The sequence below is a fragment of the Dreissena polymorpha genome, chromosome 2 (assembly GCF_020536995.1).
Source record: "Dreissena polymorpha isolate Duluth1 chromosome 2, UMN_Dpol_1.0, whole genome shotgun sequence".
NCBI lineage: Eukaryota > Metazoa > Mollusca > Bivalvia > Myida > Dreissenidae > Dreissena > Dreissena polymorpha.
Genome location: NC_068356.1, coordinates 34,732,446 through 34,976,238, shown reverse-complemented (window position 1 = coordinate 34,976,238; position 243,793 = coordinate 34,732,446). Strand labels below are relative to the sequence as shown.

Below are 243,793 nucleotides of genomic sequence, written 5' to 3'. Positions count from 1 at the left end.
GGTTCTCGCTTGAAGATTGCACATGGCTTCAAGAATCGAAGTTTTCATACAAGAACCTAGGTTCTCAGAATGAGAACCTAGGTTCTCATAAAAAACCTAGTTTCTTGGGATTATGCGTCGAACTGCTTGCCATATCCGTGGTTTTCATTTGGGAACCATAATTCTCATGATAATCTAGGTTCTCATGAAAACCTAGGTTTACAGAATTACGCGTCTTTAATACTAAATCCGTGGTTTTCATTTGGGAACCATAGGTTCTCATGAGAACCTAGGTTTTCAGAATTACGCGTCGGACGGCGTAAACTTGCTCGTTTGGAATACGGGACACATATTATTCAGGACGCAGGATCAATGTGGTTCACATATAATTTTACACGCGCTGGACATAATGAAAACACGCCGTTAAGAACTTTATTTTTTTGCAAATATCTCAAGTTATTGAAATATGTTTGCAAAGTCTTTAGTGCATACGTTTTTCTTGCAGTTTGGGCCGATATCTTACGATTGAATAAGACATTATTGCACATTATCAATAGAGATTAAACTTCTATTTAAATACCATAATGATTGCTTACTATATCACAGACATACTTTAAATAGAAAACTGTACCGTACAGTCGTTTGAGGCCCGAACAAGGGAACTGAATATTTGAAACTCATTTAATGCTGTAATTATGAATTATGTAACGATTGATCTGAATTTGTTTCAATTTTTAGTCTCAAAATAATATTTACAATTAAAGATGTATTTCATAAACAGTTTTTTTATTAACGTGTTCAGACCAATGTCGACCGATTACTTTACTTATTTCATTCCTCAAGAAGTTTCCTCCAAGTTTCGTTGAATATTACTTAGCATTGTCTGAACATTAATCAAACATGTTCTTGGGGAGTAACATTCACTGTTTCACGTCTATTACTTATCATTCTACACATATGCCACCAGCGTGTACCAAGCAATTGGAGACAACTGGAGGTATGGCAAGCTGTTCGACGCATAATCCCAAGAAACCAGGTTTCTCATGAGAACCTAGGTTCTCATGAGAAACTAGGTTTATGAAATCCCAAGAAACCAGGTTTCTCATGAAAACCTAGGTTCTCATGAGAAACTAGGTTTATGAAATCCCAAGAAACCAGGTTTCTCATGAGAACCTAGGTTCTCATGAGAACCTAGGTTCTCATTTGAAAACCTTGGTTTACGCTAGAGAACCTAGGTTCTCATGAGAAACTAGGTTTTTCATGAGAACCTAGGTTCTCTTAGACTTATAGAACTTAGGTTCTCATGAGAAACAAGGTTTTCATGAGAACCTAGGTTTTCATTCTGAGAACTTAAGTTCTCGTTTGATATTCAAGGTTTTCACAAGAACCTAGGTTCTCGACAGCTTTTCGCGTCGTTCTCTCTGATAACCTAGGTTTTCATGAGAACCCAAGATTTCATTTGGGAACCATAGTTCTCATGAGAACCTAGGTTCTCAGAATGAGGGTTCTCAGAATGAGAACCTAGGTTCTCATTCTGCGAACCTAGATTCAAATGAGAAACCTAGTTTCTTGGGATTATGCGTCGAATCGCTTGCCATACACATGCATTTAGCACTTTTTCCCAGAGTACGACACAATAAAAAGATATACGGCGTTGATGTTCATTGGTTTGTGTTGGCTGTAAACGATCGTAACTAAAAGAAAGAAAATCAATGAGTTATGACTTATGCCGAAAATGTTTGTTTTCTGTATAATTCTAAGCCGCCTTATATCTAAATATGTTTAAATGAGGTTAAAAGTAGATAACAATCCTATCGTGCAGCCTATCCGAGAATGTAAACGCACAAAGTCAGCTAGTATTTGCGGAAACAAGACTGGAAATGTAGATGTCAATACAAAGGCGGATAGCGACACGTATACTCGTATTAGTGGCGCAACCAAAACTGTGTATATGAGTCGTATTAACATGTCACATACATGAAGTGCCGTATATATTTAACTAAGAATAGTATGAATTTGTGTTCGTTTTGCACCAAGTTCAATATCGTGTCGACCTTAATAGATATACAAACAGACACCTATATGTTAGAGTCAAACTAGACGAGAAGAACGCACCATGTAATGGCCCATTGCTCGTTTCATAGCAAATTAGTCATGTCTTGGGTAAGCATGCGGCCTATTCATTGTTGTTTAATCTCATGTAAATGGCGGGCTAACGTCCATATACGTTCGTTGCAGGCGTCATATTACGTCGTTGCATTTTGGCACGTGATTTTTCACTCCTTCACGTCGGAAATTTCAAAAGTCACCAGTGTGTGTTCCAATCTATATTAATATATTTATTTCCAGTAGAGAGATCAGTACCAAGCACATAGCCGGATATAGAAAGCACACAATTTGTTGTTGTCGCGGGACGGCAACGTCCGTAATGCCGCCGCAATATATTATGTTGTTCAGAACTTTGTGTTAGAATTAAATCAACAGAAATAAATCGCTATGAAAACTGAAATGGAGTTGTGAACGTGTATTGTGTTTCAAAGACTATGTGACACAGAAGGTCTTCAAAGAATAGTGGGAATTTCCCAACGGCGCAAATCCTTTACGCTATACCTCACAACAAAGATAGTCAACCCGTTATCCATAACACTGCGTGAAGCCGAGGCAGTACTAAAACGTAGTTTAGTTATTTCTAACAATTGTGTAAATGCCAGTGATTCATTCGGGCCTACAGGCAGACAATTTCTACAACATTATATTGATTGTTGCTAAAAGTCAATTAAGATGAAAACTGAGGAAAGACAGCTACGCCTAAAACAAACACTGTTAAAGAGGCCTTTTCACGTATTGGTTAATTGACAATATTAAAACAAATGTAGTTATGATATTAGTAAGGAAACAGTAATATTGAACATTTATCATGCTCTAAAATATTCATTATATGCATCTTTAAACGATTTAAAAACCCGAACATTATCAAGCGTTGCAACGCGAAACAATTAAATAATTTGGCGAGTTCTGTTGGTGTCGTTATATTTTGAGATACTGTGAGAATTGCTCATATAAAGTATTAAATTCATCAGTCATTGTATGAGCAGGGATTGCCGAATGGTCTAAGCGATAGACTTTTACTCCAAGGGTCAGTGGTTCCAGTCCAGTTGAGGGTAACTTTTTTCTTTATTTATTTTATTCTTGGGTTAGACAGCAACGCCGGAAACAAAGTTACAAAAATGACAATAACACAAAAACTTGCATGGCCTCGTCAATTAAACAGCAGCTCGTCATCGAAAACATGCAATTAATATACAGAAGCGAAACGCTATGCGTTCAAAATGCCATGCCATTGTACATAACGTTACAATTTGTACTCGTATGTACATTTGTATTTTTTAATTCTTATCTTTAGTTTCCAGTATAAATTATTTGTGTCGATTGTTTCATGTATCTCTGTTCAACATTACAATTAACATGATAAGCTAAGAACATATCAATTATGACAAAGAAGACGACAGAATAGTCGCATCGCTTCCTCGGAGCAGTCGACAGAATGATCGCATCGCTTCCTCGGAGCAGGTGTCAAAATAAACGCATCGCTTGCTTGAGGCAGACGACAGAATAATCGCATCGCTTTCCACTTCCACAGTCTCATTGGAATGTTATAAATACTGATTCAGACATTAAGATACATCGCTCAATTTGATGTTCATTTATTTGTTGAAAAGAATGATTCGATGCGCGTTTTCTTATATATATATATATATTTTTTTTTTTTCCGTTTAAATGACATATGAATTGCATACTAACTTGTGTTAAGGAATTTATATGATAAATTCCATTGTTGTGTGTTATGTTAACATATTGGCGATTTATTGAAAGCATAATTCTTCTATGGGGCCTACTGGTAGATTCCAAGGCCGCTGTGCGTATCTAGCGTTTCAAGAAATAATTGGACAACTAAGGATGTGTTGTCAGATTTTATCTCAATCCTTTTTATATTGGAATAGCACGTGACCTGGGATTCCTTCACAACGTTTTCGTTAGCTTTTTTTTTTAATTTCCCCATGTTATAAGGTATCAGGTTATTAAAGGAAAGTGAGCAAAATGCCGAGGCTAAATGATGTTTGCCACTATGGATGACAATGTATCATTTAGTCAGTGGTTATGTTCAAGATCAATACGTAAGATTCATTTTAACAACGTATTCAACGAAGTTTTAAATCCTGGTTCATAAGATTCGGGTATGGCGGACAATTGTGCGACGTCAAACAAGTGGTTTCTTGGAATCGCATTCGGGGGTGTCAGTTTATTAATAACGTCACTTGTTCATTCTTTGTGGTTTTGCCACTAAGTAGTGCAAAGTGACTTATTAGAAAATACCTCGTGATTTCATGTTAATATGTTTTAATGTTAAAATGCAAGGTTTCAATGCATATATATATATATATATATATATATATATATATATATATATATATATATATATATATATATATATATATATATATATATACATACATAAATACATACATATATATACGGTTCAAGTGTATATGCGGTTTGGTTCATGCATTACGCTTTGTCATGAGCGTTATCAGGGATCATGCTATTGCATATTTCGTAATAAATCAGGTTATCACTTTTAATAAGAAATAGAAGCGCCTCTATGTAAACACTAACCTCATATCTCTGTTAAACTATTATGCAAGACGTTAATGGGCATATAGTATGCGAACACGTCGCTAAAGAGCTTTCTATGGATGAACAAATAAAGAGACACGGCGGCGATGTGGTTTATGAATGTATCCCTGCTTGATTTTTTGCTCATGAATCAACATATATACTGACATGAACGAGTGTAAAGTTTTTCCTCGCTTAAGATTGTATAGATTATTTTGTAAATTAGTGAGACGTATGACTATTCTTCAAGATGTGAGTACACTTATTATTATATAGGATATTGTAAAACGGGGCTTAATGCATATGTGTGAAGTTTCGTCCCAGATAAGCCCTGTGGAGATCGCAAGGCTGATCAGGGAGGTCGATTTCCGCCTGAGCTTGAGTGAAGACTTCCTCCAAACGAAAAACTACCGTGAAAGCAGAAATTATCGTCCGTGATAAGCCTTTGCGGACTAAACAGTCTTATAAGTGACGATTTTTAACGCACATGCATTACGCACGTTTGTCCAAGAGCGAAACTCAAAAAAGTTCCTTAAGGTTATCAATATATATGTATTATTTTCACGGAAATGTATTTGGTGCTTGAGACGCAATGGAAATTAAGAAAGCTCCTAAAGTTGATTTTATAAAACAACAACTTCGAATTACGGCTTTCATGCATGTTTGGAACACATTTAACACACACTGATTATATTAAAAATTATCTAGTTATACGTGTAGACAATGTAGTGATACTTATAATGCATTATGCTTTTGTAACGTTTCTGACTATATGAAGTTGCTTATCTTCGATATTTATCTTTGTGATTTCAAAATGCAACATATTTTCCCATTTATCCATTCGACATTATATGACTTCACGACGTTTAAAGCAAACTCGTAGTTAAATGACCAAACCATAAGGTTCAGAGGTAATGTATTTGATTTGAAATATTGTATAGTATTCATTTACCCAGTTTTTACATTATACCACTGATGTAAACCGTGGGCACGTTCGTGTGACACAATGTTATAACAAAATTTAACAAGGTGTACATTAGAGTACATGAAAGTCACGGGTCGGTCGGTTGGTTGGTTAGTTTGTCATTTAGTTGGTTGGTCTGTCCGCAAACAATATTATAAGTTTGTGGAGCGAGCACGTTTAACATTTCTCAAGCGATTGAATTTACACTTATAATATGTGATTCTAATGAACTGTAATTTGCTAGACTCTGTTTTCGCATGAAGTTATCCTCAGGTTCGAGTTGAATTTAGCCCTTTTGTTAGAAGCATTATACGTTTGCATGATACCTTGCACATTTGTCAACTCTCAAGCAATGACATTTTTACTTTAGAGGTGTATTCATCATAAAGTATATATGTGTCTTGTTCTGAGAAAACTGGGCTTAATTCATCTGCGTAAAGTGTCGTCCCAGATTAGCCTGTGTAGTACGCACAGGCTCATCAGGGACCACACTTTCCGCTTTAATGGTATTTTTAGTTTCAAGGAAGTCCCTCCTTACCGAAAATCAAGTTAAGGCGGAAAGTGTCGTCCCTGATAAGCCTGTGCGAACTGCACAGGCTAACCTGGGACGACACTTTACGCACATGTATTATGCCCAGTTTTATCAAAACAAGACACATATGTCCACGATACAGTATTCACACTCAGTTGTCTATTAAACTGAGGTGTGTACCCCTGAAATAATCCTCGCTAGTCGTGTCACAAAGCGATGCGGTATATTTCAAAGTCAAGTTTGAAATAAAATTAAGTTGAAATTGAATCAGAAGTGGTTAGCTCAAACAATATTTATTCAATGAAATAATACATATACGTACATTGATTAATAATTAATCCGTATAAAAACATACTATGGTTACATTCACAAATTTTAATTATGTTATAATACATGTATATGAAAAAGTTTGAATTTACTACCATTATTATACATTGCAAGGTAACGGGCCTCAGAATTTAGTTGAAAGTCTTTAAAATGTAAATTACTTGATGACGTATGAAAGACAATACAAAATGAAAAATAAAAACGCTATCCGCCAAGACGTGTTTGTCTTGTATAGGGCGTAAGAGCTTTTATTGTTATTATTAACCCGACCACCCATTTTTTCGTGCTGATCCATAACTATTGTTTACATATTGTGTTGAGTTTTAGATCATTTATGCTGTATATATGGTTTATATTAAGGAAAACAAGTTGCACAGAAATTTAAGTTTAGAATAGTTCGTGTATGGTAACAAACAACTGACAAACACGTTTGTTCGACGTACCTACCTAGTGTTTGAGATGCAAGAGGAAGCAAACATATTATTTTAATTTGTTGCCTTCCGGTTTATTTACTGATTGAAATGACATACGTTTGTTGTAGAAATAACGAAGTAATATGTTATACATGTAGATCTTTAACAATCAATCAAAATATAGACTTAGACAATAACACACGGAAGAGCTGGGCCGGACGTCTTGAATCGGCCCGCTGTCGACGTAACGGCCCGAGGGCCACTATGTGGGCATGGTCGATTATAGACGTACGTCCCAGCTCTGCCGTGTGTAATCGTTTATATAACATATAATCATATTGTGTTCCTTCACTAAAATTTATTACAAAACCAGCTTTCAGTACTATCATCCTCATTAAAATAATTGGGCAATTTATGACGTAACTCATGTGACGTAATTTCTGTGACGAAACACACCAGTTTAAGCTAGATTCTCTTGATTTTAAGGATAAGAAGTTGGACTTAATGGTTTAAAGTAAATTATTTTGAATAAAAAAAACACAACAACATCGAACGAATCCAACACATATTTCGGATTGTGTGTTAATAATGCATAATTGGAAACTTCGGTATGAATAAAATAAATCGCTCCGAGCGGCGGTCATTCGATTTCGTAAATCGTGATTTTGGTAAGAATGGTTAGGCTAGCATTTGATACAGTAACCAAAACGTAGTTTGGTTTAAAACAAATTTAGATCAAAGGACGGACGTATTATGATCAACAACACGATTTACGAACTCGAATGACTTCTGGGAGCGAATTATTATATTCCTCTCGACGTTTCCAATTAGGCATGAACAAACACAATCCGAAATACGTTTTGGATTCGTTCGATTTTCTACAAAATACTTTACTTGGAGGATAATTCATGGCTGAGCCGGGCCGGGCAGTGATAATCGGCCGGCAGGGAGCATACCTGGGTTTGCGACCTGGGGGCCGATTATCACTGCCCGGCCCTGCTCAGCCGTGTATTAACGTCTATAATATATATCTTACTTTGTTTTGATTATCTTTGTTTTGTTCTTTCTCTAAAATTTATTACAGAACCGTATATCCGTACTTTTTTTTATTTTCGTTCAATTGATTACGCAATTTATGATTGATGTGTCATTGATAAACAATAAACAAAGTAACATGTTTCGTGACTTTTGGTGCATGCCTAGTAAGTTTAGTCCAGAAGAACGTGCAAGCGTTAACGACTATCGTCATTTTCACATCCTTTAGTTGGCATGTATTATATGTGTAGCTGCTGCATGACAAGTGTGACAATGGATTAGTCTGAAGTCTTCCTGCAAAATAGGATTGTATAATGTACGTAAAGTACCTAATAGTCTTTCTTCGGCTAGATCGTGGATAAAATCTAATCTTACGGTACAAACAAAGCCAAAACTTTAAAAATCTTTTAAAAATTATATACCGTATCAACCGTTATTATTTGAATGAATTTAATTGTACCTAGATACATATAAAATGTTGTTGTTTTTCCAAAGTATTGTTTATTTACTGTTGCATATTATAATATACAACTTTTCGGTGTCACATTGTATAATTGTATAAAGCATACACACAATACATTGTAATTTGCTTGTATACAATGTTCCTCTCAATGCCTCTCTCTCCTCTCAACGACATTAACAGCCATCAAGCTCACTTATTAACATCAATAGTTAAAGCCCATGTATATATTCATGACTTCTTAAATGCACGAAACGTATCCAGCACATAACGGCATCTAATGCTTAGATGTCTATATAACAGTCGTTTATAACCATCGGAGCCAAAATTTTAATTTCACTGATATTATTTCGAGTATCTTACGAATATGTACCAATACCTCGCCGGCTTATCATAGTGTTACTTGTTGACTGCAGAACATTTTACGGTGTAAACAGAACGATAATTTATCTGCAATATTATTCACTATTGTTTTCATAACTATGCTTGTGTCAGTATCATAATTATACAATTATTTTAGATTATTTGCAATACATGCCATTTGCTTGAAAAAGAAGGCAATACCTACACCAATATTACGGTACTTGTCTTCTGCGTCCGCACCTTTTGTGGAAATCCCTGTGTTCAGCAACTGAACGACTAAAATGTCAACACTATTGTTGTATGGAGGATACGGACTTCTGTTGGTTGCTATCGCCAATCAATAATCCCCGATAGCACCTTCAACAGTTCAGAGCTAGGCCATAGTGGGAATCAGGCGGAGTGACAACACCACAAAGGTTGTATGTAGGAGGAAGGGTATAGGAGAATATTTTTGCAAAACGGAATGCTATATATGTGGATCAATTAACGTGAGAATTAACAGTTTTGTGTAACTATTTATGACCAGTTTAGATAGTAAGACATTTATGCAATCGAATACCAAATACATCATTACCATGACATGTGTTTTCTTTTTATAAAGGTATAAACTAAAATTATTATGCACAGCTATGATTGCCTGACTTGTGATATTTAATCAAATCTACGGTCTCTATAATTGCTGGATATGCATCTAATAAAGAGCTTTGAAATGTGAGTATTGTATTTATTCTTTATCTCTTTTTGTTTATGTAAAGTATATTCACAATAAATTAATAGCCGTTTAGAGAAAAATACAGTTATCCTTAGCATACATATACTGTTGGAGTATAATAAATGCCTGTATTTTTGTTAGTTGCCTGAAATGCAGTCGTTGAGGTTAAATGATTAAGACAAAAAATTATAAAACACGAACAGTAAATTTCCTACAGCGGATTACTATTGTTGATTATAGTACAAACTATATTACTATGCATATTATGTACACAAAATATGAGCCGCGGCATGCTTTATAAAGTTGCGTTAGGTAATGCGGTCTCATTAGTGTACATGGTAGCACCTGGTCAGATTGTGGAGATACATATGACATAAGACCCACTTTCGTGTGACACGGCTAATATGTATGATTCTTACGCGTATTGTAACAGTTTGCAATTACCGATTACATAAATAACATGAAATGTTGTGCAGCATACTGAGAGCTCATTATTGTACCATTTCTTAATTAAGTCTGAAATAAAGTGTACAGTTAAAGCTGTACAAAAATTACACAGTGTCTATATCATCATTCTATAAATTATGTAATGGACCAACTCTATATGGGCCGTGCTCAGTGAAAAAGGGGTTTAATGCATGTGCGTAAAGTAACGTTCCAGATTAGCATGTGCAGTCCGCACAGGCTAATCAGTGACGACACTTTCCGCTTTTATGATATTTTTAGTTTAAAGAAAGTCTCTTCTTAGTAAAAAAAAATCCAGTATAGGCGGATTGCACATGCTAATCTGGGAAGACACTTTTCGCACATGCATTAAACCCCCTTTTCGCAGAGCACGGCTCATTTATTTATAATTAATCAAGGAACTTAACAAAGTTGGTGTATAATCCCTTGAATGGCTTTATTTCATTGTTTGAAAATCGATTTAAGAAACATTTTTTCTTCTTTATTTGCGATTAACAGTTTAAGCTAAATTAAAATTGTTAACTACAAATTATTTGTTGCGACCTCGCCGAACATGATCATGTGAAGTTAAATGTTTTGTTTTATTCGCAAATACCATTCAAATTGGAATTGACTACTTTACATGTTTGAACTCGTATAACTGGTCAGAACGTTAGTTTTGAAAAATGCTTCAAGTAACATTACTACTCAAAATCAACGAACATTTCGTACAATTGTTCGTAACATAAACTTAACCAATTAAAAATCAGTGTTCCTTATGGCAATTGCCAAAATTTCAACGCCTGATGTGGTCTGGTAAAATAGATGTTTGTAGATACAAAATACTCGTTTTTATTATTGTTTTGCATATCTATTCATACGACACATGAACACTGTTCGTGTGTCGTATGAATAGATATATTCGCGGGAATTAATTGTGGCCACAAATAAATAAAAACAAGCATTTTGTATCTACAAAAATCTATGTAATCATACCACATCTAGCGTTGAAATTTTGGCTATTGCTATAAGGAACACTGATTGTTAAGGTGTTAACTTTAATTAACGAAATACTTAACGAAATTGTTGTTGATTTTGAGCGTTATAGAGACTTTAAGGACGTTTGACAATTTAAAAGCATCTATTATCTTAGATAAATGGCGTCGGCATTTATAAACTAATATAAAATAAATATCTCATAAATATTTTAGGGATGTATCATTGCACTTTCGTATATAATACATTCAATTAATTGTCTGGTATATCGCAATCAATTATCTCGCCATCATCACTCAGAATAATAACCTTTCATCAGGGGAGTGCCATTGAATTTCACACTGGATACTTGGATGTGACCAGCCAATTGTCTTCCCTATTAGATATGTGTAGCCGTTTACGACCAACTTGGTCTTTGTTAACTGATATTAACTTCAATGCTCATTGGGTCATTGTCGACCGGAAATGGCTTGAAGTCACCCGGGGATGACTTGAAGCCGATTCATGTCACCCTGGGCTGGCGTCAAGCCGATTCATGTCTCCCTGGGGTGACTTCAAGCCGACCGGGTGACTAGACTCGGCTTGAAATCACCCCAGGGTGACATGAGTCGGCTTCTAGTCACCCAAGGGTGACTTCAGGTCATTTTAGGTCGACAATGACCCATTGAGCGATATTAACGGATAGTAAAATATTGTTTTAAATAGCTTAAAATGACACTTGAATATTAATATCCATATTGGGACGTGGCTCGATGACTTAAAAGACAACATATTAAACTATTTCGGAAAGGTGAGGGACTTACGATATTACTTATTGAAAGTATGCTTTTACTAACGTCATTCGAGCCTTGTTCTGAGAAAACTGGGCTAAATGCATGTGCGCAAATTGTCATCCAAGATAAGCCTGTGCAGTCCGCACAGGCTAATCAGGGACGACACTTTCCGCGTAAACTTGATTTACGGTAAGGAGGGACTTTCTTGAATCTAAAAATACCATAAAAGCGGAAAGTGTAGTCCCTGATTAGCCTGTTCGGACTGCACATGCTATTCTGGGACGACACTTTACGCACATGCATTAAGCCCAGTTTTCTCAGAACGCGGCTCATTTTATGTTGAAAAAAAAATGAACGGTTTAATTGAAAGCAATCAAACTCGTTTAAGTGCATCTATGTTTGATTTGCTTTCCCCATCAATATTTAGCACTGACTAATTAGTTTAAAAACTTATGTTGACGGTTTTTACGGAAAAAATTCATTTCTTAAATTTAAAAGTAGCCATATTAATATTGATTCATTGATCGAGTAAGAATCGTCCATATTCATATATTGATAACTTATGTAGTATTTTACACACTTATGTGGCGTCGAAATAAAATAATTTTCAGTACTGAAACAATTTTAAGCGAGCTACGGTTATTTTTTTATACAATATTGTGTTTTAAAATATCATTCTCGACCACATATAACAGTGTTTTCTAATACTCTTATTGAGTTGAAATTTTTTAATTCAAAACGTTCCGTTCATTTATGACTGTTTAGCTCAACAAATAATCATACTTGTTTTTCAAAATGTCTTACAATATTGTTTGGGACAAACAGAAGCACATTCATGTAATTGTTTCATTTGCTATGAAAGTGTATGAACATTTATGCGTATAAAACCGGTTCGTTTCTCTATGACTGTTTCGCTTCACGAAAAAGCGGAAATCTTTACGACATCAAACAGCATACAATGTTTTTAAATGCCATACAATATATATCGGCATCTACAGAAGCAAAATTCTATGCAATGGCACTTATTATTTTTATTTTTCACTTATATTTCAAGTCAAACTGACTTGATTACGAACTTTCTGGACCTTAAATGTAAACCACATATTATTTTATGAGTCATAACTCAATAAATGTCTGTCATATTTGAATTAATTGTACACATTCTTGAAAACTATCCAGCAGGGATATAGCAGCATCAGAGACAAGTTTCATGGCCAATATCTAACAAATGCCAGTAATTATTCCCATGGTAACAAGGTCAGTCAAAGACAGACAATAGCAGCGTGATTCCTAACATTATCAGAATATATTTAACATCAGAAATTTATGCGTCGGCAATCATGTAGGATTTTAAAAAAAACATCGAGGGCTTTGAAAATTAAATTCCAATCAGTTCATACGAATACCTTTTAATGAATTATTCTCTGTGATAGCGTTGTTATAACAAACGATCGGCTTATACAAAAATATACTTCCTTTTATATTGCACCTGTCTTTAAGACATTGTTAGTTTGGTTGATTCTAAAAATCAAGTTTTTCCAGCATTATGAAAGTCGAAAGTGTTTTACACTGGCTATTAGAATTATCTTGCACGACCAATAGTTTAGAATGTGTTATTATTTATTGACAGGATTATCCATTTTTCATTTTCATTTCATCATGTTAGTTTTTTAATGATAAGGTATAGCAATTTTAATATGGGTATTTAGCTTTTTTCTCTATATCATTGGCAGTTTGCAATGTTCTTCCTTTGTTCTGAAAGTCGACTCGCATGTTGAAGGATATTACATTACACAGACATTCAAATGCTTTCGTAAGGAACAGCTAGAGCAGCCGCTGGTAATGGGTTGGATACATGTGTAAAATGGGTTTGATGCATATGCATAAAGTGTCGTCACATATTAGCCTGTGCAGTCCCCACAGCTAATCAGGGACGACACTTTCCGCCTAAACTGGATTTTTGCTAAGAAGAGACTTTCTGTAAACGAAAAATACCATATGAGCGGAACGTGTCGTCCCTGATTAGCCTGTGCGGACTGTACAGGCTAATCTGGTTCGACGCTTTACGCATTAAACCATTATTTCACAGAGTACGGCTCATATGATTATCTGTGCGCTATGTAAGGGTTACGAATGAGCTTCGCGTTTAAGCTGGGTACCAATACGTTACTAATAAAGAACACAAGAATATCAGTGAAACTGATGGATGTTCCCCGATGATGCGCTTTGTAAATCTATGTGTTAATAACCACCTAAAAAAATCTATTATTAGCCTCGGTGACCTTAACCTTGACCCCAGTGACCTCAAATCTCATCAAAAGGTAGAGGTCCATGCAAGGTACCTACATGACAAATATGAAGGAGATCGATAAAGAATTGAAGGTGCTTTGAGAAACTGTAACAAAAGTGTGACGGAAAAATCTAGTATGGGCCTCCGTGACCTTGACCCCAATGACCTCAAACCTCATCAAAAGGTAGAGGTCCATGCAAGGTACCTACATGCCAAATATGAAAAAGATCGGTAAAGTATTGAAGGTGCTATGAGAAACGGTTACAAAAAAGTGACGGAAAAAGTATATTATTAGCCTCTGTGACCTTGACCATGACCCCAGTGACCTCAAACCTCATCAAAAGGTAGAGGTCCATGCAAGGTACCTACATGCCAAATATGAAAGAGATCGGTAAAGTATTGAAGGTGCTATGAGAAACGGTAACAAAAGTGTGACGGAAAAAGTATATTATTAGCCTCGGTGACCTTGACCTTGATCCCAGTGACCTCAAACCTCATCAGAAGGTAGAATTCCATGCAAGGTACCTACATGCCAAATATGAATGAGATCGGTAAAGTATTGAAGGTGCAATGAGAACGGTAACAAAAGTGTGACGGAAGGAAGTAAGGATGTAAGGAAGTAAGGAACTACAAACTGGACACTATATGCTCCCTAAAATATTTCGGGGAGGATTAAAATGCAAATACGTAAACAAGCATCACGACTTACTTGATTCTGAATTCCTTAACCATTTCCCACTCAGGAGCGAAGTGAAAATGGCTATATGTAAACAGTATAAAACCAGAACAGTCTGCGAGTTACTCGCAGTTTGTTCAGGTTTTATGCTGGTTGCCGCTCATCAGTATCTTAGGGTTGGAAATGAGGCATTTACAAATTGAATCTAGTCAGAATGGTCTATAATTACAAATGCGTCAAAATACGTATCTAAGTTAAAAAGGAATTATATGTTATGAAAACGTTGAACATTTTTATGACCAGCGTTTTATATACTTTCTGTGACATTCATGGGGTCATCTCCAGACATATAAGCTTGTGAATCATGAAGCGTTCACCCAAATTAATAAATACATACAATTATCGTGTGATATTTTAAATATTTTTTATCAGCACAATGCGCGGTTTGAATACCAGTGTAACGTAATTACACATTGTTCGTGGAGAACACACAGTAACAAAGACAGTTCATTTCTCTTTTCATCGCGATTTATTTCTGTGGAATATTTTCTAATACAACGCTTGCTAATGTTCGTGAAATACAATTTTACAGCACGGTAGGCCAAAATGGCCGCCACGACATGAAAACGTGACTGCACCACTCGATTGTCAAACTTAGACTAGAAAGTTAGAGGTTTAGAGGCCATCAGATTGCACTTACAATTATCACATTTTGCCAGTTCGACGGACTTAAATGATTGACGGACTTGATTATAATTCACCTACTGCATATTCTGGCCACTATCACATATTTGATCTGTTTTGACACTCTCTGACCTTTCAAGTTATTGATCTAAATATTTTAACAATGGATTGAAAGGTACGTCTTACTTTGCAAAATATTTTAAGGACATTTCTATAATTTTGTTATAAATTCATGTTCTTTATAATTGGACATATAATTAAGATATATTAAAGTGATATTATGGGCATTTTTCACGGTTGAATTTAGCTGAAAAGAATTAACAGATCAAAAGAGTAAGTAAAAATGTGGTTACTGACCAATTATCTGAAACTCATCTTGCTATCAGTTGTTTATAAAATATATTTTATATTCGATATTCGTACGTGACTTACCCAGTCCTCTAAGCCGAAATGATCCGTAAAACAAAATTGTGTCTTTGTGTCGTATGAACGAATCTGCACTAAAACTTAATTTAGGTTCTCATCGTACATGCATGATCAGTTGTCAAACGAAAGTACGGTTGATATTCAAATGCATTATTTTTCTCTTTCCGGGATATTGTTTAAGTATGTTGATGCTTCATTAACAAATATAAATGTATATTAAGTGAAAACACCAAAAATAAACAACGGTAGCGATAGACACTTATAAACTGTTAGATGTCCATAATATCACTTTAATAATTTCCAAAATTCAAGTATAATATTATTAATAATTTTCAATAAAAGATTTATTAATAATTTCCAATTTATATTTTATATTTATCATAACGTTACACCAGAATCAACTGAAATATATATCTACGCTGTATAGCTACATACATGTACTTAGACACGGCTTTCGATATAATTGTTTTTACTCGCCCCAACGGTTATAATCACGGATAGTCATGTTTCAATTATTACTTCGCCTCGTATGACGAATGCATTTGAAGATCTATTTCGATTAAATGAACTAACAGATTGATGACAGATTGAGTTAAAAATGAACTCTCTAGCGTCATGTTTTAGAAAAATCATTGGATGCTTTCGGGTTAACATTATCTTTAATGAAGCAATAGTGTGGATGTTAGTTCTAATCGAAACGCATCATTTGAAGGACATCCACCTTAAGCAATACATTTAGCTGATTAAAATAAACGGCATTAATTCACAGGCTAATCTGGGACGACACTTTACGCACATGCATTATGCCCAGTTTTCTCAGAACACGACTCATTTGGAATCCTTTGTCGGATTGACACATACTACTTCATGATGGATATAAAATCTTGATTAATGTCCCCAATATGTTTCACAGTTTGCATGTAAAAGTTTCATTATTGTCTGGTTTCAATATGAATGTTGATAAAGCTAGCAGAGAAGCGGTATTCTGTTTCTTTATGGAAATGTTTTTGGATCATTTAAGGAATATGAGTTTACATAGTCATCACGTGCACCTTACGCTTTGATCTCTTAATTGGTTTCTATCAAATAACGATTCCAGAGGAAAAGTTGTAGGCATATGTTATTATACGTGCATAATATAATGCTTTTCTTTGAAAGCGCAAACGCATGAAAGCCACTAATGGGTATAGTTAAAATTATACTCGTAAAACGACAGCCGCTGCAAGACTCTAATCAGGGAATAACAACACATTGGCATAAAAATAGAATATCTTAAAAATGTGTATGTACTGGTACTAACTTTATCGGAAGCTGCAAAACACCAGCATTTCATGCGGTACATACTTTTTGTGAATCATATTTTACATCGACACGCAAAACACTAGGTCAGATAATTGTTACACGAAACTACGCCTGCTTTTATAGTATCGAAACAGCACTAGATAGTTGTTTACCCTATATCTGTTACAGGTTGCCGACGATATGAGCTGGTGACCACTGTGACGGACACCGTACTTCATAACTAGCATCAACCGGTCCCGTTACCATGGGGACAGGAGCAAGCTCATACAGTCCCCCACCAACCCCTCTGCGGTCATCTCTCTGCGCGCTAAGGACTTCAGGTATGCGTACACCATGTGTTTTTATCACTGTCACAATTTTGTGAACATGTGTATGTGAGTGATACATACTGGTACATACTGGGCTATGTGAGTGATACATACTGGGCTATGTGAGTGATACATACTGGGCTATGTGGGTGATACATACTGGGCTATGTGAGTGATATATACTGGGCTATGTGAGTGATACATACTGGGCTATGTGAGTGATACATACTGGGCTATGTGAGTGATACATACTGGGCTATATGTGCGATAGGACGATTCATTCAACCGGTTTAAAATCTTTAAGATTTTTACTGACCGTTTCACGCTCGTGACCCCAGCATTAGTCATTTTTTATATAAAAGTCGTGTTTATTTATTTCCCTGTCGTGTATGGTCGTATTTGTCACTTACATCAAATAACAGACTAGCGGGTTTCAGAAAGAATTTCTCTTCCTATCATGTTTGTGCAGTTTTTCCATTCCTACACATTCATAATGTTGATATGAAATACTCTCTGGGTTTAATTGCTCTTTGGATCGTCATTTATCATCTTGTTGGTTTAAGAGTGAGCTTTTATTTCCATTGTTAGTTGGTCGCGTTAGCGGCCGACTAAATTAACAGATGTGCCTAGCATCATGTGTTGCAAATCAGTATGTGCTTAGCTACGCTAAGGACGGTAACTCACTAGGCTAGGAACGATTACCGCTGCATGTTTATACTTCACTGCAGCAGAAAGCCTATAATTATGTAAAAAAAAAACAAAAGGTTTAAAAGCTTGTGGGACATATTGGCCAATCTAGTGTTTATAACAGCTTGTGCGACGACATTGGTAAGTTTATCATTGAAATATGTACATATTGGCTGCTCTCAGGGAAAACGGGTCTTAAAGCTGCATTAAAAGTCTGTCATGTGGGCAAAATTGTTTCTAAATAATTGGAAGAAAATAGATAAAGTATTAGATACACATATCACAACATGATTATAGGCTTGTTATTCTTAAGCAAGGCAACCAAAATTCTAAAGATGGTTACCAGTGCAGCAAACCAATTGTGAAAAAAGGCATATTGTTGTTATTTTGTCTAAGTTATCTCTATAACATAAATAAGAGGATAAACAGTCACACGCATCTCAACCTGTGCTTTAAGACTCACTCTTAAAAATTTGAATGGGTTGTGTTCATTTCAAACTAAAACTTGAACATAAGTTTGAAGTTTGCTTTTAAGATTATGCAATAGCGAGCAACTTCAGTGCCTTTAGCGCTTTGATTAAAGCTATACGTTGTGAATCTAATATTCATAACATAGAGACATAGTAAACCCTCGGAGTTTCCACATAGAACGGTTTACCTTAATAATTTGACAAAGGTTTTCTTATTCAGATGCAAGTACATGTTTTAAGGGTATAACATATTTATATGTGCATGACTTGCCATTTATCCACTGATAAAGATATGTCACGAAGCGTCTTGATGAAAAATATTAATTTGTATTAACGTTTTAATATTGTGAACATGATTCTTAGTTCGTATAATTAGTATTAATGAGTTATTGAAGTATTTGCAATAACCTTAAAGACGATAATTTTAGGCATTTGAAATATTTGATAATGCCATCTTGGTCTGCAAATTCGTATGTTTATAAACATAAGGATTCAATAGTATATTTATAATGTGCTTCTGAAACTTAAGCTAATCTGCATTTGATATTTAATATGTTAAAAGCATTATTCATATGAGTCGCGTTCTGAGAAAACTGGGCATAGTGCATGTGCGTAAAGTGTCGTCCCAGATTAGCATGTGCAGTCCGCACAGGCTAATCAGGGACGACACTTATCTCCTAAATTCGATTTTTGCTAAGAAGAACATTTAAACGAAAAAAATGTCATAAAAGCGAAAAGTGTCGTCCCTGATTAGCCTGTGCGGACTGCACATGCTAATCTGGGACGACACTTTATGGATCATGACGCTTTATTTAGCTTCAAAAGAATTTCCATGTTCCATGCTTTTTAAAATTGTAATGCCCAACACTTGTATTAAAAGAAACTACAAAAGGTAAGGTTTGCCGACCATTGAGTTTCAACAAGAAACTACGGAATGCCATTTTTTCCAATATTTGTACTATAACAAGAAACTCCAGAATGTCATGTTTGCCAACACCTGTGTTACACCAAGAACTACGGATTGCATGTTGTTGAAACCTTATCACAAACAACATTCAAGATACCATGCTTGCCTATACCTGTATTGAAACCAGATATTACAGAATGGCATATGTCAATACCTCCGAATGATCATCTACTTTATTCAAATTCCAAATTTACGTAAAGAAATATACATGCAGTGCATAATGTTAATCAAACATTTTTGAAAATCAATTTTTCCATTTTTTATAATGTCATGGCATTATTACTTTGGACATATGCATTCTTAGACGATTTGTTAAATGCGCAAACTCACTACCATTGTGACTGACGAAAGTTATATGATATTTAACAAGGACACGACAATGACTTTGGAAATATATAAACATATTATATCGTTTAATAATCTCTTAAATTGTAATACCTAAAATTTTCATACTACAAACTTTAAGGTAAACATCGTGACTCCGCTAAATCGAAACATTGACACTATTCTAGCCCCCAAAGACGGCGACTTGTCGAGCATCGACAGGAGCAATCACTTGACCCGAACGGACAACCACGTGGGCCCTGTGATTATCAAGAACTGCATGGAAGAATACCAGCACGTGGTGGACAGTTCCGAGCCAATAGTGCTTGGCTGTCTTGCCGACCGTCTGCCAAAACACCCACTAATAAAGGTACGTGTACCAACACATGAGGGGTGCGCGTTGTTTGATATGCTAGGATTGTTGACCCAGATACTTTTAATCCCCCCCTTCGAAGAAGAGGGGGTATATTGCTTTGCTCATGTCGGTCTGTCTGTCTGTCGGTCGGTCTGTCGGTCGGTCGGTCGGTCCGTCCACCAGGTGGTTTCCGGATGATAACTCAAGAACGCTTGGGCCTAGGATCATGAAACTTCATAGGTACATTGATCATGACTCGCAGATGACTCCTATTGATTTTGAGGTCACTAGGTCAAAGGTCAAGGTAACGGTGACCCGAAATAGTAGAATGGTTTCCGGATGATAACTCAAGAACGCTTAGGCCTAGGATCATGAAATTTTATAGGTAGATTGATCATGACTCGCAGATAACCCCTATTGATTTTGAGGTCACTAGTTCAAAGGTCAAGGTCACAGTGACCCGAAATAGTAAAATGGTTTCCGGATGATAACTCAAGAACGCTTATGCCTAGGATCATGAAACTTCGTAGGTAGATTGATAATGGCTGGCAGATGACCCCTATTAATTTTCAGGTTACTAGGTCAAATGTCAAGGTCACGGTGACCCGAAATAGTAAAATGGTTTCCGGATGATAACTCAAGAACGCTTATGTCTAGGATCATGAAACTTTATAAGTAGATTGATCATGACTCAGAGATGACCCCTATTGATTTTGAGGTCACTAGGTCAAAGGTCAAGGTCACAGTGACCCGAAATAGTAAAATGGTTTCCGGATGATAACTCAAGAACGCTTATGCCTAGCATCATGAAACTTGATAGGTAGATTGATCATGACTTGCAGTTGACCCCTATTGATTTTCAGGTCACTATATCAAAGGTCAAGGTCACGGTGACCTGAAATAGTAAAATGGTTTCTGGATGATAACTCAAGAACGCTTATGGCTACGATCATGAAACTTCATAGGTACATTGATCATGACTTGCAGATGACCCCTATTGATTTTAAGGTCACTAGGTCAAAGTTCAAGGTCATGGTGACCCAAAATCATAAAATGGTTTCCGGATGATAACTCAAGAACGCTTATGCCTAAAATCATGAAACTTCATAGGTACATTGATCATGACTCGCAGATGACCCCTATCGATTTTGAGGTCACTAGGTCAAAGGTCAAGTTCACGGTGACCCGAAATAGTAAAATGGTTTCCGGATGATAACTGAAGAACGCTTATTCCTAGGATCATGAAACTTGATAGGTAGATAGATCATGACTCGCAGATGACCCCTATTGATTTTAAGGTCACTAGGTCAAAGGTCAAGGTCACTATGACCTGAAATAGTAAAATGGTTTCCTGATGATAACTTAAGAACGCTTATGTTTTTAAAAATTGTTTGACACGTTTTATCTGAGGCACAAACTACATGGTGGTCAGAGCGGCGTTGCTGTTTTTAGTTCTAGGTATATCTGAACATCATTTACATGGCACTTGTGAACTCCAAGGACATAAATATTGCGCTTTGTGTGTGACATGTTGTCGTTTGGTTTTGTTCTTGCTCGTTGTACGTGAGTTGAATGAGACCTTAACAGTTTACTTAGCAAGGTACGCTTCAATGGATTAAAATCGCTTCAAGCACAAAATGTTTTCTTCGACACGATTCTTTAATATATCTAGGCATAACGGTCAGTAGCAGGTAAAATTTACTTTGCATACATTGCTACGTATTGTAGATAATGTCGCTCGAAAGACGCTTGTCTCCGGATCAACCCGAAATTTTGATGTTTCATTTCCAGATGTTTTACCATTCATCTTTGTATACGTGATTTATTATTTGATTATAAATGCATGTATTTCACAAAATATAGTCATTTTGATTCCCCAATGTAAAAGCACAGCAGTTGAATTATGTATTCATGGTTTCGGTATCCTCCGCAAGCTTCAGTGAGTTGTTGGTGACCTACCACGTGTATAGGGCAGATAAAATGTAGCAGAGAATTTATCAATTAAAGTAGGCTTTCCATTTCAGTCGTATTTCCTACCCGCAAGGTATATTAAGGGGTGTTGCTGCAGTTTTGCTGATATTTTTCCATCAAATAGATTTTGTCCAAAATTTATATTTAAGATATATATACAAATACTATATGAAAAATGAAATAAAAGCATAGGGTCACCGGCCTTGTTTTGATTTTATTCACCATTATATAACATGTACTTTTTCAATAAAACTGAAAAAGCTCTAATTGCGTAAAATTGATTGATAACATATTAAAATGGCAACATGTAAATATTATATAAGCTAAGATACATCATATACCATTTAATTAACCAACACACTACCAATAAAATGGAGTACACAAGTAAAATTTTAAGAAATGTCTTTTTTATAATTTTTATGTCACCCCCAAAAACGTTCTTTTTATTACTATTGTAATCACATAAATATATTATTTTTTTTATGTCAAATAGAATTCTGCGAAACTGCTCAAATATGTTCATCTGCGTATTGTCATCATAAAACACAAATAAAAAAGGGGGTCACCGCTTTTTTAACAGAGATTTTTTTGTTTTTACTATCCCTACCGTCTGCGTCAAATTTCATAAAATACAGTAATTAGGCAAAACCCAAGTACCGGTACATAGATTGTTAGAAATATGCATAACCATTAGAAATTGTTTACAATCTTAGCTGATATCACAACAGCTTACCAAAATACATTAATAAAAAACAATATTTAATCACAAACATTATACCTTACAGTATCAAACTTGACCTTAATCATTAATAACTTACATGTACTTGTTCACAGATTGCAGCATGGCTTGAAGTTTGTGACTTAATGCTTTAAATTGATAAATGTAAACAACAAGACTAAAGGGCTCCAGTATTAAACAATAATGATATTAAAGAAAGAAAAAAAAAAGTAAAAAAAAAGGGTTAACCCCACCTGGGATCGAACCACTGACAATTGTATTATGAACCAACTCGGTCATTTCTGATGATACTGATAACAAAAATATTGAGTTGTGATAATAGCATCATCGGTGTTGCTATAAATATATCATCGGTTAAATAAACTGCCGCAACACCCCTTAAGGCGAACATTTAAGTGTTATTATTCTCGTCACACTAACACACAGTTCAATAGCTCGAGCCACAACATGCATTTTTTCACCGATTATTCGTCTTCTTTATTTTTTATAACATGCTTATCTGATAAAAAGTGTTATGTATTTTATTGCTTTTTGTTGGGTTTCTTTTAAGTTGTGAAAATTAAAATAATTGCTATACAAACTATTCATAATTAAAGGTGGTCAATTATTTTCACGTTTGTCTATCGATACGGATACCGTAACTATACAGCTGATTTGCCTTTATGTAAACACGATTTGACTACTCACGTCCTTAAAAAGTCAGATAGTTTTGATCGGTTTTGCACTACGTGCAAGACACGATATAAGCCAACAAACTCGAAGAGTGTTGTTGATTTTTACAATTCAGTAAAAACTTTCGTTACAAACTCTTCTGGGTTTGATGATGTTTTATTATTTAGAGACAACAGGTCCTACCAAACTCGAGACGTTTGGATGTGTTTGTGTCCTTATAAAAAGGAAGTGCTGACATGTGCACACAGAAATAATAAGCGTCTCAATAAGGGAAAGTTTTCTTTGCTTATGTGTGATGCAAACATGTTTTCAAAGTACAAACCTTTTTTGATGGATCACATAAGGTTTAATAAATCCGTTGACGTTTGACAGAGATATGTAAACGCTGATAAGCGTCTATTTGTTGTGTTGTTTACAAAAAGCCATGCAATATTTCAATACACATAAGTGTTTTATTCATGAAGCTCATTATGTTCGATGCAGAAACCAATATTCTTTCTATAACAACAATTTAACAAAAAACTTTGCAGAGTGACATGGTTGTTAACACGGAGTATTTGGTGCAAAAACCGGGTCCTTACACCACGGTTAAGATAAAAAAGGTCAAAGGTCAATATAATAAATACACCCATAACTTTTGCCAATGATAATTTTTTTAATGTGGATAAACATTCGTTTAATTATTACAAAATGAAAATAAGCGTTTTAATCTGAAAGATAGCTCAGCAAATAATATACTGTTACATTCATTATGGACGCTGAAACATTCATTTGGGACGATAATGTACTAGAGGTCACGTACAGGCCGCCAAAATAACGTGAAATTGTGAGCGATCTGTTCGAAATTAGTTTCACAAAAAGCGTGGTATGTGCGTCTCAAAAAGCAACTGCGTGCAGGCGAGTGGGTGGGTGGGGGGGGGGGGGGGGGGGAGGGTAAATCAGAAACCAATTTGTTGCTACCATGGCATTTTGCTATCAGTTGCTCAAGTCAAATAGGCTCAATGCATATTTTTTAATTGAACTTTTTAAATCTTATATTAAATTTCTTTTGAACACTTTAATTCAATTCAACAAAATTCTAATTCAATTCGACAAATGTCGATAATGTAAGTGAAATTTGCAATTTAATTACACTTTAAAATGGATGATCGAAATGATATTTGATGACGATATCTCGAAATGAATAAAACGCTAAAATTATATTCGTCCTCCATGCGATCGATTGCAAATCAACTACCAGAAGAAACTCTGATGGTTGCGGGAAATCAGAACTACACTAGATAATTATATTTTGATGGCAACTGCGAACAAATAAACTATATTATATTGTTCAATACAGATTTAAGCGAGACTATACGATTTTTATATGTGTTAAATTGTAATATATTGATAAAAATATGTTACAATAACACAAAATAGTTAAGAAAAATTATACATTGAAGACAAATTTCATAAAATGCAGCAAAGACAAATTCACGCCCGAGCCGAATGTGACGAAGATATTTCGTACATATTGTCCTACAATAACCGAAGCATTCGTCTTTTTAGTTAGTTTTCGTGTGTCGTGTGAATAGATATCGTTGCCGGAAATTCAAATGATCCGTAAAACTAAAGGTAGATTCATATCATACATGCATGATATACATGCTGGCGAATTCGACCGTACAGACATTTTCTATTTCAGAATTAAATATCTAGCTTATTTCGCATTTTTCGACACATGTTCTTCTTAACTTTTATTTTAATTCATATTGAAATATATGTATAATAAGTTTTTTTACACGTTTTATATAAACTCATAAATATTTGACAAAATCGTATAGATCTAGTCTCGATTTAAACTGATTCTTACCCACAATGCCCTGCACGGACGTTCCAAAGCAGCGACTTTCCTTTTATATAATGCGTTCATATATTTAGATTTGCTACTGATAAGCTTTCATTATTTCTTTATTTTTATAAAACTGAACTAAAGTTTATACCATTTTTATTGATCTCGAAACTGAAACAGTGAAGATGGGATGAAAAAATACTCTAATGGTCATGGCGAATATGATAAGGAACGCGTTCAACTTTTCACTACAGGGTGAGTATTTCCTGGTGCGCGACCACGAGCTGGCGGACGGCGATAGCCCGAAAAGTATCGGCCTGCTGCAGGCCAAGAGTTGGGCGCCCGTCTACTGGTGCGGTCAGCCCACCGCCCGGGAACTCTCCTCCATAGTTAAGGCCCTCGAGAACGAGTCATATTCGGTAGGTATTTGTTTAGGACATGTGATTTGCGGTTTTGGTTTACCTCCTGGCGGTTTTAATTATTTAAATATTTAATGAAATTGTTTTTGATTGATAAAATCCTTTGGGAGGACTTGAACGTGGCAACTTAATATTTGATTTCGTTCAGCCGTTTGCATAAGCATAGAAGAGGATTATTTTATGTATATTCGACATAAAAAACAGTCAATGCGATAAACATAAATAACTAACGCGACCCACATTGGCCAATAACACTTTGAATATCTTGTCTACTTGGTGCATTTCGAGCAAAATGAACGCTATTAAATCGGTTTAAGACACTTCGTTATGAACGGTAAATCATTTTTTCAAACGGCCACCAGGGGAACCGAATTGTTGAAATTAAAGAAAACTCACCTTTTGAAGGTACAATTGCGATAACAATGCTTTATTCTAATCAATAATTATTTATTTTGCTTGAACATGCGTGTTTTTTTTTAAGTATGAACATTACGTGCGAAATTGGCTTAACAGGGGCATTGTTAATTTTTTTTTGCATATTCGTTTTCTCATGGGATATTTTTTATTTTCAAAGTGGATTTTCCCCACTTTATGCATGGGAAAAGATCCATTTGGAATAACGATACAAAATAGAGTTTAATTATTGTTTAAATATGTGTACTGATCTTCGTTTAAAATGTTTGATCTCATTTTCATAAGGGAAAACATTCTACGGGAAATAATACTTCTTTCATTGCATTTTTCTGCATATAACAATAATACAGTCCGTAAATTAATTAACACAAATTCTATGGAAGAGCCTCTTTCAAACAAAATATCAAATAATGCAAGAAATGAAAATTAAAAAAAAAATGCCGGCGTCAGTCTACAGTTGTCGTGTGGATCCAGTAATCATGCAGTGTTGATTATAGAAAGGAGAAAATACTATAATTTTACATACTTCGTTTTTAGGAGATTCTGTTGTTCAACATGCGTGAAGAGCCCGTGCTTTTCCTGAATCTCGCAGACGACTTTGTTCCGTACACCATCAAGCCCCGCCACAACCTGCGCGACTGTGTTCTCACCGGCAGGGTCATGAAAGAGGCGGATCTTTTTGAAGCTACCATTCGACACAATGTAAGTCCGAAATAAAATGAGGCGTGTTCGGAGAAAACTGGGTTTAATGCATGTGCGTAAAGTGTCGTCCCAGATTAGCCTGTGTAGACCGTACAGGCTAATCAGGGACGACACTATCCGCCTAAATTGGATCTTTGCTAAGAAGAAACTTTATTAAAACGTAAAATGTCATAAAAGCGGAAAGTGTCGTCCCTGAATAGCCTGTGCGGACTGATTTGAAACCTAGGAGCATTTTACAAAATTTTAGATGTATTCGTTCTAAATCAGTAAACTTGTCGAAACCCGAAATTTCTCATCCATAATTTAAAGTCGCATCAACGAATGCGTCAACAAATTGGCATTCAATTCTTGGTCTTATATCTAGATTTTTTAGATATCTAGATTTTTTAGATTATGCATAAAACATTTAGGGCTTTATGACCTTTTCCAGCAAGAGACTCAGCGTTTAGAGCAAACGAACCCGTGTAATTAAATACTGTTCCTAACTAGTTGAAGTCATCTACTATTCAGGGGATTGAGCTTTAAGTGCCGCGTAAGAAACCATGCAATACAAGTTGTACTAACGAAACAAAATCTGATTATCAGGAACAAACAACATCAAAGAATGGTGCATTTTCAAATAATCCGTGTATTTTAATTGAATTTTTAATTTGAAATAAAAGTATTTTCTTTACATTATGTTTGAAGAAAAATAGTGGTTCTAATGCATTCTGATTTAATAATGGTCTTCCAAAAACACTTCTTACATACGTTCTGCATAGTTTCTCGGGAAAGACTCGCACGGGAATTATGGGACGCTTTATACTTGATGTCAACCACTACCAAAGTCCCTAAAACGCCTCGTTATCAATAACGTATGACATTTGAAAGTGTTAAAAGTGTTCAGCGTTGCTAGGAGCTCGTTTTGTTGGACAATCAGTGCGTTTCGATTTCCCAAGAACTATTCACTTACAGTCAAGACACCGATAGCGATTACAATAGTCGGTATAATGTGTGAAACCATGCACGGAGACAACTTATAATGATTGTATTAACCCATTTATGCCTAGTGGACTCTCCCATCCATCTAAATTGGATCAATGTCTTTCCAAAATTAGGGATGTCTTGTATATTTATTTCTATATTTAGAATATTTCTTACAGAAATTCCTTTAATCAAACAGCGCAGACCCAGATGAGACGCCGCATCATGCGGCGTCTCATTGGGTGTACGCTGTTTGCCAAGGCCTTTTTTTCTAGACGATAGGCATAAATGGGTTAAAACACAAGGCATATTTATTTGCGAACTATTATACAAATGTGTTGTTCTTTGTGGTAAATTCTAAAGATATTAAAGATAATCAAATTATATTATCTACATGTATACGAAGCAGTACGAGGGATTTCATAACAAGTTAAGGTATTTAAGTGCGACTTAATGTAATACGACACGTGTTGCAACACATGATTCACTAACATAAATGCAAATAAAACTGCCAAACAGTCAATACCAATCATACATATTTTAGAGTTATCACATCATGTTATACATGAAATACATCATCTGAAAACAAAAACGTTTAATGCACTTTGAAAATCACCACGATTTACATCTTATAATTGTTACAATAAAAACCCTACTGCATATGCATATTGCACAGCTTGAATGTTTTTGTTGTAACAACACTCATTTTTATTTTGATATGGCTACGTAACTCTACATGTAAAGCTATTCTCGGCAAAATACATCGATGTATACTTTATTGCAGTAATGTATCAAATTGCATTATACAAAAGTTCATATAACTTTGTAACATCCTTTGATTTGATACTTCTGCTTGATGTGTCACTTGTGAATAAGAAAAACTATCAATTATGGTAGTGAATTGAAGGTTAAAGTAATATTTCCAGGACAACATGAGATATAAACTGGTTGTAAAATGTAAATATAATATTGTGTACGACCTTTACTCTGATGTTCAAAGAGTTGGAAAAAGATGGCTCTAGCGCGAGATTATGATTATGGTATCATCTGATTAGAGAAATGCTGTATGTAGTTCGGCAACAAGGTAATCTTTTGGCAAGATTAACCGACCTAGTTAGTGACGTGTTGACATTCCTGTATTTACTTCCGGGTATGTGCTCACAAAGCAATTCAGTCAATTATTTTGATAGTGCTGCATTCGTAGGATCGTCGTAACTTAATATTGTTGAAAATAAAAAGCATAGGAACATGATTGCTAAATTGTGTTTGTCGTCTCACAAATTATTTATAGAAACTGGTAGACACCAGAGCCTGGTTAGAGATTAACGCATACGTGCTTTTAGCAACATAAATGATATCGAGGACGAATACCACTTTGTGTGTCTTATATATGTAATAAAAACATATTTTTTACAAAGACGATAAGCAAAAGCACATGAAAATGTAATAATTGTTGCAATTATTAAAGCGGGTATATACGATCTTGTAAAATATTTATTTATTAATATAAAATGTGTAAAAACTTATTATACATATATTTCAATATAAACTAAAATAAAAGTTAAGAAGAACATGTGTCGAAAAATGCTAAATAAGCCAGATATTAAATTCTGAAATCGAAAAAGGCTGTACAGCCGAATTCGCCAGCATGTATATCCTGCATGTACGATGTGAATCTAAATTTAGTTTAACGGTTCATTTGAAATTCCTGCAGCGATATCGATTCATACGACACACGAACACTTACTAAAAAGACGAATGCATCGGTTATTGTAGGGAAATAATTACGAATTATCTTCGTCACAATCGGCTCGGGGCGCTAATTTGTATTTGCTGTATTTTATAAAATTCGTCTTAAATGTATCATTTTTCTTGCATATTGTGTGTTATTATAACATATTTGTATCAATATTTTACAATTCAGCACATATAAAAATCGTATATACCCGCTTTAAACAACGTTTTGACATTATATGGTCACTATGCATTAACCTTAGCCAAATGACATTATAACGAAAACATGTTGGTTTTCATTCTTTTTATAGTTTATCTTTCTTCAAATTGATGTATGCTTTGTACACAATTGAAACGCATGCTGTTATCACATATGTATGTTTATGACGATGAGCTTAACTTGATTAAGTCGAAATAAAATAATCTCTTTTATAGAATGTAAAACGCAAATTACAACGAATTACACGTGTGAGCAACAAGTGTCTTTACATGACTCTTACTACTTATTGACAAATGTTGAAGAATTGCCGGTAACTTTCATTGCCAAAGATACTCTTGTGTTGGAATTTTGGCACCAATTTAGTGTCAAATAGGGTTAGGAAATCATGCGTCGTGAAACGAATCATCTTGAATTAACCAGTCGTTTTGTTTGTTTGTTGATATTTTCTGGATTTACTCTTCTAACCATATAGTGAATTACTTTAAAAGCACCTGGGCTTCAAAAAATCGTTTATTAGCATTGAAACAACTCTTCATCGGATATTGTTTTAATTACTGGAACAGTTTTTTTGTATGAGCATTAAAGTAACATTACTACTCAAAATCAACGAAAATTTCGTACAATATTTCGTAAAATAAAGCAAAGCAATTAAAAATCATTGTTCGTTATGGCGATTGCCGAAATTTCAACACCAAATGTGGTCTTGTAAAATAGATGTTTGTGGATACAAAATGCTCGTTTTTTATGGTTTTAACATGGTACCATTTTAGTGTTCGTGTGTCGTATGAATAGATATATTCGCAGAAAATTAGCATGGAATTTATTGTGGCCACAAATAAATAAAGACGAGCATTTTGTATCTACAAAGATCTATGTAATCATACCACATCTAGCGTTGAAATTGTGGCTATTGCAATAAGGAACACTGATTATTTAAGTGTAAACTTTTTTTACGAAATACTTTACGAAATTTTCGTTGATTTTGCGCGTTATAGAGACTTTTCTGGTAGAAAATGGCATCGTGTTTTTAATGTGATATTAGTCCCTATCTGCGCCTTTTTATTGCGATTTATTTCTCTTTTCAGGTGATAGCCCTGGCCACTAACAAAGATGACAACCAGTTCTATTTCTACAACGACACTACCAGCCTCATAGGCGAGCCGCACGTGTATCCCGTGCAGTTCGAGGACAATCTTCTTGTCTCGGAGGAAGTGTACTCTCGCCTTGCCTTCTCAAACCCTAAACTAAGGTAAGAGGGGAAATTAAATTAGGCGTTATACTTGAGAATTATTAAATATTGCATATTGTCCAGTCCGAAACTAAGATAATAGTGTTGAAGTCCCCGTTCGCGGAATAGATCGTTTTTTTTGCATATAAATCGTATAGCGAGAAATTGCTATACGAAATAAACTTTACATAAATTCATTGAAATATTTTTTTATCGAAGTTGACATCGAAAACTTGGTAAAAATCGATTTTGAATCGATAAAATAATATATAAATTATCATAAAGACTTGAAATAGGCGAAAATCATTGCAGCGTCGCTAGTTATGCAAATTATATCTATATTTAGCTTTCTCTAAACATTATAAGCATATGAAAGATAAATAGGACATAGATTTAGCAAAAACGTACTGTTGCAACTCATTTTCCGTATGTAACAGATGTATTTGCATTTGTTCTTTCCTTCTCTCCGCTAAATTCGCCCGTATCCGCAATTTTATTTGTTTTGGTTTGAATTAAAGTGTCGATTTATTAAGATTAATTAGTCGTTTTCGTACTTTACCGTACTCGACCCCATAATAAAAACCGCTATATTGTTTGTTTTCAACCAATTTCAACCGGATTATCAGTTATATCCTAAATAAAAACACGTTTCCTTACTATTCTGCCCATACATGTATATATCTCCGCGAACGGGGACTCTAATAAAGGGCCATGTTTATGCGTTATCAAACCCCTCCCTGTCGCTAACTGAGGTGTCAAACCTAGAACTAAGTAAAGAGGCTTGACATATCAAAGTTTTGGTTTTAGGCGTTAACTAAAGCCAAAAGAATTATATATGGCTGTAATTAGAAATATACATACATACATATATATATAAAATAGACTGCTAAACTATGCACGCTACAAATCAGTAAAGCTATGTATTACTGTTATTTACTCGCGAAGAAGTTATATTGTCTAGTAATATGTGACAAATATAGATACGACTTAAACACTAACATGCAATAGTAAAATAATACATCTATTCCACATTGGTTGTTAACATAAATTTGCAGTTTCCCTTCTTATTACACCTTTTCGCATAGTGAATCAAGATGACCATATTTGTGCTACTTATATAAACAGCAAATCAAATCACAAATGGGCTTGCATGTTCTTTGAGGGGTTTTACGGTGTATTTGTTTTAATAATAACTTTTTGATTGAACTGTACTATCATAAACAATGAGGCCAGTAGTTCAACATAGATTTCCCATGTTTGCGGCATGGAATATCTGAGGCAGGAAATTGATAATCGAGCGTCACTCGTAACATGTAATCTCATTCAGATAAAATGAAATTTGGCATCTTAACGAGCCTGAAGTGTGAGTTCGCGTGATGAAACAATTGATCTTTGAGATAACTGAAGGGATTTCATATCACCAAGCTGCTATTGTGTTCACTGTGTCCATGTTAAGCTTGGGAGAACATTATTCGTGGTTCCGTTTTCTTTAAGATTTGACTATATTTTATTTAACTCGTGTTTAATCTCAAAGTGATGTGAAGTCTACTGTTTATTCGGACAGACATGCAAGGCTTTTCGATTGGCATACAACAAAATAAGGGGGGCGATAAATACTTACACCAACTTACTATTTAATTTCTGCTTATAATGGGGCACTTGAATATTCACAACATTGTCGATGTACTCGAGTGCGGTTCCATTTTCAGGTATCGAAGACTTTGCTTTCCGTTGTATGCGGCGCCCCCTGATTTGGAGGTTGACCACTTCATCTCCATAGCACAGGTGAGGTTCAGATCCATAGTGCAGAAAATGACCAAAATCCGTGGCAATTATCAATACACAAATCTATTGCAAAGTTGGGTTTTTCAAATCCACGCCAAAGATGAGGGTTCAAATCCATAGCAAAGTTCAAATCAACAGCACAGATAATATTCATGTTCAAATTCAAGGAGTATGTGATGGTTCAAATCCATTTAAAAGATTAGGGATCAAATCAATAGCACATGGAATGGTTACAATTCGTAAAAAGATGAGGGTTCAAATAAATAGCAAAGTTGAAGATTCAAACCCATAGCGCATGTGAGGGTTCAAAATCGAAGCATAGGTAAAGGTTCCATTTCATATTAAAGGCAGGGCACAAATTAATTGCAAAGGTGGAGTTTCAAACCAAAATCGCACGCGATGGTTTCAATCGATAGGATTTGCGATTGTTTAAATCAATAGTTAAAGTAAACGTTCAAAACCCTAGCACAGACTACTCAAATCCATAGCGAGTGTTTAAGGTCTCTATTCAGAAGCATGGATCAGGGCTCTAATTCATATCGCAAGTTGGTTGGAATCTGTAATCTAATACAAGTTATGGTATAAACCCATAGCAAGTTTAAGAGGTGACAGAAATGGCACATGTAAAGGTTGAAATCCATAGCATAAGACCGGGTTCAAATACATAGCACATTCAAGGATTTATGTACATGTTGACGTCATTTTATAGTAATAACGTTTTGTCAAAATGACGACAAATAAAACGTAGATAATGAAAACGCTCTTAATATATTACTTAACTATTGATTATAAGCATATTGGTAATAAGTGTATTGTCGAGGAAACGAGATTAAGCATATGTGTCTTGTGCTATGAAAGCTGGGCATAATGCATGTGCGTAAAGTGTCAACCCAGATTAGCCTGTGCAGTCCGCAAAGGCTAATCAGGGACGATACTTTCCGCCTAAACTTGATTTTCGGTAAGGAGGGATTTCCTTGAAACTAAAAATATCATAAAAGCGGAAAGTGTCGTCCCTGATTAGCCTGTGCGAACTGCACAGGCTAATCTGGGACGACACTTTACGCATATGCATTATGACCAGCTTTCACAGAACAAGACACATATAATGCAAAATTGTTATTTCAAATGCAAAGAGAATGTCCAGGATAAGCTTGGTATAAAGTTGGCTATATTGGGAAAGACAGGATTTTCTCCTTGTCAATTTGAAGAATGGATTAGTCCATTTGTAAAACGATTTCGAGGGTCATGTCGAAGTAGCGGTGAATATAAGATTATTTTAGCATTTTCTCGAATTCCTGTTTAAATGCTTTAACGCCTATTTGTGTAATCGGTAGCGTTTGCTGACGTTCCAGCTTGTATTGGTAATTGGTAGGGTAATTCTCCTATCGCTCTGACAGTTGTGTAATTGCTTCTCTTCACTTTCAAGATTAAACCAATAAAATATGGTCTCCGTAGTTACAAAGTAGTGTTTATGTTTTCGTTTGAATTTGAGTGGAAGTTATTTTTATGTTCTTGTGCATTGAAACGATATCAATATCAGTCGACATCTTTAAAATTCTTACATATAATCCAATTGTATAATTATTTGTCAATGTACATGAGCGGTTTCATGACATAACCTGTAGTGACATTAGTTTCGACAGAAAGTCCATCGTAATCGCAGGGACCTATTTGTTTGTATAGGTCCCTGGTAATCGTAATATTTTCATGGATGGTACGAGTACTTTTGTTGTCAGAGCGAAATTAAAGCATTTTACTATAAAAGTATCCGTGAACTGTTGATATAGAAACAATAAACTTATAACACGCATACATTCTATAGTGATAGTTACCAGGTATGTCATTCGAGCTCCCCCACCCCTTCCAAAGACATGTGTTACTATAGATTAGAACTTGTGAAAGTTGTATTACCTATGCGCCCTTCGTGGTGTCATAACTTTGGTGTTAATCCAATCTGTGTTACAGGCAAAATATTAAGATCATAAACATTGATGTGGTAAAAAATTAATATTCCAAATTCGTATATTCCACATTCGAACCATGTTCACTATGTAATCACCAACAGCAAAATTATAATAATATTTCATTTACTTTTCTTTTTTGTATTGAGGGGGTGGGTTTTTTTATGTTTAAAACCTGTTGAATGTTGTGAACGCAATTTGCATAGATGCAGATGACGATCCAGCTCGCTCAGTTTGGTAGACCGCTACAAATCCGGGGATCGCGAATCCCTTTTTGTGGCAGTTCTCGCTCATACCTCAGGTTCAAATATGGCAGTTTTCAGTTACTAGAATAAGGATGTGTACAAACTACTGGTATACCAACAAACAGTGAACAAGTGAGCGGTGGTTTATTTAACGCCGTCATATTAATTACTCAAATGTTATTGAAAGAAGTGCAAACCCCAAACAAATTAACAGACATAGATCCAGTTTACAACAACTAAACAGTCTGTGATTCACGGACATATATAAACTCGATTACCTGGCATTAAAAGATGCGATTTTCATATGAAATAACTGTGCGTGTTTCGAGAAAAAGTGTCACATTACATCACGTTGTACAAACGGTAACCCGTATCCCATTCCAGTACACTTTGGTATTGAGACAAAAACAGGATGCACTTTTGAGACCGAAATTGAGCTGGCAAAATTGTTCTTGTTAACATTCCTATGCTTCAGGACTCGCCGCTCTTCACTCGCGATAACGGTCAGCCGGCAATGTTGTTCACCTGCGAGAACGAGGCCGGACGCGCTAATGTAGGCGCTGTCATGGGGTACCTGCTGCTCACTCACCGTGACATGGAGGCCAATCAGCGCAGGTAGGCTACGCACGTGCTTTATTGACGAAGTAACAGTTTTGAGAGCGTCCGTTTTGATATATTGGTGAACTTTGTGAATGAGTTTAATAATGGTACAAGCGCCAGCTTCCACTTTTGAAGACATATTTCAGATTGGCTTCGCAAGATGCAGCTTATCGATTTTATTTATACAACCTACTGTTAGTGAATGAATATTTTATATGTAATGGGTGTCTCAACTGTAATAATTATACAATTCAATTTGGTGAAGAGAGGTGGACGAAAACTCTGCCTTAACTGATGTCTTGGGACACCCTCTAAAATTCAGCATAGTGCCTTTAACCTCACTATTAAAATGTTAAGTAGTACAATTTTGCATTTACATCTTACGTTCCGTAAAATCATATGGCTTAATGTACCTAGCACGTGCATCCAAAATGCATACCTTTATTAAATACACATACAGGTCACCTTTTTTTATAGATTATACTTTGGTCTGCATATAATAATAAAACCCAATAAAAAATAAGAATTAATGTTTGAATTAATGTGTACGTACGACCCTATAAACATGTTTGGGAGAGAAATAGTGATATGCTCGTCCAAACAATGACATAAGATCGCCAATATTAACCTACCACTAACTTTTATGCATGGATATTTGTTAAAATAACGTTACGATTAATATAGTGGTTTCTGTAATTAAAGCTATTTTTAAATCGATGGAACCTCACAACATAAAACAGCCTAAGTGTTTTATATCGCCTTGTTCAACTTGTGCGTGAACGAACACAACCGATTGCAAATACTCGTATATGAAACAATCAAAGTGAGTCGCGTTTTGACAAGACTGGGCATAATGCATGTGCAGTCCGCACAGGCTAATCAGGGACGACACCTGCCGCCAAAATTGGATTTTTGCTAAGAAGAGACTTCATTTTAACGAAAAATGTCAAAAAAAGCGGAAAGTTTCGTCCCTGATTAGCCTGTGCGGACTGCACAGGCTAATCTGGGATGACACTTTAAGCACATGCATTAAGCGCAATTTTCTCAGAAAACGACTCATTTTATGCTCATTGCTTTCACGAGTTCAGTGTTAATGCTGTCAAGCTTTAAAAAACAGTACATGCACATACAGTAAAGTCTTTCTAAATTACGTGATTGATTAAAATTGGCATGTATTGATTTCCATCGGTTTAAAAAATAACCCGAACTTTCGTACCGTGTTACGTTCCTCTAGCAAGAATGACAGTGGCTATGAAACTCCGGATCACAAGGCAGCACAATTTCCATTATAAAACGGTTACGGTTTGGTAACAGGTTTAGAATTCACTGTCATAATAACATTTTTAACTGTATAAAAGGTCACAACTGTCAACCCATTTTCCAATGTATCGCCATATATTGTTCGAAAGATGAAGTCATGTGTGTATTTTGAAAATAAAATAGCATTTTGAAATTCTATAGGTAGTCTCGAGTATTTACCTTAAACTAAATACACCGGTACTGGCATACTAGATGGCTGTCATTTTGTGCATGGATCAAACATAATGTAGTTGAAAGTCACTTGTGAACAAATAATGCAAAAAAGCTTGCATTTTCCTATTGCTTACATTTATACCATCAAATGCATTACACATCATATCATAAAATAAGTTTCCACCATATTCACGTGAGGATATGTGGGTAGTATGTCATGACATCCGTTTAAGTACAATACGTTTTCGCGTTCGTGTTTCAGACCCAGCTCCGTGACCAGCCGGCTGAACCGCCTGAGTATCGACCAGATGCAGGAGCAGGGCTTTTTCTGGGCCGTACAAAAGCTTGTTGCGGCCATCAAGGACGGGCTTAACATCAAACACCAGGTGCGAACACAGGGCGTCGAGATTACTTACGCATGGTTTAGTTTTGTTATTTTTGGTTTGGTTTTGTTTATTGCGGTAAGGCCACTCCAAATTGATATGTTGGTCTACGGATTTATTTTTTAAAAAGTTCAAGAGGCGAGCGAAAAAAAGAAGTATTTTTTGTGAAAACAGGAAAATTCTCGAGCGAGCGAAGAGCGAAGAATAAAAAAAATCACATTTCGATAGAAAAAAAATTGCATTATCGGGAGATACAGGTTTAAACAGCTATATTTAACATTCAAATCAATTCTCTTTGACTTCGTTATGTTAAACAAAGAATATATATCGACCTCATATTTATAGCAGTAAGTTGCATATGACCTTTGACCACGAAATATACATGTAAACCATATCATTGAAGTGAGGGACACATGTTTACTTACTGCTTCTTATATTTGTTTGAAGTTTTAAACAGTGAAAGCTGTGAAAATGTTTACCATATTGCAAGCTGTGAAAAGGTATGTCGGACCGTATTTGGTACAAAAACGAATATGGTACATTTGTACCATATTCGGCCGAATATGGTACAAATGTACCATACTCGGACCGAAGATGGTACAATTTTCGACCGAATATGGTACAAACATTGTACCATATTCGGTTGGAATAAGTTTTTCTATGCTCGCCAAAACGTATTTGGTACATACCAAAAAAACTCATAAAAATGAAAATGGCCTACGTATATGGTACATAAATTATGTATTTCTTAATAAATGAAATAGTCTGCCGATGTGTAAACTTTTTTTCAAACTCAAATACATTGTATTAACCTAATATTGGAAGTGACAAAAGTATCATCATCATCATCATCATCATCATCATCATCATCATCATCATCATCATCATCATCATCATCATCATCGTCGTCGTCGTCGTCGTCGTCGTCGTCGTAACTAGCAGTAACAGAAACAGCTAACCTAACCACACTTTACATGGATTTTGCTGGTTGTGTAACTGTTTCGCCGGCTAGCTCAGTCGGTTGCGCGTCAGATTGGCACGCAGGCGGCCTGGGTTCGATTCCCGGGCGGGCCAGATACTTTCGTGGAGATCATTAATAGCAATTTTCAAATTTTTAAAACTTTTTTTTTCGAAAGTGTATTTTCACCAAAATCCGATTTAAGAGATTTTGAGCTCTTTTAAATGAATATATCTCTCCAAAAATAAGGATGTTTGACTGGCTGCTTTAGACAGGTGTGACTGTATTCCTAAACATTACTTTGTAAAGTTGATTTGTCGTTCCGACGTCATATTGCTGAGAAGCCGACAAAGCTTTGAAGTTTCCGATTTTTTCTTTGATAACGTGCCGCTTTAAAAAGGCGGGAATTTTGCACACGAGTCTTACTCAGAAGTCAGTAACCATATTTGACTTGGCGGTCGGCAAGAAAAGTTGTGATTTTCGACTAGAAAGAATTGAAATCCAAACTTTCTTCAAACTTCAAAAGAATTCTTGACAGTAAGTACTGTACATAATTTTAATTTTCAGTTGTCTTAATATGCATTGATGTTTTAACATGCATTGATTTTTATGTTTTATGCCCCCCCCCCCCCCCTCAGAGTGCATTTGCAGTTGTCCGTCCGTCTATCCAATTGTCCGTGGCATTTCTTCCGGGTGCGTAACTCCTAAACTGCTAAAATATTTAAGCTACAGTCATTTTTTCGAAAGTGTATTTTCCACCAAAATCAGATCGAGCTCCTGTAATCTGTAGATTTGAACATTTTAAATTTTATGGAGTTTATAGGTCTTTGACCTTCGAACCCTGCCTAGTCGTGACTTCTGGTGAGCGACCTAGGCCCCCAGGGCCCCTTCTTTATATCCCTTCCATCCACGTAGCATTGGTTTCTACAGACCGTTTGTCCGTTGACCGCCATAAGTTTGCCCGCTATTTTTCCCCTGAATTTGAATTCGGTTGGATTTCAATGAAACTTTACATGAAGTACTTGCTACTTTCATTGCGCATATTGCCCGGAAGTTCGGATTGTAAATTTTAGCGGAGCTATCAGACGAGTGATTTTAGCTCAGCTCATGTCGTGAGACATTCGTTTTCGACACGCGGTGTTCAATACAAGCTCTATTAACTAATGAAGTATAAATGTATAACAACTTATTATATTATTTCAGATGAAGGAAGCAATTAGGAGAAAAAGGAAGCAATTAGGGTGCTTGCCCAGGTCGAAGTACGACATTATTGTCAGATGTTTAAACGGATCGTTCGATGTCCCTGTGAAGAAACGGACACCTGAAGAGAATAATTGTTTGGCCATGATTAGAAAACGTAAGGACTTCGAGCTTGGTGACCGGGGTTCTTTATTGTGTGGCGGAAAGCAAGTCCTTGTGAAAGAAGATCTTCCTAGATTTGTTGAGAAGATGTTCATGGAAAACAAAGGATGTGGAGCAAGGGTTATTTACAACAAACTGAAAGTAAATTACACGGGGTTCTCGGAACAAGCTATCCTTGAAATACTGTACAATAGCAAGTATTACCATGAGAAGTATCTGAGATTTACAAACAAGCCAAAGCCAAAGACAATTACAGAAGAGGAACCAGGCAAAAGATGGCAGATTGACATAATTAACATGAAAAATCAAAGTGTTAGCTACAAGGGGTCCACATACAGTTATATTCTACAAGTCGTGGACGTTTATTCTAGGTACGTTATGCCAAAACCCCTGAAAACGAAGAGTTCGCGTGAAGTTGCAAAGGCATTAGAGGACGTGTTGATGGTTAACCTTGCCCCTGACATCATCCAATGTGACAACGGACTGGAATTTAAAGGCCCTAGTATGAAACTTTTGTTGAACAAGTACAACATCAAAATGATCAATAGTAGGCCGTATCATCCTCAATCACAGGGCAAGTGTGAAAGGTCAAACAGTGTTATAAAGGCCAAGATTCTATTTGCAACAAAAAGTAAACGTGGATTTAACTGGGTCGAAGGGCTTCAAGATTTAGCCTTTGCCATAAACACAAGTTTCAAACGAGTTCTTGGGGGTCTCACGCCCTTTGAAGCCTACTACGGAAGAAGTCATGTTTTTACCAAAGAACGTCATAGTTCTCGTGAAATAAAGAAAACCATACGGCGAGCAAATAAAAAGGCTTACAGGTCGCTGTTGAAAAACGCAACTTCCCCAAGCAAGTACAAAGTAGGAGAGACAGTATTAATTCGCTATCCCTTTCGAAAATCCAGGGTGCCAACCAAAAGATATGTTATCGAAGGCAAGGTAGAAAAAGTAAAACGAAATGGTGTTTATATCGTGTCATTTCAAGTACCGAACAAACCCGAACTTGGATTCGTAAGCAAATCGGTTGGGGTCGAAAACATGACTAGCCTAACTGTTGCGTTAGAGAAACAACGAAAAATTAAAAAACATTCATTAAAACAGAACCGCTCAGAGAAACAAAATCACAGAACTAAGTACTATCATGTTTTAACACACCATGAAAATCTGCAGTTGTTGGATGGGGTGAATATTGCCATGGACCCAAATCCGGATGGAAATTGTCAATTTGCTGCTATATCGCATCAACTTGGTAAAATTGGTATATACAAAGACGTAGATGCTTTACGTAAGGAAGCAGTCCATCACATTGTAGAAAACAGATATTTCTATGAAACTTTTGTCTATGATGAAACATTTGATGAATACGTTAAGAATATGTCTAAGAATGGGACATACGGCGACAACCTCACGCTCATTGCACTTATGAGAGAATATAATTTGCAGTGCCTGGTAGTTTCTACCCGAGGACTAGAACACTCATCAATTGTGTCAGCAGATGGAAAGTTCGATGGTGATGTTGGAACAATTGCATTGGGGTATTTCCCAGAAGGATTTGGCATGCATTACGTTAGTATCCGTATCAATCAACGCGTGTACAAGGACATAATATCACGCTTAGAACAGTCGTATGACAACGGTGACTCTGGCGACAGCGCTGCGTCTGGCGACAACGCTGCGTCAGGCGACAACGCTGCGTCTGGCGACAACGGTGACTCTGGCGACAACGGTGACTCCGGCGACACCGCTGCGTCTGGCGACAACACTGCATCTGGCGACAACGCTGCGTCTGGCGACAACGGTGACTCTTGCGACAACGGTGACTCCGGCGACAACGGTGACTCCAGCGACAACGGTGACTCCGGCGACAACGGTGACTCCGGCGACAACGCTGCGTCTGGCGACAACGGTGACTCCGGCGACAACGCTGCGTCTGGCGACAACACTGCATCTGGCGACAACGCTGCGTCTGGCGACAACGGTGACTCTTGCGACAACGGTGACTCCGGCGACAACGGTGACTCCAGCGACAACGGTGACTCCGGCGACAACGGTGACTCCGGCGACAACGCTGCGTCTGGCGACAACGGTGACTCCGGCGACAACGGTGACTCTGGCGACAACGGTGACGTCTCTGTGGGTTCAGCCCTGAAAGAGCTTCAAGATATGATAAACAATAGGAGGGCACAGAAGCGAACGACTTTTCCATTTCTGATGTTACCACTTCACATTCAAGTTGAAATTTTTAAGTTCTGCATACAATCAAACCCGTCAATCCAGTTTGTGTTGGCGAAGGTCGGCAAACCCTTTAGAGATTTAATAAGGTCAATGAGTTTGCAAACACCTAGAATTTACATTCGGCCGGATATTGGACTAGATACTAGTAACAGAAATCCTGTTAGCGTTCGTTTCCTATTAACAAGAGCGGGCAGAAACAGCGGTCTTATTTCGGCAATAAAAGAAATCATCAAGGGGCCAAAATGGGCAAACGCATGGCTGCGTTTGCGTGTTAGTGGAATCGGTTGGTATGATATCATAGATGTCATGTACAGACATTACAGGTGAAATATACATGTATATCGGTGTTTGGAAACCTGTTATGTTATTTTTGTGATTGATGATTATGTTCTTCTACCGGAAATTTGTTGTCATTTGCTCATTTACTGGTAACTTTTTACGAAGCACATTTGGGATATTTTGGCTGCTACTAAAATGAATGTATATATGTATATTATGTCTTGTCAAAATGCTACAGTTGGATTAAAATTTAAATGCTGTTCTATGTTCTTCAATATTACTTTGAAAAATCCTGTCAGTATACCAATAAATGAAAAAAGTACAAGTTTGTTGAATCTCTTGAATGAAACAAATTATAAAATACAAAATGTAAAATGAATATGTGATGATGATGATGACAAAACATTTGTGATGATGATGATGGTAAAAAAATTGTGATGATGATGGTGGTGGTGATGATGATGACAGTGGTTATGATGATTGGGGTTTGATGATTGTGGTGATGATGATGATGATGATGATAATGATGATGATGATGATGATAACAAACGTTTTGGGATGATGATGACAGCGATGTTTATCGGACGATGATGATGGTTATAATGATGATGATAAGTTTTTAGATGATGATGACGGCGATGTTTATCGGCCGACGATGATGATAATGATGATGATGATAACAAAATATTTGTGATGATGATGATGGCGATGTTTATTGGCCGATGATGATGATGATATTCTCATCGTCGTCATCATCATCACAACATCCTCATTATCGACCGAAAACATCGCTGTCATTATCATCACAAAAAAAACTTTTGTGATCACCATTACGATCATGATAATGGATATGATGATGTTGGTTTTGATGGTGATGATGATGGTGGTGTTGGTAAAGATAACAACGATGATGATCATTGGGGTGTTGATAATTGATGTGATGATGATGATGATGATGATGATGATGATGATGATGATGATGATGATGATGAGATAACGATGATGATGATGATGATGATGATGATGAGATAACGATGATGATGATGATGATGATTACGATGATGAGTGTGTATCATATTCGGAACGAATGTGGTACATTTTTCATCCGAATATGGTACAAGTTTGTACCATATTCGGTCAGGCATTTTACCCCAAAACTGCAGATACGTATATGGTACAATTAGACAGTTGTACCATATTCGGCCGAATATGGTACAAACTTGTACCATATTCGTTTTTGTACCAAATACGGTCCGACAAAGGTATGCCATGTTGCAATAGCACTTGAAGAGGGACAATCATTAAAATGATGATGACAGACAGTCGGAAAAAGGTAATGCATATAATCCATTGTCGCTACCTTATTTTAAAAGGGGACTATCGATGGCTAGTACGGTATTGTATTTTTCTGAAATAAATGTATACATTACAAGGAACTTATTTGATGTTTCTGAAATACACGGACCTAGCTGTTAAACATGTTCCGTCAACCATGTATTTTAAAAATTATAAAACGTTGTCCCTGTGAAATTTTTAGAACCAGCATTTAATGATTTTATTTTAATTTTTGATCACTTAAAATTGTGTTATAGGAAAAATGTGCCTACATATAGGGACATACCGTCCATATGCCAATTTAATGAAGAAAAAGTATAACAAAATCTTACGTCATGTTTCCCGATGTTGTTTGAAATTGAACATGCTTCAACGGTATCTGCTGATGGATTCATGTTCGAACGTAAACAAACGCATTCAAATAAGTCACAGAACGTAGAAGATGTGTTTATATTGTTAAGGGTTGGCTGCAGCAACTTTTCACCGCAATTTGTAAAAACGGTCACGACAGCGAAACATGACCTGCTCGCGCAGGAAGCCATTTTTCTGGTCGTCCCGATCGAACTTTTTAGCGTCTGCAGTTATCGATTAAAAAGGTTACGAAACACAATATTTGTCATTTGTATTCAGCGTCAAAATCGTTTCTGATAGATAGCGTTTTTTTTTCTTTCACAAATAAAAAATGCATTCGCTATGGTTAAAGAAGGACGCAAAAATGAGTGCAATCTGTAAAAAAATTTGTTTTTTTTTTTTCCATTTTGAAAAAATAGGTGCGGCAAATCCGACGACCAACAGATCAATTTGGAGTGGCCTAAGAATGTTTTAGTTTTGGTATGGTTTTGTTAAAGCGTAGGATTTGGTATAGTATAGTATTTTGTAAACTGTTCATAAAGCATGGTTAAGTTAACGCTGCCATCCTAATCTTTATGAGCATTTTTGTTCAAGACTGTTTTGAAATATTTCGATCTGCTTTCATGATAATATGCTATTTTGAGAATATCACTGTGTGACTATCTTGATAACATTTGACTTAGTGATGTTATCTTTTTACGCTTTTTATTGTATGATTAAATTATCGAACGCGTATATTATTGTGTATTCAGATTGTGAAACCACGTTTCCTTTTGACCTTTACATTAGATATTTGAAGACACCCATAATGTCTCCCGTATTTTATTGGCATGGCATATATCTACGTTCATATTAAGCCGTATTATAGAAGTAAAGCTTTTGCAATAGTAATGTGGAATTGTTCCACATTCATACAAACGGGCCGAAAAGCGAATATCATTGTCTTATTTAAGTGCCCCTACGCCAAGGAGGGCATACTATAAACTCGAAAGAAACCGTGTGTTGTTCTGTCTGCCCATTAGATTTGCATTATAACATTAAATGATTAAATACATTATTTATCTAAAAATCAATTGTGATATAGAATCAATTAGCCTCCCTACATGCCCACAGTTTATTATGTATTTGACCTTACTCAAATGATAACGCCGAATTGTAAAACATGCTCTTGGACTTTATTATATATTATTTGTTGTACAAACCATTCACAAATATCTTGCTTCAAAAGACATATTCTTAGTAGAGGCCGACAATTGTTTAAGTGAAAGACCACCACTAAAACCATTCCATCACCGATATTATGTCAGTTATTGGCATAATATAGGTGTGTGTACTAAGTACTGATTATGTAATTGGAAACAGCTAGCCCGGGTAAAGTAATAGACCATGTCAACTGCCTGAGATAATGAAACTGAAATACTATTAAACCGGCGGAATATTCTCAATAAATATACATACAAAAACATCAGCTATGCGAGTAATGTGAGGTTTAGAGGCATGCATATTGTTGTTTTCTTAATATTCGCATAGGATTGCTTTCTCAGCGAGATACATGTCAACATTCCATATCAACTCCGAGGCCGCGAAGCGTTTCCATTCTTTCATTAGCATTGATTCCTGTGTCTCTCCACACGCACAGTATTTTTATCCCCACGTTTTTCGGCGAAAAAGTGGGGATATAGTATTGATGTGCGTCTGTCCGTCCGTCCTGGCCACCTGCTCCTCCTACATTATTAGCACTAGAACCTTGAAACTTACATACATAGTAGCTATGAGCATATGTGCGAAGGTGACAGAGACGGCATTTTTATCTGACTCCACGGTCAAAAGTTATGGGGGTTGGGGCGGGGCCGGGTCAGAGATTTCACTCATTTTTTATGTTATTTTACATTAACTTCTTCATTTCTGCATCTATTTACTTCAAATTGGTACTGAGCCTCTCTTATGACAATAAGGTCAATCTCAACTATGCATGGCCCCATTACCAACCCTGGGGCGCCCCGGCCACATAGGCCACGCCCACCCAAAATTGCCTTTTACTATAATTTCTTCATTTCTACACCGATTCACTTCAAATTGATACTGAACCTCTTTTATGACAATACAGTCAATCTCAACTATGCATGGCGCCATTACCAACCCTGGGGCGCCCCGCCCACATAGGCCACGCCCACCCAAAATTGCCTTTTACTATAATTTCTTCATTGCTACACCGATTTACTTCAAATTGATACTGAACATCTTGTATGACAATTCGGTCAATCTCAACTATGTATGGCCCCTTTACCAACCCTGGGGCGCCCCGTCCATAATAGGACACACTCACCCAAAATTGTCTTTAACTATAATTTCTTCATTTCTACATCGATTCACTTCTTATTGATACTGAACTTTTCTTATGACAATACGGTCAATCTAAACTATGCATGGACCCATTACCAACCATGGGGCGCCCCTGGGTCAAACATGCGGCGTGGGGTTACGCGTCGGCCTCTGCCGCGCCATTTCTAGTTTGTGGTTGTCATCGGGGGTGTAAATGTAAAAAAACGACACAAATTTACATAATATCCGCGAAATATATTCGCTTAATGTCATTGTGATGCACGACAGGGTTGCTTTATTCCTTTTAGAGGGTGTGATTATTTCCCGTACTTACCAGCGTGAAATCATTAATTATCTTTCATATTTGTTTTTTCGTAAATATTTTAGCGTGTGACGGTAACCAATAGAAACACCCCCAGACATGTCAAGGATGTGATAGTTATATAGCTGACACTAGTAGCTTCTCTAGAAATCGTTTTGGTATCAGTAAATGAGAAAAACGTGCGTGAAATATTGCTGTTGTGTTTGTTCAATTTGGTAAACATTAACTCCATTGCATGATAACTAATATATAAAAATGCATGTAAATAAGGGTTGTTTACTTCGTGCGTGTTGTCATGTTACAGTCGTTTAATATTATATTATATTATATGATATGGTTTGAATCTTTACATGCTTTACCCTGACGGGCTGACATTCAAAAAGATATGAAGCTGTACATGTGTATTAGTTTGAACCAAACCTTCTTCCCTTACAGGTGGACATGGCGATTGACAACTGCTGCACAAGCCTCAACATCCGGACAGTGATATACGAGACGAAAAAGGCCATGGAGGCACTTCCGGAACAGCAGCCTTTGGTGAGGAGCTTTTCTGTAGACCTGGCCAGCGACGTACGTGGTCATGTTACCAAAACGCGCCTTATGAGTAAAAACAAAGGCTAGATTGAACTTTACCGGTACGCAGTTGTTTACCACTATCGACAAAGCGGGGGTTTGGGGGCGTTAGCCCCCGATACTAAGGAAATATATAGGATAAAAAAGATTATAAGGTGTTGCGTTAGTTGTTATGTGTTAGGTGTTAAGGGTTAGGGTTAGGGTACGCTGTTCGATGTTAAGTGTTGCGTACCGGTAAAGTTCAATCGTCCCAAAACAAAATGACTGCATTATAATAAAAGGAAAAGAGATAAACGGAAGAAAATTATGAGATCCATTGTCATATCACGCGATCAGAATAAGTTCATTTTTAGTGAATTTCGTGAATTACAATATAAAGCAAAGAATGAGTATTAGTATGTTGCAGTAAAACAGTTTTAACCGTATCAATCATGTATAGAATGATATATAATCTAAAACATCATTTAATACACAAAAACTAAAATTCGTTATGTTATATAATTTGTTTATATTCCTGAATAGCAAATATTTAGTTGGGATTTAACTAAGTAGAAAAGCTTGCGCGCATTTTTTATGCCTTCTTTTTCTTCCTTTTTATTTGTGTATTTATTTTGATAAATACAAAACCAATTCCGCAAATGACGGCCCAAAGCCCGCGCTGAAATAGGAGGAAGGTTGGGCGTATGGCTACCTACCATACCCTGTTGAAACCTAATTGCTACAGAAACGCCAAACAGAATAACAACATACATCATTGACCAGAAAGAAGGTGGAGGATGATGCCGGACGGTGAAAGCCAGTGTCAACTTGAAGCTGGCATGCCGAAGACCGTCATCTCCACCAGGACCACAACCACCACAGATACATGGAATGTCCGAACCATGTAAGAGACTGGAAAGACAGCACAAGTGGCCGCAAAGATGAGAAAGTTCAACATCACCTTCCTAGGGATCAGTGGGTCAAGATTGAGCGACTGACTTCCGTTGAGTTACTGTTGTTCTCGGGGCATGAGCAGGAGTATGCAGCACACATCTAGGGAGTAGCCATGATGCTTTCCAAGTCGGCACACAGAGAGCTCATCGGTGGCACGCGCACGGACCACGGATCATGACGGCCTCTTTCCTTACAAAGAAGAAGAGGGTAAACGTGGACATAATCAATTGCTACGCCCCGACGAACGACAGTGAAGATGACGAAAAGGACAACTTTTACAATAGACTGTCAACTACCATACAAGACATACTAAAGAGAAATGCTTATGGCTGACGTTGAGACCAGTGTGGAGCTACTATATCCGGTCTTCAGCAAGATATGGGAAGAAGAAGAAATTCCAACAGAATGGATAGAGGGCTACCTTATCAAGCTCCCCAAGAAAGGCGACCTCAGTTCCTGCTCCAACTACCGGGGAATTACGCTATTGTTCTTCCCAGGCAAGGCGTTCAATCGCATCCTGCTGAACCGAATGAAAGACGCATTAGACCCGCATCTACGTGACCAACAAGCCGGCTTTCGAAAGGAGTGATCGTGCACGGACCAGATCGCAACCTTGCGCATCATTCTAGAACAATCTTTGGAGTGGAATTCGCTTCTGTATGTCAACCTCATCCACTATGAAAGGCGTTCGACTGCATTGACCGGGAGTCCATCTGGAGACTTCTGAAACACTGCGGAGTGCCAGGAAAGATTACCAACATCATGAAGTCGTATAAAGGGGTGATCTGCAGAATCGCTCATCGCAGAAAGCTCACGGACGCCTTCGAAGTGAGAACCTGAGTTAGGCAAGGCTGCTTACTCTCAAATCCCCTTTCCTGCTGGCCATAGACTGGGTAATGAAGACCTCGACGGATCAGAAGCGGAGTGGAATACAATGGACACTCTTGAAACAGTTGGAAGACCTCGACTTTGCGATAATCTGGCTTTTCTTTCCCTCACCCAAAAACAGATGCAGGAAAAGACAAACATAGACTGGGCCTTACCATCAACAGAGAGAAGAGCAAGGTGATCAAGACAAACTCATCCAACAACACACCCATCACAGTCCAATGCGAGGCAACCTGGAAAACCACTGACACCACCATAAAGACAATACAGGTCTTCATTAACACCTGCATCAGGAAGATCCACTAGATCCGCTGGCCAGACAAGATCTCACACGCAGAATTAGAAAGATCAAAGCAGCATCCAGTTGAAGTTGAAGAAGACATCCTTCAGAGACGTTGGCAGTGTATAGGCAACCCCTTTGTAAGCCTATATCCGATGCGACAAGGCAATCTCTCACATGAAACCCCCAGACGAAAAGGAACAGAGGGCGGCCTGGAAACACCTGGCGCCGTTACCTGGGAGCAGATGCTAAGCAGATGGTCAAACATTGGGGCAGCTGGAGAGACTCGCCCAGAAACGGGACGCCTGGGGGAAGTTGGTTTGCGGCCTAGATTTCAGACGGGACCACGGCGAAGATGAGAGATGATGAAATACTCAAAAAACCGAATGTGTGTTACGGGCTATTGAGAAGTGTATAATGTATCATACAGTATTATTAGATATGAATATTAAATTATATTAAAAAAGAACATACCAACTTAATGTATGATTAGAAACTAAGTGGAAACATCATAATAAAATCGCCTGTAAGGCACACAGCTTTCCAGCCTAAGAATAGACAACTCAAGAAATCGATAACTCCCGGATTACAGCCCTTGAAAATTAGCATGCGCCGCCATTACTGTACTGAATAACAATACAGGGGCCTATATGTTTGTATTGGTACATGAACAATAAAAAGAAGTGAAGCGATTATATTCAATATATTTGAAGATATAAATTGTTTCTGTTATCGATTTGATCATCACATAATAGTTCGTATTTTTAAATAAATAGTTGTATTAGTTATTTTGTGATTGATACAAACAAGGTTCATCTGCATTTTTAGGGGCAAAATCTCACTATGAATTAGACCTTGGTCGTCATTTTACATGTTATTTGAAGGTGACGCATGGTATCTTATCTTAATAACGACATCAACACATGTGCAGACTGTGGTGTCACAGACATACCAATTAACACTTTTAATCGATCCTTGGGACATCGTCTCCCACTGAAATATGAGATAGGCCTTCCTTTTTTCAGACCCACTGCAATTTTAAGTAAGACTAAATCCCTCAATTACTATCATCTTACAAATGCATATAATTATATCTATTAATCAAATACAAAATTTGGATCAAGTTGAAATTCTACCGTTATACACGTATAAAAATTGACAAAACTGTCGATAAGAAAAAAAGAACACAATTCAAATGCGAGGAAATGCGATTATTGCAACTGCTTTGTGCAGGCCATTTTGTTTGTATATTACTGATGGCATTTTCTTAATTTATTTTTTATAGAATCCAAGTGCCATTGAGGAGAAGTACACGTTGTGCTGTGACTACCTGAGTCGCTATATGTTCCTCATCTGCTTCAACGCCTATCTTGCTGATCAGGTACGTAGCTTACCGCCGCAAATCTTGACCACCTTTTCACGTGTGACTATCGTTTACTCAGAACTATTCATGTAAATATTGTTTTTATTGTTGTTGATCGAAACTCGTAAAGAGCACGACTTCAATCTTCTTATGCATGTCCGCATTATAAATTTTGAAATTGTCGACAGATACTAGATAACATAAACATTCAAAATATATATTCCGAAATACAAGTTGTTCAATTTGAAGATACATTTAAGTTAGTGCTGATTTGTTTTCTGTCTGGTAACGATCTCAGACTTCATAGGCCATCCTGATAATGTGTCAGTGCCATTATGGAATTATATTAAGCTGCTGAAATACTGGTCTACAGAGAATTCCGACAGAATAAATATACTGTTCATTGTTTTTTCATGCTCAAAAGGTGCTATGCGAAAATGTTTATTCCCCTGACGAGCGTCTGGTACGTTTCTTACATTCCCTTAAATGATATCCTCTCATGTTAAGCTTTTGACTCACAAATAAGTAACTAGTAAGTTACGATGAAAGCAATACAATCTATTTAATGCATTTTGCTTTGAACCTGACTAAATTCAGCGAAATCATGTAAACGCATTTTGCTGTATACAACAAAGACGTCCAACGTCGGATCAGTAAGAAAAATGGAGCGCAAACGTAAATTACTTTGACATTAAATCGCGTTTGATTGTCGAATTATAAGGAATGATGTTATACCAGTTGATCATACGAGTGTCGTCATCATTATCATTTAAGAAGCCGCTATAAAACAATAACATTGTGTATAATTTATTTAATCACTTGTTTTATAAACAGTCTATCCTGAGAACAGCGGTCAATCATTGGAACTGGCCAAATTGGCCGCTATAGTCTGGTGGTCGCTTTTATCAGGTTTTCATTATTGACATGATTGGTCAGTTGGTAGTACCACTAGGTAGGTCATTACCTCATCCAGTCGTTTGCACACAGTGTAATGTAACCGAATGCTCATTACAAATGAAGACATATTATAACATACATTATTCCTTTTGAATAATACAAATGAATATCTTATAAATTTATTTAAATGCATGCACAATGTTAAACTTATGAATTATCAACGATTATATTGTTTTTAATCCGGGGGTCGAGTTATATTGCCATGCAGCAAGAAATGATGGTTATTAGGTAAACTAATATCTTCTTATACTATCAGTATCTGCACAGCAATATAACTCGACCACCAACGAGAGATATGCTGACTACGAATACATACGGAATATTATGCTAGTCAATTGTTCCAAGAGTTTGTATTCAGTCGAGTGGGTGACGTATCACACAAGAGGCGGAGCCTTGAGTTTGATGCGAAATAGCACAAGCCACGAGACTGAATACAAACTCATGGAACAATTGGCTAGCGTAATATTGCTTTTATTATATACAACAACTTACGAAAACAGTTAAGATTATTTTTTCGCTTGAACAAAACTGACAAAACAATGACTAAAACGGTACGCCATTGTTTATTTAAGACGCGTATGAATACAATTGATCTAAATTACCGTGTAAACATTTGAACCGGGAAAAACACAAGACTCCGACACGCTTTCCTTAATTTCATTGTTAATCCAATGTTTATAACAATTTAGTTGACAACTTTGAATATGATGTTTATAACAAAAGCGTTGAAACGATATGCACTTTCACTTCTATTCTTTCACTTTTTTATCGAAACTTAGTTTAAACCACACTATTGTATTGTATTATTATCGAAATTAACATTTATTCATGATAAACACACACTCCGTTTTGCATTCGTTTGATGTTTTAAACAAATAGTTAACTGTTAAAAAACACCACGTCCGGCATGTCCTTAAATTCCAGAGAGTTAAAATAAAACTATTGTGTTTCGTCACAGAAATGACGTCACATGATATACAACGTAATATATTTCGTCTATAGGGGTTTCCTATTTTCGGTGTGCATAATGTGACGTCATTAAATGGGTCGGTAGTCCGGCTAGTATGGAAATACGGAATTTGGAAACAGCGAGTAGCGTAATACGGGATTTTTTATTTCAACGATTGATACAACCTGTATTTTGTTAAAAGCATTAAACAGGTATATAATACAATTTATGTATCCCCATACCACGTATGGATCCGTCGTATATTTTGGTGATTAGTTACCGTTCCGAAACGATTTGCATCAGAGGAGATGATTCTGATGTGTCTAACAATGTTAAATATTGAAATATGAAAAATGGATACAATATCCGACTGTTGCGAGTATGAATTTCGACGAAACTGCGAAATGCTAACCACATTGACTATCTAGGTCAGCAATAGGAAAATTATTCCGGGACGGATTCCAAAACAATAATCTATATTAAGTTCAAATTGTCCATAAATAATATGTGTCGGTCGTAAAGCATTAAGCTTTTTGTGAGAACATGTCTCCAAGAAGAACATAGATGTGAATAATCAAAACGACTTTCCACTTTAGGCTCCTTTTTGACAGTTTTCCTGTCAATTTATGTGTCACCGGACAAAAAGTTAATGATTTTAAGCGTTCAGGATTCATAACTTGGTTTTACCGGGCGCGTTATTTGTTAACTGACAGGGTTCGGATTTAGCATATCATAATCAGTCACCTCAATAAGATTCTATAGCCGCAGATTTGAGTGTTAACTTTTCGCTACTCTAAATGACTACCTCCTTACCGCTTTAAACAGGTTAAAATGGCTTTCGAAGTGAAAAAAAAACCGGCCGTTGGCCGCATACCCAGGTAACCGTTATACACAGGTGTAATCAAAAATTATTTTGATCGGGAATAATCTAGAGAGCTTGCAGTAAGCAGTACTTTTAATAATGTTTTTCCTCGCGAGTGGATCTATGTATATATGATATTGAGAAATAAATTGTTGTGCAAACATTTAGTTGATTCTTACGAGAAGCTTTTTCATCTCGGTGTGTTCTCAATTGAAAACATACTTCATGAGTCACAAGTGCTCAATAGTAAAACACAGTCACACACACACACACACACACACACACACACACACACACACACACACACACACACACACACACACACACACACACACACACACACACACACACACACACACACACACACACACACACACACACACACACACACACACACACACACACACACACACACACACACACACACACACACACACACACACACACACACACACACACACACACACACACACACACACACACACACACACACACACACACACACACACACACACACACACACACACACACACACACACACACACACACACACACACACACACACACACACACACACACACACACACACACACACACACACACACACACACACACACACACACACACAAACACACACACACACAATAAACCAGTGTGCCGAATAACCTAATGCCTGCATTATATAATGAAAGGGACATTTGCTAATTCATACCTACTCACTGTCATAATCTATTTCAGTACGAGGTACACTTCCGGCTGGGATTTAGCAAGTGGATGAGCCGGCATCCTGAGTTGAATCACATTCGGTGTATTATGGCACTGCCTGTGTACAACACCAGCCTTTCTTTGCTCAGCTCTGGCCGCCATTGTCTGGTAAGACCCTGGTGTTTCAGAATATGTTGCACCATTTTAATAAAAGGTAAATACCTAACCATTTGAGTCGAAGGTATATGCCGTACCATTTAGGTCAAAGGTATATGCCGTTCCATTTGAGATTAAGAACATGCCGTACCATTTGCGTAAAATGAAGATGCCGTGTCATTTTAATTAAAGCATATGCCGTACCGTTTGAGTCAAAAGTATATTCCGTACTAGTTGAGTCATAAGTATATGCCGTTCCTTTTGAGTCATAGTTATATTCCGTTTCATTTAGGTCAAAGGTATATGCCGTTCCATATGATTAAAAAAGTAAATGACGTTCCATTTAGGTCAAAAGTATATGCCGTTCCATTTGAGTGAAAGGTATATGCAGTTCCACTTAAGTCAAAGATATATGCCGTTCCATTTAGGTCAAAGGTATATGTCGTTCCATTTGATTTAAAGAGTATGCCGTACCATTTGCGTTAAAGAAGATTCGGTACCGTTTTATTCAATACATATTCCTTTCCTTTTGATTCAAAAGTATTTGCCGTTTCATTTGAGTCAAGAGTATATGCTGTACCATTGGTGTTTAAAGAATATGCCGATCCGTTTGATTCAAGGCATATGGCGTACCATTTGTGTCAAAAGTATATGCCCAACCGTTAGAGTTAAAAAAAGATGCCGCGCTGTTTGATTCAAAAGTATATGCCGTTCAATTTAAGTCAATATTTATAGACTTGTCATTTGAGACAAAATTATATGCCGTACAATTAGAGTCAAAAGTATTTGTTGTATCATTTAATTCATAATGATATGATGTATGATGTGAGTAAAAAGCATATGCGTTAAAAGAAAGTTACACGCCGTTTGAGTCAAAAGTATCGTACCACGAGTGTAAAATGTTTGTGCTATACCATTTAAGTCATAAATATATGCCGTGCGATTTGTTTTAAAGTTCTATGCCGTACCATTTTAGTCAACAGTTAGTGCCGCACCATGTGAGTCAAAAGTATATGCCGTTCCATTTGAGTCAAAAGTATATGCCCTACCATTAGAGTTAAAATTAGATGATGTACCGTTTGAGTAAAAAGTGTATGCCGTTTCATTTAAGTCAAAAGTATATGCAATACCGTTTGAGTTAAAAGTATATACAGTTTCATTTGAATCAAAAGCACGTTACATGCCATTTGAGTCAAATGTATAGTCCATTACATGAGAGTCAAAAGTATGAACTATACCTTTTAAGTCATGCATATATGCCGAGTGATTTGAGTAAAAGGTCAATGCCGTACCATTTTATCCAACAGTAAATGCAGAACCATGCTAGTCAAAATTATATGCCGTTCCATTTGAGTCAAAAGTAAATGCCGTACCATTAGATGTGACAGTAGATGCTGTACTGTTTGGGTCAAACGTATATGCCGCTCCATTTGGGTCAAAAGTATATACAATACCGTTTGAGTTAAAAGTATATGCCCTTCCGTTTGAGTCAAAAGTTTAATGCCCTTCCGTTTGAGTCAAAAGCATATGCGCATCCATTTGAGTCAAATGTATATGATGTATCAAATGAGTCAAAAGTAAATGATGAACGTTTCGAGGTGTGTATGATGTATCAAATTAGTCAAAATAATATTACGTACCTTATAAGTCAAAATAATATGCCGTACCATTTTAGTCAAATGAGTATATGGTGTACCTTTAGAATCAGAAGTAGCTATAAACACAACGGTATAAAACAATTATCTTATTTGCCTTAAGCTGTTTTGTGTAGATCTACTTTTAAAAGAAACGGTAGTGCATACATATATATTATTAGTTGGTGTGTGTTAACCCATTTGTAAGTCGAACGGTACGGCATTATGCGGTGTCTGCCCTCAGGTGTCGGACAACTATGTCGGCCTTGACCTTCTTGGTTCCCAGATGGACGTGCGAGTCGCCAACTTCCGAAAGATCAACATCAAGCCCATACCCGTGTACGGTATGGCACAGCCCACAAGCGATGTGAGTACGTCATTGTAACATTTGCTAGATTTACCATGGATTCCAAAAGGATTTTGCCAAAAAGCTATCACCAGCCTATGTAGTCTTTACGGTCACGGTTTAATTTTTTTTTTGCAATTTGTCTTTTGTGTGATTTTTATTATCGGATACTAGAGTAGTATATGAAATCTACACGCGTATATTTTGCATGAATTATTAACGTGAGTTTTCTGTGAGATAATAGCAACGATAAAATACTAAACGTCAGTGAAAATATATTCCGAATTGAATATAATCCTACTATATAAATCGTATGGTGCTAAAAATCAATATTTTATGTTCTAGCCTCTCAACGAAAATGTGCAAAAAATATCTTCTTTAACAGGGTCTCTCAAAAGTGGTGAATCACTTGCTAAACATGAAAGTGCGTCACACGCACGTGGTGGTGGTCAACTTACGCAATGACGTTATTATTGAACTGGACAGGGCCACCTACAGTGTGCGAGACGCCGATAAGAAGGATGAGCCAATCATATTTCCGGGCTTCAGCCGAACCGAATTAGAAGTAAGGGAATGTATTCATGTTTGTGTAATTTAGACGTCGAGAGCTCAAAGATTTTCCGGCATTTCTGTTTCACCCAACAGTTAAACACATATAACAGTAATTTATAAAATACCTCGTCACAAGTACATACTATTATTCGTTTAAACATTTGACGCTACACATATTGCACACCATAATCCGAGCGTAAATACAATAATTTTTCGGCGTAAGCTGCATAAGCCAGCTTTTCACCTTAGCCTGACCTTAGTAAGTGTCCAATAAAATTCCAATAAAATTTCCCGCGGCTAGGTACGAATGAATACACTTCATTTATTCCATTGGCTGATTTGAGTATACCACCAGAACATTGGAAACATATCCGCGTCTTTGTAACACTGTTTTACTGTATGAAACAATTTTATCTCGAATGAAAAGGCTTAATAGATAGAACAGTTTTACACTCAATTCTCGACATCAATACAGTTTGTGCGTACACCTTTTATTTTCAGAGTATTACCAGCGCAAGAGCGTTTATACTTAAAAGGCTATGTTCTCATATTTAGTACTTACTTCCTTATTCCTGTCAACATGTTAACATGTAAAAGTATAAAGAGCAATGGAAGCGAGGCCTCACTTTAAAGCATTGCATTTCAACCCGCGAGGTATATCGGGTCAATTCGCGGACAATCAGAGTTTATATACAGGTCATCACCGGAGTTGGCGGCCAGTAAAATAATCGTTATATAATAAAGACGCTATCCGTGAACTAGGTGACCTGGAATTTTCTTTAGACCATAAATATGTTAAATGAAGATATTCAGCAATATAATTATGGTATGTAAATAATAGATTCTTAATGTGTTTTCAACAATACAATGATAAATATTATTGTTGATAAATTTAACAATAATTATTCGTCCATATTGCCTAATGTACTAAAGTGATATTATGAGCATGTAACAGTTTATAGGTGTCTATCGCAACCGTTGATTATTTTTGATGTTTCTACTTCATATACACTTATATTAATTAATGCAGCATCATCATACTAAAACAATATACCAGAAAGAGAAAAATAATGCATTTGAATATCAACCGTACTTTCGTTTGACAACTGATCATGCGTTTACGAGTTGAACCTAAATTTAGTTTTAGTGCAGATTTGTTCATACGACACAAAGACACGAAATTGTTTTACGGATCATTTCAGCTTACAGGACTGGGTGGGTCACGTAAGAATATCGAATATAAAATATATTTTTATAAACAACTGGTAGCAAGGTGAGTTGCAGATAATTAATCAGTAACCACATTTTAACTAACTATTTTGACCTGTTAATTCTTTTCAGCTCAATTCAACAGAGCAAAATGCCCATAATATCACTTTAAGCATTAGCACGATGATAATTGATACTGTTAATAATCGAATCAAATAGCAATGCCCGACAAACCACTAAAACAGGTTTGTTCGAAGAACGCGCCTATAAATACGGATACTTCTCGTGTGGCCGGTTGACTCATATGTTTAAATTTCACTTCCATTCTTCTTTTGGTTTTCTGTTTTGTATCTATAGGTTTATGACCAGCAATATGTTATAATGTAAAATAAGCCGCGAAAACTCCCCGTAACATCCCGTACTGCGTGTGATGCAGCTAAGAACTGCACAGAAAAAGACATTCGCTATCCTTGATCTCATTCATTAAACTATTTACGCCGTTTATCTTTTTTAAAGATATTTCTTGTTTAGTTTCTCTTAATTGTCGGAAACCTGTATTAGTGTCTCTTAATTTCCGGACATCTGTATTTTTTGAGTATTTTGAGTATCTAATTTTTCGGACAGGAAACAAAATATTTTGAAGTGTCCGAAAACTTCGAGTAATTACGGTAATCCTCGTAAAAAATTTATCTTCTTTGGCTAAATGTCAATAATTTATCTTATATACCCGTTTTATGTTGATTCATTTATCATATATGTTCGTTTTATGTTGATTCATTTATAATATATGCTCGTTTTATGTTGATTCATTTATAATATATGCTCGTTTTATGTTGATTCATTTATAATATATGCTCGTTTTATGTGGATTTTGACATCAGCAATCTACATACATGTTTTTTTTAATTAACCACTTGACTGACATAATCTCAGGAAGATACTTGTTAAAGAAAATAGAGATGGTGTGTTTACATTCATCTGGAACTGCCGGCTCACAGTATGAATTGCATAAATGTTACATACTTACGAATGTATTACATGTCATTTGTTATTCAATGTTCTCATTATGTAGACTCGGACGACCTGGATAGACAATGAGTTGCATTTTATTTGTGTTGATATGAACTTTCCTCATTCTGGTGTGTCTGTTAGTCACTTTATGTATGTCTTCAAAGTCGCCAAATTTGTTTGCTACATAACTTGTCGAAATAAATGTGAGTAAACATAAAAGAGAATACAGTAGCACAGTCAGTTCGAATAAGGTGAGCAATAAAGAACCACATTGGCCTGTTGTTTAAAAAGATAATCGTGTTTCTATTCGCTATTAAAAGGTGTTTTACTGTACCATTTTACTAGTAAATATTTATCATTAATCATCGTGTTATTCTGCGCTGAGATGCCATATGATTGCACTCGTGTCATCAAGACAATAAAGGGCATCCTGTGCCTTAACATGGCTTTCCTTGCAAATATATCTTTGACATTTAGCCTACACTACAGTAGCCACATAGCATAACTAGTGGATCGCCTAAACACCTAAAGTTGATTGCAAGGTAATTTCAAACTGTGTCGTTCTCATTTTTTGTATAGTAATATAAATATAATGAATATGCCAAACATCCGGTCCGAGGAGTTTGACTCTGCTATTATTCAATGATTTACTGAACTCATCGGAATCTGTAAAATATCGAACGTAGACCTTTTTTTCAAACGTCAACATAAATGTGTTACCCGATGATTTATCACTCTTTCAGGACAGTGAGGAAGGACTCAAGAAAAATATGCGGCGTCAGAAAACATTCCAGGTATAGTAATAACCACTTATTATAGCAATCCACAAAGATACGGCTTTGATAGAAATATATAATTATATATGTCCGCCATAATTTCGATATTTATATTCCGCTTTAAGCCATTTTAAACATATTGTGTACAATTAATTTAAATTATACCTTAAATCCTTAATTGTGTGGAATGGATGGGAATATATGACACGTTTTGAATCGACGTATTGCGTTGAACAATAGATAGAAAATAGCCTTACTTCAAAATGCCCTTACATAATTATTTACTCATAATTGTATAAATAAGATATAGTTAGTCAGTTTTATTTATTGATGCTGTTCATGCTTAGCTTAATCAAGAAATGTCTCTGAAAAAGATAATGGTCACTAAACTAAATACAATTTACGAGCATCTAGTTACCGTTGCTTTTCCGATCATATTATATACAATGCATTAGTCTTGCAAATCAAAATTAACGGTACGCAAATGAAACATTGCGTCAATTACATATTTTCGACGCATATGAAACATCTTTTACTTAATTCGCTTATTCTTAACTCAAATAAAATTAATTAACATTAACAGAAGAAGTTGAAAGAAAGACGAAAGTATAACTAATTCTTAAACGAAATTCAGACACAAGTCCAATATAGATCAATATCATCAGTAAAATTTGAAATATCAATTCTTTGATGCGTTCATTTGTATAAGCACGATATTATTTTCAAGCTTTTTTGTGAATGATTAATTAATTCATGGGGGCCATAGTCGGTTTAGACAATAAAAAATTGCAGCTAGTAAAATCTCCATACATTAAGATATTAATATTTAGCCGTTTTATTAACAAAAACTTAAATTAACCAATTTTGTCAACATGTACTTTTCAAATTTATGATCGATGGTATAATGTGATTTTAAAATATTCTTACTTTTTTATATACCCTTTGTGTTGTTCAATGAACTCAGTTGCGTGTTGTTGCTATGATACGAGTGATAGCTTGTTTAGGAAAATACCAGTTGTGTGCCGATAAACTAAGCATAGCGTGATGTTCGTAAGTTAATGATGGAAACGGAATGTTATTATAGTTAGATGAAACTATTTATGATATCAGACATGGTTAAATTAGCAACTATCTGAAGAATAAAAAATCAAACAAAATCAAAAAAAGAGAAATAAATGACATAAAACAAACTTTTTGAATAATAAAGGCATATAAGTTGCACAAAGTTGTTCAATGTCAATAGAAAATAATACAAACTCACAATGAGAAGTATTGTCAAACTTGCGATGTAAGTCTTGTACATTTTACTTTATATGCACATAACGCGTTATTCCCGATCCGACGTGCTGATCGTGTGTGTTTTACAAGTACGCTCCTATTTGTTCCCCGCCGCACGTAATGCACGTGTTTGTTTTCCGTTGCAGCTGTACAACGAGTTGTGTGACCCGTGCGTTGAGCGCGAGATACTGAGCGCTTACACTGTGTTAGACCTTGCCGAGAACCAACGTCTTCAGACGCTTGATATGACCTACATCCGAGTGCCGCTCATGTGCGAGGAGTCACCCACGGAGAAGGTAACCTTAAGAATTATAAACAGGTTTCGCGAACACGATTTCAGCCATAAATATCGTCTCAACCTAAAGTATTGTACCATAAGAATGTTTGGTAGACTGGAGCTTCCATTCAATGGCTCTAGAATTAAGGATTAAGTCGAAGAGTAACCTTAACGAAACGTAACGTGAAATCATAAACATAAAACTGTATATAGGACAGAAACCAGTTATCACTATACAATGAGGATTTTCTGAGGTATATAACATATTAGTGATAAATAAATAAATATATATATATATATATATATATATATATATATATATATATATATATATATATATATATATATATATGGTATTTTTCTAAATACATGCCTTGTAATACAAAATATTTTGAATTGTAATGTTCAGTAAAGACAGCACGTTATTTTGGTCACTTGCAAATATAGTCAGTTTGCCTGGTTTCGTCCCCAGGTGGTAAGCGTGTGACTATGATATTAATTAGTGAAATTATCATTTTGAATGATAAATAATCATATTATAACGAAAAATCAACTTTTCTGAAAAAAATATTTCACTATCAAATATATATATATATTAGTATAGTATTTTAACATTAATTTTAATACAATCAATGCCTTCTCTAACAAATAAACGGAGCAAATAGTACAACACAATTGCTAGTAAAATACAATCGACAATGAAATACTTTAATTTTACTTTAACTTCACAAAACTACAAACGCACCTATGAAAATGTGCATCATTCGTCCCTTCACTGATAAATAAAAGTGTGTGTCGCCTCCTCACTCAGTGTCATTTACATACACATTGATCGCATTTTCAAATTGACTTTTTATGGTTTAGAGTGCATTATTGTCAGATCCAAAACACATTATTACGACGCATATTGTGATGTTCTATTCATTACTCTAGCCAAGATCGTTGTGTAACTTGCAGGACATAGATGCATTAAAAGATGTAGTATGTAATCACTGTAAGGAGGAGAAGTTGAAAAACAACACAGACGTGGCCTTTGTGTTCTTCTGCCGAACGGGAAAGAGTCGCTCAACGTTCGCCATGGCGATTGCGGGCCTTATTATGTGCCACCAGAAGGTAGAGTCAACATTGTGGCGCGTGTTTGTGACATGCGAATTGTATACGTATACGTCTACGTGACACGTGCTTGTGTTTTTCATGTGTACATATGTATATGATACATGTGAATGCGTGCGGGACGTGCTTGGGTGTATATCTACTGCATGTTTCGTGTGTGATACAAATACTTGCAGGCGATATGTTCATTGAATGGTGACATGTGTATGTTAATTTGACACGTATAAGAACGCCATTAAGTGTCATGCGTTTGTATATGTGACACATGCATATATCAATGACTGTCTGCATATCTGTATATCTGTTAATATATGCGACATGTGCATTTATAAAAGGCGTTTTAATATATATGACACGTGCATTTATAAAGACTTAAGTCTGAAAATTGCATGTATTTGCCCATATAAGAAATAAACGGGCAGTGGTCAAGTTAACGTTACACATTTTACATAAACACTCTTAATACCGAGGCTGAAGTTCATATGAAAAGGACACCTAACCCATATCATTTCCATCATCGCGTAATTTAGATGAGTTATATCACTATGACGATGACATTAATCAAACGACTGTCTTTCTGAAAAATTTAATGTCCTGTCACGATATTAAAATGGGATTTTTGCTATCGGACAGAGTGATGTGTTCGAAGGTTTGCGTGTTCTGTATAAAATCAAAAAGAGTAGACCAGGTCATACTAAGTCATGTACATAAGGTTAAAAATGGCCTTGCACCAGAGTATATGGGTGAGCATTTTAAGCCATTGTCTAGTGTGCATAATCGTTGTACTAGGTCCAATATGGTAGCTCAGCCAGAATCTGATCATTTTGCTGATAATTTTACATTTGTAGACTCTGGTCGTTTTTCCAAATCAAGAGTAGGTAGTTTTGGTTCTTAAACATTTACAAATAATGGTATCAATTTAAGGAACAATCTTCCACAAAACATCATAGATGTATCTAAACCTAATCATTTCAAGGAAGCCATCAAAAACACTTTTTACAGTCTTTATAGATTTGTATAGTATAATTTTTAGTATGAATTTTATGTTCTTTTAAAAACTGTAATGCATTTTTTAAGTCTTATGATCATTATGATGCAATGATCTCATATTTATTTATTTTTTTTATTTTCAAACTCTTAGTGTGCTACAAAGTGTGTTTATTAACTACATATGCAGTGTGATACTTTCTTAAGCAACTTCTGTGATATAATGTACATGTGATACTATTTGTCATAACTTAATCAGTAATATACTTGATATATTAAACAGTACATATTTGATACATATAAATTATTAAATATTTAATACATGACTGTTTCATGGTTACTGCAACTTATATCAAGGACCACAATGAAAATAAGTGAAAATCGTTTTTCTCTTTTTTTGTGTTATCCTTGGTATTGTGTGTGCATTCCATGGTTTACGATGTATATTGCTGTGATAATATTTTCAATGTTGTCTGCATTATGTAGTAACTATGTTATGTTCATATTTTTACCAAATAAAATCAATCAATCAATCAATCAATCAATCAATCAATCAATCAATCAAATCGCATGATATCAGACCACATTAAGTATGCAGTAATCTGAATATTATGTATTCCTTATCTAAAACCAGCGTCTAAGCCATGGTTTCATCCTTAATGGGAATAATAATAGTTTCAGTCAGTGATTATAGTGCATAGCATTTCCATTTATAAAGGGTATGATTTCAGTTCTTCGACTTCAGATATAATTGCTTTTATTTTATCATCTTTATTTTCAGGGATTCACGAAGGGTTCACAAAAAGGTGAACAAGAACGCATTAGCCTGCCTAACGCTCAGTACACCAAGGGGGAGTTTATTGTAAGTGCATGTATTTTGTTACGGGTCATTGTATCTTTCTCGGAAGATAATGTAAGTTGTATATGCCGGTAATAACCGATACTCTTCAAACCTCTCGAATGAAGGCCGTCTATCACTGAAATAGTTTCAAATTCCCAAATAGTTACATAAAATATGGGCTATTTTGATGTCCCAAGAGAGCTGGTACAGGCAGGGGGGAAGAGATGATCAGTGTTTGACTGAACATCTGCAACAACTGAGAAAAACTGGAAACCGTCAACAGCTTCAAATACCTGGTAGCAATTGCCACGGATGCAGGATCCAAACCTGAAATACTCGCCAGAATTGCTCAGATCACAGAAGCACTCACAAAACTCAAGACCATCTGGAAGGACAGGAACATAGCCCTAAGCTCAGAGATCAGACTGATGTGCGCCCTGGTCCTGTCCATATTTTGTATGCCTGTGAGTCATGGACTTTTACAGCTGACTTGGAGAGAAGGATACAGGCCATGGAAATGAGATGCTTTCGACGACTCCTCGGCATCTCCTACAAGGACCGCATCACAAACGAGGAAGTCCGAAATAGGATCCGGCAAGCCATCGTGCCCCATGCAGAACTACTGACAACTGTGAAAAGACGCAAACTAAAGTGGTATGGGCACGTCTCACGATCGCCTGGGCTTGCCAAGACTGTGTTACAAGGCACAGTAAAAGGAGGGAGGAGGAGAGGCAGACAAAAGAAAAAGAAAAGATGGGAGGACAACGTCTCAGAGTGGACAGGGATGAGGCTCAGTGAAGCCTTGAGACAGTCCGAGAGGCGAGAGGAATAAAGAGAACTGGTTGCTAGATCATCTGTGAAGACCTAACGGTAGTCCAGACTATGGGACAAGTGAAGTGAAGTGAAGACACTATTGTTTGATAGAGAACACAACTGAAAACTCTGAAATAAAAAGTAAATACGGGACGAATGATAGGATAAAATTGTTTTGAAGCGGAACTTTATGGAAATTCAATATCACATAAAAACTCACATGTAAATGATTCGCAAATGGTTCATACGCATAGTGTTTTCGCTGTCTGACGAGCGCAGTAGGTTTATCAACGCTTTGTTGTGTGTGTTTCGTTTAATTTGTAGAAGTAGTGATAGCAGCAGCACCAGAAAAACAACAGTTGTATCAGAAGAAGTAAATGTAATATTCGTTGGTATACTAGTAGAAGTACTGTAACGGTGACAGGAGTGGATGTATGATGACGACGACGGTGATTATGATATTGTTGGAGTTGGTGTCAATGATGACGTCGATGGTTATAATAATGATGATACATGTGCTGTTGCTGATGATAATCGGGATCACGATTTTTATAATCATCATGATAATGTCGTCATTAATGATATTGATAATGACGTTGATGATGATGATACCGATGATAACAATCATCATAACCCATGTCTGGTTTCCATGGTAACAGATTGTTCAGAAGCTGGTGCGAATGTTGCCGGACGGTCACCAGATGAAGCGCGAGGTGGACTTCATACTGGACGAGATCTTCAACACCATGACGCCCATGATGTTCCATATGCGCGAAATCATCTTCGTCACCTACAATCGGGTACGAAGAGACTATCTGTCAGCTGTTAATGAGAAGCAACGCGAAAACCTTGCTCTTGCATAAATATCCCATAATTGTATTGTATTTTCAATTTAAATTAGTTTTTTCTGTATGACTATATTTTTGAAGAATGGTTCAGGAAATCTGCTTTTTAAAATAGATGTCAATTTCACGTCAAAACAAGTTATTTATGTGCCCTCAATTACAAGTAACTTGGACTTAAAAATTGCGTGGCTATTAAAACATTAAAAAAAAATTCATTTGTATGGTAATCACAAAATGTTGGTGGATACGTTAACAACGACAAATACTAAAGAGTTCCTTAACCATAAAAAATAAACGTGTTTTTACACGTAAACAAATGTCGTGCCAATGTGTACGCTATATACCAACGATTAGTATTACGAGGCCTTGTTTCAGTGGCGAAAGTCGACACGTGCTGATCGGGACCGGATCCTGTGTCAGTCTATCCTTTACCTGGAGCGTTACGTGTACTTGATCCTCTTCAACACGTACTTGCACGCCGAGAAGGCCCAGGGCTGGACCCGACCCTTTAGCGACTGGATGAGAGTGGTAATGTAGAATTGTGGGAATACTCGGTACCAACCTTCGAACTTAATTCTGCGCTCCCCCTACCTCTTATTTGGGCCCACGACACCATTTATGTTGTTTAATACCAACAATCCATCTCACATTGTGACCATTTTAAGCGCATGGTTGTCAGGTTGATAACTTTTGACATACAGACATGACAGTACATGCACTGGTATATTCATGTGTGTATGTTTATTAAAATTCACATTTCTAGGAGTTGTTATAAATTGTTTAAACCACACAAATAATGTTTCACTGTTAACATGTATCGCACTAAATATCGATAAATATTAGAAGCCCGCTTTAGTTCACGGTACATTCAAGAGATATCTGTATAGTAGTCCACGGTACATTCAAGAGATATCTATCGAATATACAACTATACATTAAAGAGATACTTTACAGGCCAATACATAGACACTAGGTATCTATCTGGCTTGTTGCCATATTTTCCAGGTGGGAGCTCGTGCCGGCGTCTACGAGGTACTGGACAATCTGGGCTTCTATGATTTCGAGGACACTCTCACCGACTACCGGAAGATGTCCGTGCGCTGGCGATACCCTGTACCCAATATCCTTTGGCAGGGCGAGTTCCGATAGAGGTCAAAACTATACAAGTTGCGAGTGTATTCAAGAGTAATTTATCAGTGAAGTAACGATGTCAATGGCAAGATTTACCCTTTCGGGTCAAATTCGTTGATATTTCGTTTTGAGATTTGAACAAAAACTCCTAGTATATGCTTTGATCGTATCATCTCTAGCGAAATAAAAAAAAGTACAAATGAACTAGATATATCGTTACAAACGTGGCTAGAAACGGCTATGAGCAGCGAGTATATATGCGAGTTAAATGTTTACGGCGTGTATTGTTGTTCATTTATAATTGCATATTGATTTTTCTTGTGAAAAAATTCTACGCGTACACTTTCTATATGTATACTATATTACTCTGATCTGTATGCACGTACATTTTTGTTTCCTGCTACGTATCATGGGTTAAGGTTAAAAACGCAATGTTATGTATGATAAGTGTTATATTTTAAATCATATTTGTTTATCTTTTTTATTTATTGCCAATAAAGATTTTTCTTACTCAAAACATATACCAAATCTTATTATTTTATCCAAAGTCGAATGCGTGTACTTGCAATACGTTGTGTTCATAATTGTTTTATATGGTATAAATTGTGTTATCGTCGAATAATCGATGAAATTTGCATCATACATGTACTATATTATGGCGTCGCTTCAGACAAGTCTGCGTATCTGTGCAGTCTTGCCTGGAGCTGAGCTGGTCGCATATGTCATTAAACCTCTTTTCGCACGACACTACTCATGTGTATTATTCTTTTACGTATTGTAGAAGGTGAAAATTAACTATAACGTGACAATACAGTAAATGCTCAACAGCAATTATCCCGAGAGCTCATTTTCTATATTGCCAAACGAAAGTGTTAAAAAATCAAATTATCAAAATCATTCTTTGGAATATTTTCTTGACTAGCTCTATTTATGTATAATTAATCAAGGAACTTTACAAGGTATGTGTAAACATCCTTTGGATGCCTACATTTAGTTTTCTGAATTTAGCTACGTCGTTATTACGAAATTTCGATTAACAGGTTTGGCTTTATTAAATCGTTAACTATTCATTTTGCTGTTCGATCTCATAGACTGTGACCATGTGCAACTTACTTTATTTTGTGGAAAATGTCAAACAAACTGTGCCACCTAAATTTTAGCTTACTGCTTTACATGTTGGAATTTAACAAATGTCTGAACTATAGTTTCAAGCAACGCTATAGAACATATGTGTCGGGCGATCGACAAATGAGTACAGTCTAGTATGCTATATGAAGATGAATGGCACCTCCATCTATTCTCTTATCTAAATTAAACACCGCATAAATCTTTTATTGATGCATAATTACATTAAAGTTTATGGTATTTGTAATTAGCTGTCTGGTATTTCGTGACCATTATCAATAATCTCGCCATAATAACTCAGGACAATTAACTTACATCACGTTAATTCCATTGATTTTCACCTCATAAGATCAAGGATGTAACTATCCAATTGTCTTGCAATGCACATATCACAAATTAACGCAACGTTTGTGATTAAATTATGTGTCTTGCTTATTTAAAAAAAAATCATTTAATGTGAGAAAATCTGCATGCCTGAAGATCTTACTTGTTAAACAAAAGTCAATGTTATATGAACAATTTAGCGCAAAGTTATTTTACTAAAGGCACAAAAATAGACACTTGAATAGAAAGCAATCATACTGGTTTATGGTAGTAGTTTCATATTGTTATTTAAGTGGCACATAGTACATTCATATTATATTTATTTTATACGATTTCAACTAAAACAGTTCTACCCAGCCATGGAAATTGCTTACTAGTCACTAATCAGACATGGGTGAGTGTAGCCGTCTTATGCCTGTAAGAAAGTATATAGTAAAATAATCACTGATTTGATATAGGATATAGCATTTATAAGTGACTTGTACAATTTTATATAATAGCAAATTTCCTTGAAAGAAATCATACTAGTCTAGGGTGATGTATGTTATATTTGCTTTCTCTAGCAATATTTATCACAGAAGTTTAAGTTTATAAACATAAGTTAACAGTAATTATTAACATTTGTATTTATACAATTAAAGTGTAGTCAATTTAAAATTGGTATAAGTATACTTATATCAGTTTTATAAATACACATCAATTTTAATATATTATTGTATAATCCAATTAAATGAGAAAATGACGCTGCATTCGTAAAGATAATGCACCGAAACAGTTTTAAGCTTTGAAAAACAATTTAAGCAAGTTTCGACTATTGCCATATAATATTGTGTTTTCAAAATATCAGCTTCACTAAATATAACAATTTTATAATACTCCAACTGCCTTAAAATGTATGGATATCAAATCGTTCCGTTCAGCTATGACTTTTTATCTACACAATTATGCAGTAACTACTACGACAACACAAAGAATAAAACGTGTTTCTTTGTATTTTCAGCTTCACAAGGATGCGGTAATTATTAGGACAAAAACAGCATACAATATTTGGTAACATACGTATCATGCCATATCTATCGTCAATGTGCCATGCATGTTCACCTTAATTTCACGTTGCACGAGAGGGGCTAATATTTCATGTCAGAGAAACTGGATTAGTGCTCTAGATAGACCCCACATGACAACCATATGTGATCGTATGAGACATAACTCATCTAGATAGACCCCACATGACAACCATATATGATCGTATGAGACATAACTCATCTAGATAGACCCCACATGACAACCATATATGATCGTATGAGACATAACTCATCTAGATAGACCCCACATGACAACCATATATGATCGTATGAGACATAACTCAATCAATGCCTGTATAATTAGAAATTAATGTACTCGTACTTTAAATTATCCAGCAGGAATATAATAGCAACAGAACGAAGATTTATGACATTTTTCTAACAAATTCCAGCATTACCATGGTAACAATCTAAATGACGGACGGCAACTTTTTTCAAATAACTCTTTAAAACAATTTTTATTGAGAATATCAACCATTGCATAAAATATAGTTGTTTTGCTTCTTAAAGCGATGAAAATGCATCAGAATTACTTTATTTAATAAGCTTGTGTTCTTAGACAAAAATACGATTTTGACAGCATTCCTCGACACGGTTATGCTGCACGCAACGTGAAATTTTGGCACCAATTTCAGACATATGAAAAGATTTATTCTTATATATAAAGATATTGGCATAAACGAAATATTGTTGCAAATTTATTTCAATAACTTGAGATATAATTTCTAAAACAAAGTTCTTAACGGTGTGTTTACATTCTGTCCAGCCTGTGTGTAAACCCCTGAAAACCCCGTTGATCTTGCATCCTGAGTCAGACTACTAGGGATTACTTGCGATCGGTTTATACCCGACTTTTTGGATATATGAGATTTCTTCTTTATTTGGCGTAGCTGTTTAACCCAGTTTTCCCTTTTTCTTGACCTTTACAACAGCCAATACAATGTTGATGACATTTTTCCGCCAGTAGATACTCTAATATTTGATTGGCTAATTTAAACATTATTACGATACTGTATTTCGTTTTGAAACCATGCTAACCGACTGTTTGGAATGAAACTATTGTAACTCAATACAGAAATAAAAAGCATGTACAGTCGTTTTACACTCAACTCTTCAAGAAATAAAAGTATGTGTCTGTCCTTTTTATCAGCCTATTGGTTTCTACTTAAAAGCACAGGTGGTTAGCGTGTGGCTATGATATTAGTTAGTGAAAACATCATTTCGAATGATAAATAATCATATTATAACGAAATATCAACTTTTCTATAAAAAAAATCACTATCAAATATATAATAACAAGGTATTCAACTCGAAATCACCCTAAAACAGGCTGCCTCGCTCTGAACAGCCATTACTTCATCAATTTTGTAGCAATTTGCATGAACCCGATATTATTCAACGAAGAAATGAATTTCCTTTCTGGAAATGTATATAACTTGTTATATTTCTACACATGCTGGGTCAAATTTTAAGAAATAAAACGATACACAATTTGCGTGCCCTACTTGACAGCGATCAGACAGGATTCACTTCAGGTGTAAAGACAAACCTTCGCATTGGACCAATGAAATCACTAGTGTGTTTAAAATATCAGTTAGTTGTAAATGTATATAAACAAAGGTTTCAAACGGCGCTGGACAATAAGTTTTGATTCATATTTAAACGGCAAGCACGGTAAGAATGTTTTTTTCATACGTTTTATTAAATTATGGTATCGAGGACCGTTAACTTTGCAGGGAAAATGCCCTTTACTCCGTGAAGATTTCAGTCTTAGATCCGGTCTGATCGATGTCAAGTGGATCACGCGAGTTGTGTATCGTGTTATTTCTTAAAAGTTGACCCAGTATTTGTAAAAATATTGCAAGACATGTACATTTCCAGAAAGGAAATTCATTTATGCGTTTAATAAGACCGAGATCGTGAAAATCGCTGCTAAATTGATGACGTAGTGGCTGGTCAAAGCGAGGCACCCTGTTTTCGGGTGATTTCGAGTTGAATACCTTGTTTTATATATATATATATATATATATATATATATATATATATATATATATATATATATATATATATATATATATATATATATAATAGTGAATTTGTTTTCAGAAAAGTTTATTTTTCGTTATTTTATGATTATTTATCATTCCAAATTTAAAAATAGGACATTTGATATGAACTATGCAATGCTATACCAACTGTATAGACAAGAATTAAAATGTGTATGTATCAAGATGCAATCCACACCATAACAAATATTGCATGCAGTGGATGGTTAAAAACAACTGAAAAAAGACAAAAACAAAACTCTGCGTTTATTTTACTTATCTAAAAACTGCAAATGTTTAATCTTTATTTTCAAAATCAGAATTTACGCTGAATATCGTTTTAAAGATTGTTATTGTTTTCTATATGAATTAATTATCATCTCGCTCTTACGTTAAAATATAATTACATTTAAATATGAAAAAATCACATATATTTAACATTTTGTACGATAAAAACGTATGTATATTTTGTATGTCACATACAACCCTACAACGTGCTTTTATAAGGCTTTTTTCCTTAGGTAATAGTATCGTACGTGCTTTTTATACAATTCTATGTTCATTGAGGGTTTTCATCATTTCCATTTAATATAATAGGTATCGGGATCTTCATTTACGTGTGATAAGTTATTTAGTTCTTAGTAATTAATAGTTCTATTCATTCTTCGAATTTATGGTCTTAATGAATATTGTTTCTGCCGCATTTCCAATTTCCATTAGCATTACATGCTACCATTCTTTGATTTATGGAAATTAGCGTTACGCGCTAAGATTATTTGATTCATACGAGATATGAATAATTAAGGAAGTCAGTAGTATAAACAGCCCATTTTATTCTCTGAAAGAATATCCAGAAAATACAGTGCTAATTTATTAAAACAAGATAAATATTTGCATGCACAAATATCATTTATGACAATACATATGTATTCGGATATTGTGCAGCCAAACAATATTCTCAATTAATCTACATTGAATGTAAATAATTGAAACAAATTAAAGTAGCAAACAATAATTTAAGTATGAATATATTTATTTGCAGCAAACAATAATTTAGGTTTGAAAATAAATAAGTTATAACATCTCACCTGAAAGAATATCCAGAAAATACAGTGCTTGAATCGCGCACAGCATTCTCTTAAATATTCTTTCAGTGGCAGCTTTTTGAAATTTGATCGGACTTTTCCAAATACGTTTCCCACGTGATCCCACGTGGTCTCACGTGGTACGTTGATTCACCTACTTTTTTATATTTGTTCAGGTCAAAACTGTTAACCTTTAGTCATGGAACATCTGGAAGCTTCTACTGCTTACGTTTGCGTTCTTTATTTGGTAAACAATTTAGATTGGAATGTGCTACTCTTTCACTTAGCTTACTTCTAATAGTACATCAAGGTAGTTTTCAATATGTAAGGATTTTTCGCTAACCTGGCTCAAGCAAGATATACCTATGTGTTTCGAAACCCGGGCTTAATATAATTATTTTAACATTGTGCTTATTTGAAATTAACTAAAATTGTGTTAATTAGAATAAATTGAAATAATTGAATAAGTCAAAATAAAAATTTACACATAAATATTATTTATGAAGTTATGATTATAATTGGATAACAATAGGTAGTTTAATTGGTTCTACATATACTCCTCTCCCTGCATTCTGAAAGTAGAATGTTTTGTACATTGGCAACAAAGATAAATCTAGAACAGCCAGTATATCAGTATATTTTATTAATTATATTGATTTATTTATTTAATTCCACACCTTTTAAAAAGTTATTTTTTATACAATAAATGGTCAATCAATTGCAATATTGGTAATTGACATTTTTCTCTAGGACATTGGCAGGTTGATTGGTTCTACGTGTTCACCTCTTCCTGTATTCTGGCGAATTTCTCTAGGCCCGTAGACCGTAGGACGATTTCCATTTGGTTCGATTTATTGATGACTAGCAAAATTTTCCTATAGTAATAAAATACACCCTTTAGTGTAAGATCACGGATAGCTGAGTATTTTAAGTGTCAGATTTTTCAGAAGAGGATAAATTGTATTCTTTCTTTAATTGTATTCTGTTGTTTTTTTACTGTAGCTTTTTAGTTCAAATGTTTAAAATTATAAATTTAAAGCATTTAATGACATACTTTAATGCATGCCAAAATCTGTGAAAAAGTCCCTTTAATAATAATTTTAACTTCAAGAACTTGGTAAATCAAGAACTTGGAAAAAAAACAATACTTGCTATTCCTTGTAGATATTAGATGTGTTGAGATCCTTGAATACCGGCCAATTGGAAGAATTGAAAATTTACATATGCCAGATTGTGAAATGCCAGATTATGAACAAAATACCCTTTGTCTTGTTTGCATCTAAGTCTTAGTGCAAGTCTTTATTATTCAAGTTTAAAGAATATTCTTTGTCCTTAAACACTTTTAATGAGAAAGCGCCCCCGATATCCAGACGCTTAGAAGAAAAAATGTAGATATGCGTTTGATGCAAATCATTAGATGTGTGCCATTTCAGGATAATGAATGAACATCGCCAAAGCTCCCCGACCCTTTGATGACCTCAGTCATGATACAGTCATTACTGAACTCAGTACAACTTATTAATACAGATCAGTTCTAGGTACAGTACCAATAGTTAAATTACATATAGGTTTACTTGTTTCTAAATTCATTAATTAAATTACAAACAGTTTATGAGAATATTTTTATATACTTTCGGCTGCATTCATAACGTCACCTCCAGGCCTATACAATGTTAATCATGTAACACTAGCAGCAAGGAATATATGCATATAATTATGTTCTGATATTTAGTTTTATTTTATGGACACAATTTAAGGTTTGAATACCAGTATGAATCATATATGTTCTACAACACGTCATTTGATGGTCGTTTTTTCTCCTCCAACGGCCAGAATCATGAATAGTTATGTTGCAATTATGAAGTCGCCGCGTGTGGTGATTACATTAGAGTAGGGTTCGATGAACTGATATATTGATAACAAATTGAGCTGCAAATGAACTTGTAAGCGGCATTTATCATACAAATATTCGTTTTGAGAAAAAAATTATTCCAAGGTGCAAAAGTGTCGTTTTGTTTTTAATTTCAAACCCAACAGTTAAAGTATTTCGCCTTTAACAATAAAATAAACCGCATACATGAAACCCCATGTGTACACCTTTAAAGAAAATACAGGACATTTTAATGTAATGCTAGGAGCAATAAATTAATGCTAAAATTCTAATTAAAATAAATACATGTTTAGTATATGGCTTAAACCTTATTTTTCTTTGGGATAAAATAAAAAATCAATAAAAATTTGCATGCGATGCCCACTTTTACGACGTGGTAAATTTAGTGTTCATATATAATATATGTGAATAGTACAAACATTTAACAAAAATAAAAATCCTTGCGTTAATGCAATTACGTCTAAGTGGCACATGTTCTGATATGTTGTTATCTTTTTTTAGAAATCGTACTGTTCTTTCAGTACTCAGAAAGAATACCCTTGGAAATTAAACCATGACACGATTAAGCGGAAACTCGCTGCAACGAAAATCTGTGGCGAAAACACTCTTTAAGGTCTCCGTCTTAATAATTGTAAACGTATATCATCGAATCAAAAGACAATTTTCACTAAATGGTAATCCAAATAAAAATACATTCGGTTTTCACTAGTACAGAACAATTTTTAAAAACGAATTCACGGATGACAACAAAATCATACCTTATAATAACAAAGGGCATGGGAGCTTGTTGATTCGATCATATTGGGAGAATCTTCGTATTCCATTATTTTTGTAGCGTGTACTTGAAATCTTGAAAAGATCTTGTTACAAAGCAAGTAGCATGACAGGCGCTCCGTCGCTTAATAGCCGATTTATTGGTATCATTTTTCGGATTGACACATATTACTTAATGATGTAATATTGCTGTCTCAAATGTGTTTGCATGTATAAGTGCATAGTTGTATCGTTGCAATATGACTGCTGGTCAAGCTTACAGATATGCGGTATTCGGTTTCTTTATGGAAATGATCCTAGGGTTTTTCAGGATTATGGGTTTACATAGTCATCACATGAAACACGCTTTGATCTTTAAAATGTTTCCTATCATATAAATGTACCAGAGGCAGAGTTGTGGGGCATAAATAATAACACGTGGATTATCTATGGCTTTTCTTCGAAATCTAAACGCATGGAAGCCCCTTAGTGGCTGTTCTTCAAAGAAGCTTTTTAACCGACAGCTGCAAACCCATACGCCTTAAGACAAACTAACAACACGGTGGTATGCACGTACGATCAAAGCGCTGCAGTTTTTCGCTCTGTGAATGTATTAATTATTACAGTCACAGGACATAAAGTTCGACTTGTTAACGTAGGCCAATCGAACGGCCACGACTAATGCAAACACCAATCGCGGTGTAGATGCATATCAGTGGCTTTTCCGTCAAAATGCTGCCTCTCTGTTCATTCTTGACTTCCTCTCTGTCATAAACAAAAAATTGATGATCGACATTCACAAAACAGATAAGAAAATCTAAAATTAAAACCCGTAAACACACGTGTGCATCATTTCCTAGGCCTAATTGATCCACAGTCGCCAATTTGTGTTCTATGTTAAATTGGGTTGAGTTTTTTAAGTTTTGAAAAGTTGCCCTGCTTTTTATCCCAACTGTTACCAACTTTTGATATTTAGATTTAGTTTCCTGGGCTTAAATCTGTTGGCTCCAGGCTAACAGGCAACCACTAAACCTGTAAGTTATTCATGATGTAAATTCTGACAGTGTATTGAACTCATTCAATTTGCAAGTCTGAAGACATTAAAGGGACCTTTTCACGTTTTGGTTAATTCACACAATTAAACGATTAAAATAATTTGGAGAGTTATGTTGTTGTCGTTATATTTTTACATACTATAACCCTCATGGTTATGGTTGTGTTGTATCTCAATTAACAGTACATCATACATAATACAGTTCACAGTTTACTTCTTTTAATAATGTTATTTAATAATGCAGACGATTATTCAAATAGCAGTTAATCCCAGAGTAAATCAGGATCTGAAATATATAAAACAATAAAATACTAAACAATAAAACAATCGATCAGTTCTAGTGGCCTTAACGACTCATATAAGATTCAGGTACAACAATGACAACAATAATCATAAATACAGAAACGCAGCATCAAAAACCTTCCAAATAATGAGTTTAAATATTTCATTCAATACATTGATACAATTTATACAATTCTAACCAATTTATGGAATTGACTCCCTTTCTCTGTAACTTCGGTCTCTCCTCTTTCAACTTACTGGTGCTGTAAATAAGAGCATGCAAACAGATATGATGGTATTTCAACTGAGCGTATAAGTTGCTATCTTAAAGTGAATTTACTAATTTGCTGCCATTCTGAACATTCGCGAAATCATGTGATTTGAACACTTGCAGACGTATTATTTTCCGGGCGAATTAGCTTAAAACAGGTATTTATTGTTGTTACAAGATGTATATCCTGAATTGATGTATTTTTAATGCAACGTATATCCCCATGGAAACAAGCCCACATCTGTACTTAAAATCAGTGTTTCAAAAGTTTTGACATTGTTTACATTTGCATTTATGAATGAAGATCACGTGACTTCATCGGAATTTTTGAAGTAAGGTCAAGCTTATTTTAATAAATGATTTTCAGTGCCTTCGTTGGTTATCTTCTAAACAAATTTTTATGAAATTTCTTCTGCTTTTGTACAGAAAAACCCACAGCCTATTCACAGCAAAAACAGGTTATTTCCTCTCAGCAATGACTCCTGCTTACAGACGTGTAAAGGAAGATGCCAGTATTGAAGGCCTCCAGGGTGTATCGGGTTCCTGAGACCACGCTAAGAGACAGGGTTCTATTGAAAATTGACCCAGATACATGTGTTATGGGAACAGTTCCTATGTTCCAGAAGGCTAAAATTGTTGAACATGTCAAGTATATGGAAGAGTTGGATGAGGGGTTTTATGAAGAGATGGCCAGAAATCCGATTTACAAAGCCGAGGGGTTTGGAGTTCGCTCGAAGGCACAGGAGAACACGGTGAATGTTTATTTTGATAATCTTGTTAAGTGCCTTCAAAAACATAATAATACTAGACAAACCACACTTGATTTACAATGCCGATGAAACCACCGATCACAAGCCTCCACATGGCATCTCTATCGTAGACTTCAAGCCGCAAACAGTAACGTCAGGCAAGGGTCAGACAGTGACTATTATAGGTTGTGGAAGTGCAAGTGGAGCATCTGTTCTTTGTTTTCTCTGGACAGAGGTTAAATCCTGACCTTTTAAAAGGTTAAACTCCCGGTACTAATGCAGCCATGTAAGACAGCGGTTGGTCGAATCTTGACGTTTTCACTCGCTATCTTACTGTGCACTTCATCAAATTTGTCCCCAGTAGAGAAACACATCCACTTATCCTTCTACTGGACGGGCACAGATCACACGTGCCTTTAACACTTGCAGAATGGGCGAAGAAGCTAAACATTTGTTTATTCTGCCATCTCATACGAGTCAATTATGTCATTCACTAGATGTTGCGTGTAATGGTCCCTTCCAGCGGATGTACAACGAACAATGTCACAAAGTCATCAGGGAAACCAGTGCAGCGATCACGCGTTACAATATTTGTGAAATCTCCTGTAAGGTCTATGCTAAGGCGTTTAATGTCACTAACCTGTAAAGCGGTTTTAAGCGAACTGGAATATATCATGTCAACAGAAATGCTGTGCCAAAAACTAGCCTCATTCCAGCACAAGTTTTTGAGACACTGGAAATTGAGTCCCCAGATGTTGGCATTTGCACTCAGAGTACTGAATCAACTGTAGAAGGTGGAGTCATTGTTGAGGACAAGCTTGATTTCTTTGACCACATCGAACATAACCTTAAATGTACCAAACAGACCAACAGCAGTGAAAAAAAAAATAGAAATACTTTACGTAGACAAGTTTCTGGAAAAGAACTTACACGTGACTATGTTATGAAAGCTATTCAAGAACATCAGGAGAGCAAAATTAAACCCAAATCAAAGAAACCAAAGGCACATTCTAAGAAAGCTGCTCCAATGTCTAAAAAGTATTGTATGACATCTGTGCTGAACAGAAATCTAGTGGCTGGGCCATCATGTGCAACCTTGGTCCACTCCAGCACCGAGTCTGAAGCCTCTGATGATGAAACTGACCCGTCTCAACTATGCTGTGTTTTAAAAAAAATTCCAGCTGAGTGAATAGGCACAGTGTGTTCCCCTCACATTAACAAAATGGACACAGTGTGATGGCAAGGACAACGGTCGTCCCTGCTTGCCCTAAATTGGAACTACTTTAAATTAACTTTAAATTCATCCGCTATTTAACGTTGTATTCAAAATGGCCGACATTGGAGAGGTCTTGTGTTGATATTAAATTATACCAAGTACATTAAATGGTGATTTCATGGATTTGTGATGGAATTCAAATGGAAATATATTAATCTTGAAATGTGAGTAGATATTTTAGTATTTATCTACTTTCTTGTAGTCCTAAACTTCGATTGTTTGCTTGACATCGCGAACCATGGTTCAGTGATGTTAAATCAAAGTACTGAAAGTACTGGTGTGACGATGCTTTTGAAGAGGATGGATATCTAGAGGATATTTGTTGGATTCGGTGGAAGTTCGATTTTCCCAGAAAAACAGCAAAAAATATAGATATTTTCACTGTTATTTTTCACTGTTTAAAACAGTAAAATACCAGTTTATTTCACTGATATTTCTGTATAAATCACCGGAAAGCATAAAATAAATAAGCATTCATTTAACTTAATCTACATCACCGCAATTGTGTAATATTTATTGCCATTGCTTCACTCTTCCATACTGATTTTCGCAAAAATTGTGCCAAAAAATGCCAAAAGCATCAAAAATACGAAACTTAATCATGTACATAACGGAATCCTCAAGACTATTATTAACCTGTGACGCATACACGCTTTGGGTCACGTGAGCGCCAATTTCACGTGATTTCCACTTCCGCGCTTTTCAAAACAAGGAAGAACTACTAAATCACAGGTGTTGGGCGCGTGGCCAAGTCACTTAAAACACTTTCAATATGTCATAAAACAACATTTTTCATCATTTTGACAAAAATAAAGTTCTGATATTATATATATATATATATATATATATATATATTTATTTATTTATTTATACAAGATAGGTATCTCTTGAGACAGGAAAATCACCTACATCAACATGTTTAAGCCATAAAGTGTCTACATGGCGGTCGATTTTCGTAAACTATGTACCATTTTGTTGGGAAAGTTTGCCTCGTTACGAAAAATGCCCACGAACGGCTACTTACCAACATAAACTACAGGAAAACACTTATCGAACTCGCAGAAATGCCAGGTCGGCTGTCGTCTGACCGAACGTTCAGTGCCGATTTTTACAAGACTAAAACTATCGAAATATCCCAGCTATGGAACACAATCCAGATAAGTACAATAAACAAATACGAGTTTATCAACTTACAACACAGATTTGTCCTTTTGTTTGCGTTATAACGTCGAAATCGTTGTAAATCGGGAAATGTTGATCGGCAATTTCGAGTCCAGCTCCATGTCGAGCAGCCGCTCAATTTAAATACGATTCTCGGTTTCAGATATCCGGTAACTCTGAGGCGCGGAACCAAAAGTTGGATACAGAGCGTAAGGTGAAGGAGAGATCATTGTACACGATTGAAATAAACATTCAAACATAACGATTATATTAGTGTTTGGTGTGGACAAAAGACAAATCTGTGTTGTTAGTTGATTTTGTTAATTGTAATTATGCGGATTATGTTCGGTATCTGGGGTATTTCGATACTTTTACTCTTGTAAAAAATCGACACTGAACGTTCTTCTATCTATCAGAATTTTTGTGGTCAAAATGATTAAAAATGTTGTTTTATGACATATTGATAGTGTTTATAATAAGTGACTTGGCCACGCGCCCAACACCTGTGCTCCGAGTCTGTGCATTTATTTTCATTCTTCAGGCGAGTCCATGCCTCGAGCGAATCACGTGGTTTTACATGTGACCCGCGCATGTTTAAATTTATATCTTTTCTGTCCATGGACAGAAATTGAAAAGCCCTATATTTGTACTTATTTTGGGCATTTCTTGGCCGATTGTGACCATTTTTTTGCACATCTGACATAAATACCATCAAATTTTGACTCATAATCACTTTTTTGCGACACATAACAAAAATAGGAAAATACACCAACATCAACTCGGCCGACTTTAATGGTTGTGGTGCATTAGTTTTCGTTCTTGGACACTGCACTCCCCTTCAATGAAATTTATTTACCTAATTGTCTCATATTTGAACTTACAATTCTTTTGGGAGTAATGATCCAGACAACCAATGGATAAAACAGCAAACATATCATGCTTACCCATAATTTTTCGAAGAACATAATTGAGAGTTCCTGTGCCAGCCCCAAATAACAGTATGTTGGGGTATAATAATAGTCAAATTTTGGTTTTCTTCTCAAAAGATTGTCGTAGATTATAAGTTGAGGAATATATCATCCAAGACTACAACAAGCCTTTTTTCATTTATTTTTATTGATAAACAAGGTTTTGTAACAATCTTTACTATACATAGATAGCTTTAACAGCACAATGTGGCTCACCTTGTTTCCTAGTGATGTTAACTAATTTTTCATGAAGATCTAGAAAAAAAATATGGCATTGTCAGTATGAACCAACTATTTGCGTCTATCCGATCTAGTTGAGCTCTGTTACCGAGTTCCTACTTTTATTTATCTGAACATTCTGATCAACTGCCATGAAGATCAGGTAAAAAATGTAAGTGTTAACATAGATTTTAATGATTCAGAATCAAATTATAAGTAAAACTGTGAAAGATGACAAATTCTCCAAATCTTTTTTTACAACAATTTCAAATGTAAACTGTTCAAAAAAGATACTGTGTTGAACAATCATGAACAATCATGATTAGAGAATCGCCTACAGATGATGAGTTGAAACGAAAAAGAGAAGCGTCCAGTGTAAGTGAGCTAGATAGCAGCGTGGGTGCAACTCCAAAAGTAGAGAAACAGAAGAAAAAGAAATCAAAGCAAAAGCAAAGTAATTACAATAGTGGTGATATGGCGAACTCTCTTGAAGATAATCGTGATTTTATCACGCAAGTGAAGAAAATCAATCTAAGGCTAGCTAAACTCGATGATAAGTTGAACACGTTTAACAAAAAACTTGAAAACGTCTCAGTAAAAGGCGACGGGTCTCTACAAGGAGCAATAAAGGAAAGCCTTTTAGAAATTAAAGAAGATCTTTTGAAGTGATTAAAAGTGTGGAAATCCTTGAGGGAAGGCTGTTCGAAAAGGAACAGGAAGTAGAAAAACTCAAAGTTCAGACATAAACTATGGACACTGAATTAACAAACCAGAAGGACAAAAATGACAAGGTGCTTCAAGAGCTGAAGAATGTCGAAGCAAAACGGCAAAAATACGAAAATGAATGTAAACAATTCTCACGCGCCAACAATATAAAAGTACGAGGAATCGCAGATAAAAACCCTAGAGAAACATCACGGGAATCTGCGGAGAAAGTCATAACAACGCTTCGTGAAAACAGCATTTGTAATATATCCATGGCAGATATCGACATTGCACACCAACTTCCCAACAAGTACAACCAAAATAGAGACATTATTGTACGACTGAGAAGCCGGCAAACCAAAAGTGACATTCTATCCTACAGAACGAAACTGAAAGTGAGTAACATATACATAAACGATGACCTGACAAAACTAAATCTTCATTTGCTCATGTGTGTAAAAAAGAAAATTACAGATGAAATTAACGATGCTTGGTATTTTAACGGGAAGATCCTATACAAGAACCACATGAACAAAACTAAAATGGTTAAATTTGAAGAATACGAACACTGGATAAATTTGCCATGGCCAAACAGCTCACCGCGTAGAGCATAACTCACCGTGTTGTCGTTGGAACACTTTCTTCTTGCCACAGTGTATTGCACTATTATTAATAGTCTCGCTTGAGTAACACTTTGTTTTTTGCCTCAGGCACTATGCACACGTATTGTTTTGTTCTCTCTCAGTATGGTCGAGTATAAAATACCCCATGCATGACCTTTTGTACCGTCGATAATATAAAAAACTGAACAATCTGTCAATATGCTTGAATGTAAAAAATAGACCTGTAAAAAATGATACGCTTAGGATATAACTAACCTCGCTGTATATTTTTGCTTTGTTTTTTTATAAGCATACACTATCTTGATATGATAATGGCATGTCTTATAACTCACACACATATATATATAAATTTAACAATCAAAAATATCTTCAATATTTTGTAACATTCCATATCCAGGCATCCTTTTAATCATCGGCAGATTACTTACATATGGAAACAGCCATAAACATAGTATTTTTTGCTGTTTTCGTTCTAAGTAAAATGCTTTCTCTTAGCAATGAGAAATGTATAATTTATATATATATATATAAATGTATAATTTATATATATATATATATATATATATATATATATATATATATATATATATATATATATATATATATATATATATATATATATATATAAACAATATAAATATGCGTTAATAAATTAAATACTGTAGCCTAATCTATTATATATATTTTTTTGCTGCTTTCTCTTCTTAGTAGAATACTTACTGTGTAACCCTAAGGTGAAGGTTGGAATACTTTTTCACCGGAAAAAAAAATGAAATCAAGTGATAAAATAAAGTGGATGTTGGAAATACTTTATGACTAAAAGGTATGCTGTGGCTTTATAATAGATGATGCTGAATGATGCTTAATATAAAACATAGAATTTATAGAGAAAACTGCGTTTAATAAATACATTCCTCGACGTGTATGTCAAAAACTATACTGTGCAAAAACAATAGGATAACAAACATGAATAGTGACAGGAATATTTCAAAGACGATAACAAAGGGTAAACAAGAACAAGACAGAGGAAAAGAAAGTAAAAGAACAAGAAGCGAAGCACTGTCAAGCACAAGTGAACTAGAAAACAGCATGTCAGAACAAGCGACGCCCAATAAAAGCAAAAGAAAACAACAGAAGAAGAAATCAAAGCACAACGATGATCGGATTAATGAAAACGACATGGAACCAAAAGTAGTTGATGATGAACTGACTGAAGTCATAAAACAGATGAAACAAATGAATAGCAAACTAGAACGAGTAGAATCCGCGATGAAGAAAATGGATAGCAGGCTAGAAGGTACAATTAAAAAAGGTGACGGTACAATTAGAGAAACAATCAAAGACCTCTTATTAGAAATGAAAGAAGAGCTATTAAAGTCAATGGTAAACAGAATAGAAGTCTTAGAAGGTAAACTTTTCGAAAGAGATATGGAAAATGACAAGCTTAGAACTCGAGTAGAAACATTGGAAAAGAGCATAACAGACATAAAACAGGAAAGCGACTTAATTGTTCGGAAAGCACTAAGAGAAGAAGAAATGAGAAAACAGGGTGAAAATGATGCTGAACAATATAGCAGACGCAACAATATAAAGATCAAAGGAATACCAGATCCAGACCCAAATGAACCAGCAACAGAAACAGCGACAAAAGTGATAAATTTTTTCAAAGAGAAAAAAATAGCAGAGATCTCAATGAATGACGTTGATATCGTGCATAGAATACCAAATAGAGAAAACAAAAATCGCGACATCATTGTTAAGTTTGTCTCCAGATTCACAAAAGACCAAATCATACGAAACAGAAAACTGCTGAAAAATTCGAACGTTTACGTGAACGAAGACCTGACGAAAATAAATCTGCAAGTCTTAATGTGCGTCAAAAGGAAAATGATGGACGAGGTGAAAGACGCCTGGACCAGTAATGGGATAATCAAATACCGGGATCAAATGGGACATGTACGTACTGTGAAACAGGACGACTACCAGGAATGGCTAGACTTACCATGGCCAAACCGCAGACAGTAAGAAAGATGATTATACTCCTTTTTTGAACAGTATACATACACAAATATAGTGTTTACTCGTGAAAAGCCATGTGCGTTATACATACACAAAATACACGTGCAACATTCTTTACCAATCACAAAAAAAACGATCTGTGTAAAATGTAAACCGATATTGTGCATGGACTAACCACACAATAAGCAAGAAATTGTAAAGCGGATTAAATTAATCCGTGCGCTACTTAAAAATCTATTGAAATATTATTGCATTAAAAACACTTCAAGGTTTATTGTATGAATGTCAAAAATAAGTTTTAAAACATATGTAAAAGTGTAAAATAATAATTTAAAGAAAAATGCTCTATTAAAACAACAGTGAAGTAGTATGACTCTATAATATGTTTTAAAATTATCAAAAGCCTAGTGAAAAGCTTGATACTTTTGCTTTCGACAATTTAAGCCTCTACACACAGGCTGTTGTGGAATTTATTAGATATTGCTTAACATGAAATCATCAAAAAACTTGTCGAAAATAAATTTAAAAGTAAAATAATAATTTATACAAAAGACTCAATTAAAACAACAATGGAGTAATATGACTCCATAATATGTTTTTAACGTACCGAAAGCCTAGTGAGAAGCTTGATACTTTTGCTTTCGACAATTTAAGCCTCTACACAAGGGCTGTCGTGGTATTTATTAGATATTGCTTACTTGCATAATACATTTACTAGTAAACCCTAGTTGCGAAAGATATTAAAGTTAAACTGTTTACTACTATAAAAGTGTATTAAATAAAAAATCATCTTTAACATTTTTCGTTGGCAAACTGGCATTTTTTACGTACAAACAAAATTAAACAAATGTATTATATATAAACGTCTTGTAATTGCTAATCACAGTTTATTGTTAAACTGCTGGGTGTTTTTTTACGGACATAGGTGTGTTTATCGTGTTGTATAGATGTCTTTCATGCATATTACTAAAACTACTGTGTGTCTTTACTGTACATGCATATGCTTGTGAATCTTTTTGTATTATCCTTTTTTGTTTGTATATTACCAAACTGCTGTTTGTTTTTTGTACATACATATGCTTGTTAATCTTTTGTAAAGCTGTCGTTCATGTATATTACAAAATGAGATTACCGACTGCCTGCCAAAGTTCATTATATCTAGATAACGAAATGAGATTCCAATACGTACGATTAAATTTATTAGTTGAACTACTTTCCTTCTTCAAATGTAAATAGCGAGCCCGTGGACTGTAACTGCAAACAAGATACGTGGTTGTACCCACTACCAGACTTACTATATGCGAACACATGTATTTTGTATAACTGCGCAAGGTTTTATGGAACAAATGCGCTTTAAAGGGGCCTTTTCACAGATTTTGGCATTTTTTTAACTTATTCATTAAATGCTTTATATTGATAAATGTAAACATTGGATCGTAAAAGCTTCAGTAAAAAATCAAGAAAAAAATTAAAAAAAGGAAAAGAACATTGCCCGGAGCAGGTTTCGAACCAGTGACCCCTGGAGTCCTGCCAGAGTCCTGAAGTAAAAACGCTTTAGCCTACTGACCTATTCCGCCGAGTACACATTTATGACGTATTTTATACCTTATATAAGCAATCTTCGTAGTTTCACAAAATTCAACGACAAAAACAGAACTCTCCAAATTATTCAATCGTTTCGCGTTGCAACGCTTTATAATTTTTAGGTTTTAAAATCGTCAAAAGATGCATATAATGGCTATATTAGAGCATGGTTAATGTTCAGTATTACTGTTTCCTCACAAATATCATAACTAAAACGAAAACTTACAAATCTGAAACAACTTTTTTCAATTTTGTCAATTTACCAAAGCGTGAAAAGATCCCTTTAATAATTTGTCTTGTTTTTGTTCATAATATGTTATTTTGTACCACAGCCTCGCTATTTGCGATAAAATACTTATTCGTCATTTGCCATGATAAGTACCATATTAAATACCTTTCAAGGCAACGGGAAATCTCTATAGTGGAAAACTCAATTAAGATGTATGTTGCAAAAGTATGTATGTTACAAAATTGTATTTACATGTTGGATAGTGCTACAAAGCGCACAGCTTAGTTACGATGTATTTTGTAAAATTGTTTATGCTGTAAAATTGAATCCATCTGTAAGACGTACAATATTATTTTGATGCGGTCTGCCCAACACACATGCACACACGCCGCACACACGCCGCATAAACACGCACACACACGCAGACGCATTCACACACCCGCTTACATGCACAAAATGCAAAAGATATTGAAAATTAAAAGGTAATAAACGTTAGACATGCATCATATAGCAGAACACAAGTATTTCCAACTCCAAATTAAAAAAATAAATAAAAAAATAAGAAAACTTCGTAATAAAACTTCACATGACACAAACATACAATACAATATAACGTTACATATTTTAAAGCAGTCAAAAAATACAAGAAGACATATTCTAAGCAGAACTCAGTGTAATGCGATAATTCAAATATATTATACTTATTATACAAATTGTTACATTTAATGTCAAGGGTTTAGGGACTTAGAATAAGCGTGATGAAGTATTAAGCTGGCTAAATCAAAAGGCATTTTCTGTTGTTTTATTACAAGAAATTCACTATAATGCTCAGAATGATAATACTAATTGGGGGGCTTCTTGGACAGGGCAATATTTTTAAGTGGCGGTAGCTCCAATAGCAATGGCGTAGGAATTCTTATTAATAAATCATGTAATTGTGACATTATTGAATATAAAGAAATCATAGTTGGAAGAATGCAACTTATAAAACTACATATATCAGATAGCAACGTAATCTTGATTAATCTATATGCACCAAATAATGATGACGTCAATTTCTATAACACATTAGAGAAAACTATTAAAGACTACGAAGACGAAACATTAATAATTGGAGGTGACTTTAAACCGTTTTAGACTATAGCTTCGACAAATTAAATGGAAGGGACAATTCTAACCATAAAACATAAAATAAAATAAATAATATCATAGTAAATTACGATCTCAGTGATATATTCAGAACAAAAAATCCAACTGCAAAGGTTTATACATGGCATTCCAACACTCACCCACCAATTGTTTGCAGACTAGATTATTTCTTAATCTCAAACAACATCTTAAATGCCGTGTCGGACTGCCAAATACACCCAGGTTATCGCTCCGATCATTCTATTGTTAAAATGATATTAAATACCAACAAGCAAGAAAGAGGTCCCGGGTATTTTAAATTAAACAATTCTTTATTACTAGACGCTGAATATCAGTCAAAAATTAAAAATGAAATAAATTTAGTTGTTGAGTTTAATCAAGAAGCTAACCCGAACACCTTATGGGAATTAATTAAAGGAAGAATAAGGGATGAAACCATCAAATATTCAAGCCATAAAAATAAAATTAAAAACAAACAAGGAAATGAGCTACTTCAACATATTATAAACATTGAAAATAAGTTATTATCAAATTCAAACGATAATTTACTTTTAGAACAATTAAATAATGCAAAACAATTATTACACGAATTTAATAATACAAAAATAAAAGGTTATATGTTAAGGAGTAAAGCTGAATGGATTTAGGGAGCCAAAAAAATACAAAATATTTCGCTAATTTGGAAAAATATCATTCTGAAAAGAAAACAATAAAACAAATAAAAATTGACGAAAACAAAATAGAAGAAAACCCTGAGAAAATAATACACCATATAAAAGATTTTTATCAAAAATTGTATAAAAAAAGATAATAACATCGAGGAGAGCAGCCATTCGAAATTTTTTAACAACAATGTAAATAGAATAAACAATCCGGATAATATAGAGCATCTTACAGAATACGAATGTGCAGAAGCCTTAAAAGATATGAAAAACAACAAAAGTCCGGGTTCCGATGGTATAACTGCGGATTTCTATAAAATATTTTGGAGAGATATAAAGAAATACCTAGTAAATTCACTAAATTATTCTTATGATAATGGCAACTTAACAGAAATTCAAAAACAAAGTATCATAACTTGACTTCCAAAAGGAGACAAAGATCTATTAACTTTAAATAATTGGAGACCAATATCACTACTTAACTGTGATTACAAAATAGCATCAAAAGCAATTGCAAATATAATTAAAAACACCTACCAACCATTATAGGCACAGAGCAAACTGGCTTTGTGAAAGGAAGGTATAAAGGAGAAAATGTAAGATTCCTGTCAGAAGCTATTGAAAAAGTGAATATTTACAATGAAAATGGGCTAATTTTTTTCTCAGATTTTAATAAGGCATTCGACAGTCTGGATCATGCTTTCATGAGGAATAGCTTAGCTAAATTTGGTTTTAAATCCGCAATTATTTATTGGATTAATTTGTTTTACAAAGACGCTAAGTCATGCATAACAAACAATGGTCACTTTTCTGAATACTTTAGCATACAAAAAGGTGTTAGACAAGGCTGGCCGCTGTCTCCCTACATATTTATAATTTGTATAGAATTATTGGCAAATGAAATAAATACAAATGAAAATATTTCCGGTATAAGAGTGAAAAATACAGAAATCAAACAAACGCTCTTCGCAGATGACGCATGCTTCCTTCTGGATGGATCCAGATTGTCATTTGAGACCCTTATTGCAACCCTTGACAGTTTTTCAAAAATATCAGGCCTGAGATTAAATAAAAATAAATGCACTGTTCTGCGCAAAGGACGTATACAATTTTCAAACATTATTTTCTGTAAAAAACACAATTTTTCTTGGACATCGGAAAGTGCAAAAACGTTAGGTATAACATTTTTGAATAACACGGACGAAATGACCGAGTATAACATCAAACCAAAGAGTAAAGAGTTTAAAAATTGTCTCGCAAAATGGCAAAAACGAAAACTAAGTTTAATGGGGAAAATTACAGTTTTAAAAACATTCGCCTTTCCGAAACTTATATATCCTTTAACAGTTTTAAATAATCCAGATAATGAAATTATAAAAAAAATAAAGAACTCAATGTTTTCATTTTTGTGGGATTATAAACCAGATAAATTCGCGAGAAACAAAATTGTTCAAAACTACAAAAATGGAGAACTCAAAATGATTGATCTAGAACATTTTGTAGATGCGCTAAAATCAAGCTGGGTGAAAAGGATGTTATATCAACCAACAACAAAATGGGCAAAAATAAACAGTGACATGCTTGAAAATAATGGCAATCTCTTTATCTTTAAATGCAACCTAAAATCATTAAATATAGACTCTTTGGAATTGAAATCTAAATTTCTAACTGAATGCTTAAAAGGATGGTGCCGCGCGAACTATATAGAAAAACAGACAATCATAGGGAAAGAAATACTCTGGAACAATTCAAATATATTCCTATTGAATAAAACATTGTTTTACAAAACATGGTTCGATCGAGGTATTACACAAATAGAACATATCTTTAACTACAGGAACAAACATTTTCATACCTTCACAGAACTTCAAGAATTAAATGATTTGCCCCGTTCTTATTTTTTAAAATACCACACGTTAGTTGGTTGTATACCAAAATGCTGCAATGAAAAGATTAACAATGAAGAAAGGTCATACGTGACACCTAGTTACCTAATTAATAGAATCACCCCGACAACAAAAATATTCAAATTTATAAACGAACTGTTAATAGAGAATACACATATAAAAAACAACAAACAAGAACACAAATGGGAAATGCTTTTTAATAAACAGTTACATTGGGAATCAATATTTACAAATAATATTCAAATCACAATAGATTCCTACTTAAGAACGTTCCAGTATAAATATATGATAAACATTGTTCCCAACAACGAAAATCTGTTTAAATATGGCTTTGTAGAATCTAGTCTCTGTGATTTATGTCCAATGTCTGTTGAAACGAATATGCATTTGTTTTGGAATTGTCCTAATGTTCATATTTTTTGGAACAACATTGAGACATATATAAAATTCCAACTTAGCATTTGTACTGATTTCAAATTGTCTTATGAATGTATTTCACTTTGTAATACTTTTATCAACAACAGGAACTGCTCAAACTGTGTCAATTTTATTGTATTACTAGGAAAATATTTTATATTTAAATGCAAATATCAACGATGTCCACCAATTTTTCAAAGATTTTTGGGATATTTTAAATACAAAATAAAAATCGAAGAGATTATCGCAAGCTTAAAGGGTAAAACTGAAAAACATACTCAGAAATGGAATAATTTTGTGATTTAATTCTGTTTTCTTAAATTTCTGGGGAAAAAGAAGATAAATATGTTAATATATCTACTTCATATGCTTTTCTACTTGTATACGTTTGTGTCCTTCATTATTCAAAACATAACACCTTTTTTCATTTTCATGTATTCCATGTATATATATATATGTACTTTTCCCTGTGTAACATGATGGTATGTTCATATATTATGTAGTGAATAAAGTACTAAAAACGGGAAAAAAAAGAATACTATTTCTTAGCAGCGAGAAATGTAAAATTTATAAAAATATATATATACACAGTATACATATGCGCTAATAAATTAAACACTGTAGCCTGGTTTATTAATAAACATTTATTAAAATTGGATAAGGTTATTAAATAAATTGACATTCAAATTACTTAAAACAATCTCCATTTTTTCATGTTTTGAAATAGACGTTTTTGTTAGAAGCCAGTGTATTATTTTATTATCTATAGGTCATCCTTATCGTGGCTTACGTATAGTGTAATACAGCATAATACACGCATTTTTGTATCCGATTAACAAAAGTGTCTGTGTCTTACAAATCTAAGAAAAATTTACTTTGCAATAAACCTTTTCAACAACCATAGCATTTTTTTCTATGCATAGCATATGTTTAGTTATACATTCACAAATAAGCATAATAAACATATTTGTCAATATATTATAAATTATGGCCGTTGAAACGATCTCTTATGTTTCGCTTTTCGAAAGAGATATTTTCTTAGAGGCTTTGATGCTGTCTTTGTTTTTGTTCTTTTTATGAAGACAGTTCCTCCGAAGATACCTTTTCATTTTGAAGGGATTTTCTATATAACGGAGCGTCTATATCCATATCAGTAACCAACATGAATGTTAGAATAAAACATTAACATACTTCAGCAAATTTGTTAACATATTTTTCCTTTTTCGTAACGAATGTAAATGCATATATTGATTTATATACAATGTATTATATAAATAATATATTTTGACATTATGGTTGTTAAATCAAGCTCTTATTTCTTTTTTTCAAAAAGAGATGTGTTGTTACAGGCAATTTATCTTATTGCTATATAATATATATATATATATATATATATATATATATATATATATATATATATATATATATATATATATATATATATATATATATATATATATATATATATATATATATATATGTGTGTATATGTTTATATGTATATGTGTATGTATGTGTGTACGAGTGTGTATATATGTATATGTATGTATATGAATGTATGTGTGTATGTATGTGTGTGGATTCTTGATTCATTACAGCATATGTAAACGTTCTACATAATTCACTCTCGTCTTTGATATTTAAACAGTAAACTGGATATATCATTACTGTATAACACCCCCATACAATTATCGTATGCCTTTATCCATTTTTTGCATCTCTTTGTTTCAATTGTTTGTTTTTTTTTTTTTTTTCTTTTTTCGCAAGTGTTTTTTTTTTCTTTACCTTTATTCCATTGTATATGTCAAGATGAAATGTTTACTATATTTGTACATACACATCACTTTTACATAAAAAACCAAAACATATAAAACTTTCATTGACCTATGTCTTATAATAAAAAACAACTGGACGGACACTCTCAAAATTATCATGTACTCAACCATCCTTTTATATGAGTATTAAAATTTGTACTTTGAATGTAAAAGGGCTAAACAATAACGACAAACGCATAAAAATCTTCAAATGGTTAGATGAAAAAAATATAGCATATGCCTTTTACAAGAATGGCACTTAACACATACTTTAACACAAACCATAAAAGATGAATGGGATGGAGACATCTATCTCAGTGGACAACACACTAATAAACAAGGCAGTGCCTTTCTGATTAAAAATAATTTAGGGATCTCAGTTGAAAACTTTAACGAAATAAATAAATCCAATTTTTACATTACAATCCTTTATAATAAATAACCAAGATAAAAACATTATAGACGGAGGCGATTTCAATATTGTTCTTAACCCATTATTAGATAAAAGGAATGGAAACCTTTATACTCACTCAAAAAATAGAAACATTCTGAATAACATAATTGAAAACTACAATTTGATAGACATCTGGCGTACAGTTAATCCGAATGAGAGCAAATTTACATGGCACTCAAACACAAAACCAACAATATTTTGCAGACTAGACTATTTTTTAATATCTGAGTCACTGTGCAATATTATTGACTCATGCAACATAAAACCAGGATTTATGACTGATCACTCGCTAGTTGAACTTAAACTGCATAAAATACAACCTGAAAGAGGAACAGGATACTTTAAACTTAAGAATAGCATCTTATTAGATCAACAACACCAAACGCAAATAAAACAGGAAATAACCAATACAGTTCAAGATAACAAAGATGCAAACCCTATCACCTTATGGGAAATAATTAAAGTTAATATACGTAACACAACAATAAGATACACGTCATTTAAACAAAAAGAAACACACAAACTTCAAACTGAAACCATAAAAATCATTGAAACACTTGAAAAACAATTGCATGAAACAAACAAAAATGATACCACCGCCATTGAAGATGAAATTGCTGCAAAAAAAAAAAATATATTAGAAGGAATCTATCATACACACCTCAATGGCATAATTCTTGGAGCGCGGGCACAGCATGTTGAACACAATGAAAAAAATACAAAATACTTTGCAAATATTGAACAACGTAGAAGCGAACAAAAAACGATACACAAACTAGTAGTCGACGGCAAAGAAATAACAAACAGAAATCAAATACTAGAAGAACAACGTCTATATTTTGAAACCTCTACAAACGAAAGAATGTCGAAAATAACACCATCTTTAAAAATACACAACATGCTTTAAATGAAGAGGAAAAACAATTATGCAACGGATTACTGACTGAATATGAATGTTGATTAGCTCTTAAAGAAATGCAAAAAAAAAAGCCCGGGATCTGATGGCTTCACTATCGATTTTTATAAAATATTCTGGAACGATATTAAAACACATTAACTAATTCATTAAATTATTCATTTAACAGCGGAAGTTTAACTGCGCTTCAAAAACAAAGTATAATATCACTAATTCCAAAACCCGGAAAAAACTTAGAATCCTTATCAAACTGGCGCCCAATTAGCTTATTGAATAACGATTATAAAATAGCAACTAAAAGTATAGCAAACAGAATTTAAAAAATATTGCCATCAATCATTTCAAGATCTCAATCTGGTTTCATAAAAGGAAGTTACATTGGTGAAAACGTTCGTCTGATACAAGAATGCATAAACTATTTTAACAATTCAAATAATTCTGGTCTAATATTCTTTGCAGACTTTGAAAAGGCATTCGATTCACTTGATCATTCATTTATGTTCTCTTGCCTAGAAAATATGAACTTTGGTGAAAGTCTCATTCAATGGGTCAAACTGTTCTACATCGATATTAACAGTATAATCATTAACAATGGCTTCTTCTCAAACAGTTTTAACATCGAACGAGGGGTAAGACAAGGATGTCCACTCTCATCATCGCTATTTATTATATGCATCGAGTATCTATCACATCACATCCAATCAAATAAACATATAAAAGGCATATCATTAAGACCTGGCGACGAAATTAAACAGTAATTTCCTGATGTTTTACACATTGATCAAAAGTATACCCATACATATTAAAGCTGCTACCAATACGAATAACACACCATGTACTCAAAAAACATTCGTAGAAAACATAACTTCAAAACAAAACAAAACGAACAAAATATTTTGCACACTTAAAATTAAAAACCCTGCCGAAATTTCCAAAGCTCAAACTAAATGGCAACACCTTCTTGGAGAAAAAGAATTTAATTGGAAACAAATATTTATCATGCCCTATAAAACAACTATAGATAGCACACTGAGAAATTTTCAATATAAATATATCCATAGAATCATAGCTACAAATAAATATCTTTTTAAATGCAACCTATCCAACACAAATCTATGTGATATGTGTTGTGAACATATTGAAACAATAGAACACCTTTTCTGGGAGTGTAAACATATTCAATCTCTAAGGAATCAATTGACAACTTTTCTAGAGAAACAACAATTAAGAATAAAACTGTCTCTCTTAAATATCAGTTTCGGTGCAAATACTTTTAAAATACCAGAAATTAATAACACTGTTAACCACATTATTATATTAATGAAATATTTCATATTCAGCATGAAATATAAAAAACAAAAACCTACTTTGAACTGCTTTATAAATTATTTAAAACTAAAGATCAAAATTGAAAAAGAAATAGCCCTCAACAACGATACACTTGACATTTTTGAACAAAAATGGAAACACATTAAATTTTCATAATCTAGTCCAGTTGGTTATTTATCCCAATTTATGCAACTCATATAAAGTTTAATTATTATATATTAAAAAACATTTATCACAAACATACAAAGCAAAAAACCCACAAACTAACAACCTTTAAATTTAAAGAAAAACACAAGGTAAAAAAAATATATTAATATTAGCATATATTGTATAATATGTTTAACATTATCATTGCTGCTTGTTTTAACTTTGTTCTTGCTTATTCACATGTTTACATAATGTTTTTATATTGAATAAAAAAAATGACATAGAGGTTACTACATTTTATAAGAATCTGGCAAAGAGGTGACACCCAAATTTAAACATTGTACAATGATATCTTATGTGTTCACAATAAACTTTGGATAAAATACAACAGACAAAGAGTGAAAAGCTCACCTTGTCACATCATAACAAGTGAGCGAAATAACCAAAACTATGACATCATATAATTTCTCAGTAACTTCCAATAACAATAAAATGTTAATTTTGAAACAAATACAATACCTTCCCTTTCTTACTACAGGCAGTTCTAAAACAAGATAGCCCTGTATCGCTCACCTAAAACTCCTTCTATAGGGTCAAAAACTTGTGTATGATTTGACTAAGTTGTAACCTAGCTTTAGCCTGCACATGACCAACTTGCAAATTCAGCTTTTAATTTTATTAAGATGGACATTGTAAGCAATTTTCATGAAAATCAGGACGATAATGTGACCTGTTAAAAGGTAAAGGAAGTTTTCTATAATTTGGCCTAATGACCTAGTTTTTTGACAAACTACCAACTTTCAAACTGAAACTTTATTTCATCAATATGACATTCTGTCCAATTTTCATTAAGATCTGGAAAAAATGTGACCTCTGTAGTGTTCACGTACCTTTTCTGTGATTTGGTCTGTTGACCTAGTTTGGACCGCATATGACCTCCTTTTAAACTTAACCTAGAATTAACCGAGATGAACATTTACCAACATAAGACAAACAAGGGCTGTTTGTAAAACATGCATGCCCCCCATATGGGCTGTCAGTTGTAGTGGTAGCCATTGTGTGAATATATTTTTTGGCACTATGACCTTGACCTTTGACCTATTGACCTGAAAATCAATAGGGATCATCTGCCAGTCGTGATCAATTTACCTATGAAGTTTCATGATCCTATGCCTAATTATTGTTGAGTTATCATCAGGAAATATTTTTACTGTTATGAGTCACTGTAAATCAATAAGGGTTATATACCAGTCATGATCAATGTACCTATGAAGTTGCATGATCCTAGGCGTAAGCATTTTTGAGTTATCATCCGGATACCATTTTACTGTTTTTAGTAACTTTGATCTTGACCTTTGACCAAGTGACCTAAAAATCAATATGGGTCATCTGCGAGTCATGATCAATGTACCTATGAAGTTTCAAGATCCTAGACGTAAGCATTCCTGAGTTATAATCCGGAAATCATTAAACTGTTTTAACTCAATGTGACCTTGACCTTTGATCTAATGACCTGAACATCAATAAGGGTCATATGCCAGTCATGATTAATGTACCTATGTAGTTTCATGATCCTATGCCTAAGCATTCTAGTCACTGTGACCTTACCCTTAAACCTAGTGACCTGAAAATCATTAGGGTTCATCTGCCAGTCATGATCAATGTACCTATAAGTTTCATGATCCTAGGCGTAAGCGTTCTTGAGTTATCATATAGAAACCATTTTACTATTTTGGGTCATCGTGACCTTGACCTTTGACCTGAAAATCAATAGGGGTCATCTGCGAGTCATGATCAATGAACCTTTGAAGTTTCATGATCCTAGACATAAGCGTTCTTGCGTTATCATCCGGAAGCCATTTTACTATTTCGGGTCACCGTGACCTTGACCTTTGACCTCGTAACCTGAAAATCAATAGGGGTCATCTGCGAGTCATGATCAATCTACCTATGAAGTTTCATGATCCTAGGCATAAGCGTTCTTGAGTTATCATCCGGAAACCATTTTACTATTTCGGGTCACTGTGACCTTGACCTTTGACCTAGTGACCTGAAAATCAATAGGGGTCATCTGCGAGTTAGATCAATGTACCTATGAAGTTTTATGATCCTAGGCATAAGTGTTCTTGAGTCATCATCCGGAAACAATTTTACTATTTTGGGTCACCGTGACCTTGACCTTTGACCTAGTGACCTCAAAATCAATACGGGTCATCTGCGAGTCATGATCAATGTACCTATAAAGTTTCATGATCTTAGGCCTAAGCATTCTTGAGTTATCATCCGGAAACCATCTGGTGGACGGACATACGGACCGACATGTGCAAAACAATATACCCCCTCTTCATCGAAGGGGAGCATAATAATACACTACAGTTTGATATACTGTAAATAATGTAACTACACATCCAAGTAGTGAGTCCATCAAACTTTTGCAACTGAAACACCTGGTGTGCCAAGGCACCAGCCGAAGTCAAATGCCTTCTGACTTAGTGCATTTTACTATTTATAACATCTACATTAGTTACAGATACATGTTTACATTTGTATGTGTTTGAAAAAATGTATAATCTTTAATGACATCTTCTGACCATGCAAGTCCTAGATTTCAAAATCCAGGCCCTGGTCTGACACATTGGTAACATTAACGTTAAGCTGTTACCAGGCTTCTGAATTAAATAAGCCAGGTCACATGAGAAGAGCAGTCTAATCAGTATCCAATTAAACTATTTGTCATTGTCAGAAAACCGCTCTTAAGCAAACAGCTTTCAAGCAACTGCAGGCTGATCTGGATCTAAACTGGCCACAATCGCTTTAATGTCTCTGTTACTGTGATACAGTTCATTTAACTTTAAAGGGATCTTTTCACGTTTTAGTAAATTGACAAAATTGAAAAAAGTTGTATCGGATTCGCAAATTTTCGTTTTAGTTATGTTATTTGTGAGGAAACAGTATTACTGAACATTTACCATGGTCTAATATAACCATTATATGCACCTTTTAACGATTTAACAATTATAAAGCGTTGCACTCGAAACGATTGAATAATTTGGAGAGTTCTGTTGTTGTCATTTAAATTTGTGAAACTACGAAGAGAATAGTCTAGCAGGCTAATGCCTTTTTACTCCAGGACTAAGGGGGTCACTGGTTCGAGCCCTGCTACGGGCTAATTTTTTTATAGAATTTTACTCTGGATTTTTAACTGGAGCTTTTTTAAGATCCAATGTTTACATTTATCAATATAAAGCATTTTATGACTAACTTCAACACATGCCAAAATCTGTGAAAAGGACCCTTTAACATGATATCTACTCCAATAAATATGAGGTGGATATACATGGACTAAACGGTATATTACATCTAATTATTTGGACTATAATGATATCAACTACTTAAATAGAAAGAAGAGAGAATTCATACAAACCAGTAATTTGAGTAAAGAGTTTGTAATCAATGTTGTATTTCAGGACAGCTTGGTGATATGCAAATCACATATGACATGTTGATATCGGGTATCATAGCCATTCAATAAGTCACAAAATGCTCGAACAAAATTTATAAAGCAAAATGTGACTTAAATTGATAACTAAAAATACCAGTATCATCAGTATGCCAGTTTTGCATTGTCAAGCTGTTGAGATCCAGAAAGTGCTTCATTCAGATCGAATATATCCTTCGAATTACATTTATTGTTGCATTACTAAATAGCGAAACAAGCCGATTTAAGCTGAAAGAAAGTTTTGACACGAGTGTTATCAAGTCTCTCATGGGCGAAGCCATTGTTGTAGAAAGTGATTCATTCACATCGAATATATCCTTCGAATTCCATCAATTGTTGTCATTAGCGGGGATTTAGTGAATAAATAATTCATATATCATAAATGACAGCTTCTTAATAGCGAAACAAGCCAATTTATGCTGTAAGAAAGTTTTGACACGAGACTCTCAAGGGGGCGGCCATTGTTGAATGTAAGACACGAACGACAACTCTGCTAGGCGAATGTTATCAATGAAAATCATCGAGGACGAGGTATTTCGATTAGAAAAACCGAATTATGTCAATCGGACTGGCTCGGTCTTTTACATAGGTCGCCATTGTGAAGAATTTTTTATGGTATCATACCTTAGACGATGAAACAGCATCGTAAAAAACAAATGTCTGCCAGCTTTTCCCTCCGATTTGATCATGTGTGACCACACTCAAAGAAATATAATGTTAAATAATAGGTAATGGTTATAAACCACTAAACAAATCGGGAGAAAGTCGACCCGGTCACAATACTACGACGATTGCTTATATAAAGTATAAAATACATCTCTCATTGTATGAGCACGGATGGCCGAGTGGTCTAAAAGACTTTTTTCAGGGGTCAGTGGTTCGAGCCCAGTTGAGGTTAACTTTGTTTGTTTCTTTAATTGTATTCGTGTTTTAATGGAGCTTTTAAGATCTAATATTTACATTTATCAATATTAAGCATTTAATGACAAACTTTAAAAGGTCCCTTTTATATGTTTACTAAAAATGCCACAATGTAAGCATTTAGAACTAATTGGTTGTTTATTTGATTTAAAGTGATTTGCCTTGTCAGCGAGGTTACTTTGAAGTTATTAACACGTTTATCCTTTTTTCACATCATTATTAGAAAAGATAATTTAAGCCTCATTTTGGAAAAAAAACAGGACTTAGAGCATATGCATTAATTGTCATCCCAGTACCATTGACTCTCTTTAAACGAACAACACCATAACATCAGAAAGTGTCCTCCTTGATTCGCTTGTGTGAATTGCACAGGCTTATCAGTGTGCATAGGCTAATCTGGGACACCACTTATTTGACATGCATTAAGCCCCGTTTTCCCTGAAAGCAGCCATGAACAGATTTCAATAACAAACTGGCCAATGTTGTCCCACAAGCTGTTAAACACATATTAAGTACATACACACACGGCTGTCTGCAGTGTACCAGTGGTAGGGTATAAACACGCAGAGTATCGTTCCTAGCGCATCTAATGTGGTTATCGTTCCTGGCATAGCTTAAAGCAGACTGACTTAAAATGCACACTCATAACCTTAGTCCTTCGCTTGCAATTGGTTCATGCTGAACGCGCATCTACTATCTATCACTTATCTACGCTTATCTCTTAAAGCCTCTTTTTAATGTATGTTTCTCGGCAATGCAAAATATACTTGCAATTTAAACATTCGTCAATCAAAGTTTAACTTTCTTATTTATTTTCGAGTAAGAACATTTTCAGCTTGGCAGTGTGTACTTTTCCCATAGTATGATACGTTGAGCGTAATTTTATACAGTTGTACATGCATAATGATGTTTTAATTGTATTGTAACACAATATATCTGGAATATGAATATTGCAAATCCCGTTAGATCATTGATACAAATTTAATTTGAGGAAATGTTCTTTCCTAACGAACAAAATTTATTTCACATAGAAATGTTTGTTATTTTATGGAAAATATCCGAGTACTGTTATAAATCGCGGCTGTCATAAAGGGAATATGATTATACAAAACAGTTTTAGCCAATGTCGCATTATAGCTAATGTCGCATTATATGTTATTCCGCAAATGACGCGAACTAAAACTAATTTGTAACAGAGCGATACTCAATTGCAACTGCCCATGCTTTGTAACACGATGGTATTAAACAGCCGTTGATTGACCGAATAAACATCAGGAAAATTCTATCATAATAAATAGAAAGTCGACGAACTGGGAAACGTATATGCTCCAGGAAAATTTATATCAACATGCGCCATATCACATTCAGAGGAAGAATTTCTATCAGCATATGTATTATTCACTGTATCCATTTGTCAAGATGTCAGTGCATATATAGAGGTGTTAGACATGTCATCGCTCTCGATCTTGAGAATATTAATACACGTGTAAATCAAAATGCATGTTTTCGTATTACATATACGTAACATGTATCAATCTTAAAAATACACTCACAATTTTGTGAATAAATGTAAGCAAAAATATTAAATATAATACTTCCAACGTCAACATTTTGGTAGAACATTCTTTTTTGCAGTAAAGAATGGCGTATTATTTTTTTAAGATTTTGCGACCAAGTTGCAAATTACGGAAACATACGGTAAGTACATCTTCTTTATTACCACTGACCCTTGGAGTAAAAGTCAAACACTGAAGTCACTCGGCCATCCGTACTCATACAGTTAAACAATATAACGATAACAACAGCACTTTACCAAAACGTGAACATGTCCCTTTAAATAAATCCCATTTAAATGATGTCCATATGTCAGTGAAACGTTTAACAGCGATTATAATAATCGCACATTAGTGAACTTTTTACATATTGTTTCAATCCTCGCACAATGTTATACCAAAGTAACACAATTAAATTATAAATTTAATGCTAAAATTCACAGCAAAATGATGCGTTTATGGTGAAGACGATGACAAAAATTGCTGAACGTGTTACAAAACAGGTTGTATTTTTAACGACTGGATGTAAGCAGCGTCTTCGTGCAGCCTGTAGACACTATGGTTTTTCCATGCACAATGTGACCTTTAAAAAAGGATTATGTTGCTCATGGAAATAACATGCATGCTTATTATTGTTTGAGAAATGCATGATCATCATTTCATCACTTTGATTCTACTCCGGGTAGATTTTGAGGCGCAACATATTGCTGACAAAACGCCTGTTAAGTTCAGGTTAAATGTTGTTGATATCGGACAGAGTGACGTGTTCGAATGTGTGCGTGTTCTGTATAAAATCGTTCGATGTCGTTGATATGGACGATCCCAGAAATCGATAACTACCGGATTACCGCCCCTGAATACTCGCATGCGCCACCTTAACGGTACTGAAGAACGATTCAGGGACCTTTATGTGTGTGTAGGTCTTTTAACAATTAAAGGAAGTGAAGCGTTTTTTTATTAATTTTTTAAATAATGATTTTTATCCGTTATTTGGTGATTAATAGAAACAATGTTCATCTGCATCTTTAAGAGTCATAAAACTCAGCATGAATTAGGCCTTGGTTGTCATTGTACATCTTATTGGAAGCAGACGCATGGCATTTTATCTAAATACCGGCATCAACACATGTGCAGACATGTGGTGTCACAGACATACCTATTAACCCTTTTATTCCACTCTTGGGACATCGTCTCCCACTGAGGAGGATCGTGCCTCGATTGCAGATGGGTTTTTTTCAAGACCATTATCTTCACATCACTTATTTTGTTCGTGTTATAAATGTTTATATTAAATCTAAACTTAATAGTGAAATATTAATAAATATATAAAAATACGTATATTGAATGTAGCGAGCATTATTGGAAATATTTAAGTTTACGTAAGACTCCATATGTGTCATGTTGAACATTTTTATCGAAAATTTCGATTCCATTAAAATAAAATAAAGCAAGAAATCAGTTATGTAAATATTGAGAACAACACAAACACAGTTGTTTCAGACTGTATACTTTGATTTTACCAGTAAAATGGTATCTAAATATTAAAATAAAAATACAGTAATAGGCAAAGGCAGATATGCACTTTTCAATTAAAAAAACTCTTCCATGTTCTGACATTTTGCGCATTTTCGCTAATGAATGTCTTCTGTACTTGTTTCTTTAAAATGACAAAATTCACAAATGGAATTTCCGGCTAAAGATTTTCGTTTTAGCTTGAAATCGATTTTTGAATAAAAAAATATCGATATTTTAAAAACACTTAAGTTTTAGACTAAACCAGATACTTAAAAAAACCTTTTGCTTCTACCCTAAATCTTGCTGAGTTTAATTATAAATATTTTCAGAGTAATTTTAGTTTAAATCACTTTTTTTTTCGGTTATATATTTTTACATTATCTTTAAAATTATTTTTAAACAGTACCTATTAAAAACGAAACAATTAATGTTTACAAAAACAGCGTCGTAATTACGCGGAGTCACGTTGAGCCAGCAGCAATGTCGAACTAAGTTTGCAGATCAAAAAAGAAAAACACATCTTTCATAAATCATTTTTCACAGTAAATTAAGTGATTTGGGTGCACATTTGCATATCTAACTAATATGATCTACCCACTATTATAATAATATGGTATTTAACACATTTTGCAGTAACAAGGATCTCAACAATGTGATAGAAAGTACCTTTTTTAAGTTACATGCCTTATAAATTTAGTTGTGCTATTACGGACATGACTTATTTGTAAATCTTCGTCGTGCTTATTCTGCAAATCGCTAATACCATAATTAGGAAGATAAGTTATAATAAATTATGTGTGAGAACTAAAATTACACTTAGAATATAACAACCATGTTTAGATAGTGTATTACTGCTATATCTGTGATATACTTGATGATTATTAAAGATGCTTTAATATTGTTTTTGTTTCATATAGCTATACCAGTATAGACAAACATGGCACTTGACTGTATACAACATATATTTTTATTCTGTATTATGTACATACCGTAATAAAAAGTATTAAAATATTATTCAAACTATGTATTCATTGATAAATTTTACCAATAACGTAACGTAAAACATGATATGAACATGTAGCCAACATAAACATATGTAGTCATGGGCGTCCGCATGAATTATCCTATGGGGGTCAATGGTGGGCCGCCCCCCCCCCCCCTTGCCACCGGGAGCGAAGAACATTTTGCGAATGAGGTCAGATAATATATACGGAATAATACGCAAGTCAATTGTTCCAAGAGTTTATATCACTCGAGTGGCTTGTGTGATGACGTATCACACGAGAGGCGGAGCCTCGAGTGCGATGTGAAATAGCACAAGCCACAAGAGTAAAACAAACTCTTGGAACAATTGACTAGCGTAATATTCCTTTTATTATATACAACAACTTACGAAAACAGTTAACAATTCTATTTTTTTTACATTAACAAAACTGACAAAACAATGACTTAAACGGTATGCCATAGTTTATTTAAGACGCGTATGAATACAGTTTATGTCAATTAACGTGTAAACATTCGAACCGGAAAAAACACAGATTTCCGACACGCTTACCTTAATGCCATCCATCGTTAATCCAATGTTTATAACAATTAAGTTGACAACTTTAAATTTTACTCCGATGTTTATAACAAAAACGTTAAACGATATGCACTTCCACTTCTATCTTCCATGTCTTTATCGAAACTTAGTTTAAACCACACTATTTTATTGTATTCCTATCGAAATATACATTTATGCATCATAAACACACACTCATAAATACATTTTGAAATTGTTCTATGCTTTTAACAATTAGTTTACTGTTAAAAAAACACCACGTCCGACATGTCCTTAAATTCCAGAGATTTAATAAAACCATTGTGTTTCGTCACAAAAATGACGTCACATGATGTACTACGTAATATATTTCGTAATATAAAATATTTCTATTTTCGGTGCGCGTAATGTGACGTCATTAAATGGATCGAAGTAGTCCGGCTAGTGTGGTAATGCGGAAATACTAAAAGCCATCGACCATTTTGGCAGAGACCCACGTCGCGTTCACTTCCTATTCAGGGACTGAATAAATGTAAATTGATTTAATTCTCCCTCGATTTCGCACAAATGAATCATTATTAAAACAATGCTTTAAAGTAAATAAATTTAAGAAATAATCGACGGGTATATAACCGTTGGTTATTGCGGTAATAACCAACGGTATGTAGTTCCGATGCGTAGGAATTAAACCACGAGGGCGTAGCCCGAGTGGTGTGATAACAAGCATCGGAACGACATACCCAACGGTTACCCGTCGATTATTTCGATTCTAACACATTTTCATTAATAAGTTATCCGAGATTTAAAGGTTATAAATCAGAATTATATTAACCGAAACGTCCTCCACTTTTCCGCGAAAACATGACGTCACCACAACAATGAAGATCAAATGACGTCGTCTTCATTCATAAACAGTGCTTGGACAATCAAAGTGACGTCATACTTACAACCGTTGGTATATCGGGGTAATAATCCACGGTAAGCTCCCTTCTCATTCTAATGTGCATGCGTGTGCGACTGTGGTAGAATTAAGAAATAATCGACGGGTAACCGTTGGTTATTGCGGTAATAACCAACGGTATGGAGTTCCGATGCGTAGGATTTAAACCACGAGGGCGTAGCCCGAGTGGTTTGATAACAAGCATCGGAAAGACATACCGTTGGTTATTACCGCAACAACCAATGGTTACCCGTCGATTATTTCTATTCTAACACGATTTCATTAATAAGTCATCCGCGATTTGAAGTTTATAAATAAGAATTATATTAACCGAACGTTCTCCACTTTTCCGCGAAAACGTGACGTCACCACAACAAATAAAATCAAATGACGCCGTCTTCATTCATAAACAGTGCGCGGACAATCAAAGTGACGTCACTTTAAACAACCGTTGGTAAATCGGGGTAATAACCAACAGTAGTTTTCCTTCTTTGTATATAGAAAACAAGTCACGTGCCGTGGTAGAATGTGCAATAACCGCTCCATGAGTTGATGTTAGTGTGAAACTAACCTGGTCATTCTGACCGACAATGTTCAATTCAGAAATTAAAAGTTATCACGTTTTTTTTCTTCATATTCTACTAGCTTATCCGCTCACCGATTTTCCAGCGGGTCAGATGACCCATTTACCCCCATGAACGGACGCCAATGTATGTAGCATAAATTATCTAGTAGAGAGGTACTTAGTCCCCTGCCAAGAAGTCGTCATATGGATGAAAGGAATCCCGGACAATCGCTCCCACGGACAGTCGCTCCTACGCTAATTTTGACAAGGCGGACGTTCGCTCCTACGTTGTTTTAACAACCCGGATAGTCGCTCCTACATTATTTTGACAACCCAAACAATTGCACCTACATCATTTTGACTACCCGGACAGTCGCTCCTACATTATTTTGACAATCCGGACTTTCACTCCTACATTATTTTGACAAATCAATATTATTATTTCATACTTGATTTTAATTCTACAAAAAATAGGCCACAATCGATAATAAATTGATAAATTATTTATTCACCTGTATGTGCAATTTATTTCAGTCATTTATTTGTTTCTGCTAATAATCCAATGTTGATACATTGTCTTTGATTTGATTGGGCAACATCCGCGCAGAGATTTGACTGGAACCAGCATAGCTGGATTAAATAAATGTGTTGTATTTGAGAGCAAGGAACGACAACTCTGTGTGGAGATTGTTGATTTGGGAGGCACTGTAAAGACCTACACTTGGTAGAATGTAACCTTATAAAGTAGAACTCTAGAAGCTTCCGGTTTAACGATTTCGTCATTTTATGTAAACAACTAGCATATAAATAGGAAACGCATTTTCTTTTTCAGAATTACTAAGTGAAAAATATTGTTCCCTTTGTTGGTAAGTACTTTTCTTCACTATATCTTTCGATTTTATATTATGATGGACAATAACGAGACAATCCTCGACTCAATGTCACCTACTCCTATAAATATGAGGTCGATTTACATCGACCTCATATCGTTTAACGTTATTTTGCAATAGCATCGTTCCGACATGAATTCATGTCGGAAGCTTTAACGGCATCAGATTCATATAACAGCACAAAATAATCATGCAATAAATTATTAAACATTAAATATAAACATTATTTTACTAATTGCATTAGAAAAATGTTTATACAAACTTACAAGTAATGATAGTCCAGACCTTAAAACACTACCACTGTTCAAATTCCATATTGTTGCCATATAGCACTGTGTAAATTGAAAGTTGCATAATGTTACCTCATTGGTCGGTTATAAATACATTGTTTCTCTATATATAGTATTCGATTTAGACGAAAATAATAATTTACGTGGAATGTCATATTAGTTTTCCATTAAAACTTTGATCTTGCCGTGTGTGTTTATGGACGTTATTAATTATGTTATACTTATTTTTGTATTTAATTAAGAATTAGAACGTGTAGCCCTTTTTGTTAACTGTTTTAGCAAACGATTCGCGGCTTAATAAGACACGGAAAATAGTTAAAGCGACACTTTCATTTAAAGGTTTAATGTGAACAATATTAAATGAAACCTTTTTTGGTATTAATATATTTTATTGACAGGTTAAATTCGATACTTGAAAAGGTGTTTAGTCTTTAAAGAGATGTCGCTGATATTGTTAATTTCAATAACTGTTAATATGCTTAATGTTGTATAAGAAATTGAATAGTTTCACTGAGTTGTATTCCCGCCTAAAATCCGATATCGTAAAACGCGCAACGGTTAAGAATAAGGTCTGAATAAGTTTAAGTATTCAGATCCGAATATCAGCAGCTGTGCCAGCTGGGAAGCCCCGTTTTGGCTTTAACAACCGCAAGCGAAACAACATACTTTTTAAGTCTTGCACTTAGACTCCATGATCACAAGTATAGGTCCCTGCTGTGGCGTATGACACCATAGTGTTATTTAGTATTGGTCGGCACAGTATCTGATCATAACGAGATAATTGGTTTGTGCTGAACACAGGGGCAATAAAACCACAGATCTATCAATAAACAAGATTATTGAGATATCTTTTATTGAACACCGCGATAAAAATGCTCAAACCACGGACTCTAGATTACCGGTACACGGATAAGAAACATGGCAACATTCTCAGAATCATCACTGCTATAAGTGTAATCACCTAACAATTCGTCTAAAAATACTTTATATATTTGAGTTGCAGAAGATGTACTGTTGTATAAGTCTGAATAAACTATCTGTCTGCCTGTCTAAATCTAAGCCGTCATCGTCCCAGTGAAAAAAATCTGATTTTGAATAGTTGGACATGATGCCCTGATGTCAAAATACGAAATGACCCGCGTAACACCGACCGTGATTTTCAAGAATCTTTAATAAATTGATAATTTAAGGTAAATAACATTTCATATAATTATACATAATTCCGTCGTTGATAATTAACAGCAAACGATGAATGTTTTTGACACCCATTTTATTTCAAGTATGCATGCAAAGCCGAATCAAATCGTGAGGGTCCGCTATATACGCTGTTTCATCATAAAAACACCCTTTCTGTGTTATAAACAAGAGCTGAAATCGTTAATTTATTAAGATTTATTTATAATAAGCTTTATTGATATGTTTCGTGAACAAAATATTACAATATATTCCATAAACATATAATAATCATGGCAAAGGAAATTCAATGGCCGGTTTCTAAACAAAAGCATAATCGCCAAGACCGTAGCATCAGTTCAGTGCGTTAGGAACGCGCGCTACTTTCTTCCGCATTCATTCCTTAATTACTTTCGTTTTTAAACAATGTTTTTCTATCGTATACAGAATTCTATTCTCCTAAGCAAGATGTACTTTTTAAAACTGAACTCCAAATATCAACGCTACAAATTGGTATTAAGTACGAAAATGTCAACCGTAAATCTAGATTCTAAAACTCCAAAACGGTATGATATTTGCAAAAGTTAAAGTTTATAACTCGCCGGGCTGTCGAAATCAGAAGAACGCTACAAATTGGTATTAAGTACGAACATGTCAACCGTAAATCTAGATTCTAAAATCCAAAACGGTATGATATTTGCAACTTATTATTTAAGTTAAATTAATAAATCGCCGGGCTGTCGAAATCAGAAGAAAAACTTAATATATATTCATATATCTGTTTACTACGTAACGTAAGCTTTCTAATGATATATAATTTGTCAAAATCGGCCGAGAAATGAAACTATAATTCAACAAAAGACGTGAGTGGGTACATCAAAATGTATAACCTCGGCGCTTCGCTGTACGCTAATTGTACAAGATCGATAGCCACAACACGATAAAACGCGCGTTGGTAAAACATAAAATGTGTATTTCTTGTTTTTATCTCGCTATAAATCCATTAATAACAACTGGAATATACTAAAACGTATATTTTTTGAAAGAGGAATTAATAAGCAACAAGATAACGTATAAACCAATAAAATCGGATGAATAGTTTTTGCATAAGATTGAATTTACTACAGTAAGGGTCAAATACTCGATTCATCTCCTATCAATATGCACTCCGTGATACAACTGGTAGTTTTAACACACACATATAGGTTTCATTTAATTAAAGAGTACAGAAAGCTAAAAAGTGATGTGGTTTGTTGTACAACAACAATTGGTTATGTGTAACCTATTCAAAAATAATTTCGTTCAAAATAATTCAATGTAATTCTATAAACGACAAACACACTTCGTGTGTTGTGTATGTTTATTTTTAAAAATGTACATAAGTGGTTTAAAAGCACAATTTTTACACATTTAAGAGGTAATCGCTTACATTTATGTCTAATTAATGATAATTTTATGCATTAGCAAAGATTTAACGAGAAAACCTGAAGTTTAAGTTACACTCAATTTGCTATAGGAAAACGACGGTAGCCGTTTAGACGTAAGCGGGGTAGCTTACGTCTTATTATTTGGACTAAATGTCACCAACTGTTCATTTTTATTTCGACATTGAAATCGAACATTGAATTGTTATGTAATGTGCATTTTATAGCAGTGAGTTAATAGACTTTACTCTGTCTTTTATTTGTCTATAGTATATGTAATTTTCTGATTATGACTTATTGCTTTTACTAATGTTTATATTATATTTTTGTTTCATTTAAGGAAACACCATGTGACAATTTAGGGATTTCACAGTGCTCCAGCTAGCAATAAATTGAGGGGTGCTGCGCCCCTCTAAAATTTGCCCCCTTAAAAAGCTCTCCTCTATTTTTCTGTCAAATGCCCTTTTGGTCTCTAAATTCCTGTTTTCAGGCAGTATAAATCTTACCAGTACATGACCAGTGCCTTCCCCAGAAATTTGTTGAGGCGGCCAGGGGGGTGGGTTCGGGAGGGGTGTCCCCCCCTTACGTTGATTTTTTTTTAATTTAACATGTCAATTCACGTTCTGTGGTGCGTTATAACTAAAAAAAAACAGCGTCAAAAGACGTCATTTGGTGCGCTATGACTCTTCAAAAAAATCCCCCAGTCATTTAAAAATATATTTTTTTAATATTGTTTAATTGTTTTAAAACTTTTCCGCACAGATAGTAAAATCCCGACTCGAACGATTCCCCAATACATCCGTTTCAACCCGACTCTATTACTGTATACTTACTATTTTTCATGTTTCTATTTATTACCCGATAATCCCGTTTATTCCGTTTTTATCAATCTCTTTCTGGTAAATATTTACGATAAAAGCTTTCAGTTATTTCTTTAACACAAACCTTGCCATTTTTTAAGTGACTATTTATAGATTTGATGAAATATTGCCTCTGAATATGTGTCAATCCCCTGACCTGTTGTGTGCTTGTTAAAACGCTCAATACACGACATTTGTATGCAATAGACGCGACGTTGTACATGCTGCATAATTTTCGCGCTCTTTTTAATTGAGAAAAAATTCGACACAAAATAAATTTGCACTGCTAATTTGAAGCAAAAATATTTAACGTTGCGGTAACATTTACATTCGGAAGTGTGTTTCGGATTAAAAACGCGTTAACATCGACTTACGATAATGGGTTTCGGATTACAAATTTAATTATTCCCATTTTAGATTTCAACAAATATTAACCGTTGCGTTATAAATTCAACGATAATTTGTTTACACATTTTACGAGTCGAATAAATGTTTTGACGGAATTATGCATGAAATTCACGTTGTCCACGAGGATCACGGCCGGTTGCCATCATCAGTCTTCTAACTATCGATTATCGGACGAAACAAAAATTTGTTAAAGCGCATTACGTGTCGAATAAATGTCAGAAAAACAAGGTGAATCAGTTCTATAAATGGACATGTTGAAATATACATGTACATGTTATCCATTACCCCATGTGGTGTTTATGGCGATTACTTGTGAAAGTAGGTACCGAGTGCTCTTTTAAAACAGGGAATATTGATACACTGATAGGGAAACCTTGATTTTTTTGGACAATCTCCTCTTTCTTTTACTGAAAAATACACTGATCGGAAAATTTCAAGCGCCCCGGGGACTCTGACTTCGAAATTCAAGCGCCCCAGCAAGGGGCGCTTAAATGGCCTGGGGAAGACCCTGATGACTGCCGGGGGCGTATTAAGTCAACACATCGTGAACAAACAAGCCCCAAGGGCATGGTTTGTTATCAGATCACTAATTAGCCTTTTGTTGCAGACGATAGTAACATGCTGTGAAAGATTATCTCTGCGGTCACGCTTGGTTAGGCACAATCACACTCGAATGAATTCAAACTCAGCACTATCGATTTTTTTAAACTTCTGAATTCTTTGGCTTTGTTTGCAAAAATAATGATTTTTAATTCAAAATACCTATTAAAATTTGAAAATTAATCTTTTTTTAAATGCAAATATGCGGTTAACTTTCAGTCCGAAATTACGGCATGGAAGAACATATTTGTGTTTGGACTATATTTCTGAACTTTAAAACACTGTCTGTCCTCAATCATGATGAATTTTAACATTAATAGGGGCAGACAGTTGTTATTTCAACAAATAAAGAGCTTGTTTGGAAGGCGGATTGATCACTCTGCAAGTCAAATGTAATTTTGATATTGTCATATATTTTCGCGACCTAACAAAATTGTCAACGTTGTTGACATTAGTTGAAATAACATGTTGTAAAATAAATATATCCTGTTATTAACAATAACAATGTTTCATTTTAATCTCCAGACTAAATGCTACTTCATGGTGACATTGATCATTGTTTAGACTTTAAATTTGTCAATAAAGACAATATAGATTTTTTTTTTAATTAATATTATTGTGCACAAACATTGGCTCAAAGTTATTTAAAGCAACGAACTTAAGTGGTGACAGTCAGAACGTTTTTTTGACCCAGTGAAACCCCTGAATTTATTTCATCTTTTCTTTGTTCTTCTACAAGGCCACTGATGCTGAAACTGGAACCTGAAAGATTAACATGCAGTTCAATGATGATAGGTGATAAAAAACATCAAAATCCCCCCCCCCCCCACACACACACACCGGAAAGAAATATGATATCTACATATCTCTAATGCGTGTAGTCGGATGCTAGCCCAAGTCGGTTATAAAATTGGCTACTAAGTTGTTTTCCTTAGCGCCAATGTAGATAGTAAGATATTTATTGTAATTTCATTACACAAAATGAGGAACAGCATACAATTGGTGAAATCTTCCAATGCACTTATGTTTACATTTCATAAGTATTTAGTATAACCAAAGTATATACTTAAGTATATTTATAACCAAATGCCCTATTTTCCAAAATTACGCGTGAAATGTGCCCTTTTTGGGGAAGCTCCCCTCTATTTTGAAAAGCTGGCTAGAGCACTGTTTCAATAGTTCATATCATTTTGTAGGGTATTTTTAACCAGGTTTTCCGAAGGAAAAAACTGGTTATTAGATTGGCGAATGCGGGCGGGCTGGCTGGCTGGGCGGGCGGGCGGAACAAGCTTGTCCGGGCCATAACTTTGTCGTTCATTGTGAGATTTTAAAATCATTTGGCACATTTGTTAACCATCATTAGACGGTGTGTCGCGCGAAAAAAATACGTCAATATCTCCAAGGTCAAGGTCACACTTTGAGTTCAAAGGTAAAAAATAGCCATAAATGAGCTTGTCTGGGCTATAACTATGTCATTCATTATGAGATTTTAAAATCATTTGGCACATTTGTTCACCATCATGGGACGGTGTGTCGCACGAAAGAATCACGTCAAAATCTCCAATGTCAAGGTCGCCACGACTAAAATGGATTTATTTTAAAACAAACTTACAAAGGGGGTTAATTTTGTTTGTTCATTTCAAAAGTTCAGTTTGAGTTGTCTCCCTTTATCAGATTTTTTTTCACAATGAAAACCTGGTTTTGTGACAATTTTGTCCCTTGTTCAACATTAGAGCTGTAACGATTCACCAACAGCTCGATTCGATTTCAGACACTCCGATACCGATTTTTTTTATTCGATTCATCTTCAAACCTAGTTTTATCATATATTCACTCTTATGCCTCAAAATTAACATTTCTGTTCAAATGTGATTTCAATAAAACACATAAAAAAGAATTGCAAATTAGGACTCAATTTTAATAATTAAAACTTCTGACTAGAAAATTGTGTTGATTACACAATAATATAAAAAAAAAAAAAATAATCATAAGAACGTATCTGGAATCAGTTGAATGGTAGTACTATCACTATTATACATTTACCCAAAACCGCTATAAATATGTCTACCATTGTGCCATGACAGCATCACCTGTTACCTGTAGGACAAATCACATTCTCTAATAAACTGAACAAAACTCCAACAGAAATAGAACTACTTTTCTGGCTGGCGACTTGAGTAGTTGAACTTGTGTGACCTCTTAGTTTTGCTAAATCAACGTTATGTTTGCGTTTGACATATTGCATTAGATTAGTGGTTGAGCCAGACTTAGCGTACGCCACATCCGTGAAGCACAGTTTACACTGTAGGGCTACCATCCCAAACCTCAAAATACTGCCAAACTTTTGATTTTAGCTTCTTAGGCGCATCTGATAATTTTAATTTGTCGGCAACAACTTATTCAGCCATTTTGACGCTTTTTCCGAAAGTAGACCGTAACGGGCTTATTGATTGGATGACTTAAGTAATAAGCAACCAATCGCGCGCGTCGTAATTACAGTTAAAGATAAAACCTACACCTTCCTTCATCAATAGTCAGAATACAGCGCGCTTTACATACCTTTGTATATATATATATATATATATATACATATATATATATATATATATGTATGTATATATGTTAAAGAATCGAATCGAATTTGGTAGGTTTGGTATCGTAATCGAATCGAAGCATTTCGAATCGATTTTCGATGAATCGGATCGAATCATTGCAGCTCTATTCAACATAGGGGTATTTTCTTCAATAACACATTTTTCGGTGTAAATATACGTGTTTCACATGCTAAGCATATGTCACATGTTATTTCATTTGCATACACACATTTCATTCAACAGATTACCTAATTTAAGTGATCGTTATTGGATTCCAAGAGTAAATAACTAAATTACGCCCAGAAATGGCATGGAAAGCGTGCGCGTTGAAACATTGTTTCTGATGCTGTACTTCCTGCCGCTGGGATCTGTGAAATATTCCGCCTTCATCATGTATGGCCAAATGGCGCATCTCTGCGCCCCACAGGGCCCGCGCATATTGGGTTTTCGGAAGAACATCCTATTGTGTTTTTTGTGCACTAGGATGTCTTGCAGGTTGCAATCCCGTCTACTAATGGGGGCTCAGAGAACACTTCCTTCATTCTATCAGACGTGTGCAGCGTGTGTAGGTGTCTACGGATGATACGGCCGATGTTGGGAAGTGCGGGTGAAAACTTTATCATATATATATGTATATATATATATATATATATTTGATGGTGAATTTTGTAAATTTTTATGTCACAGAAACCATTAAGTAAACAACAATGCTTGCTGTACGTATGACTACCAGACTTCCAGTGACGGCGCTCGTGGGCTGCGTTCGTCGCTCGCCCGTGTACCTAAAGGGTCCTAATGTTGTCCGTGTTCACCAATACTCCCAGAACACAGGGTCCAGGTTTGCCAAAAGAGCCACCGTGAAAGATGCAGTTGCTTCACCTACTATTACTGGACAGGGAGGTATGTTTATGATACCTCTGTTTTTGTTGACAGTTTAAATTGGAACTGCAGTGAATTGTGTGGAACGATACAGTGCCTTAAACAGTTAAAGACTTGAAAAGGCTTCTGAAGTTGTTTCAAGTATCAGATGATTATATAAAATGTAATTCAACATTATCATTTAAAAGAGGTTGACTTAAAAAAAGTTTACTGGGGAATCAGAGGTAAGACCTGTACATGATCAAGGCCAATTTTATAAATATGGAAAACTCTTATCTAGCAGATAACTTTTTCTTATCTTCCATTTTTTGGTTAGCAATTGTTTAAAAAAAAGATATCCAAACAGGTTTATGTTTTGGTTTAGTTTTATATAAGATTCAGCCAAGGTATTTGTATTCAGTTATCGTTCTCCAAATAAGGTAATCTTTAGTATTGGCTTAAGTTATCCATATTTATACAATTTCGGTATTTCATGATCATAGTTTGAGGTTTGCAATATTGTTTCAGCTATATCAGGAGGTCGTGGTTTTCTGGCTGCAGCATCAGGTGTGGGTCTTGGTGCACTGTGTTACTATGGCCTCGGCATGGCAAATGAACCTGGCGTCATTGAGAATTCCAGGTGAGAACTAAACAACAAGTTCAAGGAATCAAATGTGTTTGTTTTTTTAATGTACAAATATCCAAAAACCCTCTGGTTTTGTTATGCCGTGCACAAAATGCATCATTGTTGATATGTGAATATGACTCAAATTGAAGAGTTATTAAGACTTATACACACGACACTTTAATAACCTGTAGTAACATTTGATAATATTTCAGAACTCTACGATGTATATCAGTTTGTAAAATTCTATTCATGTAAATTTTCTGCATAAGAAAAACATATCATAAATTATATCTTGGAATTATTATTAATTTTTATTATTAGCTCATCTATTTTAAAAAAATAAAATAAGCTATTGTCATCACCTTGGCGTCGGCGTCCGGTTAAGTTTTGCGTTTAGGTCCACTTTTCTCATAAAGTATCAATGCTATTGCATTCAAACTTGGTACGATTACTAACTATCATGAGGGGACTGGGAAGGCAAAGTGAGATAACTCTGGCGTGCTTTTGACAGAATTATGTGCCCTTTTTATACTAAGAAAATTGAAAAGTTTGGTTAAGTTTTGTGTTTAGGTCCATTTTATTCCTTAAGTATCAAAGCTATAACTGTCATACTTGCAACACTTACTATCATGAGGGGACTTTGCAGGCAAAGTTATGTAACTCTGACTGGCATTTTGACAGAATTATGTGCCCTTTTTATACTAAGAAAATTGCAAGTTTTGTTTAAGTTTTGTGTTTAGGTACATTTTATTCCTTAAGTATCAAAGCTATTGCTTTCATACTTGCAACACTTACTAACTATCATAAGGGGACTGTGCAGGCAAAGTTATGTAACTCTGACTGGCATTTTGACAGAATTATGTGCCCTTTTTATACTTAGAAAATTGAAAATTTGGTTAAGTTTTTTGTTTAGGTCCACTTTATTCCTAAAGTATCAAAGCTATTGCTTTCATACTTGCAACACTTACTAACTATCATAAGGGGACTGTGCAGGCAAGTTATGTAACTCTGACTGGCATTTTGACGGAATTATGGGCCCTTTATACTAAAAAAATTGAAAATTTGGTTAAGTTTTGTGTTTGGTCCACTTTACCCCTAAAGTATCATAGATATTGCTTTCATACTTGGAACACTCGCAAACTATCATAAGGGGACAGTAAAGGACAAGTTGCATAACTCTGGTTGTCATATTGACGGAATTATGGCCCTTTTTTGACTTTGAAAATATGGTTAAATTTTGTGTTTAGATCCACTTTACGTCTTAAGTATCAAGGCTATTGCTTTCAAACTTCAAATACTTTCATGCTAAAATGAGGGTACTGTACCTGGTAAGTTGAATTTTACCTTGACCTTTGAATGACCTTGACTCTCAAGGTCAAATTATTAAATTTTGCTAAAATTGCCATAACTTCTTTATTTAGGATTAGATTTGATTGATGCTTTGACAAAACAACTCTTACCTGACATACCACAATAGACTCCACCCAAACCATCCCCCAAGCCCCCCCACCCCGAATCCCTGCCCCCCCACCCCCATTTTTTTTTCTTTTAAAGATCATCTAATAAATGACCACTACACCCTAACACTATACCCCCCACCCCCCCAATTTTTTTTTTTAAACTTGGTTAAAAAACACAATTTTTTTTTGTATTATTTTATTTTTGAAATATTGTCCAACCATCCCACCCAAGAATCCCCCTTCCCCCTGCCCAAAAAAAAATTGCTTTTTTTGCATTTTTGGAAGAAAATGTAAAAAATGACCACACACCCACAATATACACCCCCCTCCACTCCACCCTTCCTTCCTTTTTGATTGAAATTGAGATAGGTCCCTTCACCTTTAAAAAGAAAAATAGATGAGTGGTCTGTGCCCGCAAGGCGGTGCTCTTGTTATTAATTGTCCCGTACCGGTCTGTCTGTCAGTCCGTCTGCCTGTCACACTTTTCTGGATCCTGCGAAAACTTTAAAATTTCTTTATATTTTTTCATGAAACTTGAAACATGGATAGATGGCAGGGGTTCTGAAATATTTTAAGAGTCTAATTGTCCGCGGACAAGTTGGACCCACAAATTCACTTGTCCGTACCAAAGAAGTACTTGTCCGTACTTTTAAGATAGATAAAGGAAAAGGCCATTACTAATTAAGCAAATAATACAAGAATACACTTTTGTTAACTTCTATTTTAAATTATAAATATAGTTAACTAGAAAATTGAACAAAAAATAAAAGCAAGATGTGCATATAATAAGATCACGTTTAAGTCACACATGATACTAGTCTTATTTATAAGACGCGCAAAGAATTTAGAGATACTTTTTATGTGGGCTAAATTCTTTGGAACTCCAAATATTACCAATATAAAAAGTAGCTTAATATTTGAGAGCGTCAACAAGTTCGACTAACATGATACCATCTCGGATATTTAATAATCTCAACATGACTAGACAATTCACTTGAAATAAAATAATCTCCGTTAATTATAAGTATATAATTATCCGCTAATAAAGGAAACTCCTTACGAAGTTTACATTTACACAAATCGGCAACGTTTCAAGCCAAGGAAAATCAATTAGCCAAGACTCAAAAAATTCTTGTTTCCGCTTGGCGTCGTGTGTTTATCATATTCATACTTGGCTTTTCTCTTCTTTTCCGACGCCGAACCGATTTTATCATTGGTCTGATTAGCAACATGGCCAGACGTTGAAGTGGTTTTATTATATAAAAATCGAATGCAGGTCGTTAGAACATGTATGCGGCCATTTGCAATGTACGAAAAGTGTTATCTTAAAATTCTTATGCGTGATCGGCTGTTGCTATACACGTGTGCTGGTTTCTCTATTAAAACAGGGACATAGGTCCCTGATTAAAATTGTTTTCTTATGCGTGATTGGCTGTTGCTATATATACTTGTGGACTGGTTTACCACATTAAATAATTATTATCGGAAAATAACATACCTCCAGTTAAAAAAGTGTGCTAGTCCGCAGAATAATCATAAGCTATTTATATAAACTTCGTTTTTTATTTTTGAAAAATATTGAAGTTTCGTTCTCGAAACAAATTTTACCACGGAAATTTCACTTGTCCCCGGACAAGCCAGCTTTCAAAAACTGCTTGCCCAGAAGGGTAAATTGACGACTCGGACAACTCAGACAGCATATTTCAGAACCCCTGGATGGCAATATGGAGATTACTAGTATGCACGTCATTTCATTTTGTTCCTACGTCAAGAATTCTGGTTGCTATGGCAACAAATAAAATAAAATACAGACACTGGTAGAGTTTCACCGGTAGAGGACTATATTGCTTGGCAATCTCTTGTTATTATTAATTTTAAATATAATATTTATGTGATTTACAATTCTTTCATGACACACACAGTTGCCAATATGTTGTCTGCTTATTTCCTAGCAAGAATCACAAACATAGACCTATTATTTTCCAGATTGTGGCCAGAGTTTGTGAAGGAGCGTGTTCGCAGCACATACATGTATTTCGCCTCTGGAATCGGCATTACAGCAGCCACGGCTGTTGCTGCCAGCAAGAACCAGGCCCTCATGAGACTCATGACCAAGAACTCGCTGCTTGTATGTGTTGATTGTTTGCTCACTATTGAAATAGAAGCCTCAGGGTACACTGCCATGGATATTCTTTAGAATGCCAGTATATGTAGTTCTTGATTTGTGTCGTTTATATGATCCATCAAAATTATCCTTTTCTAATTGCTGTTAAAATACAAAATAATGTTTTTATCACAATCAATTTTCAGTCAGAATGTTGGGTGTTTTATTTGCACAGAATATTACAGTATGAAAATAGTATATTATGCGTTATTTAGCAATCAGGATGGGTAAGTGTATGTGCGTGTGTTTAGCCAAGCTTGTCCGTATATTAACGGACTTTGTCTTTCATTGTGCAATTTTAAAATAACCACAATATGCACTATGATCGGATGGCTTTTCACTTGTAGATCCGTCTCTGTACCTCAATAGTCAATGTCTTGCTTATAGGTCAATGGTCAGAATTTGCCGTAAAAGAGCTTGTTGGGACTGTAACTTGTTTAATTTTGAAATAACTTACCTCAAATGACCACTATGAGGAGACATATTATGGTTTGTAAAGTTAGGCCATTAAACAGCTTGTCTGGAGTGTAATGTTTGTTTTTCATAAACATACAATTTAAACAACTGACCACTAATGGCCACTATGAGGAGACACCTTGTGACGTGTAAAATCCCTCTTTAAAGGCTAATGTCCCCCTTGAATATTAAAGGTGATCCAGGACATAAAACAGTTTGTAATAACTTGATGTTCATCATTAATCCTGCTCTAAAATTGTTTACCACAAATGTTCACAATGTAGAGACTGCATATCATGTGTAACAACTATCTCCCTACATCAAAATTCAAGGTCACACGTTAAGGTTAAAGGTTAGAATTGGCAAGAGCGATTTCTAACTGTAACTCCATCGTTCATTATGCTTTGGTGAAAGGTCAAGGCCACACTAAGGGCCAATGGCAAAACATATGCTTGGTTCAGCTCATTAAATAATTGCAAGCATTATTGACCTTTAACTGACAGACATAGTGCATAATAAATCAGGCCTTATCTTTTAAACTACAGAAATCTGAATGCTGATTAAATTTAGTTATCTAATATTAACTATTTATATCGAGTTGTTCTTGTTTCATTATCCCCACGCTTTTTGAAAAAAAGGTGGGGATATTGTGGTGATCTCCGCCGTCCGTCCGTCCGTCTGTCCGTCTGTCCGTCCGTCCTGGCCACTATCTCCTCCTACACTAAAAGCACTAGAACCTTGAAATTTACACACATGGTAGCTATGAGCATATGTGCGACGGTGCACTATTTGGAATTTTGATCTGACCCCTGGGTCAAAAGTTATAGGGGTTGGGGTGGGGCCGCGTCAGAAATTATCACTCATTTTTTTAGGTTATTTTACATTTACTTCTTTATTTCTACACCGATTCACTTCAAATTGATACTGGACCTCACCTATGACAATACGGTCAATCTCAACCATGCATGGCCCCATTCCCAACCCTGGGGCGCCCCGCCCACATAGGCCACACCCACCAAAAATTTCCATTTACTATAATTTTTTCATTTCTACACGGATTCACTTCAAATTGATACTGAACTTTTGTTATGACATTAGGGTCAATCTCAACTATGCATGGCCCCAATCCCAACCCTGGGGCGCCCGCCCACATAGGCCACACCCACCAAAAAAATCCATTTACTATAAAAAAAATTTAGGTTATTTTACATTAACTTCTTCATTTCTACACTGATTCACTTCAAATTGATACTGAACCTCTCTTATGACAAAACGGTCAAACTCAACTATGCATGGCCCCGTTGCCAACCCTGGGGCGCCACGCCCACATAGACCACACCCGCCCAAAATTGCCTTTTACTATAATTTCTTCATTAATACACTGATTCACTTCAAATTGATACTGAACCTCTCTTATGACAATACGGTCAATCTCAACTATGCATGGCCCCATTACCAACCCTGGGGCACCCCGCCCACATAGGCCACACCCTCCCAAAATTGCCTTTTACTATAACTTCTTTATTTTTACACCCATTCACTTCTAATTGATACTGAACTTCTCTTATGACAATACAGTCAATCTCAACTATGCATGGCCCCATGATCAACCCTGGGGCGCCCTTGGGTCAAACATGCGGCGTGGGGATACGCGTCGGCCTCTGCCGCGCCATTTCTAGTTCAATTTTATGTTTAATTTTATTCATAAAATATACATTTTATTATATATATATTTTTTAATAATCTTCAATTTAGGTGTGGAAGCAAAATAACTTAAGATTTTTCAGATTTTTTTCTGGCCTTATTGTCTGACCCTTAACCTGTTAACAAATACATGTAACTTCTAAATACTTTGTACAGCTAATCTTTTTAAAACAACTTCACAACTCACTTAACACATTTTATATAAGATTTTAACAGGTTTTTTTTATAGACATAACTTAATTTATTTTTTTTAGGCCATTGGAGCAACATTTGCAGTGATGATTGGCACCAACATTTTTGCCCAGTCTATACCCTACAAGAAGGGTTTTGGTGCAAAGCAGTTGGCTTTTATGGCCCACGCAGCAGTTCTAGGGGCAGTGGTGGCTCCAATTACCTTTCTGGGAGGAGCAATACTCATGAGAGCAGCCTGGATGACAGCTGGAGTTGTTGGAGGTATAGCTGCCTGGTTTTGTTTGTTTGTGATCTATGCACACAAAAATATCATTCTTGATCATTTACAACATTCCAATATTTATGAATGAACACAGTTAAGACACCATATTTTATTCGTGAATTGCTGTATAATTGACACGGGTAATACACAAGAGCATCATATCATCACTATTCTTAATGAGTACCAAAGTTTCGCACTGTTGTGATTCATGGTTGAATACAAAAACATTTAGAAATGTAGGAATATCTTATTGAAGTCTTAAAAATATTTTCTTTATTGTAATACTGAAATTTTTCAGTTTCTTTTTTGTCATGACATATGTTAAATGTGATTATATAATTAACAAATTCATTTCATAAATGATCACAGTCTTTGTTATGGTAGTGGATGACGGATAAATAAACATCAAGACAGTTCACGTGTCATGTTTCAGGCCTGTCAACAGTTGCCATTGATACATTATTCAAACGTGTACCCTTGCTGTGTTCCAGGCCTTTCGACTGTGGCCATGTGTGCCCCCAGTGAGAAGTTCCTCAACATGGGAGGACCCCTTGCTTGTGGCTTTGGCCTAGTGTTGGCCTCCAGCATAGGTAGGCGGTCGTAGTGCAGCCCCTAATGATTTAAATTAAAAGTTTTAATAGTCCCCAGGCATTTCCCCAAAATTTTGGTCAAGCACAGCGGCAAGACATGGCGGAATGGGTGTTGATTCAAAAGGGTGCCCATTAAGCTTTCTTTTTTTTCTCTACATTTTTTTAATCACAAAACACAATACTTAGGAGCTATTTAACCACTTTTTTCTACATGTTCCTAGATAAAATACACACTAATTTGGAGGTATGAAAGCATTAAAATTTATTTTATTGTTTATTCACGTGCGATTTCATTTTGCGTTGATTTCACTACATACTTATAAAAAGTTTAGTTAAGTAAAGATCTTCTTACCTCCTTTAACTTCTGTTACCCATGGACAACATTGGACAATATTGCTGCCACTGACTCGCTGTTTGAGACTTTTGGTTCGTGGGTTGGAGGTCTCAGGATCACTAAAACGTCCTTGACACTTTTACTTATTTTACTCTCTGACAGCGACGATAATTAGTAGTACTGACAAAGAAATGTGCAATTCCAGATTTCCCAGACACAGGGACTCGTCGTATATTCGATCGTTTCATTATTTTGTGCATCAAAACTAAAAAAACTTTGTTGCAGATATTTAGCGTTTTCCGACAATATTGAATAAGCTATTTGATGTGAATGCGTGTAATGTTGGTGCTGTTAATTAAGTCGCGTTTGAGAAAATAGTGTGAACATTGTAAGTTTGCGGGAGAAATCAAATGAGACGTTTGACTTCAATTAATTGTAAATATAACTTAAATTACGCTGAAACGTATACCGAGTTTTACTAAAATAATATGATTAACGTGACATGAATCTTCTTAATCACGCTTTGTTTTGTTATACTGCAAGTAATAATAAAACACATGTTATGTTCTGTTATTCAAGAACGCACAACTGCAACAAACAACGTTGACTGTTTATTTTGTGAATAGTCGTGTGCAATTTAAATGGAACAGCAACAAAATCATGCATACCTTTAATTGTTCTTACGGCACGTGTACCGATAATAATCGATCATTATAGACCATTATTAGGGGATACACACCATAATTGACCCCTATAAACAACCCATAAATCGTGCTCGCGTCTTATCAAATCTATTATTATGAACATAAAACTTATAAGAATTGGTCGATGCCAGAATGCAGACAACATTCAGATCAGAGCTTGAAATGGCTTGTAAACTTTTCAATCATCGCGACGTCATTATCTGAAAATCAAGCGCCGCAGCGTAATGGATTTTGAAGTCCAGGCACCGCGGGCCCGCTGTGCTTAAACAGTCTGGGTAAATGCCTGGTCCCCTACAGGTGTAACCTGCGGTGACATTTTTACTCCCGGTCGATAGTTTTAAGCTCACCTGAGCACAATGTGCGCATGGTGAGCTTTTGTGATCGCCTTTTGTCCGTCGTGCGTCGTTCGCCTTCAACATTTGCCTTGTGAACACTCTAGAGGCCACATTTATTGACCGATCTTCATGAAACTTGGTCAGAACATTTGTCCCATTGAAACCTCGACTGAGTTCGAACATGAAACTTGGTCAGAACATTTGTCCCATTGAAACCTCGACTGAGTTCGAAACTGGGTCATGCTGGGTCAAAAACTAGGTCGCTAGGTAAAAAAAAAACAAAAAAACTTGTGAACACTTTAGAAGTCACATTTGATGCTAAATCTTCATGTAACATTATCAAAATGTTTGTCTAAATGATATGTTGGTTGAGTTAAAAAATGGTTCCGGTCCGTTGAAAAACATGGCCGCCAGGGAGCGGGGCAGAATTCCTAATATGGCTATAGAGAAACCTTGTGAACACTCTAGAAGTCACAATTTTTGCCCAATTATCATGAAACTTGGTCAAAACATTGGTTTCATTGATATCTCGGACGAGTTCGAAAATGGTCCAGATCGGAAAAAAACATGGCTGCCAGGGGGCGGGGAAGTTTTCCTTATATGGCTATAGTAAAACCTTGTTAACACTCTAGAGGCCACATTTATTGCCTAATCTTCATGAAATTTTGTCAGAAGATTGGTCTCAATGATATCTTGGATTAGTTCGAAAATGGTTACGTTTGCTTGAAAACATGGCTGCCAAGGGGCGGGGCATTTTTCCTTATATGGCTATATATGGCTACAGTAAAACCTTGTGAACACCCTGGAGACCACATTTATTGTCCAATCTTCATGAAATTTGGTCTGAAAATGTGTCTCAATGATATCTTGGATGGGTTCGAAAATGGTTACGTTTGCTTGAAAAACATGGCAGGGCATTTTTCCTTATATGGCTATAGTAAATTCTTGTTGACACTCTAGAGGCCACATTTATTGTCTGATCTAAATGAAACTTGGTCAGAAGATTTATCCCAATAATATCGTGGACGAGTTCAAAAATGGTGCTGGTTGGTTGAAAAACATGGCCGCCAGGGGGCGGGGCATTTTTCCTTATATGGCTATTGTAAAACCTTGTTAACTCTCTAGAGGCCACAATTATTTTCCGATCTTCATGAAACTTGGTCAGAAGATTTGTCCTAATGCTATCTTGGATGAGTTCGAAAATGATTTCGGTTGCTAAAAAAACATAGCCACCAGGGGGCAGGGCATTTTTCCTTATGTGGCTATATATCATGCTTTAGTTAAACCTTGTTAACACTCTAGAGGCCACATTTATTGTCAGATCATCATGAAACTTGGTCAGAAGATTAGTCCCAATGATATCTTGGATGAGTTCGAAAATGGTTCCGGTTGGTGGAAAAACATGGCCACCTTGTTAACACTCTAGTTATTCTTACAATAGTGATTCTTTAAAATACAATTTTTAATAACTTTAAAATTCATTAATGATAGTTAATAACTCATAAATTCATTAATGAAAGATCAGGTATATTTTCATTGTATGATAATTCTTAAGAAATAAAATAAATGCTTAAAACTCTCTGTCAGTGTCGATACAGATAGTTTACATCAGTGGTCAGTGCTTATCTTTACCTGGATACTAAGAATAGCAGTGCTCTCATTTGATTGGATGTTTACCTTGCCAGCTACACCTCAGAATCAGGGCACTAGCACATTGTTGGCCTTTTCCATTGAATTAGTGATTTACTGTGTTTCACTAACTGGGAATGTTAAGTTAGTGGAGTTAGTTTAGTTCTTTTAACTAAGTGCGATTATTAAATAAAAAGTAAGGCAAAGTGACTTAGTTTTTGTTTCTCGAAGTGAAAATATTAAGATAGTGATTTAATAAAGTACAGGACCTAGTGAATTTATTCAACAACAAGTGAGTGTTTTTAATAAGTGATAGTGAACAGAGTGAATTTATTAAATGACATATCTCAGCTAGTCTTTTAATTAAAGTGACTTAGTGTGTTGTGATTAACACAAGTTATAATTGATTAATCAAAGCCGAAGAAATGGATTTAAACTGTTTGTTTTCTTTAAGTGTCTTACATTAGACTTACGTGAATAATACAATGAAAGCGAGTTCTTAATTATTTGTTTAGTGAAAGTGAAGTTTGTGAGCGAATTCAATTAAGTGAAAACGGGTGTGTGTTTATCCTAGTGCTTTATTCAGGCATTTGCCTCATACTGAACACAAACTGTTGACCAAGTTTAGACATGAAAGTGTTTAATTGTTTTCAAAACCTTGTTTTAACTGTGATAAACTTTTGAAAGTTTATGAACTGTATTTCTATATGAGTTTTTTTTATTGTTTGCATTATTGCTTAAGTATAAATGATGAATGTTTGGAAAGAATAAAAATAGTTTAGTCACATTGTTGTTGATTTTTCTTGTGCCTCAAGCTAGGCTCAGATGAGCCCAAGTAGCTTTCCCCGTCACAGTATGTGATAAATAAATAATAATTAAAATTATTGACTTCATTTTAATTTGATAGCCGGTATGACGGGTGAAACGCTTCAGTATATAGTGAAAGCATGTGAAAGTCTAGAAGACACATTTTTTCCCAATCTTCATGAAATTTGGACATATCTTGGAAGAGTTCAAAAATGGTTCAGGTCTGTTAAAAAAAACATGGCCACCAGGGGGCCATTTGTTGTTTATTCTTCATGAAACTTGGTTAGAACATTTGTTCCATTGATATCTTGGGCTGCAAAGAACAGGTCATTTCTTTTTATCCGAGGTGAGCGACTTTGGGACTTTCAGGCCCTCTTGTTTTTCTGTTTGACCACCCGCATCTGAAATTATGAATTTCTGAATCCTGCTACTCGAAAAGTACTTTATCAAGGTTGAATAAACATAGTACATGTATATGGTTAGAGGGTTATATGGTGAACATGCATGTCAGAGCTCCAGATTTAGGATTGAGTCTAAAGGGTATTTTACCCCCTGATATTATTGTTAAAGGGTATTTTAATCCTTTGTTTCAGCAATAAAGGGTATTTAGGAATAGTGAGGGGTAGATTCTATTTCCATAGACAACTGACATAGTTCAAGGCGTGTTTAATTTAAAAATATTATTATTTGTTATTAACAAATGCAAACAGAATAAATGTTAAATGATGATATGAACAGACTTTCTTTAAAATGTTCAACTAACACATGTTGTATCTAAGTATTGATTGTGTCTTTATTGCATATAGTATTCATGTAGTGTATGAACATCATTTTACAATTAAACTAAGCTATGGCACTGCATTGTTTGTCACACAATTTGTCACCACCATGATATTTGGTTTTCTTTTCTGACTTCAATCGCTGTGACAATGAGATCGCTTGAAATTATTTTAACAATACTAGAAGCATCATAAGATTGATCTCTATTGACATATTGGAATATACAGTTACTTCCTGCAGGAGCCACTGTTCGTTTGAAATGTCCCTTTTTCTAACCTAGAATACGATGGGCCGCCATTTTGATTATAAGGTTCTTTTGATTTGACTTACTTTTGGTTCAAAGCTTAACTTACATAAAACACTCAACTGGATTATTGGTAAAACCGGTTACGCACTTTATTCCATTAAAAATACATACCAAGATTTCTATTGCGTAATGTTACGTACTGGGCTGATTTAAAAAGCATTTTTATGTCCCCCACTATAGTAGTGGGGGACATATTGTTTTTGCCCTGTCTGTTGGTCCGTTGGTCTGTTGGTCTGTTTGCGCCAATTTTAACATTTTGCAATAACTTTTGCTATATTGAAGATAGCAACTTCATATTTGGCATGCATGTGTATCTCATGAAGCTGCACATTTTGAGTGGTGAAAGGTCAAGGTCAAGGTCATCCTTCAAGGTCAAAGGTCAAATATATGTGGTCAAAATCGCTCATTTTATGAATACTTTTGCAATATTGAAGAAAGCAAATTGATATTTGGCATGCATGTGTATCTCATGGAGCTGCACATTTTGAGTGGTGAAAGGTCAAGGTCATCCTTCAAGGTCAGAGGTCAAATATATGTGGCCCAAATCGCTTATTTTATGAATACTTTTGCAATATTGAAGATAGCAACTTGATATTTGGCATGCATGTGTATCTCATGGAGCTGCACATTTTGAGTGGTGAAAGGTCAAGGTCATCCTTCACATGGTCAAGGTCATCCTTCAAGGTCAAACATCATATAGGGGGACATTGTGTTTCACAAACACATCTTGTTTTTTTTCAATGCATAAATAATCAGATATGCATCTTATCTGCAGCTCTGATGCATGTTATTTCCTCTTTTTTTGGTCAGACACAAATTGCGATTGCTATTGTTATGAAAATAATAACAAACCGAAAATCTGCATCTTGCAAGAGGTAAAATAGTACTTGCTAGGTAGATGAAACTTGGTATGTGGATGTGGATATAGGGATTTATGGTGTTCAGGATACATTTTTTAGATTTTTTTTTTCCTTAGACAAAAATTGTTGTCATCAGTGTTTCAGATGCTATGTTTACGCATATTTTAAACCTAAAATCTGGATCTACTGATAACTCAAATACCTTGCTAGGTTGTTGTAACTTGTATGAATGTCAATAGAGGACCATATGTGGAGTGTGTACTTTATTTTATTGGTAAGTCCACCTGTGTGTCTGGGAAACATGGATCATATGAAAACTCAACAAGTATGTAGGCTAAGGAGATGACACTCAGTATGTGGATAGAGGGATGAATGGGGAATAAGCACATTTATATCAGTCTTTTACATCAGGCAAAAAATGTGGTTACTTTCATTTAAGTAATAAGAAAAAACCAAAATCTGCATCCTTCGATGACTCAAAATGTACTTCTGCTAGGTTGATAAACATTGGTATGTGAAAACAGGGTCCTGTGCTGAATATGCAAGTTATTTCAGTTTTTTTCAGACCAATATGGTTGCTATGGTTGCAGATATAATTTAAAACTGAAATCTGCATTGATCTTTAACTAAAAAGGACTTGAGCTAGGTTTATAAAACAAAGACAATATTAACTGGAAAGGAATACTGTTATGTCTGTGACAAAGCTCTTGTTTACCTATGTTCTCTGTTCAACATGCCCTTGAAAAGTTTTGACATGACATTATTTTTTTTTATCTCTGCCTAGACTAATAGAACATTATTATTATAAATGCTTCACTCCAAGTTGTTGTGTGTTTTAGCTGGTGCCTTTGTGAATCCGGGCACAGCGCTGGGAGCCGGCTTGTACTCTGTGAGCATGTATGGAGGTCTGGTACTCTTCTCTCTGTTCCTGCTGTACGACACACAGAAAATCATGAAGAGGGCTGAGACCCACCCCCAGTATGGAGTCATGCCCTATGACCCTGTGAATGCGTATGTATTGTAGATACTGTAGATCCATTTGCATTCATTGGCATGAAATTTCGTGGATTAATAAAATCGGTCATTTTGCTTTTATCTTAAATTTGTGGATTTTTTTATAATGTCTGATACAAGACTCTGGTCTTAAAAGGTTTGTTTCGAGGACCCATCAAAATAAGTGTCCAACCAAAGACATGAGATAATTGCTTCAAAGTATAGCAGATCTCTCAGTGCTTGTACCAATATTGTGTTTGACAGAAATGTGAGACCAATAGAAATGATAACATTTATTTTATGAGTATCCAACTACACTTGCCTTTCTGAGTTTTAATGAAAAAAATTGGTTTATAAATAAATAATACCTAGTACAAACCTTCTGTAAAAAACCCTTTATACATTGTTTGGTCTGGGGGGTTTTAAACGAACTTTTTATTTTGTCATTTTATGTAATTACTTGCTCCAAAATTAGTATGCCAATTCGAGCCAAATAATCTAATCTATATACCACCCTGAACTACTATTGTCTGTGCTTCGTGTTACGAAGAGTTATTGTTTTCTCTGGGTTTCAGTTCTCTGGGTATCTATTCCGACACTCTGAACATCTTCATCCGTATTGCCATGATGCTGGCAGGGCAGAGGAAGAAGTAAGACTCCTGGAAAAGCAATCTCCCTGTCGCCCTTTCACGATAGTATGTGCTGATTCATCCAGACACTAACACTGGCCATGTATACAGGATCTTGAACTTGCAGACTTTCTGTGATACGAGTACTCCCAGTATGCGAGTGTGCTCATGTCAGCTGATTGTGTTGGTCAATTGTTGAGAAAATGATCATACATTAATGTTGTTCATTGGTAAACTGACGATTTCTTGGCAAAGTGCATACGGTATTTGGAGCCCCAGTAAATAAAACAATAAATAAACTTAATATTAACCAAATGTTCATATAATTATTAAGAATTTTCAATGGGTTTCTTACACACAATTTGTCATGATTGTTAAAGCTTGAATATTTCATTGCACACCAAACCTAGTAGATGTATATTCATTCACATTTTTTTTGGGTATTTACTTCAATTAATTCATGTAGTAAATTAGTTAAATTTGTATTTGTTTGTTCATAAATATGTCGATTTAATACAAGATAAATGTATTTGATGTTTTGCTGGCATATTAATAAAGAAGTTGTGTTTTTTTGTTGACCTGTCATCATATTTGTTAATATAAAACAAAAAATGGAAACAAACAGAAATTAAACATATTTAAAAAACTGGTTTCAGTATGCAAGCTTACGATGACAAGCAATTCAATTGACATTTAAGAATATTGCTTGAATAAAAAGATGTTTGTGCATGCATTATAGGCCCTTTTTCATAAGTAATGTAGCATTTTTAACATTCCTTTCCCAGTGTGCTGGTACAATACTCTTTTAAGCTTTTAAGTCACTTGTGTCAAAAAACTATGTAAGTCAAATTGTTTGAAAAACCTTGTTATCATCAATTTTTATCTGTTCATTCTAGATGCTAAATGTGTGACTTTATCCTGTTAAAACTGGTCCCAAGCCTATTGGCCATCTTTTAAGGGTCAAGTGGCGATACAAACCAGAACGCAGGGTCAACTATTGTAGAAACCTGTCATCACTCTAGGAGCAATCTGTATGTCTCATTAACCCATTTATGCCTAGTGTACTCTTCTGACCTTAACAATTAGATGAGTCAATTTTCTATTAAAGGGGTTTCTGGTATATTTTTTCTATTTTTAGAATATTTTTTACAGAAATTCCTTTATTAGCAAACAGCGTAGACCCAGATAAGACGTCGCATCAGGCCTTTTTTCTAGACGCTAGACATAAATGGGTTAAATCTTGGTCAAGTGGTGTCTAAAACTATGTCACCAGATCAAATCTTCGATAATTAATGTAACTTAAAATAAGGTGAGCGTTTAAATGCCACAGTGGCTCTCTTGATATACAAGTTCTTGAAAAGATTACTTTATTGCAAAGATTGTTGTCGTAGAAATGTAAAATATAGATGAACAGCTTTTACAGTCGAGTACCAAATGGGAGTTTGCCGTTTGATTGCATAGGGTTTCTTCCGGACTAAAACCGTATGAAAACCACGTCTATGTTCGAAAGCTAATAATTACTATATTCACTATGTTTGTACATTTGGATTAATAAAGCATGCACAACACTTGATATTAAATACAGTCGTTTCAACTAGACTCGATGGTCTGCCTTCGTATCTAGCCACTTCCGGTACAGTTACACGTGACGCTGTAGCTAGGCGACCCGGGCTTGAACTGGACCATCACAATTGCGTATGTGAGGATGCTTCCCACAAACTGAAACGTCATAAGACCGACAGTAATAAAATATACATGTCAACAGTTGTAACTCCATTTTCCGCCGCATTTGAAATAATGGTTTCGATACCGTAAATGCGGAATTCTTCCCGACACTCCGGTTTGCTACTAAGCATAATACCACGCCGAAATTTTGAATACATGTATTTAAGAAAATATAAATGTTTTATAATTAATTAACTTAAAATTGCAGCTTAAAATTCGCCAAATCGTTTTTTCCTAAAAGTTTAATACCGCACTATGAATAATGATACATCCTAATTCCACGCATAATTCAGTACCGTTCGGAAAGAAAGGACCGCATACACTTCTAAATACATAAGATTTGATAAAGTTGACGGACGATACTTCAAAGAATTTAATATAACTTTAGTTTCCAAAGGGAGCTCACTTTGATAGTACAATTATAAAAAGGTTACATTTACACTGAAACAGTGACCCTCTTATTTTTAATGTGGCCTCAAATAAAATGAAAAATATTATGAATAAATATGAGCAGAACTTTTACATAAGCATTTGTCGATGCTGAACAAATATTAGAGAATAAGAGTTAAATTACTTTTTTCTACATTTGTGGGAACTAAGTATTGAAACTCAATAAATTTTAGAAACACTTAAGTACAGTATCGAAAGCGCGAAAGGGTATCTTAGGGTGTGCTCACGCTCAATAAGCATTGGCGAGTTTCTACCCACCGTTGTGATGGTGGGCTTGTCCAGAACAAATAGTCCGAACGCCGTCACCCCGATAGGCTGGCTGGTCAGACGGTTGAGAAACACGGTCAGCTAGCAACACGTACACAGTGCAGGGTTAAACATGTCAGAGCGTAGGAAATGTAAGTGTCTTCGTGTGATAAATTGAAGGGTTTTTTAACAACAAACCACTCTATTAATTTGTTATGACATTGATGTGCACGTACCAATTGTATATAAATACAAAACGGCTATATATATACATATAAGGAATTAGCAACGATACATCTATTGACAACTATGATTTAACAATCTAGAATGGCGTCTTAATGCTTTAGAATTTTAGACGTCGAGTACAAAAATAAGAACACAGCTAAATCAATACTCGAAATATTGAATATATATATATATATATATATATATATATATATATATATATATATATATATATATATATATATATATATATATATATATATATATATATATATATACCTGTTGTACGGAGCCCTGTGTGACGCGATCCAAGTCCAGACGATACAACAGAGTGGCCGGTTTGTGGGCCTAAAAGGGAGTAAGTGTACTCGTTATCATCATTATCAACATCGTCACAATCTTCGTCACTTTCGGCACAATTTTCATCGTCATCATTGTTGTCATCATTATCACAATCTTCAACATCATAACAATAATCATCACCATGACAAAAGTAATTGGTTACCACAATCGTCTTCATATCTAATATCGCAGGCGTCATCATTATACATACATTTGGACCGTGCTGTGTGAAAAAGGGTTTTAATGCATATGCGTAAAGGGTCGTCCCAGATTGGTCTGTGTAGTCCGCACAGGCTAATGAGGGACAACACTTTCCGCTTTTATGATAAAGAAAGTCTCTTCTTAGCAAAAATCAAGATCACACGCATAGGGTCGTCCCTGATTAGCCTTGGCGGACTGCACGGTCTATTCTGGGATAACACTACGCAATTGCATTTAACCCCATTTTCACAGAGCGCGGCTAATTTTTCTAGCTTTATAAGTCATCATGGTCATTCTCTTCAACGTTTTTCAATGATGTTTGCTGATTTTTTTCCCCATAAAATATCTTTTAGTAGTTAAAATATGTTTATTAGTTTATAGTAGATTTTTTATAGGGTGTTTTTTAATAATGTTTTTGCTTAATTGTTTATGAATTATAAGTAGGAAAACCTTGCTTTAATTTACCGTGTAATTGACGGCGCCCCCGGCGATGAATACGCTGGCCAACTGCAGGACGCTAAGTGTTATGGACCACCACGTGGCGATGTAAGAGAACGCCATGACGTCAGAGGAGTCAAATAGCACGAAGTAAAGCGTCAGCACGATCAGCGGTATGGTAGAAAACACCGTCACCATGATGAATACCGACACGACGTCATCGGCTAGGAAGATCATTGAACAAACGCTTTCGTGCTGTTGACGGAGCCGCTCGAGTTTCTCGTTAAAATTCTCGTTCTTGTCAAGGGATCTTTCAATGGATGTGTGTATGGACAGAAGGAGTTTGCACAGCGACACGCACAGAGTCAGAAACTGAGCCGTGATCAGAAACCATGTTGAAACGAAGAAAAAATACGCGACGATTATGACCACGGTAATCGGTATCGTGAGAAACTGCGGGATGTACAGCATGAATCCCGAGGGTGGGGCGGGACTGGACAGGCTGATAGCTAGGAACCCCGTCGCCGTCGCCAGCCACACCAGGTAGCTGACCGTGGCCGCTATGGAGACACCGCGGACGAGGGTGCAAGTGTCGACCTTATGCTCGGCGGCATAGTCGTCCCAGGCCCTGTAGAAGCGGTCCCATCGCCAGCCTCGGGCCACGTTGTTCAGCGCAAACAGCGTCACCTGCAGGAACCATATCGACGATATCATGCTGTTAAGAAGCGCCGCGTCAAAACCGGACACTGACATGAACTGGCCGAGTGAAAACACGAAGTTCACGAGTAATATGCCGGGAACGAATATCCTGTACACCTGCATCAGTCGCTGGCGGCACTTTGTTCCTGCGTTTTCTGTCCATTGCAAGTGTTGCAGTCCTGTTATTTTCATACAAAGTAAAAAATGTTTAAAACCGGATTGAAATCCGGTATGTTGATCGTCCATGGCGGTCGCTTGTTCCTGTGGCCGTGAGACGATCGGCAGAATATTAACAATATTTGTCGGCATTCGTAAATTGTAATCGAATAATCCAGCGACGTTGCAACGACTGAAATGCATTCAGGGCAGACTGGTGGGGATATTAGTCTGCCACCTTTGCGCATGCTTATGGACAATTCAAATATTTAACTTCTGCAAAGAAGACCCATCTTGACTATGAGAAACGAAAACAAATCCTCTCTCCAGTTTCTGGAATCAATATTAGTAAGTGGCCTCGTGAGGAACCGACAGCCAACGCGTCCCTATGGTGACGGGGTAGTAGAATTCACTTCACATCCATGGCATGTGCTCATGACTATATACGCCATGATTCCGACGTCAATCGGAAACGATTGACGCTATCAACGTTGTTGAATGAATCGACATTTGTTGTTTACATGTACTGTATTTTACTATTTCATAAGCATAGAAAATTACAATGTGTTTACAAATATAATAATAAAATTCGCAAGCAAGCATAATAAAATGACGCTATTGCTTCTTATAACATTTCTTAAACAAGGTTTTCTACTGCATAATTGGCATTCATAAGTTGAGTAAAGCATTTATTGCTTAATTCTTTGCTGTCTTGAAATGCAGTTAAAATTACGGCGCATTCGTATATCATTTGCTCAGTCCATATTGCTAATATTCGTAAACCAATTAAAAAAATGTGATACTGATTTCCTGCAGTTTTTCGAGTTAAAGTTCTCTCAGTCAGGAATGTGCCGCTGCGGTGATGGGCACTTCCTGTTTTAGCGCATTGTATCAACACCAACCCGACCCAAGGGACAGGAACGTGTTATTCTGACAGGACAGCTCATACACAATCGTTGTGTCTGAAAATTTGTTTGATTGTTTTTACAGATAGTATTAACATATGACACCATTAGTGTTTAAATAAAAGATTACATTTATTTACCATGCAATCAAAATGAACTATCTGTCCAACTACTGAAAACACCGTTTGTTTGCATGTGGAATGGCGTGCGTTTTGTTTTAAACATATCTAAAAACTTACTTTATATGATTGAATAACTAATTTTCAACGATATAGCTAGTTTGCCATGCAGACCTCATTTACGCAGTCACGACGGAACTTAGCCGTTTACCAAGATGGAAAAAATGAGGAGATACCGTGCATTCCGATGTCATTGGAATTGCACCTTCGGTTATAGTTAGCTTAGTAGTTGGAACATATGTATTTAAGCTCGGTAACTCGAAAGCATTAGATTTATTAAGACGACCTCGAGTCCGTTTCCTGGGTGGAACCAGTACTCGGTCCCTTTCGATGATATCTTAAAACACTCCCCAGTTGGAATAGAACCTGTGGACTCTTAGTAGAAAGGCAGACACCATATTAACTACGCCACGGCTCAAGATAGATTTCACCTGTAATTTGGTTAAGTGACTCATATGACCTTCACAATGTCAGATGAATCTGGTGATTATATTCATAGTTGGATTTCATCTTCTTAGCCATATAAAGCGTATGCTGTTAGCGCTGTATCGATGCGGACTACAAACGGGTATCTACGTTGAAGGCATCAACGAAGTGTGAAATTAAACACACTTGATACTTGTACACTTCCTGAACGAAATAGTGTGCATTGAAGCAAACAATTATATGTACCAGCCACCACAGTGATGCGTGTACTTACTGATAAATGTTTCACATTAAATAAGTTCAGCTTTTTAAATAACTTATTTAATACTCAATATAGATTTCAACTTTTTTAATTACACAAGCATGTCTCCAAATTGTATAATACAACTGTTTACTTTGCTATGGTTGCGCTAAGACTAGATATTTAATACGAGTACAAAATACTTTATTAGACAAAGATATCTTTGATATATACGCATAAATTGACTAAGGTTGCGAACAGAATAGGATCTCCTACAATAAATTGTCAGCTGCATTGAATTATTGTGTACATGTACTTTCTCATTACCAAGGTTAGCCATATTTTATTATTGGCTTGATGGAAATATGTTCGTATTTCATACGACTACAATCATTGGAACATAAAATACGATCAAAAGATGTGTCAAGTAATTGAGCTATATAACCATCTCGTACAGTATGTTTTATATCAAACTTAAAACGCTTATAATAAAAAAGGCGTATACATTTCTTTAAAGCGTGTACATTTTATCTGTATCTACTATGTTTCTCAATAAATTGATATAGATATAGTAAGCGTTGTGTGCACATATGTATTGATCATAAAGTCCAAACTCACGCTGAGCGCGAAAGCGCACTCAATTTATCAATTAATATATAACCAATTTTTACAAAAAACAACCAATTATTACAAAAACACAACATATGGCTACGTATATCCGACAAGGTAAACTAATTAATAACTTAAAAGATAAAAATACACACACAAACACTGTCTATCATCACCACCGGAAATAGATAACCAGCGAAGCGAAATTAAACATCACGCAAGAGGTAGTGCTCGTGAAAAGAATAAAGTTTACCATTTTTATCGCGAACGTTTTTAAAAAACTGTGTGACAAATTAATAGTGGACATATCAAACTTATATCGTAAGTAGTTGGAAGTTCTTTATTAATACATTCGAGTGTTGAAATAGATCAATCATCAGCTACCTGGTACCGAACATTAAGTTCATTGGGACATCTTTTTTCCTTTTGTCCGAGGAAAATGTAATCATTTTGCCGAATTTTGCAATGGTGTGCAAATAGAATTATAGAAACTATCGGGTTTTGCCAGCTTCAGCCTAAAAATCAAGTTAGTATGCAAATGTTTGGCTAAAATATTAACTTCTTTGTGTACGGCAAATAGAACCTGACGTGTACGGCGTATAGCAAAATAAAATTATATTGTGTACGGCAAATGGTTTTGAGTTTGTAAGGGAAAATAAATGAAAATTTCGCAAATACGTGACCATCTTGGTATAAACAAATAAATACACCTATATTCTTTACGACGAAACCGTTTATGGCCAAAGAATACGTCTGATGCATTGTTGATATTAAAAAAATGTTTTGTTTTACGGGCAACTGCTACATAGAGAATAACAGGTTTATGTCCGATCTTTTTGTAATATATCAGGCAATGCTTAGAATAATATATCGGCGAGGCTTGCCGAGCCGTTATTTTATTCGTGCCGAGCCTGATATATTACAAAAAGATCAGACACTAACCTGTTTTTCTGTTTATCATACCTCTACGTCCCCGATTTTTAAGAACTTATGAAAAAATCGCTATAAACAGAATAACAGGCAGATATCAATGCGGTGGTATGATAAATCGATCGACCATTGTTCAGTTCGTATTCTAGTTATATACGATTCTAGTGTATTTCATCGTAGTTATGTTTCAAAATCAAGATGAATCGATTCGATAAAATATTTACTTACAAGTGGTTTCCAATCAGGATTTTATATTGAACTCGTGTAATTATTGGAACTTGGCTGACTTTCTGTTCACAGCGTGGTAGCGTTCAACCGCAAAGTCAGCACATATGCTGTGTTTGCGTATTTATTCGGGGGCAAAAACAAAGTTTAAAATTAAGATTTATACATCATTAAATCGGGCAAAAGTCCGCTTTTAAGAACATTTATGTACATTGAAAAAATATTTTCGTAAAGAAGCGTAACAATGGTATGTCGTTTAATATACAATGCAATTTCCACGGCCTAAATGATACCATATATATAGAAGACAATATAAGAATCTTTTAGATATATGTATACATGCGAAATAAGAGCCTAAACTAAGCTACCTGGGTAATTTAATGTCATGGGCTTTCTTTTGTATTACCGGGTCATTGATGTGCTATGGACATTACCACATGAAGTTCGCCTTTTATCTGTTTAGGGGTATTATTTTTTGTCTACAAATCGTGACCACATGTAGTTTAAGAGTGTACCTTTAATTCATATATAGAGCCATTACAATGTTAGGTGGTATTGGTAAAATACCCAAACACAGCGGCTTGATTATTGCCCTGCGCCGTCACGCTTTATGAGTCCAAATGGTGTGTGCGTGTAATACACTTGTCATTTAGGGCGTAACTCGCTTCTATAGAGGTATTTTCGATTTCGGACAGGACAAGTTAACGGGTGGATAATATAAACTAGGAGATACACACCTGTGTGCGTTAACGGACAAATCGCCGCTAGATTGGACGTTACTTCGTGTTCTGATACCGGGTAACGATGGCTAGAAGTAGTTGTGCGACAGGTAACTTGATTGTGGCCACCATTTTGGGCCCCATAGTGCTGGTACTTCTCGCGATTTCGTTCGCCACTGACCATTGGCTGGAGTATGACGTCAACAAGTCCCTCCTGACAACTACTCATCAAACTGATCGCGACACTAATATCCAGTTCGCCCGCTACACTCACGACCGGCATCGGGGACTTTGGAGGGAGTGCTACCCAGGAAACGACACTCAATGTAAGTCCGAGCAACGTCGAATTGAGGATGGGGGGGGGGGGGGGGGGGGGGGCGGTGATATAGCTGGGTTTTAACGTTTTTATTTTCCCAAAAATTGATAACCTCTTCTTAACAGTGCTGTAAAGAAAAACGAAAACCCAATTGTATTATATTTTAACAAATTCCGTTTCGATTATTATTATTTTGGCAATTGATTAACTGGTTTATCCCATTCTTAACGAATGACTGCGTCCCGATTGCTGGCATCATAACATTGGGCAAGACAAGAATCGGGTGTGTCGCCGGATCACATTTCGTAAGTGTCGCCACTTGGTAAAACAAACCCAGCTAGCCCAAGAAAAGTATGAGTTGGTTAAGTTCCCGTCGTGGTATGAAACAACTAACAAAACATAAATTATCATTTCGTTAATTGCGGTGATACACATCATTTTGTTTGAACGCGGGCTGAACACGAAGTAAAGTAATGCTTTAAGCTACGATATGTTTATTGAAGATCGCGTATGTATTTGCTTTATACTAGTTTCCGGTTTGCTAACAAACCTGTGTATCGATCAAGCTGAGATATTAATACATAATGAATAAGCCGGTATGTACACTGGTGTTAGGTGTCGGATTATCATGTATGTCGTTCTTCTCCTGAAGCAAGAAAAACGACCGGTACACGTACTTTGACGTATGTTTCAGAAGAACTCTGATTAAAAAAAAACATTATATGGAGATTCAATCCCCATTGGGGGTTCAATGATTTTATACAATCATGTTTGCAGAGATTGCATTGGCTGTTAAAAAACATGTTTGAAAAGATTTGAGCCGCGTTCTGAGAAAACTTGGCTTATTGCATGTGCTTTAAGTGTCATCCCAGACGACACTTTCCGCTTTTATGTTTTTTTTTAGTTTCAATGAAGTCCCTCCTTACCGAGAATCAAGTTTACGCGGAAAGTGGCTTCCCTGATTAGCACAGGCTAATCTGGGACGACACTTTACGCACATGCATTATGCCCAGTTTTCTCAGAACGCGTCTCAAATGCTCTTGACTCGTAGATCACATGAAACTCGTTTCGTCTAGGAAACTCGATCGTTTCCGCTTTAGTTTGCGGTAGATTAGCTGCCCGTGTTGTACTTATTGATATAGTCTACATAATTTTAAACCTTTACATTTAAAACTCCTATTTTCTAGAAAAATAGTGACTGATTTTGTCATTAATTCTTATTTGCGTAACGCAATCTATAAATCGTTTACGTAATTAATGTTATGCAGAAAACAAAACAATCCTGTAGTTTTTTTTTCAAATAGCTGACATTGATGATTTCATAAGCGAAAGGTCAATGCAATTATAACCATGGTAACTAGTGATGAATCAGTGTGTCAGAGTCAACAACATGACTATTGTCAATCTCCTTCAAACAACAATCTAGATGCGTGTTGTCTTTCGCCTCAAGGCGTTCAATGGTCAATGTAATTGTCAAAACGAAGAATGCGAATAATGAAACTCCAACCAAAGATCTATCAATAAATTAATTGAGCTTTGGTCAACAATTTATTGAGCTATTTCAACTATTTTAAAATAAGGAATTATTTGAACAAATCTTGTGAATTTACTGACTCAATACACCAATATAGTATTTAACACCCAAATCTTTGCTTATGCTCAAGATATGAATAATGCCTTGAGCACATAGTCGACCATTTGATCAGCAATTAAGGTAGAATAAATATTTAGGAGTTTTCAAATACAGAAATACCTGCAATACCGGGTATACGTGGCAGTTGGGTATCGCATGACATCCATGGCGGAATAGAAGGCGGTGTAGAAGGCTTTTCAGATCTGATATTACCGAAATTGTTCCCCCCGTGCAACAAAAGAAACCCCCACAAATAATGGTCGGTGTAGTTTTCAGTCAACAATTCTTAAATTTAATAATTGTAATCTAGATCCAATGAATGTACAACTTGAAGCCGTAAATTCTTCCACAAATGCAATGTAATTTTTAAAATTATAACCTTCAAGGGCGTTTACGGATAAATCACGAAATGTCAAATGATCATCATTGTTAAACGTGAATACTATAAAATGAAAACAGTACATTGATGATATAATTTAGTACATATACTTGAAGTATTTTATACCTTATATAAGCAATCTTCGTAGTTTCACAAAATTTAACGACAAAAACAGAACTCTCCAAATTATTCAATCGTTTCGCGTTGCAACGCTTTATAATTTTTAGGTTTTAAAATCGTCAAAAGTCGAAAAGATGCATATAATGGCTATATTAGACCGTTCAGTATTACTGTTTCCTCACAAATATCATAACTAAAACGAAAATTTGCGAATCTGAAACAACTTTTTTCAATTTTGTCAATTTACCAAAGCGTGAAAAGATCCCTTTAAATAGAAAGGGTCAGATGTGCTCTTGCCTTGAACATAATATCACACTGTATCATATACGCTAAAAACGTCTTCTACTAGTCTACTCTTGTTGTCTACTCTTGTTTCACGTTAATTTTGAGACATCGCCATAGTTTTTTCTCCTTATACGCTAAGCATAAATTGGTCACGGCTTATGCTTTCCATTGTTTTCACATCACTGAATGAGTGACAATGTTTAATTATCATTTTACAACTTAAACGTTTCGTTTTCGCCTTTGTTTTATCAAGCTGTTCATATTGGTATTCTTATTGTTTGGGTGGGGCATACGGAGTGTTTTACGTTCTCGAAGTTTTTTTCGGTATTTTAGAAATTCTGAAAACTTTTATGAAACACAGAGGAACACAAACTTGTTGGATTTATATTGAGTGAACTAAGCAAGTTAATAAGTCAAAATTTTCGTTTAAGCATTTTGTTTGAATCGCTAACTATTCGCGGCCTCTGAATGAAGAGCTGCCGGGGCTCGTGTTTGTTGGCCTGTGCCACCCTCTTCGGCCTGGCGGGGCTCATACTTCTCTCGGTTTCGTTCGCAACCGACCACTGGACAGAGACGACGGTCAACGCCACCTATGTCGCTAGCCGCTGGCCCACGGCGCTCATTCTTAAGCGGGACTCGAACCCTACTTTTGCCCGGTACTCGTGTACTCGACACAGTGGCATGTGGCGCGAGTGTTACCCTAGCAACGACACGAAATGTGAGTGGAACGGAAACCTGACTTCAGGTTTTATTTGAAAACATTCAATAACTCTTTTCGTGTTTTGTTTCATACAGCCGCAAACCGAATCCTTCATTTAAATTTATAATTGTATGGGGTATTTATGTGTAGAAATTCCAACAAAAAAGACGGTCTCGTGTAATTTTTTACAGTTCTGAATCTTTTTATATGTGTGCAGGAAACGGATAGTTATAAATAATGGGTGTTATTAGCCATGATTTCAAACACATGATTTGACTGCTTACCGTTTTAATGAGTTGTATAGCACTTTTTGTTCTTTAAAGTTTCTGTCAGCTACGTTACATTTTGTGTACACTTATATATATATTAATCAGGTGAGTTGACACAACTACAGTTTCTCCATTGGTTTATTATTGATTCACTGTCAGTGATTCGCGATTGAACCCCAGGATAAATGTCACCTGGAAACAATCGAAGTGAATGGGTGTATTTGATTGATATTCTGATTTAGATCTATTGATAAAATAGGCTGCCTATTTCACACTTCGTTTACCTTAAGAATGTAGTTCTTGTTATTGTATGCATTGTCATGTTTAAACATAATGATCTTGACAAATGACAGAGTGGTGTTTAAACTATTTGACAATTTACATCAGTTTAGGTATTCTACTTCATTCAAACTTTTTCTTTTGTTTACATCGTTGAAAGATGTACGCGGTGTCCATAAACGATACTTTTATAATGATGTTCTTTATTTTTCTTCATGCTATCTGGTAAATATATGTAGTTTAACTCTTTCGGTGTAACTTGTTTCGATATCTTATTTTACAATACACAATTGATTCCCCACTTGAATAGGGATATTCATTTTCAGAAAGCTCACGAATCTCAATCGGTGTAGCAGATCTTTCAGTTTTAAAGTTACATTGCCGAATAAGCTCGAACGCAGCCACTCTGATTTAAAACTCAATCTGGAATAACAAACAAACGTTTCTGGTCTGCAACAAAATTTAGATTATGTCAAGTGGAAACAATTTTTTTGAGGTCTGAATGGAAGAGTTCGTGAATTATGATTATTTATTTAATTTGTGAATATTTGCAAATGCTCTCATCAATCGTTGGTCAACACTTAGAAGGGTGCGGCTATTAATGTTTTTATAACTTGTCAATTAAAGTTTACGCCCCATGAATGTACATGTAATTAAACACAAAATTAAAACAAGATCATATTTTCAATGTGTATGTCATTGTCATAAGAAAATGTGAGAGACATCTCCGCAAAATGTCATTCCCATCCTTTCTACCGACTACATTGGTTTTGGACATGCTTCGTGGCCTCGCGGAATGTTGTGGCGAACTAGTGTCGTTTTACAACAAGACACGAGTCACGGGAACAGTCGCTTTACTTCACGTACATATATTGTATTACAAAAGACCGCGTTGATGTTAATTCAAATGACAGACGGTGGTTTTGAAATTTACTTTTGCAGTCAGTCAACCCGTATGAATTTGAAATTGAAGCTTGTGCATAGTGTTAACTTAATACGCATTTGCGAGTTTTATAGGGCATCGTAATATTAAAGTGACTGAATTAAGTTTCGCTTAACTGAACATCGTATATTTAACTGAACTTCATATGTTAAAAGTCTTACTTTTGTAAATGATTTTTTCTTCGATGATCATGATTTCAAATGTTTTTGCATTAGTGCTGTTTTATTCTGTATATCGTTTGTTTGCTCATCTATTTTTTGAAAAAAAATATATGAGCTATTGTCATCATCTTGGCGTCGGCGTCGGCGTTGGCGTCGGCGTCCGGTTAAGTTTTGCGTTTAGGTCCACTTTTCTCAGAAAGTATCAATGCTATTGCATTCAAACTTGGTACACTTACTTACTATAATGAGGGGACTGGGCAGGCAAAGTTAGATAACTCTGACGTGCATTTTGACAGAATTATGTGCCCTTGTTATACTTAGAAAATTTAAATTTTTTGTTAAGTTTTGTGTTTAAGTCCATTTTATTCCTTAAGTTTCAAAGCTATTGCTTTCATACTTGCAACACTTACTAACTATCATAAGGGGACTGTGCAGGCAAAGTTATGTAACTCTGACTGACATTTTGACAGAATTATGTGCCCTTTATACTTAGAAAATTGAAAATTTGGTTAAGTTTTGTGTTTAGGTCCTCTTTATTCCTACAGTATCAAAGCTATTGCTTTCATACTTGCAACACTTATTAACTATCATAAGGGGACTGTGCAGGCAAAGTTATGTAACTCTGACTGACATTTTGACAGAATTGTGTGCCCTTTTTTTACTTAGAAAATTGAAAATTTGGTTAAGTTTTGTGTTTAGGTCCTCTTTATTCCTACAGTATCAAAGCTATTGCTTTCATACTTGCAACACTTATTAACTACATATTTTGCCGGCAAAGTTATGTAACTCTGACTGGCATTTGGACCGAATTATGGGCCCTTTATACTTAGAAAATTAAAAATTGGGTTAAGTCTTGTGTTTTGGTCCACTTTAACCCTAAAGTATCATAGATATTGTTTTCATACTTGGAACACTCGCAAACTATCATAAGGGTACAGTAAAAGGACAAGTTGCATAACTCTGGTCGTCATTTTTACGGAATTATGGCCCTTTTTTGACTTAGTAACTTTGAATATATGGTTAAATTTTGTGTTTCGATCCACTTTACTTCTAAAGTATCAAGGCTATTGCTTTCAAACTTCAAATACTTTCATGCTATCATGAGGTTACTGTACCAGGCAAGTTGAATTTTACCTTGACCTTTGAATGACCTTGACTCTCAAGGTCAAATTATTAAATTTTGCTAAAATTTCCATAACTTCTTTATTTATGATTAGATTTGATTGATACTTTGACAAAACTACTCTTACCTGACATACCACAAAAGACTCCACCCAAACCCAAACCATCCCTCGTGCCCTCCCCCCTCCCCCCCCCCCGAATCCTCCCCCCTATTTTTTTTTAAGATCATCTCACAAATGACCACCACACCCTCACACTTTACCCCCCCCCCCCCCCACCCCACCCCCCAATTTTTTTTTGAAACGTTTAAAAACACAAATATTTATTTTTATTATTTTATGTTTGAAATACCGTCCAACCATCGCACCCAAGAATCCCCCCCCCCCACCCCCGATTTTTTAATTATTTTTTTTGCATTTTTTTCCGCATTTTTGGAAGATAATGTAATAAATGTCCACACCCCCACACTATACACCCCTCTTCTCTCCACCCCTCCCTCTTTTGTGATTGAAATTGAGAGTCCCTTCACCTTTAAAAAGAAAATAGTTGAGCGGTCTGCACCCGCAAGGCGGTGCTCTTGTTTTGTTTTTGCCACCATTCTGCCATGGGGGGAACCAACAACAACTAGAGCAGCAGCAACAGCAACAAGTTCAACAAAAACTTATTTTATATGACAAAACTGTTTGTTATAATTATTCTAAGAAACTGTGCAACATAAAACAACTATACGTTTATGAATGTGTTTTTAGTATTTTGCAAACATGGCGTCCCATATTGACTCTCACACAGATGTGCACATAGCGTATTTATAAAGAAACGACTGTTCATGATTCAATTAAGAGCGTTCGATGTACAGCCTGATACTAGGCACACCGGCATATTGTAGTAAATGTTTGAATGATGTTTTACATAGCCTACATGTATTATTGTATAAACTTACCGTATCTAGCAATCAGTTCACTTTTAAAGACCCGGTCATGCGACTCATACTTGAGGGCCCAATTTTTAATTTACATTAATACATAATACACTAAATTTCAACTTATTTTTTTATGTTATTTTACATTAACTTCATCATTTCTACACCGATTTACTTCAAATTGATACTGAACATCTCTTATGGCAATTCGATCAATCTCAACTATGCATGGCCCCATTACCAACCCTGGGGCGCCCCTGGGGCAAACATGCGGCGTGGGGATACGCGTCGACCTCTGCCGCGCCATTTCTAGTTAGTTCTGTATTCTGAATTTCTGATACATTTACCGTTCGCTATATATAATAAACCGTTTGAACGCAGGTTTCGCCGTTTCTCACAGGATCCAATCTCTGTACATTTCAGTCCTGGACAATGTGAACTCAAAATACGGTCAGGAGCTGATCGACAAGTACTGCTTCTTTGTGCGCCTCGAGATCCCCGAGAAAGGCAACAATGTGGACTGGACTAGCGAGTTCGTCACCAGAATTCGTAAGACTCTTTGCAGTACATTCTAAGAGATTTATAGAATATTCTATTGCAGCGTTTGGGCTTTGGGAAAAACAGTCAGAAAATATTATCTTTCTCAACTAACTCAGCATAATGAACAAGTTATTTTGCCCCGTACCTGTGCACTCCGTCTGTCAGTCATTCTGTCAGTCAGTCTGTCAGACTGTTAGTCAGTCTGTCTGTCACACTTTTCTCGATCCTGCGATAACTTTTAAAGTTCTTCATATTTGTTCATGAAACTTGAAACATGGATAGATGGCAATATGGAGATTATGCACGTCATTTCATTTTGTTCCTACGTCAACAATTGTGGTTGCTATGGCAACATAAAAACGAGCATATATATATATATATAAATCTGACAATGGTGGAGTTTCACCGGTAGGGGACACTATTGCTTGGAAATCTCTTGTTAAATATAAATTTCGTATTGAGGTAAGCTGGCCACGGACTTTGTTATCAATATAGAATACACATGTTTGACTTAATTTTGATGAACTGTTAACATTCACTTTTATAGGATACGTTGAAATTTAAGTCAATTCTTACATAAAACATTTTTACAACTCTAGGAGCTACAGGTCAGGTCTTACCAGTTGGCCTACCACTAGTCCAAATAATTAGACGTAAGCTACCTCGATGTAAATCGACCTCATATTTATAGGAGTAGCCTACCACTTGAACTCTGATGAGCGAGTTAGGCCCTTCATGGTCCCATTTTGAAAATTCATATTTCAGAGAAATATTGTCGCATGCTCGGAGTCTTACCTATCACTTGTTTTTGTAAAAAATTCATCTATTTCATTTTATACTGCTCATGGTGACACTTTTAACAGCGATGAGACCGATGATTACACTCATGTATCTTTTTTCGTAAACTAAAGTGAGTAATAAATGTGCACGGTTGGATTACTGAACATGTAAACTTGTATATGGGGGTCTGGTTGGATTACTGAACATGTAAACTTGTATATGAGGGTTTTAAATTGGAGCGTTTCATGCAAAATATTCGTCTATTTTATCTTCCTTGAAAGTGTTCAAGCGTGAATATTGTGTGGCGATCATGTTTTTTTCTTCCGCTATTTGAAAGATTTCAACAACAACAACAAACAAAGCAAAAAAACTCGCGTCGAAACTAAACCACGGTGCTAAGCATAATACACACTATTTTTATAAGGTGTCACATTGACATATTTGTAATAGTTTTCAATAAGTTGATGTTCACTTGTAAAGCAAGTTATTTCTAAAATTATTTATTTATTTCTAAATTTAAACTAATTATACACATGAACAAAACGGCATAAGTCTAAGAGTTTGATGTTCGTAACGATTTTTTTCTTTTCGCTCAACATTGTTACTTTATTCTGTATTTTATTTATTTATGTGAGAGAAATGTTTGCAAATTAGCTTTTAATTCGTCTAACTAACCCTTTTCAAATTGACCTGAAACAAAGATTTATAGCTTTTTAATTAGATAGACCTATCCCTATTTCGTCTCTGCTTCCAATTGCACTGTTATTGCCTGAAGTGGCACCCGTTGATTGAGATGCATTGTTTTTTGTCGATAATTTACTGCAATCGCAGATAACGTTGGAAAGGGTACAATCGATGCATTATTGTGTGTGAACTTTACTGATGTTGACGAAACTGGCGGTTACAACTGTTACAGCTGTGCTGTTATGTGGTTGACGATGATGATGACTGTAGTAACCATGTTAATATCATGATAACAAATTAAGTGTTATAGCTTTTATCACATGTAATAGTGTTGTTTTGTTTTTAAATTGTTACGACGAGATCAAAATAATTTGATGTGATGAGAATGGTGGTGTTGGTTATGATAGTTATGATGATAATGGTAATTACTATATTGCAATAATGATGAAGATACATAATAATAATAATAATAATAATAATAATAATAATAATAATAAAAGCTTTATTTACAGAAGGTTACACATAAAGACAATGGCATATAATAGAATTACACATTAATGACGATGACTCAGCAATAATGACGACGACGATGAAAACCCTGGCGAAGCAGATGAAGATGATTATGATGATGATGGTGTTGGTATTGGTCTTGATGATGTTGATGCTGCTGATGATGATGATAGTGGCGGTGTTAGATTTGGTGGTGTTGTTTTTATAACGGTGAATTACGCTGTCTCACGCACACTGTCGCTCTGTCCGCAGACCTGATGCGCGTGTGGGTGGCGTTCTTCATAGTGGCCCTCACGGTGTTCCTCGTGTCCTACATATTCGGCCTAGTCCTGTGCTGCTGGAGACAGTCCAAGTGGGCCTACATCGCCGGCCTCCTCGCCTACATCGCAGGTGAGTCGCACAGCGCATTCGATGCGTTTCAGTATTTGGACAGTTATCTCCCGTCTTTTGTGTTACAGTTTAGTCACGATAAATGAATCTGATACAATGTCTGAGCCCTAGAAGTACATTTTGCTTAACTGTAAAGATTGAGTTGAGACGACTGCAAAAAAGAATTAAGTGACGAATAGCGATAATTTCGTTTCGTTAATACATGTAGTTTGATGGGGACGTATTATCAACGTCACTAAGACGAATTACAAGTACGCAGCTGAACTATGCTGACGTTCTACTTTTTATAATACAGCATTCTTCACTGCCGCTTCGATTGCATTCTTTCACGGTGCTGAGTATTTGGAGCGAAACAAAATAAAGGATGTCGACCCACTTACTGGCAAATTCTGGTTCGCATGGGAAGAAGTGAGTACTAATTCAAACTTGTCACAGTAGCTTCTATCATTTATAAAAACACGAAACCTTAAAGGAAGATCACTCCTTGTCAGAAATGTGACATGATCCCACTTGTTACTTCCCCTACATATTTTTAAACGAATACTTTCGTAATATGACGAACGTATTAGTGTGTGAAGTATATGTTTTTTTCCTTTGAAAAACACCACCCCGTGTTCCTTCTTAAGGATAAAACAAACACATCAACCTAATGTTTTTGTCACAAGATAATGAAAACATTTCAAAAACAGAATTCGATTGACCCTTCCACATGAAATTGCTCTTTTTTATCTTAATTGGCTAATCGCAAACTAAATTTACTATTACTACTTCTACATATAAAAGTCATCTTACGTATGTTTGAGTTTGGAATTAAGATTGCCGATAGGCCCTATGTCATGGGTATAAATATGGACAACATATGAGTTTCGTTGCTTTTATAATTCATATGCATAAAGTGTCTTCCTATATTAGCCTTGCATCCTGCACGGGCTTATCATGGACGACACTTTTCGCTAAGATTTGATTCTCGTTTAAGAGAGACTTTCTTTTAACTGAACATTTTTCCTCATAACCGGATGTGCGTGTTTCAGGACGTGAAGAATGCCACGGATCGGGACTACGGCTACTCGTACATCATTGGTTGGATCGGCATGGCCCTGGCCGCTATCACCGCAACCCTGTACTCGGTCGCGGGCTGCTTCATTGGCGGAGAGAGATACAAGGATGTAAGCGAGGGTTCTGTTTTGCACCGGCTCTATGAAGTGTCTTAAAACTTAATTATATTTAATATGAATTCTAAATTCTGAAATTGAATGGTTTTCCACTCATAACAAAAGAATATGCGTAAGCCTCAAATAAGGCGTCAATGCTTTACCATTTTTAATACTAAACTGTTATTAATATTCAACCAATAGTTTAAACTAGTTAAATTGTTAGTAACATGGAAGAATGAGATTGATTGGATACACAGTCATGGGACCAGGTCCTCACCATTTTTAAAAGCTATTGAACTATTTGGACCAAGTTTAACTTTATAGTACATATTCATATTACAATGTCGTTATTATAACTTGTTAAAGTAACATTTCTACTCAAAATCAACGAAAATTCGTACAATATTTCTTAAAATAAAGCTAAACAATTAAAAATCATTGTTCCTTATGGCTATTGCCGAAATTTCAACACCAGATGTGGTCTGATAAAATAGATGTTTGTGGATACAAAATGCTCGTTTTTATTATGGTTTTAACATGGTACCATTTTAGTGTTCGTGTGTCGTATGAATAGATATATTCGCAAGAAATTAGCATTGAATTTATTGTGGTCACAAATAAATAAAAACGAGCATTTTTTATCTACAAAAATCTATGTATTCATACCACATCTAGCGTTGAAATTGTGGCTATTGCTATAAGGAAATTGATTGTTTAGGTGTAAACTTTATTTTCGAAATAATTTACGAAATTTTCGTTGATTTTGAGCGTTAAAGAGACTTTTATGATTGACATGCATATATACAGAGCAATATTTTGCCAAATATAAGCCGTCAGTGCACTCCTGATGATGTTGAAATCAGTAGCTCTCAGTAAAGACGCTAGCTCACATTGGAACATTTATAGACGTCTGTGTGTATGTATCCTGCAGGAGTACGGCGAGAAGGGCAGGTCACGTGACTACCTAGAACGCAGCTACCCCATGCCCCTGGAGGCACAGCCCTACTACCCCAAGGGCTACTACCAATACGGAGCCGGCCCCTACCTGTACGATATGGAGAACCGCCAGCCACTTCCGGCGATCACTTACGGGCCACCGCCAGGAGCGTACTTTCAGGGATATTAAATTGGCCGCCCGACAAGAGTATACTTTACCATGACATCACATTAGAGCTCAGATTCTTGTCGAGATGCACAAAATATATTACCCACGGTGTTATGTGATTTATTTAGGGATTCTAACTAGACAAGTTACAGTACATCAAACAATCTTCCTTGTTATATTACCGTTTTGAACCTTTGAGGCTTAGCAAATAGTTAGTTTTGCTTTTTGTTGCTTTTTCTTTAAATATTAACGTATCAACACGACCCGTTGTTGAATACTTCTCATTGAATGTCAGTAGATCTGTGCCAACTTGGAATCTTCCATTGACATACTGACATTTCCATGACATCTACGAATCTGTGCGCGTCCCTTAACTGCCAAATACTATTTGATGGTCGTCTTCTATCGTTTTATTAATTGATAAAATATCATCGGCGTTCAAGTTTTTTTAAAGATTTTACTTGGAGGTTAATAATGCAAGTAAAAACACCTTGTGTTTGTTCATGGAAAATGGCTTACCTATTGAATGTGTCAAATATAGACTGATACACAACATCTCTCTGGGGATGAGCATTTTATAAGAGTTATGAATATATTGTTTCTGTATAGACTTTATATGTTTTATATATTATCTCTATAGCAATTTTCTATTGTGAAGTAGTATGAATGACAGGGTATTCCATGTAGTATTGAATGTATGATGTTTAAGTGGATAACATATGGAACTAATTTGCCTACTAGTAAATTGATGCTGCTAAAACAGTGGCCTTTTTAAACGACATTGTCATCTTTTTCCAATCCATTACCCGACACATTCTATCTTATTGTTCATTATAAATTGACTTAACGATACGTCTTGGTGCATTTAGCATTCATTGAATGACATCCAACAAGTAAAACACACCCATTGGTCAAGGTTAAGTTATATCACGCCCTGTTGTAGCGACGTCATTTATATCCGATGTACTAATAAAATGTATAGTCATGTAAAATAATTATCATTGTATATACCATGTACAAAGTACAAATAAATGTCTTTTCTTAGCATTTTGTTAGATTTTATTAGCTCACTTGAGCTCACAGTACTCAAAAAAAACCAGTGTGGTCATCACCTGGTTATTGTGGCGTTCGTCTTCAACAATTTCTGCAAACAAATGGGCCGTGCTCTGTGAAAAGGGGGTTTAATACATGAGTGTTAAGTGTTGCCCCAGATAAGCCTGTGCAGTCCACACAGGCTAATCGGGGACGAGACTTTCTTTAAACGAAAAATATCATTTAAGCGGAAAGTGTCGTCCCTGATGAGCCTATGCGGACTGCACAGGCTGATCTTGGACGACACTTTACGCACATGCATTAAACCCCTTTATTCACAGAGAACGACCCAACTGGTTTAAAAGATGGTGATTAAACCCACCTTCCAGCATTTTGTTGTTGATATCCCTTGACTGATTTCATAAAATAATTAAAAACATTGATATCATCTGCAAACAATAAGTAATTAAAAAGTATCTTGTCGCAAGACAAGTTATGGATTTTTTAGCAGACCTGTTTCTTGGGGATCGCCCTCAAATAATTATTGACCGCAATCGACGCAAGAAGAAGCGACCGTTTTGACTTACAGAGCTCTTTTAGAAACGTGGAGAGTATATCAGAGACTATCGCTAGTAAATAAATACAACCTCTTTGCAAAACAGATTTTCCATTAGTGCATGTATCCACGAAGATAATGTTGTGACTATAACAAAATGATAACTAATCCTTAACTACCGGTAAACGCTCTTAACCTCCATTTTATGACTTTAAAATAACATATAATTTACCATAATATTTTCACGAACACAATAATCCCTTTCATAATATACGCTTGTGTTCAGTAAAACAAGTACATCATCCGTCAAGTAATAGTACTGTATTAATAGAAAATTAGAAGCAATTAAACTAGCATAATCATAGTTGAAAAACAACGCACGGATTCTACTATGATTTCAAAAATGCGTTTTCTATGTTTGCACAGTGTTTGTATCACATTTAAACTTTCACCCAGTACATATCTACCGGTCCCGATAAAGATCTGCACATGTAACCATGAAATGTTAATCTTGAACATATAAAAGTCACCATCACCAAACATACTTTTAACGCATCGAATCAGGATCAATGTGTTTTCAATGGGTACTAGTAGTGTGCGTATTATTGGTAACGTCACCGACATCAGCGGAGGTAGATGTCCACCCCCAGCTGCCGTTTCTGTGTTGCCTACCAGAACAATACGAAGCGTTCATTATAACGAGCAGCGCTCTGGTTGACGTTGAAGGCGGTGTCGGAGTCGGCGATGGTATGGGCTTCACTAACGGCACGAACCAGGTGGTGTACGATGGCGTTAATGAGCGGACGTATATACACTCGAGCACGGTGAATTACTTGTCCTTCTACCCAATTCCCGTGCGTCTGGACAGCATTTATATTATCGACTACAAACATGTACGTGCTGTTTTTATTACATACTGTAAAACTTGGAAATGTTAAACTTCTAGTACTGGTATACGGAGAAAATGAGAAAAAAAGCTACTATATCGCACTTGTTAGTTTGTTTTCGTGTGGTATTTAAAGTGATAAGGGGCCGTCCATAAACTATGTCACGCTCCAGAAAGTGTGACAGTTTGTGACATGGAGAATGGGGTGGGGGGTCAGGCAATGTGTGATGTCCCACATTTATTTAAAAACAAAATATCTCTTATTTATTTATTATTTCTTTAGTAGAATTTAAAAATAATTTTCAAAACATGTGTGAAACATTTGAATTAGTTTTATTTCAAAATAAGACGAATTGCGTATCTCCTGAATGTGTTGTTCGAATTTTTAAGCGAAAGTTCATTTAAGTGAAATTTTAATACGCTTTAATAGTGAATTGTGTTATAGATTAAATTTGAAATAGGTATTAATTAACAAAAATATGTTCGAAAGTGTGAATTTGTGACGTACTTTAGGGGGGGGGGGGGTCCAAGATTTTGTGACAGGGGTGAAGGGGAATGGTCAATATTGTCATAAAAAGCGTGACATACTATTATGAGCATTTTTCACTGTTGAATTGAGCTGAAAAGAATTTACAGGTCAAAAGAGTTAGTTCAAATGTGGTTACAGACCAATTATCTGCAAATAACTTGCTACCAGTTGTTTATAAAAAAATTATATTATATTCGATATTTTATGTGACTCACCCAGTCCTCTAAGCCGAAATGATCCGTACAACAAAATAGTGTCTTTGTGTCGTATGAACGAATCTGCACTAAAACTAGATTTAGATTCACATCGTAAATCGAATAATTTCTGTCGTCAGTTGTCAAAGCGAAATTACTGTTGATAATCAAATGCATTATTTTTCTCTTCCGGGATATTGTTTTAGTATTTTGATGCTGCATTAACAAATATAAGTGTATATGAAGTGAAAACACCAAAAATAAACAACGGTTGCGATAGCCACCTATAAACTGTAATATGCCCATAATATCACTTTAATAAGTTAATATGTATGTTGACCAATAATCATAACGTCTGATTTTGTAATACATTGAATGTGATGATGAATTTTTTTATATACTTTTACTGGTAATGCATGTTACTTCTCTGGCAATTCTATAATTTTCTTGAACATATGTTTAAAGAAACATAAATACTCAAAATCAACGAATATTTCGTAAAATATTTCGTGCAATAAAGTTAACCCATAAAAAATCAATGTTCCTTATAGCAATATCAAACATTTAACGCTAGATGTGGTGTGGTAACATAGATTTAACGAGACACAAAATGCTCGTTATTATTTTTTTTGTGGCACAATATATACCAGTTTTATTTCCCGCAACGATATTTATTCATACGACAAACGAACACTAATGTGGTTCATGAACATGTGTTTAACATATTGTCCCACACAAAACAAAAACGAGCATTTTGTATCTTGTTAAATCTATGTTACCAGACAATACCTAGCGTTGAAATGTTGGCTATTGCTAAAAGGGACATTGATTTTTTATGTGCTAACTTTAGTTTTCGAAATCGTGTACGAAATTTTCGTTGATTTTGAGTGTATATTGACTTTTAAATAAAACCGCTACGTCTTGCACCTATATTTATGTTTTAGTGTTGAATTAAACAGAACGTGCAATATCACGTGTACGGCGACGGTTCCTGTGACCTTCTTGACGTCGGGCTGCCGCTATACAAGGAATGTGTACCAGGTATGTGACCTTCGTGTTTATTTTAATCAGCATTCGCAAACATTGTTTCTTATAAACATCTAAGCGATTAAAATGCATAATAACGCACTCAAATCGTTCACATATATTGTATATGATATTGCGCTATCTACTGAGAACGTCAACACATGCAAGGATGTTGAATAGACAGCAATCGTATCTCGAATATATATATATATATATATATATATATATATATATATATATATATATATATATATATATATATATATATATATATATATATATCGGTAATTAATGTCGCACACGTGTGCTTCATTAACAGGAAATGCGAGTGTGATGTCCAGAGGCCGGCTGGGAAACTCGGGACCGGAAGTCCTTACTGTGATGTTCCGTGACCGCATATACCTGGACCCAAATGAGATCACCCTTACACTGGCAATGTCCGGTACGGCTAACCGTCATAAAAACTATATACACGTTTAAAGCAATAGCTATTTGATAATAGTACATTGTCTTTAGTTAAGTCGGCGTTCTTTCCATTAATTTATTCTCACATATAATACTTGTGGTGTTTTTGTTCAGTGTTTCTTCTCATATTTTTTAGCAAAACCGGGCGCCGTTTTACGCATATTGGTAGATCTTTATTTCACATCGCCGCGTTCGCGACTTATTCCGATCAAGAACAAATGTATTATTGAAACGAAGTTCATTAAGCAAGTTACATTTGTCTTAAATAAGCACTTAATCTCTTCCCTCTATAAATTTGATATTTACCTCCAATCCACGTTATTTGCCAAATATTTATCTTGACCCTTCGTATCCATTTTTTCCAGCTGACCGACCCGACGAGTGCCTGCCAATCCGCGGCACGACCTCCCAAGCTTACGGGTTCGACTCCGACAAGAACGTCGACATAGCAACCGTGGACGTGTTGGATATCACACGTGGGGTGCAAGATACACGTGTTTTTAATCCACCATCTAACTGCAAAAGACCTCCGAAGGTACTGATCGATAGCATTAACATAAACTAGCAACTCAATATTTTATTACATGCACTCCCGTAAAGTGCCCAACGTTTTGAAGCAGTGTCGATGTCCTGCAAAATTTGCCGTTTGTATTGTAGATTGATCTGTTGTGACACTGACCTTGTTCAAGTATATACTTGCATGTTCACAAGTACATGAATGATGAAAATGAATTATCATTACATATATCACGAACCCATTTACTACATAGCGCAACCGTTTGGGGTTTAAAGATTGTATTCTCTTTTTATACTCATCTATTTATAAACATTGATGATAACTATTATCATAATTAAACCTACACCCACACTGCTCTTATTATTGTTATTTACGTTACTTAATTCATTTAGAGCTATACATATTGATTATTGTATAATTTATCTATTTGGTATGCTATATAGTACGTTTAATTGCTCGCGTGTGAATAAATGGATACGAACACAATATGGTCGCTTTCATGGATAATCATTAATTGGGTACCAAGGTGCATGGAAACAACAACAGTGTGCTGTTTCCCAGTTCAATATGAGGCTTTTATGCTGGTTTCTGGCGGTGAGGCAATCCTGATGGGCGAGCAGGTAACCAGCCAGTTCGGTTATGGCTACACAAACGGCTCGGTGCAAACGGCGTACGATTCGATAAACAAGCGCACCTACATTCACCAGGATATCACCAGCATCAACTCTAGATACCCTGGCCAGCCGCAGCAGTGGAATTTCATAGACATCATTCACTATGAGAAGGTTGGTATGATTCTGTCTGTTTACAAACATGTTTGTCGGAATCGGAACCGACCTACTCAATTAGTCGACCTACTCAATTAGTATTGGTATAGCAGGTAGTATTCGTTGTTTCAAATGAATATTCAACTTTAAATTTTAGACAAAAGTTTAAGTCAAAAGATTGAGTCTGCAAAATATGTTATTCGTAATGGTGTTTTTTATATATATATGTGTCTAACAGAGAACCCGCTGGCGAATATACGGTGACAGCTCCTGTGAGATATACCACGATGTGATGTCGCCTCTTTGGGTAGAGTGTATTCCAGGTAAACTGACAACAATGTCTGTATATTGCATGTACCATATGCATATCTGACTGTCTATCAATACACCGTTATTTGATACAACATCAGATGGAACGAAACAACAATCTGCATATAGACAATCGAAATTTGGTGCTATACATTAATTAATGTGAGGCAATCTCCACAAAGTAAAACATAATCTGCGTCAATTCAGTCACCCTTCAATATCTCAATGCTCAGTATGGTCGTCGCGTTTTTTTGGCGAAGCTATTTTACTCAGGTTATGACATCCCACCAGAATGAATAGTCAAGTTTGCATTGGCTAAATTGAGGCTGCATTTTGTGATGATCCGGAGAAACTGTATGGTTATTTTATTTATAACAAGATGTGTTTGTGAAACACTATGTCCCCCCATATATTTGACATTGAATGATGACCTTGACCATGACTTTTAACCACTCAAAATTTGCAGCTCCATGAGATTAACATGCATGCCTCTTATCAAGTTGCTATCTTCAATATTGCAAAAATTATAGCAAATGTTAAAGTTTGACGCAAACAAACCAACAAACAGACAGGGCAAAAACAATATGTCTCCCCAGTATAGTATAGACTGGGGGACACAAAATAGACATACAAATATATACATTTTAGACCAAACATTCATATCGGAAGAATGATTATAGCTGACGTTGTTCAATATTATAGAGGGGTTTTCCCTTTTGCTAGTTGTAACATGTAATTATGTGACATTTACACATATATAATAATGATGTCATTCACAAAATATACAGTAGATAACGTAAAAACGCAAAAGTAACATATTATCTCAATTTAATTCGGGAAACGAGTATTTCAATAATAATGAGAAGGATGATGTTAATGATGATTGTTGCCTCTGCTGCTGATGATGATGGTGACGATGATGGCGTAATCTGATACAATATTCAAGTTACAAGTTCATCAAAATCTATTTTTGATTACTCTTCGGATTTAACTTAATAACCTTCTAAACAAATGTTGCCCAATTTTCAAGTTATCAGGTCATTAACATTTATCGCGTTTGAACCTTTGTACCTTTTTATCTAACTATTATATTGCCGTTATCAACTTATTAACTGTAAAAACTGTCATATAAACTTTAAAATAGGTTTGGTTTTTAATAACAGTGTCTGTTTATTTTTTCACAATGTGACGGCAAATGAACTTATTTGATCTATTTACGAATTGATTATAATCGATAACCATCCGAATTTTCACATTCAAAATAACAATTTATAGACGTTTTTGTGCAACAGCATTTGCTTTTATTGTACAACCATCCGAATTTTGTTGATTAAAATAAATAATGGAAAGCGTCTTTTTTTAAAGCAGAATACGTTTCTATGAACCATTCCTCGAGTCGTTTGCAAGACGATAAGTATAAGCAACGTTCGGAATCAATTTGTGTTATGAATAAATATAAAAACTTCGTTAAAATGAAGACGTTGTCTTCATTTGTAAATGAGTGCTTATCATAAAGGAACAGCTCACAAATCTGGAGATGTAATGGCCACAGTGCATTAAAAAAATAGCTATTCGTTGCAAATGGTAAATAGCACATTTACACAAAATTACACAATTTGAAACTTTATTTCCACAATCACAAAGGGGAGATTTTGCTTAATGGTTGTTGAATAAGTCTGAATTTAGATTATTTCAATTATTTCATTATGGGCCTGTACAATTTATTTATTTCTATCACACGTGTTGAAGACAAGTATTGGGGATTATTGTAGCATATATGAAATAATTATTTCGAGGAAGTTTTAAATTTTAAAATTCGGCTCAAAGTTTTGGATATCAAGATGTAAAGAATTCCATAGAGTGATAGCACATAGTTAAACGATGAGAAGAAAGTAATCTTCTTCTTGAATTTTTTTTTTGTCTTCCTCATTTTAAATATTTCGAGAGGCCTGTTCTTGAATTGTTGTTTAAAAAGGTTAGTACGGTAAATGGAACATTCACTATGTGCATTTCGTTAATATCAATGAGTTTAAGATAACGTCGTCGTTTGTCTTGACAAACTCCGTTTAACTTGAATATATATATTTCTAAGCGAATAAGATCTAGTTAGTCATGACACAATACGGTCAGCATCTTTTTGGATTTTCTAATAAATCCTTGTCAAACAATATACAACCGGCCCACAAAACGCACGCAATGACCACATATGAGTGACATTTCTTTATTTAAAACGTTTTCTTGAGAGTTAGGATTCTATATTTTTCATAACTCCTGAGATTTTCTACGAGGATTACAAAATATAACTAATGTCATTTTGGCATTTGCCAGAGCTGCTCAACGTAACACCAATATGTTTATGCGTATAAACATTTTTACGAGTGCATTACCCATAATTAATGTAGAAAATGTACATTATTTTGTATTGTATATAAAACTGCTTAAATATTCCGGTGATTTAATCAGGACGCCAGCGTGCATCCCAAATATTAATAAGGCAAATTTCATGTTAAAAATATGCTCGAACTTAGTTAGATGTGGTTCACATGATAAAAACGTATTATCAGCAAACAAACAGGTCATACGAATATGTTCGACAACACCTCACGTTAATCACGAAAACATCGGTCCTAATACATAGCCGCGAGGAACACCGGAATTTTCTTGTTATGACTTAGACTAAGCAGAGCCAACAAATCCTTTGTTATGGTATGGTTAGACAAAGAACTTTCTATATATCAACATTTCCACATATGTCTTTTGTTTTAATTTGAATAAAAGACCTTGATGATAAACTCGGTCAAAGGCCTTATAATATCCCAGATAATCACGCATTTCAGTTTACTTTCATTACTATAACAAGTTAACAACCTATTTGATGAAATAGTCCAGTTGAAAGCCTGTTAGGTGCGCTCTTAGAAATCTCATTTGCTTTCAATAAATTCACTTGCGCGCGATTAAATGGTTATACAAGTGTTGATATGCTACTCACTCCAAACGTTTTAATACACAGCTTCCCAGACAGATTGGGCGATAGTTTGAATGTTCGTTCGAGTGACCCTTATGAATAAAGGGTATCTTACATTACAGATTTTCTATAATAAAGGAAATGTACAGTATCGTTATGATTTATTAAAAAATAAGGGTTAGGTTTTGCTATGGACTCGCATGTACGCTTCAGAACTAGATGAATACGTTTTCACCAACAGTTTCGTTTTTCCCCGTTATTTCGGATTTAGTTACATTTTGTAAACGGACAGAGAGCAGGGACAGGAATAAGTCCCTAAGTTGTGTCTTAAGTTGATCTGCAAACAAAGTTATCGTAAAAGAAATGGCATTTTCTTCATCAGACGTATATGTAAAAACGTTTCCGATAATCTCGACCGATAAATAGTATCACATCAGAATGTGAATGCGACTGTATGAGATGTTCAAACAGTTTTCAGTATTGTTTGAAAAACAAATTGTACATCGGCTAGTGTAGTTTCAATATTGTGGTAAAATATTTCATTCGCATGTTTAAACACATTGTCTGTTTACTTTTGTGCGAGTGTAGTTAAATGTAGCCCAGTTGTGTGCAGATAAATGTTTTATAGCGATAGCTTTAATTCTGTCGCGTGTACTTGCAAATGTACGAATCATAGAGACGTACCAATATTTTGAATTAGCACGTTCTAAAACAAGTTTAAATGACATACACAATTTCAACAAGCCTTACGGTTTGTTCTTGAACAAAAAGTTACATCTTCTATATTCACAATTCCTTTACAATTCAAATGGCGATGGTAATCAAATAATTTTATCGTTGAAAGTCTTCTCGTTTATACAACAAACCATGTCTCTGCAGCGGTTAACTGATTACGGTTGGGACTTAAAATATTGCTTCTGTGACTGACAGAAGTATCCATGAAATTACCTCACTGTATACTAAAATCAATTAATCGGAGAAAACATTTGGGTCAAAAAAAGTATCAGAACTGCAGTGACTGTTGCTTCAGTTATAACGTAACTTAATATAACATGGTAATTCGTTGTTTTAGACGGGTACAGTTTTTACTTGATCTTCGTTTATTTCACCTAGCGTACCGGTAATCACAAAATGGTTCATTTCTAAGGCTATATCGATATAAAGACTGTTTCAACGTTATTCCAAAACGATTCATTACAGATTTGGGAATATAAAAACTGCATCTTAAATCAGTGATAAATTTCGATCCATATTGCAACCTTTATTTCAAAATGATATACGCCGACTTCTTAATTTAGATATATTTATTGTTCAATCTAGTCCACTTTTTGATAACGGCTTTCGTCTGCTCTCTGCAGAAAACGCGACGCTCGTGTCACGCGGTCGTATTGGCTCACGAGGCGAGGGCGTCACCTACCGCTTCCGGCACTCCATCTACCTGACCGCGTATGAGTTGACCGTCACTGTCACTTTAGACGGTAACTTGTGCACGGTCGATATTTCTGCGATTGAGTTTCATTGATTCTCTTCATAAAAAATGTGCTTATTGAATGTGCGTAGTGTCGTCTCGGATCAGTCTGTGCAGTCCGCAAAGGTTTATCTGAGACAAAACTTCCCGCATCAACTTGATTTTTGTTTAGTAGGTACCTCCTTTAAACGAAAAATTCAATAAAAGCGGAGAGCGTCGTCCATGATAAGCCTTAGCGGACTGCACAGTCTAATCTGGGATGACACTTACCGCACAGTTTTCCAGAACGAGAATCTTGTTAAAGTCAAATTAAATATCCTACACCACTTTGAAGTTACGACTGAATTTTTGAATTCTGAATGTTTCTGGTCAGTTTATTTCCTGAGGACCATGTTAAAGATATAAATTCAAACAAAATGTAATTATTGTCCCCTACCGGTTTCACCGGAGGGGACTAATGGTTTGCGCTCTGTATGTCTGTCTGTCAGTCACACTTCTCTGGATCCTGCGATAACTTAAAAAGTTCTTAATATTTTTTCATGAAACTTAAAACATGCATAGATGGCAATATGGTCATTATGCACGTCATTTCATTTGTTCCTACGTCAAAAATTATGGTTGCTCTGGGAACAAATAGACTAGAAATACTGCTGAAAATGGTGGTTTTCTGGATCCTACGATAACTTTAAAAGTTCTTAATATTTTTTCATGAAACTTGAAACATGGATAGATGGCGATATGGACATTATGCACGTTATTTCATTTTGTTCATACGTAAAAAATTGTGGTTGCAATGGCAAAAACAAAAAAATAATCTGACAATGGTGAAATTTCTGACAAAGGTGGAGCCGGTAGGGGACTACATTGCTTGACAATAGTCTTGTTTATGTAAGGTTATAAAATGCGTGAGTGTTTTTCATTTATGCGTCTTCAAAATTACACGGTTACATAATATGCTCTTCACTTTTAAATAAACGAGTTCCTTAATTCGATTGACGAGTCTTTAAAAATATAAATACATGTCTTTAAAAACATTGTTAGAAATACAATAATCTTTATTACGCTAAATTTACCAGTACGCTTAGCAACGGGATATAATTTATATGATTACCTCTACTCAGTATTTGCATTCATTTCCTTTCGGGTTTTACCTTTAACTTCATTTAAAACTGTTCACAGAGGACTCTTAACCAATCTTTGTCAAGACACGATCCTACATTTTAAATCTGTCACTTTTTTCCACATGATACCTTACATCTCGAAAACATTGAAACTGAACACATATAGATCTGCAAGTTTCCAAGTGTTAAGTATACAAAGTTACAAGTGACATGAATAATGAAACAAAATATAAATTGATTAAGATATATAAACTGGATTTTTTATATCACTAGTTAATATATGTTGTCTCAGTAATAAGTTTTATGTCACGAGCGAAATGAACTGTTATTTTTATTATTTCATGCTTAAAATTTCTAGATTCAAATCCCGGACAGTGCTGGCCAGTAAGTGTAACGTCATCGCAGTCATATCTGTCGCCTAGCAACAAGAACGTGGACATGACAACAGCAAAAGTACTTGATCTTACAGAGGGCATACCAGATGAACGGATATTTCAGCCGCCAAATTCATGTTTTGAAAATTAAAAAAATTAACACGTCATTTTTATGATTGTATTGATTTATTTACAGCATTTTTAGAAGGTCAATAGCCAATGTATATGTATTTATATGTATATTCGTACCTTTGTAAATATTATTTGTTTTAATGTTACGTTTTTTTCCCAAAAGTCTTCAAAAATAGAAACATGTTGGTTGGCCATAACATGTTGCATCCGGTAGCTTTGCACACTATACTTTATAGTCTACGTTTCCATGTTCTTGCCTATATCGACTATAAAATATATATTATGCATTTACTTAAATATTTCGGATAATCTAGTGTTCTGTCCCCAGGTAGCACTTATTGTAATATCGTGTTGTGCTTCTGTTGAGACTACGGTATTGGCAGTAATACTGTTTAAATTTGAATTGAATGTTCTATATAACGCGACCACTTCTATAAATGTTATATAGAACATATTCGCCGCAATCAGTTCTCTAGTCTACAACTCACACGTTTCTGGCATAGTTACGCTTCTGTGGAAATCACCGGATCATTCGGTCACCTACCTTTTCCAGTCCCCCTACTGTTACCAAACAAGCACGATGACATGGTTAACAAACCTCCCCAGCCATAATATGTGAAAGATATCAACAAAAAACACATCATGATGTGTTCACTTTTAGGGCATTACAGCAGAAAGGTTTGGCATAGAAGCACGCAAATACAGCTGAAGTTATTTGAAAACGAGAAAAGAGTTAAAACCATTTCAGATCGTTTGCATCTGAACGTAATGGTGTACATATCCACTGACTGCCCCATATATTTGCCACCACCGGACTTACTTCAACCGGATAATGGGTGTGAAATCTCGCAAATAATATTGTATTCATATCGGGCCAATTTCTGTGGACACACTGCATAACGTACGAGTTACTGATCGACACATCGATTGCTCTCACAGTTATCGACGACCTTTTTCCATTAAGTCGGTTTAAATTTGAATATTATGTTCAATGCAATTGATGTTGTTCGAAACATGTCAAGTGTAATCAGTGAGAACTACGCCTCATAGTGTCCAATGCTGTTTACAACCGAGCTTAAGGAGTTAAATTAGCATGCTTTAAGTAAAGCTCACATACTCATTGTCGTGCTTCCATATTAATATCGTGCGGAAGCTATTGCTGAATCAGCATCTAACAATTCGTTCACTGTTGTGGAAGGTGTGTATTTACGATCAATCTGTTTAGAAGATCGATACTTTATATAAAGGTTCAGAAGCGGGTACCCAGGCGAGTTTTTATGTATCTTTGCTTGAATGTTCGGAGTTCACTCAATAAAACGCTATGTGAGCAATTGTTTAATAAGTGCTGGAAAGAACTTAGTATTCCGTGATAACTTGTTTGACGTTAAGGAACAATTATTCTTTTGATAAAATTAGTTATTATTTTCATGCGTTAGTGAATTCAGCTTATCAATCAATTCCCTGTCGTGCACAATTGATTTATGTTTTAATACTGCTTTACCTGCACACTCGAGCTGACCACAGATAACGCAATTATCGTTTACGGTTTTATTCATTCTCATGTCAGCTGTAAGTTTTTGTTTGCTCGAATATTATCTTCTTCGCAATACTACGGAAGTACATTTATGTATCAGTCAAAAGTATATAGAAGTCGTAAGTATATAGCAGTCGAAAGAATAGCGCAGGTAAACGTATATCGCATTCCGAAGTATAAAGCAGTCTGTATACATGTATATCAGACTGAATATATCAGTGTGAAGTGTAAAGAAGTAAGAAGTATATAGAAGTACAGAGTATATATCAACCAGAATATATGAAAGTCTGAAGTATATAGAAGTAAGAATTATATAGAAGCAAGAAGTATATATCAGCCAGGGGTTTATGAAAGTCTGAAGTTTAAAAGTAAGAAGAATATAGAAGTAAGAAGTATATATCAGCCAGGAGTATATGAAAGTCTAAAGAACAAAGAAGTAAGAAGAATACAGAAGTAAGGAGTATATATCAGCCATGAGTATATGAAAGTCTGAAGTATATTGAAGTAAGAAGAAGAAATATAGAAGTGTATATCAGCAAGAAGTATATGTAAGTCTGAAGTATATAAAAGTAAGGAGTATATATCAGTAAGGAGTATATGAAAGTCTGAAGTATATAAAAGTAAGAAGAAATATAGAAGTAAGAAGTATATATCAGCCAGGAGTATATCAAAGTCTGAAGTATATAGAAATAAGGAGTATATATCAGCCATGAGTATATGAAAGTCTCAAGTATATAAAAGTAAGAAGTATATGGAAGTAAGAAATTTATATCATCCAGGGGTATATGAAAGTCTGAAGTATATAGAAGTAAGAAGTATATAGAAGTAAGAAGTATATAGAAGTAAGAAGTATATAGAAGTAAGAAGTATATATCAGCCAGGAGTATATGGAAGTCTGAAGTATATATCAAAATGGCGCATGCGTCGGATACAGTGTCACGTACATTTTTAGCTCGTTACATTTTTAACAATTTCTCATCTTTTTCTGCCAGATTTGTCATACTTTTGTTACAGGTGGTAAAAAAAACGCTTGACATACCCTATCTCTCTTCAACAACCTAAAAGTTGTGTCATCATCACGTATTTTTTGTTTTGAAAACTGGTGGTAGAAATTTCGATAGCCCGCCATTGATTTTCATGCGACTTCCGGTAAATATTTGTTTACATAGAAAAGTAAATGAACTTGCGAACAACAGGTACGTTCCTGTACTTTATCATACAGATGTCCAACCTCATTAGTAACAAGGTAATCGACCATCCACTTCATGTCAGACCAGTTTTGGTGCAAATTGGTATTCGTACCAAAACAATGTCGTACCCAAACCACCTCTAAATTTTCCTGTCCCACAAAAGATTGCGTACAGGTCCAGAAACAAAATTTAACTACCAGCATCCATGTAAACAAGGTTTTATATTTATCCACTGCCTCCAAGCAACCCAAATTTCAGATATTGAACTAAATCCAGTTCCTAAATATCCTTTTGGAAGCTGTAGCAAGGAGGTTACATGAGACTCTAAAGGTATTATCTGCGATTCATGTGAGTCCTGGTTTCACATTAACTGTCAAGGCATAAGCGATAGCACATATGAACATTTGTCAAACTCCCGTTTCACTTTGCATTGCTTATGTTGTGGTATCTTAAATAACTCGTTCACATTGTCTGACTCATTAAACTCCTTAAGTAATAATACCTACAGCCCCCTAGAAACCATGAATGAAAAGGAAGCACTCCTACATTCAAATACACCTACCAAATCGCCTAGTGAAGCTCCATCATTTAAAAAGCCACCAAATGCCACATCAAACCCCAAACCGTCGCATAAGTCAAAAGTTCAACGGCCGAAACAATTTCCCCAATGTGAACGCCCTACAGTCCTATATATCAACTTCAGATCCGTTAAGAATAAAATTCTCGAACTCCATCAGGTCATCCTTCAAACTAAACCTGATATCATTTGCCTAAAAGAGACCTGATTGAAACCCGAAATTCATACTTCAGAAATATTTCCCAGCAGTCTTAACTTCCAAATTTGTAGAGATGACAGGCCGTCCACCCAAGGAGAAGGCGTCCTAATAGCTGTAAACAACAGGTTACTGAGCAAAGACCAACCAAACCTTACCACTAAATGTTATATTACCTGGTGAAAGATATCTATTACAGGTCTAAAAGATAACAATGTGTCGTCATATTATAAGCCCCACGAAAATGACGCACAATCACTCCAAGAACTTTGGTTATCGATTGCTAAAATCCCCCAAAATAGTTTTATCTGGATTTTGGGAGACTTCAATATGCCAGACATGGACTTGCAAACAGAGTCAACCACCCCGTCCTGTAAATTCCAAGAATTGTATGAAAACTTCTCCGAAAATCTCACTAACTTCAATCTTGAACAAATGGTCAAAATTCCCACTAGAAATAAAAAATATCCTAGATTTCTTACTTACAAACACCCCTTCCGTCGTGCATAATATCCAAACCCTTCCAAGTCTAGGATCGTCTAATCATAACATTGTTTTCCATGAACTAAATTTTAAAAGAGGCCGCCCCATTCAAGCAAAGAGGAAGGCCAGATCCTATAAAACGGATGACTGGTCTGATTTAAAAAAAACTAAGATTGTTTTCAGATAAATTTGTCCAGTTAGACCACACTGATCCAAATATCTATTGGAACAGTCTCAAGACCGAAATAAATAGACTCACCGAAAAACACATCCAATCTAGGTTAAGCAAGCCACGTGTGGACCTTCCATGACATAGTTAAGCTCAAACGTAAAAGGGATAAACTCTATTCAAAACTACAAAGGTAAAAAACTCCAATCCCCCAGTAAGTCACGAAATCCAAAGCCCTAAAAGTCCAAATACAAAAGCAAATAAGAAACTCGTATTGATCCTACTTAGATACAGTTATCTTTAGTGACAGTTCCAACGCAGGTCAAAAGAAAAAGTTTTACTCCTTCATCAAATCAAACAAAACTGGAAACTCCGGAGTAGCCCCACTAAGCAGTAACGGTTTAATCCACTCTGATCCAACATCAAAGGCCAACATATTAAATCAATAGTTTGAGTCCGTCTTCTCCCGCCCCCAGCCTCTTAGCCTCAAACAACTTGCTAAGGGTGCTATCTCTCACCCACCGATGCCCCAAATAAACATTAATGTCCAAGGAATTTATAAACTCCTGACTGGCCTGAATCCCAATAAAGCATCAGGTTCAGATGAACTCTCCCCTAGGTTACTCAAAGAGCTGCACCGTGAACTTGCCTCAATGCTAACGAGTATTTTCTAGAAGTCACTTGATACAGGCATTGTCCAAGATGACTGGAGACATGCAGTTATTTTCCCTGTCTCTAAGTCCAAAGCTAGCAACTATCGGCCCATTTCTCTTACATGCGTTGCATCCAAACTTATGGAACACACCATGGTCTCACATATTATGAAATACTTAGCATCCCATAATATATTTAGCCCCCAGCAGCACGGTTTTAGGACAAGACGTACCTGCGAGACCCAACTCATAGGTTTCACCCAGGAGATTGCTGACAATCTAGAACTTGGTCAGCCAAGCCTTTGACAAAGTAGATCACCATTAATTAATACATAAACTTAAGCATCTTGATATTTAAAATAAGGTCTCCTCTTGGGTCCGCTCATTCCTCATGAACAGGTCACAATAAGTTCTTGTTAAAGGTAAAAGCTCTGATAGGCAGCAGTCTGCTCCGGAGTCCCCCAGAGCTCGGTCCTCGGCCATTGCCTCTTCCTCGCTTACATACATTATCTACCAGATAGCATCAAAAGACGGACCTGCTTCTTTGCTGATGAAACTGTCGCTTATAATACCATCAAATCCATATCTTCCACAGAAAGCTTACAGCAGGATCTGCACCTTTTATAGTTATGGGAGCGGGAATTGTCTATGGAATTTAATCCCGACAAGTGTGAGATCCTAAGAATTCATAAAAACGAAAGCCTGTCATATTCCCCTTTAGGTTACATAACATAGAACACAGGTCAACCGAACAGTCCGAATCTCTAGGAGTCATCTTAAATTCTAAAAAAATCTCATATGGGCCACTCATATAAACAAAATTACCTGTAAGGCAAAAATACTCTCCGTCTCATTAAAATGACTGTCAAAACTGACAATAAAAAGGTCAAAGAAGTTGCTTACAAAACATATGTCCGCCCCCAAGTTGAATACTGTTCCACAGTCTGGGACCCCTGGCAGAAATACCTTATATACAAAATTGAAATGATCCAGAGATCTGCAGCTCGTTACATACTAAATGACTACAGCTACACCAGTAGTGTCCCCGATATGATTTCAGCCGTAGAATATAGAAGACGCCAGTCAAATCTTGTCATGTTTTACAAATTCAGAAATGACTTAGTTGCATCACCATCTTATTCCCACTAGAAATCTAAATTTCCTTATCCCACATTCCAAAACAAATTACCACCCAAACTCCTTCTTTCCCAGGGCTATCAGGCTATGGGACGGTCTACCAATCTATATACAGTCCAGCCCCAATCTACTGACCTATGTCAGTCAGTTGGATTCTCATCCTCTTTAGACCCTTTACTTCTGTGTTTAACTTTAGAGTGAGAACTTTATGTCAGCCAGGAGTATATGAAAGTCTAAAGTATATAGAAGTAATAAGTATAAAGAAGTAAGAAGTATTTATCAGCAAGAGGTATATGAAAGTCGGAAGTATATAGAAGTAAGGAGTATATATCAGCCAGGAGTATATGGCAGTCTGAAGTCAGAGCTCCAGATAAAAATTTGGTCAAATTCTTATTTACTCCCTATTTTAAAAATTAATTCTTTTTTTAACCCCTATTTATAAAATTCATTCTTAACACTATATTATGCTATGTTCTCGTACATTCGTGCCCCTTAACTATGTATTTCGCGCATGCGCATACAATGACAATTATTTTTAGCATTGTATAACTTTTATATCCTCAATAAAATACTATTTCAGTATTAAACCATCTGAAAATCGTCTTTGTTTACGTATTTACTATTTAGTTCAACTCGTGAAGGTGAAGGCCAATGATCTGCATCATCTAGAAGATTATTCTCATTGGATTCGTGCTCCTCGCTTGACCGCGTTCTAAATGGGGCTCCCAGTGGGAAAGTTATTTTTTACGTAACGTCCTTTTTCTAAGACACAATTGAATGTATATTTAATGATGGAAGCGATTTATGTTCAAATATAAAATTACAAATAAGAGCAGGGATGTAAATATTTTTAACCATGGCTACTTTCAACAAAACAATGCAAACGTGTTAATTGAAATATAATTGTCTCGCGCGTCTTGCATATTGAGTTACAATACCCTGTCGGGTACCTCTCAGTGCTCCGAATTAAATAGACCGTGGCCTTCCTTAGAAATGCTTCTGCCACTTGCACAGAATTTCTAAACTTCTTTTGTTTTAAGTGCTGGCGATTTATAATATATGCAATAATACTCTGCAATGGTATTTTTTACCACAATTTAAGCAATATCTATGTCTGTGTGGAACATTTTTTGTTTAAAACTCATTTTCTTGGCAAAATAGTCAGCAGTTTTAAACGCTCAATCTACTTGAATAGAATCCTGACACGCAAAGTATTTGGCGAGAGCGAAAATGACGTATTAAATTGACCACGAATCCAATGAGAAGACACGTAAGTATGAGAACTGGGACCAGATAATTTTTATTCATTGTTTTTGACACATCAACAATCCAACATTTTGGTTTATAATCTTGGAAAAGCCTGGCTTTCCACCCCGTTTCTTGCTTTCCCATAATCGGACAGCTTTTTCTGGCTCAAATGACCCCACATCTACCTTGCTCATCTTGCTTTTTTTGCCTTCCACGCTTCGATACACCGCTTCGGTCGGACATTTTGATTTTTTTATTTAAAACGGTAACTGACACTTCGGCTTAGGTCATAATGGCATTTTGGTCGCCGTTAAAGTCATATCAAAAATATATATTTAACATTTAATTTTAATGACATTTTGAATAGGTATATTGTATAATACTTGTGTATAAAAATTACGATAAGTGTAATTAAAAAGGTACAATAAACAGTAATAACTCGCCTTCAATACCAGGAAAACAGAATCGAGACCGTTTGGCTTTAGACCGTTCTTTTTTTCATATAAATCAAGTTTAAATAAAATAAACCTTATCAAACGAGTATTTATGTCCGTAACGGTGTTATCTTCACAGCTTTTGACGTGCGTCAAATAAGCCTTCATAATCGCGATCTGGGTCTCATTAGGTCGTGCCCAGCTTAGGTTGACGTCCGTCTGACATGTACGTAACAGATAAAAGGTATGTCGACACTGCTTCACTAATTGTGTTGTTGAATAATTTTTTATTAAGAATGGAACCTAATCAAATATTCACCCATAATTACTAACAATGGCTTCTTCTCAAACAGCTTTAACATTCAACGAGGAGTTCGACAAGGATGTCCACTCTCATCATCACTATTTATAATATGCATCGAGTATCTATCACATCACATCCAATCAAATAAACATATAAATGGCATATCACTAGAAAATAACGAAGAAATCAAACAAACCCTATTTGCTGATGACGCAACTTATTTGTTAAATGACAATTACGACTCTTTCCATAACCTAATAGAGTCGTTAACCCTTTTCGGAATAACATCGGGTCTTAAACTAAACAAAAGTAAATGTACTGTGCTAAGAGTAGGTAAATTAAAACAAAGTCATGTCCATTATAAAAAAGAAATGAAATTTAATTGGACATCAGATGAAGCTACCACGTTAGGAATTACATTTACAAATAATGAAAATGATAAAATTCTAAAAAAACATACTGCCTAAATTACAGAATTTTAAAAACTGCTTTTTAAGGGCAACACCGAAAACTTACACTTATCGGAAAAAACACAGTATTAAAAACGTTTGCACTTCCTAAATTAATCTATGTACTAACAGTTCTCCCAAATCCACCAAATGATAGTATTAACGATATGAAATCAACAATATTTAATTTCATATGGGACGGTAAACAAGATAAAATAAAACGAACTCAGTTAATTCAATCCGTAGAAAATGGAGGTATCCAATAAACGAACATTGACGTATTCTTGAATGCAATGAAATGCAGCTGGGATAAAAGATACTTAGATAATACCAATACGAGTAAATGGAAACTATTTACCTGAAAATTCTTAACAAATATGGTGATTCCTTACTTTTTGAAAGTAACATTAGCAATAATATCTTACATGAAATTGAAAACGAAAACATTTTTCTATCTCATGTTCTATCAGCATGGAGTAATGTTAGTCATAATCTAGAAATCCTAACCAATAGTACAATCATTTTATGGAACAATAAAGACATAACTTCAAACAATAAGAATTTTTTCTATAAACATTGGTTTGCACAAAACATTAAATATGTCGATCAATTATACGATTACAGAATTAAGGACTTCTATTCTTTTGATAATATATGCTACATATACGGAATTCTTCAAGTAATTTCCTGATGTACTACACATTAATATAAAACATACCCATGCATATTAAATCTTTGACAAAGACGAATAACACACCATGCTCTCAAACAACATTCGTAAAAAACATAATTACAAGAAAAAACAACACAAACAAAATATTTTATATATTACAAATTAAAAACCCTGTAGAAAACTCCAAAACTCAAAATAAATGGCAAAGCCTTTTTCGAGAACATGACATTAATTGGAAAGACATATATTTATCATGCCATATAAAGCAACTATCGATAGCACACTGAGAAATGTTCAATATAAATACATTCATAGAATAATAGCAACAAATAAATATCTTTTTAAGTGCAACCTATCCAACACAAATTTATGTGATATATGCTGCGAACACATGGAAACAATATAACACTTTTTCTGGGAGTGTTACATATTCAAACTCTATGGGACCAGCTAACAACATTTCTCGAGAAACAACGAATAAAAGTTAAACTGTCACTCTTAAATATTAGTTTCGGTGTAAATACCTTCAAAAAAACAGAAATTAATAACACTGTGAACTACATTATTAAACTAATGAAATATATCATATTCAGCATGAAAAACGAAAAACAACCACCCACTTTAAACTGTTTTAAAAACTATTTAAAGCTAAAGATCCAAATTGAACAAGAAATAGCCCTCAACAACGATACACTTCATATTTTTTAAACAAAAATGGAAAGACATCAAAATTTCATAACCCAGTCCAGTTGTCTTCTACCCCACCTTACGCAACTCATCTATTATTTTTATTACTATATTAAAAAACATATATCCCTAACAATTACAAAAACACACTGTAAATACTAGCATATTAATTTTTATATGTATGGCATTACAACTGTTGTATAATATAACTTTGTTCTTGACCATGCATATATATCCATTGTATGTTTTACATTAAATAAAAAAATAATAAAAAAGTTAAAAAAATCAAACAAAATCCGAAACTTGTAAGAAATACTTAATATAAACTGAAGTCATATAGCTAGTGTAACTATATTAAAGACTTTAACCCAACAAATTAAAAGATATCTTATATTAATATATTAAAAATTGTGTATTTATTTAAAACTTATACTCTTGTGGTGAATGAGTGTTGTACACTTGCGTGATAGAGTTGTTTAAATATATGCCTTATTTCTGAGAAGTTATCGTTTAGTATGATGTATTTGAACCTTGAAGAAAGTTGCACTGTTAACGTTTACGTTGTGTTAGTCAAATTATACCTCCTATGAATTTCGACGTTAAAGAATAAAAGGTTAATGAAGTTTGAAACTGACGTGTTTTCATTTTAATAAATAAGAATAAAACCACAATTAATAATATTAAAATATTCCTGACAAGAATACGGAACAGACGGCGCGCTACAAAATATATCAGCCAGGAGTATATGAAAGTCTGAAGTACATAGAAGTAAGAAGAATATATCAGCCAGGAGTATATGAAAGTCTGAAGTACATAGAAGTAAGAAGTTTATATCAGCCAGGAGTATATGAAAGTCTGAAGTACATAGAAGTAAGAAGTTTATGTCAACCAGGAGTATATGAAAGTCAGAATAACATAGAAGTAAGAAGTTTATATCAGCCAGGAGTATATGAAAGTCTGAAGTACATAGAAGTAAGAAGAATATATCAGCGAGGAGTATATGAAAGTCTGAAATACTTAGAAGTAAGAAGTTTATATCAGCCAGTAGTATATGAAAGTCTGAAGTACATAGAAGTAAGAAGTATATATCTGTCAGGAGTATATGAAAGTCTGAAGTACATAGAAGTAAGAAGTTTATATCAGCCAGGAGTATATGAAAGTCTGAAGTATATAGAAGTAAGCAGTTTATGTCAGCCAGGAGTATATGAAAGTCTGAAGTATATAGAAGTAAGAAGTTTATGTCAGTCAGGAGTAAATGAAAGTCTGAAGAATATAGAAGTATAAAGTTTATATCAGCCAAGACTATATGAAAGTCTGAAGTATATAGAAGTAAGAAGAATATAGAAGTAAGAATTTTATGTCAGTCAGGAGTATATAAAAGTCTGAAGTATATAGAAGTAAGAAGTTTATGTCAGCCAGTAGTATATGAAAGTCTGAAGTATATAGAAGTAAGAAGAATATAGAAGTAAGAATTTTATGTCAGCCAGGAGTATATGAAAGTCTGAAGTACATAGAAGTAAGAAATATATAGAAGTAAGAATTTTATTTCAGTCAGGAGTATATGAAAGTCTGAAGTATATAGAAGTAAGAAGTTTATGTCAGCAAGGAGTATATGAAAGTCTGAAGTACATGGAAGTAAGAAGTATATAGAGGTAAGAATTTTATGTCAGCCAGGAGTATATGAAAGTCTGAAGTACATAGAAGTAAGAAGTATATAGAAGTAAGAAGTTTATGTCAGTCAGGAGTATATGAAAGTCTGAAGTATATAGAAGTAAGAAGTTTATGTCTGCCAGAAGTATAAGGTAGTCTGAAGTACATAGAAGTAAGAAGTATATAGAAGTAAGAAGTTTATGTCAGTCAGGAGTATATTAAAGGCTGAAGTATATAGAAGTAAGAAGTATATGGAAGTAAGACGTATATATCAGCCAGGAGTATATGAAAGTCTGAAGTACATAGAAAAAAAGAAGTAAATAGAAGTAAAAAGTATGTATCAGCCAAGAGTAGTTGAAAGCCTGAAGTATATAGTAGTATGAAGTATATAGAGATAAGAAGTTTATGTCAGTTATGAGTATATGAAAGTCTGAAGTAAGAAGTATATATCAGCCAGGAGTATATGAAAGTTTGAAGAATATATAAACGTAAGAAGTATATAGAAGTCAGACGTATATAGCAGTCAGAAGTATACAACAGTTTGAACATGTAAGTCGGACTAATTGATCGTGGAATTCATAGCATTCGGACTTATATAGCACGGGTACAAGATGGACATATGTTATAGAGACAATTAATGTTCGCACGGGGTACGTGCGGTGAACGATTCTAAGCAACACAGGTTTGTACAGATTGTACGCCTGATATATTTCTTAACGGAATTTATCAATTTATCAATTGCGTACGATTACTTTGTGTGAGTGTTTATGTTTACTTCGCCTATGAAGAACTTTTTGCCCTCACAATATTTCGATCGCGATATTGTTTCTTCTTGCCACTTGATTTGACGTCTTACAAGCTCCCTGCTGGATGGCACGTTCGCGACACAGTGTACACCAATCAGTTGCATAGCAACCACATGACTTCATGTGATCATGGCGCTACAAATATTCATAACTTATTGTGTTAAGATTGTCACGCATTTCTTCGAATCCTATGGATGAGAGATTTATCCCATTAAACCAATGCAACAACTTCCACAACGTTCATTAATTCACTATGAGAAATTCATTACTTGTGTTATGTCGCTCCCATGCATTATTGCGTGCGCCATTTAACTAAGTGAGAAAGGCATATTGTATATATTAATATCTCAAACATGGAGTATATACGACATATATTGTTTGGAATATACATGATGTTCCATATGACCAAATGTGCAGGTAAATCTACATTTATTTTCCTGCAACATCGTTAGGAATTATAAAATTCGCGTCGTGCGGAAATGAGTCTTAACAGAATGCGGTGGCGAGTTGATATGGTTAGCGAACGGGAGGTCACGAGTTTGATCCCCACAATAGGGGCGTTCTAAAGATGTCCCCTAAAGACACCTATTACTTGTTCTACCAAGCGAACGGCATCGAAAGCGTTTAAATGCGCCATAGGCTTTCGATGCACTCGAGCTTATATAAATAGGTTAAAATAAAATGGGTATTATGAAACATGATAGCCAGCCTACACAGTCTGGTCAGGAGTAACCCAGTATCCTTTAACTTCACGCAAGGTTTCGTAATGACAGCTCATTAGATTTTGCGGATGCAGTGATATATCTGTAGCAATTCTATTCAGATAATAACCGCACGACACAGCTGTTTTGGTCATACCGGTATTTTATAAATAAATGCATTTTATAACAAATTGTACCGGCATAGTTCAAACTGATCGAAGTGTCATAGTAAATAAAGGTATTCTTTTCCATGGACGCTCGCATTTTGCATTTAGTAAAAATCGTTCAAACCAACTATAATGTCAAGTAACCCAGGTTTAGGTTTTGTTTTTAGATACATGCACTTGCATGTATATTTGATGTATTTACTATGGTACACATTCGAAAAAGAGTAATGCAAATTTACTGTATGATTTTTAGTAAGTGGCGTATTTAGGATCCATTGAGATGCATTACGATTTTTTGATAAGTTTATTTGCGCGTGGTTTAAGATTTCGCACTTTAAAAAAATATTTTTGCAGATCTAACTGTTAAACTAACTGCCTCTTCTTTACCCAGTTGATTGTGGACCGCCCGCTTACAGCGTGTCCATCGATATGCCGTGTGCCGAGTTGGACCTGGACTCTGTGGTCTCGCCAGCCGACAACCTACAGGGCGCTATGATCGTGTACCCGTGCAAGAGCCTGCTGATCCGAACGAGCGCCAAGCGTGACTATTGCCCCGTGGAGCTCTGTGAGGCATCAGGCACGTGGCGACCAGCCGATGTCTCGTGCGGAAGTAAGTATATTTCGGATCCGAATTATGTTGTTTCTTTATAGGCCCGATTTCATTTATATAAAAATGTTGTGATTCGTGTTGATTCCTCTGTAATGTCGTATTTTATAAATCGAACGTACGTAAATTGTCACAAGTGAAAATATCTTAACACTTCCTCGGCTCCGCTTCATTAGGTGCTAAAGATCGGGAAGCACTAACGTAAGTAAAATAAACAATATTTTCGACATCTATTGTATATTTCACCATAAAACAAAAATGTTGTTTCATAATTTAAAACCGTTTTTAGACACCGGAATAAACCAGGGTCAATTCCCTCGTTGATTTGTGTACTTGTTGCCAGGTACAGAATGTTATCAGACGGACTCCACTACATACAAAGGCAGAAGAATATGCACTTCAACTGGCATAATGTGCCAGCGGTGGGATTCGCAGTCACCGCATGCGCACAACTACACTGTTGATGGGCTGTTCCCGGAAGGGAACATGACTGCCGCCGGAAGTTACTGTCGCGATCCGGGTGGCTCGCGCGGTCAACCTTGGTGTTATACAGTGGACCCGAATGTTCCGTGGCAGTTATGTGACGTGCCAAACTGTATCGGTAAGCAATGAGCAATAACGGATAGCTGGTACTCCGCGGAACCTTTCAGACAGTCAGGTAAATTTTGCAAAATACACTATTTGACAAACATTTGGGCGATCAAGCACAATTTGTTGCGAGGAATTTGACAATATCGCCGGTAACAAACATGTGTGTCTGATATATTGACTGAATGCCTGAGAAGATTTAAACCTTATCTGACAGGTGTTTAATGGGTCTGGTCAACACATGTGCAAAGATATCTCTTAGTTCTCGAGAAATGGCACAGCTCATACTTGATATCTCTGCGGAAGGTTCATCACATTAGTATTTCAAGACGAAGCACATATGGGTATACTGACCATTAGAATAAGTTGCTAACTTAATGACTGTGGCGTTAATTATTTCGACAAATTGTTCAGCTTTTTCAAATGCATAACTGTTCAAGACTGTACGAGAATAAATGGACCGTTTGTATAATACTTAGCTTTAAATCGTGATTAGTATATGTCATTATTTCTCATATAAAGAATGAGTTTTTATCAGTGTCTTTTAACTTAAATTTCAGATGTAACGATCAGTCAAGGCACCTGTCCAGGCGGTGAGCATTTTCATAGTAGCCTCTCTCTGTGAAAACAGGGCTTAATGTATGTGCGTAAAGTGTCGTTCCATATTAGCCTGTGTAGTCCACAATCAGGGATGCCACTTTCCGACTTATCTGGATTTCCACTTGAATGAGACCTAGACTTCTTTTAGAGAAAAATCAAATACACGGGAAGGTTTTGCCCCTGATGAGGTTGTCCTTACTTCACAGACACTTAACGCACACAAAGAATGCTCCGTTGTCTTTGACCTAGTTTTTGCTATTGAATAATTTATGTTTGATGATATATCACATGCAATTTGACATGTTATTGGGATATGCTCAAAATATTGATATCAAAGAAAAGATCACAAATAAAAAAAATCATCTCTAATATGTTTTGAAAAACGAACAGACAGAATGAATGTGTAAGCCATTTGAAGCCATCTGATGATATTTTTTTTGTTAAGACTACTGCGGCGATCTCATGGCCGCCGTGATCACAGACAACCAGTGCATCGAGGTAGATCCGGTCTCCTCGAGCTACCCGCGTAACGTGAACGCAAATGTAACGAACACATGCACGAGCCTGCTGAGCGGCTTCACTTCCGTCATCAGTTACTGTCCCGTGCGCACGTGCCTTGCGGATTCGCACTGGACAAACAACAGCCTCTCATGTGGAGGTAGTGACGTTTGTAGTATGTATATGTATGAGGGGGGTGAATACACTAGACACAGTATATAACGCGCCACAGATTAAACAATTCGGTTGTTTTACAAGATGAAATTATATTTTATTCAAATTTTGCATTGCGATATGTCTCACATATGTATGTGCTTGTCATTGGGGTGTTAGGGTATTACCCGTATTACATACAAATTAACGAAATGGCTAGAAAAAAGTTATTTATAACGTCAGTGTATTTGTTCCTCCATTCTTAGCATGTTAAGAATCAAAGCGCTGAAGGCACTGAAGTTGTTCGCTATTGCATAATTTAAGACGCAACTCATTTTTTTCAAAATTAATCGCAAGTTTGAAATGAACACACGCCATTTAAATTTATAAGGAGTGTGTCATAACGCACGGATCGAGATTTGTGTTCCCTTTTAATCATCCTATTTATTTTATAGAGATAACTTAGACAAAATAACAACAACATGCCCCTTTTTGGACGTTCGGAAAGCATAGAAAGTATGCTGAAAATGGTAATGAGAACTGAATATTAGACAATTTGCAATCACCATCATATTAAATTAATATTGTTGGAATATCGAATACCTATCTCACTGAGAATATAATTTCATGATGAAAATTCCCTGTACAAAACTTTTGATTTTTGACAACATATTCAAATTCAAAATATACAATAAGATAATTGATGAAAGTAAATAAAAAATAAATCTGCGAGCAATACTTTTTACTAACGAATTAGGTAGTAATAAAGACAGCCATGTTGACCCGTACTTTGTTGTTTATGCATTACTTGTTACCCTAGCAGTTCACACGGTGTCAAAAACTCTGACCTAAACGTAGTTATAGAGCACTAATGCGCTTTTTCGGGGTAGTTGTTTTACCCATCTTTTCACCTTAAATGACGTTTACATAACGCCAGCAGACACGCATGAATATTTTCGAATATTTCATAGGCTGATTCGAGATAAAACCTCTGAACTTTGGCTACTACACCGTGTCTGTGCTCAGCACAAAGGATGTAGCACTGTTCAGTGCAAGGAATTCTGGACTACTTTCTGTATGTTCAAACGACACAGATTGTGGCCCAGTTACAATTACGCGCTTAAACCCATCTCGCAGAAATTCAGGGACAGTACTCGTTCACTAAATCGTCCGGGGAATATATGTTTGACTATCGATAAACACAGTTTTGCTTTCAAGATAAGAAAACAAACATTACCGGAATAGTATAGTGTCACGATAAGAGGTATATCGTTTAATTATCCAACCACAATATTTGCCATACTCGGTCAGCACGTCTGGAAATCGTTCCTGAACGCCTTGATAGGCTGCCCTTATTTACAAGTTCGCTATTTTGAATTCAATTTTGTATCGAAAAGCATTGTTCTAAAATGTGCCATTTACAATTAGATTTTTAATGACCCTCGTCATGCGAAAATGGGTCTTATTCCATATGCGCCCATCATATATATAACCCATTCAGCTGCGCATCTCTCAGTCTGGTCAGGAGATACATAATGAGACCATAACACATTGAGTGAATTTATACCGGACAACATCGCCTCTGATCAGACTGCTCAAATCCACATGTTGGGTTGAAGATACGCTGTCCGAAACGCATAAGACCCATTTTCGCATGACGCCGCTATGAAATTGTGATTTAAATGTGTCGAAAGAAAACTGCGTTTAAATCAAATATAAAGATACGATATATTTCGAAAGTTAAGAAATATACTCATAATAAGGCATGTGAGGACACATATGATGTGCACTCCCGTAGTATTATTTGTATCTACTTACACTAATTTGTGGTTTGACAATGATAACACACATTTCATGCGGTGAATATGCGACTTACAAGTGAAATAAACACAATTGTTAAATTTTTGTTTTCAGTTCATTTATTTAGAAAAGTAAATTGCAAACTTTATTTCAAATTCTGCATTTACGCTGACTACCTTTTTAAAAGATATTTCTTGTTATATTTAGTTGTTTTTAAATATTCGGTTTTAAGCGATTTTAAAGCATTTTTGAAGTTGTCTTTAGTATACCTGTAGAAAGGTGAACTCATGTTCAACGTTTTATAAATTGAGAACTGTGAATATAAACAAGCTTAACCTTCTACTATTGCGTTGTTAGCACCCGTAAATACAAAAGATCGCCGCTATCTGTTCAGAACAAAAGATCGTTTCCCAGAAATATCAAATTTAACCCCGCTGTAGAAGCATGAACGAGATTACGAAACAAATAATTCTTGTTATATTTAATTGTTATTTTATTTTCGGTTCAAGCGATTATAAAGCATTTTTGTTGTTGTCTATCGTATCCCTGAAGTTATTGTTGAACTCATTTTCAACGTTTTATAAATTGAGAATATAAACAAGCGTTACCTTATACTATTGCGTTGTTTTCCCGATTCTATTAATAGCCTCAGATTATGAATGACCTGTACTACGTCATTAAGACGCAGAAGATAGTGGACTATTTTAATCATTCATAAATAATTTCTTCCGCGACACGTATAATACAAACATTGTTTATTGATTCTTTTCTAAATAAGCTCCGTTCAAAAATATTCCATTTAACACGATATTCACATAATGTTTCCATTTGTGATTGAATATAGTTGGAGAACTCAAACATCTTGCATAAATTATACAACTCTTTCTCGTGCGGATACGGCAGGTGTGGCGGGTAGTAGGCTTTCCGTAGATAAGCCGAACTGACTTGAAATTTTCAGAAACAACATTAGCTGTTCGCTACGCGAACAACTAAAAATGACTAGATAGATATTACATACTGACAAGTATGGGTTTAAAATATTACCGTTTAGTAACAGATTAAATTCAAATCCCTGGAGAAACTATTTTTAACAAGCATAATATATAATTTGTGTGCGCGCTTTTTATGTTTTCAGTGAACGAGTGTTACACGGCGGGCCAGTCCGCCCAGTACACGGGACGCCGCACGTGCACGGTTACTGGACGCACGTGCCAGTCCTGGATGACCCAGAGTCCACACGCCCACCCCTACAACACCCTGGCGTCCTTCCCCGACACTTCCGGTAAGCATCTTTGTAAAACATTATCCCGTATGTTTATCTTGCATATGGAATCTGTTCATCTATATGTTTGTAACGTAAAAGTGTCGCCTTCATGAAACTCTAACTTTTAAGTACTTCGAAATTTAAAACTCGAAACTGCTGCGAAAAGTACCAATACAATGTGTACATCAAGAATTGACACATAGGTCATCTAATCATATGTTGTAAACCTCTTTCCTACCAAATATTTATTATCTGTGAGTCGGCTTAAGTAGTATCTAAATCGTTAACGCAAACTTAAGTAAAAAAAAGCACATACTATATTTGTTTCGTTATTACGTGTGGCGATGTGACTTGATTTTCCATATGTAAACTACATCTCTGTGCTGCAAAAATTATTCCTAATGCGAGAGAGATATGACGGTATACTCTGAAATTGTATACTATAGAGCCGTCCTCTGTGAAAATTGGGTTTAATGCATGTGCGAAAAGTGTCGTCCCAAATCAGCCTGCGCAGTCCGCCAAGGCTAATTAGGGACAGCAATTTCCGCAAAACTAGTATTTTGCTAACTTTCTTTAAACAGAAAATACCATAATAGCGAAAAGTGTTGTCCCTGATTAGCCTGTGAGGACTGCACAGTCTAATCTGAGACGACACTTTACGCACATGCAATAAACGCCCTCTTCACAGAGCACGGCTCATATCATTTCACTCGGACGACGAGCAACTGAACAATTACTGGTGTGTATCGTGAAGTTGAACTCCCACACACACCTTTCAGTTGCCGCCCTGGGGTCTCACTGCCGGGACCCAGGGGCTAAGGGACAGCCCTGGTGTTATACAACCGACCCGGGGGTGGAGTGGGAATTATGCGGCCTTCCAGAATGCTCCAGTACGTAACATTGGCAAAGGAAGTGATTCCATTGTATTTTCCATCTCCGCACTACATGTAGATGTCTTATTTATAGTACAGTTGTCGATTCGAAAATGGTTGTCCTAAACGTGAGTTTTTTTTCAAGTTAACAAGTACCTGTCGATCTTGAGATAAAAAATTTGTTTTAAAGTTATAAAACTATTGTGGCGGCACAAATTATATATGCAATTAATACCCTGAATAAACCCACTACATTTAAACTTTTAAATGTAACCTATTTAGGGTATGCTGTCTGCGGTATGATGAAGGGCACTGACATTATTCACCAGTATATTCAAAATAGTTAAAAGCATTTCGTTCCTTTCCAGCCCTTCTTGTCACGAGCGGCACGTGCCTACCAACAAGTAAGCTACCTGCGTATGTCAGTATTCCTTGCACCCTTTAAATGTAAACATTATCTCAGCCGCGTGATGCGAAAATGGGTTGTATGTCAGTGTAGTACCATACAGGCCTGCACATTCACACAGTCTTGCCTGGAGCTACCCTGTCCACTATAAAGACACGCACAATTTCGGGTCTCATTAGCGGACAGGTTAAAGCATGCGCTTCTCACATATGGCATAAGAACAATTTTCGCATGGCGCGGGTCATCTGTTCTGCTTGTAAGTCTGGCGAATTCATTTACAATATTGCTTCTTTTGCTACCATGCAATCCGCTTTGCTTTTTGTCTTGTAAATCATGCGTCTGTTCCGCTGCGTATCTCTAGCCACCAGCTCTACCGGAAGTACCGTCCTGACGCCTGCACAGACGACAGTTGCGCCGACACCCTTTCCGGGTAATTTATCACATAAACCTGCTTCCGCGTTTTCGTTGAATCAATCATCCATGCATGGTTTTTACGAATAATATACCATTATATCAGTGCGCATGTTTACTAAATTGTAAATCCTTACCAGTATTTAAATCAATCATAGTACTACAGTCAGTCAACCAGTTTAGAATAACCCTGCAAAAAACGTTCATTCTTTTGACCACAATAATTTCTTTTGGGATTTATGTCAATGTGAGAAGATGTAAACATAAAGGGTAAAATTTATTTTGTATGATAACAGGTTAGGCCAGACGGCATATGCAGTTTTTTGTCAAAAATAGCCAATTAAAGTTCGCCCTTCGGAAAATTATTAAAAATCATTCAACATACATCATTAGTATTTCAAAATATTGTCATTACATTTGTTTTCAATCATCAAAAAGTTTATTTAAAAATAATAAAGCCTTCTATAGCCATATGCACATTTCAAAACATAACTCATTCAATCAGTTCCGGTTAACTTTTTGCTGCATGTATTCCCCCTGTAAGCATAATACAAAAGCTTTCTTGATACAACTTTGTTAATTTATTCCTTTACCTAATGTTTACCGTGGACACTTATCATTTTGTTTTTATTGGGGAATTATGGAAAATTTAATACAAATTAATCGGAACTGCTGATTATCCGGAACTGGTTGACAAACTGTACATATTCCACTTTTTTTCTCTCAATTTTATCCGAAGATCGTTATTATTTGTTTTGTTTAATGAAAATGTATCTTAAAAGTTACAGACGTCCGCTACCAGCGCGTTTTCGCCGACAGAGTGGGCGTTCAGTTGCAGACTACACTTCCCAACATCCGATCTGCTACTTCCTGCTGTCGGCGCTGCCATCAGATGACGTCATGTATAATGGTCGTGCATGATGTCCCTTCAGAAGCGTGTAGCCTGTACGCAGAGGACGCCGGAAGTGTCAGCCCCGTTGACTGCAGCGCGCTGAAGTGCTTCGTGTTACAGTCGCATGTGTAATGTGAGATCTGTCTCGTAGATATGGGTTCTTTAGTATGGAAACTTTAAATCTAACATGATACTCGCTTACCGTCATATACTAAAGTTAAATGAAAAACAACGTTAGCATGGTGAGCTTCCCATAAACAACGCAGACTGACGCACAGAACCACGCAGAGAGCATAAAAGAATGCAAAATATTGTTCTCTGTTTAATGGCACAGTTAAGCCGACGAAATAAATATTGAATTTATTGTATTCAGCGGGAAATCAACTACATTGCACCTATATTATTCGTGGCTTTACAGCAACTTCGTTTAATGCCCTCCTGAATTAATATTTACGCATTAGAACTCCGTAATATTGTTCAACGACAGATAGACAACGATCAATCATGTTAATTATTAAAGTTTCTGTAAATCACCGAAGCGCCTGAAGACATTGGCTCTTGTTTACATAGTAGGATCATGTTAGGAACACAAGTAGAGCAATACATTTTAAATAATAAGCCGTGTATTATTTCATGTTTTAAATTAGTATCTTAATAGTCTTTACTCTTATAAACTGTGTAATCTTATATAAAACTATGATAACACATGCATATAAATATATTGTAACTTTTTCAAGCTATAGATAATTGAGATGGTTGATGATGTCACCAGTGACAACATACATAAATGTGAGTTACGGCATGATGACACATGCTTATCGGTATTTGTTCTTCCTCTAGGGATTTAAAAATTTTGTATTAACATCCCTACAGGGAACTACTTAGCTGTCGTTCATATTTAACCGTATAATACATTTATAATTTCGCTCATAAACTTTCGCAACAGTTGTCTGTACACTTTAAATAAGTACACAACTAAGTGCAACATCATAAGATTATAACGATTTAGCAGTGTGTCATCTCATCTCAAATACATACATGAATACGTCTTATTTTTTATGATGTTTTGGATATGCATATTATGTATATTTTGTGTGCGTCAACATAGTGAAAGAACTTTTTAAGTTCCTGTAACGTTTACATTTTCCAATTTAGTAAATGAATATTAGAAAAATAATAGTGTGCCCTTTTATGTCACACTTCGTATTAAAGACACAATATGGAATCATGCATAAAACATATTTCTGTGTGCATGAGTATATTTCACAATTGAATAAAATTACATCTCTAAACGCTGTATTAAATATAAAATTACGCTATTTTTGAACACAACAAAAAATATAATAAACCCTTTGCCGAACAGAATGTGTTTTTTATATTGATAAAAATCTTTTTTTAGGTGTTGATATGCAAAAACTATACTCTTTTGATTTATAAATATTCACACAATTGTTATTACAATGCAATGCCAACAACAACGATCGCTCTGTGCATTCATTAATATTTAATGCTTAACGACATATAAACGCGTGTCTCACAATCGTTCTAGACAGAAACTCATAACAAATTTCGATCACAGTCTTTTGTAAGATTTTTTGAAATGTAGCTATATTAAGGAAGTAGATTGTTGTCCAAATATTACGAACAAATATTAAATACATATTTTTTTTAACTTTTGATTAATTACTAACCAATCAAAGCTGATTACATATTTATGTGTGTGAGTTAATCTGCGTGTGTAATTTCCTCTGCGCATTGCATTGTTACACAAGTTTTCCAACAAAAACCATCACTGAACACACCCCCAGCGTCCATACACGGGCTATCAGAGCGGCACTTCCGTCGCCAACGATGAGATTCACAGTTGTGGTTCCGGTCAGCGCAGGGGCCCCGCCGTCTACCGCGAGGATGACCAGGAGGTAGCTTCCGTCGGACACATTGAGGCCACCAGAGGTTATAACGCCCGAGTATTGACCGATAAGGAACTTCGGGGAAACGCCGGCATCTTCAGAGGACGGAAAAGCAAAACTCATGAATTGTTTTAATATATATTAACAGCTTATTATATTTGTTGGCTGATAATTTACGAAATGACGCAAATAATTTATTTCACAGTTAATATTGAAACGTGCCTAGAAAAAAACACGCTCTAATGACAGTGTTGAAAATTAATGGCTTGTTTATTACCTGCAATAACATAAGATATGTTTTGATTGGCACCGCTGTCCCGGTCCGTTGCCTTGACTTCTGTGATCACTGACCCTGAAAAATAAATCTAAAGATAGTGTGAGGTTTCAAATGTATCTATCAGCAGTTTGTGTATTAATTTCAAGCTAAGCGGATTCCCAAACCAGAATAATCTTGAATTCGAAACAATTTGATACACATAATTACAATTACAATCATCAGTAAGTAATGCTATGAATTTTGTTTTGAAAGATGTTTACATAAGGATCGATCGAAATTGCATGGCATTGTCTGAAAAACTACGACAATAAACAATGATGTAAATTGACCATTTCAACAAGTATTCCGGTTATTATAGTATCCAGAAATTCAAAAGAAAAACGTAATTATATAAGACAGGCTCTTGGAAAACGGAGCTTGATGCATCTTCGAAAATTGTCGTCGCAGATTAGCATGTGTAGTCCTCATAGAGTAAACAAGGACGACATTTTCCTTCTTAACTAGATTTCCTTCTTAGAAAATACTTTCTTTAAGCGAAAAATACAATAAAAGCGAAAAGATCGTCCCAGATAAGCATGTGCGAACTGCAAAGGCTAATCTGGGACGATGCTTACTTTACGCACATGTATCTAGTCCCGTTTGCCACGAGCGAGTCTCATAGCGAGTCTCATATCTCATATCTCTATTACTAAACGTACGCCTCCTACCGGCGGTCTTTGCGAGGCCAGGCGCCACATAAACGCGGGAGGAGTTTGCAGGAAATATCGGCGGGTTGTCGTTCTCGTCTGCCACGTTGATCTGCATCGTCAGCAGGACCGAGCTTCCTCCCTTGTAACTGTTTTCTGCCCTGAAACATACGTACATTCGCAACCACCCATCCTGCCTATCTAGATATAATGTAAATAGTCCCTGGGACAATGGGGGACTTTTCTGGTGGTCAACCAGGCCCTCCTTCAGATCACCTGATAACCAATCAGTAAGTACTAAAACCCAAGCGTCCACAAATGGCCCTGGGCAGCTCACCCAAGTTTGAAGAAGCAAATTACTCATGGTACTAGCGTTGTCAAAGGTGTTTGAAAAATAAAAAAAAGACAATCGACGGTCATTACGTTAACTAGAAGTTACAACCATGTCTAAAATGATATTAGCCTCTTTAGAATCAAATCTGTGACAGTATTTCAAAAACAAAACAAGTGATTTCAGACACATTATTATTTCTTTGAATAAGGCTTATGAGGACAAATGTCTACCCCTACTGTTGTGTAAACATTTTCTTTGTTGCTACAGTGAGAAGACGCCAGCTACGCTACCTGAATACGACAGTGTATGAGCGCGTGCTCTCGTAGTCAAGGGTGTTTGTAGAGGCCACTATCACGTGACCCGTGTTGTTGACAGTGAACATGCCGGTTACTGGCTGACTCACGATATCGTAAGTTAACGGAAAGATGATTGCCTCGATGGTTGTGAACCAGTCACCGGCTTTGAAAGACTCGGACAGTAATTTGTCGAAGGTAATGTTCGCATTGTCGCTGTCAACTTGAACCGGTAACGTCCACCCAACGAGTTTGAAACCACTCGTATCTGGAGACAAGAAATTTAATTGTGTAAATCTCAATACAGATTTTTGTTTAAATACAAGGTCCTCTCAACAAAGTATAATAGTCTTCCATCGTAACTTCTTCATATAAACGACCGACTCTATATATCAACATGTAAGAGTTAACGCACACGTATGGCAAGTGGTAGTTTAATTCTTTTCTCGTCATAACGTTCAGACAATTTTAAATTGTTATTGAAATTGTAATACCTTTCACCCGAAATAAACACAAAAGTATTGGTAAATAAGGACTTGACAAAAAAATAATAAATTATATTAAAGTTATTATTAATCACATTTAATTTATCAAATCGATTTGAGCCGCGCTCTCGAAAAAAGTGTCGTAATGCATGTGCGAAAAGTGTCCTCCAAGATAAGCCTGTGCAATCCGAACAGGATTATCAAGGACAACACTTTCCGCCCAAACTGGATTTTCGCTAAGAAGAAACTGTCTGTAAACGAAAAATAATATAACCATTGCGGAATGCACAGATTTATCAGGGAAGACGCTTTTACACCCATGCCCCGTTTTCATAGGGCTCATTTATTTAACGTCAACAAACAACCGTGGACAAACAGAGAATCTACGTCGAGAGATCTATTCCCATTTATATAAATTTAAACAATAGTATAACAGACGCGGTACGCTCTCTTCGTCAAAATAGAACGTGTGTCACACAAAACGCTATGAGATAGAAATAAATGCTTCATAACATTGTTTTATTAAACCAGAATTCTTTAAAACACTGAACAGCATTGCATTATTTAACAACCAGTCGTTTCACGGATTTTAAATAACAAAAGAAAACATGTAATCTACAGTGAGGTAAATAATGCGACTGTGAATACGGTTTTCGCTTTGATGTTAATAATTTATAAATGCCGCGGTGGGTTCAAAGAAAATACGGTGTATTTAAACAAATATGCGGGCCAAACAGCGAAAAAACAAGGTAAAAATAGAATTGCCAAGGCAAAGTAGAAACAAGCACCACACGGTCCTTTATTTACAGTTACCAAGTTCCCAAAACAACACAGTATAACTATAGTTACAGTACTTTAACGAACGTTAAATAAAGGAAAACGTTCTTTACAGCCCAAAAATAATAGTATTTACTTGCGACATTTTTTGTGTTACCATGCGTATATAGATATATACAACTTTAACTGTTCCTAGTGAAATCTGTACTTGTCAAATAATCAAGACAAAAGTGAAAATTCCGATTTAATGTGATGTTTTAACTGCTTTAGTTTGTTATTTTTTCGATAAAACGACGTGTATTAAATTATTAAAACATTTTTTAAAGAGTATACATATTTGAATTGAAAAATGTAACGTACATTTTATTTTACAAACATGTAACTTTAAACGTGGAAATTGTTGACATAAAATCAACAGAAATTCTGAATTTATTTAAAAATAGTAAGCTAAAAGCGTTTTCATGTCTTTGTGTTCTCTCCACACTGAATACCTACTTTAAATATACATACTTAACATTAAAAAGTATAGGCATGGCGCAATAACCATGGCTACCTCACGACATTCTGAGTAGAAAAATAATCAAGTAAAGCGCATGCTTTGATACATGTGCGCAATGCATAGTTATTAATTTTTTTTATAAAATTGTTGAAATGCGTTTCTCAATTACCTTTAAACATTAATGTCCAGTTAATAACCACTATTTTTAGTATCCATGTAACGATCCCCATGCTCAGTGTTGTTCAAGACGATTTCCGATGGAGTGTAATGTAATGAGTGTCGTCTAATCGACCAAAACATGTGGGATATATATACATATATAATTCAGAAAATATTGATTCCTGTTACTTCACAACAATAACGTATATATGAATATTTACGTAAGCAGACTGTCGCCAAAAGAATGGATTGAAAGAATTGATTGTGACGTAAACAAAGAGTATGAGGTATACGTCAAGCCTAATTGTGAAATAGTTTGCAAAAACTGGTACTTTAGGTATGTGTAAAAGCATACACAATTTAAACTCGAAATGCACGATAAATATGGCCATCTGTAAAGCATTCGTATAGCTATTGTCGCATTAATGCAAAATACGCATTAGTGGTGTGTTGATTGTGCTCTATTATACATAAAACATGCCATGATTTCTAATATCACAATCGATAAATATCCCTTAACCTCATAGTATCGATCCACCTAATAGTATCGTGCCTTTAACGAAAAACCTTTAAGAAGTGCTTAAAAGTTAATGATTTTTTTCAATTTTTAGAAGTTTTTATTTATTTGATGGTTATCAATGACTATAACGACGAACATTTTCATGATTTACGGTGTTCGTTGGAAAGTCATGTTTATTCTAGGGTGATGTTATGATTTTTAATTACGTAAAACACAATTATGTTAGTTTGTTTATGGATTAATAGCAGCTTTATGAAATGTTTTATATGCCGCTTATTTTTAAATACAATGTAAAAATATTTTAAGAATAATATGAGCGATAGTTTCGTTTTTCCATCAAGTTACTTTTTGTGAAAAAGCACATGCGCAAAATTACACATCTTGGCAACCAATCAGAAGGGCCTATACTATAAGACAATTGTACATGAAGCAGGGAGACTACAGGGAGCTAAGTCTAGCCTATATTTTACGGTGCAATAGAAATGACATTTACTTCTCTTTTTTTTTTAAATTGCTCTCCTCTTTTTTCTATCTCGTGGCCACGAGTTAGCTATGTCGTGGCCACGAGATAGAAAAAAGAGGAGAGCAATTTTAAAAAAAGAGAAGCACCGCTCTTTTTTTAATTGTACGCCGGTTTTATTAAGTTTTGCACACCTCTTTTTCTTTCTCGTGGCCAGAGTTAGTTATGTCATGGCCACGAGATAGAAAAAAGAGGAGTGCAAAACTAAATAAAAGGGGCGTACAATTAAAAAAAGAGCGGCGCAGTAAATAAAGACAGAGTGCATTAAACAAAAGAGAAAAGAATTTTCGCTATCTCGAGATCCCGAGTTAGTCAGCCAATCAAATTTTGCGTAACATGTGTACATATTCTGTACGCATATATATAGTTGGTCAAAGCAGGCAAGTCTCTGATATAACAAAACATACTACTATTAGTACTACTACTACTACTACTGCTGCTGTTGTTGCTGCTGTTACTACTACTACTACTACTACTACTACTACTACTACTACTACTACTACTACTACTACTACTACTACTACTACTACTACTACTACTACTACTACTACTACTACCGCTACTACAACTACTATTACTACTATCGCTACTTCTGTTACTGCTCCTCCTCCTCCACCTCTTTTTTCTATCATAGCTAACTCGTGGCCACGAGAAAGAAAATGAGGAGAGCAATTTAAAAAAAGAGAAGTGAATGTCACCTCTATGCCACCGTAATATTTTGTCAAAAAATTGTCGATGTAAATGCAGTTTTCGTTGTTATGTCCAAGAATACATATTTAACTATAGATTGACGTATAACACATGCGTGTTTTTTTTTTGTATTTGTTCAATTCAAAAATTCGTATGTATTCATTAAAAGGGCCGATACTACGGATAGAAATGCTACAACGAATGTTTGTATATTCATCGTAACCTAAGTATTGTCAGGGTAGTTGGACAGGACTACACGAAAAAAAGTGTTGACAAAGAATGTCTCTGGGTCGCTTTGAACATCTCTCAAACCATACTTCAATGTTGGTGTTTTTTTCTACGATGCATAAATGTGTTGCTTTATTTGAAAGATCGGATATATAGAACATGATCGTGCCAATGCTGTTCGTACAATTTTATAATTGAATAAATCGATGTTCAAGTATAGTAGCCACTTGACGAACCAAAACCTCAGATGACATGCTTAATAACACTCAAGATCATTTTTCAGTTTGTCATTTGAAAGTCAGGTCCAAAAATGTGCTTAAAAGAAAGTCAGTTCCAGAAAGAGTGGTGAATTCAATATATTTCGGGAATACATTAATTTTTAGAGGGAAACCCGCGTCGATAAAAGATGATAATCTTGTTTTATGTTATATTTTAATGTAAACATGCGCAAATACTGTTTATTAAAAGAGATAATGATTAATTTTCGTACATGCAAAATCTCGAAGGTCAAGTAATTACACAACAAAGTTGTAGACGGTTTTCCTTCAATAACTTTTTATTTCCGCCTTCTACGATCTTGAAACAAAAACGAGGGAAGCAGAAACACCGTTGAGCCGAAAGGGCGTCGAATCCCGAAAACGACGCCACGTTGGAAATTAGTTCAACAAACCTCATTTAAGCCCAGTAAACTTCGTTATACGCATGCCCCCCCCCCCCCCCCCGATCATGTTCGTGATATAAATGTATTACCAATACCACATGTAATTTTGCATACTAGTATGCATGTTATACTTTGTATGTAATTATCCGGTCTAAAACCATATGTATAAGAAATAAATAAAGTATTTTCAACTTGCTGTATGAGTGTTGATGTAACAAGCTCAGCATAAAATATTGTTTTGTTATTAAATTAGTTAAATTATTCAGTTTCTTTACTAATTGAAATTTGTTTTTGTAAACTGCATTAACTTATGCCATAGATCTATCATTATAAGTAATTTGTTATAACTATATTTCTTGCGGTTTCAATTAAATGAAAAATTAACTTTAAAGAAATCTGTTTAAGAAGACTTGGTGCAATGACTACTGTATGAGAATACGACGACACAATAATGGATGTTTTTAATAAAAACATCTTCAGATCGACACTTGCTACACAATCCTGGCTATTGTAATAGAATGAACCACCACAATATCTTTAAATAAACATTGCACATGCCGAAAAGCTGTTGCTGTAAGATTCTTGCAATGCCTGAATAAGAATTTTATAAATGCATGCTGCTTGCCATTGGTTACAAAAGCAATGTAACAATAATAAGAATTATCAGACGCCTCGTGTATTCGTTCTACAGACGTGTAGTATTGTGATTAAACGTTGACTTATTTGAGATAATACTACCGCATGGGCCATTACGAATTATCGCACAATTTCACTAAGGACATATAATATTGGCTGGTCACATGAGGAACATTAAAATTTATTTCAGGTTTAATAGGAATCCGGTTGGTGCAATATTGAAAGTCACTGTTGACCTATGAGACACAAGAGCGATCACGAGACGACGCACGGCATCGCAACAAGACACACGACATTGTCCATCAACAAATGCAATTTGAATCTCGCATCGTCCTTCTATGCTTTTGTATCGAGCAACTCTGTATATAATTGCACACAATCATGGAAAAGTCTTCTATTTACTTAAATCACAAATGAAAAACAAATGTCATTACCGGTTAACGCGATCAAATATTTGGTATAGTTGTGTAATGTGAAATTGTAACTTTGATTTGATTTCGCTTACTTGAAAAATGCATTGAACAGTACACACATATATATTTTGTAACATATTTATGTCAATCTTATAATGTGAACATAAAATACTTTTTAGGTTTCTTTCATGTTCATTTTATTTCATATGTGCTTTATTATAACCACGGATACAAATAACATTTTTTTAAACAACCAAATATATATTAATTCCATAGCGTTTTCATTAATTTCTCCATATACAACATCAGGAATGCAATTGTACATATATTGGTATCCATGTCTACAGCTTTAATTCATTCATGGTCATTTTTTTCTTGACCAAAGCATTAATAAAGTAGAGTTTCTCCAAGTCTAACTAGCTCTACTGGTTTCCCAGCATGGTTGTGTATTCTTCTGGAACTCAGTCGAGCAGGGCGCATAATAAACTGCCTGAGATGGCCCCGTATTGTCGATATCACCGCCGTGAAATATCCCTTATTCACATAGTGTTATCCAGTTTCTGCTAGAACCTGCATCATAGGCAATAAGTGGGGCATTACCGCTGCTGCCACCGCATGAATGAATGAAACATTGATGCAAGATGTTTCTGAAGAATCAAATGAGATTATGTCCAACGAGGATAGTCTGGTCGAATTCAAGAATTTCATGTATTTTGCATATTTTATGACATACATTTAAAGATCTGATACTTTTCAGAGAAATATCATCATATGTGACAGCAACAAAACTCACATAAATGTCCTGGTATTGGAATGGGCAATTAAAAACAACATTATTGTTTTTGCCCTTTCAGCACATGCATCACCCTTGCTTCAACGCCTAGATTTAGCCTTCTTTGGCCTACTGCAAAATATACAACAATGCTTACAATAATTTATAAGAGGACATCCATTATAAAAATCACAAGAATTGCAGTGGATAACCTGAGGGTGGCCTTTAAAAAGACCGTCATATTTTCATTAATAGAACTGTGGTGAGTGCTGAAATTGCAAACCACCCATTTAAAATAAAACACAAATGTTACTTATATTCAGCCATGCATTGGCAATGATTTTACAAACAGCTAAAACGTAGCTAAAATGGATGTATCTCACCATAAAAATTGTCAACAACTGTTTAAGGTATTGCATGAAAAATGATTTATATATATTTCAAAAAAATAAATAACACCTCAAGTTCTGTAGATACGCCAATCTCTATAATCAGCAAATCAAAGTACTGACAGTACTGGTGTGACGATGCTTTTGAGAGGATGGATATAAAATCATCAAGTTAAGTTTATCTACATCACCACAATCACCACAATTGTGTATGTTGGTACGGAAAAAAAACTGGTACAAAAATTTTGCGAAAAAATTTGGATACGAAAACAAATTTGGGTACGAAAATAAATTTGGGAACAAAAAAATTGGGACTGAAAAAAATTGGGTACGAAAAATCTTAGGTACGGAAAAAAAGGGGGAACGGGAAAGTAGTACCTGTGGGAAACTTGACCCACAATCGCACATTTTCGGCCCTTTCCGTCACACATCAGATAAGTTCCTCGAAGGCAATAGTATGAATACACGTTTCGGAAGCGTAATGCGGTCCTTCCTACGCGCGTCAAAATGTAAGCGAAATATGTTCACAAGTCTGTCAGGAATGTTTGAATTAACGAAGAAAATCGTGTATTGATGTAAGTTTTTTTTAAGAAATGTGCAAAAAATATATTAAACAAGAGCTGTGTTTGTGAAACACAATGCCCCTTGCTGCACAGCGTTGAAGCCATTTATTTTATCTTTGACCTTAGAGGATGACCTTGACCTTTCACCAATCAATTTGTGCAGCTCCATGAGATACGCATGCACGCCAAATATCGAGTTGCTATCTTTAATATTGCAAAATTTGATCTTTGACCTTGGCCTTGAACGATGTCCTTGACCTTTCACCATTCAAAATGTGCAACTCCATGTGATACGCATGCATGCCAAATATCGAGTTTATATCTTCAATATTGCAAAATTTGACCGTTGACCTTGAAGGATGACCTTGACCTTTTACCACTCAAAATGTGCAGCTCCATGAGATACGCATGCATGCCAAATATGGAGTTACTATCTTCAATATTGCAAAATTTGACCTTGACCTCGAAGGATCTTGACCTTTCACCAATCAAAATGTGCAGCTCCATGAGATATGCATAAATGCCAAATATCAAGTTGCTATCTTCAATATTGCAACATTTGACCTTTGACCTTGACCTTGAAGGATGACCTTGACCTTTCACCACTCAAAATGTGCAGCTTCATGAGATACACATGCATGCCAAATATCAAATTACTATCTTCAATATTGCAAAATTTAACCTTTGACTTTTGTCCTTGAAGGATGACCTTGACCTTAACATTTCACCACTCAAAATGTGCAGCTCCATGAGATACACATGCATGTCAAATATCAAGTTTCTATCTTCAATATTGCAAAAGTTATGGGCAATGTTAAAGTTTTCGGACGGACGGACGGACTGACACACTGACTGACTGACTTACTGACGGACAGTTCAACTGCTATAGGCCACCCTACCGGGGGCATAAAAAGCAATGGCGATATTTTTCTCAGCCACATAAGTGTTAATTATTTGATATCACAAAATGAAAGTGAAAGTAGAACTGTCAAAATGACAACCTGTCAACGTGTTGTTTTTGCTGACACGAGAGTGCAATTACACTCAATGTGTTCAATTTTTTTTTCATAGACTTTGTCAATGACCATTATAGAATGTGTAGATTTGATATTATTTATTGCTATCATGTAACTGCATGATTGTGTATATGTTTACAATACACAAAGCATAAATAATGATATAAATATACTGATTGAGCTTATAATAATCTGAGAACTATAGCCAGGTCAATTAAGGACTTACAATACAATTTTTGTCCTGATTTCATGAAGAAATGACCATGCATGTCCTAGATTTCAAAATCAAGGCCCTGGTCTGACACATTAGTAACATATCGTTAAACTGTTACCAGTCTTCTGAAATTAGTTTTTATTGAACTATGTAAGGAAATCTAAATCAGGCACTGATTTTTCTTGTTTTAAAACATTCATAGATCAGTTGTGGCCTCTGGGTAATGACCATTTTTTGCTTACTTGTCACACTCTTAAAACTTTCCACACTTCTATAATAGCAAATCTGGATTTAGGTGATCTTCAATGGTACATTTAATGTCAAAATCAAAGTGTCAAAGACAAATGAAAGATGCGGTCATTAATTATTGTCCAGTTGTTTACTTCTGCTGTGAGTTTTTATATAATATAAGTGATGAACATCATGTGAGAGAAAATTCACATTATCATTGTATGGCAGGTATAGCAGCCTTTTAGATGACAAAGTTGGCTAGTTTTAATTGTCGCTTCTGGGGATCAAACCCGTAGGACTTTTAGGAAGATTCTGAAATTTTTCGATCCCTCGAGAGCAACCAAACCAAAAATTAAGTCAAATATTGCCGACTCGGTTTTTTTGAGTCGGTTCATGAGAGATAATGGAGCTTGATTGGTCATTGTCGGCTCTGGTACTACTTACATGTACGACGGGTACTCTAAAGTATACTTACTTGTACCCCGGGTACTCTTAAGTATACTTACATGTACCCCAGGTACGGTAAATATACGTAATTGAACTCGGTCAATGTTAGACTGTACCCGAGTTGTATTTGCGCCCAAAATCCGATGTCGTAAAACGCGAAACCGATTATCTTAAACAAACTTCTCTTCAAAAAACACTGCATCAACATGCTTTTTGAGTATGTGTTCCGATAATATAGAGGCCATTCTATAGAAAATTGACATAAATGTGTATATATAATTAATACAAAAAATAGTCGACAACGACTGATTTAGGGTTAAATTTCCCGGGTACATTTTAGTATATTTACCGTACCCGGGATACATGTAAGTATATGTAAGACAATGAACAATCGAGCGATAATGGAAGGTGCAACATCTCTCACGCCCCCTAGCATCGCCTTTAGCAGTATTCAATTCTCAACAGGAGAGTGCTGGAGTCATTGATCACGAGGGACAAGAAAAAAATTTGATTAATGTTCGAAATAAATAATTTGATTAATGACAATTCTATTATTTGAGCCAGGTCACAGGAAAAGCGCAGTCCCATAAGTATCCAATTAAATTATTTGTTACAGTCAGAAATCTGCTTTTAAGCAAACAGCTTTCAAGCGACTGCATGCTGATCTAGATCCAAACTGGCCACAATCGCCCTAATGTCTCCTTTACTGTGACACAGTACATTTAACTTTACAATGATAAAAAGTACTAACAAAGAAGAAAGAGTACAAACCAGTAAAGATTTTGAAATTGATGTTGAATTTCAGGACAGCTTGGTGATCTGCAAATCCCCGATGAAATGTTGATATCGGGTATCATAGTCATTCAATAAGTCGCAAAATGCTCGAATACAATTTATAAAGCCAAATGTGACTTAAATTGATAACTAAAAACACCAGTATGCCAGTTTTGCCGTGTCAAGCTGTTACGATACAGAAAGTCTTTCATTCACATCAATTTAGGAAAAAATAGCGCAAATGATATAGAGAAAACTACTGACCTTGAAGTCGCATATGTAGGCAAATTAGAAAATTCTTTCCTTGAAACTAATAAAGTTATAGATTTATTAGCAAACATTTATCGACAAAATTCCACCTGGCTTGAAGTCAAATGTTTATTTTGTGATGAATAATGGCGATAACCACCACAAACGTATTAAAAACAAACGATCTTCATTCAATGATGACTGTGGAGTCTGGGACAGCAATACAGGCGCAAGTCCAAAATCTTTTTATGTAAGAGACAGTGATGGCGACTTAACTATGCTCTATAAAAGAAACGGTAAGTTCTGTAAAAGGAAAAAGGAATGTGGTCAATGCATGTATGAGCCGTTAGAAAATCAACCCGTAGGAAACGAAATTGTCTGTCTGCAAAGATACTATGTCACACTCAAGCTTGACCGACGGTACAAAAAACGAGTGTCTTAGTTATCAAACAATGGAACTGACAGTAGTTTGGCGGTTGTCGAATACTTAGGAACCTTTCCCGGACTCGCCCCTCATGGTAACGCAAAATGTACGTCGGAGTACACGAGAACTACGCAATTAGTCATGGACGGTATCGAAGCAATGATACCAAAAGACAAACAAAAGGTTATTTACAACAAGTTAAAAGACAAGTACGACGATCTCGAATGCCCCTCTGGAACGCAACAAATTCGTGACAAAAAGAAATATGTATTGTCCAAAGACCGACCTCATGCATCGCGAAATAAAATCGCCGATCAAATCATAACTCTATAAAATATGGTTACCGACAATCACGAGTTTGTGCGGTCCATTATCAAGACAAGCAATAGAACACCGACAATATTTTGTTACACTGACGAACAAATTATGGACCTGAAAAATATCTGCGCTTCTGGTCAAGAAATTCTATGCGTAGACAAAACATACAATCTATGCGATATGCACGTGACGGTTACATCTTACAAACAAATATCTGTATGCAAAGTCACTTCAAAGGATCCTCCTATTTTCATTGGACCCATGTTCATTCATGACAACAGTGATGTTGAGACGTACGGACAGTTCTTCACTTACGACTAAAACTCATTGACACACCATTAGATAAAATGGTTATAGGCACTGACGACGAGAAAGCCTGGGTGAAAGCAATCTCAACATGCTTTCCCGACGCAAGGCACATATTATGCACTCGACATTTATTGCAAAATGCAAAACAGAAATTTACGGACGACGCCATTAACATAAAAGACAGACAATGCATTCTTGACCGAATATTAGGCAATGACGGAATAGTTAACGCCGACGACTCGATATGCTTTGAGAAAATGTGCGATGAGCTTGAAACAAACGTTTCTACGATATCAGACAAATTAAGAAAATATTTTGTGGATAGACTAAAGCATTTGTTAAAACACAAGGTCAATAAGCCCGCTCGCATGTAATTGGTAAATTGCAACTGGACAAACAACAACTCAGAGTCAGTAAATCATGTACTGAAACAAACTATAGACTGGAAATCCAAACGATTGACAGATTTAGTGGACGCATTGGTCGGCCTTATTACAGGACAATTCAGAGACTTAAGGGCTGCTTTATTCGGCACCGGCATTCTAGGTTCTCCCTGACGAAAACGGACTGGGTCTCTATGACAAATGACCAGAAGACTAGACATTACTATCGTTTCCGAAATTACAAGGTCATACACTCATCAATAGTGACGTCAACAAATGGACTGGCAACCGTCGTTGCACCGAAAACACATGGCAAAACGCCAGGTCAAAGAAAACTGAAAGTTAACGAACGCACGACCCTGGTGACTAAACGTAAGACATGCGAATAGTGAGTTTTTGCTTTCTACATGAAATGTACACGCCGAGAACCTTTTTAGCATAGGTGCAACGCACCTATGCTCAAGGTATAAGTTTCATTTCAAAAACCCACATCGATCGGTTGACCATTATGAAGCCTTACCTGATCAAAAATCAGACGAAATATCTATGTAATTTAGTATATGGTAATTCTTACAAAATTTTTTGGAAACGTTTTTCTAACGTTTTATTCCAAGAATATTGCTGACACCGTTTTTAGTGAATTTTTCTAAGACCGTTTTACGTGAAAAAAACCTTCTAAGAAACTAAAACAAATTTCGTTCGTAAAACAATTCTGTTCTTGTTGATAATGACCTCACACCTAATTTCTATTTCCTTTGTTTACTGTTCTGTGAGAGGTCGAATGTTTACATTGAATTCATAAGGCCCTGGTTTAAGGATATGTAACATTTCATCGGTTAATTATAAATAGAAAGTAAAACATATTCTCGGCAGGAAGTGGGGCATAAAGCACTTTTATTCTTTGAAAATGTGTAACAAAAATGGCGGAGTACGATGAATGTTTTCTGATTTATGAGATGGATTCTGACCTGCCTTTCTATGGATTTGATGAAGTAGAGTTTGAAAGTAATAGAGATGTGTTAATTGAAGTTAAAATGATTTACTTTGAGCCAGAAATTAACGTTACGAGTAGAGCTAACGGTTTAAATGTGGCATCGGATTTAATGGATTCGCGCGAATTCTGGACGAGTGTTGTGTCTGTAAAATATTAAATGGAAAGCTGTAAATGTATCAAGTCGGAAAAGAAAACGGATGGTTGCATAATGGTATGCGTGAAATAATGTAATTCTACGTATTTATTTTCATAGTTATGTCATTTTGTAACCATTCAAATTCGTCACTATTTGGTATTTCCCGTTTCTAAAAATAGAACATTTTGGTAGCAACAACAAGGGGGGCGACTCGTGATGTCAGCAATCGTTAAGGTTACAATATACTAAATAATCGTCATGAAGGGCTGTACTCTCTAAACAAATCATCATATTTTCCTCGAAGGCATGTTATACACTTTAGACTGTTGTTCTGGTTTTATCGTTTGGAGATATTGATAGGGTAAGCATAGGTGTTCACTACTAAATCCCTGAAATAGGATAAAGTTGGAGATTAAAGTAAAAAATGGCACTGCAAAAGGTTACAATCCACTAGAAAACGGCCGAAAAAAGGCGCAAAAACAGTCGATTTTGATTTGAGTCGAATTCTTTTTTGGTTTGAACATGTCATATCTTTTTTATTGCTTAAATCGATTCAGCTAAGAATGCCCGTCAAGAAAAGGTATGGTTATGGGGGTCTCTATGTGCAAAATGTTGTATTTATTTTCGCTCAAAATTGTCGCGTTTACATCGAAACATATAAGGAAACTATTTAGTATATTTTGACCTAAACATTTACTTCAGCAGCAACTTCCCTGTTTCTTGCAACTATGCTTTAAGCGCCATCGGCGCTCTCGTTTTGTATTTGGGGTCCATTTACTGGATTGGTAGTACATTGCATTGCAACGAACTCTGTACTATTGCAGACCTATTACGGACAGTTTATGCTTGGAAGTGCTATAGAAACACTGCATGTATTGTGCACGCCGAGAACCTATATTTGTATTTGGGGTCTAAATTAACCTTGGATTGGTAGTACATTGCAGTGCAGTGTTTCATAACACTTTGTTGATGTCTGTACACTAGTTACATCACGTGAAAAACAATTCTCCGCATTTGCTCATTATACGATAATACAAGATCAAAGAATAGATCGCGTTTGTAAATATTTGTAAATAATTATATACGACACAAAAATTACAAAAAAATGCATTAAAACTAAATCGTTAAAATTATTGGACACGTATCGTTATTCACGCACGCATCGAGTTTCATCAGATCGTATATTGTACTTTTAAGAGGTCGGATTCGGGGATAAATAACATGAATATTGTGTGCCAGTCTCGTCTAGTATAAACATACAAACACAATGAATTTATATAATTGTATATTTGCTCAATATTTGAATATATTTTAATCTCGTAATTACAAAAAAGTACAAAAAGAAAACAATAAAACAATTATAAATTAAACATTTGCAGTTGTACATAGAAATAAGAAGTGTTACATTGATTCATTGATAACACATTCATATATTTGCATGTATGTGCGATTAATTTATTCATAATTATTATTCATAAAGTATTATTTTTTAATGTTTTGCATGTTTATCCACTTGACTGAACCAGGTATGATGCATGTAGCAAAAGCATTTATATCATATTGACGCATGTGCGCAGCGGGTAATCAGATTCCCCGCTGCGGTATTCAGATTATCACCTTCAATCGGAGGCAATTTAATTAACACCCCGCTAATAAGATAACAGGATTAACAGCTTCAATCAGTTGTGATTTAATTAAAACCCCGCTGATAGTTTACCTGTGTATTCCGTTGATATTTCTATCATGAATTAAATGAAACCCACGTTAAATGCCCCATCTTTTATATTTCTTTATAAATTTTAATGGTAATCATACCTGTTTTTTTTTATCATTGTTCACCTTAGTTATTACATGCATGATCTTGAATTATGTAACACCTTCTTTGCATATGTATATGTACAACTGTTGTATATACATTTTTTCTTTTTTTTCCATTCCATTGATCTTTTCGTATTCTAACTTTACAACCTTCTTTGCACATGTATATGTAACATAGTTGTATTTATTTTTCTTTCGTTTTAAATTCTGTCTTTCTATCTTTTATTCTAATTTTACTACCTTCATTGCATATGTATATGCAACATAGTTGAATATATATTTATTTCATTTTTTTATTCTATCTTTCTATCCTTTATTCTAACTATACTACCTTCTTTCCACATGTATATGTAACATAGTTGTATATATTTTTTTATTTTTTTATTCTATCTTTCTATCTTTTATTCTAACTATACTACCTTCTTTGCATATGTATAAGTAACATAGTTGTATATATATATTTTCAATATTTTTACTGTATGCTTTTGTGATATGTACCACTTATTATGTATTATATTTTTATATACACATTCCGGCCAAAATGCCGGTGTATGTCCTGGATTTTGTAAAAATATTATTACATTCTACTATATTCTTATTTGCAATTGAGGATTACACATTCATTGACAGACAAGCTTGTCTAAAGCTTTGCAGTTTTATTTCAAAACAACATCTGCAAATTTTAACGTCTTATTTATATAGTTCGGCCTATGTTTTTTTTTTATTTTCTCGTTTAAATATTTTGGACTATTTCGGCCTATTTTTTTATATTTTTTTACGAAATTCAAAATTTGGCTCTTTCAAGAGGTGGCCTCCACGTGGCAAGAGCTAGGCAACATATTCATTATGTTGGCAAACAACCTCATGTATATATAGAGAGAACTTCAGTGCTTTGCTGTGATTCAGTGCTGTGCAGGGGAGATAGGCTGTATGACTGATTTCTGCATAATAAAATAATTTTCTTGACACTTGACGGTTTGTACAGCGGTTTAAATTCTTGTGTTGATTTACCGAAATCCCCGCTAAGAGGCAACATATGCTTGCTTATTAATTAACATTAATATGATTATTAATATATACTATAAGAAAGCACTATAATGCTTTCTTTTTGCCACTTGAATGCTCGTACAGCGGGGATTTCGGTACCGGCTAGCGTCTTTGTTCTTGTGTACAATTACCGAAATCCCCGCTAAGAGGCAACGTATGCATAGTAATTAATACTAATATCATTAAACTTGTTGCTTACCGGTGAATTGATGCAGTCGATAACAAGCACCCCGCCGGGACTTAGTAGGGTGCTAATACACACGTGTACCGTGTGCAATACCCGATCCAAGCAACGACGTGTCAGAACGGGGATTTCGGTAATTCAACCTGTTTTAAATGCGCTCGCTCGTAAATCGAAATCACCGTTACTCTGATAAACGATCATAATTTATCAAGCTTATGTACAAAGTAATAACTGTTGAATGTTTCCAATTTTTGAACAATAGGTAAATTGCCGCATTGAATCCATTACAGTATGAGTCAGAAACGGGATCAAGGAAATCTAGGTAATTCTATTCTTCATTTTAGAATTACCGAAATCCCCGCTAAGAGGCAGCGTATGGTGTCAAGAGTGCTTAAAAATTAATATTAATATCATTATTTGTACATAAACAGTTATGCGATGCCAAGAAACAATCATACCGATGACATATTGACCCTGTAAGGCGTGAATATGGGGGATTTCGGTACTCGGCGGGCGAATGTAGAATTACCGAAATCCCTGGCCCACTAATCTAGAGTCCGTGCCTGGCCTAAGTGATAATTTTTCAACAGAAGTCACTAAAGGGGATATTGTTGATAGTTTTTTGTCTGTCTGACTGATTTCTACAATAAGTAAGCACTATAATGATTTGTTTGATTGACTCTTGAAGGTTTGTACAGCGGGGATTTCGGTACCGGCGCGCGGCTATGCTCTTGTGTAGAATTACTGAGATCCCCGCTAAGAGGCAGCGTATGGTCAATAGTGCTTAAAAATTAATATTATTATCATTTTTGCACATAAACAGTTATGCGATGCCAAGAAACAATCAAACCGATAACATATTGACCCTTTAATGCGTAAATATGGAGGATTTCGGTACTCGGTGGGCGAATGTAGAATTACCGAAATCCATGGCCTAAGTGATAATATTTCAACAGAAGTCACCAAAGGGGATATTGTTGATAGTTTTTTGTCTGTCTGACTGATTTCTACAATAAGTAAGCAATATAATGATTTTTTTTCACTCTTGCAGGTTTGTACAGTGGGGATTTTTGTACCGGCGCGCGTCTATGCTCTGGTGTAAAATTACCGATATCCCCGCTAAGAGGCAGCGTATGGTGTCAAGAGTGCTTGATGACAGTGTTTTAGTAAAACTTATTTTGTAACTATTTACGTGCAAATAAATGATGTGAAGTGTTTTGTATGTCCACACAATACCACATACCTTTTTTATATGTGTACTGTGTTATGTGTTATTTGAATGTTTAAATAAAAAACATGGATGATATAACATGATGCATTCTAATATTTGCATTCAAATTGTAACTATAGAGCTAAGTGTATGCAGTTTAGACTGTGATTTAATAATTGCTACAAAATGGCTAGTTTTTTAGTGGCGACAAAATTCAACAATAGTTTGCGAAAGAAAATTAGAAAACTGCATGATACCTGTATTTATTAAATATTTTAATTGCGAAACAAGTATGTTATTATACATTGATAATAAATAAGAAGACAATTAGCGGTGTTAACGTTTCCAAACAGTAGAAATCATTCTTCTGATGAAGTCAGTGGTATACAGACGAAAGCACCAGGTATGCTTTCATAATATATGCATGGCTCACAAAGATAGCACGTGTAGTGCAAATGACACAAAATGGAAAAACTGTAACAAAGCCTTGGGTCCCAAGCAAATCGTCAAAACTTTGCGGGTGCCATTTTGAGACCCCCCACCCACCAAATGTCGAAAGAAGTGGTTTGTGGTTCCAAATATCTTCTCACACAGGAAAACCTCTATAAAGCCCAAGAGATTACCACCAAGAGAAAGACATGTGGAAACAGTATCTACTCAGCCCTCAAATTTAATTTCCAAGGTAACATAAAAATACTATATAGAAAACATTAATAATTGTACAAAATAAAGACAAAAAACTTTGACATTTACTAGCAGTCTAGTCCAATAAAAAAAGTTAAGTCTTCAAAATGTTTGCTTCGTTTGTATACATGATTTTAATTACCAGTGATCATTTAATGAGTGTTGATAGTGTAATCATCATGATAAATTGCTTTCATAATATATGTCGAATTCATTTCAGCCATCTAGTATCCCAGTCTGCGGTGATGTAAGTGATCCCATAGAAACTGAGATGGTCATCTTGGAGAGGGATGTCTGTACGGAAAATGTTGAAGAAAGAGGCTCTAAGGTATTAATGCTTGCAAAAGACCTTTGACTCAATAATAATAATAATCAAATACCCAAAAATAGCAATTACAAACACTACCTGTTACAGTCAGCAAAAAACATCAGATATTCGAGCGGTTGCATTTTAATTGTGCAATCCCGACAGACATTATGCATTGCATTGCTTCATGGTTATTAAAAATTGGTTATACACTAGCACTTGTACTTGATATGGTCCTATTTTTAATTATTTAAAATATTTTACATTCAACAAACAGTATGCTGATTGCTAGATTAATTATGTACAGTATCTGATGAGATACTACTGATTATTATTATTTCAGTTGCCTTACAACGACCATGACTATCTGCAAACACATGTTGATGAAGGTGCACAGACACTCCTCAATCAACACCCTGATCTGAAATTGTATATGTCACGAAGTCAGAAACATAAACAAGAGTCGATTGAACTTCATGAATTGAAGACAAAGGGACAAATACTAAAGTTTGACTATGTAAGTCGTGATGAAAAGTTATTTTCATATTACACTGGCCTGAAAGTAAATTTCTTCATGGCATTGTTCAATTATCTCAAGCCAAAAGCATCATACATGAAATACCCTCAGGGCCGTACCCAGAAAATATTGACTGGGGGGCCCAAAGGGGGAGGGTGTGGGAGGAGTTGCCCCTCCCGAATCGATTTTTTTATTAGGCACTGTTCAAAGTGATTTTAAATGCGAATAAAAACCTTATTTTGTGCTATAAATGTATGGTATATAACAAGTAAATCAGCACCTTTCTTAAGTCTAAAGCTTTAACCATTGGTGTGAAATTCACGAGTGTAGGACATTAGCCCTCTCGGATATTAGCCCCTAGCCCCTAGGACAATAGCCCCTAGGACAAAAGCCACTTATGACATTAGCCCCCTAGAACATTTGCCCCTTAGGACAAAAGCCCCTACCTATTTTTAAATTCTTTTTTAGGCATTTTATTTTATCTTTTTTTAAATGAAATGCAATTAAAAGGTAGAAAATGATATACATATCAAGATGACATTATAAGATGTTTAGTAATAAACAGAGCTCTTAGTATAGGTATATAAAACCATGTTTTACTTTAAAATTTGCAATTTTCATTGTATCTTGTAGTTAAAAAAGAAACAAAAATATGAACACCTTTCAAAGTAAAAAATAATTCATAGTTAATTGGGCCCCATTCCTAATCTCAAAACGTACCGGTATATATCTTTCCTATATATAATGAGGGCTAATGTCCGAGAGGGCTTATGTCAGTACTCCGAAAATTCACACACATGTTTAAAGCTTTAGATTTCAGAAATGTATGATGTTCTATGAAGAAGGAAAAGCAACCTTTGAAATTAAAAAAACCTTTATTAAGAAATGTAACATGAAGTATGACTCTAGAGGAGGTTTGATTTCAAAGAGAAAATACTATTATGGTTATATGTCAGTAAGATATAACCTACTAGTATTTCCTCTTTGAAACCAAACCTCCTCTAAAGTTTCAAAGTCAATTAATAATAAAATGTTTATCATCTAAAACACAGTTTTCACAGAAATGTATCATAAAGTATGACTAGAGGAGATTTGAATTCAAAGAGAAAATACTAAAATCGTTCAGACCTACGACCTTTGGTATCAGTTCCGTCCATTTGCTGTTTCTGTTTCCTTTGCCAATTACGTGTTACACCAACCATCTATGGATGAAGCATTGAGCGCAACGGGTAATTGACAGATTGGGGATGTGTGTACAAGGTGATAAGAAAACATAGCCTAGGGGCTTATCTCCACTGGCGAGTAAATTAGCGCTAACCCCCTTGTGTATCAGGGGCAATAAAACACATCTGCGCATCTGTATTGGGGGGAAGTGTACTGTGGGCCCTTTCATGTGAGAAAAATTTGCATTAGGCCCATTATTAAAAAAATCATAACTCGACAGCCAGCTGGGGTGGGGGGGGGGGGGCCCAGGCCCCTGGGCCCAGTGCCTGGGTACGGGCCTGGACCCTTATGGCGCCAGAACTGTGCTTTTTAATCACCATGCAAGTGATGATAATAGGTACAAAAAGAAACCTGGAAAAGTTAGATCAACTACTCTAGAAGAGGAAATGTTTTTCACTCTGGTTAAATTACGATTGGGACTTCAAACTGCTGACTGTGCTATCAGATTTGGTGTAGCGACTTCTACATTTAGCTCAATATTTACAGCAAGGGTGACCCTTTCGTCTCAAGAGTTTGAATTAATATGTAAGATGCCAGACACCACAGAATTTTACAACAATGAACAGGCCAGTTGCTTTGAGGAGTTTCCAAATGTCAGAGTTATTATAGATTGCACTTAGCTGTTTGCAGAAACCCAAAGTGCGTTAAGTGCCCACAAAGAATTCCATTCAAATTATAAACATCATTCTACAGTGAAGTTCTTAGTGGGGATGGACTCTGGTGGAGCCATTACATATATCTCAGATATGTATGGAGGAAGAGCAAGTGATAAATTCATAACAAATGAATCACATGATCTCCTCAACAGTCTAAACCCAGGAGAGAAGGTCATGGCAGACCACGGCTTTACGATTGCAGAAGATCTTCCTGTTGAAGTAAAGCTGATCATTCCCTCTTTCAAGAACAAAGACAAGTCCCAGTTTTCAAAAACCGAGCTCAAGAACAATAAAAAGATATCTGAAGCTCGTGTACACATTGAAAGAGCAATTAGAAGAATCAAGCAATTTCAGATCTTGAAGCAAGAGATGAAGCTTACTCAAATAGATATTTACTGTAATATTTTTAAGGCATGTGCATATCTGGTGAACTTTCAAGACCCCTTCTTAAAAGTTGAATGATGTTTCAGATCAAAGGCATGACGGAGCATCAAATACAATCTGGTGCTTAACATGCACATAAATGCAGTGAATAACATGTGCTAAACATTTATGTGGCAACATAGGTAAATGTGCAGTTTTATAAAGATTTATGTTCCGTCACATGTACATGTATATAAATATAGATATATGTTGAAAACTAGCATACTGTACCTAATGTATTGATTTACATCGATATAGTGCTCATATATAAAGCAGGGCCTTTTTATGTAAATAGTTGCCATGTTGATATATGCTTGTTTTGATTTTGAATTATCAACTCTATTTAAATTATTTAACAATAGTGACAGTGTTAATATATTTAGTCTTTCTAGATGATAGGTGCTGTTCGTTTTGTGATATGGATTCGTGATGTGCTTTCTTGTGATTATATGCCCAAATCAAATAGAATTTCTATTGGAAATGTTGTTCATATATGTTTACTTAAATAGTAGCTCGAATTTCTGTTGGAAATGTTGTTAATATATGTTTGCTTAAATAAAATCTATGTTCGCTAGAAACAAGAGATTGCTTGGTGAAGTTTAATACTTTTATGTATACAGAAATTCTGTCTCATACAGAAATTCGATCTTTCACTTATTACTACATTACTATTTATCAATAAATTCTGCATATTTCATATATCATCATTGCAACATGGTTATGTCAGTACCCATTTGTCATTCAATATGTGAATTAGAATGCATTGCATTTTTTTGTATTTATTAATTTATGGAAACAATAAACTGTCTTGTAACCTTTCATGTATTATTATACTCTTGCCAACTTGGACAATGGTCTATATTTTAATATAATGGATATAGTGTCCACCTTGTGATCTGGAGGTTGCAGATTCAATCCCAACTGTGGGAGCATAAGCTGTTGTAATGATATTTTCCGGGTACACCAAGTACTGGTTCTTGCCAGGACATGGACTCGAGAATGTCTAATTAGCCATGGGCTTTCAATGCTATTGGGCTCACCGGTAATTAAAAAAAGTTTAAATTTATCGCATTCACAATTTTGTCTTGTTCTGAGAAAACTGGGCATAATGCATGTGTGTAAAGTGTCGTCCCAGATTAGGGACGACACTTTCCGCTTAAACTAGATTTTCTTTAAAAAGGGACTTCCTTTAAACAAAAAATACCATTAAAGCGTAAAGTGTCGTTCTTGATTAGCCTGTGCGGACTGCACAGGCTAATCTGGGACGACACTTTACGCACATGCATTATGCCCACTTTTCTCAGAACAAGACACAATTTATCGACTCAATATTAACTGAAAACATGCTACAATATCGTGTGCACTCAAAAATATATTGCTTTATTAACAAACCATGCAACATGTAAACAACTACATGAAAGTACAACTTTTATAAATAGTGTATTAGTGCAAAATCTCTTATTTTACAAATTCCTGAATTATAGTTCCTTTGTTTTTAGTTCTCAGTTTTAAGCATTAGGAGAGAAGTACAGTATTTGTCAAATTCACTACACAAACAGTTAACACACGTGCAAACACAGTCTTAAAGTGCATCACTATGCCAGTCATTTGTTTGCAGCTGCCCCGCACAGCTGACAACAGTCTTGGCAGAACCAAGCAGGTTCATCAGCATCATGACCAACTTTACTTGGTTTATAACCAACACACACCCAGTTAAACCATTTTGAGCAACCACACTTGCATTCACAGTTTATGCTGGATTCACTGTCACAAGTGACATCTTCTTTGCACAGTTTAGAGCACTTTCCACATTGGTATTTACAGGTCAAAGCACTAACTTTGTTTCTTATTTTGTTGCGATCACTGATCACATCTGCATTTGACTTAGTGAAGTAAGGCATAACAATCTTCTCGAAAAAGAAGCACATGTCTCTCACCAAACTTTCCCAGAATGTTTTGTCAAACTCCACGGTTACAGTGACAATTTTCTTCCCGTCCCAAATCACTAAGTCTGTATGATTGCGCATTTGTTATACCCATCTGGCCTTGAATTTGGGCATAGTACGTGTTCCCAGACCTCTTTAATTTTAATTCACCATGACAATTTGTTTCTAGGAAGCCCATGTCATCAATGCTCCTGCTTCTTAGAGTGATTGGGCATTTTACTTCGATAAGTCATTTACCATGGCAATCACACTCCAGCACACCATCAGGAGAAGCACCCAAAAAAGGTGTTTCATGCGACACATGTAGACCACAACTGGAAACATTAACATTGCTGTGTGATTTCTGCATGTAGGTTTTGCATGCTTTTATGGCTTTCGGTTCTTCTTTCTTTTCATAGCGTGTTGCTGCATTCCCCTTAAAAAAACACCAATCACTAAGACGTCAATCAATGACTGGGTAGCGTCACTTGTTCCTTTCTTCTTAATAACCGACACATGGCTAGAAACACGCAGAAAATTGGACGCCGTTATCATCCCATGTCTGTGTCGAAACCAGTGCACCGAGTCAGCTTGTGCTCTTGTTAAAGACCCTATGGTCATGAGTCCATCAATTTTGTACTTAAGTTTTTGCAAAATGTCTTTTTCACCATTTCCATCACAATTCAAACTGTGAATTTTTTCTAGTAATGTCATTGGTCTGGTATCAGTTCTTACTTACAAGCATTGTGATGGAACAAGTTCTGGGTGGAACTCATTCCCAATAGTAGAGTTGGTTTAGCTGGAGTTATGACAATCAGTTTTTGTGGCTTGTGCTGATTCACAATTGCTGGAGCTACAGCTTTCACCCAAGGCAGATTAGGCGACTCAAGACTTAGAGTGTGATGCAACAGACTTAAACTGTCATAGTTGACACTATTCAACTTTTCTGGCAGAGGGTTGTAGTCAGAGCCACGGAATTGCTTTTCTTTCTTCAACCGTCCAGGCACATTCTTTTCTACACTCACTTCTCTCAGTGCTTTTGGCTCAGTTGTGGCTTGTGCGTCAGGCAGTCCCTTGAAGCCACGTGACAAAAAGTATTCAATGCCAAATAGCAGCCCGGCAATGTGTGTGCAAGCCCCGCCAAGTCCAGCTACACATGTGCATGTGGCTCCTACTGGTTCGCCAGATTCTTTTAGAATAACTATCACATTATATTGAGTCCCACTAGTGTCCCAAGATGAATTGGCAAGACATTTAACAGCACAAAATCCATCCACATTCACCAAGTCATTATACTGAAGTCCGGAAATGTGGCCTGATTCCCATAGATCATATGATCTCAGAGCCTTGTAGCACTTCAAACTGTCCTCAGAGAACTCGGCGCAATGAGGGGAACAAGGGCTTATGTCATGGGATGCCAGTAAATATTTCAAAATCAAATGTAGCTTCAATTCTGGAACACTACGGATGTCACTGGTCCGTCCCTCCTCGAGATTCTTCACATCATCTAGCGTCTGAAGGAAGACATCATTTTCATGAACATCGCCACCACTGGTGCTTATGTGAAGATGATTAGCAACGAGTGTGACTCTGTGATTTCTCTTTCATTTGACAGGAAGGCTGAATTGCCGTAGGATGTTGTTCAGGTCACTGTTTGGTAGCTGTGCCATTTCCCGCAACGTTTGTGGTAAAGCAACCTGGAAATAAATACCAAAATTGAAATTTATACTTTATTACCGGTACAAGTCTTTATATAATAAAATATCCTGCTTAATTTTAATTATCAGACACATGTTCTTCTGAAAGTTGCTCCGTATACTGAACTGTATGTATATAATGTTTTATGAAGTTTATTGTTGTTCACTAAACATTTGTGAAGATCGTGCATATTCGCTTTAAAATAAAAAGATTTATGTAGTCAAGAACAAAAATTAAAAGTTAACTTAACAAATAAATGTGTTGTAATCCATACAACAGTTTGTGTTGCAAACTATCTGATGATATTTCCATGTCATTTCATAAAATTGAAGCCTTAAGCCTAAGGTCTTTAAATAAGCCAGAATTATAGTTTATATATCGTTTCAAATTTTTCAGAAATAGATTGTGTTTTCTTTAATTATTTTTGACTAATTACTTGATAAAGTTGGTCTAGTTGGCCTTTGGTCAGGTCTAGTAAATTTCATAAGTTAATTGACCAGTGATCTAGTGGAAAAAGTTACGGTCAACCCTGCAGTTAATGGATCACTTTTCAATATTTAAATGATAATCACATTAGCCTAGATATTTGATACAGACTTATACATTCTGATCCTAAAATATATCACTGGATTCAATACAAGTACGTGTTTTTGAAACTAAGACACAGTGTTTTTTCTTTACCCCACCCATAATTTTATTTGTAAATTTCACGGTAAATACTACAACAACTTGTAAAAATAAACACCCAAATCGCATAAAAAAATACTCACAGAGTTGTTTTCCATCAACTGGTCCAGTTTCCTTTTCTTCGACATTTTATTAAATTAGCTAGATTTGATCTTTTTCGTGTGTGTAAGCGGATGCAATTTTAAGCGGATGTGATAAATCGCTTACTGCGCAACCCCCCTGACCAAGATTTCCGGGTCATTCGAAATACCTCGATTAACAATGTCGAAAGTTCAATCAGAAGACACCTTACATCTGTTGCTTTTAGAGATATTTGACATTGAACATTATTATTATTATTATTTATACCAAATTATGCGACTATCGACCGCTTACTCATAGATATTGTGCGTATTTATTAAACATTATTATGATTATAATTTATACCAAATTATGCGACTATCGACCGCTAACTCATATATATTGTGCGTATTTATTGACCTGGTGGCGGAATTAACCTCTGACTTATGCAAGTTATGGTTATCACAAAATGCGACCAACGGGGAGGTTATTATACATTATTTATCCCGTTAATGTTTGGTAACTGTTTGGTTAACGTTTGGAATTTCCTACACACTAATGCGCTGGACTCGTGATACTCCCCCCCCCCGCATGATCAATAAATACTCACAATATGCTGAATAATTTTGATTTTAAAAAGGTAACCATTGAATCTTCTTCAAATTTGTATATAATCTATTTCAATGCATTAAATGCTTGAAACTTCTATGTGTATTTTTTTTGCCATTCTGATATTTTTATTCATTTTGTCCTCAATTAAAAAAGAGATTTTAAACATTTATTCTGAATAAATCTGAAGGAAAAGCGGCTAAAGAGACAATTGGCCTTTCAGAAAATGTGTACGTCGAAGTACAAACATGAATGTCGAAGTACAAATTGTACTTTGACGTACAAATATATACTTCGAAGTGTATTTTATATTTGTATGTCGACGTACAATTATTGTACTTTGACGTACATTTCTCTTTTTACCTTGTAGGTCTTCTTGACTCTCAACCCAAATGGTACGCCATAGTATGTGTTATAAAAAAATATAAGATGCTAGATCTTTAAGCTAGGAACATGTAACTCGTTTTAAGATTGATTTTTTATGCATTACTTAATTATTGCAACAATTATAATATTTTGAACACAATCATGTCAATATATTTATTACAAATACATGATTATCAAAAAAACATAGAAAGCTTTTGCCGGTAAATTAGGTAGCACCTATAATCATATTATCATTATTTGTGCATTAACAGTTATGCGATGCCAAGAAACAATCATACCGATGACATATTGACCCTATAAGGCGCAAATATGGGGGATTTCGGTACTCGGCGGGCGAATGTAGAATTACCGAAATCCCTGGCATAAGTGATAATTTTTCAACAGAAGTCACCAAAGGGGATATTGTTGATAGATTTTTGTCTGTCTGACTGATTTCTACAATAAGTAAGCACTATAATGATTTTTTGGACTCTTGCAGGTTGGTATAGTTGGGATTTCGGTACCGGCGCGCGACTATGCTCTTGTGTAGAATTACTGAAGTCCCCGCTTAGAGGCAGCGTATGGTGTCAAGAGTGGTTAAAAATTAATATTAATATCATTATTTGTACATTAACAGTTATCCGATGCCAAGAAACAATCATACCGATGACATATTGACCCTTTAAGGCGTGAATATGGGGGATTTCGGTACTCGGCGGGCGAATGTAGAATTATCGATATCCCTGGCCTTAGTGATAATTTTTCAACCAAAGTCATCAAAGGGGATATTGTTGATAGTTTTTTGTCTGTCTGACTGATTTCTACAATAAGTAAGCAATATAATGATTTTTTTTACTCTTGCAGGTTTGTACAGCGGGGATTTCGGTACCGGCGCGCGTCTATGCTCTTGTGTAGAATTACCGAAATCATCGCTAAGAGGCAGCGTATGGTGTCAAGAGTGCTTAAAAATGAATATTAGTATCATTATTTGCACATTAACAGTTATGCGATGCCAAGAAACAATCATACCGAAGACATATTGACCCTATAAGGCGCAAATATGAGGGATTTCGGTACTCGGCGGGCGAATGTAGAATTACCGAAATCCCCGCTAAGAGGCAACTTATGCTGTCAAGTGTGCTTAATAATGAACATTAATATTATTTTTTGTACGTTAACATTCAAGCAAAGCCAAAAACCAAGCATACAAATGATATTTTTGACACTTTCAGATGTAAATATTGGGGATTTCGGTACTCTGTGGGCGAATGTAGAATTACCGAAATCCCCGCTACAAGTCAATATGTTTCAAAATAAGTGGGATATCGTTGTTAAGTTTTTGTCTGTACCTCTTCTTTCTAATATCAAAAAGCCGATCAGATGATTTTCTGACACTTGAAGGTCTTTACAGCGGGGATTTTGGCACCTGATCGTGCTTGTGCAAATATGCACTATGAATTCATTCTCGGAGTCCCAATAATAATATTTATATTTAAGTTTTTCACTACCAAACTGGGATAAAAACAGTTTTTCATCTGTGAATTCATGGTATTTTGCAATATTCTATCTTAATATCCGCAGTATTTTGAGAAATAATCAATATTAAGGGGATTTCGGTGGATTTCTGGGGATTTCGGGGGATTTTGGTAATTACGGGGATTTCGGTATTTCTACGACTCGAGCATTATCTCAATCGGACTGGCTCGGTCTTTTACATAGGTCGCCATTGTGAAGATTTTTTTGATGGTATCATACCTTAGACGATGCTGAAACAGCATCGTCAAAAACAACAACAAATGCAACAACTGTCCGTCAAAGCAAAGCCCCACCCCCCTCCCAGAACCTAGACCTTCACACATCGGCTGTGGATCTGACAACAATGATAGCCAGTATTTTTAAGATGTTCCTGCGGTGTGTGTAAGCTTTTGCAACCCAATGAACTGAAAAGCTGTTGCTCTCTGGTGTTCACAAAATGGGCACAATATGATCACCCAAGTTGTGGACGTTGGACAAACTTGAATAATTGCGGTAAACAGAAAGTTGTGAGGCTGAATGATGTCTTCAAATGTCCATGTCATAAAAGTTAAGAGAAAACATAAAGATATTTTAATATGCATTTTATAAATATATTTTAATCGATTTGAATTTTTTTCCAAGTTTTATAACAAACTAAACAATATTTGATTAACACTTTTGAATTGAATTGTTGAACACTAAAATAATCGAAAGGAGGTATTCTGTTTGGCGGCTAGGACAGTTTTACCTGATATGGTGGTGCTCGAAACTTAGACAAATCTGTGTTATCAAAAAGGGGGGTTTATATTACAATTAAAGTTGCCAGGTATAAAGAAACAAACACTTTATTACATAGAATACTTTCTTATTTTTTCACAATTTCCAACATTCTATTAGACATGTCAAAAATGAAGAGGATCGAAAAATTGTTCGACATTTGTAATTCCAAAAATTAACATAGCTTTTTTGTTATTCCTTTATTTTCACAAATCCAATTTTACGGTGGCATGAATGGGACATGGGAGATATTTTATCTAACGGTCTCTATGACGTGTGCACTTCATAGCTGAACAATCAAGAAATATATCAGATCAGAATAGGAAGCGCGTGTGATTGTGTAATTAACACAACACATGCATGGGTTCACTCTCTTTCACAGCGGTTCATGCATGTATGGTGAGGAACGAACGATAACTCTGCTAGGAGGAATGGCATGGGTTCTGGGCTACACATTATGAACAATCACACTAACATACAATATGTTCTTTATTGAACAAGACCAAAAATATCGCACTAGAAATAATTTGATAGTTCTAACTAACTAACAGAAGAGCCCTTATAGTTGCATTGTGTAATTATAATGAAAATATTATGTCAATAATAAGAAAAACTGATTTGTTTACATCGTAACTTACAGCAATAATGGTTATTTACTTTTCTTAAAAAAGCAAATAGTCTTAAACTATCACTTGCCAATGAACTTAGAATGTGGATACTGGATAGCTCAAATTTCTACATATCTGATGTCATGTTTTTTAATGTCGATTGCTGAAATTCAGTGTAGGCAATGGTGTGTTCATTTTAATATAACATCGACCATTGAAAACAAGAATATGGTAGATTCCGACGTGCCTCATCTGAAGCCACTGACTCGTGGTTAGCAAATTCACTCGCATGACTGCTTTGTTACCTCGTAAATAATAGGTACCAAGATAGCCGAAGCTCTAAGCAGCCTCATTATTATGTTTAGAACATCTAAACATGGTTACTTACGCAATACTTCGTTAAAGATTAAAATAGAAGCTTATCGACTTAAAATTTTGAAGAAATCTACATCAATTAATAGTGTTTAGATATATTTTACGGATGAAAGGCGATACTGTTATGTTATAAATTGAGAAAACACCTAAACGCACGCACGCGCTACACGATGGACAATTTTTAAATTTCCAAACCTTAGTAACAGGATATTGTGTGAATTGAAGGTTTCCATTACTTCTATGAAGTTATATTTTTACATAAATGCTTTTTACTAAAGAATTCATTACATCAATCATCTCCAATATTTAAATATGAGAAATTGATTGAAACAAAATAGTAAAATGGCAGAAAAAATAAAACCTCAAGCGGGTATCGAACTGTAATGAATTAAAGGGAGATTATACGATTTTGTCAAATATTTACGAATTAACATACAATTTGTAAAAAACTTATTATACATATATTTCAATATAAATTGAAATAAAAGTTAAGGAGAACATGTGTCGAAAAATGCGAAACAAGCCAGACATTAAATTCTGAAATCGAAAATGTCTGTACAGTCGAATTCGCCAGCATGTACATCATGGATGTACGATGTGAATCTAAATTTAATTTTACTGATCATTTTAATTTCCTGCAACGATATCTATTCATACGACACACGAACACTAACTCCGATCCTAATAAAAAGACGAATGCTTTGGTTATTGTAGGAAACTTTGTACGAAATATCTTCGTCACAATCGGCTTGAGGCGCTAATTTGTCTTTGCTGCATTTTATGAAATTCGTCTTAAATGTATAATTTTTCTTGCCTATTTTGTTTTATTGTTACATATTTTTATCAATATATTACAATTTAACACATATTTAAAACCGTATAATCTCCCTTTACATAAAAACGTAACGACGTTACGATCGGAAGACATCGTATGACAGGTCATGTCCAAATGACATTATAAACAATGCAGTTATCTGTCCTGCTGTGAACTAGTGAAATTGCTTTTTGCATAAGAGAGTTTAACGTAATGTTTGGTAAGGAGATAGTTTTCCAACAGATCTTCGAGAAAATATTATGTACAGTACATTTTAGGTGGATGACAATGGAGGCAAAGCGGTACCTTAGGCGATCAAACAACCATTGTTCGCGTTAATTTAATTTGTCTGATTTTATTGATTGAAATGACATGTTAAAATAGATGAATGGGCATTAGCAGGCGTGTAAACGTCTTAAAGAAGAAATTGTTAAGTTTGCTATTTAAATGTATTTTCAAAAACTCAACGTTTGTTTTAATAACGAAAGACACGTTTTTCCCATAATTTTACACAGTGTTTAATTTATGAAAGGAGTATGCATTATTTAGGAAATCTTTTCTTTCGCTTTTGTAATGGAGGTCGTAATTCGTGGCCATCTAGACTGGTTAATGGAACATATGATGTAACGCACAAATATATGAATATCATCTATGTGACCAGTTTGGGGCTCGAGCGACTATTAAAGTTATCCCCATAACGCATATTTTGCCGAGAAAAAATGACGATTGCATATTCTCTTTGTAAAACACCCCAGGAAACCAGATACCTTGCGGGTCGTGTAATACCATAGGGGACTGTGCTGTGCATTTCGGCACGAACATAAATAGGGAAAGTAAATTGGAAAAATTAAATTTTTCAAAGTCCAATTTGAAACAACTGTGTATTAACATTGATAACAAAGGTATTGGCCGACATGTAGAAAAAATCATTACAAATTTTCTTAAAAAATGAGCGAAATGTGGCTCCCTGAAGTAGAAGATCGGGAAAAACGGGACATGTTCAGGCATTTAGGGGAGAAAAAACTGCTTTAATTTGCAAGCCACTACAATAATTAAAGGATTTACACAAACTTTCACATGTCTGCCATAACCTCTCAGCAGGGTTTCTCCAGAAAACTATTTATTGTGGAGAAATTTGCGTTTTTAATGACCATGTTGGGAAAACATGGATACCATCTGGGGAAGACCAGGAAACCATATGTGGGCAGTGACTTCATAATATTTTTTGTGACAAAAAACCTAATTTTCAGCCATTTTAATGCAATTTCTTTGCTTTGTAGAGGCCTATAGTAAGTGTATGTTGGCACATATGCATACAAATGTACTTTTAATGCATTTGAATACATTCAATGATATTATTTGGCTATCATCCAACATCATTTCAGAAACTTGAATCCTTTGTCTTATATATAATGTGGTTATTCAATGTCCACTTTAGATATGTTAAGCTGATAGTTTTATCTTAATAACTAACTCGTTTGCCAGTTTGTGCTAAAATTACATTGTATCACAATGCTAGTGTTGCCCCCTCCCCCCACACACACATTATTATACCGCCACAAAGTCTGTTTCGGGGGCTATATAGGAATCAGTTTGTCCCGACCGTCCCTGTCCCAGTAATATAATTAAGCATAATTACAAAGTAATTATAGTTATATAATTTGATACATAGGTTGGTATATTTATTGATTTTGATGAAGGCCAGGTCATGTTCGCTTTAATTTAATGAAGTTGAATCATGATACTTGCTGAATTGTATCAAACATAAACTTTAAAATATTGCAGAGGCTTCCATATGCAAACAGCGCTGTCATCTGTGTAGTCAGAACCAGAGTACGATTCTGATATGCCAAATATTCCATGTGCAACAGAAACAGGAACAGATAAACATTGTATAACAATAAGGTATGCTGATAGTTCTATTCCGTATATACAAAAAGTGAAAGTATTGCATAATACATAAATATTACATGTCTGACAGGGTGACAGTAAATTTGTCAACTTGAGGAAATACTTTTTTTCCGAAAGTTGACAAATTTACTGTCACCCTGTCAGACATGTAATATTTTTATAATTACCAATGCGTTAATGACATCATAATACAGTTCTGCATGCTCAGATGTTATCGTGATTTTCAAAATATTTTGTTTTTGTTTAGATAACATCTTGTCCATGATGTTCCATAACTAATCAAGGAAAAATCTGTATTCGTTGTCAAAATATTACATAATACGGTTAACACTCCATTGTGCTATTCGACACATGTTATATTACCTTAATGTTCTAGATTTACAATTTTATTGACATAATGTATTTCTGATTTGTAATTACAGGAACCATTTCTTTGATACCAGTGATAGAATTCGTGTCAAAGGGAAACGGAAAAGCGGTCTCATTAGTGCCCCGGAGTGTCCAGCTAAGCGACAGAAAGATGTAAGACAGTATCATTCATCAGACGAATCCAAGATTCTTGCGCATGATCGTAAAGGCTTATCAGACATTTGAAGGGCATAGACAACACAGCACTGAATACTAAAACATGGATATAACATGTACATGTAATGTTATGATATAAAAAGTAAGAATAACAGATTGCAAGAACACAGTTTTTATAGATTTATTTGAAAATGATTGAGACAATGATTACCATGGAAAACATTGATCATAAAGAATTAAACAGTAATTAATGTAACAAATGATAAGAAAAGTATAAACAAGAAAGGTGTTTTCTTCTTTCCAAAACATTATTTATAAAGAATAAAACTGGCATTTATGTAAAAATGATAATAAAAGTATAAACCAGAATTGTGTGTTGTGTTTCCTTACACACCAGCATGTTAGAAAAATGTAAAAATAAAGATATTAAAACTTACTGTAAAACAAAGTGTTCTATATTAACTATATCTTCATAACAAAGGACTAAATTTAAATATTGTTTGTTTCCCCCTCCCACTACCTACCCACCAAAATTCACCCTACCTGCAAACTTAATTGCAAACTAAAAAATGATTTTTTTTTCTCAGGACAAAAATGACGACGTACGTTCATGATCTAGTGCCATTGAACTGCCAATCAATCAAAAATGCAAAATTATTATCAGTGTTGTTTTTTAGAATCATAAACTATCGTATGTATATATTATTAACTAGGTTGCATATTATAGTGGAACAGAAATAATTGTTTAATCAAGCTGCTTTATGCATCTTGTAAAAAATATAAGATTTTTTCCCTACCTATCCACCCAACCTTAAATACCATATGGGTCGCGAGAGAGGATACAAACACTATTTTAATCTAAGGCCCAGTCAGTCGTATGTCCCGGATAAGACGGTGCTGATAAACATGTACCGTGTTCATCTGGATCAAACACCATTGAGCATGTTCCTATTTGACTAGAAAACAAAGATAAAACAAACGTAGATCCTTCTGACTCATTAATGAAATGAGTATTGTCATGTAATTATTATGATTACTGTCATTAATGTAAAAATGATAATAATAGTATAAACAAGAATTGTGTGTTTCCTTACACACCAGCATGTAAGAAAAAATTAAAAATAAACATAATAAACGTTATTCTAAAACAAAGTGTTCTAAATTAATTACATCTTAATAACCTGGGCCTAAATTTAAATATTGTTTGTTTCCCCCTCCCACTTTCTACCCACCAAATTTCACCCTACCTGAAAACTTTATTGCAAACTAAAAAATGAATTTGGGACAAAAATGGCGACGAACGTTCAATATCTGATGCAATTGCAATGCCAATAAATCAAAAACTGCAAAATTATTTTCAGTGTTATTTCTTAAAATCATAAACTATTGTATGTATATTTTATTAACCAGGTTACATATAGTGGAATAGAAATAATTGTTATAATATATCAAGCTTCTTTATGCATCTTGTAAAAAATATAAGATTTTTTCCCTACCTACCTACCCAACCTTAAATACCATATGGGTCCCGAGAGTGGAAACAAACACTATTTTTATGTTAGGCCCAGTCAGTTGTGTACACAACTAGGGTACCGGATAAGACCGTGCTTATAAACATGTACTGTGTTTATCTGGATCAAACACCATTGAGCATGTTCCTATTTGACTAGAAAACAAAGATAAAACAAACGTAGATCCTTCTGACTCATGAGCTAGCAGTATACGGAATATAACTGCCTCCAAATCTGATACTATTACTTTTAGACTTACAGCTTAACATATGATATCAGCAATGGAAAACAATACAATTATAATACATACAGTCAAATTGGAGTCCCCTTGCATTTCTTCTCATGTCTGTGTAGATTTGGCCGGTACTTAATCGGCTTCCTACATTTTGAGCATTTCAGTTCCAGCTTTTGATGAACCGCGCGTAAATGTTCTTTTAGCGAACGTGGTTCCCTATATTTAACACCACAGATGCTAAAACAGTTCTCCTTCTTTCCTGAACATATTTTGGCATGCATCTTCATTGCAGAGTGGCTATTGAAGCTTCTATTACAAGTAATACACTCATGTGGCCTTAAATTGCCGTGTGTATTGGTATGATCATCTCGTGTTGTTTTGTCTCTAAACGTCTTATCACATCCTGGATGTTGACACTTTACCATCTTGGATGGAGTTCCCATATCATGTGTAGCAAGGTGGCGCTCTAAGTTGAATTTCCTACAGAAATACTTGCCACAATGTACGCATAAATGGTGCGGATGTTTTGCCTGTTTATGTTCTAGTAGTTTGCTTGAATCCTCAAAGAAAAGTGTGCAAAGAGAACACTTGTATGAGTCTACACTTGAATGGACCTTAAGATGCCTTGACAGTGATCTTTTCACGTTATATGATTTGCCACAAATTTCACAATTAAAGGGTTTTCCATGCACGTCGACCTCTCTGGATATTTTTAGAAATGAGCTATCAAGTATATCTGGATCATTGTTTGCCTCCTCAGGATCATCATGCATCAGCAGCATCTGCTACAAACATCTCCGCATCAGCAGCGAAAAGGTCTAGCAGCGGCTCTATATCTGTATGTGACTCCATCTGAAATATATGTAAATCGGCATTTATTAGTAACTGTTCAGTCAGGTTGTAAGGAAGTTGTTTTACAGTGAAACATTCACTAACAGTAAATGTCAACAACAAACATTCATCTCCAAACAATTTCACTAATGGCTACCTCTTAGTTTGGTTTACCTCCCCTTATCTTATCAGATATATGCTATGCACGAGTCAATGTAATACAAGGATTGCTACCTCTCCCTATTTCAACATTAAAAAAAGAGCTGTCAGAGGACAGCGCGCTCGACTATTCAAGTGCTTGACAGTTTAACGTAACCCATCATGGGGAAATTGTTCATATTTAATAAGGTAAAGGTAATATAGTCATAATGTATGTGGAAGAGGACCATAATTTAAACATATTGATCCCTTATGATTGTAAGAAGTTGTACTCTATAGACAATTCTGAGTTAAGGTATATTTTCCACAATCCATTGAACATTTGTCAAGACATAAAACAAACTAATAGATTTTATTAACAAGTTTGATAGCAATAGCTTGAGTCGGATTGTTGGACAGTCCTTCAAAAATAAAATAAATAAATATGTGTGTTGTTTTTTTAACATGTTTAAAAAAATGGGGGTGGGGGTGGGGGTGGAGAGGGGGTAAAAATATGGGGTTTGCTCAGTTATTAGATGATCTTTAAAAAAAAATAGAAAAAAAGGATTATTTTTTTTTTTGGGGGGGGGGGTGGATGGGGGGGGGTGTATTCTGTGGTGGGACGTGATGGATGGAGTCCATTGTGCTATGTCAGGTAAGGGTTGTTTTGTTAAAGTTTGAATCAAATATGATCATAAATAAAGAAGTTATTGCAATTAAAGCAAAATTTATTAATTTGACTTTGAGAGTCAAGGTCATGCAAAGGTCAAGGTCAAATTCAACTTGGCAAGTACAGTACCCTCATGATAGTAAGAAAGTATTTGAAGTATGAAAGCAATAGCTTTGATACTTTAGGAATAAAGTGAACCTAAACACAAAACTTAACAAAATGTTCAATTTTCTAAGTGAAAAAAGGGCCATAATCCTTACAGAATGCTTGATACAGTTGTCTGCTCTTATTAATAGATAGGGTCATGCTGGTAAAGAAGTATGCAAAATATGAAAGCAATATGTCAAGGGACATTGAAAATAGTTGAGGTGGTACGCAAACTTTAACATAGATTTATCAATAATATGCATATTCTACGTGAAAAAAGGGCCATAATTCTTACAAAATGGTTGATACAGTTGTCTGCTATTGTTTATAGGTCGTAGTTATGTTGGTAAAGAAGTATGCAAAATATGAAAGCAATATGTCAAGGGACATGGAAAAAAAAAATATATATATATATATATATATATATATATACAAGCGAGCTAAAAATAAAATTTAAACGGGTATCTATAAATTGTTGCCTTTAGTGTATCTCATTTTCCTAAACAACTCGCTCACAGTGTCTATCAACTGTTTAACTTATATATATATTTAAACACCTGTTACTCAGGTAACCATCTGAAAACAACAGCCATCTCTATACACCACCCAACTCCTATCTATGGCAGGTTGAAAAAAAGTCCTTCATTTTTTGGTAATAAAGTAATGAGAAGTTTTTGAGGCTCGTAAAAAAGTGAATCAATGAGTAAGGATTGCGATCATCACTACCATCTAGTTTAAACTTGTGACTAATAATTGTGGCCTGTTCTGAGATTTTTGGTCGTACTGGGGTACATGGACGAATTTGAGTTATTTACATTTTCAGAAGCCTCCATATATGTTGCAATATTTGCAATATTACTCAATATAATGTGAAATCGGCTGATTTCGAAATGCAAATAATAAAACAAAAAAACAACATTTTTTTCATTTGTTTTCATGTCAATAAAATCAGTAAATAAATGTTTAACAAATCTACAAGTGCTGTATTAGATCAATAACATATGGTTTTATTATATGGTATAATCAAAACTACTAAAGAATTAGAAAACATCATCAACAAGATAGCATTTCTATTGGTTAACATGAAAACATTATTAATAATATAAGAACAAAATCTATACCTGATGCAGATACAAAGGCAAAGTGTCTATTTCAATATATATGGTTTTTTGTGAAAAGTTCCGCAAAATTAATTTACAGTACAATTTATTTAGATACATAACTAACAGTTACCAAATTTGTACACAAATTTAATGACATTGCAAAAAATGTCTTAACAATTACCAATATATTCCAAAGCCTGCATCTACTTTTGTCCAAATATAGTGATTGCTTACAAGATATCTCAAGGTTTTAGTTGAACTGCAGCCATGGAAACCAATTGCCATACACATAATAATTAATTTAAAAGAAGTGAAACTACAATAATTTATTTAAAAGATTTGATCATTCAAAAGTATGTTTACTAAACTTTGCAAACAATAATACACAACATAATTAAAAAAATGCATTTTTCTTTTCAATCTCTTAGCAATTCAGATATAATAATAATTCAATGACAATAACAATTTTTAACAAATTCAAAACAGATCCCATAATTTAGTACCTACATAGACAAACATTTTTTTCTCTGTTTTGTTCAATTTTCAATAAATCATTCAATTAATTTTACAAATTCATATCATAAAACTTATCAAAAATCTAAACATTCAGGAATCATGAATATTACAGAGTTAGTTACATGACAATGATTAAAACTGTGTGGTTACCATGGTAACCATTTAAAAAATTAATTAATTCATGCAGTTATTTTAAGCCGTTATTGTGGAATGGAATATAAATTATTAAAAATGCATACTGTAATAAAGTGAGTATAGGTAAAATGTCTTCGACATTCAAACATATTATATCAACATGAGAGCTATTGTTACTCTTAAATCTATCATTGTCATTGCACAAAATCAAAGACTGCTTGTGATTGTAAATTTGTTACAGCAACTAGCTGTAATATGAGCTTTTATTAGTCCCATTTTGGTTGGCAACTTGCATTATTACATCTGCAAGTGGGATAGACAGGAATAGTTGCTTTTGCAAAGTTTTCCATTTCATCCTCTTAATATATCACATGCATTTAGCAGACATGCTTAGTGTTTTCTGGTGGTGTGGTATTAATAACTTATCAAACTTCTTCTCAAGAAGGTCAGATATCTATCTATCTATCTATACAGTACTGTCTAACTCCCCTTGCGGTTATTATTATCAATATGGTGGACGAACCAGTTATCGAACACATAGGGAATTACGTTAAAATTGAAACACTTAAAATAACAAAAACATTATGTTTTAACAAATGACTAAAAGTTCAATCATTTAATAACTTATCTGTAAAGTTTTCCAGGAAATATCCTTCAAGAATTCATAACAATGATTAAACTTGTCTGTGAACAAGGTAAGTGTTATTCTTTTAATCAACTGTACTTTATGTGGTTAAATGCACAGGTGGTTAGCGTGTGGCTATGATATTAATTAGTGAAAACATCATTTTGAATGATAAATAATCATATTATAACGAAAAATTAACTTTTCTGGAAAAAAAAAATTCACTATCAAATATATATATAACAAGGTATGCAACTCAAAATCACCCCAAAACGGGGTGCATCGCTTTGAACAGCCATATCTTCATCAATTGTGCAGCGATTTTCACGATCGCGGTCTTATTCAACGCAGAAATGAATTTCCTTTCTGGAAATGTATATGTCTTGCAATATTTTTACAAATGCTGGGTCAACTTTTAAGAAATAACACGATAACCAACTCGCAACTATTTGTTTGATAGACAATTCTTTCCAAGGACAGTCTGTGACGATTTTTATGTTTCTTAAATACGCTTAACAGTAAAATCACAGAAAACAGGCAATCTAAACAAAATTAAGCGCAAGTTTAGCGACGTCATTTCAAATGAGTTTTTCTAATTATGACACTTGTCGAATGAGCACCTAAAGTCTCAGAACACGCCACATAAATATTATACATACACACCCAATATACACTTATTAACACATCATTTTTATGTACCTAACCAATTAATGTATGCGACAAAGCAGTCAAGTCTTTCTTTATATTTTCCAAAATAGTGTTGGTAAAAAGATATAAAACTCGAGAATGTTGAAAAGGCACTATTGATAATATATAAGGCATTAAAAGTACATTTGAATGCATATGTGCCCACATACACTTACTGTAGGCCTCTACAAAGCAAAGAAATTGTAACAAAATGGCTGAAAAAGAATTATAAAGTCACTGCCCACATATGGTTTCCTGGTCTTCCCCAGATGGTATCAATGTTTTCACAACATGGTCATTAAAAACGCAAATTTCTCCATAATAAATAGTTTTCTGGAGAAACCCTGCTGAGAGGTTATGGCAGACATGTGAAAGTTTGTATAAATCCTTTAATTATTGTAGTGGCTTGCAAATTAAAGCAGTTTTTTTCTCCCCTAAATGCCTGAACATGGCCCGTTTTGCCCGATCTTATACTTCAGGGAGACACATTTCGCTGATTTTTTACGAAAATTAGTCAGGATCTTTTCTACATGTCGGCCAATACCTTTGTTATCAATGTTAATACACAGTTGGTTCAAATTGGACTTTGAAAAATTTCATTTTTCCAATTTACTTACCCTATGTATGTACGTGCCAAAATGCACAGCACAGTCCCCCATGGTATTGCACGACCCGCAAGGTATCGGGTTTCCTGGGGTGAAAAGTCTGGTAAAAAACACAATAGCAGTTGATTCTAGATCATATTCAATTTTCAAGTTAATAAAGAACGGTTCGTAAGTAAAACTGACCTTTCCAACAACTATATTCATACGTATTTTTGGTAAAAAATATGCAAATACATCACTTGATAGAGTATGGAGGAAACTGTTTTCAAAAGTACATTAGTTAATATCTTTAGACAATTTGTGATGATCACATTCATATCCTCCGGGCATAAGAGTTCGATTTTTAAGTTTTATATGTAGGAAGTGTCGCCGCAATCGATTTTTTTTAAAGACTGCTGATATTTGGTAAACACGCATTAGCTTCCGTTTTATGTCAATCGTACAGCACATCGCATTTAACTGCTAACCCCAATGAATAAAATAATAGTCTGTCAATGAAAATTGCTTTGGTAAAAAGTAAAGTATATCGTGCAAGAATTCACTTAATGAAATGAGATTAAAATATAAAATTCGAAATTATCAGAAGTGCCCTATTTTGCTTAGAACATGTATAGTCAACGTATCGAAAAAAAACAATGTCTGGTGGAAACACTGCTCTAAGTGGCATCATAACCACTTTCACATATTGTATTTGAAATAAAAAATGCGTTCAAACAGATCTTACATAAATGAACAAGAAACGTTTACAAAATGCGTAATACACTACTCAAATACTTGCATTTCATGCCAATTTTAAGCATTTTTTTTACTGATGGCCAATGTAACCTTAAACCTTGACCTCAATATGAATACAGCGAAAGCAATCTACATATAAATGTGAAATTTGGAAGCGGTATGGTGGAATCAATCGTTTTGTGACCATTGTTAATGTTGATCTTTTACATAGTGACCTCAAAGTGGTGTAGAGGCCATTTAGATATACGAACATGTCAAATTTTGAAGTTATTGGTAGAAGTACTTACGTTTCGTATGGTTTTGGGGAAAAGTATATGTTGTCTACAAGAATAATGGTCAGGGTTGCCATTATATTTGACATAGTACCTCAAAGGGGATGTGATAGGAAGAGAACACGTATGTACACAGACGTTTGTATGAGGTAAATATTTGCCAAATTATGTATGGATCATTTTGATATTGAAGTAGAAGCACCGGGCCTGATGTTTTGCTAGAGTCAACTAAGGCATTTGTAGCACATGTTTGCGTAGTTTGTTTGAAGTCAACCAATCGTTTTCAGAGGAGATGATGTAACACCTGTGTCATTGACGGCGGAAGGGCGGGCGAAAAAGCAAACCTTAATTATAGTCTTGAATTACATCATGGGCAAAATACATTACAGTGATTGAACGTGCTAGTCATTCTTTATAGTATCGACATAATTTTTCGTCTGATAAACAAATTTATCCCATTTTCACCGCGACATTGACTGTATAACACCTTATGGAATATACTAGCCTGTCTCCAACACTGTGGAATATACCTGTCGCGTGCACGGACTAATTTTTTTTTTGTTATTCCATTTTTTATTTCCATCGTAATATTTTTATTACATAATTTCAGAACATATACTGTATGAAATACCTAGTTTTTAATATATTTGTTTCACATTTTTCTCGATATAATTATGATACAAAGCATCAGTGAAGACTATGGTTGGTGTGAATAAATATGTTTTAAGTTTCACCAACATGGAATAGAATCACAAAGTTACATAAATATATGGATAGAAAAAAAAAAACACTAAAAATTAAAAAAAAAAGGAAAGTGTATGTTGCTTTTGGGTAGGTGTACCTATGTTACAAATGTCCAGTGAGTATAAAATATATGTAATTTATTTTGTGTTGTCGCTATTAATTCCTCGAGTTTAATTCGATTATTAAAAAAAGATACAAAAGCATCTATTTGCGGTGTTGCTTTTTCCTGTTTGCATTTAAAGATAAAGTATTTAGCCAATAATATTACGGAGTTTATAACGTGTGCATTTTTGGAGTCAGCTATGGTGAAATTACAGAATGATATTTTTGCAAAATTTAGTTCAATGTTTTCTAACCTGTTTGATTTGTTGTCAATAAAGTTTTTGATATCCATCCAAAATTTTTGAATGAGATGACAATCCCAGAATACATGAATATTCGTTTCTGAGTACATATTACAAAAATCGCATAAGGTTGACGGAACAAGATTGCATTTATGTAGGTAAGTGTTGTTTGGTAAAATGTGCATGAGATATTTATATTGGAAATTTCTAAGTTTGGTGTCAATAGTTAATTTAACTGATTGACTGAAGATAGTTCTTTGATTAATTTCTGGATTATTAAGCGTGTCTTTCCATTTGTCAAATTGTTTGAACTTTTCAGGTTTGTGTTTTAGTAAAAGAGATTTATAAACTAGTTTGCAAGCTTTTGTATGTTCTGTTATTTTGTTAAGCATGTATTCCGGGGTGGTATAAATGATATCGTTTACTTTTAGTTTATTTTTCCAATCGACGGGTATGCTTTTGACAATTTGATGGTATTTTATAAAATCTGCTTTATCTATTTCATAAAGAATTACTATATCTTGGAAACTGTAAAATTCTCTTTTTCTAAAATCATATATTTGTTCAATATATTGAATACCTCTTTCGAACCATGTTTTAATAAAAAAAGTTTTATTTTCGTTTTTTATAAATGTATTATTCCAGATAATTTGCTTTTGTATTGGGATTTCATTTTTTTCTAATGAGACACTGAGCCATCCACAGAGGATGTTTTTTAAGAATTCGGATTTGATGTTAAGGTCTCTAACATCTTTTTCATGGTAATTTGATTTGAAAATTAACATTCCTCCATAGTTGTTTAGCATATTGGTATATATTCTAATCAGTTTTGAGTCGGGTTGAAATATAAATCTTTTCACCCAACTGGCTTTGAGGGATGTTAAGAATAGGTCAATGTCTAACATTTTTAAACCACCATCGGCATAATCTTGTATGATCTGCTTTCTGGCAATTTTATCAGGTTTTTCATCCCACAGAAATTTGAAACATAGTGTATTTATTTTTGAAATGATTTCTTGGGATGGATTTGGTAAAACTGTTAATGGATATACAAGCTTGGGTATTGCAAAGTTTTTTAAAACTGTGATTTTTCCAATTAACGATAGTTTCCACCGTTTCCATTTATTCAAACAAGTTTCAAAAGCATGAATTTTTTCAGGAAAATTTAATAACATTATTTCTGTTGGTTCGTTACTAAATTCTATCCCTAAAGTTGAGGCGTGTTTAGAGTTCCAAATGAATTGTTTATGTTTGCAAAACTCGATTGGGTTATTTTTGAATGCCCCTATTTTAAGTATTTTACATTTCTGTCTGTTTAATGTAAGTCCGGATATTTCTGCAAATTCTTCTATGATTTTTATTAATGTTTCGAACGATGTACGAGAACCGTCTAGTATGAAAGAAGCGTCATCAGCAAAAAGTGACTGTTTTAGTTCTACATTATTAATTTTTATTCCTTTTACTTCTGTGTTAAGTTCTATGTCTATCGACATTAATTCAATGCAGATAATAAAAAGGTACGGCGATAAAGGACATCCTTGCCTCACCCCTCTTTTGATACAGAAAAACTCCGAAAAATGTCCATTATTTGTTACACGCGATGTTGCATCTTTATAGAATAACTTAACCCACTGTAAAGTGTGTTCGCTAAAACCGAAATGGCGCAGGCATTTAAACATAAATTCATGATCAAGACTGTCGAAGGCTTTATTAAAATCAGAAAAAAATATTAGGCCGGTTTCGTTAGATTCATCAATTCGTTCAATAATTTCTTGTAAAAGTCTTACATTTTCGCCAATGTACCTCCCTTTGATAAAGCCGGTTTGGTTTGTACTAATTATGTGATTTAAGAAAGGTTTTATGCGATTGGCAATGGCTTTTGTAGCTATTTTGTAATCCACATTAAGAAGTGAGACAGGCCTCCAGTTATCGATCAAAAGGGTGTCTTTTCCGGTCTTGGGTAGTAAAGTAATTATGCTTTGTTTTTGCAGTTCTGTAAGGTTATTTGTGTCTAAAGAGTAATTAAGAGAATTAAAAACATATTCCTTAATATCTGTCCAAAATATTTTATAAAATTCTGCAGAGATACCATCAGATCCTGGACTTTTATTGTTCTTCATGTCTAACAATGCTTTAGCGCATTCATGCTGTGATAGATACTTTTGTTCATTTTGCGTTTGTTCTGGACTTATCTTATTGCATATATTCGTAAAGAAACGTTCATAATTGTTTTTTTCTATATTGGTGTCCTTTTTATAAAGATCTTTATAAAAGTTTGCTGTGTGATTTAGTATGTCTTTTTGGTCTTGTATTATGCTATTATTTTTAGTTTTGAGTTGTTGTATACTTTTGGCTTCTGCTCGTTTTTTTTCCAGATTTGCAAAATATTTTGTGTTTTTTTCGGAGCCTTCAATCCACTGTGCCTTAGCTCGTAGCAGTATTCCTTTTATATTATTTTCAATTAGATTATTTAATTCACTTTTTGAGTCGATTAGTTGTTTGCATTTATCTAAATCATTGCTATTTATTATTAGTTGTTGTTCTAGCTCTGTAATTTTCGATTTAAGTGTTTCTTCCTGTTCCTTTTTCTTCTTATTTATTTTGCTGGCATATTTAATTGTCTCGTCTCGAATGCTTCCTTTAATTATTTCCCACAAAGTATTTGGATTAGCTTCGCGATTGATGTTTGCGATTTCCGATATAGACGCCCGGATACAACTTTGATATTCTTGTTCCAATAAATATGAATTATTTATTTTAAAGTATCCTGGACCTCTGCAATATACATGTAGATTTAATTTAATTGATATTATTGAGTGGTCCGATTTGAACCCTGTGGAAATGTTGCAATCTGCGAGACAATTTACAATGTCCTGAGATATTAAAAAATAATCTAAGCGACAAAATATAGGCGGTCGAGTGTTTGAATGCCATGTGTAAACTTTTTTATGTGGATTTTTTAAACGCCATATATCACATAGGTCATTGTTTTCTATTATTTCTTTTATTTTTTCGTTACATTTTTTATTTGTATCTGATCGACCGTTTAGTTCATCTAACTTATAGTTAATAACAGTGTTAAAATCCCCACCAAGGATTAGTGAATGATCATTATATTTCTGTATATGTATATCCAAAGTGTTAAAAAAATCCGTATTATCCGTGTTTGGACCATAAATATTAAACAAAACAATTAGTTTCCCTTGTATTTCTATTTTCAATAATTGTAGCCTGCCTATTATAATTTCCTCATATTCTAAAATGTTATATTTAAAGTCTAAATCTTTCTTGATAAAAATGCCAATGCCTAGAGAGTTAGAACTATTTCCGCTCAAGAAAAGGTCTCCTCCCCATTGATTACCCCAAGGTGTGTTATCTACATCTGCGTTACAGTGTAGTTCTTGAAGAAAGCATATTTTAAATTTGTTTTCCTTAAGCCATTGAAACATAATGGTACGTTTTGCTGATGATGCTAACCCTTTTGTGTTATAACTACATATTTCGACTGTCATTTAAAAAAAAAATGTATTCGTCGTTCTCATCTTTTCAACGACACTGTGTTATAAGTATTTGTAACTCGACCCTTAAAATAAAAGTTTTGGTTACATCCCGAAAAGCAACAGGTACACATGATAAATAAAACTGTTTACAATAACAAAAAGGGAAGGGTTTTGCCATAAAAAAAATATATATACAAAAATTGTATAACAGACACATTCAATAAACATATGAACTAATACACTCGGACTAAACTAAATAAACTAATTAGAGCGAGTATGTGTGTGCGCGTGCGTTTGTGCGTGCGTGCGTGCGTGCGTGTGTGTGTGCATGTGCGTGTGTATGCTTTTGTGTCCGTTTTCTTATGTGCAAGTGTGCTGAACTTAATATCTAAGAACAGTCCCGTTAATTTTAGCCCCCTAGTGGAAGCTAGATTGCCAAACGGTTACAGAAAAAGCATTATTTAACCTTGTGTATTTATTTAAAGCTGCCCCTGTTTGGTCGTCTAAAACACGAGAACAAAAGTTTAGACAGCCATTATGGCAAATTATAAGAAGATGTGTCTATGTATGCTACAAAACAGTTTTAGCGTGTATGCGTCTTGTGCGCGTGTGCGTGTGTGAGTGTGTGTGTGTTTGACTCCTCTTATCATAACATGCATACACACAATTCTATTCCTCATCTCCAAAAATATCTTATTTATCTTGTAATGTTTCACTTCATAAAACATTTCATATTTAAATTGAACTCGAAAAACTGTAGATCCATATAAAAATAATCTTCAAAAAAGAACAAAAAACAAACAAACAATATTGTGTTATAACAATCACAAGTAAAATAAAACATATACAAGACGAGACAGCAAAGAGATGTGCCTATATACAGTCCTTAAATATTCACAAAGTCTGAGTAACACATTCGCTTCAGATATAGTAAAGCTATTTTTAGGGGAAAAAAAACAAAAAAAAAACAACAACTGCTAACAATACAATCTTAATCGGATTACTCGTTAAACTTTAGAAGGTACACATTTTAAGCGGTTTTAGTTATATATATGTAGTACACATTTATTCTGACCTATGCACTGCAAATACCAAGATCTATAACAAAGTATCTAGTTTTTCTAAAAGAAAACAAATGTTATTAAAAACAGCAGCAACAACATTTATACATACATTAGAAGTTTTCATATCTTAAGTATTTCTATATCATAATCACAAACTTGTGCATTTACTTTTTACAATAAAGGCGACAATTACGAATGAAGAAAGACATCAACATATTTACTAAAATAACGTGTTGCAGTTGAGAGTTGGTCTTTTTCATTTATAAAAGTATGCGTACTCTCTTTGTGCGTGCGTGCGTGCGTTTGTGCGTGCGTGCATGTGTGCGTGTGTGTGTGCGTGCGTGTGTGCGTGTGTGTATGTGTGTGTGTGTGTGTGCGTGCGCGCGCGCGCGCGTGCGTGCGTGCGTGCGTGCGTGCGTGCGTGTGAGTGTGTGTGTGTGTGTGTGTGTGTGTGTGTGTGTGTGTGTGTGTGTGTGTGTGTGTGTGTGTGTGTGTGTGTGTGTGTGTGTGTGTGTGTGTGTGTGTGTGTGTGTGTGTGTGTGTGTGTGTGTGTGTGTGTGTGTGTGTGTGTGTGTGTGTGTGTGTGTGTGTGTGTGTGTGTGTGTGTGTGTGTGTGTGTGTGTGTGTGTGTGTGTGTGTGTGTGTGTGTGTGTGTGTGTGTGTGTGTGTGTGTGTGTGTGCGAGTGTGTGCGCGTGTGTGTGTGTGTGTGTTTGTGTGTGTGTGTGTGTGTGTGTGTGTGCGTGCGTGCGTGCGTGCGTGCGTGCGTGTGTGTGTGTGTGTGTGTGTGTGCGTGTGCGTGTATGCCTTTGTGTCTGTGTTCTTATGTGCAAGTGTGCTGAACTTTTTATCTCTAAGAACAGTGCCGTTAATTTTAGCCACCTAGTGGAAGCTAGATTGCTTTAACGGTTACAGAAAAAAACAGTATTTAACCTTGTATATTTATTTTAAGCTGCCACTGTTTGGCCGTCTAAAACACGAAAACAAAAGTTTAGACAGCCATAATGGCAAGTTATAAGAAGATGTGTCTATGTATGCTACAAAACAGTTTTTAGCGTTTATGCGTCTTGTGCGCGTGTGCATGTGTGAGTGTGCGTGTTTGACTCCTCTTATCATAACATGCATACACACAATTATGTTTTTCATCTCCAAAAATATCTTATTTATCTTATAATGTTTCACTTCATAAAACATTTCAAATTTAAATTGGACTCGAAAAACTGTAGATCCACATAAAAATAATCTTAAAAAAAAACAAACAAAACAAACAAACAATATTGTGTTATAACAATCACAATTAAAATAAAACACATACAAAACGAGACCGATGGCTCGTTTAAATGGTTTGTTGCTCAAGTTATAAAAAAACAAAACGATTAAATGATCATTATCACGAATGTATGTCCTTTATGTGGTCATTTATGTGTTTGGTATGTTAAGCTAGATACAAATGATTAAACGATATATTAATTATTTATATAAAATATAAACACCTGCTTAACAAATAAGTTTAAATAATTTAAGTAGCCCAAACTATGTTATAAATATTTAATTGCTTCTTAATTCTATAGTATTTATCACCGCACTGTCAAAACTAACGTCTCTGCTTCGGGAAGTTTCCTCGTGGTTTCCGTGGTTTGTTTAATTTACCTGTGGTTGCAAGATCCCCCGAAAACAAACACACTGTGTTTCTGATAGTGTATAAAAAAGAAAAGGTTCTGTTAACACTTTGCGTTCTCAGTTTGGCCAGGGAAGGTCCAACCAGAAACAATATTGTTCTGTGTTGACTTTGTGTGTCTGTTCATTGACATCCCTGTAAAAGATGGCTCCCTCACGTGTCCATGTTGATTTGACAATGTCTGACTGCTTCCTTCTTACACTTGCGAAGACTTCCGCGTTGAGCTTGGTCAGATGGTCATTTACGTAGACTGGTTGTGCTTTCTTGCGTAGTAGTTTCGCCGCCTGCATAATTTGGTGCCTTCTCATTCGGGAAACCATCTTTACTATTATAGGCCTTTTTTCTGTCGCTGAAAAGGACCAATCCGATGACTTATGTCGATGTCAATCTTTGATAAATTCAAATCTGGAATGTGGGCGTTCAGAGTGTTTATCACCTTTTCTGTCGTTTCTATATAATTCTCTCTTTCGCTGTCTTCTATCCCCTCTATCCGTATGTTGTTCCTTCTGCTATATTGCTCAAGTTCATTTATGTGGAGTTGGTTTGCATACTCGTTGTTTTTCAAGGCTTTTTTTAGGCGTTCATTTTCTTCTTTTTGTTCTTGTAGCTCCCCACGTAAGTCGTCTATTTGTTTGGTCTTCTTGTTGTTTTCAATGTCATTATCAAACAGTTCTCCCTCCATTTTATCTAATCTTTGTATAAATGTACTAAACAGTTCTTCCTTCAGCTGAATGACTATCTCTTTAACTAGATCCTTAAGTTCTTTGCTGTCCTTGGTAATGACGTTTTTCAGTTTTTCATTAATGCTTTTTAGTTCTGTAGCAATTTCTATGTCTGTATCGTCGTCATCGCTTTTAACTTTATTAACGTTCTTCTGTTTCTTTTTCTTTTGCCTTACACTTACTTGCTCACACATGCTATTGTCACTCACGCTGCTCACATTGTCTCTGGTTCTTTTATCACCGGCTTTCACGTCTTTACTGTCCTTTTCCATGTCTGTAGTGTTTTTCTTTTTGAATTATGAATAAAATATTTAGTTTACTGCATAAAAATTGCTTTCTGGTTCAAACTCCGATTGTTGTTCACATAAATCGTTTATATCAGTAACTAAGGCATACTCGTGAATCACATGAATCGCATGTCCGTGAAATTTACAATGGCGTCGCCCATTCCTCGTGATTACTTTATTTCATTTTTAAAGTTTGACGTTTTCTATCAATATTAATTGCTTTATTGATAAAAGAGAATAAATAAGTTGTTTACCCGCTATTTATGTCCATATATTTCACACTTTTTCTGTCAAACTATTATTCCAAACTGATTCTAAAACACATTTTACACCAGCGATGTAATCCACGTCTTCACGTGTTCAATGTCAAGGCCGGAACTAATTTTTTAATTATTCAACCACTGAATGATTTTTCGAAAGAAATCTCTAGAGTCGAGAAAACTTTGGCTTTAAAATTATAAATACAACCTAGAACCTTTAGATCTAGTCGCGGGTCATAATTTTTCGCCATCCGTAAAATGAATCAGCTGATTGATTGCGTCATAAAATGACATACTTATTGCGTCATTTGTGTGATGTCATCTTTAGTAAACTTTAGGTGTACACGAAACAAGTATGGGATGTCTGGGAATAAAACATTGAAGACTCGCATTTTTTCGTGTTTATATATCGATTCGTGGATGTTATTATGAAAAAGTGCATATTCTATGGACTAATTACCTCGGATGGAACCGGTGAGACGAAGGATTTAGATCTACATGTAGATCTAGCTAATTCGTGTTATTAATTTTCAGAATAAGCGTGCCTATTTTGATGTGAATTTGTGTGTGTCGAGCATACCTACTGATGGTGTGTATTTTGGTTCAGTAGTCTATTCGATTTGCTTTTGGAAGTTAGTAAACGTAAGGGTATTTTCTTTGATGAATAAATTTTGTCTTTGTGATTTTATCAAAAAAAGTCTATTCAGTAAGAATAACCCGTTTGCAACAAGTGTTTCAAAGCTTTATATAATTTTTACGGATGATCTTGTGTTTGGATCGCAAACTAAAGGATGTGAAGGCTAGATCAAGACGCCATCAAAATCTGCAGCGTCCATGAACAAATAAGGCGAGTACTTTTTTGATAATTTATGTTTAGAACGACTCTGTGTGTAAGTTGGCATCGACATCATTTAATCAGGAGCAATCGCCGCCATATTTGATTTTGATCATTTTCTTTCGAAAATAAAAATAATAAAATCTTCCTTTCGCGGTCGTAATGTATTAAAATGTGCATGCTGCGTAAAATTGAATTGAGGCATATGGTGATGTTTATTCTCGTTGTACAGTTTTTGTGTGATTTTTTTTAAAGACTATTTTGCGTATCAGCACAAATACATTGTATATCACTACGCATGGCTGCATTCGTTAGATTTTTTAGCACTTTTAAGAATAAATTAAAATTAGTGTTAAGGTTATTAGATCTATTTATTTTAAATGTCACGTTGAAAAAAATGGGATAAATAGAATACTAGGTTAGCGTTGAATACAGAGAAGTTTATGTTGCTCGACTCGAACACCGAAAGCGCTCGCCAAGGCTCGCGCTCCCGGAGTTCTAAGCCTCGCAACATAAACTTCTCTGTGTTCAACGCTAACCTAGTATTCTCTATATAAATACGTAGTCTCAACGCAGGTCTTTGCGGGTGAACGACTGTGTTCAATCATGAGAGTCACGCATACATCATACACATCGTTATAGCAAGGAATTATATATCTGAATTCTTGTAACGTAATGAATATTATTGAATATTAAAACTGTACATAAGTTTAAATTATAAATTCATCTTTAACCATAATGCAACGTGATGGATATTATTAGTAAGTATTATATATAAATTAGAAATTATTAATAAATCTGTTGTGTAGCATAATGATAATTAATAAATATTAAAATTATAAATAAATTAAATTGATAAATACATCCTTTATCAGAATGCAACATTATGAATATTATTAGTAAGTAATATATATAAATAAGAAATTATTAATAAATCTTTCATTGAAATTAATAATAATAGAATACTTGAATTTTGAAACTATAAATATATGTTTAATTGTAAAGAATATAACAGTATACAGAAAATAAAATAATTTTGATTAAGATTTCTCGCAAAAAACAGTCATACCTTTACATTTATTGTTAAAGTGTTCTAGATCAGTAACTTGAAGGGTCAGAGATGTAGATACTCTGGAAGGGTCAATATGTTCCTCAGGGCTGTATACTTAACAAATGTCCAAACAAATAAAATATGTGACAGCGGTTGGAATAATTGAAGTAGTGAATTATAATCACGTCGTACAATCTTTAACGTCCATCGAACTGGCCTAACGTGCTATTTGTGCAATCTGATTGCCTCTATTATTATACAGATGTCAACGGAAAGTTCCAATCATGTAGCTATCAGGATGTATTTACATATTTTGGAAAAATGAATTATATAAGATATTAAATTGGACTGGAATTCATATATGGCGTCGTTGATATATATTTCATTCTACATTATTATACGGATAAATTGACATTAAAGGAAAGGGAGGGACTTGCCCAATCCGCCATGTAACACAATGCAGTTAATGCGATTCACGTCATTACGCCACCGTATATTTCACTTATTTGTATTGTTGAGTAATTTTTGGGTCTCGCAACTGTATTCGATGCGCTGTTTCAATTTCAAAAAACGTCGGCTTGTTCCATAAAATCAATATGGTCTAAGATTTGCTTCAAAAAATGAATTTCTTCCCGAAGATATTCGTTATGTTGCAGTAATCGTTCATTATCACGTTTTAAATCGTTGAAAGATGTAAACATATGATCAATCTTTGAGTTTATTTCTTCAATATTGTTTATTAAACGTTTATTAAGATTTGAATTATGTCGTTTTTCATAATTCTGAAAAATGTAAACATATCCGAATCGTTATTAGACGTACTTTGATCTTGCTGTCTTTGATTTGGCTGTCTTCATCGTTATGTGTTTACTATTTAATACTGAAATCTGAAAGTAAAATGATTGAACGAGTAACAATCATGCATTGTATCTAAACAAAGCCTTAAAAGAACAAAACTTGTTAAATCTTTACTAAGATTATTCTTTCACATTCGTGCATAATCATTTTATAAAGATTTATCATTACTATATATGTGTATCGAACTATTTAATAGTTCTAACAAAATAGTGTTCATAAAACTAGAAATGTTTTGTTTTAAATGCTTAAACATACGAAAACGTAAATTATATGTTATTCAAAATATTTATATTTTTCACTAAAATATGTATAATAATGTAATAATTGTTGCAATTATAATAATACGTTTGACATTATATGGTCAGAATTTATTTACCAAATCCATGTGAAATTTTCTCGTTGTTGTCTCGTTGAATTATTATTATGTAAATCATTTTGGTTTTGAAGCATTGTTAATGTTAATGATAGCTAACTTAGTAACGATTTATTCACACCGGTGTATCTCTCGCCACTTCATAAATTGTAACAATTTTAATCAAACTGACCACATTGCATTGAAAACTTAAACACAAATTATTTGTTACAGTTAACACAAACAATTTGAAATCAAAATAAAAGAACAATATTCCAATGAAAAACAAAACAGTGACAGATATAATATTTTAAATACCACACAATCGTGTATTATCATCGGCCTGACGTTGTTTTTTTTTTGCTTTTGTTCATTGGGATTAAGTTGATTGTAATCTTAAGCGATTGTCAACACATTCAAAGAAGAAATGCATGTAAACTTTCAAAAGTGCAGGACATTTTTTCGGCGATTTCCGGGACACGTGGCTCGTGTTTTCAATCGGGAAACAAAATTTGCGACATGTGAAAGAGCTGCTGTTTAGGGCTTTGATCGACAACTGTGTTTACAGCTTCTTTGCTGGACATCTGTGTTCAACGGAATGTTGGTTTTTCTTTGTTCTAATAACTCTATAAGATTCAGCGGACACAGGCAGCATTTGGAAGAGGCCGATGATTTGCAATGTTTGTCTGTGTTACACTGTAAAGTATCGTTTTAACCACTCACTGGGGATTAAAGGCTTTTGGGTATGACACAATGAGGGTAACGGTTTGCTGACGTTTGACAATTCGGAAATATAACAAGTCACGAGTCAGGGTAGCTTCAAGTTGTGGGACCTGTCAAGACCTCAACACATTGAGTAGTGGGGAGAAAATGTGCTCTTACAAGTGGGTGTGCATAAATTTAAGTTGAAGTATTTTTCTTAACAATGTTAAATTCTTATGTTAACTTGCAGTAATATAATTTGTCATTAATTGTATTTTTTAGAATTGCACGTCTGAAGGAATCTGGACTTTTCATTGACGACGGGACTTTCATAGTGACGCACATTTACTAGTATTTAGAGTGCAACGGTTTATTGTGATATGTGATTCTGAGTTCCAGGCGTTGCGTAAGGTAATACTTTTTGATTATAAATCTTTTCTTTTTACTTTTTTCTTCAATGTTTTCTCTAGAGAGCTGAGAATTGAGATGTTCCGACTGACGAGAGCGAGATAACATTGAATACAGTGAAAGAAGGCGGTATGAAGCTGTTGGTCTGGCACAGCTCATTACCGTGTCGGGGATAAAGGGATTCGCGAGCGACGTTCAAAATATATATTGATGAGCGCCGGGATAGTCGAGGAAGGCGTCACTGCTCAAATGACAGGGACCACTTCCCCGAAGATCTTACCGGTCTTTATCCTAAAGACGCGATGGTTAACATGAATATCATTTCCGGAAGCGGAGTAGTTCGTACGATCACTTGCCAGAGTACAACTGGAAGAGGTCATCCTGTGGGAGACGTCGGCATGGGTCGCGGGACGAGGAGAGTGACATGGATAAGTGGAATTTATGCTAATTAGAGTGGTCATAATCACAGGTCCCAGTTTTATTACTCGGAAAGTAAATCGGACTTGAATGGAGGGCATAAAAATCGCAGGCAAAGAGTAAAGAAAATAAGAAACACAGTAAAATTTTCTAAACACTTTACATATGATGGATTGTCTTATTGGCTTTCTTTCAAACATAAGTTCGAAAGTTACAGAAGTGTAAATGCATGGACTGATAGTGAGTGTAGAGACTACCACAATTGGTTTCTTGATGGAGAGGCGCTAGATTTCTTCACTATTACGACACAGATGAGTTATTTAATTTCCTTCTCAGAAATAATGAGGAAAATCGAGGGTTGTTTCAGTGCAAAAGAGCTGCTGGAAACTAGGAGAGCCAAGTCCCTGCAGGCCACACAGAATGCTGGAGAGTCCCTGGAGGATTGGGCTGACCGAGTGCTTCCCTTGGAAACACCAGCTTATGCGAAACCTTCCAGAAAAGCACAGTATGCAGGAGTTAATTACAAAGTTATGTTAGGGCTCTATAGACAAGGATGAAGGGAAAAGATGGTCAAGCGCCTGACATCAACGGTGTAGAAATTTTCACATCCACACCGACTTTGGCGGGCATGGTGTGTTATAAATGCGGTAAGGTAGGCCATTTTCGGAAGGATTGTCAAAAGCAACAAGGCGAAAAATTAAAAAAGGGGGAGAGTCAGGATAATAAGACAGTAAAACGCGCCGTAAGCAGGTGTTCGAGCGCCTAACATCAACGGTGCAGACATTATCACATCCAAGACGACAAGGTAGAGAAAGGGAGAATTCATAAAATGGCAAAATACTTTTACCTCCAACGGGCAGATGACATTGGCCTGACCAGTCTGCCCAAGAAAGTAAATGGCCAACAAACTAGCGAACACTCCGTATCTATGGCTCCTTGTTCTTATAAAAGTACACAGGAATGCAAAGTTCCAAAGTGGATGTGGGTTTCTCTTCTAGAGTGCGAGTGTGGGCAACAATAAAAAATAATCTCGTGAAGAACAGTCTCATTGTTCTACTCAAGTGCATTTAGTTCTTGAGTCTCAAGTCAAGGTCCGATTGTCCAAAAGAGGTTTAAAAAGGAAGATTTACTCAGAGACTTCGGTTAATGTGGTTCGTTTCAGTTGGTTCGTGTTCAGTTTCTAGGAAGTGAAGAAATAAGTATCTTGTAATTAGCAGTGTAAAACAAATTTGTTTGAAAACCGGGGAACGTGAAGGATGTCAATTTGAAGATTGCTGATGGTACAGTGCTGTCGGGCTTTATTGTTGACCCGGTTACCATGAAGATAGGCAGCTAGACTTTCCAAGAGCGGTTGTATGTGACACCAATCAGTGATGTAATTCTTCTTGGAATGACATTCTACGCCATATAGGAGAATTGTGGGGTCTTACATCTGATTGACGACGGGACTTTCATAGTGACGCACATTTATTTAGAGTGCAACGGTTTATTGTGATATGTGATTCTGAGATTCAGGCGTTGCGTAAGGTAATACTATTTGTTGATAAATCTTTTCTTTTTACTTTTTTCTTCAATGTTTTCTCTAGAGAGCGGAGAATTGAGATGTCCCGACTGACGAGAGCGAGATAACATTGAATACCGTGAAAGAAGGCGGTATGAAGCTGTTGGTCTGGCACAGCTCATTACCGTGTCGGGGATAAAGGGATTCGCGAGCGACGTTCAAAATATATATTGATGAGCGCCGGGACAGTCGAGGAAGGCGTCACT

General features: G+C 35.2%; 7 protein-coding genes and 1 long non-coding RNA gene across 16 annotated transcripts; 6 read left to right on the top strand and 2 right to left on the bottom strand.

The window, feature by feature from the left end:
- The first annotated feature begins 4,653 nt into the window (after positions 1-4,653).
- LOC127866574 (paladin-like) lies at positions 4,654-67,659 on the top strand. 4 transcript variants are annotated; one of them, XM_052407197.1, is made up of 21 exons: positions 4,654-4,765; positions 17,219-17,370; positions 19,995-20,176; positions 25,629-25,793; positions 26,745-26,909; positions 30,912-31,075; positions 32,764-32,839; positions 35,521-35,660; positions 37,381-37,504; positions 47,104-47,205; positions 50,628-50,723; positions 54,212-54,346; positions 56,213-56,335; positions 56,700-56,879; positions 59,830-59,880; positions 61,287-61,436; positions 62,375-62,530; positions 64,299-64,379; positions 65,831-65,971; positions 66,392-66,544; positions 67,022-67,659. In XM_052407197.1, the coding sequence occupies exons 2-21, from the start codon at positions 17,295-17,297 to the stop codon at positions 67,163-67,165; spliced, it is 2,604 nt and encodes an 867-aa protein (XP_052263157.1). In that variant the 5' UTR covers positions 4,654-4,765; positions 17,219-17,294; the 3' UTR covers positions 67,166-67,659. The 4 variants fall into 4 exon arrangements, with proteins under 4 accessions (XP_052263157.1, XP_052263159.1, XP_052263156.1 ...); XM_052407199.1 differs by lacking the exon at positions 4,654-4,765 and adding an exon at positions 4,787-4,905; XM_052407196.1 differs by lacking the exon at positions 4,654-4,765 and adding an exon at positions 9,047-9,163.
- Positions 33,536-130,427, top strand: LOC127866580 (growth hormone-inducible transmembrane protein-like). 4 transcript variants are annotated; one of them, XM_052407212.1, is made up of 9 exons: positions 33,536-33,546; positions 106,743-106,789; positions 114,850-115,062; positions 115,549-115,660; positions 119,095-119,236; positions 121,687-121,885; positions 122,378-122,476; positions 129,072-129,243; positions 129,801-130,427. In XM_052407212.1, exons 3-9 carry the CDS (start codon positions 114,870-114,872, stop codon positions 129,877-129,879), a joined length of 996 nt encoding a protein of 331 aa, XP_052263172.1. In that variant the 5' UTR covers positions 33,536-33,546; positions 106,743-106,789; positions 114,850-114,869; the 3' UTR covers positions 129,880-130,427. The 4 variants fall into 4 exon arrangements, with proteins under 4 accessions (XP_052263172.1, XP_052263171.1, XP_052263170.1 ...); XM_052407211.1 differs by lacking the exon at positions 33,536-33,546 and adding an exon at positions 106,622-106,711; XM_052407210.1 differs by lacking the exon at positions 33,536-33,546 and having other exon boundaries at positions 106,626-106,789.
- LOC127866584 (uncharacterized) lies at positions 122,503-129,071 on the top strand. The gene is made up of 2 exons (XR_008043043.1): positions 122,503-127,724; positions 127,877-129,071. It is a non-coding gene; the product is annotated as an uncharacterized LOC127866584 (long non-coding RNA).
- A 777-nt stretch (positions 130,428-131,204) lies between the features above and the next one.
- Positions 131,205-134,585, bottom strand: LOC127866579 (uncharacterized). The gene is made up of 4 exons (XM_052407209.1): positions 133,509-134,585; positions 132,780-132,848; positions 132,288-132,377; positions 131,205-131,573 (listed from the first exon to the last, which is right to left on the bottom strand). Exons 1-4 carry the CDS (start codon positions 134,538-134,540, stop codon positions 131,475-131,477), a joined length of 1,290 nt encoding a protein of 429 aa, XP_052263169.1. The 5' UTR covers positions 134,541-134,585; the 3' UTR covers positions 131,205-131,474.
- A 3,715-nt stretch (positions 134,586-138,300) lies between these two features.
- On the top strand, positions 138,301-151,903 carry LOC127866573 (transmembrane protein 178B-like). The gene is made up of 6 exons (XM_052407194.1): positions 138,301-138,896; positions 146,120-146,245; positions 148,463-148,600; positions 148,896-149,008; positions 149,632-149,766; positions 150,686-151,903. Exons 1-6 carry the CDS (start codon positions 138,656-138,658, stop codon positions 150,878-150,880), a joined length of 948 nt encoding a protein of 315 aa, XP_052263154.1. The 5' UTR covers positions 138,301-138,655; the 3' UTR covers positions 150,881-151,903.
- A 1,014-nt stretch (positions 151,904-152,917) lies between these two features.
- LOC127866571 (uncharacterized) lies at positions 152,918-163,491 on the top strand. Of its 3 annotated transcripts, none has more exons than XR_008043040.1 (7): positions 152,918-153,340; positions 155,016-155,097; positions 155,402-155,524; positions 155,913-156,849; positions 157,070-157,154; positions 161,464-161,583; positions 163,053-163,491. XR_008043040.1 is itself a non-coding variant. In XM_052407193.1 (7 exons), the coding sequence occupies exons 4-7, from the start codon at positions 156,535-156,537 to the stop codon at positions 163,217-163,219; spliced, it is 687 nt and encodes a 228-aa protein (XP_052263153.1). In that variant the 5' UTR covers positions 152,932-153,340; positions 155,016-155,097; positions 155,402-155,524; positions 155,913-156,534; the 3' UTR covers positions 163,220-163,346. The 3 variants fall into 3 exon arrangements, 1 of the variants encoding a protein (XP_052263153.1); XM_052407193.1 differs by having other exon boundaries at positions 152,932-153,340; positions 163,053-163,346; XR_008043039.1 differs by lacking the exon at positions 161,464-161,583.
- A 12,596-nt stretch (positions 163,492-176,087) lies between these two features.
- LOC127869652 (plasminogen-like) lies at positions 176,088-184,481 on the top strand. The gene is made up of 9 exons (XM_052412310.1): positions 176,088-176,118; positions 176,650-176,868; positions 177,209-177,466; positions 178,014-178,046; positions 178,499-178,711; positions 181,640-181,786; positions 182,548-182,658; positions 183,009-183,044; positions 184,240-184,481. The coding sequence occupies exons 1-9, from the start codon at positions 176,088-176,090 to the stop codon at positions 184,479-184,481; spliced, it is 1,290 nt and encodes a 429-aa protein (XP_052268270.1).
- Positions 184,482-236,462: 51,981 nt separating this feature from the next.
- Positions 236,463-237,128, bottom strand: LOC127869651 (myosin-6-like). The gene has a single exon (XM_052412309.1). It carries the CDS (start codon positions 237,126-237,128, stop codon positions 236,463-236,465), a length of 666 nt encoding a protein of 221 aa, XP_052268269.1.
- Positions 237,129-243,793: the final 6,665 nt, after the last annotated feature.

What these genes read in the sequence shown, in the direction of transcription:
- LOC127866580 (XM_052407212.1), top strand. Translation starts at nt 114,870, where the DNA reads ATGCTTGCTGTACGTATGACTACCAGACTTCCAGTGACGGCGCTCGTG. An exon ending in TACTATTACTGGACAGGGAG is followed by an intron (nt 115,063 to 115,548) that starts GTATGTTTATGA and finishes ATATTGTTTCAG; the next exon opens with CTATATCAGGAGGTCGTGGT. An exon ending in GACAGCTGGAGTTGTTGGAG is followed by an intron (nt 121,886 to 122,377) that starts GTATAGCTGCCT and finishes GCTGTGTTCCAG; the next exon opens with GCCTTTCGACTGTGGCCATG.
- LOC127866573 (XM_052407194.1), top strand. Translation starts at nt 138,656, where the DNA reads ATGGCTAGAAGTAGTTGTGCGACAGGTAACTTGATTGTGGCCACCATT. An exon ending in CCTCCTCGCCTACATCGCAG is followed by an intron (nt 148,601 to 148,895) that starts GTGAGTCGCACA and finishes TTTATAATACAG; the next exon opens with CATTCTTCACTGCCGCTTCG. An exon ending in TCTGGTTCGCATGGGAAGAA is followed by an intron (nt 149,009 to 149,631) that starts GTGAGTACTAAT and finishes TGCGTGTTTCAG; the next exon opens with GACGTGAAGAATGCCACGGA.
- LOC127869651 (XM_052412309.1), bottom strand. Translation starts at nt 237,128, where the DNA reads ATGGAAAAGGACAGTAAAGACGTGAAAGCCGGTGATAAAAGAACCAGA.
- LOC127869652 (XM_052412310.1), top strand. Translation starts at nt 176,088, where the DNA reads ATGATAGCCAGCCTACACAGTCTGGTCAGGA. An exon ending in TGACGTGCCAAACTGTATCG is followed by an intron (nt 177,467 to 178,013) that starts GTAAGCAATGAG and finishes CTTAAATTTCAG; the next exon opens with ATGTAACGATCAGTCAAGGC. An exon ending in TCAAGGCACCTGTCCAGGCG is followed by an intron (nt 178,047 to 178,498) that starts GTGAGCATTTTC and finishes TTTTTTGTTAAG; the next exon opens with ACTACTGCGGCGATCTCATG.
- LOC127866579 (XM_052407209.1), bottom strand. Translation starts at nt 134,540, where the DNA reads ATGCATTTCAGTCGTTGCAACGTCGCTGGATTATTCGATTACAATTTA. An exon ending in GGGGCGCCGTCAATTACACG is followed by an intron (nt 132,849 to 133,508) that starts GTAAATTAAAGC and finishes ACTCCCTTTTAG; the next exon opens with GCCCACAAACCGGCCACTCT. An exon ending in ACAAGCCCACCATCACAACG is followed by an intron (nt 131,574 to 132,287) that starts GTGGGTAGAAAC and finishes ATGACGTTTCAG; the next exon opens with TTTGTGGGAAGCATCCTCAC.
- LOC127866571 (XM_052407193.1), top strand. Translation starts at nt 156,535, where the DNA reads ATGGATACGAACACAATATGGTCGCTTTCATGGATAATCATTAATTGG. An exon ending in ACATCATTCACTATGAGAAG is followed by an intron (nt 156,850 to 157,069) that starts GTTGGTATGATT and finishes TGTGTCTAACAG; the next exon opens with AGAACCCGCTGGCGAATATA. An exon ending in CGTCACTGTCACTTTAGACG is followed by an intron (nt 161,584 to 163,052) that starts GTAACTTGTGCA and finishes TAAAATTTCTAG; the next exon opens with ATTCAAATCCCGGACAGTGC.
- LOC127866574 (XM_052407197.1), top strand. Translation starts at nt 17,295, where the DNA reads ATGGGGACAGGAGCAAGCTCATACAGTCCCCCACCAACCCCTCTGCGG. An exon ending in ACACCAAGGGGGAGTTTATT is followed by an intron (nt 64,380 to 65,830) that starts GTAAGTGCATGT and finishes CCATGGTAACAG; the next exon opens with ATTGTTCAGAAGCTGGTGCG. An exon ending in TCTTCGTCACCTACAATCGG is followed by an intron (nt 65,972 to 66,391) that starts GTACGAAGAGAC and finishes GCCTTGTTTCAG; the next exon opens with TGGCGAAAGTCGACACGTGC.